Raw genomic sequence first — 229,206 nt, forward strand, 5'->3', positions numbered from 1 at the left:
TTTGTCGCCCAGTCCCCCAGTTTGGAGAGATCTTTTTGGAGTTCCTCACAATCCGTTGTGGATTTCACTAAATAGTTTAGTGTCATATGCAATTTTGGCCACTTTGCTGGTCACCCCAACTTCTATATCGTTTATTATCAAAAATGTTAAAGAGCACTGTTTTTGTTATTCCCCTTGATACTTCTAGTTATATGTTCCTCAAACTCACTCTTTGCATCCCTTATTGTCTCCTTGCTTTTCTTTTGTCAGAGTTTATTTTCCTTCCTGTTATCTTCATTTGGGCAGGGCTTCCATTTTCTGAAGGCAGTCTTCTTCCCTTTTATAGCTTCCCTGACTACTTGTTAGCCACACTGGCGTCCTCCTGGATTTGGTGGTACCTTTTCCTCCTTCTTCGTATACATTCCAACTGTGCTTCCAGTACTGTGGTTTTAAATAAATTCCGTGCTTTCTGGAGTGATTTGACCCTCTTGACTTTCCTTTTCAACTTCCTTCGTACCAGTCCCCTCATTTTTGAGAGGTTTCCTCTTCTGAAGTCCAACGCATCTCTGTTGGACTTCCTTGACAATTCTCCACTCGCATATAAGCTGAATTGGATCACACTATGGTCACTGCTACCCAATGGTTCTACAACTCTGACATCTCGCACCAGGTCCTGGGCACCACACAAGATTAAATCCAAAGTCACCATCTCTCTTATTGGTTCTGTGGCTAACTGTTCTTAGTCACAGTCATTTAGCACATCTAGAAATTTGGACTCTCTGTTATTACTTGAATTTACCCAGTCTATGTGTGGGTAGTTGAAATCACCCATTATTACTGCCCTGTCTCTCTTTGACGCCTCTCTTATTTGTTTCTCCAACTCCAGGTGCTTTGATCTGGAGGGCAATAGCACGTCCCTAGTAACACATTTCCTTTCAGTCCTCATAATGATTCTATGGTGGACTCTGGACCACCTAGGTTTTCTAGCTTATTGGAATCTATCCCTTCTTTGATATATCGTGCCACTCCTCCCCCTCCCCTCCCTGTCCCTTCTATAGAGTTTATATCCAGGAATAATAGTGTCCCACTGGTTCTCACCATTCTACCAGGTTTCTGTTACACCCACTATATCTATGTTTTCATTAGTAACCAAGTATTCCAGCTTACCCATCTTGGCTCAGAGGTTTCTGTCATTGTTATACAGATACCTATACAATGGGTCCTTCACCTGGTGTTGGCGTGTGCAATCCCCCTTACCATCATTTGACCTATTTGGGAAGCTGCCCTGTGTTTCCTTCTGCTCAACTCCTGGCTCTACTCTGTCCCCTTCTGGTTTATCCGAAACGTGTTTACCGTCATACCTTAGGGGATTTTGACGGCCGAAGCAGATACCACCTTGTTCCCACTGGCAATCCCCCAGGCGTCATTTTAAAAGCTGTTCTGAGACCTTCTTGATTTTTAGCACCAGCAGTTTGGTTTCATTTTGGTTCAAGTGGAGCCCATCCCTTTTGTACAGGCTTCGCTTCTCCCAAAATGTATCCCAGTGCATAACAAATCTAAACCCCTCCTCCCAGCACCACCGTCTCATCCATGTATTGAGACCCTTCAGCTCCTCCTGTCTCGCTGTTCTTGTGCATGGATCAGGTAGCACTTCAGAGAACACTACCCTGGGGGTCCTGGACTTTGGTATGCTACCTAGCCGCCTAAATTTGGCTTCCAGGACCTCCCGACTGCATTTCCCAACATTGTTAGTGCCAACATGCAACACGACAGCTGACTCCTCCCCAGCACTGCCCAACAGCCTACCTAGACGCAGCGTGACGTCTGCAACCATCACACCAGGCAGGCAAGTAACCGTTAGGTCTACATGTGGGTCACAGACCCATCTCTGAATCACCCACTACTAAGAAGCCCCCACCTCTTAGACTCATGCTAAGGGGTCATACTTTGAGGGAACGATAGATCTTCCTGTTATGGATGAGGTTGCACTCCCCGCAAAGCAACAGGTATGTAGCTTGGGAATGCTTCTGGACCCAGACCTCACTCTGGTTTCTCAGGTGGAGGCTATGGCTAGGAGCACTATCAGCTTCAGTTGATATGACAATTGTGTCCGTTCCTTAAAGAAAAATGATCTCAGAACTGTGGTACACTCTCTGGTAACATCTAGGCTTGACTATTGCAATGCGCTCTATGTGGGGCTGGCTTTATATGTAGTTTGGAAACTTCAGTTGGTTCAAAACGCAGTGTCTAGATTGGTCTCTGGGGTGTCTTGGAGATACCATATTATGCCTGTTTTAAAGCAATTGAATTGGCTCCCAATAGGTTTCTGTACAAAATACAAAGCTCTGGTAATTACCTTTAAAGCCCTAAATGGCTTAGGACCAGATTACCTGGGAGAGCACCTCCTTCCACATGATCCCCACTGCACATTAAGGTTATCAAGAGAGAGTTAGGGTCTCTGTATGCTGCCAGGTCCTCTGGCGGTGTCTCGGCCTTCTCCATAGTTGCTCCTGGGCTGTGGAATGCACTCCCTATAGACATTTGTGGTCTAACTTCTTTAGCAGCCTTCAAATCAGCCCTTAAGACACATTTTTTTTTTAAAGACAGGCTTTTAGGAATTTCTGAATGTTTTAATTTTTTATTGCTGTTTGGATTTTTTAATTGCTGTAATTTCTGAATGCACTAAGTTTTTTAATTCCTGTTTTAATAGCTCGTCTTGTTTGTCTTTGTGTGTGTGTGATCTGCCAGTGCCTGGAGCCAGGTGGTATATAAATTTAATTAATTAATTAAAATAAATAACATATCCAGCTATATGCCATTTTAAAATTCCATGGAACCAAAAAAAAGAAGAAGAAAAAGAAAAAAGGATAAGAGCAAACAACATTAAAATAACTTTAGATGTGATGTATCTGCTCTAAGGCCCCTATATAATAGTGGCCCCCTGGCCTCAGAAACCCTACTGCAAATTTCAGATCCTCAAAAGTAAAAGTGCTGTGTCAGGACAAGCAAATGTAAATTAAATTGAAATTCAGACAACAGAACATGTTTACCCCATGCAGGAAATAGTAGGAAGCATGCAGAACATTTCACCACAGTGAATGTTTTAGCAAGGATAAGAATATCAGGATTTGGGCAATCATGGATGCTCACAGGAGGGAGAGGATGTTGTAATTTTTAACAGGCATCCAAAATTTCTGCCTTTCACCACATGTCATCTCAGTTGTTACAACATCTATTTTATGAGCATCAGAGGCATCTGAAATCTGATACCAAAGTGGTAGCGTTTATACACACAGCATTTGGGGTGTCTCCTGTTTAGCTGCTTTTCATTGGCTCTCTTTTCTGTGTCACACATTCAGCCTGTGGTAGGCTAAGGGTTGAGATAAACCTTGCGACTCCTCCTGACCATTGGCCTAGTGACATTAGTTGGTCTCTGAACTGTGCTATTTTGAAAGGACACTGGCAGACTTTTCCTGTTACACTTTAAATTGGTAACTTTATACCCAGTCTCCCTAGGCCTAGAAGATCACATCACAGCAGCTGGTTGTAAAGCCATTTAATCTCTTGGAAATGGCTCTGGTTATAATCCATGACTCACAACCATATAAAATTATGGTCAAGCAAGATGCTTTGAAAACTTTCTGTAAAACATGAAGACCAGTTGACACCTGAGTCAGTGTGCCCTGCAGCCTTCTCCAGATTATGGCACAGGATCCGCTCACCACAAAGACCACTGGAACCAGTAGTATCGGAAAACTGCATCAAAGGTGTTCAGACTTAAATAAATAAATAAATAAATAAAGCATATTTCTACTTTTCAGATGCCAGGAAATGGTTTGATTCTTTCACCAGGACAGAATAAGAATATCTTGACAGCTTCTTTCTTATTCTGCTGGCATTGCTACACCTTACGCAGAGAGTCACAATTCAAGTACACCACCATGATTGCCTGATTGCAGCTCATTCACAAATATTGGTCTGAAAAGTAGTTAGTTTAAAATAAAGGCAAAACGAAGTATCTCTCTTGCAGGTTTCTTGTATTAGTTTGATCATTTTTGCAAGTTACATAAGCACAGAATAGAGCCATAAGAATAACCAAATAGTTTCTGTGGCTTATATAAAAATGAGATGTGGCAAGGAATTAATTAAAAAGGTAGCTGTGCAATTATACATGCACAAACACATACTATTTTCATATCTCATAACTGATGTCTCTGTTCTACTTTCCCTGGCACTGGAAGTTTAAACTGGATACATTCACAGGGGGGAAAAGACCCACATTTCCATAGAAAGAGTGAATAATTATAGGAACAAGCTGATAAAAAGAGAAGAAGAAAATTGATTATCACTTCCATGTTTCAGTGAAAGACGAAGCACCTTCATAATGATGTACCTAGCCAAGCTTGGATAAAACAACATATAGAGCCAAAGGACTGGATCAAGTTAAGGCTGTTTTATATCTCTGTTCAGTTACCTTCATGGTTGTCACCTCACAGGAAACTATGGCAGGCAACAAAATCATGGCATATTGGCATGAGAGACCCAATAGCGGTGAATATGGTGTATGTGTTTAGATCAGGATGGGGTACTACATATGCTTTTTCCTAACCAGAGTCCACAACGAGTCAATGTTGCTATCTGAGTAATCAGTTGAACTGTGTGCGAGTAGAGCTCTACTCACACATTATGTTCAACACTTGTAAAATACTGGCATACTCTAGCGACACACAAAAGTACTCTGTACATGTGTACAGCATCCCAGAACACACCTGGAAGTCCCACCCCTGGCACTGATGCGGCCAAAAACAACACCTTCCCCCACTCTTGTTTGAGGACATGACATTTGTCTGAAGAAGAGGCAAACACTGATCATGATGGTGGGTGTTTCTGGGATCACAAGGCTGGGGCACAGGGTGATACTTTCAGATGTGTCAGCAATGGGGTGGGATTTCTAGGCATGCTCTGGGATACTATACACAAGTAGATCCCCCTCCCCCACCAATGTCTGGACAGGGCGTGCGTACAGTAGGGATGTGCAAACAGGTTCGACGTCGAATGTGTTTGACGTCGTGCCTGTTTAGTTCAACCATTCGGGGTCAAACCGAACCATACCCTGTTTGGTCTGACCCTGGACAGAACACCCCCCAACTGTTGGAGGGGGGGTTTTGTTGATTTTTTTTAAAAAAACGGTTTTTTACTTACACCCTTTGAGGGAGTTGTTGGAGGCGGCAGCGGAGTGTGTGTGTGTCTGCGGAGGTTCCCCCTCCCCCGCGCTGGCCTCCCTTCATGCCACCACCGGACGTTTAGCCAGCTCTTCGGCCCTTTCAGGCCTTCCCCCTCCGGCGTTGTGACCATTTTGGAGGCTGCTGTGCCTGCGCAATTGGCCTCTGCATGGCCTGGGTCATGCAGAGGCCACTTGCGCAGGTGGGGTGGCCTCCAAAATGGCCACCGCATCAGAGGGGGAAGGCCTGAAAGAGCCAAAGAGTTGGCTGAATGGCCGGTGGCGGCATGAAGGGAGGCCGGCGGGGGGAGGGGGAACCTCATGGACCCCACCCCTGCTGCCTCCAACAACTCCACCGAAGGGGATAAGTTAAAAATTTTTAAAAAACAAATTGTTCACACACACACACACACACACACACACACACCTGGACCAGACCAGGGGTGGGTGGGTTCGAGGGGGTGCCGAACTGAACTGGCCTGGTCTGGTTCAGGTCCAGTTCAGACTTGAACCAAACCAGACCAACCGGTTCCATGCACACCCCTAGTATACAGTGTACACAGATCAAGCTATTCACATGTTATGTTGCACCAGGGGTGCATCACTCAAATGTTCACATGAGTAAGAATCAACCTTAATCAGAAATAAATGGGTTGTTAAAAACAAAAACAAAAGTCTAATGGCCATGTAGATAAGCACCATACAACAGCAAACTGAATAAAAGGGATTATTATAAAATTGCTTTTTAAAGTTCAAAAGAGGAGGCTATATCAGAGATTATTATTATTGTTAGCTGACATCCTGACCAAAGCTGTGTGTGTTCAGCAAAAGGATGCAAGTCTGCAGTGATAGCATCCCCACTTCTGAAGCACAAGTGCCTATGCATGCATTGAGGCAGAGTTTTCACTGATCTCACCTTCCTCCAGAAGTGCTATGAGTAATGTGCAATTATCTCCCCTAGGGCTGCCCGAAGGGACATAATTGCATGGGGGAAGGCAAGATCAGTGAAAATCTAAAGTCGAACTGAACCCCCACCCCACCCCCGGCCTCTCCGGGGTTGGTCCAGAGTTGTTTCTTTTTGTGAAAAAAATGGCAGACTTACCACCATTGCAGGGCTTCAGGGGTGGGGTTACTGCAATCTATCAATCAATCAATAAAAAGAGAGATTCTCCTAAATTATTTGTTTTAATAATTGTTTTATGCTACTGTTTTATTATTTTGTGCAAATATTGTTTTAAATTTTGTAAATTTTGTACAAAGTTTTGTAAATTTTGATGACGGACAGGGGAAAGATGGACAGGGCGGGCAGGCAAAAAAGCAGTGGCGGGGTGGGGGTGGGGGGAGAAGGCAGTGGCGGTGAACTAGGGGTGCAGATGCTTTGCGCCGGATCAGCTAGTATACATTAATGCAAAGAATGGATCCCAGATATTTGCTAGCTATATGATCTATGTCTATATAAACCTCTGCTACCTGGGCAAAGAGGCACCTTTTACCATGGTGATTCTCTTTATTTAGCAGGGGGAGAGTAACTGGCCCTATCCACCCCCAGCACAGTACTTCCAGTGACTGTTGCTGGTGTCTATCTTATGTTTCTTTTTAGAATGTGAGCCCTTTGGGGACAGGGTTCCATCTTATTTGATTGATATTTCTCTGTGTAAACCGCCCTGAGCTATTTTTGGAAGGGCGGTATAGAAATATTATTATTATTATTATTATTATTATTATTATTATTATTATTATTATTATTTTACACAGTCAGGCAGGTGTTATTGACTGGTTTGTTTTATCCAGACATCGAGTCCTTCCCAAGGACCTGGGATGCCAGAATTTCATTGTCAATGTTGTTGCTGTTGTTATAGATATCGTCGCATAATATAGGCTGTTCCCAGTAAAGCTGCTTTTTGTAATTGACTGATGGTGATTTCTGTGGCCCCTATGGTGTTGAGGTGCTCTTCAAGGTCTTTTGGAACTGCACCCAGGGCACCAATTACCACTGGGATTATTTTGGTCTTTCTCTGCCATAGCCTTTCAATTTCAATTTGTAGATCTTTGTATTTGGTGATTTTTTCTATTTCTTTTTCTTCTATTCTGCTATCCCCTGGTATTGCTATGTTGATTATTTTGACTTGTTTTTCTTTCTTCTCGACTACAGTTATATCTGGTGTATTGTGTGGCAGATGTTTGTTTGTTGTTGTTGTTGTTGTTGTTATTAATAATAATAATAATAATAATAATAATAATAATCACTTTCAGACCGATCCCTTTAGTTATCATCTCCCTCAGGCTCCATTGAGATTAATGTTAATAGCCCTCCACTTGCTCTCCCATGGGGACCCTGTTTGATGGCTTGTAGAACAAAACTGTGGACGCTATGCAAGTATAATAAATAAGTATCCTGGCACCATGTCTCCTGCATAAAGATGACATCACAGTTTTTCAGATATTGTTCAAAATTATGATCCACAAATTTATTCTGCCAGCAATATTCCAGGAGACTGCTTTTATGCAGCCAGGGTCTTTTGACAGTCAATTAGTAGGGTTTGAAGCTGCTAGAAAGTTGGGGTCTTCCATGCAAGTGCCTATTCCATGCAAGTATCCTGATAATCAGAACACATTGGCAGCCTATCTTCAGCTGTTGGGAGAAGTGGGGTGTTCCATTGTACCAGGTTTTCTAGTTCTTTGGCACTTGCTACGGAGGGTTAATATTCTCTCATTCAGGTAGTTGAACCAAATCCATCTCATGGGCTGAGAAGCTATTAAGTGAGATAAGCGCAAGGTTCTGAGTGGAGAGAGCAGGAGAATCACTTGGTTCTTGTATCGATAGTACACTTTTGACTGTAATTCTCTTTAGAAGAGAAACATTTTGAGAGTGTTTCAGCGAAAGAGTGTAGGGAGGTCTGTGTATTCTTTCGGCCCACAAGCCTGCCTATAATCTCCCCTTCTTCATTTCTTGGCAATATTCCAAAGGAATCATTGCCGAAATATTCGCAATGAAATATTTCGCTGAAATATTCAAGTCCTTTTTTGGGCTGTGGGCCAGAGCTGATTTCTTAGTATGTTGTTCTTCTCTAGCCTCTAACAAGGCTAGGGACCAATTAGAAATGGTCCATGCCAGGCTGCTTATCTATGGTCAGAGGTATTGGATTTCAGTTGGCTTGATGGAAGAGTGGCCTTACGTCACGGAATACTCGGACAGGTGCAATTTGGAATGCATGCAAGAAGGATTTCATTTTTAACAGCATGTGTGGAATAGTGGTTTGATTAAAAGTTAATAAAACTCTCTTACTGCTAGAGGGATAGGTAGCCAACTGGTGGCAATTAGATCAATAAATTGAGGCCCACATCTCAAGAGATGACTCAAGGAACATATTATTTCTCTGTGAGAGTGCCAACCATTTATGTTAATATTATTCAGACAGACATAAAAGATAACCTGATTTAATTGCAATGTCCAGTTTCAGTTTGTAACTGTAGCTTTTCCAGCTCTAGCTACAGGCCGGCCAAAATCCATGGTCACAGCTGGTTGCTTTAATTGCTTATCTGAGCCTACTGCTTCACTGAAAGTAGGCACTGAAGACTTAGTTTCAGATTCTGTCTTTGCTAAGCACTTTTGTGTAAAATTTTCAAAAGATGTATTTAATAGAATTAAATAGATGTATTTAATAAACCTACTCATGGAAGTGATTTCTTCAAAGATTGCTATCACAGTTTTTGCTGTCAATAAATATTGATTTGCTATGAAGTCAGTGGGAAAAGTGGACCGTTGCTCTAATTTCTGAGCCTCTTCCAGTGCTAACAATCTATCCATTAAAGGCTCCTGGTCATCAGGCATTAATGTTATTCCTGGTAAAATCTGGCCATCAGCTGATGAAACTGGCCTCTCTAAGAAGAGGAGGTCATCTATCTCTAGGGCAGCCTATTTATTACATGTGGGAATTGTAATAAACTCTCTTTCATCTTCCTTAAAATCCATCTATTTTAAGCTGTTTGATGGATTTTATCATTTGTGGGGATCCAGAATTGGTCCAGTTGTGTTTTATTTCCCATAATAGGCGATGTAAAGGGATAAAATAGTACTCACTGTCTTGGAAGTGTTGATTGTGCTGTTTTGCCAAGCCCTGAGCTCCTGTTTCTGGAGAATAACAGAATCCAAGGCTCCTGTCTCTGGAAAATAACAGTCTCTTATCCACTTTATGCTTTTCCAAAAGCTGGGTAATCACCACAAAGGGGCTGCCAGGAGTGGCTGCCATAGACAAGTGAAGATTCTTTTTGAAGGCTGAGAGCTTCTCAGGGGAAAATGTTATCTAAGTCTGAGGCTCTAAAACAGGTTGCTGTCACCATCTTGGCTCCTCCCCTTTATGTCAACATAATGTCTGAATGGGGCTTATTTGGAAGAAACAAGCAGGCTGCTTCCTGTAGCCAGAAATAACAGGCAGCTGTATAGCTCTCGGAGAGTCCTGATGGGCTGCACAACATGCCTTGGTGGGCCACATGCAGCTCCCAGGCTGCATGCTGTGCACTCCAGCTTTACATAGTAGTTGTGAGGATTACAAGTGCTATGCTATGTATCACTTAGTGAAAGAAGCTGTGGCTGCCTTGGTTCCTGCAGCATCTGGGAATTTAAATATACTTAAGGGGGCAACTCTGTCAGTAAACACTGGCTTTTCCTTCTATAAAGTACAAGATGTTTCCCACTTATGCTGTCTGTATGAAGTGTGCTGATGGATATGAGCCCCAGAGTCCTATGTGACTATCAGATACCATTTCCATCTTACAACTATTTTGGAAAACAATCTTAGCCTTCCACAGCCAAATAATATTACCACCTTCTTCTTCTTCTTCTTCTTCTTCTTCTTCTTCTTCTTCTTCTTCTTCTTCTTCTTCTTCTTCTTCTTCTTCTTCTTCTTCTTCTTCTTCTTCTTCTTGCCAATGGTTATATTTTCTTCCAGGGTAGCTTGCACATTTTCAGTTCAATGTAAAAATAACAGCAGAGGGAAGCACAATAACTAGGTACGATCCATTGGGAGCATTTTCCTCAGCTTTGTATTTTTTCACTGTGTCTACATGAGACAGGGGTGAACTTTTGCTTTATGAGCTGATGACTGCCCCAGAGCCTTTACTGGCCCACAGAACTAATGGTACTGCTGCTAGTAATGTACATAGCTTTTGAAGGCTTCTTCTTCTTTTACTTTGGGTGGAGGGAGGAAACTGTCAATGTTTTAATTGAAAGGGCTTGTTTTGGCACTCTTTTGCACCCAAGGTAAATGGAGATTAGTCAGTATATGTGCTTATTTTTGTGGCCACAGTCCTACAGAGGTCCACAGTTATGATGACATTAAATACAAGCCAGGACCTTTGTTTCTAGCATTCGGGTAGGGCTTTTTTTCTTCAGTCAGCAGCTGGAAGTACTATCTGAACTGCAATCTATCTGTGAAATAGTTTCCTACTGACATCCAAGGTTTGCAAAGCTTTCTTCTTCTGCATGTAATCAGTGCATGTAAAGTAAAGTTGTGCCATCGAGTTGGTGTTGACTCCTGACAACCACAGAGCCATGTGATTTTCTTTGGATTTCTTTGGGTTTACCAATGGTAAACAGGAGGAGTTTACCATTGCATCTCCTGTGCAGTATGAGATGATGCCTTTCAGCATCTTTCTATATTGCTGCCGCCTGATATAGGTGTTTCCCATAGTCTGGAATTCAAACCAGCAACCTCTTGATCCCTAGGCTAGTTACTTCCCCGCTGCACCATTAGGTGGCCTACTAAAATAGGCCAATAGGCAAAAGTACCACTAATCAGGGTTTCTCAACGTGTGGGTCCCCAGATGTAATTGGACTTCAACTCCCATATTTCCCAACCAAAGGCCACTGGGGCTGGGGATTATGGGAGTTGAAGTCCAATAACATCTGGGGACCCACACGTTGAGAAACCCTGCACTAAGTGAATGCAAAAACTCAGAGTGTGGTCAATTTTGTAATTAATGAACCAGCATTAATTTTGCAAACCAGCCAACTCATATTTGGCATGACTTTTGGACATTAAACTTGGACAATATGCTTGGTGTTGGCCAGGGCTGCAAAATTGGGGGCGTACTAAGCTAAAGGATACCCAATAGTCCATAAACTGGTCCATAAATTGTACAGGCCTAGTGAAATAAACTAAGCACATTGCGTGACCTTAAATTTCTGATTCTTTGGCAAGGGTCAGGGCATCAAACTATGATTCCAAGTCAGTAAATGCCCATTTCTCCAACACTGTTTAAGTGGAAAGTAGTTAAATATATGGTTTCTCTGCAGCTCTGGACACTATTAGATGCCCATATTCCTGACATTCTGGATCTCTGATTGTGGCAGAGAGATTGCTTTTAAGGCCTCAGTCCATGTACCAAAATCTCATGTGTGGAGAATGGAAAAGGAAACCATAATCACTGATGGTACTCTCTGGTTATGTAGGTTTGTTACCTTAGTATGCTGGTTCTATTGCTAGGCCTGGAACTTCAGGTTACAGCTACAAGTAAAAGCACTTTTTACCAGAAACATCTAGGAAGGATTTAATACAAGCTTTTTAAATTCCTAAAGAAGACTGCTGTAATGCACCTACAAGGGTTGCATTCACCAAGTGTTGCAGTAAACCATTTCTGATGAGACGGACCATCAAGAACACATTACCTTAATACTCCCAGAATGATTGTTCTGGGTGACAACATCCATGCTGAGGCTCCCTTGTCTCAGGACTTCATGGCTGCCGTGACAACCATGGGGCTGTCCCAACATGTTGTTGGCCCAATACATGAACTGGAGCACACTCTAGTTCTGGTTTTTTCAACTGGACAGGAGGATGGTGATTTGGAAGTGGGGGAGATGCCATCTATGCTCTTGTCATGGTCAGATCATTTCCTTCTGAGGTTTGCATCTTAGCGGTTACACCTCTCTACAAGGGTGTGGGACTTTAAAAATGGTCTGCCCCCAGAGACTGATGGACTCCGATGGATTCCTGAGGGCTCTGGGAGATTTTACAGCTGGTGTGGCAGGCATTCCTGAAGAAGCTCTAGTTGCTCTCTGGAATGGAGAGCTGGCTTGGGCAGTTGACAAGATCGCTCCCAAGTGCTCTCTCCCAACAAGCAAAGCCTGTGCAGAACTTGGTATACACCTGAGCTGAGGGCGATGAAGCAAGCTGGGAGACAGTTGGAACGTAAATGGAGGGAAATCCAGGGTGAGTCAGAGCTCATTATCAAGCCTACTCTGTGGCAGTGATGGAACAGAAGAAATGATTTTTTCCCCATCCACCATTGCTTCCTCTCAATTCTTGGCTAGGGTTTTTTAATCTAACTAGCTGAACCTGTACAAAGCATCTGTGCGCTAGTACTTGTTTGCTCCTCTTGCCCCCTGCCACAGCCCCCTCCCCCTAGAGACCTCCACACTCATCCCCCTGCTCGCTCAGCCTGCCCCCTCCCCCCACTCACTCACTCTGGGAAAGCAGCAACATGGTGGCCGCCTAGGTCGGCTCAAACCTCAATTCCATCACATTGCCCAGCGAGGGCAGCTGAGCTGGGGCTTCCTTCTAGCTTGCACAAACAGGCCTCGGTGCACTCTCCCACCCCAGATTGGTGGTCCTCCTCACAAGAACTTGATGGGGTGATGGAAGCTGGAGGTTAAAGCTCATTCAGGATGCCGCTGCCGCAATGCCACTGCTCGGAGGCACATTTCTAAATTGGTTGCTGCTGTGGCGGTTTTCATTGGTTGTGGCTGGGTTGCGGCTGCTGCAAGGCAGGGCTTGCCATGTACCATTTGCCACAGACCACCTTAGGCTTTAGGCTTTTTATATTATATATAGATATATAAACAGATAGATAAGACAAAGGAATCAACACAAGGTGGAGATTTATTTAAATGAAAGAAAACTAGGTGCAACCACTAAAGGGTATCCAAGTGGCATTTATAAATTAATATCGGTGATCAGAATTAGGATCTCCAAGATTCAGAAGTATAAAATATTGGGACAATTATGGAAGTGAAGCAAAGCAATTATTTGTTTCAGAAGAGAGGTGGATAAATTTATGAAGGATGATCTGAGGGTTTTAAAATATTTTTTAATTCAAGTCATGAAACAGAAATAGAAAAACCAGAATAAGAACTATAAAAACAGTGGCTGACTAAATTTACTTAAGGAAGTCCCAATGAAATTAAAAGGACATAATAGCTAGACATAGCTAACTTGTCCTTTTAATTTCAATGGTACATCAAGTAAGTTTAGTCAGAATGTCAGCCTGTATCTAAAACAGTTTTTTATGACAATAGTAATGAAATTGAAAAATGTTAGAACACTTTATTATGCTTAAAGAAATATAGTTTAAGAGGAGTGTTATGACACTAAGACTAGAATATTATATAAGTGATTGGGCAAGTATCATCATACCAATCAAATACTCTTAAGATAATTAATAACTTAGAACAAAGGGGAAGGGGAGAAGAAGAGTGGAATCTTGCTTCAGCTGGGCTTGCCCTGAGTGTCTGCTGTACTCTACCCCTCTGTTCAGGTACAAAGCCTTGTGCTGGCCAAGGGGCTGCTGGGAAGGGGAGAAGAGTGGGACCTCACTTCAGCTGGGCTTGCCATGAGTGAATTATACCTAACTTCTATCCTATTATCTTTAGAACAAATCTGTCATAATTTCATATTGACCCAAATAACTCATAAGGTTGTGCTTTGCCCTGTGTTTTCAGATGGCTTGTGGTTTTAATCAGATTCCTCAGCTAGGGCTTACTGAGACAAAGGGGATTCCTCATTTTGCATCCCTGCCCTGAACTTGTTTCTTGCCACCCTTTGCCATGACTGGAGGTGGGATACTGGGCAGGAAGAGGCAATACTTTGGGAGACTTAACGGGGAGGTTTCACTTTACACACCATTGGCCACCATAGGAATTTCCCTTTGGATCAGACTTAATTGCTGGTGTGTGTGTGTGTGTGTGTGTGTGTGTGTGTGTGTGCCTTTCTCTGTGGCAGAGCACACTTGGATTGCTTAAAAACAAACAAAAAACCCAGTTTGGGAATTGTGCAGGTATATCTGGAGTGCAGCAACTTGTGCAATTCTCCTCAGTGCTTATGGTACAGCCACAGCCTGAGTGAATTGGGTTCATGTATAGGCTTCACAATTAAAATCAAGGTGAGTATAACTTAAGACAGAGGACTGGTCTATAAGATCAAGGTCTTTTTCAGATCCAATTGCCATGTTAGGTGAAAATCTTGTAAAACATGGCAGTAGAGAAGACAGGGGAGTAGCTAAGGGAGAGGCAGCCCACAGCCCCTCGGAGTGAGGGAGATAATGGAGAAAACAGGGAGGGGTGGAGCTGGGGGGCCCTCTGGAGTTTTGAACCCATCCACTCAATTATACACCCCTGAGAGAAGATACGGCCATAGTTTTAAAAATGTGTTCTTTGGAAAGTTTAACGAACTGGAGAGATCTCTAGAATAGCAGAGTACAGGGGTGGAGAAGTACAGGATCCTATTGTCACTGGCCTCTGACAAAATAGAATGTTGACTCCCTGCTCACCAAAGAACCCGAGGCACAATGCAAATCGGTACATATCATTTAGCAGCACAATCCTTTTATGCAGATAAGCATCATAGAGGTAGTCTGATGGGCTTGTGAGGGGGATCTAGCTTCAATTGCTCACATGTGCTACTGCTCAGGGCAATTATATATTGACTAATTCAATTATTCAGCTGCCTGCATTGTCAAAGGTTGTTCTTTCAGTCCCAGCATCAATTCTGGCAGAAGAAACTTTTAGTCTATGTGCAATAAAACATGAGAGCACAGCGTGTCTGCAACATGAAAGCATCCCCCTCCCGACAGACAGCAGCAAGCCAGTAAAACAAAGCCCTGGCTAAAAGTGAGGTTTGTCCTTTGCGTTCAAGTTTAGCTCAGCGTGGGTTCTGCTCAGGTGTACCAATAATTCAGCAGCCACTTCTCCTGTGGTTGTCAACATTAGCTAGCTCATAATGAAGCCAGTCTAATGACTAGGTGTCTTTATATGTCAACAAGGAGCAAGCTTTGGGCTTCTGGCTCACAGCCAACACAGCCCAAGGTGTGTAAAATTTGGCCTCTTCAGAATTAAGGCCCAACCCTGTCACCATTTACTGCCCTGTCAGTCATTTACTGCTCTGTACTATGCACAGAGTCTCTGAAGTCAGACACATGTCTTGGAAAATTTTATAGATCAATAGTTAGATGCATGTGTGGTAGCTGGTAGCTAGTGTGAGCAGAGGAGGGATTTTACATTTGCGGGTGGGATGGAGAAGCAAACTATGCCAGAGTTCAAACCTGACAACATGCATTATTGACCAAATGCCATGCATCTTAGCTTCTGCTATCTCCAGCAATGCTAGGGGTACACAGGACAGGAAAAACAAGAAGGGCTGAAACTACACAGCCACACACACAGAAAGGGGTGGAGAGAGAGTCCACAGGCTCAGAAAAGCAAAGGATCTACTGATCTTGATTCTGAACATCCAATATGCAAACATTGCACACTGTACTTAAACCCAAAATAGGTAAAATAAATGGCCAAACTTGGCTTCTCCTGGGAGAATGACTTTAAGCCTCTATACTGAACTTGCTCCTTCATTTGCAAAAGGAGGCAGAATCCTTCCATTGCCTTGTCAAGTGGGCTCACCCAACTTGTTCTGAATTCTCCTTTGTCTCTGCTGGTAACTGTGCAGCAGGAGGTGCATGCTGGATTTAAAACAGAGCATATAATTCAATAATTTATTTGTTTCCTGGCACCAGTGGATTCTTCTCTAGCCTTTTTTTTGTTTAGGGATAAATATGAGCTAACTCTTCAATGCTCTTTCCCTTCTGCTTCTGTTACACCAAAGACATTATGCTGTACGAGTATGCAGATGTCTATACACTCTAACCTGTGTTTGTGTGAATGACTATGCCCCTGTTCATTTTAAAAGTAAACCTGGAGACAGGCCCTTCAAATGCACTTCTGTACGTGTATTCAACGTAGTATGTGAATGATTCTACCTGTGTACAGATCTGTACCTGTTTACACTGTACACTCATTGTATGAGTGGTGTGAATGGGCCTCAACTTGCTTGGTAGTGTGGCCTTAGGAAGAACATAGGAAGCTGCCATATACGGAGTCAGACCATAGATCCATCTAGCTCAATATTGTCTACACAGACTGGCAGCGGCTTCTCCAAGGGTGCAGGCAGGAATCTCTCTCAGCCCTATTTTGGAGATGCTGCCAGGGAGGGAACATGGAACCTTCTGCCCTTCCCAGAGTGACTCCACTCCCTGAGAGGGATATCTTTCAGTGCTCACACATCAAGTCTCCCATTCATATACAACCAGGTCAGACCCTGCTTAGCTAAGGGGACAAGTCATGCTTGCTACCACAAGACCAGCTCTCCTCTCTAAGGCCTTATGGGAAGTATTCATAGAAAGAAGGGGAAGGTAAACCAAAATGGATGGATTGATGCAAGTGTGAGGAAGGTGGTGTGTCACCGAGGGGTGCCTGAGCTGCTGAGGGAATAAGGGGCAGCACTACAATCCTGTTTAAGGTGCTCCAATAGCCAAAGCCAGATCTGACCCCAGACTGTGGGCTGTCTGTGTATATACAGCACTATGAACAATCCAAAGGGCATCACATATCTCAGTAATCCTATATCATCATCCCTATATACCAGTGACTTGCTTAAGAAAATCTATGGGTATGTGCTTGAGGGGCAGGGCTGTCCTTAGAGAGCCCTGGCGGGGTGTGGGGCCCGGGGCAAATCAGCCAGTTCAGGGCCTCTTTCCAGTTAATTCTAATGGGGGCCCGGGGTGGTCACCCTGCTTGCCATGCCCTAAGGACAGCCCTGTTGAGCGGGGTCTAGGAATTGGCAACTTGCCGATTCACAGCACACACTCCCTCCCTCCCTCCCTCCCGGTCAGTTTCTAATACTGCAATCCTACACACACTTACTAGGAAGAAAGCCCCATGGAACAGGACTTACTTTTGAGTAAACATGCACAGCCACTTTCAGGCAGTATGCTGCACTAGCTGTAGGTGTTGAGGGATGAGCTGGCTCCAACTCCAACAAGGGCATCGAAATTGCATGTTTTGCACCTTTCCGGGGAGTGTATTTTGGTTTCTGGCCTGAGGCAGCATGTACTAATGGATTTTTCTTTTTTACTATTGTGTTCCCTTTTCATGTTCTTGTCTAACATATTGATTGAAAGGAGAGAAGAGAGCTGCTGCCCATCTTCCCTACTCAAGGACCACAATGTGTCAGCACAGCAGGCCTTTCAAAGGGAATTACTGGGGGGGGAATGCATTGTACAGAAGTAATGGGAGACTTTGTACAGCCGCATTACCCACAGACCTAGCTCTTCCATTTCTGTGAACAATGTGCACAGCAGGTCTTCCCAACCTTCCATCCCCTGCACAGGGAGAGCTTCTGTTCATGTTGCATAGTGAGCTGGCTAATATCACACTTGATTGCTTTCGACTTACCCAGCACAACAGATGCCAGTTTGTGGCTGGGTGAGCTGGCAAGAGGTGAACCCCCACAAGTAGATTGGCTAGTCGAGCTCCCATATCTCTGCTGCTGTAGGTGGTGATCACTTTCTCGCTTTGAAAGCAGAGCTGGTAAGATGCTGAAAGACTCCAGAAGGTGCAGGATTTTACAGGGGTGTGTGTGATGTTTAGCAGAGCTGCATTGCTTAAGAAAATGTGGCTTCCTAGAAAAGAATGTTGATTGCCAAACCATCAGGAACAGGTTTATACTGGCACGCAAGATGCATTACCTCTGCTCTCTCCTTTTAGCAGCCCGAATTGAATTTTACGAAAAATTCCTTAAGAGGCTGTAGTCTGGAATGCAAAGCGAGAACACCCGGCATGACAGCAAATGTGGTGTAACAGGTCACATGACCAGGGAGACCCAGGATCAGTGTTCCCTGTAAGAGGGATTCCCAGATGTTGTTGACTACAACTCCCATAATCCCAAGCCAAATGCCACTGCAGCTAGGGATGCTGGGAGTTGTAGTCAACAACACCTGGGAATCCCTCTTATAGGGAACACAGCCCAGGATCTCCATTCAGCCATGAAACCTTGGCACAGTTAACACTCTCAGCCTGGCCTACCTCACAGAGTTGTTGTGAGGACTGAATATGCAATTTAGATGCCTTTGCTGGCGTTTCAATCTGGCTGTAGCTAACTAACCCACCACCTTATGCCTACAGTTAGTGAAGCCCAGTGACTGACAGTGTGTAAACCTATGCATCCCTACTCAAGAGTAAGGCCTACTACAGAGCTTACTTCCTAGTAAGTGCGCATGGAACTGAAACCTTAGAGACTGATCTGTGAACGGGAGAAAGGGGAGAGATCAAGAAGCTGCCAGTTCTTAGCTCACTTCAAACATTAACTCAGAGATACACCTAAGCAAGCAAGCTACTGATATATAGATATATATATAGGGATGATATGCGTGCCACCCCGAGCTCTTTGGACAAAGGAGAAGGAAGTATATGTTAATATACATTCTAATACACAAGTCACGACTAGCCTGATGAGAAGGATGTGAAGGAAGGGGGCCGGGGATTTCCTCCCTGAGCTTCTTCCCATTCGCAACGCCTCCTGTGTGCTCAGTAGAGCGGAGGTCGCTGCAAACCCAAAGCAATATAGCAGAGGGGCTTTTCTCCTTTCTGCATGGGCCGACTGTTTCCCCCGCACCCAACTGCTAAGCACGACCCGTTGGCACGCCAGCTCCGGGTCAGAGCGGGTAATTATCGCCAGGCAGCTTGGAACCCCAGCAACTCTCACTTTAGGAGGGCGGAGACGAAAGGCGAATCCCCTGGCCAATGAAGGATCCTGCCTGCCGGCGCAGGGCTCGTCGTCTCGGCTTTTCCTGCCTCCGGGGTGGGGTGTGTGTGTGAATGAACCCTTCTGGCGTGCTCCATTTTCTGCGCGCATCTCCTCGGCTGCCGGCTCCATCCCGCGTTCGGTTCCCTCCGGCCCAATCCCGGGGGCCTCGCGCACGCCTCTCTTTCGCACGGAGGCTCCGGCAGAACGAGCTCGGAGCAGCCCGCGCTCCTTCTCGGCGCCGCCACCGCCACCGCCGCGCCCCTCCTGAAGCCCAACCCAGCCGAGCCTCCCGCCGCCCGGGCTCCGCCTTCCCTGCCGCCCGGGCTCCGCCCCCTCCAACCGGCGGGCTCCAGGCCCCGCCTCGCCGGCTGCCCGGCTCGGCTGCTGACTGCTGCTGTTGCCGCATGCTGTTTCGTGCCGTTGCCGGAGGAGCTGGAAGATGGCGGAGCCGGACTGCAGCGCGCTTCTGGACGAAGAGCTCTCCTCCTTCGTCTTCAACTATCTCACCGACAGCCAGGTACGGCGGCTCCCGGCGCTCGAACCGAGCCTCGAGGCGCACCCAGCACGTCCGGATCTGACAGGCGCTGAGCAGGCGCAGGGACTCCGAGGCGCGGGGGTGGGGGCAGTCTGGGGTGTTGCGTCTTGGTTGGGGTCTCCGAGAGCCCAGTCCCTAACATGCATGCACCGAGGAGTCTCGGCTGCAGGTACCCCAGCTGGGCAGAAAAGACCCCCAAATCCGCGGTTGGGGAATTGGGGCTGTAAGGACCCAGCATAGCTAGCATGCGCCAGGGAATCTGGGGTTCGAGGGATCCGATCCTCCAGGCCCCTCGGACGCAGCAGGGACCTCCAGTTTGACATGCCCAGTTTGGGGCGCACAACAAGGACACCACATCCACTGTGCATAGAATCTGGGCGCGGGGGGGGGGGGTCAGATGCAACTTGCAGCGACAAGTCTGGGGCACCAGATCTTCGCGGCAGCCGTACACAGAAGAAAGTGTTATCGTGCCCACTTAGGACTGGCAGGCGCCGGCGGCCACCTCCTGGCACATCGGAGAGAGCTGGAAGTCTAAGGACTTTGGATTTCTCCATAGCGGAGCCCCGGTTCCCTCTCATGTCCCAGGCCGAGGAACACGGAGAGAAAGAGAGGGATGCATGCTTGTCCTGCCGAATTCCGCGGCATCCGGGACTGGAGAGCTTGGTTGCGTGCCGCCGGTCCAGGACCGGGACGCCTCCAGGCAGACCGAGGGGAGGAACGTGGGGCAGCAGGCTGCATGTGCTTGTGCAGGCAGAGCACACAGTCTGGCTGTGTAGCAGCGAGGGAGGCTGCAGCCGACAGCCCTGGAGGCTTGTGTGTGCTCTCCATGCAGCAGTTGAGAGAGGATCCGGCGGAAAGGAGGAAAACGTAGTGTTCCCACGCCGTGACTTGAGTTGCGGGCGCCTCTCTCCCCACGCCCCCTCGCGCCGCGGTTGCTCGGGGAAAGGAAGAGAAACTCGAGTAGCCCGAACACTTTTCAGCACCACTCGCACGTGGACGATTGGGTCACGCTGCTGCCGCCCCAGATACAAGCAAGTCGTCTGGCTTGCATCTTTTCCCAGGAGGAGCTGCAGAGTCCCTGAGCCCGACGCTGTTCCCTCTGGCAGGGGGATTTGCTCTGGAGGTGCAGTCGATAGGAGAGCAAAAGGGCAGGATTCTTCAAAGAACGCTCATTGTATTCATTGAGAGCGTTTCCTTCTTGCTGCCGCCTCTTCCTCCTTCCTTGGGCTTGCTGCTCTCTGGCAATGTGTCTGTTGCCTTCCTTCCGTTAACAAATGGAGACAGGACTGGCAGCAGCCTGATCGTGGGGCAATAAGAATATGGATACTGGAATCCCCCCCCCCCGCCTCTCCCCGGTGCTTGTAGGGGTTTGCTGGTGGGAGCTCAAATTTCTTGGATTGTGCTTGCGAGTCATACAGGTTGCTGGTTACAGACCTGTAGCGTTAGGCGGGGGGTGGGGGGGAATGTCTCAGTTGCTGCAAATAAGCAACTTCTCAGATCTCGGTCCCTTTTAGGCAGAGCTGCATGTTAAAATCAGATTAAAGGTTTCTTGGCAGCCCTGGCCTGATCACGAGCGGGTGCCTGCTGGAAGGACAGCAGGCTGCAATCTTTTCCATGGGGGAATCAGAGAGGGGCTCTAGAATCAATGCTGCAAGACCATCATGCATCTCTCAAGCCCAGAGCCTGTTGCAAACAATTGCAAAGAATTTTCCATGGTTACGATTCCACTCCCCTCCATTCCCCCCCCCCCTTTTCTCATAAGCAGAGATTTCTAAACAGCTTTGATTTGAGATGTGGCACATTCCACTCTTTCCTCCCTCCCATCCTCCTGGGTTTATTTATTTAACAGCCTGTAAAAGAGCAGAGAAAAGTCTACTATGTTTGGGTCCCAAACAAGTGATAGTGCCCTGCACTCAGTCAGCCTGACTTGCCCCTGGTGAGTGTGTGTGTATACCAGACAGAACCAGGCTGGGCCTGCTCCAAGCTAGATGCATGGAACCTGAGCACCTTTGTGCCAGTGCCACTGCAGGAGCTTTCCAGTTTGACATGGGACACACTGGCTGGAGGGACTTGCAAAGAATTAACCAGGAGATGCTGACAGCTTGATAAAAGAAATGTGCACAGTGTATTTTGTAAGCAGGGTCCGTATCTTTTTTTTTGCTGTGCAAAGGTTTATTTGCATGCTGCCCAATCGATCACTGACTAGGAAGCTCTGGTGGGTCAATAGAAGCACATTTGCTTTTGAAGAATGTTTTCTAGACCGGTTTCTTAAAACAGTTGGTTGTCTTCTTTGGGGGTGAAGAGATCTGGCCCTTTCTAATAAACGACTTGCTTCTGTATGCTTAAAGCAGAACATACATTTAATGTACTGTGTGGTGGCTGGGACAGTAACCCTGCACTGTAAAATGTAATTTTTCAAATATAATTGGGGGAGATAAATCTTGAGTCTTTGCGTGGTAGGCATCAAAGGCCATGGAGTGCAAATGTCCTGAAAATCTAAATTTTGCATAGATAAAAGTATCTTCACTAACTGTTGCACAAGCAGCTATGGGTACATAGGTGGCATCATTGCTAATAGATAACTTAGGAAGTGTATTACATGAATGCTTCTTGTGGGTTGATCTCTGCTTGCTGCTGCAGCTGTCTCTTGTATTGCCTGTAGGTGCTCTTAATCTTTGAATTACCCTTTCTCTTCCTCTGCACTTGTGCAAGGTTTAAAGTCTGGAGTAGAACGGAGTGGCATGTGATTTCTTTGAAAAAATGATTGAAGTTGTAACTGAGCGTGTTGGGCTTGTACCTTAACCTCTGATGCAACTGCAGTGAAGGCTCCAGCCTGGGCCACTGTCACATGCTTTGCTTGTCACTATAAGTGGGAGGTGGTTCCTAGGCTCGCCTCTGACGTCTCTCCCCATTACTACTATGCTGTACTAGCCTCTGCTTACAGCTGGGCTGCTGAGTTCTCAATGAAGTCTGAAAGCTGCTTCTGCAAAGCCCCCAGTGTTCCAGCACAGGATCAGATTATCCTAATAGGCTAAAATGTCAGGAGGCTACAAGATAATTATCCATTATCCATTTCTTGCATGGCGACCATGGAAAGATTCAGCTCTTCCCATCACACCTCATGGATACCCCTCCCCTTTCCTCTCCTTGCAGCAGCATTGCAGAAATTTATCCCACGGTGCTCTGACTCTCCTAGTACAAGTAAAGCAGAGCCCAGTGCAGCTCAGAACAGCTCAAGAAAAGTGCCATGAAATTTTAACCCGATTGGTCTTGCTCTCTTAAGTATGTGGGTTTAGACTCACCTTTTTAGTTGTTATGTATTGAGGGAAAGGATGTTTCACCAAATGACTGCATTGCAACAGACGGATTAAAGGCCTTTTCTTCTGCAGTCTGATTTTTCATCAAAATGGGCTTGTGCAGCAGGGTGAAATGCAAGATTTACGCACAAGCCAGGGTGATGCATTCTGGGCTTCACATTTCAAGTCTGTGACCATCGTTGCTAATTCATCAGGTGTTGGGAAGGTGTTAGGAATTACCAGCATACACTGTTGAGGAGATAAGCATTACTGACTCTTTTCAGTCAACCTAGAAGAGCAAGAATGCCGCTTGACTTTTCCATTTTTTTATTTGTTGAAGGTAAAATTACAATGATCACCTAAGCTGCCATTTGGAGCTTCCCTGGGCAATATTTCCCTCTTATTTTGTCAGCATCTTGTTAACAGCTCAATTAATGAATGGTTGGATCAATAAACTGTTACTGACTATAACAAAATGGTTTGTCTTTTCTCAGACACGTATATACTTCTGTTTCATAGATCTGCATAATATTGCTTTTGGCTGGCATGATTTATGACTGTTTGAATGAATTTTTCACCTGTTTCCACTGGTTAAATTAGGCAAAAGGTGTGAGTATTATTTTTCTTGCCAGAACAGGGACATTATTCCTTGGTTGAACCATAGGCAGGTGTTTTTAGCTATTAGTTCTAAATACCTTGGTCAGCACCACTTCATAGTTTGTGGAAGGGAAAAACATACTGTGTGCTGTTGAACTGACTCTGAATCCATGCTTCCCAGGCTTAATGGAGAGAAGATGAGGGGTATGAGTTCCTCATTTACCTGATTCAGGTTTCCCAGCCCTGAATAGACATTTGGTGAGGCCATTACAAAACCATCTCACCGTGTGCTCAAACTTGTCACAGATATGTCTGCACCCACATGCGACCCCTGAGCATGTGTGGGTGGTGCCCTTTTTTGTTTGCATATTTGTTTCACAGAAGCAAAAATATATTCTTTTTATTTTTCTTCTTAGCACTGCTTATAGAAAAAAGTATCTCTTGTTTTTGGCAAGTGTTGGTAAATAAATGAAACTGAGAGCTGAATTACATGTTCCAAGGAATCTTATTTAGAGTGCTTTCTGGATAGTGCCATTTCAAATTGCAGGCAGTGGATGCTGCATTTGAGTGACACTTATACCCCCAATGCCCTGCCTGCAGAAAGCTTGCAGGCCAAGACTATATAGGTGCATGGGAAGCTGCCTGATACCAAGTCAGCCCATTGGTCCATCTAACTCAATATTGTCTACTCTTGACTGGCAGCAGCTCTCCAAGGTATCAGGCAGGATTCTTGCCTTGGAGATGCCATGGATTGAAGTTGAGACTTTCTGATGCTCTGTCACTGAGATGCTCTTCCACTCTATCACCACCCAGTCCTTGATTCTGCCATAACCTTCTCCCTGACAAGATAATTTTGTACAAGAAGAGGGAACATTCAAATCTGCTATCCCTACCTGCAGTCTGAAATGGTACAGTCTGTCCCATGACTGTATTTTGAATATGTAGATTGTGTATAAGGCAGCAGTTGTTAGCAGATACAGTTGGAAGTAATTTCAAATGAAATCAGTGGAATTTATTTCTGGGTAAATGTGACAGATTGTGGATGTAAAGCAGAAATCGTGTGGTTATTCAGAAGGCATAAAGATGGAGTACACAAACTGTGGAAGTAGCATCTTTGTATGGCATCATATTGTAAGTGAAACTTGATCCAAATTGTCTTTTCAACATGGATTCCCCTCAAGAGGTGTGAATTTAGTGCTAGGACAGCTGAATAGAATGGATCCTTCTGTTTATTCACAGAACATAGAAAGCATGGGTGGCAGCCAGGAGGAGTTTTCCTCTGCAATCACAGGCATGGATTAACTTCCTGAACCAGGCTGTCTAATGGAATAACATGGGAAATTTAGTTTCTGTGGAGTTTTTCCTCCTGGGCCTGTCTGCTTATACAGCTAGCAAATGTGTCAGATATCATATAGACACCAGATTGCAGTTGGCTGATTGCTGACTGACACAGAGAACTTTCTTAGGCTTATGGGCTGAACTAGGCAATTACAGTGACTGCCAGTTCCACCGAATCAGAGATTCAGAAGTGCATCATGCACAACCTCCCCCTGCCAAAATCTGAGCAGCGATGCACATAAACGTACTCAACTGCCTGCATCAGTGTCTGTCAACTGGCAACTATGATCCTGGGAATCTCCGTGGACAGGCATAGAGACTAGTACTCAGATATAGACAGCTGCATGAGAGAAGGCCAGGCATGACATGAATTCATACAGGGCAAACATCAACAGACAGCAGCTCTCTGACAGGGAAAATCTACTGGTTGTTCCTAGTTTAGGTCTATATGGTGACAATTCTAGTTGTAGAGCTTCTATTCCTTACGCTCGTCTGGCATGATCAAGTCGTTTTGCTGGCAGGGAAAGAGAGATTCTCAGCCATACAAAAGGTCAGTCAGCAGGCAGTTCTGGAGTTGGCTTGTGGAACTGCTGTCTGTGGCAGGCATTTGTGGTAGTGAATGGCTTTTTCCTTCTTCCTGACAAGCTGGCTTCTTTGCGAAATATGTGGCACCTGCTCAGAGGGGCCGGATGTGGTGCTGCTAGCAGTGAAGTGAACCCACTTGTTCTGCAGCTTTATAAGCAGCTGATTCTGTGTCCTCTGCACAGTACCTCATGTGGAGGAGGTACTCAAATACAGGAGGGTATTTCCTCTCTCTAGTCTAGGCCAGGTTGCTTCCAACTTCATGGTTTTGCACATACAGTGATTTGAGGCAGTTATCAATTGAGCAAATTCATGTGGAATAGCTATTTAAAAGTGTGATCAGAGATGTAAAGGGACCGTGAATATTTTGGCCCCTGTGGATCAAAGGAGCAATGAATAGAAGGGGGCTTATTCAAAGTCTGATATGTCTTTCAAGAGGTCTTCATATCACCTGGGGAATGTGGCCTAGTGTCTTTTTCCTCACTTTGTACTCATAGCATTGTTCATTCACACTGACTGCTGGCTTAGGTGGCTTTAAAAACGTGGAGATGAATTCATGATCAATTGGGTGGATGTTAGCTGTGATGGCTATATGGAACCTCCATGTTCAGAGGTCTCTGAATACTGAATGCTGGAGCCAGGCAACACGGGAGAGTCATTACCATCATGCTTGTGCACTTCGTGGAGGAATCTGGTGACCCCTATAGACTAGTGGACTAGATGAACATTTGGTCTGATTCACAAAGGCTGTTAGGATAGGAACATAGGAAGCTGCCATATACGGAGTCAGACCATTGGTCTATCTAGCTCAGTATTGTCTTCACAGATTGGCAGCGGCTTCTCCAAGGTTGCAGGCAGGAATATCTCTCAGCCCTAACTTGGAGAAGCCAGGGAGGGAACTTGGAACCTTCTGCTCTTCCCAGAGCGGCTCCATTCCCTGAGGGGAATATCTTACAGTGTTCACACTTCTAGTCTCTCATTCAAATGCAACCAGGGCAGACCCTGCTTAGCTAAGGGGACAAGTCATGCTTGCTACCACAAGACCAGCTCTCCTCTCCGATAGTGATCAGAGGCCCGATGCTGGTTGAAAGAAGTTCCAGTGAGAAGTAATATAAATATATTAAGATATAGATTCTGGTTGAAAAAAGCTCGAGTAACACATAATGCCAATTTATTAAGACACAGGTGATCATTGGTAAAGGTTGTGTATGAATAAACACTGCATCATAAATATCAAACAGGTTTTACTTTTAATAACTAATCTGCAAATGCAGGGGAAGGCTAGATTTCTCTTGAGCCTGTTGTGTTTCTTCACCCTCTCCTCTCTTTCAGCAGTAGTCAGCTGTTTTCCCTGAGCTGGGAAAGGAAGCTGAAGCGACTGATCCACATTTTGTTACTGCTGCTACTAAACCATTGTTATAGATGTGTGAAATAAGAGTGGTGGAGTAGAAGGACTGTTCAGCATGACCTACCATTTTGAAATTGGCGTGGAGGCATGGGAGTACCAAAGTATTGTTTCCTCAGCATTCCTGTTGGGCGGGATAGTACTGTGTTTTGTGTGTGTTTGATGCTTAAGGGAGCAATAAAAGTTGGCTTAGCTTATAATTGGAGCCTCCAGCACTGGCAATAACATGAGTGCAGGGCTAGAATATTTTCGTTAAGAAGCTTCCCGCCCCCCGCCCCATGTCTTTTTCCAGTGTTGCCCCCAGAAGCTATGAACTTGCTGCCTGCAGTGAACAGGCTGGGAAAGAAGACCCTCTGCCAGTTAGCTGTCCTGGGTTAGGCAACTTGGATCTTCTTTCACATTGGGGAGTATCCTGCTGCTGCCCTTACCATTCTTTCCTCTAGACTTATACACCTGAGACTGCTTGCTTACAAGTAAATCCCATTGAAATCAGTAGGACTTACTTCTGGGTAAGCATGGCTAGGATTGGAGTGCAAGAGTGTTTAGCGCTGCAATGATCTTATGCAGGACTAATGAGCAACAGCTGGGCTGCCAAATGAAAGGGTAACGCCTGAAGTGTTACCTGGAAATGCCCCATAGAACAAAATGCTTAGGTTCAATTGTAGACCATTTCTAAAGCCAGCAAAAGTACATGTGCATCTATGATTTTGAACACCCATTGTTAAAATTGGTTTACCGGCAGTTAGTTTGGGGACTCTTTAAAAACAACGGTATTAGTTACCCCTGCTAATTGAGCAAAGAGGCACCTTTTAAAGTGGTCATTCTGTTATATTTAGTAAGGGAGCGCAACTGCCCCTCTCCAGCCCCAGCAGAGCATCCCTCTTGTGGTTGTTGCTGGTGTCAACCTTATGTTTCTTTTTAGATTGTGAGCTCTTTTGGGACAGGGAACCATCTTATTTATTTCTGTAAACTGCTTTGACCACTTTTGTTGAAAGCAGTATATAAATATTCATAGTAGTAGTATGTGAACATGTGTGAGAGGCTGGTAGGGATGTGCAGAACTGGTTCAGTTGTGAACTGGTCTGCCATGAACCGAGCCAGTTCAAGTGGTTCAATTATGAACCACTTCGAGCTGGTTTATTGACCTGACCGGCCCAGCTGGTGGGTTCAGCCGAATCAGTTCAGGAACCCACAGTTGAGCCTGAATTCGGTTCACATTCAGACCGAACCATGGCAAACAGTCTGTACACACCCCTAGAGGCTGGCATTGGGTTCCGTCCTAGGCACACTTGGGAGTAAGCACCACTGAACTCAAGATTTATTGCTGAGTAAACATGCATAGAGAATTGGGATGAAAAGCTGTGAAGGAGGCTTTTGCTGATATGCATTCAGTCGCCCGGAAAAACCTAAGAGTTATTGTTCTGTCTCCTGTGTGATTAAGGCTTGAAGCCCTCTGATTTGGGTCTAACATCTGCCCTTCCATTGCACTGTAGCAATAGTGGTCTGCATGGAAATGTAATATCTGAAGTCTGCTTAGAAGAGGGCTAAGAGTTCAACAGGTTTTACTGCAAGTAGTCTAGAGTAGTATAACATGGTAGACATAATTAGAAATTCTAGATTTGCAACAACTCCCAGTATCAGGCCTAGAATATTATCATAGTAACGGGTGTATAAAATGAGAACTATCACTCTCAACTGTTATTTCACGTGGCTTGAGTTTACTGATGTCTCATTGGCCCTGCTTGCATTATATAAGTGAAAACTCAAAAATATTACTGACATAATCTCAGCAATTGGGTGTCTCAATGTGTATCATATAAGGATTATCTTAACCCTAACTCTAACCCAACCAGCTTGGTGTGAGTGGCACAAACAATGGAGCAATAGAGCATGGAGCAATAGAGCAATGGAGCATGTAGTAACACAGCAGGATATAAGGAGAAGAGCAGCCACAGTTACTACAGATGATAAAACCCATTTCTAAGGAGTAGCCCATCTGTTTGGATCAGAGTAGACAGTACTGGACTAGATGGACCAATAATCTTGCTAAGGCAGATTCAAATGTTCTCAACAATCCTTTCACAAAACAGATGTTTATTTCAGGAGAACATCATTAGTTAATGTTTTCATGTAGAAGGAAGTAGTCTCATGAATTCAGTTGGCTGTCTTTCTGCTAAAGCTTTTGTCTGCGGCTGGGCTGAATTACAGATTTTCAGTGCTACCTTTAGTTGGGTGGGAGCTAGAATCGCAACTGCAGGTCTAACTGAAGTATTTTGCAATGAAAGCAAAAGGAAAAGAAAAGTTTGGGCCACACTGGAAACTTACTAGGTGAATGTCCTGAAGACTTGAGGGCAAATTCCTTTTGGTTAATCATTGTGAACTTCATTAACTGGCTTGCCAAGGGAAAACAGTCCCTTCTCTGGGAATGCTCCTGCCACCTGCCAAAGGCTTGTGCAGGAGAAATCCCTGGTGGATTGTGCCCAAGAAGAACAAATGTGGAGGATCTCTCCTTGGATTGGTTGAAGAGCTTCACTTTTTCTTTCTCATTCTGTGCTTCCAGTCTCGGAGCAAGTAGAGATGTGGTGACAGCCAACAACCTGGATGGCTTTAAGAGAGGTTTGAGTAACTTCATGGAGAAGAGGTTTGTCATCGGCTACTAGTTGGAGGAATAAAGGCCACCTCTAGTCTCAAAGGCAGGATGTTGCTGAGTACCAGTTGCAGGGGAGTAACAGCAGGAGAGAGGGCATGCCCTCAACTCCTGCCTGTGGCTTCCAGCGGCATCTGGTGGGCCACTGTGTGAAACAGGATGCTGGACTAGATGGGCCTTGGGCCTGATCCAGCAGGGCTATTCTTATGTTCTTATGTTCAGTTTTACAGAAGACTCATCAAATGATATCATCTTGTAATAGATAATAAAGTGCTTTACCTGTCCCCTATCAGTTTTGATTGACCATCTCTCTTGAGAGGTGGAGGAGATCTTGAAGTTATGTTGCCTGAGTCATTTGTTGTAAACTGTCCAGAGACTTGCATTTTGAGTGGTTCACAAATATGTTAAATTCAGGGCTTTCTAGTCACACTTGGCACATGGAATTGCTCTGTGTTGAACAACTGGACAGTGTGCTGTGGACAAAATTGTAAGGTACCACCAGCAGAGTTCCCTCTAATTTTTTTCATCTGTGAGTGGAATGAATTTTGTTCTGGGTGGCAGTATTAAGGCAGTCTGTGTGCACGTGCATTCAGAGTGGGGCCTTCCTGATTCAACCTGAGCAGGATCTAAAATTAACTGAGTGGACATTAAAAAACACAAGCACATGCGTACGCCCTAGAGGGAATACTGATCACCAGTAACACACACACACAGAGCAGAGGATGGTACACCACAGCCTGAGTCTATTATAACTTTGCAGTCACTCGGTCTAACTCCCAAAGAATGGCTGCAGGCTTTCCATCAAATAGAATGGTTGAAAAACTGCTTTTAGCATTTCATTTCAAATAGTCTTGCAGGCACAGTAAAAATCCCTGAAGCATCTCAGGTCTGTAAGTATGTGTAACCAGTGCAGGTGAAATGAAGTAAAACTTTCATCCCATCCCTTTTAGACATAATAGATATTATAAGATACATGGAGCATTATAAGAAACATGGAGCAGTCTGATGGATACCTCTCTAACTTGCTGAAAATCTCCAGGGATGGATTTTCCATGTCTTCCTGAGCAAAACTTGCTCCAGTATATATTGAGTTGCAGTTATTGTGCAAGGAGGAAAGATGAACAACAAATGGAAGTGCAATGGGAGAGCCCATGTCTTGAAGAAGAACTTTATGAGCCCCTTTTCACGTTCAGAAAGGGCTACCTGTTTCTGTGGGGAGGAAGCCCCAAAGCGCATACCTTCCCACAGATGATCCTTGCACCATCCCTGGGCAGGTGGATCGCCTGCCCAGACAAGCACCGGCTCCTTCTGGCAGCTCTAAGGGTCGTGGTTCTGGGACACAACACCCCTCGGAGCTCCAATAATGCCATGAGCAAGTGCATGGTGCATTATGGGGATTCCCCCACAAGTCTGCAAGCTGCGGCTGCTTGCAGCAGACAGATGATCCGCAAAACAGGGTTAAGGGAGCACTCATTCCCAGGGGGGGTTCGAGGGGGTGCCTGACCATACTGGTCCGGTTCGGGTCTGGTCCGGACTTGAACCGAACTGGAGCAGCTGGTTCCATGCACACCCTAGTCACTACCACCGCTCCAAAAAATGATAAGAGGTGGGAGAAGGAGATGCAAACTGAGGACATCACATGCCACATATGTTGTATTAGACATTGCAAAGAGTGTCAGCTCTGTGTTCATTGTCCTAGAACAAAATACATTGGCTGCCTTTAACAGATGGTTTTTCTGACACAGATATCAATAACACCTGAAGGTTCTTACCTGGGCTAGAAGTACAAAAGGGTCCTATCCAGGCTCAAAGTTAGATTGACGGGTTCTAGAAAGAATAATATGCAGGCGCATCTGGGCCTGCATGGTAGCCACATATTTAGCAACTTTACCACCTCAAAGTAAAGATCAGAGATGGGATGATGGCTAGCTGGAAAATCAACTTCACAAATGGGTTTATTGAATAGAAACTGTAGAAACATGAATTTAATGAGGGTTGACTGGCCAGCTTCCAAGCTGTCTTAGATGGACTTTGTTCCCGTTGCGTGTATCTGAATGAATCAGAAACCACCAGAGGAGACAGTAGACTGTTGACTCTTGGTTGATTGGATTTGTTTTACAGTGGCCATTACTAGGGTACAAATGCCATCCAGTGTCCACACAGATGTAGGTTAGTAATAACATACAGGAGACGTTGGTGTTGACTCCTCCTTGTTTCCCCTCTTCTTATGTAAACCACTATTATGATTTATGGTTTAATTATGAGTTTCATTTATGTTTCATACAGTGTTGGGTCTTAAGTTGCATTGGTGGATGGTTGGGGGTAATATGAGAATGGACAGAAGATAAACTGCATATCTGTTGTGAATGGTTTGGTTGCGGTGGAGCCTTTCCTAGTGAAAGCCAGAGTTTGATTTAAATCAAGAATTTTTGAATGTGGTTCCCCAGATGTTGTTGGACTACAGCTCCCATAATCCACAGCCACAATGTCCAAAAATCATTGTGACTGTGGGTGATGGATATGCTGGTCTACGATCGTAATAAAGATTGATTTGATTTGTGGGTGATGGAAGTTGTAGTCTAGCCACATCTGGGGACCCACATTTGAGAATCCTTCATTTAAATGATCCTCAATCTCTTCCAGCCTTACAGTTTGATTCTGATGGCTAAGAACACCTCTGCTGCCACAACAACACCACTGCACTAAACCTGGTGTGAGTTTTTTATGCATAAGGAGGAAAGCTGTTTCTGCATTTGCAGAAGAAAGGTTTAGAGTCAACCAAATGTCACCCAGAAGAGTCTGAAAGGAAACTGGTTTTCTACCTATCAAATGTTCCAACTGACTCGTTGTGTTTCATTCCTCTTTTGCTTTCTCTCCAGTTCTGCCTTGCTGTCCATTTCTATTAATTATTCACTATTGTTGCTCTTCTCTTCCAATCTGTCCCTAGTTCAGATTAGCTTGGGGACTTAGCTGGCAGCATCTTTATTTGTTTATTGTTCCAGCTTCCAAGACCAAGTCTTAATGATGCTGGCTTCTCAGTAGTTGCTACTGATTCACTTCCTATGCTTTGCCGACATGATGTCATCTTTGAACTTAGTGCAGTCAAAAGGCTCTCCATTGGCATGTATGGCTGAATGTATCTGTTTACTCACATGGTAGGAACAGTACACACTGCATTGGCTGTTCAATAAGCAACTTGCAGCTCCAGGTGTACCTGGAGATTGTTGGCTGCCTGGCTCTGGTCACGAACTCTCTGCCTAGATATGGTACTTTATAGTTTCAATCTGTGTGGCCCTAATTTCCCTTTGACATCCATGTTACATTGCAGTATGTTGGCTAATCTGTTTTATTGATGTGAACAGTGTGTACAGAGACAAAAATAAAACAACCCTCCAAACTAAACATGGATTCTGTAACATGGGTTCTTATATTCAGAAATACGGATGTATTACCAAGAAAACAGTATGCAGAGAGACTTCATTCACATAACAACCCTAGCTACAAATGATAGAATTGTTTGGGTTTGGTTTTTGCTGGGCGGGGGCAGAGATGTACCTAGGTAATTTTGGAGCCTGAACATAAAGGCCTTTGGAGGACCCCCACCCCCACAAATTAAGCATCTTCATGATCCGCCGGGCGACCACGCCATCTAGGACAGACTAAAGAGGATTTGGGGGCCCCCAGGGGCTGTGGAGGCCCTGGACATTGGCCCTGAAGTCCAGGGGTTAGAGCGCCTCAGGGTGGGGGAGGGGTAGAGGCTAAGGTTGTGGGGGCTGAATATGGGGACCGTTGAGCTTGTGGGTGGGCAAATGAAGCAAGGGACACGAACTTAATTGCTAAAGACAGAGATGCTGGGGCTCAAGCCTCCCCCAATTTGTAACCCTCTGCCCTGAAAGCCCTTCTCACTAATTTCAGATGTATGAGGGGTTATTGTGATCTCTCAGGGTGGAACTGAGATGTAGAATATGAGATGTAGAAGGTTATGTAGGATATGAAGTTGCTGCCTCAAGTAGCAGGCCTGTGTCCAATTCTTCCCTTCCTAATGTATAGTACTGCATAACCCATGACACTGTGGGTTTCCCTGCTGTTTCTCAATATCATTGACTGGCGGGGATGGGCAGGCACACAATTTTATGATATCTGGACATGGTGTAAATTTGTACTGCATGTTGTGGAAGGGAAGAGAGGAAATTAACATGGCAGCACTATATTCCTTATAATAGATTCTGTATTCTGCCTTTAGTATTGAGGTACATTCACACTGCATGTCACCAAAGGCACTCTATTTCACGTCCCAAGGGTGAAATAAACTTCTAGGGCTGAGACTTGGCTCTAACTGAGCTCTGAAGAGAAGAATGCGGAGAATGACTAGGCTTTGGAGAAAAAGGGAATCAAGTGATTCACCAACAGTTCCTCGTTCTGTTCTCGGCTGCAAAGGCAGCCTACATGTCCAAACTCTAGAGAGAAGGTTATGAAGTAGCCAGTTATATCTACTAGCTGCTCTGTTGAGCTCTGGTACTTGATTTTCTTCTGCTGGAGTTCTGTAATGGCTGTTAATTTTGCTTATATTTCTGTGAGAGAGACTGCCCACCTGGTTATGAGGAATGGAACCAAAAGCCCTTGGAGGAGATTTGGAATAGATCCCCACCTCCATTATTAATTTAGTGAGGCACCCAAGGGCAGGTTGCTTGCAGAATGATTATCTCTTTATTTTGGTAGCATGCAGTCACCCTGTCTTTGTGCCAAAGCATCAATGGCAGTGAACTTTATGTTCTCCCAGGTGGGGGCCACTACATGGCTCCTGTATCAAGTATACCCAGCCTTCTATCTAAGCATCAGTTCTTCGTAGTCTTCTTTATAGCAGGATGTGTGCCAGTCCCTTCAAACCCATTCCTCCCCACCGGACTATTTTTAGAATGCATCTTTCAGCTTTCAAGGCTTCTGACCAAAAGCAATCCTTCAGTCTCAACTAGTCCGTAAGCCTTTGGGCGGGGGGGCTTTTATATCCTATCTTACCTCTTCTCTTCTGAACAGCAGTGGTCCTGGTTTCTGGCGCCTAAAGGGTCAGCCCACTGAAGCCATTTGAGGGTTCCAATGACTCAGCATTCCTTTAGGCACCTCCGTGGGCAATTTAGTTTTCTGAAGTACTCCAAGATCCACTCTTACAGTGTTTTGAAAAGCCTGCCCTTGATTTACTTAGAATCATTCTTCTTCTTATCAACAATACTAAAACGCATTCAGAGGTAGGTCAGCAATTTGTTCACTGAAGTGAACAGGGTAATAAGAAACTGTTAGCTGATGAACTGTAGTCTCCCCACTACTTCCAGCCTTCCTGAAGATCTCAGTGTATTTGAAACCCTATAAGCAGCAATGTGAGCTTAGTAAAACTGCTTTAAAATAAATTAAACAGTCGCGTTAAAGATTGCATGCTGCATCACTCCGCCATATGATTGAAAATGCCTTGATCTTGTATGGGCAGGTTCTGTATTCAGCCAGAACTGCAGTGGGAAGAATGGCGGCGACACCTCAGAATGATGAATTCCAGGGTACACAGTGCAGCCAGCAGGTGTGACATTTGGGGATAGGAGGAAAACAAGGCAAAGCGACTGCCCTCCACTGCCCTGGTATTTGGGACACAGAGTACATTAAAAATATGTTTAACTCATTTAATTGGGTGGTGGTAGTGGTGGGGAGATCTGCAGTTTGTCCTTTAAAAGCCTGCAATAGAAAGGCAACCAATGGGTGTTATTTCTTTTAGTTAGGGATGGCTTCCCGAGGCCACTTGCTGCCATTGTGTCCTTCAGCTGCTTGGATGAATTGTTTAGTGGTGACAGCAACTGAGGGAGTCCTTACAAACACCAGGAAATGTATCTGTAAGTGAATGCCAAGTCCACCATCACTAAAGATTCACCATTCTTCTTTCCTCCTAGTGCAACAGTTGCTGCATTTATGTTGCTCTGGAGAATACAGACTCTCTAACCTATTCAAACATTTTTTTTTGAAAAGGTTGCTGAATATTTATTTGAGCAGTTGCTGAAAGAGGGTTGGAGGTCCCATCCCATTCCCACCCCCCGCCTGCATCAGTCACCTCCTCCAACTTGTCCTTCACAGTTACAGTGATTGGCTGCAGAGGGGAATGTTGTAACTGATGGCAAGCTCTTAGCTTGGATTGTCCCAAGCTGCCAATCACAGAAGTGCCCGCCATCACAGTATTTCCCTCTACAGGTAAAGGTAAAGTGTGCCATCAAGTTGATTTCAACTCCTGGTGTTTCCTTTGGCAGACTACGGGTGGGGGGGGGGTTACCATTGCCGCCTCCCGTGCAGTATGAAATAATGCCTTTCAGCATCTTCCTATATTGCTGCTGCCCAATTTAGTACCAGCGGGGATTCAAACTGGCAACCTTCTGCTTGTTAGTCAAGCATTTCCCTGCTGCACCACAAGTCCCTGCTATAACTGTGAGTGGCAACGAGGAGGGGATAAGTGATGCAGCAGGACAGGACTTCAACAACAGCTGGAGGGATGAAGTTGTGCAGTTTTGCTCTAGAGACCATCCAGGTAACCTCATACAGTAGTCTGAGTGTTTAAGCCCAGCATGCCTATTCCTTGTGGCAAGATGGAGTCTGATTGGTTTCAGGGGTTATGATTTATTTAAAGTTGTGCCGTCGAGTTGATGTTGACTCCTGGTGACCAAAGAGCCCTGTAGTTGTCTTTGGTAGAATACAGGAGGGATTTACCACTGCCATCTCCCGCACAGTATGAGATGATGCCTTTGAGCATCTTCCTATATCGCTGCTGCCTGATATAGGGGATTCGAACCAGCAACCTCTTGCTCCCTAGGCAAGTTACTTCCCTGCTGCGCCATTAGGTGGCTTATGATTTACTGATATTTGTCTTTAATCTTTGTACTGGCTTTGCATGTGGTGATGCCACACTCAGCCATCCTTGGTCTCTGGTGAAACTGACAAACATCTTTGTTAATTTTCCCTGTGTCAATTTCATCAGAAACAAGGAAGGTTGTAGGAAAACCCATCTTCAAAAGTGACAAATTGTTTGGACATATCAAGGTAACATAGTTACCATTTTTAATTATATTGACAGAAGTAGGATAAACTATAAGAGACATGAAAGACTGCAGGCTATTGGTATTTTGTAAAACAGTTTAAAATCTGGGTTTGTCTATGGATCAAATGGGTTCTTGATCTCTATTGGGATAAAGAAAAATTGCATAAAGGCGTATATATCTATGTTGTCTAGAAGTATCTTATTATTTTTGTTGCTTGTGTAAATTTAATAATTTCTGAACTTACAATGGACTTTTTTGTGTTGTTTTAATTATATATCTGTTTCTGAAAAAATATATATATTAAAAGTGATAAAGGATCCAGAAAGCAGAAAGGGGGGAAAGTAGGAAGAAGTAAGCGTTGTGGACATTCACAAAGTTTTCATTTAGCCATATGAGTTTCACTGGTGCTCATACATGGAAGGCTATGAACAAAATGGCAGTAGGGAAGGCAAGAAGGGAGTGCATTTCCTGCCCAACCCTGCAGCTAGCACATTGTGTCTGTGTTTGGTTTGGATTGCTGAGTAGAATAGGATTGCATGAGTGAAACGGGCACTTACTGGCTAGTGCCCATACTGTTACTATTCTGTTCTCTAAGGGAGGGAACTGGGACTTAAGAAAATAAACTGCATCAGTATCCTGTCCTCCTGGCTCCCTTTGTGCCTTGGAGCTGGGGTAACATTTTTTACCCTGGAGTAATACCTGTTACTGAAAGCTGTAATGCCTGTGGCCCTTTGCTTATCTCTCTAATCTGTTCTTTAGCATACAATATGCCTTTCCTTTATTGCTTTTATTGCCTTTAGGAGTGTTCCTATCTCCTCCATTCCCATAGGAGTTGAAGTATGCACCAAATACCCATGGAAGAACAATTATTGCAGCAGGATGACACTGATACTTATTTGACCCATATGCTCTCAGTTTGGACCAGGACCTGTGGTTAGCTCTTTTCTCTGGAGGGAGGCTTCATTTGTTTTGTGAATGTGCCAGTGCAGCAACAGCATTTGGCAAAAGGCACGCTGGGTGCTGCCTGAGGCTCTACAACTATCTATCTACATGTGTGTATATATAGAGATACTCTCCTTTGTGGCGCAGATACTCGGGCTCAGGCTTTCCTGATTTAGACTCTGTTATTCATCCAAGCTGCTTGAAGTGCTAGCTGATCGGTCTTGTGATTTGGTCTCTGACTGACTGGAACGTGCACAGGATAAGGCTTGCTCTATATTTTCCACAGGGATGCAGCGGATCCCTTGGTTACTTGACTGTTTAGCTCTGTGGTTTTCCTGTTGTTGCCTTTTAAAGGCATCACTCTGTTAATACAGGAAAATATGCTTAGAGTTTTGATTCTGCATGGTCTGCAAGCCCCCTGTGGAGCATTCTCATTCATATGCGCGCACACACACACACACACACACACACACACACACACACACACACACACAAACACTCCCCTTTGCCTCCCTTTCACACTCACACCAAATAGAGAATTGTCACATTATATGCTATTCTGCCTTCCTATTGAGGTTCCTCACTTGCTAGTTTTCCAGTTTATTCACACTTGACAGCACCATGTCCCAGTCTTACTGAACTCCATTGCTGTGTTGCAAAGTATGCTGCTGATTTCATGCAAATATATGTACATGCTCAAAACTGATGGCTGTTCAGAACTATCAGGAGCATTAACCTATGGAAAGGCATGTTGTGCTTCTTCTTTTTTGCTGGATCATTGGCTTGTTTTTGTTATTGACATTTTTGTTACCTCTTCCCCAGGCACTCCTCATCCCAGTGGCCCAGCCCTGAGGAACAGGTTGGAGTCAGTTTCCACTGCCTGAAAGTGGGAAGCAACTGGACTTCAACTCTGTCTAGGCATTAATGTTGTTTTATCCTCTTTCCTGATGGACACAAATGAATAACATAAGAGGTTTAACCTAAAAACACATTGTTTAGAGATAATTTTATTTTATTTTATTTATTCTTATCCTGCTTTTCATTAAAATTCAAAGCAGCTTGCAGGTAAAACATAAAACAAGATCACAATAAAACTATGACATAAAATACAAATAAAATTCAACAGGCAATAAAATCAGAAACCAGCAGTTAAAAGCATAAATACATAGCAGCATGATTTAAAGAGAGAAGACCTTGCAAACCAGAAGCGGTTTTAGGTTCTTTTTAAACACAGCAGGCGAAGGAGCCATCCAGATCTTCTAGGAAGGGAGTTCCATAACTCCTCACTTGCTAGTTTTCCAGTTTATTCACACTCGACAGCACCATGTCCCAGTCTTACTGAATTCCATTGCTGTGTTGCAAAGTATGCTGCTGATTTCATGCAAATATATGTACATGCTCAAAAATGATGGCTGTTCAGAACTATCAGGAGCATTAACCTATGGAAAGGCATGTTGTGCTTCTTCTTTTTTGGGGCCACTTCTGAGAAATCCCTGACCCTGGGACTTGCTAGCAACAGATCAGAGAGTAGGTCCTCAGTGGCAGACATTGAAGGCCAGATAGGTTTATATGGGAGTAGGCAGTCTGACAATTTGTATCAAGGCTAAGCTCTGGCATCTGTTTTCAGACCCAAGGCTCAAACTTGAAACATATGAAAAAAGATTAAATTAAAGCATCCCATTCTGAGCTGCAGCAGTATACATTTCCCTCACCACGATGGAGAGTCTGAACCCATCAGGAATTAGAGGGAAGGGCTTCTACTTCAGAGGTGGTACATCCAGGTGGACTTTACCCTAGCATCTGTTTTTAATAAATAAATAAATAAACAGAAGTACTGGTATCCTAGAACCTGCTTTCATGTGCTCTTTTGTTTTTTGGCCCCCAGTGTTGACCTTAGTAGAGAGATGCTGAGAATGTACCGTCTTCCTCCAGCAGCCACTTGGCCTCTCTGGACCTGGAGGCTGAGAAAGTAAGCCTCTGTAGTATTATGCCATGCCATCGGAACCCGTCATGCGTACAATGCAATAAATAGGGCCATAAGCCTTTTATGAAGTCTATTTCCACTCTTGGATCCGGGATTTAATGCATGGCTGCTTAGAGAGGTTGAGGATTTCAGAGGTCAGCAGGGCTAATTGCAAGGCTGAGAGCTGCTCAGGACAAGTGGGACTGCAGGTTTACTATGCATGCTAGGGTGCTCAGCCAGCCAGCAGAGGAACCCAATGGAGCTTGTGCTACAGGCTTCGGTGAACTTTGTGAGCATATAGAAAGCAGGCACAAGTATGTTGTGTCAATTCTTCTTTTCAGAAAGTGATCAAAAGAATAGAGAAGAAATGTTCTTGGAATCTTTGCCTGGCTTGCTTCAGTAGATAATGTGAACTTTTGCAGTGGAAGAGTGCCATTATTTTTTAAAGTCATATCCTAGTTGATAGCAATGTGGCCTTAGGTTAACCTGAGCTGGCCCTTCCCACTGCGCAATTAGGGATGTGTATAAGCACATCCCATTTCCTCCCCCTCCACCCCCACCCCTGGTGTGCTGCTTTCCTTCTAATCACGTGTATGGGGCTGGTTAGTCCGAACCACTCCCTCGCATATGATCTAAACATCGCATTTGGTATTTAGATTGCATGTGAGGGAGTGGTTTGCATGCCCCCCTCCTCCCCCCATGACATGAGCAGGAGAAGGGGAAATGTGTGCCAGGAGTGGGACATGCTCATGCACATCCTCAAACACATGATGAATAGGACCAGTTTAGACAGATCATCCAAACTAACCTCTAAAGTGGTTGAGTAACCTTGATAGTGTGAGTGCTCTTTCAGAACACTTACTTGGGTGGCTGGCAAGAAGCAGGGCCCCTTCAAGGACCTCTTTTCCTGTCACACGGACCTTGCCCTCTATACTTTGTATCTTTTTTTGGAGCTTTGTGTTGGGAATGCTCTTGATTTGGCAGACCACGTTGCTGTGGTTTCCCTCAAAGACAGGCCCTTTGTTGTTTTCATTAGGGCCTGTGCTATTTTTGACTTTCTGTCTTGACTGTCAGTACAAAAACCTAGGTAGGACCAATACTGATGTTAATCTGAATGTTGTGGGGCTCTGTCATCCTGCAGAAGAATCCGGGCAGACGTTGGGAAGACAGGGCAGACAGGCAGAGCTGTCCTATCATTGTTATGATCTGTACGATGCCAAGAACCATCTGGGTGATTTACAGATTTGTAAAATATGTGTGGGCTATCCTGCCCTGAGGTGCTTGTTTGTCTGCCATTCAAAATACAAATGCAAGAAATGTGTAGAAAAGCAAATACAAGGTATCACTCAACTGGCTGGTTCCATGGTTTTCACTGTGAACATAGGAAGCTGCCATATACTGAGTCAGACCATAGGTCCATCTCGCTCAGTATTGTCTTCACAGACTGGCAGCGGCTTCTCCAAGGTTGCAGGCAGGAATATCTCTCAGCCCTATCTTGGAGAAGCCAGGGAGGGAACTTGGAACCTTCTGCTCTTCCCAGATAGTGGCTTCATCCCCTGAGGGGAATATCTTACAGTGCTCACACTTCTAGTCTACCTTTTGTATGCAACCAGGGCGGACCCTGCTTAGCTTAAGGGGACAAGTCATGCTTGCTACCACAAGACCATCTCTCTTCCTGTGGTGGATTAAGGTGCAGCTGTGTCCATTTTTCTGAGGAAACTTGACCTTTTTCTTTTCTTCTCCTTCCCTTTTCTTCTTTTAGTAAATTGTTTAATTTCCCTTGGAAAATGATGTTGACTGTACTGTACTGCAGTAATACCTGTAGGCTCTGAACCCTTAGGGGGGATTTCCCAGAGAGCTTTGCTAGGGGGACAGATGGGCAGTGAAAGACAGCATTCACTGCACCCACCCGCAGGGATTGCTTGCTGTTGAAGCTTCACCCAGCAGCTGCTTTGAATGTTCTGTGTAGTATCCACTGTCCAGAGCATGAGCCGCAAAGGCCAATAGGGGAGCAAAGGGGAGCTCTGTGAAGAGTCCCTGGAGGAAAGGCCTATGTGCAGTTGTTGCCCATGTGCGACATAGCCTAACTGCGTGCTGAGAATAGCATCTCTTATAAGAGAACCACCAAGTGTTGGCCCTCAAAACTAAACTGAGCTGCCAGTTCCTCCTTAGCTGGAATCTTTTAAAAGTCAGAATAGTTCTCAGCAGAGAGGCTGCCATGAGGTAGATTGGTATTCAAGTAGCTTAACATAGACTTAGGTGAATCCTAACTTTTTCCTTTTCTAATTCCTCTTCCTTTTGCCTACTTTTTTTTTTTTTTTGGACAATCCTCTATCTTCTTGAGAAGAAGTGATGATGTTGTCATGGTAACCAGCATGGCTGCAGTCTCAGACTGCATTGTGCAGCTCCCATGCAAGACACACCAGTAAGTCTAAAAAGAATGAGCCCCTGATTATTTCTGATCCAGTAGGATAAACTTATGTTTATAAGTGGAAACTCTGGGCTGCGATTTTGCTTCTAGCCTAGACTGTACTTTGGAATGTCAACTCTACCTCATGACAGAGAGGCCGGAAAAATACATGATATTTCAGTAACTGCTTAGTAGCAGGTTAGATATCCTCTTCAGCTGGTATCACTGAAGACATTTCTACCAATACAAGGGTCTCAAGAAAACATACTATTCCCTTGGGAGAGATTATAAAGTGAATTGGATTGAAAGCTCTGTCTGGTAGAATGAAAGCAAGAAATCCACAGTTCAGTTGTGAACACAATGCTGAAGCTGCCTTATACAGAATCAGGCCACTGTCCCATCTATGTTAAATGGCAGCATCTCTCCAGAGTTTTAGGCAGGAGTCTTTCCTGGTCTTACCTGGAAATGCCAGGGATTGAACCAGGCATGCAAGGCATGTACCTCCCTGCTATATGTGGTGATGTATGAAATCACCTTTAGTGGCCTATGGCAACCTGCATAATATGTTTTTCTTTGTTACAGTGTTTGCTGTTCTTGTAATGGGAATTGTAGTCATGTAGTGAGGTGCTATGGAAACGTAAACTAATATCCCCTATATTTATCTTCGGTAACCTGTTCATGTTCAAATTTGTAAGAGCAGCAGAGTGCCCAAGTTTGCAGTTCTAGTAGTATGTAAATCTGTAGTAAGTCCACCAAAGTCACTGGAGTTTGCAACACTAAAATTTTCTTTGCCTTCCATCCCACTTGCCAGACAGTGTTCACTTCAGTGTCTTGCCAACTTTTTGTTTTTTAAAGCGTGGGAAGAAAATGCATTACAAGTTCGCTTTATCGAAGTGGAAGCAAGACTGTGTTTTCCAAAGTGGGTTTTTCTATAAGTGATTAAGCGTGCAACTTTGTTTTATCCTTCTTTCCCTCCTAGGGATGCCATCTTTACCTTCCCTCAGGCTCAGACTGCACCAAAGACATTTTCCTTTGAACATCTCTGGGGAAAACAGGTTGGCATTTCCCCCCAAAAAAACGCCATGCCAGGAGCAGTGCCTGAACTGGTAGAAAGATGGATCTGCATAGCTGAGCTAGAATATGTTTTTCATCTTGATGCTGCTGTTTTTGTGAGATTTGGGTTTTCCTGGCCCCCCGCCAATTTGGGCCCTGCATGCCTTTAATTTTAGAACAACTTAAAGGGCTCCTTCACTAAAGGGCATCTGTGGGTTCAGTCCATGGAGCAACCCAATTCTTTACCTGGTCTCTGGGATCAAGGTGGAAAATCTCTGTCCCAAAATTATTTGTTAAATTCCACCCCTCCCAAGCAAGTCTTCTAGGCTGGCTTAGCTGTGCTTCCTTAAGTGAAGAAAATCTATGTTCTGGTATTTTCTGCATTTTGTGTGCTATCTTGTTTTTGAATTGTAAAACAGAGTCACATTTGTAAAGCTCTCTTTTCCCCCTTATGCATGCAACACAAACACTTGTCTTTCTTAAGAACCCTTTGGAATTATAGGCATTGCAATAAACTCAGTTAACTTTGCCTGTGTGTCACTGTGTCTTTTTACCTCTGTACAATACAAATGAAGATGGTTCTTACACATTCCATTTTGTGCTTATTTCGAGATTGCTGGTACAGCGATTACATAGATAGAGTCTGTCTATCTATCTATCTATCATATTTATATACCTCCTGATATGTGTATCTCTAGGTGGTGTTCATAATTTAAAACACAACAAATATAAAACAGAGTAAAAATAATTAAAACAATTTCACAGAATAAACAAATTAAAACAATATCATGGGATAAAAACAAACAGTTTAAAAATTAATTTCAGTTATAAGCCTGAGAAAACAGATGTGTCTTAAGAGTCTTTTTAAAAGCAATCAGAGATGGAGGTGCTCTTATTTTGACAGGGAGCATATTCCAAAGCCCTGGGGCAACCAAAGAGAAGGCCCAGTTGTGAGTTGCCCCCAAATGAATCAGTGGCAACCATAACTAGACCTTCCCAGATGCTCTTATTAGGTGGCAAGGTTCGTGACAAAGAAGGCACTCTCGTAAGTGTCCTGGAACCAAGCCATTGAGGGCTTTATAGGTAATAACCAGCACTCTGTATTTCACTCAGAGACATATTGGCAGCTACTGTAGTTCTTTTATAATCTGTGTTATATGGTCCCTTCGGGTTGTCCTAGAGACCAGTCTGGCTGCTGAATTCCGTACCGATTGTAGTTTTCAGACTATCTACAAAGGCAGCCCCACATAGAGTGCATTACAGTACTCCAGCCTGGAGGTTACCAGCAAATGCACCACTGTTCTAAAGTAATTTACTTCCAGCAATGGGCATAGCTGATGAATCAGCCAAAGCTGATAAAAAAGCACTCCTGGCCTCTGTCTCAACCTGAGAAATCAGAGAGAGTTTTGGGTCCAGGTGTACTCCCAAGCAACGTACTTGTTCTTTCAGGGGGAGTGTAACCCCATCCAGAACAGGCAGATCTAAACCATCTGGGTCTTGGGGCCCCCACATCCAGTACTGCAGTCTTATTTGGATTCAACTTAATTTTTTATCTCTTAACTGGCCCATTTCCACCTCCATTTAGCGAAGTTATGCCATTTCCTTGATGTGTGATGAAAAGGCAGGACAATTATATCGACAAACAAGCTGTGGCAGGGTGTGAAAATTCACCCCTAGGATAATTTGATTTGTTTGTATGTGTTTATGGAATAGCACTCTTTCATTTCACATAGAAGAAGGAGCAGATGTTCTCTGTTGCTCCTGAGGGCAGGACTAGAACCATTAAAGGGAAGCAGATTTAGCTTAGCCATTAGGAGGAAAATCTCAATGATGAGAGTTGCTTGACAGTGGAACTCTGCCTCATGCAGGAGTGGGCTCTGTTTCTCTAGAGGTCTTCAAACAGAGGCTGGTTGGCCATCTGTCAGGGATTGCTACAGTATTCCTGCACTGAGCAGAGAGTTGGACTAGAAGATCTCCAAGTTCCCTTCCAGCTCTAAAATTCTACAAGTTTGTGATTTGCACTGTAGTAAGATCATAACGTGTTAGTTGCAATGTCATAACTGGCTGTAGTTCTTCTCTGCTCAGAAATACTAAACTTGAGCTTTTTGGCAGCTTTTTGAGCTTTTTGAGACCAAGCTTTGAGAGAAAAGTGTGGCACACAATCTGCATATTCCTAGCTTCTCAGCTAGTTGTAATTCCATTTACTGTATTTATGGAATATGTGTTCCTGCTCCCTATAAGAAGTGTCAGTCTTTCTGGAATGTTTTAAAATATATATTCTGCAGAGCTCTTGGGCCAAATTAGATGATATACAGTTTGCATAATTGGGGCACTTGTGCTGGGTTTTTCCAATGGTAGTAGCGGCACAGGGTCTCAATCCAGATCAGGACCATGGCCTGGAGGAGGGGGACTTTAATTCTTTGGCCTGCCACGTTCCCAGTCAGAATTGAGTTCCCTGTGCTTGCTATTTTACTTACTTCCCTCCTGAAGTAAATAGCTGTGTAGGACTTTGATCAGGAGCTGGATTAGAACATTGGCTAAGTGTTAAAGCCCCCTGGCCATGGTCCCAATTCAGACCCGGGTCCCACATATCTGCAATTTACATTTTAAAAACAAGAATGCAGTCCCCAATCATCCAAACGGCATATAGTTGACAACTTCTGGCCATCACCTCCCACCCCCCCACCCCTCGGCAAAGAAATAAAGGAACCGGAAAGTAGTATAAATAAGGGAACCGGTTAGACACAAAATACCTCAAGAGAATGAATGAAGAGGGAACTAAAAAACCAGAAATTTATTTGAAACCAGGTATAACTATGTGGATGAAAAACTAAACTATATAATAGACCGGATGAGTAATGAAAATTAATTGGGGAGAACATGAAGTTGTAATTTCAGAATGGAAAAAAGTAATGGTTACGTGCAAGCGGGAATAGATCAGTGGACAAAAAACAAGTTGTTCTAGTAAGAACTAATCAGCCTACTTTCCTTTCACTGTCTCTACATCTGGACTAAATTTGGTGCAGATCGAGATCCACAAATTAGATCTCTTGTGCCTCAAAAGTTTATGCATCTGCCATCTTAGATTGGGATGGGTCGGTGACATCTTCACACACTACAACATTGGGACATCCCTATGTGCCCATTCAGCTGTAGCAAATCTGGTTCAAATCGGTTAGACTGTCCACAAATTAGTGCATTTGCTCCTCAAATGTTTATGTGTCTACCACCTTGAACTGGGGTGGATGCCATCACAATCTTTGCTGTTTAGGTGTCCCTATGTGTCTCTAGAGCTGTAGCAAATTTGGTTCAAATCAGTTAAGCAGTTCATAAGTTAGCTCACTTGCGCCTCAAAAGTTTAGGGTTCTTCCATCTTGAATCAGGGTGGATGACATCATTACAGACTACCCCACTGAGGTGTCCCTGTGTGTCACTCACTACAACTGTTACTTAATTTGGTTCAAATCAGTTAGACAGTCCACAAATTAGCCCACTTGCACCTCAAATGTTCACGTGGCCGCCATCTTGAATTGGAGTGGATGACATCATCACACACCACGCCATTTGGGCGTCATTGTGTGTCACTCACTGTAGCTGTACCCAATTTGGTTCAAATAGGTTAGTCAGTCCACAGATTAGCCCGCTTTTGCCTCAGAAGTTCATGCGGCTACCATCTTGAATTTGAGTGGATGACATCATCCACACCACGCCATTTGGGCGTCCGTGTGTGTCACTCACTGTAGCTGTACCCAATTTGGTTCAAATAGGTTAGTCACTCCACAGATTAGCCCGCTTTTGCCTCAGAAGTTCATGTGGCTACCATCTTGAATTGGAGTGGATGACATCATCCACAACATGCCATTTGGGCATCCTATGTGTCACTCACTGCAACGGTACCTAATTTGGTTTAAAATGGTTAGACAATCCACAGATTAGCTTGCTTGCTCCTCAGATGTTCACGAGGCTGCTGTCTTGAATTGGAGTGGATGACATCATCACATACCACACCATTTGAGCATCCCTATGTGTCCCTACTGCTGTAGCAAATTTGGTTGAAATTGGATAGGTGGTTCACAAGTTAGCCCACTCGTGCCTCAAAACTTTATGCATCCACCATCTTGGAGTGGGGTGAATGACATCATCACAAACTACACCGTTGAGGTGTCCCTACAACTGCACCCAATTTGGTTCATATTGGTCCAGGCGTTGTGAAGTTGACGACGAGGAGTAGGGGACACATGGACACACACACACACACACACACACACACACACACACACACACGCCGGGTGATCTCATAAGCCTACTGGGAAGTAGGCTAAAAATCACCCATTTATTCAACAAAAAGAAGCAAAATGTAGTCAGGAACTAGAAATGCTAAAGATGGATTCTAGGAGGTACAATATAAAACACAAAACACATGATTTGAAATTTAGAGGAATTCCATAAAAACTTGAAAAGAGAGATCATTAGGGTTCTTCTTTCATTTATTAGAAAGATATTTAGGTTTCAATATTCCTGAAGCTGTCAATTTTAAAACAGCATTTTAAGGTGATGCTAATGCTGCCAAAAGGTTAAACAAACCAAAAGACTTGTAACGTTTATTATTTTAAGAGTTTAAAATTCACTTCTGAGTTCAGTTGGGGTGGAAATTGATATTTGAAAGTCAGTAAATAATGGTCCTGAATTATGTGCATGCTAAATTATGTGCATCCTGAAATGTTGGCTAGTGGACAGGAGTTCAGTTTAAGTTTCTTTTAAAGATCTGTAAGTTAGAATATATACATCCATACATATTTACAGTATATGTGTGTGGAGCACATTTCTCTCTAACCATTTTCATAATGTTGAGTTTGCCAGTGTGGTAGCATTCACCCATTAGATAAGAACTGTATCTGAAATTAGTGTGCAGGAAAGTGAATCATTGGTGATAAGAGAAGCCATATTCAAATAAGCTCAAAGTGGCAGATGAATATAATGTCCGGTTACTCTAATCATTTTTATAGGAGTACTACAAATGACATCTTTTATCATTTTCCCATTGTTCCAAGATCCATCTATTCTCCACTTGTCCTGCATTACGCTGGCCATCCTAGCTTGAGGAAAGCAAAATATTCTGTTGAGATTATAGCTTGATATGTAATGTATTATTATCACATTGTTGTAAACCGCCCAGAGACATAAGTTTTGAGCGGTATAAAAATATGTTAATAAATAAATAAATCATGATTAATGTAAATGTGTGTGCACACGCAAACACATACACACACACACACACACACACACACACACGGTTGTGTCCCTACAGATGTGTGTGCATAACCAAAAATATTTTGTGTAGGACAGAAATGATAATTTAGAATGTAGGATTTATTTTGATTTATTCTTCATGGTGCTCAGGGGCCAAACTACATAAAACATGGAAGATTCATTAGCAATATTTTCTGTGTTTCGTAGGGAGGATAGTATCAGCTGATCCTTACCTGGACAGAGATAGCTTGGCCACAGTTACTCATGCTTTGGTAACCTCTTACCTGGATTACTGCAATACATTGTATGTGGGGCTGCCTTTGAAAACTGTCTGGAAACTGCAGCTGGTACAAAATAGGGCTGTAAGATTATTAACTGGGACTGAGTATATTGTGCCATTGCTTCGTAAGCTGAACTGGCTCCCAGTCCGTTTCCAGACCCAACTCAAAGTGCTAGTGTTAACTTTTAAAGCCTTAAATGGCTTGGGACCAGGTTACTTGAGAGAGCACCTTGCCCAAATGTCCCAATCTGGACCTTAAGATAATCTTTGGAGGCCCTTCTCCAAGTGCCCTTGCCAAATGAGGTGAGGTGGGCGGCTACTACAGAGACAGCCTTTTTGGTGTTTGCACCCCATTTATGGAATAGCCTCCCCAGTGAGGTTCACTTGGCTTTATCACGTTGTTCTTTTAGATGCCAGGTGAAGAACTTTTTGTTCCCTCAGGTCTTTTAAATTTTAAATTTTGATCTGATTTTAACTGATTTATTTTAAAATGTTTTTTACATTGTTTTGTATTGTATCCCCCCCCCCCTTTGATCTGTTATGATTTAATCTCTCTCTCACTCTCTCTTCATGTGCCTTCTGATTGGGAGGTTGGTGGGCAGCAAAAGCCATAGATCACTGTCCCTAGAATCGTGGATGATATCTTCTGTGTCCATTTCTAGTCATTCTTTCAGGTCGTCCATCCATCTCTTCCTTCTCCTGCCACTTGATGTTTTTCCTGCTAGCTTTCCTGTTTTTATCTTATGTTTTAAAGTTGTGTTGTAAGCTGCCCAGAGAACAATTTGTTATGGTGCGGCTAACAAATAAAGTTTCATTCACTCATTCATTCATTCATAGCTCCACATATTTACTTTGAAGATCATGGAAGCTACACTTTGGGAGAGAATATTTAATCCTTCCCTATCCTCCCTTACCCTTTCCTCAATCAAACACCACCACCCCCCAGCTTCATGGGAGGAGAAATAGGTATTGCACAGATTTCCCATGAAACCTGTAGTTGGCTCTCAGTAGGCACAAAGTGATCTGAATACTCCAAATCAGTCCTTACACATTCATGTACCAAAGGATAGTACCACCATGTTACTTCGATGTGGATAACCATTGGGTCGCTCTTTAAGATGTGGATTAAAAACTAGTTTAGAGCCAACTGGCTAGGCACATGGCATTCTTCTTGTTGTTCTGCATTATTTGATGCAATTTTCATTGTGTTGTTTTTACTTTTTCTGTAAGCCACTTTGGGTCACATAGAGTTGCTGACATCCTCACTAACAGTGCAGAGGTGCTGCATGCAAAGTGCCTGAGCAGTGTTTGGTAATCCATAGTCTCACTCATGGCTGAGGCTGGTGGTGTGTTTGTGTGTGTATGTGTGTGTGTATTTTTGCTGATCTTTTCTTCATCCAGAAGAGCTCTTTAACGACCATAATTACATCCCTAAGGAGTGCAAAACGTGCAGAGATATATTTATGGGTGTTCAGATGCATTTCTGGGGGAAGGCGAGATCAGTGAAATTGCATTTGGCCGCACAGCTGTACTCTGGATTACTAAATGCTGCAGAGGTGTTTTGCTTGCAGCGTTAGTGAGGATGCCAGCCTTTGAAAAAAGGGAGGTAAAAATGTTGGAAAAGATTTCTTTTTTAAAAATTATTATTACCATCATACTCCCACTCTTCAAATTTTCAGTCAGAGCTAATTTCATAGTAAGTGTACATAAGATATTAAAAGTACAGGTGCCCTATACTTCTTCGGATCTGGTCACGGAACTAATTAGATGCCCCAAGGGAAGGCTTTTCTTCTTATGAAACATGCAGATGTCCGTGCTACAGTGAGATTGGAAAAGCCACTCCATTTTATAAAAAGAGTAGGTATTGCAAGGAATTTCCTTGGTAAAGAAATTGTATGTGTGGATCTGCAATATGGAAGCATGGTGTTATAGTATTTACAACCTGAAAGAGAATGTAAACATGCCACTTTTACTCTGTTAAACATCAGCTTTGTGATTCCTTACTTAAGTAGGGCTGTCTTTGTTTTTATGCAAAGAAAGGTGTATAGATTTGACTTTAAGGTATATGAACATTTTTGCCTGTGGAAGGCCATGTGGCATGGATATGCATGTGAAAGCATGTGCATCTGTCTGCATCTGTGTTTCTCTGTGTGTAGCAGTGTTCCTACTATTGCCATTAATAATCGAAAATGATCTCATGGTTAGTTGTTGGAATCCATTCTTAGTGCCATCTTCAATCTGATGCTGCTGTTAGTGCCACATGCTTTCTTTCTCTTTCTTTTTCTGTTATTCAATATTGCAAGGAGGAGGGCGGGGCAGGAGGTTCTTCTGGTAGATGTTTCAAGCTGAGTTTGCATTTTCTGAGAGTCCCACAGGTTCAAGGAAGGAAATGTGATTGCAAATGCAAGCAAGGACCACAGCTCTGGCATGAGGGTTTGATGGTGAAATGAACACATTCTCTGTGGGAAGAGCTAATGATCTGAAGATGATTTGATTCTTCTTAGATACCCCCTACTGTTCCTTTTTGATGGGCATGGTTGAATGTGTCATGTTTGAATAAAAATGCTTTCCTTGCATTGGAGATGGAATTCCAATGACATACTTGACCTCAGAAGTTAATGGCACTCCTTGAAATTTGCTAACAGGGGCCGAGAGTACCATTTTGCCATGTTGAAGTTATTGTTAATGCCAAACTGGCCTCTAACGAGGAAAGCACAGACTGAATTGAGGTGTTGTTAGGAAGAGATGGAAAGAATAAAAGTGCTTTAATCCTTTGGCAGCTACAGAAATGGTCTGAGTGTGCTAAATGTTTGGGGACATTTTCAGATTAACATGGCAGAGGGCCGCTCTGCTGTTGCTGAGGGAGTTGTATCAAGCTTTATGAAAAATGGTGCCAAGGACTTCCTCATCCATTTCCCCCAAGAGAAAGGTTGCCACCTTTCCAAAGGCCTTGCTCCTGTGTCTTTAAAAGCAGCATGATGTGCAGAAATTAAGGAAGTGAAACTCTGCTTTTGATGTCAGGAAAAGTGTTGCCTGCTGAATTTCTATGTTAGGCTGATGGTAAAAGGCAGAAGAGCACACTCCAAAAAACCCCAAAGAAAGCTGTCAACCCTATCCAGGGATTTGATCTTTGCCTTGCTTGGTGCCATGTAATCATCTTGTCATGTATGGTAAAAATGAAAGATATCTTTTGTTGAAATCGTTGGATATGCTCATGTTAAAGTGGGCATCAGCTTATCAATTCTACAATCTATTAAAATATCTAGAAATCCTACTGTTGATACCAGTGGGTAAGAAAGACTGTGATGCAAGTCTGCAGTCCTGTGCATTCTTAGAAGTCTCATTGAATCCATTTGGGCTTACTTCTGAATAAACATAGATGTAGTGAAGCCACATGTTTCAAACACTGCACTGTGATAGTACCTGCTGGGTCGCAGAATTCACCCAGTCTTCCTCCATACACCCTTTGCCTTGAGATCCAACATTTTCTCTGGCAACCTGTTCCACCACTTACATTGAGAATATTTCCCCATTTTCCAGCCAGATGTGTAGTGTGGTATTTTAAACTCATTGCCTCATGTCCTCTTGTCAGCTGTGGAGGAAAATTATTTTATAGCCTTCTTTATGGACATTTGTTGAGTTGGTGATTATGTTACATTCTTATGCCCCATTTTTCTAGACAAAGTAATAAGATCCTTTAATCTCATGTTTCACATTAATGTCAGGTGGGGATATATCTAGTAGTGCATGTGTGTTGCTTCTTGTGCTACTGGATGTGACAACAAGTTTAGAATCCTTGTTACCTCTGGTGTAGTCTTGATTGACCATTGGCATCCTGCAGCATGGTGGAAGACAGGATATTAGATTGAGATGGAGATTATGGGCTCGATGTTGAGTGGGTCATGACTGTACCTCATTATATGTTGGATGGAATGCTATTCTGCTGTGGTAGAACAAAAGTGGAACTATGAGACTGCAATGAGTTGTATGGTTGTTCTGGCTTGACACCACTTGCATAACATAGGGTTGCTTTTTTCCCTGGCAGGGCTTGTGTTCTCTTAGCAGCTGCATGCCATTCAGAAATGTAAGAGGTACAGCTTTTCACAGCACGGAGGCACAGCTATGAGAAAAACTTCACGTGTATAACTGTTGCCAGTCAGGCAGTTGCTGAAAGACCCAGGAATGCTTACGGGGAGGGGAGGCAATTCTGTTACTCCCATGCCATGTGAATTGTGAAGCGTTTTAAAATATAGGGAGTTGGTGCTTGATAGTAAGAGATTGTTGTGGTTTTCTTTTTGGTCTGTGAATATTGCTTCGCTTACACAACTCACTCATTTGGTGTATTCCAGAAGGTGCATCATCCCAGCGTATTGACAGGCAGAGATCTTCTGCTTGATTGTGGTGAAGCAGGCTGATGGAGCAAGCGTCTCTGGGTTTGCATGGAATGAGACCTCTTTGAGCAGAAAGTCGTTCCACAAGTGTACTCCCCAGGGGCGTAGCAAGGTTGGAGTGGGCCCAGAGACAAGATTTTAAAATGGGCCCCCCCTCACTGAAGCTCAGCTCATGAAGTAAAGAAATCGTAAATGAGGCTGAATAGTGGTAACAAAAAGCACAGTAAAATTTATATAAATTTTTATATATAAACCTATGTGCCACAATAGATCATCATCCTAAATTATTTTTTAAAAGGTTTTGTAAATTGTGGATGATGCAAATCATTTAATGGTACTAGAGAAAGACATGCTGTTCTGGTCGCTCCAAGACTTAACACATCAATTTCGAAGGATAACTACAACTGAAGGAAGCTCGAGCGGGTGCGTGGCAGGGAGAGTCAGTCATGTGACTTGCCTCTGGTGGGCCCCTCAAGGCAGTGGGCCCCCAGACAATTGTCTCCCCTTGCCCTATTATAGTTACGCCCTTGGTACTCCCTTTTCTATTTCCTTTTGAGTGGGAAGGTTGGAGGTTTGGGTGTGTGTGTGTGTGTGTGTGTGTGTGTGTGTGTGTGTGTGAATGAGGGCGGGTAGGGACAAGGTCAGACAGGCACTGAACGGCTAGTCATGTGAGGCCAGTGGCAGGCTTGTTACAACCTAGTAAAATATTAGCACTGTGCATAACAATGTGGAACGCATGAACTTTCACCCAGAACAAGCTGCTCTTAACTCTGCAGGAGCAGGCAGAAGCGTGCCACAGAGCTATAGCAGAGTTTGAAAGTCAAGTGAAAGCAGGCAGAAGGCAACGAGTTTACATATGGAGGGGAGACCATCTTCCTTGTAATGCTTTCTGTTCCTCCCCTGATTGACATCAGGACATTATGGGAATCATTGTGAAATCTCCTTTAGAACTCTGGCTGTTTGGAGAAAACGAGAGTTTGCAAACCGTGACTAAGAAAGTGGACAGGCTTATACTTTTGCTTGTACTGTGTTCTTCTGAAGTTAACTTGGAGCTGAGCTGCATAAATGCCCTGATAGGGCAAAATAAGTTGGCTTCTGCTTTCCTTCACTCAGCAATGTCAGTGCACTCTCCTTGGAGTTTGGAGCTTCCTGCTGAGAATCAAGGTTCCTTAATTCCACCTCATTTGCATGTACATCCTATGATGAAAATGTCAGGTGTTCTGTTGGCCCTGCTCCCAGCTGAAATGGCTTGCCCAATGCTGAGATTTTTTAATGTTGTCTGGGATTGTTGCTTGAGTCATCCTTGAGTTGTAGGTGAATTAGAATTGTCATCCCATCCCCACCCATCCCCAGGAGTGGTTGTGGTGCAACAAGCTGTTCAATTCCTGCAGATGGCCTCTTTGGATGCCAGAGGAACTGTCCATAAGGGTTAATTTAACTTTGCCTTTTCTCTCTCCCACTCTGCTTGCAAATTCACAGCCACTTTAACACAGCCAGAGCTGAGCTGCTCAATCTTGTTCCCTCTCCTTTTACAGTATGGGCTGCTTGCTTAAGGAAGCCCAATAATTTCCTCTGTCCTGCTCCTTTCCTTCTTTGGTTGTCCTGACTGCTCTGTGCCCTGGCATCCATTCTCGCTTTCCAGAGCCTGAATCTATGGCTGTCCTTTCCAGTTGAAACAGAAATTAAAGCAATCAGAGAGGAAATGGTCCCTGATAAGTGTTTATCAACAACAGTGCAGTTCTGCAGATCTCCTGGGAAATGGATAGAGACCAGCAGGAAAGATAGAAAATTTAACTTTTTATTGATATTGGCTGGTCTTCACCATCACTTAAGATGGATGCCAACTGGCTGCATAGCTGGCTTCTCTGCTTCAGAAAACGGAAGTGTTTAATAGCAGCAACCACCCCTTCCCCCACCCCACTAGTCATTAACTAATCTCTCCTGGGAAAGCAAGACCTGGCTGGCAGAGAGTCAGTGTGGGATATCACGTTGGGGCAGTGTCAGAGCTTTTATTTGACATCAACATAGGACTGCAATATGTGCTGAATTCTTCTTTTGACAAATCTACACCCAGAATTTCATGTGAAATCTGGCAGCTAATGAAGAATTGGGTACCTAGCTGAGAATCCAGAGAAAGAATGAAAGAAAGAAAGGTCATGTTTCTAGTCTTGTGGTTGAAGATGCTGTGCCTACACTGGCACAAAAGTGCAGGTCTGTTTCATGTCAGTTGGATACTGATCCATGTTGTACCACCACTTAGATTCACGTCTGCTGTATAACTAAGCTGCAAGATCTGGAGTATTATAACTTTTTAGATGGCACCCTAGAATCTGCACAGCTTCAGCAGTAGCATCAGTGCTGGGTTTTCCATGCCACACCAGCTCTGAATGGTAAAGTATCACCAGACTCTTCCTTTCCTCTTTTTACTTTAACTAATCTCTCCTGGGAAAGCAAGACCTGGCCAGCAGAGAGTCACTGTGGGATATCACACGGTTATGTTCTTACTTATATATTCTTACTTATATAAGAACATAACAGCCCTCCTGGATCAGGCCGAAAGCCAGTGTTCCCTCTAAGGTGTGCTCGCGTACACATGCTCATGCGTGTGCTCTCACGTTTTTTGATGTCCACTCAGTCAACATTCGTTCCCGCTTAGGTTGAACCAGGAAGGCCCCATTCTGAATGCAGGTGCACACACACTGCCTTGATACTGCTGCCCAGAACAAAACTCATTCCACGCACAGATGAAAAAAATTAGAACACTGCCCAAGACCTATCTAGTCCAGCATCCTTTTTCACACAGTGGCCCACCAGATGCCTCTGGGAATCCCACAGGCAAGAGGTGAGGGCATGCCTTCTCTCTTGCTGTTGCTCTCTTGCAGCTGGTGTCTAGAGGTATCTTGCTTTTGAGGCGGGAGGTGGCCTATAGCCACCAGACTAGTAGCCATTGATAGACCTATCCTCCTTGTATTTGTCTAAGCCCTTCTTAAAGCCATCCAGGCTGGTGGCTGTCACCACATCTTGTGGCAGTGAATTTCATAGGTTAATCATGTGTTGTGTGAAAAAATCGTTCCTTTTGTCAGTCCTAAATTTCTTGACAATCAGTGACATGGGATGACTCCTGATTCTAGTGTTTGCATATTTTCATAGACCTCTATCATGTCTCCCCTCAGTCATCTTTTTTCTGAACTAAAAAGCCCCAGGTGTTGTTGCCTTGCCTGTAAGGAAGGTGCTCTAGGCCCCTGATCATCTTGGTTGCTCTCTTCTGCACCTTCTGCAGTTCTGTAATGTCCTTTTTTAAGGTATGGTGACCAGAACTGTACACCATACTCCAAATGTGGTTGCACCATAGTTTTGTGTGAGGGCATTATAATACAGTATTAGCAGTTGTATTTCCAAACCCTTTCCTAACGATTACAAGCATGGAATTTGCCTTTTTCACAGCTGCTGCACAGTGAGATGACACTTTCAATGAGCTGCCCACCATGAACCCAAGATCTCTCTCCTGATCAGTCACAGACAGCTTAGATCCCTTCAGCCTATATGTGAAGTTGGGTTTTTGTGCCCCAATATGCATCTCTTACATTTGCTTACATTGAACCACACCTGCTATTTTCTCGCTCACTCCCCCATTTTGGAGAGATCTTTTGGAGCTCCTCGCAATTTGTTTTGGCTTATTAGGAAAATGGCTGCAGAAGGTGTAGACACAGCCATAGCTTTGTCTACATTCAGGTAGTTTCTGCAGAAGTCTCCATTATTCAGAAAATGGAGCTTCTGTGGCCAGGCCAGCTGTTTTTTGGACTGCAGCCATGTTTCCCTAGCCACAACACCTCCTCGGTCATAGGAAAATAGGAAGCTGCCATATACTGAGTCAGACTATAGGTCCATCTAGCTCAGTATTGTCTACACAGACTGGCAGCGGCTTCTGCAAGGTTGCAGGCAGGAATCTCTCTCAGCCCTATTTTGGAGATGCCAGGGAGGGAACTTTGAAACCTTCTGCTCTTCCCAGAACGGCTCCATCCCCTAAGGATGCTCACAATTCTAGTCTCTCATTCATATGCAACCAGGGTGGACCCTGCTTAGCTTAGGGGACAAGTCATGCTTGTTTACCACAAGACCAACTCTCCTCTGGGACTGGTCCTGGGACTTTTGATCCTAATCTCTGGGTCCAGTATGAAGCCCACAGATAACTTAATGCATGACTTATTGTGTCATTTATAATGTTTAACCTCATAAAACAGATATTTTTCACCATGGTTCTTTTTTACATAGAAAAGCAATCTGGGGCTGTGGCTAGTGGTAGAGCATCTGGTTGCATGCAGAAGGTCCCAGATTCACTCCCTGGCATCTTCAGTAGGGTTGGGAAAGACCCTTGCCTGAAACCTTGGAGAGCCACTGCCACTCAGTGCAGACAATACTGAACTAGATGGACCAATGATCTGACTTGGTATAAGGCGGCTGCCTATGTTTCTAGTCTGTTTGATAGATGGTCCTGATTTAGTGTAAAGGGATGGGCAGTCTTTAACATGTTTGATTGTATTCAATACAAATATTGCTTTAAACCTGGCTATTCTATTTTGAAAGAGAGTCTGCCTTTAGATTCCCCCCCCCTTTAAAATAAAAAATCCTTGATTTTTATCCAGGCTAGACATCAGATTACAAGTGGCATGTAGTTATGCAGCTGCCTAGAAGTGCAGTGTAGTCATTTTAGGAGCTTCAGCCAACTAAGGCTTGTGTTGACCCTCCAAGGGTCTGCACCTCCAGTGAGTACCTTTCTGAAGGCTTCCTCCCCCTGGGTTGACATAAACATGAAACCAATGAGTGGCGTGAAACCAGAATGAACTCCAGAGTGAAAGGCCTGCGTCACTGTGGAGGGGTCAGTTTGAGCTCAGCAGCTTTGTATAACGGGTCTCTGAGGGGGTTTCATTTCAGCTGAGAAGGAGAAAAACTTGTCTTCATGTTTCAGCCTTGAAATGTCACCATCTGAAATAAATGAAGGTCAAGCTCCATTTTGGCTTGAACTGAGACCACTCTTGGTGAAGCCCAAATCTCACTTTACCCCAAATGCAGCCTTGGCATAAACACAGGCACACATTCCTATGTGTGATGGATGTGGATCTGACATGCATATGCTGCATTCCAAAACCTTTCTTTTCAGGACCAGGAATGTTTGTCAAAACTGCAATATCTGTCGGTCCGTCTTAGGGTAATTAGCATTTAGTGCATATGACTTTGCAGAGATCAGCAGTATGGACCAGGCTGCAGAAGGGGTGTAACTGCAGGATCTCTGTGGAACTGAACTCATCCTGCATGTATATTCCTTCCACCTGCTTTCCTTGCTGTCCCCAGACCCACCCACTCCCACCCACTTCCCAGACATCTGGATCCCTGAGTATCCCAGGATGTTTACTTGCAACCGTGGGAGAGTTTTTGGAGCATGCGTGTCTGAGCCTTTGCTGTGAGCAGGGAGTGAAGGTGCCAGACAAGATGCGAAGGATGCGCAGCTGTTCTCCTGATTACAGCCCAGTTTCCACTGTCGCCTGATTTGCCAGCTCTGCAAAGTATTATTTATATTTGGGAGCCTTCTTCGAAGCCAGCCTTCCGAGACAGAGGAATATTGCTGCCGTTTGGAAAGAGAAGAACCTGCAGGGTATTTGCAGCAGGGAGGTCTTATCGGAGTGTAGGCATGATGTGATTCTTCCCTATGGAGATGGGGCAGTGCCATGGAATTCCATAGCTATGCCCAGGAGCTCAAAGGTCATTCCTCTGCCTCACACCTCCTCCCTGCCTCCTCCTTTCAAAACCATCTTGAGTTGCGGAAGATCCAGGGCCTGTTCTTGCCAACTCTTAGTTTAGCTTCTTGTCTCTTTGCCATGTCTGGCATATCTGTTGCTCTCACAGAGCAGTGGTCTGTTACCAGACTATCAGAGGTGACACCGGCAGGATTTTTGAGAGGAAAATTCTCCCTCTGGTGGTCAGGGGTTGTAAGAAATGCTTGGATATGCACCTAGCTACAGTGACCAGCTGACCCCCTTTTTGTTTGCAGTCTTGTGATTCTGATTTCATTTATATAGTTTATTCTGGATTAATGTTTAAAGGAACGAATGACACCTTCCTAGTCTGTTTCCCTTTCTTTAACTTCCTTGATTTAACTTCCTGCAGAGAACCATCTCTGTTTGGTCATATGCATTTGATTCTCAGAGCCTCCAGGACTTTGTTCTCCTGATAACTGAAGGTGATTAAATTCACCCTTCTTCAGCATTTGAAAATGGAAGTGTGGAAGCAATTGCCCCTTTTATTATGCTTCTCTGTTCCATTCATTAAAGTGAAAAGGTTGCTTAAAGCATGTTAAAGGCTTGATCTTTTCCAGATCAATCTTGGTTTTGAAGAAAACACTCATTTTTTCACATGGCAAACAAAGGGCACAAACATTAACCTTGACTCCTGGAAGTTCAAACCTGTGGGAAGTTCAGGGCTGCTTTGCTGTGCAGCCAGGCACACTGTGTAAAGCTCTGCTTTTAGGTGTATGCTATTGCTCTCTGTTTGCAAGGTAGCCTCAGAGTGCACAGGTAGAGTAAAAAAAACAAAATCCTCATGACTGTGTAATGTTTATCGACTAGTATTTATTGAAGGTATGGCCAAGCAGTGTAGTAGTCACGAGTTATATTTCTCATGGCCTGGTTGCAGGCTCAGAATCAGCAATGTATAACCTTGTCTCTGCAAGCAGTTCTCTTAGGGTTCCCAGGCATGTCTCTACTGGTGCCATTGTCTGGGTTTGTATCAAAGCTTCTTAGGACTGCATGGTTAGTAAATGAGGAGTGTGTGTGTGGCACAAGTACAGTCAATAGGGGAAAGTTTCCCCTCTACTGTACCCCCCGTGCAGCTTCCCCTGTTGAATTTGCACTTGCTGTGGGTTTTAAAGGCATGGGAGCTCTTCCAGGGGAAAAAAAAAATGTCATCGCTGGATATCATCAGTGAAGTAGCCAATTATTCTAATTTATGCAGGCCAAGCCCCTTGTTTATTATTACTATAATGGAATAATACGACGAGAAGAGCTAATCTCTTGCAGTTTCTTGATTTAAAAATCAAAACAAATAATTAGAAAGCTCAAGCTCCCCAGGGAACTGTCTTGCCTTGTTGTCTGAAGGGCTGTCACATCGAAGAAGCAGAAGCAGACTTGTTATCTGTTGGGCAGGGCTAGAACCAATGGCTTGCAATGACAAGGAAGCCGATTACAAGGCTAGACATTAGGAAGAATTTCTTAGTGAGAGTAAGAGCTGTTTGGCAGTGGAACAGTCTGCCTCATGGAGCGGTGGGCTCGCCTTCACTAATGGGTTGGTTGAATGGCCATCTGTCCGGGATGCTGTAGCAGTTTCCCTCACTGAGCATGGGGCTGGACTAGATGACCTCCAAGATCCTGTCCAACTCTAAAATTCTGTGATTTTAGTATCACCTCTGCAATCCCCCCCCCCACCCATGGAACCCTTCCACCAGGACAGGCAGGCTTCCTGTTTTCCTGTTATGCACGCTGATCTATTTTTCTTCTTCTTTTTATCAATATTCAATGGTAGGGCACTTTTACCCCTGGCATCTTGTGGCAGAAAAACAGGTACACAAGCACTTTTGCTTTTGCCATATATTTCTTGTCCCAAAAGCGAACTTGTACATCTCTCTTCTGGAGAGCTGTGTGGGCTCCAGAAGTGTGTGGAGCTTGTGCATCTCCCAACTGAAGCTGGGTAGGGCTAGGGAACAGAGGAAGACATGCCTGAGTTCCCTTTTTGTATAAGGCGACATGTGGCAAAAAGCAGAAGCACGAGTCACACATGCATCTGCTTTTCTGACACATGTTGTAATGTGCAAAACCACTGTTACACTCCTTGCCCAATAAAGTGAATTTTGCTCCTGCTTCTTTGCCCTCTGAAGCCCAGGCAGTAACCAGGACAGTTAGGTGATTTCCTGAATTGCTTGTGTTTGAAGCTTGGTGGTTGTTGTTGTTCAGTTTGAGTATATTGTATGCTTATTAGTGCTACCCAGACAAAATTAAGTGGTGTTTAGAGAGAGAATTAAGCACATACTTAATTCTCTCTCATTAAATCAGTGTGGCAGGAATGGCTGGATTGTTTGTATGTGCTTTCAGGTACTTTTGTTGTAGAGCTTATACATAGTTTCTCCTTCCCCTTCCCCACTCTCCTTTTCCCCTTTATCCAGTCTATGTGGCTGTATACAAGATTGCCCTCTATGTGTATCTCTGGCATATCCACTGGGTTGGCTGGTGTCAGAGTCACAAGGCAGCAGTATTCAGACCAAAGATGTCAGCATGGGATAGCAACCCTGCTCACAGTCGGCCAATTAGATCACAGGGTTCCTCTGGCCTCTGGTGTCGTAGGTGTCCTAAACTGAACCAATGTGCTGGAAGTGTTGGCACTATGAGGCAGTATGCCTGGAGTTCCCATCCTCCTTGGCCCTGCCTCAATGGGACTCCAGGCCAAGAGCAATGAAGTGTTTGCACTAAACATTCAGCAGAGCTTCTTCCCACCCAGAGTTTTGCAACTGAAAAGCATAGAGGCAGCGGCTGATTCTAAGCAGCATCCCCTGTTTTAGCCTTTTTAAGCCCATTACTCCAGTAGGGGAGGAAGAGGCCAGCCAAGTTGTGAACAGAATTCTGTAGCAGCTTTGGAGGAAGATGTGCACCTTTGTATGTATTGGTTTGGTGCAGAGAGTGTGTTTGCTTGGCGAAGTGGGGTGGAGGGTTGATAAGGGAAACTGTGTGCAGTCACATAGTGAGACCCCTGTGCGCCAAGGGTTGGTCTCTTGCCTGCTATCTAGCTAGTACAAACTCTGACACCGTACTCTGAAGATCACTTTTTCCTTGTTTCCTAGCCGGCAAAGAGTGGATTTGGTTGACAGGAATCAGTGGCTGCGTTCAGTTGCAGGGGCTCAGGGGATGGTTTGCCTTTACAAGAATGTGTTGCATTGAGCCTCAGGCTCTCATGCTTAACCCCCTCCTTAATGCACGAGAGAGGAAAGTTAAAGTTTCTCATCGTTATTTGTAACAAACTGCAGTTTCTGTTTTTGTCCAAATATAGGAAACTGTGGTTTGTGTGAGCCATGGTTTGTTCACAAGCCAGGGTATTGGATCAGAGTGAGATTTTGGTTTGATATCCTGGTTTGTTCATTATGGATGGCACACACTACAGTTTGCTGTATTTGGACGAAATGAGAAACTGCAAGTTTGTTACAAATTATGACCAGAAGCTTCAAATTTCCTCCCTTTGCACATGAAGGGGGGGGGGGAATACAAGTGAACCCAAGATGTGCTATGGTGCATACTCATAACAACAAATTGTGGTTTTTTCTTATATCTGAAATGCAATATCTGTCTTGAGTACATCAGTGAGAAGCCACAATACGGGCCATAGCTTCCGTTAAGATATGGTCATATGTAATAAGGCAAAGGCATCCTCAGAAAGCAATTAGAGTATGCTTTTCCATCCACATTGCAGTGCAGGTGGAAATACACACTTCCGTTTACAGTGTGTTGGGCAAATGAGAGCTGCAATTGATGCCTTGCATCCAAATGAGCGTTGCAATGCAGATGTGGGTCCATTCTGCATTGTAGCTCTTGATTCAACATGGGAACCCATGCACAGAAACTACATGGGTGTAACTCCTTGGTGTAAGTGGGGCACTTCTATAAGAGATGGGCAGTGATCTCCCACCTTTGCTGTACTGGGGCACTTCTATAAGAGATGGGCAGTGATCTCCCACCTTTCCCTTTTGTTTCACTCTCCCTCCCCTTCTGTTTAAATTTACACACCTAGCTTGTGATGTCACCAAGTTTCACTGTCTCAGAGTCTCATGAAGTCTCTTATAGAGGAGGGGATTCAAATACGATTCTTTTGCCTGAATGAACAGTTTTGTCTCTTCTTCTCACTGTTCTGCTTCTCACTGTTCACAGGAGCTTGACAGAAGTGTGTGTGTGTGTGTGTGTTTGTGAAATGACAAGTGGACAGATGAAAAAGATATCAAAGATCAAAGTCCAGAGTTGGGGCGGACTGCTACTCTTTTGAGCAATGCAGCTCTGTATCTTGAATTCCAGTTCTTATTTTTCCAATGCAACATATACAAGTTCACCTTTAATTAATCTAGAATAATCACCCTCCCTCCCTTTGGTTTCTGCTTTCTCAGGGCCACTAATGCAGATTAGAACCTCCAGTTTATCCTTCCGAGCATGCTTTGAAAGGGTGAGAAAGGTGCCACTTTTACCACTCCTCACTCACCATGATTGTGAATGCCCTAGGTTAGACAAAGGGTATTAGACTGTTAATCCACATTAAGTCATCTTGAGTACATGCGCCACGTATAAATGATGCTGTGGAATGTTTTTTTCTGCACTTTGAGTAATTTGGTCTAAAGATACGGACTTATGCACTTGTACATAGGAGTAAGTTGCTTTCAACTCAGTGAGACTTAGGTTGGAATATATGTGCGGTTGGAATATATGTGCATAAAACCAGGCTGCAGATCGCCCTACTGTATCACAGCTGCATTTGCTTTTTCCTCCTGCTGACAGTCACTATCCATCATGACAGATTGCTGTGTTCAGGTAGCTTTGATTCCTCCTGCATTAAAATGGCTGCTGTTTGCCAGACCAGGTATCTCTAGATACAGAGGTCTCAGTCAACTTCTGTCTCTTCAAAGCTTTTGTTGTGCTTTCCTATTAATAGCATTTAGACACAAGGTGGGGGCGGGGGCGCGTTTAGATCATGTCATTTCACAGGGTCTACAGCAGACCCTCATGAAGGCTAATTAATTCAACCTCTCTAATTCTCTGCTTTTAAGGACTCAAGCCCCACTCTTGTTACAGTATGCAATTTGTCTCTGCTAACAGGGCAAAGAGGCACCTTTTACAGTGTTCTTGTTCTAGCCAGCATAGCACCTCTCCAGCGGCTATTGCTGGGGTGTTTCTTTGTAGATTGTGAGCCCCTTTGGTCAGACAGCCATCTTCTCATTTCTTTTCTATGTAAACCAATTTGAGCACTCTATTATGAAAAGTGGCATATAAATAACAACAATGTGCAGCATCCAGACTAGTTTATCATGATTGAGCGCCATTGAAATAAATGAGAAATGTTAGACATGCCTAACTTTTAAGTCCCATTAATTTGAATGGCATTTAGATGGGAGTTAGTCCGGATACTGTCCAGTAATCATAATCATAATATAATAATAAAAATGCCTGTGGGAAACTCCTTCTCTGTCCTTCACCCAGCTGAACTAGGAGTTTAACTGGCCCCTAGTCTCTCTTTTACTGCTATTGTTCCCAAACAGATTAGCCCTGGTATTCCAAGCTATTAGGATTGTTCAGCACTAGTGGTTCATTCTTCTAGCCTTCCTTGATTTATGGACTGGGTGGTTCATGCTGTGCTAAAGGAGACTGCTGAGGAATTGATGGTTGTGAAACTCAAGATAATACTTAATCTGCACCCTCAGGACCTGGAGCCTCATGATCTTGCACAACTTCTTGAGCTATCCGTAGGCATGGCCTGCTTTATGGGAATAGATATAAGAACAATATATTTTATTTGATTCTGTATTCATGTGTTGTCTACATATTAATGCCACATAGCTACATGATTCTTCAGTTGGTGTCCATGCAGTTGGTGTCTATGACGCATACTGTTGTCTCTTGCATTGCTTGATTTTTTTGCTTTGGAGGAGTGGGGTGGAAGGTTGACAAAGGAAATTCAGTCACAGATTTCAGACAGATCTGATCTAAGAACAGATCTAACAGGACAATGGGAACAGATCTAAGAATCCAAGTAACAGTGAAGGGTGGCCTCAGAAGGATGGAATTTGTTCATTGTAGAGCCAGCTAAGGCCTCTACCCATCAGATGTATGCTGCCATCATGCATCAGTTTCAGGGTAACTAGCGAAGCTCTGCTCTGTTTCCAATTTTGCTTTGTCTAGGAATGTTTTTCCCCACACTGACAGTGGATCTACAGAGCGGATAAGAACAATATCATGTTTGACTCCATTACTACATGTCCTATTGGTAGTGCTGTTCAAGGTGTAGAAACATCATCTCACATGGAAAGTGAAATGCTCAGGTTGGTATCTAAGATAGTCTGTAGCTGAAACTCCTGAGGGAGAGCTCAGTAAAAAATAGTGTTATTCTTGTGGTACTTTTGTTTTGAGGACTAACAAATGTTTTGTGACATCAGCTTTTGTGGGCCAGAGCCCATTTTGTCAGATGCATGGCATAGTCACCCTAAGTGGATAGTTCTATTCATTTTCAGTACGGAGAGAAGAAGAAATAGTTTTTCTTCAAGTGGTAATCTGAACAGTCATACAAATGGGATTCGTGCCTTCTACAGAGAGACTAGGACATCCTAGAGTTCTTTGTTCTACTATCTGTTTGAAAGGACTGAGCAGGAAGACACCTGCCCTGCCCTTTTAGACTGGGCCATCTCTTTGGAGGGAAGGAAGAGCACCAGTTCCCAGTCTAAAGTTCTAGAATGCTATCAATCAATCAATCAATCGATGTATTTATATACCACTCTATATAGAATCTCAGGGCCGTTTACAATTTAACCAAACAGCAACTAAAACCTAATACAAATTAAAATTACTATAAATCGAACTTTAAAACATCATAAACTGAAAGCCCAATAAAACAGGTGTGTTTTCAGGTGTGTAAAAACAACTTTTAAACAACTGGGGAGAGTCTGATTTCATTTGGGAGTGTATTCCAGAGCCCTGGGGCAACCCTAGGGAAGGCTCAGTTTGGGGTCGCCACCAAGCAAGCTGGTGGCAACCGCAACTGGAGCTCCCTTGATGACCTTAATAGGTTCATGAAGAAGAAGGCAAATGCGCTCTGTTCAGATTCCATTGGTGTGACTTCACAGATGACCACTTTAAAAAACAACGTTATAGGTAAGCAACCTGTCTTTATTTTTTGGAGGGGAAAATCAAGCAATGTAAGTTACAACCGTATGTGTCATGCCAGAACCTAAGGGGTATACCCGTGGGTCAAATGGGCCGTAACCCAAAATTTGGCTTTTAAAAAGTCAATCTGGCAACATGACAACCCATGAATACAGAATCAAATCAGTTCAAAATCCAATCAGATGGGAGTCTGGACACCTATTCCCATCTAGGGCTTTCTAGCTATAGTATGTGGACTTGGTTAGTAGGTCTTATGCCATTAGCTCTCATAGTTTATAGGATAACCAATCCTGAGGAAACTACAGTCTATTGACAATGTCCCAGAAGGCACCATTTTGGCTGCCAGAGATGCTGACATGCTATAAGCCAGCATCCTATAGAACAGGGGTTCTCAACGTTGGGTCCTCAGATGTTTTTGGACTTCAACTCCCATAGTCCCCAGCCCCAGTGGCCTTTGGTTGGGGATTATGGGAGCTGAAGTTCAATAACATCTGGGGACCCAACATTGAGAATCCCTGCTATAGAAAGATGGACTGCAGGTAATCAGGAATCTTATCCTGATGTCCTCCACAGAATCATTATGGGTGACAATACAAGGAGGACTGAAGGGAAAGTGTTATTAGGGACATGCTGTTGCCATCCAGATTAAAATACTGAGAGTGACCTGGAGTTGGAGAAACAAATCAGAGAGGCATCAGAGAGAGAGAGAGCGAGAGCGAGCTGTAATAATGGGTAACTTCAGTTACTCTCACATAGACTGGGCAAATTCACATGTAGGTATTGACAGAGAGCCAAAATTTCTAGACATGCTGAATTACTGTGCCTTAGAGCAGTTGGTTGCAGCACCAACCAGAAAGCAGGCGACCTTGGACTTAATCCTGAGTAGTGCCCAGAACTTAGTGTGAGATGTCAGAGTTGTAGAACTATTGGGGAACAGTGACCATACAATACAGCTTATATAGGAGTGGGGTACTGCCAAGGAAGTCCAATGCAAATGCATTGGACTTCAGAAGAGGAAATTTCTCAAAACTGAGATGAATGGTAAAAAGGAAGGAACCATTGGGGAACTGTTACCATACCATCAAGTTCAGGAGGATACCAGCATGACTAACAAGCAGTCAGGGAAGCTATGAAAGGGAAGAAAACATCCTTCAGAAAATGTAGTCCTGCCCAAATGAAGAGAACAGAAAGGAACAGAAGTCTGGCAAAAGTAATGGTAGGAGACAATAAGGGATGCAAAAAGAGAGTTTGAGGAGCATATAACTAGAAGTGTCAAGGGGAATAACAAAACCCTAGAGGTGTCAAGAGGAATATATCAGAAGCAGAAAACCTGCCAGGGAGTCAGTTGGACCCTTAGATGATGAGGGTGTGAAAGAGATTATTAAGAAGGATAAGGAATTTGCAGAGATGCTGAATGAGTTACTTGCACCTGTCTTCATGGTAGAGGATGCTGACTATAGCCCACTCTGGAACTGAGCTTCTCAGGTGTGAAGGCTGAAGAACTGGGCCAATTTGAGGTGATGAGGGAGGATGTTCTATAGTGTCTTGAAAAACTAAATATTAACAAATTGCCAGGGTCAGATGGCATGTACCCAAGAGTTCTGAAGGAACTCAAATGTGAAATTGCTGATCTCCTAGCAAAAATATGTAACTTGTCCGTACAATTAGGCTCTGTACCAGAGGACTGGAATGTAACTAATGTAACTCTGATTTTTAAAAAGGGATCCCGGAGGGATCTGGGAAATTACCGGCTGGTTAGCTTAACTTTTGTGCATGGTAAATTGATGGAAGCATACTTGAGGACAAAATTGTTAAACATATATATATAGAAGAACAGACCTTGCTGAAGGAGAGCATGGCTTCTATAAGGGCCTCACTAACCTTTTGGAGTTTTTTGAGAGTGTCAACAGGCATATGGATAACAGTGATCCAGTTGACATAGTATACTTGGACTTCCAAAAAACGTTTGACAATGTTCCCCACTAAAAGCTCTTGAGTAAACCTAGATGTCATGGGATAAGGGGACAGGTTATTTGTGGATTGGTACCTGGTTGAAGGGTGGGAATAAATGGACAGTTTTCACAATGGAAGTAAGAAAGAAGTGGGGTTCCCTAGGGATCTATACTGGGACCAATGCCTTTAGGAAAGGAAAGATTGTGCGCTGAGTCGGTGTTGACTTCTAGTGATCACATTCCATGTGATTTTATTCGTAAAATTCAGGAATCGTTTACCAGTGCCTCCTCTCGCACAGCATGAGATGATGCCTCCAGCACCTTCCTATATCACTGCTGCCCAGTATAGGTGACTACAGATATATTTTCTAGGCACAGTCTGGGAAGCACACCAGCGGGGATTTGCACTAACAGCCTCTTGCGCTCTAGGCAAGCTGCTTCCCCACTGCACCACTGCAGCTGATGCTCTTTCACTTGTTCATAAATGATCTAAAAGTTGGGGCAAGCAGCGAAGTGGCCAAATTTGCAGATGAGACTGAACTATTTAAGGTAGTGAAATCCAAAACAGATTGTGAGGAACTCCAAAAGGTTCTCTCCAAACTGGGGGAGTGGGCAACAAAATGGCAAATGTGGTTCCGTGTGAGCAAGTGTAAAGTGATGTATACTGAGGCAACCCCCCCCCCCAGCTTCACATATGCACTGATAGTGTCTGAGCTGTCAGTGACTGACCAGGAGAGAGATCTTGGGGTCATGGTGGATAGTCCATTTAAAGTGTTGACTCAGTGCATCACAGTGTGAAAAAGGCAAATTCTATGCTAGGGATCATTAGGAAGGGGATTGAAAATAAAAATGCTAATATTATAATGCCTTTATACAAAACTATGGTGCTGCCACACCTGGAGTACTGCATACAGTCCTGGTTACCATATCTTAAGAAGGATGTTGTAGAACTGGAAAAGGTGCAGAAGAGGGCAACCAAGATGATCAGGGACCTGGAGCGACTTCCTTATGAGGCAAGGCTACAGCATCTGGGGCTTTTTACCTTGGAAAAGAGGCAACTAAGAGGAGGCACGACAAGAGGTGTATAAAATTATGCATGGAGTAGAGAGAGTGAACAGAGAGAAAATTTTCTCCCTCTCTCACAACTCTAGAACTAGGCGGTCATCCCATGAAACTGAAGGCCAGGAAATTTAGGACCAACAAAAGGAAGTACTTTTTCGCACAGCACATAATTAATGTATGGAATTCTCTGTCATGAGATGTGGTGATGGCCAGTAGCTTGGATGGCTTTAAAAAGAGCTTAGACAAATTCATGGAGGACAGGTCCAGCAGTGGCTACTAGTCTGGAGGCTATAGGCTATCTCCAGCCTCAGAGGCAAGATGCCTCAAAATACCAGTTGCAGGGGAGCAGCAGCAAGTGGGCATGCCCTCAGCAGTTGCCTGTGGGCATCTGGTGGGCCACTGAGTGAAACAGGATGCTGGACTAGATAGGCCTAGGGCCTGAACCAGCAGGACTGTTCTTATGTTCTTATCCCTGATGATATCACAACATACCTAGTTGTTGAGATTTACCATGCTGTCCTTACCCACAGCTGCTTCAGTTATTGGAGCAGCTTGTTTCTTCAAGTCAATGGCACTGCTATAGGTACTCAAAGGCCTCCATAATATGACAACATACTTACAGCTCTTAGAAAAACATTTCCACCATTCTTGTCTCATACAACCTCTCCAGGATTTCTGTTATTCTCCCTCCTCCACCATTAACCCAACCTTGAGCACGTCTCAGAGCAGGTACACTTTTTAGACAAATTTCTACAATTATGTGAGAGATGTATAAACACCACCTTATGCTGGAAACCAACTGACAACTGCACATTCCAGCATTCTTTCAGAGTGTACTGCGTGATCTACGGCCTACAGCTAAGCCCTATAATATATAACCTTGTTTCCTTTAGTCCTTCGGACAAAGACCAACACCTGTAGGATTTACGTTGGCCATTCTTAAAACAATAATACTCACATGGAGAAGTGAAAAAATAGAGTGATAAGGGGCTGATTTGAATATTACTTCCGTTATCGCATGGGGGAGGCATTTGACTGAATGACTTCTCAACATGTGCTGTAATTTACAATGCATTTAGAGGAGTGGTTTGGATGGAACTTGCTCCCCCCCTAAAAAAAAAACCTTACAAGATTTAAATAAAGGAAGGAGCACCGGCTTGTACGGAGAGGGGAAGGGCACTCATGCTCACAGAATACACAGTTGACATCCTCTAGCACATCCTCACGACTCGTGTTGGAGGCCAGTGGACAAAGTATTATGGGAACTGACCCACAGCCAAGTTGGTGCCCAGCAATCCTCTGTTATAGGGCAGGCCACACAAAAAGTAACAGAATGTCACTTATCATCTGTAGCTCTCAGCTGAAACCTTGGCCTCACATCATCAAGTATCTGCAGCTCATCATGAAAGATTATCCTTCCCTTTCACTCCAGTGAAGCTGCGGAGTCAAAATTCATTTGCGGATTTGACACTATCAGACTTCAGTTCAAGTCATTAACCCTATTCAGATGTTACTGAGCCCAGGATGCTCATGGTTACAGGAGGTGAAGCGAGGAGGAAGTCTTGCCCCAGAGATGTCATAGGAACATAGGAAGCTGCCATATACTGAGTCAGAACATTGGTCCATCTAGCTCAGTATTGTCTTCACAGACTAGTGGCGACTTCTCCAAGGTTTCAGGCAGGAATCTCTCTCAGCCCTATCTTGGAGAAGCCAGGGAGGGAATTTGAAACCTAGGTGTTCTTCCCAGAGCGGCTCCATCCCCTGAGGGGAATATCTTGCAGTGCTCACACTTCTAGTCTCCCATTCATATGCAACCAAGGTGGACCTTGTTTAGCTAAGGGGACAAGTCATGCTTGCTACCTCAAGACCAGCTCTCCTTCCACTTGTCACTCACCCCCTCTAGTAACAGGGGGTAACAGCACTCACAGTTACGGTGCTGTTTGTCTGAAGGGGTATACACCCTAACAGTGATGGCTGTTGCAACCGTGAGGAGCAACCTTGGGGCGATCCAGGCTGCTGTTCACGAAAGCTCTGGCTGTCACAGATATGGTGCTTCCCCATTCAGACATGTATGCAGCTCGAGCATACACAGAGATGGGCGCCTAGAATGCCCATCTGACAAGGGAATCCCACAAGGCACTTTGTTTGTCGTGTGGTCCATTGTGGGATATATGAAGGCCAGGACACATTGTTCTGTCCAATGGAGATCCGAGGCATGGATTGTCTGGGAGCGCGGCTTGCCTATCGTCTGGGGGACAGGAGGTATGTTCTGCATAGCCTTCCTCGCCAGCTTGCCCACCCACTGCCTGCCTGGTCATGTGAATAGGCTTTATGTCTTAGATGGTTAGGCTTTCTGGCCTCCCTTTGCAATACCATCCGCCATATCCTTCTGCCTATAACCATATATACATATATCTGCCAACTGTTTGTACATCTAACAAAGTGGACTCTGGCTCGTGAATTCTTATGCCACAAAATATTTGTTAGTCCTCAAAGTGCTATCAGGTTATTTGTTGTCGTCTTCTCACACACACACACCCCACCCCCACCCCCGTTGGCCCGCTTGGCTTTCTGGCCGGCCGGCCAGCTTTTTCTCCCTGTTTCTTTGCTCCCCAGTGCTTTTTGGCTGGTAGGCCAGCCGGAAAGCCGGCCAGTCACCTCCTCCCGCCCTCCCACCAGCTTCCAGTAGTGGCTGCTTCCTCCCACCGGCCGGCTGGCCCTGCCCCCACCACCTCCTGCCACTGCCTTCTGCTCCTGCCGGCCAGGCCAGCCCACCAATGGCTGGCATCCCTATTTTCTCCCTCGTCCCTGTCGCTATCCTATCCGGCAGTTGCTTGCGAACTCTTGCGAGAGCTGCCACACATGGGATTAGCGACGGGTACATTTAAGAGAATTATATATAATGAAGATAGACATTCCTTTGGCTATTGTGGTTGTAGATTATTGGAGTTGTAGCTCAACAGTGCAGAGATACAGGGAACAATGAAGATCAACAACGGGAATCACTGGCAAGATGCTGGGAAGGAGGTTTGGATCAAAGAAGTCATAAAAGAGCTGTGTTATCCTAACTAGTACTAGCAGTTACCAGATTATAAGTATTTGCATAAGGGAAGTTCTAAGAATGCCTCCCTTCACTGTCTTGATATGCAAATCTCCCACACCCTTTTCCCTCCATACTTTAGTTACATGTGAAGGCAGAGCGTAATGAGAACCAGTTTCAGGTTTGGGAAATTCCCCTTCATTGCTTCAGGGAGCCAGTTTCCTAGCAATATTCATTGATGTAATGGAGGTTATTCAACTACAGTGACAGGAACCTCTTCCTTAATTTGGCCTCTCCTAGTATGCAAAAGATACTCTGGTTTCTTCAGGGATTGTCTTGGAATCCGAGCCTTGGCACTGAACAGTATTTGTGATGAAATTCCTAAGTCACAGGACCTTGTTGGTACAAATCTATAATAATGTGTATGTTGTAAATGGTGACCTTCAGAAATATTGAGTGCATATCTCTAGACCAGCTTGAGTGTGGAAACCATCTCCTAGGAGTAGGAAGCTGGGGAAAGTGGTCATTGTTGACCCCTGCTGCTTGCACTGTCCTGTCTGGAAATCTTGCATGTTGTAATTAATATTTGCTCAGGCATTTCCTGTGTTAATTCACAGTGCTGAAGGCGGTTGAGGGGAACCTCTGTAGCTGCAGGCTTCCTACTGGGGTCAGGAAGGATAGATCTGTCTCCCATTGTTCAACTTCCAGACTGGCAGTGGGAGTTGACAGTGACTGAGCTGCTTCATTATCATTTCAAAAGACTCACCTACTAATTTCTCTAGGCATAAGAAGATCTCTGCCAGAGACTGTATCTTCTGTGAGAATGTAACCTGTGTTACTAATGTATTGGTGCTCTAACTGAAAATACCATCTAGTTCTAGCGACATGTCTACCAATGGTGTGTACAAAGTGTTTTGTTTTTATGTTTTCTTTCTTTGCTCTGTGGGCCTCTTTCTCTTAAAATAAAGATTTCTTGGTTTAATCTTAAACATGCCTTATGCTTTATTTAGGATGTGTTATCACAATCACAGTGATTCTGACTAAAGAATTAACCAGGATTGTTGAGATTCCCAGGCAATCTAGGTCAAACTGCAGTGGTTAAAGCACATTTAACCGAGATAAATCAGATCTGGTTGGGCCTGGAAAGAGAAACAAGTTTTGGGTGGTATAGAAATATTTTAAATAAATAAAATAAAATAAAATAAATGGATGGGAATCCAGTGAAGCTGTTGTAATAAGGGAGTAACACCCTCCTGATATCCTCGAGATTCAAGAGACTACTCTCTTTCTTACAATATTGGTTTAATGCTTTGAAAGAGATTTAGTCTCATCTTTGGATATCTAAAGAGCTCTGAGTTAGAAAGAAGATTGGTTTCACCATAGGTTTAGGTACCAGGCACATTTCTGCAGAACTCTTGGGTGGCACTGGCTGTGATACCTACACCCAGATTAACTGATGGAGAGATTATGCTAGTTTGGGTTATTTGCATAACTAATGTGATCACTTTAAAAAAAACAAAAAAAACCCACCCTCCGTTCTGTGGTTGGTACAGCATGTATCATGGAATGTGCCTCCTGCCAAGCTAAACAGGGGAGAGCCCAAAGTATGCTCAGTTGTTGGGTAAGAGTGATTATAGCAGACTCAGGAATGTTTTCATACAACAACTCAAAGAACAATACCAGCTCTTAACCCAGACTGATCACAGGAGATCCTTTGCTAACAGTCTTTCCTCTGGAAAAGTTCTGAAGTACCTCAGGCTCTCGAGAGTAAATCCCTTGTAACCTATTTCTGCATAATCTAATTCAGTCACTAGTGCTTGAGCACCTTGATATAAGTCCATGCATGTGGCTGCTGCTTGATGCAGTGTCCTACTTCTGTGCGCAGTGTTTCTTCCCCTCTCCACCCACTGCAAAAGCATCAGCATTGGGGAATCAGTGGACCAGTGCAGTGAGTGCTACTTCAAGCACAGCACCTCTCTCTCAGCATCTATATAGTATTTGTCAAGATTTCCTTTCTTGAAGGAATGCTGCTTTCCATGTTAATTTATCTGCCCAGGAGTCCTTGTCCTTCGCAGAGGATCCTGGGCTGTGTTCTAGAATGCTAACTCTATTCACGTGGACCTGCTGGGCTTTACCATTGCCCCATATCAAGGGCGAGTATAATGTAGGTCACGCTCAACATTTGCCTACTGTTGCACACTGCAGGGGAAGTTTAGGAGCTGTGGAGAAAATGCCTATCAGGAAAGCTCGTCTGCCAGGATAGAGTTTCTCACTGAGGAACCCCTAATGGGCTTCCAAAGAACCACAGGGTTCCCTGGAACACCATTTGAAAGCCACTTCATCTACTGCTAGTGATTTTTTTGAGCCAACTACCCACTATGGCCTCAGAACTATTATTATTTTTTTAAATTCTATCGTTCATGCCCTAGATTTCTTATTTGCAGAGGAAAATCAGAGCTCCATTCTGCAGGATCTTGTACTTTATGAATAGTGGCGACTGTCATTAGTAGATGAATGCATACCTCCAGCTGCCTCACTGCAGTCCCAAACGCCCACTTAGAGTTTCGACTCTGACCCACAGATCTAATGGAGGAGGAATTTTCAACTCTCTGCTAAATTATGCAAACTCCTTGAAAGAAAAGACACTGTGACAGGGATGCTCAATTCTCAAACACACAGAAACTCTGCAAGGACATCAGGTGTAGTGACATAACATCCACCCAACACCATGAGACATTTCTTTTGTATCTATTCCAAACATCAGAATCAGCTCTGGTGTTAACTGCAGAAAAGGACAGGAATAAAAGAGGACAAGGCCCCAAAGAAGCCTCAGCTCTGGCTCAGGAATGATTTTCAGTATTGTTTTGGCAAGACAAAGTATATAATAAATCAAAAACTACTGAATACAGATAATTGTGCTAATTGCGTGAACAAAGCACTTGGCTTGTTCCTTGCCACCTGCCTGCAGCCAGTGTCACTAAAACCACTTCAGCCAACAATCCCCAAGATGAATGGGAAAGGAATGGAGCATGATTTCATGATCTGGCAAGGGAGTTACTATCGGACTTCTGAAATATATCAAAATAGCTGTGCTCTGAAATAAAGTGGGTAGACAGGGATAAAGCTCTGGAGTTTGTTCAGATTAGGTAGCTGGGGACTGTTCATATGTCATTCTCTCAATTAGAGTGCGGGCAGGGGGGCAGGGAAATACTTGCATACAATGCCCAGTGCCACTTTCATGCTAACTTGACCAAGTTGTTGAGTTCTGCATGCAAAGCAAGAAGGACTTTGTACCATCTTCCAGCAATGGACAATTCAACATGCAAACCCTGTCTTTGCTGTCTTAGAGACAATTCACATGAGTCCCCCGCTCCTCAAGTGACCTTTGCAGGGTGAAATTTATATGGAGGGTGGTCTTGTTACAAAATAATCTGACACACATTGGCCGCATTCGCACATAATGTGAAGCCGGAGGTTGCCAGACCCGTGGTTAATTTTTCAAACCATGAATCTCATCGGAGATGTTCATCCAACATTTGGCAACCTCCAGTAGGGAGCCCCTACCTCTTCCTGGTCCACCAAGGCTGCGTCCCAGCAAGCTCCATAGTGCTTGTGTTGCCAAACTGTGGGCAAGGTGTCAGCATGTCTACAGGGCAGCAGCCATTGGCCACAACCTTGAAGGGGGTGTGTTGAGTGCGATCGTAACTTTTCAGAATGGTCCGTCTGCCCTCAGCAGGGAAAAGGCATTTAAATCCCTTCAAATGCCATGCCATGCCAGCCCATCTTCTGACAGCGATTGCACTGCCGCCCTCCAAAGAGTCCTGAAACAAAACTGTCTTGCACAAGCACGCAATTACTCAGGAGAGGGAAGGGAACATGATGCCTTCCTAGGAGGGTATGTGTATTTGAGGGAGGAGAAAGGATCCTGGGGGCTGGCCTGCTGTCACCAAGGCTGCTCTTGTAAGGGCTTCCCCTGGCAAAGCAGTCCATGCCTACCAAACCACACTCCTGTCCTCACAGTGGCTTGCCGCCAGGGGTCTAGCACTCTCATGAGAGGGCCAGTCTACTGGGGAGGACCTTAGGCTCGTCAGAACCTTTGGTCTTCTATTGGACTGTGTTCTCATGAGTTGAGCTGACCCAACAAAGGGGGCCCCGCTTGCATGGGACCCGCAAATAGAACTTTTTCACAGCTACCCCCTCCTCTCCAGGGAAGCCTTTCACACACCCAAAGGAGAGTTTGACGCTCCATGTGTCCGGGCACAGCAGGCTGTGCAGATTGGGGAAACACTGGGAGCAAGGCTGGGTCTTTATACTCATCCAGTAATTCCCAGGTTTGTACTGGCGTTGCACCACATGCCGATCTGCTGCCATGGGGAATCATGGGAGAGGGGAACCCTGATTTCCAGAGACCCCAGGAGAGTGGGGTCACTGTTCCAGGCAAAAGCAAAGGTAGACATGTTCAAATGGGGAGATGGCATACTTTGACAGCTTCTTGGTGGCAGTTGCTAAGACAGGGATTGCTGTTGCCGGGGTACCCATCCCCGCGGCTTGCTTATATAGAGCAACCTGGCTGGCCGGCATCACCCCATGGCCTGACACTCTAAAGAGAGAGCAATCCATGGGAGAAAAGGGATTATTGTCACACATTATTAAAGATTCTGCCTGAGACCCCTGTCCCCACAGATAGTTCTTCTAATGAGTGGTGAAGGGTTATCCCCTTGGCCTTACACTCTCACGAGTGAGCAGTCTGCTGAGGAATAGCATCCATTCTCATCATATATGAGGAAACGCTCCTTTCACTGGGGGAATGCTGCTCCTGCTGCCTGGCCCCTCTCATGAGTAAGCCTAGGGACCACACACAGTTATCCCCAAGGGGGAGGGGCTGCTCCCCCTTCCCCAACATTACTGTAGAAGAAATAAGCCTTGGCCATTCAAGAATTCCTGGCTGGGGCTGCCTTTTAAACCTGACCCTGGATATCGCTGCCCTGCCATATATTACCTAATTGAGTTGCCCTGCCTGTGTTGCCATCTCAAAGGGGTGTGTTTGTGAGTATATGTCATTTTCTTTTCATTTTCAGAGAGCAAAGCTTTTAGTGCCCATCTTGTCATCCCATCCCCATTCTCTCCTTATTGCTAGGAGCGGGGTGGGCAAGGGACAGACTGGGAAGAAGGAATGCCTCCATGTGATTTTGCTGTTTGACAGATTGACAAGCTTGGGATGGGATGTGGCGGTGTCCCTGTTGCCAGGCAACTGCTTTGTTGGATCGGGGTGGGGTGGGGCACAGTAAGTGCTTAGAGAAGCGGCCAGCAAGAAGCACTGCTGGCATGGGGTGGGTGTGATCCCTGGTGGGTCTGCGCCACCACCTCAGTGATTGTGGCTCCAGAAAGTGAATAAAACTGCAGTTATGGTGGTGTCTGCATTCACCATAATGTAACACTGCTGCCAGAAAACCTCAAATTATGACATTGAAACTCACTACAAACCGAAGGTTCAAATTGGAGTTCGGTGAGGCAAACTGCAGGGCGCTTTTGCCGCAAAACCATGGTTGCACACATTCAGACATAACTGAGTTCCATCCTTTGTCCCGTTTACCTCCGGATTTGCATTGCGTATGAATGCGGCCAGTGGCACCTCTCACCACCATCCAACCTCGAAGCCTTGGGAATGAATTTTAACAGCAGAGGGCAAGAAGTGAATGGGACGGAGCGAGAGACAAGCCTGGAGACTGGGGCCCAGGAGAGCGCTCTGGGTCATTTAGGCAGAAGCCCTGTGTCCATGTATTTGGGAACAATCCCCATTGGACATGGTGGGTCTTACATCTGAGTAAACATGCATAGCTTCAGGTTGTTAGGAAATAATAAATAACAAGCAGACCCGGTGCATAGTATCTGTGCCGCTAGTTTGTCTCTGCCCAGCCGGGCTCCGCCGCTTTCTCTCTCCACTGCTTCCCCAGTCCGTTCCCCACTGCTTCCCCACTCCCTTCCACCCCAGTCCATTCCCCATCGTTCCGGAGGTCCCTGTCCAAGCCCCAAATCCTGGTGCCACCGCAGCGCTCACTCCTCTCCCTCAGTCCTTCAGTCCCGGCACTCGACAGTTACTGTTCTCAACCGCTGAACTGCCAGAGCTCTCTAAGTAGGCCATGCTCATCCCTCCTTTCAGATTACTCTCGTGTGGCTACCTAACCCATCCACGTTACCTGTTGCCGCCAATGTCGCCAATATGCTCGTCCAGTCGGGCCCCAAATTTTCTGTCCGTGCTCTCGGCTTCAATTTTACCGCCCGCTGATGTCGCCAAAATGTCCACCCTTGCCCTCGGGCCCCAATCTCTCTGTGCAGCGCTCACTCCTCTTCCTCAGTCCCAGCAGTCTGCCGCTGGACTGCTGGAGTTCTCCCGCCCAATGCTGGGGACTTCCGCAGCGTGTCGCGAGAGTTCTGCCACAAGAGCCTTGCCATGCATCCCCGGCCAAGTGAATTAATTATATAGATGAGAGAAGACTATGGAGCAGTGGAAGACATTGAAACATGTACATTGATTACTAGAAGTTCTGCTCTGCCCTGTTGTGGTTTCTTAGTCTTCTTCACACATACAATGCCTCTCCACCTACACCATCTTGAAAGCTCGGCACTTGCGTGGGGGGAAAAGGATGTCCATGTTTGATGCCCAGGTTATAGCTGTCATTGTGAGAATGCTCAAAGCAAGTTATATGTAGAAATCCTGTCCTAGATAAGCAGGACTATCCTTAGAGAGATCTGGCAGAGTGCAGAGCCTGAGGCAAATAAGCCAGTATGGTGGCCCCTTCCAGTTAATTTTAATTAAGGTTAAAAGAGCAGGGCCTGGGGCGGTCAGCCTGCCTGCCCTGCCCTAAAGACAGTCCTGCAGAGAGGCCTTTGCTTGGACTCACACACACTGTTGGAACTTTGTTAAGATTTTTTCTTCCTGGCACTACATACCATGTTGCACCTGTAGCCCTTCAATGCATGATATCCCACAGTTGAGGGGAAGACAAGATCCTGTTTGTCTCATGTCTCTTTTACTTGACATTGTTGTTGCAGGCAGAACAATCTGGTGATGTTTTTTTCTTCTGACTTCAGCTGTGACTAATGCTTGGCCTTAAAAAAAAAAAAGTATGTAACTGCGGAATAATGAGGCTTCTATGCTACTGCTACACTTGTTGTTGATTCTTTCCAGTTAGTTTAGATTGGTTAACTATTGTATGAATAACTGATGCCTGGCATACGTACTTGACTCCCCCACAGCCATTGGGGTGTTTGTGTGTGTGCGATTTAAGCAGAAGCACTCCAGTGCAGTTCTATAATTCTGCATTGTCAACGGAAGATGGGGACTAAATTTTGCTCATTATGCTTGAAAGCCTTTTAAAGGATCAGCTAACAAGCTCTTGAAAATGGCCCCTGAGCTGTTGCAAGGTGCTTGTTTTGCTCTGTTGTTTGGCCACTTATCTGCTGCGTAGAAAGCTAGAATCTGCACAGCATACTAACACAATTTTGGAGATGCACAAGTTAGATGCTATAAAGAAGGGACATTTGCTCTGCCTGGAGATCTCCGCATGTGGCTGAAGTTTTGCTTGCTGCTTTTTTTGGTAGTATTTCTGCTTTGTGCTGCGCCTGTACAGAGCCTTGTTTGGAACTTTCAGGAGCTCAGCCTCAAATTATAGCATGGGCCTCACTCTTCCCAAAGGACACATCACACTGGTATTCTTTTCCCTTGCTGTTCTCTGATGGAGAATGTGCTTTCCTGTCACTCAGTATCTGATCAGCCCGTGTCTTATATGTTTACCGAAATGCCTAATTCCAACGAACCTTTCATTTGCTATTGTAGCCTTTGTAAGGGCCTGAAGGTATCTTCTCAATGCCTTTGAGACTAGATTTCCTCATACAAATGACCCTCGTTATCCACAGGATAATGTAACCATGGACTCCGTACCCACAGTTTCGTGTGTCTGTGATTGGGTCTTAGAGGTTCAGTCTCATTATCCACGGGTAGAAAAATAGGCAAAATTTGCCTATCTGCAGTTTTCAGTGGCGGGAAATGACTTCTGATGTCATTTCTGGCCGCCATTTTCCAACAGAGAGCCATTTTGTGGTTCTTAATTTTCTTCTTCAAATATTCAATCATTTTCAGGGTTTGTGGGAACAATGCTAGAGAGCTGGAGACATGGAGAATAAGGTACTCTACTTTCAGTCTCTTATTCCCCCCTCCCTCCGCTTTTGCTTTTGGCCCTTTTCTCCCAGTTAAGGACCTAACCCCACAATTCCCATTGACTCATGGTTTCATTATCCACAGTTTCTGTGTTCACACCTATAGGCAAGAACAGAACCCCCATGAATAATAAGGGCCACCTGTACTGACTGATTTGTTGACCTGTTGCTGAAACGGCCAGGGCTCATTCCATGAGGGCCATAGTTGTGGCTTTTAACTGAGATGTTGAAATTCCTGATCTCTGCTGGGCAGCCACATGGTCTTAACCATCTACTTGCTCTAAATGCCACACTCGGGTTCTCTGCTGATACTGACAATGTAGCACCCTTCTTCCAGGTAAGGTAGCTTGTTAGTTTCGCTAGGTGTGCCTGCACAGAGACCATGAAGAAGAAGAAGAACTGGTTGCTTACCCATAACTGATGTATTTTGAGTGGTTATATGTATAGTCACACAACCTTCCTTCTTCAACATGGTCTCTGTGCTTTACACGAATGGGCTTTGCTCCTGTGCAGAGACCACATTGGGGCTTCCAAGCTGAGAACTGCTTTTTGGCGGTAACCCGCCCCCTCGGTATATAGGTGGCTGCGTGGGCTTCCCTCTCCAGTCTTTCTTTGTCCGCAATTGAAGACACATCGCTGAGCTCTTCCTTGCTAGATGCTTCGCAAGTACTGCATTCTTCTTCCCTGTTCTCCTCAACTTTTAGTTCAGTACTTCCCCTCTTTAGCTTTTTTATTTTACCCCCGGTCCTCCCCTCGGACAACTTTAGTTTTTGATTTCCACCCATCGTGGCCTTCTGGCCCCGGCGTCTTGTGGATTCTTTGCCTCCGCTTCTCTCCATTTACCTTCTTCGGCCTATGGCAAAGACTACAAAATTTAAGCAGTGTGGTCACTGCAAATCCAAGATCCCCTCGACCGACGGCCACAAGCTCTGCCTTTTTTGCCTTGGGGAATCTCATAAGGTTGGTTCTTGCATTCATTGTGCGGCCTTCACCAAGCAGGCGCGTAAAAATTGGGCCTCTCAACTTCGTTCTTGGCTCTGGGAACAATCCTTCCAACCTACGGGCTCGGACAAACTGTCCACTATGCAGGTCTCGTCCAATACCTCCCCTGCAGCCTGGGGCTTACAGCACATTTTATCTCCTCCGGGAGTCTCGGCGACTACCCCTGAGGTGAATCTGCCCGTCGATCCTGCGGCTCGGGCTTGGATGTTGATGCCAAGGAATTCGGTGGCAGTATTGATCTTGACGGCAACGTTGATTGAACCACGTTCTATCCAGCCGTCCAAAAAGAAAAAGAGGAAGAAGGACCGTCGAGCCCCTTCTGAACCTCCAACAAAGAGGCAGAAATCGACGCATGATACCGAACGTCGATCTCAAACTCTACAAACTGAAACCATCCTGGATACAGAGGTCGCCTGTGTCTCCAGCCCTCATGATCCCATGTATGAGTCCGAACACAACTCTCATGAGGAACTCCCTCCAGAACAACCGTGCTGTTGGGCTAACCAGGATCTGGAGGCTGCTCTGGATGAGCGCTATGCAAGACAGGTCGAGAAAGAGGCTGACTACTTCTACGCCCACCAAGAAGTTTGTCAATGTAGTGGGCCTCCACGGCTGCAGAGCCTCCCCTTCAATGTTCCGCCTCCCCTCGCTCTTCTGTACCAGCCTAACTGGCCTCTGCTTCGCTCCCGAGCCCATCTTTGGGGCCGACAACTTTGCCTCCTCCTCCGCCTCCCCGGACCACGTCTCTTCTGCCTCCACGGGTTCCACCTAGATACTCGCCGGTCCAAGCAGCAACGGCTACTATTGCTCCCGATTCCAGGCCAATGCCTCGGCTTCGGATTCGACCCATTCAGCCTCCAGTATCGACCAATTCGTTGGACTCGTCTTCGGACGAAGATTTCCAACCACATATCTCTGGGGTCTTCACCCCCCTCTCTATTACTGGACCCTAGGCCCAGTTCTCCATCGGAAGACTTCCATATTTATACAGACTTTGTCTCACATATGGCAACTTCCCTTGGAGTCCAGCTTACCCAAGGTGACAAATCTGAACCCTATCCTCTCTTTCAATTAATAGAGGAGGATGCCCGCCCACCAATATCGTTACCGTTAAACCCCTTCATTTTTAAAGTAGCCAAGGCCTGTTGGACTAAGCCATCTTCCCTACCACAGACATCTAAAAGGCTTGATTCCTTTTACAAGGTCCACACATCCATGGAACAGGATGATTCCTTCTTAAGGCAACATCCCTCTACGGATTTGATTGTAGTCAAATCGTCCCTTTCTAAATTCAGGGGATATTCAACTTCCACCCCACCAGACAAGGAGGGAAAGAAACTAGAAGGTTTTGGAAGACGTTTATACTCAATCGCTTCTTTATTGACTAGAATCACTAATTACCAGTTGTACTGTGCCAAGTACCAATCCTTTCTCTCGGACCATGTTGCTCCATTCTTGGGCCATCTCCCCGCAGATCAACAGGCGCCGGCCAAGGTCTTCCTCCGGGAGGCCACACAGGTCTCTAAATAGGAACTGCATGCAATTCGCCATTCCACTGAAGGGGCTGCCAAAGTAATGGCAACCTCCGTCGCCCTTCACCTCCACACCTGGCTTAGATCTTCCGGCCTCACTCCAGATGCCCGATCCAGAGTCGAGGATCTGCCCTTTGATGGCTCCTTCCTTTTGGATGGCCAGTTGAGACTGATTGATTGTGCACACTTGTTTGAAAGTATGTCCCATAGAACAAAGTAGTTTTGGCTTCTGAATAATCATGCATAGAAGTGGGCTATAAGTATCCCTAAGCAAGGGCCGGTAGTTACTGGGCAGAAAGGTTTTTCTTAATGAGACTGAAAACAAAACATGCTCTGTGGTTGGAAGAGTCATAAATATCCATGCTTCATTTGAGATCTGAACATATTGCAGAGCTCAAGCAGTTGGTGGACGTAAAGGAGGAGTACAAGATCAGCCATCTGGGCTTCATGGATGATCCTTTTAAGGCATTTGTACAGATCTGTGGTTCGGCCCCATTTGGAATATGGTATGCAGTTCTGGTTGCTCCATCTCAAACGGGTCTTATATTGCTGGAAAAGGTGCAGAAAAGGTCGACCAAAAGGATCAGGGGGCTGGAGCACCTTCTTGACAAAGAAAGGCTAGAACCTTTGGAGCGTTTTAATTTAGAAAAAGGCAGCTACAGAGGGACATGATTCAGGCTTATGAAATTATTCATGGTGTGGAGAAAGTGGATAGAGAAAAGTTTTCTCCCTTTCTCACAACACTAGAACTGTGAGTCATGCCACAAAACTGATTGGTTAGAGAATTAGGATGGACAAAAGGAAGTGCTACTTCGCATAGTGCAAAATTAAATTTTGAACTGCAGTGTAGAATTTGCTGCCAAAAGATGTGGTGATGCCTGTGGGTTTTGGTGGCTTTAAAAGTGGTTTAGACTAATTCTTGGAGGACAGGTCTGTGAATGGCTACTAATCACGATGGCTACATCCTACCTCCAAGTTCAAAGGTAGCATGCATACCAGTGGCAGGGGAGTAAAGGCAGGATTGGCGCATGCCTTCATCTCCTGCTTGTGGGCTTCCCAGAGGCATCCAGTAAACCACTGTGGGAAAAGGGTACTGGACTAGAGAGGCTTTGACCTCATCCAGCAGGGCTTTTCTTATGTTTTGGTGGTATTGAGGATGGTATCTCCTGGATTTTTGCAGCTGGAATGACTTGCTAGTTTCTGGGTCCAGTAAGAAGCCCACAAATAATAAATGCAATACAGGACCTATTTTTTCATTTATAATGCTTAACCACAAAAGCCAGCTTTCAAAATAAAAGAAAAGAAAAGACTTTTTTTTTACATAGAAAAGCAGCTTTTAACTCAGTCTCTTTGTAAGTGGTGATGATTCAGTTTTAAGAGGTCATAAGTGTAGATTTTCAACATATTTGTTTTGAATTCAGTTTGTAAACTAGGAGCCCTTTCTCATGATCAGTGAGCAGAGGCGCTTTTACCCCTGGACTTCCAGGACAAAGTCCAGGACCTCCATAGCCCCGGGGGCCCCCAAATTCTTTTTAGTCTGTTGCTGTGGTCACCCAGCCGAGCATGATGATGGCTAATTTGCAGGGGAGGGGGCCTCCAAAGGCCTCTAGGTCCAGGCTCCAAAATTACCTAGGTGCACCTCTGTCAGTGAGAAGGGCTTGGTGGAGGAAGGCAGGGAAGGCAACTCAAATGTACCTTCCCCACAGAAAACCCCTTGTTCCTCCCTGGGTTGGCAGATCGCCCACCCAGAGGATCGCCAGCAACCCCTGGCAGTGCAGAAGGTTGGGGGATAGGATGCATTTTCCCGGCCCTCGGAACTCCCATAGTGCACTGCTTGAGTGCATGCATTATGCATGTATTATGTGCAGTGCATTATGGGTATCCCAGCAGCCCTGGCTAAAAGCAGCCGGCACTGCACACGAGCAGGGAAATGGGGCTAAGGGAGCAAGCACTCCCTTAACCTCATTTAAGAGCATGGCTGCACAGGCGGGTTTGCCATGGCAACTACCCTAGCCTGCTTGTGAGTATAGCCTTTTAACGTTTTTTGTTTAAAATGCTATTTACATCTCTCTCTTTTTAAAAGAAGTATCCATCTTTATCTACCCTCCAGCTTATTCTCTGCCTGCAGATGGCTATGATGGCACCTACGAGGGGTCCCTTTCAGAATTTTCCTTCTGGCTTGCATACATATAATAGCCCATGGGTATTAAAAGTTGTGATGGAAGAAAGACTTTTTGTGGGTAGCAAACTCTTCTTCCCCCTTTTGTGGCTCCTGTTTTGTCTGAGGTGTCATGGCCAGCCTCTTGCATTTGTCTGTGCATATTCAGTTCTGCATTATTGCTGGGGATGTGGGAAGTCTTATCAGAAGCATCCTGGCTCATCTGGAACCAACTCCAGCAGCAGGCATGGTAATAAATTTGGGTGCTATATTTAGATGCACAGATCGGAGGAGTGTCACAGTACTAGCAGTGGATTTTACTACACAGTACAGACCGTTTTCACTGCTTCCTTTTCTTCTCGTCCTTGGCGCCACTATTGGAGGAAACATTTAGAGAAGATCCAGCACTGGCCACAACAAACACACGGAGAGTTTGGCACTTAGCAAAAGAGGGTCAGAGAAGAGTCAGATCCAGGAAATCGAAGGAGTTTGGCTGTGAGCTCATTTGGTTTGGCAAAGCCTTCATGTAGTTGCATGGAAATTTGTAGTAACGCTTATAATAAAGGCATGTGTTCCTGGGACGTCTGTCTCTGTGTTACTTTTGCCAGGGTTTGGGGGGATCCTGCTTCCTTGCTGGTCCAGGGATACAACATACCCACTAACCCACTCTGACCCCCACAGCCTCATCCTTGAAAGAGAACAGCGTGGAAAGTCTGACTGTTTAGCAAAAGCGTAAGACCAGATCGATCTGTCTCAGCTAGGGAACATTTGCATCACCCTTAAAAAAAACCCCAAACTATTGCTACACATGGATAATCCCTCTCCTTGGATATACTAGAAAAGGAACTTCTAGTTGCTGCTTTCTAGTGCCTTTGTAGCACAACATCACAGCCAACATGGCTCAAAGCCATCTTGAATCCCTGCTGAACTTTGAATGCCAAAACCAGGGGCCCATTAGCATTTGTCCTGATATAGCAAGGAATGGGGAAGGCCAAGTGGAGTCAGGAATAGTGGACTGCCATATTTCTCCTGCAGCAGTAGTTTGGAGCGAGGCTGTCTTTGCAAGAATGCACTGCAATCCCACTACAATCCAAGAAAGAAAGTAGTTCAAGTATGGGAGGATGAAGAGAGGGGAGCTTAGTGACGCATGATTCATGCGTCGGGTGGCAAGTCCCAATGCCTGGCCGTTATAAGCAGCATATATACTGCACAAAGTTCCTGTTGCAGTGCTCATTCCTTGCAAAAGGTCTCTGATGACTTATGATTGAGAACCACAATATAATGTGCTGCAAAGCTCCTCTGATTTTTTTACTGGCTTGTTCGACTGGCTTGTTCCTCATTGTCAGGCCACACCAATCTTGAATTCATGCTAAATGGAGTTTAGGCAGATGCAGGGGCGTAGCTAGGGAAGAGGGGGCCCGTGTTCATCCCTCTCTCTGGCGGCCCCTCAGATTGAGAGAGACAATGGAGAAAATAGGAAGGGATGGAGCTGGAGGGCCCTCAGGAGCTGGGGGCCCGTGTTCTTTGAACCCTTTCGCTCAATTATAGCTACACCCCTGGGCAGATGCTTCTATTTAGAATGTTACATGGTGTGAGAGACAATCAGCAGTGCTGCTGGAGTCCTGTGTTATTTAGAGCAGTCACTGGTTCACATAAGTCAGAAAACATGCACTCCTGTTGGTTGCCTTGGGCTGACCAGAAGGACCCAGGTGTCTCAGCAATATGACGGCTGGTTGCCTCTCAGGGTCTGTCTGTTCTCCATATTACCTCATTGCTGCTGTAAGTGGCTTCTGGTCTTCGGTGTCCTGCATGTTCCTGCAAAGCATGACCTAGCCATGTCTCTTTGGGTGCATTCTCATGAACAACTTTTAGGTTCTCTGTATGTGGAAATGATGGCAGCAGTGCATTTTTAAAATCCTAAAATGTATCTTGAGAGAGGCAGTGGTTTTTAGACAACCACTTCCTGTCCAAAAAGAAACACTGGTGCAGCTACTCTGACTTTCACAGGAAGAGCTGATTCATATTTTATTAAGCGTTTGTGTCTCTTGCAGTAAAGCTGCAGCATGGGAAGGGTGGATAACGTGCAGTGGACATGTGTGATGCCGCATTGGTGGAGTAGGCGTTTGCAGGGTGGCTCTAAATGTGTCCACATACATGTGTTTAGACCTGACTGTACAAAAACGTAACATATACCGGGTGAGAATTGGGCTCCTTGGAGATGGGGGCATTGAGGGCCCAAAGAGAGATGGCATGGGAAGTGTGTGATTGAACCTCCTGGTGTCTTTTTCTTTTCTTCAGAGCAGCTGAGGGAGGGAGCTAATTTGGGCAGGGAAGTGGTGTTGGGGGTGTTTAACTCTTTCCCCTCCCCTCCCCCAGACACATACTATTTACCCAGTCTAAAATGCCCCTTGAAGCTACTATTAGCACAACTGGGTCCAGGCATCATGCAGATATTTCCCCCCCACCAGTAGGTCTAAAAGCAACTTGTGTGAGTTGAGTGGGGAGTGTGCAAAAGGTGCAGGGGGGAAAGGCCTGATCAAGTCAGCAATCCATCCCCCCACAACCCCAGTAACTACTGTGAGGTAAGGAAATTCACATTGTGTGTGCTTTGGCCCCGTTTCCCTGTTCTTTAGTATCCCCTCGCTCCTACCTTCACAGATGTATGTGCCTGAAGCAAGAGATCTGTGAAGGTAGCTGGTTTCATACGGCCAAACAAGCAGTCCTTTCCTTCCTAGTATCAAAGCTCCCCTTACAGGTCTTTCAGTTTCCATTGCACATGACTCTGCTGCTCCCAGCTTGCTAGCAGCGTAAGGCAAGTGAGTCGATATCAGCTGTCTGTGTGTACCAAGCCGAGTTTTCCTCCAACCACCCTTGGCGGCACCTGCCTCGCATCATCAATACGTTCGCTTTTGAGGACACTTCAAGGTCTGAGAAACCTGCTGACGGGGACAGTTACCAGACGCGTCACGATGTGCCTTGTTCTATTCATAATACCAAGGAAAGAAAGTATCAGTGATCCGGCTTCTACCAGCAGAATAATGCTCACAGCAAAAAGGTTCTGCTACATGCCACACAGTTCTATACTGACACAAGGGCAATTGGGGGTGACCATAGGAAGCCTGTGCAGTCAGATTCACAAGGCTCCTCTGTGCAACGGTCCAGTGGCATTGTGCCAGGATTGGGGCCACACAAGGAGGGAGGGGGCAAGTGATTGCCCCTGACTTAGTGGCAGAAGCTAATATGCACAATTACACTTGCCTCTGTTTGCTGTAAGTACTGGTGGGATCGTGAAGCCTGTCCTGAGATCATGCTCTAGGTTGTTTGGAAAAGCAGGATTTCAAAACTTGGGAACTTCTCAGCCTAGGCAGAGCCTAGGGTGTTAAGGATGTGTTTTGCTCTTTGCTGAAATACATGGAGTTCCTGCACATTCTCTGGGCTATTGTGCCTGTGATTGGGCCAGGTGTTTGTACAGAAGGGGGCATCAATCCTTTGATTGGGTATCAGGGAACAAGGGCAACAGGCATCTTCCTGGCTAGGCTCATATGTGGGCTGATGTCATTTTTGTCTTTATACTTATTTGGCAGCCCAGTGGGCACAGCACCTTGTGTAGTGGCAGAACTTGATTTCCATGCTCCGCAGCTCGCTCGCTCCTTTCCCAAGGAGATAAACAATACTACCTTTGTCTTCTTCCTGCTCCCCCGCCACCTCCAAAGTTTGAACTGCAGTATTTCTTGTCAAGGTGACATTGGAGGCAAAGCAGTCTGCCCAAGGGCATTGTGCTGCATTCTGTGTCCGGCAACTCCCTGATACAGAAAGCAGCAGCAGCAGTGGAAAGAGCCCTGAACTCCTCTGAGCTGGGAGACAGAGTGGATAAAGGTAGAGATGTGGTGTGGTTGGTCCTGGGTAACCAGAGCCATCTCTCACAGGCCCTTGCAAACAGCTGGAGCCACTGAGAGTTTATGGCGGTGGCATATTAAGCACATCTTAATATCCAGAAGCACCCCCAAGCTGTGAACTTTGTCTATCAGGAGAGTGTGACCCCATCCAAGACCAACTTTACATCACTACTTCGATAATCAGTTTTATCTGGATTGAATTTCAGCGTTGTTTGCCGCCATCCAACCAAAACCAGTCTCCAAACATCAGTTCAGAACATCTACTGCCTCCCTGCTGTCTGCTGACTTAAATGATAGGTAGAGCTGGGAATCATCAGCATGTTGATGATTGCAGCCCATGGATAACCTCTCCCAGTGGCTTCATTGAGAGTTTATGGAGGTGGCATATTAAGCACATCTTAATATTTTTGGGGTGCTGATGTGTACGGCACACAAGCTCATTCACTCTCCTCTAGAAATGAAATTGCATATAGAATTTTATCCTCTGTTGGGCCCCAGTTCACTTATCTCAGTAGCTACCAAGACATTTGATTCAGATGTCTTCAGGGTACTCAGATGTGGGTGTTATGTGTCTCTCCCTTTATTGATAATGTGTGAAACCCCAATTTGCCCCCAAATGTGGACACTCAGACATGGATGTTCCTCTGGTTTGAACAAATAGCATTTCAAGACACTGGTGCCTGAGAATCTGCAAGTTTGCAGGTGGTGAGTGTGTAGAGCAATCCCAAGTTAATTTTTTTTTCTAGTCAGAAGGTATGATTCTGATGGGGGCGGATCTCACACCTTCATCCATCTATGTATGTATCAGCAGTATTTGTGGATGTTCTGGAGAATAGGTAAGAGAAGCAATATTTTCTGATATACAGTATGTAGAAATGTAGATTCCCATGCAAAAAAAAAAAGTGTGTGTGAGTGTGTGTGTTTTGTTTTGTTTTTATAAACAGGGGTACTGCTTTTTGAAATCTCCAGTTCTACCTCAGCAAACTCAGTAAACAGGTGCTTTCTTATTTATAGCTATATTGTTCCTACTTCAGTATCTGGTGTTTATGAATCTGCACCTCACAGTATCCTGGAGATGAAATCTCACCCATGTCCTCCACATGACTTAGAAAAGTTTCTGTAAATAAAATTTCTCCAGGCATATACCTTGCAAGAAAGCAGTTAGGTGAATACAGTTAGGGCAAGGCAGCTCTAGTAATAGAATAAGCACATGTTAGCTAGAACCAGCTGGTGGAGGGCATGTGATTTAGACATCTCCTGAGTAGATGGCTTTGCTTAGGGGCAACATTGACAGACAGGGTAAGTGGGTATGCATGTTTATATGTACATATTTATACAAGTCAACCTGAATGATATCTAAGATAGTATTATTTAGTGCCAACTTTGGCACCTTGCTACTATTTGCTATCCTCAACCATGCAGTGCACTCAGGAAAAAATATTGTACATTTGATAATGGTGATTCTTCACTGATGAATTTAATAAATCTTTCTTTTAAAGTGATTTTTAAAACTTGAAACTAATACTAGTTTTCCTAGGCCCAGTTCTAAGATGGTTCTGTCCTAATTGAATAGATTAGCTGTGCTCTTTAATCTAGCTCTGAAGAGCCTGAAGTTTGAGGAGCTTGACCAAAGGTTGTTGTTTTTTAACAAAGGAATCTTATGTTTGAGGGATTTTATTTTAATTCAACTTTTAGTTTGCTTGGTTTAATATCCTGGGAGGGTGGGACAAATATACTCTCATCAGGGACTTAATGGAACTTGTGTTGTTTTGAGGAATTATCAGAACACCTTTCCCCAGATTTAATACTGTAAATTTGATAATGGTTATTCTTCACCGGTAAATTTAATAAAACTTTCTTTTAAAGTGATTTTTAAAACTTGAAACTAATACTAGTTTTCCTAGGCCCAGTTCTAAGATGGTTCTGTCCTAATTGAATAGATTAGTTGTGTTCTTTATCCTAACTTTGAAGAGTCATCCTGCAATTTTAAAATCTACTCTTAGTCGATTAGATTACCATATTTGCAGATACTTTGAAAATGAATATATTGCATGGAAACATAATAGTTTGGCCTACATTTGTGCAAGAACTTTGCTCCCATTTCATTCCACCCCCCCCGCCCCAGATTGACTAGAGACTAGTCCAAGAGTTCTTAGGCCAAGTGCTAACTTTATTTCCCCTGGCCTCCCATACATCTGTTTTCTACCTTTGCGGAGGGTAGGTAGCAGCACTTTCTCTTCTCTTCTTGGCCTCTCAGCAAGACAGGCATGAATGAGAGATTGCTCTAAGATTTGCTGTGGAGCTTGAATGGTTTTTTTGTGTAGCCCACAGCAAAATCAGCAGTGAGGTGGTCTCTCCATGGCTAGTTCCTATGCAGTTGCTTAGAACATTTTGATACTTCCTATGAATGCACCTGGGACACTGCAATTAAGGAGAAGGCACTTTGTCTGTGGACTTCCACTTGGAGATAATGGGAGATGCATGGTTGCCAAGTCTGACCCATGCTAAATTCTTATAATCAATCGTTGAAAAGTGACTATAAAAGTGACTCTCTCATGGGAGGAGAGTTGGTCTTGTGGTAGCAAGCATACATTGTCCCCTCTGTTAAGCAGTGTCTATCCTGGTTTGCATTTGAATGGGAGACTACATGTGGACACTGTAAGATATTCCCTTCTGGGGATGGGGTCACTCTAGGAAGGTTATAATCTCCTTGCTTGCATGCAGAAGGTTCCGTGTTCCCTCCCTGGCATCTCCAAGATAGACCTGAGAGACACTCCCACCTGCAACCTTGGAGAAGCCGCTGCCAGTCTGTGTAGAAAATACTGAGCAAAATGGACCAATGGTCTGACTCTGCATAAGGCAGCTTCCTATGTTCCTGTGTTCCTAAAAGTTCAGATTTTGATCTCACCAGTGCCTTACTTGACCTCTTCAGGAATCCTCATTGCCTTAATGATATTTGCTATCCAAACTTTAGCTTCAGCAGCTCCCTACAGGCTTGTGCTCATGGTGAGGGAGGAAAAGGAGAATCTTCAGTTCTTTAATTTGGAGGTTCTTTAATTTAAGTATGCCACCCCCACCCCATTTTTCTAGTTTTTCCCCCTTCAGCAATGCACTTGTATGTAAAGCCTCTTTCTACACCCATAGCTGCTTTGTAGGTGATTTCTGCCTTCAAGAACATGGTACATGGCAGTGTGCTCCTGTCCCTAATTTGCACTCCTCTCATACCTTTTCTGGAATTGTGAATGATTAACCTTCAGCATGAGGTGTCTTGTCATAGAAGCACCGTGAAATAAAGGGCAAATAAAAGGTTTTTCTGCTGAACAGAAACAGGCCAACAGATGAAAAGAGGAGACCATTTTTACAGGGAGAAAAGGCAAATGGATGAATCTGAGGGAAAACACACAGGGCTAATACGTGCTTAAATCCACACAGATCCTGCGCTCCTACTTTGATTCGTCCATCCAATCTGTTCTGGACATGCACTCTTGGAGAAAAGTATATTAGACCAGCCTTCTCTGTACCGTGGGGAGAAGTGGATACAGGGCCATAGCTATAATTGAACAAGGGCAGGGGTGGGGACAAGTATTCCTGGACCTCTGAGGGAGGTGGAGGCACCAGCGTGCTCTTCGCTCCCCACCTCCTGCCTCTCCCAAGAAGAAGCTGAGAGGGCAGGGACCCATCTTCACTTTTTGTCCCAGGGCCCATCCAACCTTGCTCTACCCTTGGGTGGATATTGTCTTACCTGACATGTACTGAGAGGGTTAGGCTTAGGAATGTGTGTGCATTACAGCAGTGAGTACACAGCTTTTTGGATACCTTAAAAAAACCACCAAAAATAGGCATAATGCCAGAGTTTTCTTCCAGCTTTTAAGCTGGGTAGTGCAGAGTGTCTGTATCGTGACGTGGTGAGCCTGCCAGATGCCAGCGTGGCAGATACTTGGATGCCATAATGAGGAAAGAGTATTAGGTGAACCCCAATAGGATAGAATGGATGCTGCAGGCACTGCTTTAAAGCTGCCATCACATATTCTATGCTGACTCCAATACACACTCTCCAGTGGTGCTGGGAGAAAATTGCAAGAATGTTGTCCTTCAGGCAGGAATGACTACTATATACATGCCTCCAGTTATGTTTTCCAAACTTCTTATAATAACAGGGATCATGGTTGAGCAGGAGTAATAATTAGCATGATGATGGGAAATGTGTCTGGTCATGTCAAGGACATCTTCAGAAGTTCTGTCCCACTGGGAGGGGACGGGCACTAAGAAGTTACTATGTTAATAAATACGAATAAAGAAAAAACAAGGGAGGATTCCTTTGATGGCAGTGTTAAAAGTGCATGAGGTGCAAGCAAACTGCAGGCAAGTGAGGGCCAAGAATCATGTTGGTCCCCTCAAGGGGATGAAATATTTATAACTAGGAAGACACATGGAGTGGCTCCTCACTTTTTTTTACCATTACCTTAAGATATTTTCTATTGAATGCCCAAGAGATAATATTTGTTCCCTCACATCATAGTTAAATTATTATAGTTATTTATTATGTGGGTTTAAGACCAGACTTTTCCCACTCGTCCATGAGGTTTCAAAAATGGAATGGAGTTTCCAAAATGCTGTTGTGATTGTGACAACAAACAAATCTATCAACCCCTGTCAAAAGACACAGATAAACCTGGGATGGTAGTAGTGGTGATGGTGAGAACATTTCCCCAAAACACTTAGTAAAAGGGCAGAAAAAAATAATTGTGAACAAAAGAAAATGTATTTAGGATTAACTAAGAGTGATATTGAAAATGTAGGCAAAAATGTGGAGTGGTCATTTAAATCTCTCTAAATGCTAATCTGTTTCAAGTTGTTCTCTTATTCATACTCACTTGTTTAACCCTGGGATGTTGGTAATTCTGAGAATAAAGCCAGGAGATGATTTTTATTCCAAATGAATTTATCTGAGATAAGATCAAGAATGCTTACTGAAAAGCAGGAGGTTGTAGGAGGTTCTGATATGATAGCTGCCTTCACAAGCATTTCTTGCTGGCACAATTTCATGCTGGCACCAGGGGGTGGGGCAGGACCAAGTGTCTCACACAACTGTGTACCAGGCATTTTTTCTTGGTAATGAACATTGTCATTAGAAATATCATCATATGACCGGAGTTCTTCTAAAAGGCATTGGAAGGGACATTTCTCTGTAAAGGCATACATAGCACATTTGGTGGACAGTTTGCCTCACTGAGTAGGCCAGTGTAGAAATCAACTGTAGGATTGCCAAACGAATAAAAAAGGGTGGTGGGGGTGGGATCCAGTGTTTTTCTCTGACAGGACAGTGTCTGGATTATGATTCAACAAGCATATATTCTGAAAATATCTTATGGCTTCATTCCAAAGTATGACCTTTCATTTCAGAAATATGTACATTTCAATAGCTTCCAACTCTTGAACACAGGGAACTTTTTATTATTTAATTGCTGGGAACTCTTTATTACCTTTTTTAATTTGTCTTAAAACAATGTCTGCGTTTGAAAGCTTAAATCTAACACATTATGTTAAATGCACATATAGTGCATACAGTACCCACGTACAGTAATTCACATGTTATGTTCAACACATGACCATATCCTGCATTTGAGGGGGCCAAAACCCAGGTTTAATTATAAGATTGATGCACGTACAGTCATTCACACATAAACTTGTGCAAGTGTACAGTCACCTGCACACACATACAGTGTAATGTCTGAGCAGTGCTTTTGTATCCTGAAGAACTGACTGCTTTTTCCTGACATTTTCTCAGGCTCCATGTCAAAGTCCTGCAAGCTCTATATTGTGGCCTCACTTCATTGTTCATGCTGCTCATTTGAGGAAATGAGCCTCAGGAGCCCCATTCAGACTTTTAAAATTGTGCTGCCGTACAGCTGCATGAAAGGAGAGGAAGTCCCGCCCCTGCTGCATCAATCACCCACATGCCCTGTGGCTCACTCTTACAGAGAGTTTTGTCTGAAGAGGGAAGTGCCCAAAGCATGATGTTAAGCATGAGTCTTGGGGCTCAAGGGTGATTGGCGCAGTGATGACAGGACTTCCTCCCACTTTGTGCTGCTGTAAGCCACCTAATGGTGCAGCGGGGAAATGACTTGCCTAGGGAACAAGAGGTTGCCAGTTTGAATCCCTGCTGGTATGATTCCCAGACTATGGGAAACACCTATATCGGGCAGCACCGACATAGGAAGGTGCTGCAAGGCATCATCTTGCACTACGCAGGAGTTGGCAGTGGTAAACCCCTCCTGTATTCTCCCAAAGAAAAACCACAGGGCTCTGTGGTAGCCAGGAGTTGACACCGACTCGACGGCACAACTTTACCTTTACATGGCTACAATGGTGTGATTTTAAACATCTGAATGGGACTATGGTGTGTTTGGAACTCTGAGAGCTTGCCTTCTGTAGGCTGAGGAGGAAAGCAGCTCAGAAACAGTTTGATCTCTATGTTTCTCTATTAGTGGAGGTATTTCTGTGCTGCCACTTTCCAGATTGCCTGCCATTAATGGATGGTTGTAATCCAGCTCTAAAACCAATGAAGACATTTAGTTGCCAAGGTAATACGCTTCTCCTGTTAAATCACACCACCTTACATGCATGGAATAGCTTGTTTTCAAGTGCTTGATCATAAAAAACATTTCCTGTGTTGATAGGTATCGCATCAGAGAAGTCTGGAAACTAGATGACTTTTCTCTGAAGTGATTATTTATTTATTTATTTATACATGCTTACATACATACATATTTTTATACCGCCTAAAACTTACATCTCTGGACGGTTTACAATAAACCAAAATAAATAACAGAACAAGTTAAAACATTAGTTGAAACAAAATGAATGACAACAGAAAAAGAAAAAAACATTACAACAATTTAAAATTTTAAAACAATGTTAAAACTATTACAGCAGTATTTAATTAAAAGCCTGGGTGAACAAATGCATTTTTAAAGACTTTTTAAAAGTTGTCAGAGATACAGAGGCTCTTATTTCAGCAGGGAGTGCATTCCAAAGCTTTGGGGTGGCAGCAGAGAAGGCCTGTCCCCGAGTAGCCACCATACAAGCCAGTGGCAATTGCAGACAGACCTCTCCTGATTATCTCAATGGGTGGTGGGGTTCATGACAAAGAAGATTTTCTCTTAAATACTCAGGGCCCAAGCTGTTTAGGGCTTTATAGGGTATACCAGAACCTTGTATTTTACCCGGAAACATATTGGCAGCCAGTGTAGGTCTTTCAGCACAGGAGTAATATGATATCTCCAAGCTGACCCAGGGACCAACCTGGCTGCAGCATTCTGGACCAACTGTAGTTTCCGGACTATGTACAAAGGCAGCCCCACAAAGAGCACATTGCAGTAATCCAGTCTGGAGGTTACCAGCATATGTACCACTATTCTGAGGTTGTTTATCTCAAGAAACAGACACAGCTGGTGTATCAACTGAAGCTGATAGAAGGCACTTCTGGCCACTGCCTCAACCTGGGACACCAGAGAGAGGCTTGGCTCCAGAAGCACCCCCAGACTGTGCACCTGTTCCTTTTGGGGAAGTGTGACCCCATCCAGAACAGGCAGATCAAACTCATCTCCCAAGTTTCAACCCTGCACAATAAGTAACTCCATCTTCTCTGGATTCAGTCTCAGTTTGATATCCCTCATCTAGCCCATCACTGCCTCCAGGCAGACATTTAGGGGGGTTATGCCTTCTCCCAATGAGGTTGAAATGGAGAAATAGATTTGGGTGTCATCAGCATACTGATAGTACCCTGCACCAAATCCCCTGATGATCTCTCTCAGTGGTTTCATGTACCCTGTTTCCCCGAAAGTAAGACCTACCCCGAAAGTAAGACCTAGCAGTAATTTCTGATGTACCGCTAATTGCCCTAGTGCATTTTTGGGCGCTAAAATTAATATAAGACACTGTCTTATTTTCAGGGAAACACGGTAGATATTAAAGAGCATAGGAGAGTATGGAGCCTTGAGGGACACCATACTTAAGCTCAGATTTCGAAGAGCAACAGTCTCCAGTTGACACCATCTGGAATCTGTTCGAGAGGTAGGAGTGGAACCATTGTAAAACAGTGCCTCCCACCCCCAGCACTCTCAGATGTTCCAGAAGGATACTATGGTCGATAGTATCAAGAGCCGCCGAGAGGTCCCAAAGGGCCAACTGAGTCACACTTCCTCTGTCTAGTCCCGATTGGAGATCATCCATCAGGCCGACCAAGGCAGTCTCCAGCCCAAAAGCTGGTCTAAAATGGGTCTAGATAAACAGTTTCCTTCAAGACTGTCTGGAGCTGAGAGGCCACCACCCTTTCAGTTACCTTGCCCAGCCATGGGAGGTTGGAGACAGGCCTGTAGTTGCTCAACTCTGAGGGATCCAACATAGGCTTCTTCAGAAGTGGTCTAATAATTGCCTCTTTAAGACCAGGAGGCATCCTTCCCTCCCTCAGAGAAGCAATACCAGGCCTTCTACAACAACTCCCTTGCCAGATAGTATAAGGCATGTTGGACAAGGGTCAAGAGAACTGGTGGTAGGCCACACTATTCCAAAGCAGCTCATTCACATCCTTAGGAGTCACAAACTGGAACTGATCCAACCTAACCACACAAGAGGAGTCGCTGGACACCTCCACATCAGATACTGCAATAATTGTGGAGACTGAGTCTAAGTCGGCCCAAATATGAGAGATTTTCCCCACAAAGAATTCATTAAACACTTCACAGTGGGTAATCAATGGTTTCAAGTTCTGATTCAAGGGAGGAGGGGCACATAATAGCCCTCTCACAACCCTGAACAACTCCGCCGGATGTGAACTTACAGATGCAATACAGGCAGAAAAGAATAGCTTCTTAGCCGCATGTATTGCCTGAGCAAAGATCTTCAAATGACCTCCATGTTGCAATCTGTTGGATTCGAGTTGAATCCTTCTCCACTTGCGCTCCAGTCGTCTACCTTGCCGCTTCATCCCCTATTTTCTTCCATATACCAAGGGGCTAGTTTTGAAGCAGGTCGGAGAGGATGATTAGGAGCGATCATGTCTACTGCCCTGGTGAGTTTGCTGTTCCAGTTCTCCACCAGGACATCAACAAGATCACCGGCCGAGCCAGCACTAAATCCTTCCAAGGCTTCTTGGAATCTGATTGTATCCAATAACCTTCTCGGGTAGACCATCCTAATAGGCCCCTCACTCCTGCAAAGGTGGGAAGTGATTGTGAGTCTAACCTTAACCAGATAGTAGTCCGTCCATGACAATGGGGAAATCACAGGAGTCCCCACCCATGGAACACCACACTGTTCAAAGTGAAATATGAGTCGGTCCTGAGACCCCCTTGGGATAGGCCCATAATTGTCATGGTCGCTATGAACTCCTGAGCTGCCCCAGACAGATTGGTCCCGAAATGAACATTGAAGTCCCGCAGCACCACAAGCCTGGGGGACTCTAACACCAAGCCTGAGACCAAGTCTGTCAGCTCGTCAGCTCAGTTAGGGACTTTGTTGAGCAGTGGGGTGATCGGTACACCAACAGAAGTCCCAATCTATCCCTGGTCCCCAAACTTAGGTACACACATCAGATATGGTCTGACACTTCAACAGAGATCCTGGTAAAGGATATGTTATTCTTATAGACCATAGCCACTCCACCTCCCCGCCCATGTCCCTTCACCCACTCCTCAACAGAGTACCCTGGAGGGAGAAGCTGGGACCTCCCCCAATCAGGTCTCTGTAATACATACCAGGTTGGCTCCTTCATCCAGAATCAAATCATGGATAGTTTCCAATTTGTTCAGGACCGACCTGGCATTACAGAGGAGCAAGGTGAGGTTCCATGGCTGGTTGGCAGTGCTCCTCAAGGTCAAAGAGCTGGCATGATGGCTGGAAGGGGAAACAACTATTAGATTTCCGACTCTTCTTCCGCTGTAATGGCCTGTTGACCTGCCAACTTTATTTCTTCTGTTCACCACCACCACTACCGAAATGGCCACCCCATACTTAGTGGATACGCCCCCTGTATCCCCATCTCCACACAACCCTAGGCACATTAAACTTGTCCTGCCCAAGGGATGCTTAAAACAGAAGCCAAAGTATTATATACCCACCCACTGACCCACCGCTACCACAAACAAGGTTCCTGGGCCAGGAGGCCTGGCCCTCGCCAACCCCAGAAGTGGCTCCCCTAAAGGGGCAATTCCCTTTGGTGTCACCTCTTTGGTGTGACTCCACCAGTGGTGGGCCCACTGCCACAAGCTATTTCCTTTTATAGACTATACCAGTGGGTGTCGCCCAGATGGCCACTCTGGGCAGATGGTATGCAGGGACTACTGAGTCACTCCTGGGCCCCGATCCTGCACAGACTCCCTGCAGAGCAGCCACAGCCAGAGGCCACAGTCCCACAGGTCAAGCAGGGTCTGGCAGGTGGTCTCTCCCTCTTCTGCGGGCTGGCATTCAGTGGCAGCAACAGACAGCCAACACCAGTCTCTCACCCTGGGGGCTGTCCAGGAAGCAGGTGGTCTATCCCTCTGCTGCAGACGTATTCTCATGTGGGAGTGCTTTGAAAGAAATGACTCCCTATGTGGAAATGACTCCTTATGTGGTACATAAAAGTGAGTGGTGACTGAATATTTGAATTAGCCCTGAGGGGGATCGTGGTTCAGGACAGGTTAGGGTGAGTTCAGAGGCTTCATAAAGGAATGTATTTGATTCAATGGAGCAGTGAATTTTGTAGCATGTCGATCTGATAAGAAAATGGTGTTGTCCACTGCTGTAATACTAAAGGTGCCATGACCCATGAAGAGGGGTCAGAGCACATAGAAAATCAATCCTTGCCCTTTCCACCTTTAATTTCCTGCTTTCTTCCATCTGTGTAATGGAATGGGCCCCTTTTTTGTGAAGGGAGGGGTAAGTGGGGTGAAAAAGAAGTCATACTTGTAAGGCAAGCTGGCTGATTTGTTAGGACTCTGAACTTGTTGCCGTTTGTGAGCTGCCCTCAAGCACATTCAAGGCCTCGTTTGACAGGCTGTAGAACACACAGGCCTGATTGCCAGGCCTTCAGGTGCATCTGGATCTTCTGTAAACCTGTCCAGACATTTCTCTACATTCACCGGCCCTCAGTCACAATGGCAGCTTTTCTCTTGTACTGCATCACCTGACACACTGACATACGCTTATGGCACCTGGTGGGATAGGACATTGACTCCTCTCTGAGGTCATGCTTAATGCTGAAGAAGGACAGAGGATACTAATAGCTTACTTCTGCCTTCTTAACCTGAATTTGAACTTCTCTGCCACCTTCTGTGTCTCTGAGTAGCTCTAAGAAGATAGTGAGCTCCTTTTCCTTCCCTCTTAGAGTCGCTTCACACTTCCCTGGCACTGCAGAGGCATCTGTGTTTAACTCACCTTTGGTGTACATGTAGGGGATACTTGTATCCCCAAACATTTGGGAACATGTGGTGGGCACATACTGGGGACCAACAATAGGCTGCAATGGAATGCATGTTTCCTGTCATGCATTCACCACAAATGCTTCTTCCCTTGCAAGTTTATCTCAGCAAACACTGGGCAAGCAGTGGTTCCCAAACACAGCCCTGGAATGGACAGCCGAACTTGGAATGGGAGTGGGAAGCCACTGTGCCCCCTAAATGCAGCTATCAGGAAGGCAGGACACTGAGACTAAGTAAAGTGTCCGAGTAACCAGGTTCTGAGCGTTCTCATGTAATTTGCATGGGCAGGAGGGATGCTCACACTCCTGAATCTTGGAGACATCATGTGCAACAAAGCTTGAACCGTGCCAGCCCATTATGTTCAACACACATACAGTAATACAGTTCCTCTCTGCACCTGAAGGGGCCTGTACTCAGGCTCACTTTTGAAATGGACTCACGTACAGTGACAGTCATTCACACAGACATATGCATGTGTACAGACACCAGTATGATTACAAGGTAATGCCTGAATAGGGTTAGAGTATGGACAAAGTACTGCCAATTCCAGCCCTTTGAGTAGCTTGTTATTTGTGAGCTTTGTCAGTTTGATTGGCAACTCTAGGTTTAACTTTCTTATATAGTTTAAAGCATGGCTCATTTGCTTAAGACACAAGGATTTAATTTGACTACATGTCATCTTTGCTTATCACATTTTTTGGACATCTTGCTTCTGGCTTGGCATTCCCTGGCTGACCATTAGATTATGCTGGTGGCAGTCTGTAATTGAAAATTATGGACTAATAGCTCCAAGATGTACCTGCATTGAACCTCTTCTGCCTCAGAGAAGAGGCTTGGACAAGATGCCTGTGCTGGATGCCAACAACCATTCATCATTCTGTTTTATATATCCTGGTTTCATCAGTTTAAGGGCCACTCTCATAATTTGATCAACTTTCTTGGTAAGTTCAGATGGCTGGAAAGTCCATGCTGATCATGCAATTTGTTACATCATATTTTTACAAATACTATGTGGCTTATGTGGATATTATATAACATGCAGAATGGCTGCAGCCTCCACTTTCTTCAACATTTCTATTATGGCAGGGCTGCACAACTTTGATGTTCCAGATGTTGTTGGACTACAACTCCCATCATTCCTGGCTACTGGCCACTGTGGCTGAGGATGTTGGCAGTTGTAGTCCAACAACAGCTAGAGCGTCAAAGTTGTGCAGCCCTGCCTCATGGTTTCTGGTGCTGACCATGATGCCTCTGATTTAAAAGGACCGGAAAGATCATAGTAGGTTTGTGTATTGAAACTGAAGGTCAGTGTAGGTTTTGTTGTACAGGTGTAGAAATAATGGGTGTCTCTGCTTCAAATACTTTAAGAGCTTTTTCAGATCAGTTTCCTTTGGCTTCCTGTCAAAGGCTTCCTGACTGTGTTTGGACAGCCCCCCTCTACTTCCCATTGACAAGTATGTCAGAGTTGCAGCTGTGTCCAACTACATTGTTTCCAACTTAGCTGTGACCAACCAATGTGTCCAGTGTCTTTTACCTATTCCTTTGTATTAGGTCAGTGAGAACCAGCTATTATGAGTACATGCCCCCTGGCACTTCGGCTAAATAAATCTGACATATATTTCCCAAACCCTTATGGTCTAAAGATGGAAAGCTCAAGGCATCATACATGCTGTTTTTAGAATTGTTTCCCCCTCTCTGGATGAGAAAACTGGACAGGATATGAAACTGTTGCACTTTCAAGCATCATTTTCCCAGCCTTTCTTTGGAATGGGATTCCAAGGGACTGGGAAGAGGTCACATGACAGGATAAAAATAATCCAAACGTGGAGCAAAAGCGCTTGAGCTCAGGGCATGCTTGGGAGCCTGACCCTGTTGCTAGTTTCAGTTCCTGACTTTTTCACCCCTATACATTAGAGACGTTTCTTCAAATCCAAAATACTTGCACAAGCATAGTATTGCTGAGAAGCAGAAATGTCTTTGAAAATTGGCATCTTTAAGAGGTAACACACCTGAGACCACCTCAGAATTGCCATGACAGTAAACCTTGATGCTTCTCCATGTTCACTAGGGATGCAATCCTAAGCATGCTTGGAAGTAAATCCATAGCACAGTGCCGACAGACATTTGCCCTGTCTTATCTCTCTGGATTCTAGTGGCTTTGGGGAGCCACTTTTCTCCAGCACCTTCAGTCCCTGATTTTGATTTCAACTTAGCTGACCTAGTATAGGAACATAGGAAGCTGCCATATACTGAGTCAGACCATTGGTCTATCTAGTTCAGTATTGTCTTCACAGACTGGCTGTGGCTTCTCCAAGGTATAAACAAGAAGAGGACATGTAATGTAGTAGACAAGGCTCTGAGAATATATTTTTTCCTGCATAGTATTCAGTATTGGGGGTTGCATAAAGGTAGCAGAAGTGGATCACTGGTGCATTTTCTCATGCTAACTATGCTTTTCTATGTTCATTTCTTTAGCAGTTTTCTGAGGAATGTTGTCTGCCTTTTTCTAAGCTGCATGTAATTTTTTTTAAAGTTGTATTTTATAAGGAAAAAAACAATAGTAATTGTAAAAATTCCACTTGTGTGTGTGTGTGTGTGTGTCTGTGTATTTTGTAAGGAAATTGTGCATTGTCTGGGCAAGCTTCTAGAAAACAGACCTATACCTCTTCTTGCACAAAGTGTTCTTCCCTGAAGGATCTGTATGGTATCTCTGAATGGTATGGCATCTCTGAATCCAGAGCTGTTGGATTGTTATGCACCCTTAGAAAATCAGACAAAGAATATTTTAAAAAATATTTTCTCCATCAGTTCTATTCGACATAGCAGAGTTACTAGTGCAGGGCATTTTGTATCCAACAGGCAGAGCTAAGAGTTACCTTTAATCAGAAGTGTTTAACTCATTTATTTATGGTCAACGACCAAATAAACACTACAGCAAAGAAGTGGTGTATTTTTGCTCCATTTTCCCCGTTCCGTTCTGAACTTGCTCTATACATTTGAGAGCTGTTTAGGACAGGGTGTGTGTGCGTGCACGTGCATGTGTTTATTTGTATATCTGACTCATAATTTGCCCCCAAACCCCCACCCCCCCAAAAAACCCACCTTTCTGAAAGGTATCTTGTTTGGTTTTATTCTTTTCCAGTCTGCTGCTAGTGCTCCAGTTGGAGCTCTCTCCCTGCAGCTTTCCAGGCGTGTTGGCTAGATCTGTGAATGGGGACAGAGCCATCCATCATTCATGCAGGTGCAGGGAAAAGGAAGGAGTGGCTGGGAAACCAGCAAAGAAATGTCCTTGTGAAATTAGAGAGCTGCTTTCTCTGCAGCTTGCAGCAGCTAAGCCATTCCTAGGTGCTGACTTTATTCCAAAGACTGCAAGGCTTTTGTGGGTGACCAACAGATTGACCTGTTGGCAGGCTTTGACTCTCACAAGCCAGCTGTCAATTTGGCCTGTCCCAATGCTGATTGCTGCTAGTCCAAATGGACTGCGGGATCGGCACTGGGGGAGCAGCAGCCATTATATATAACCAACCTTGTGATGATGAGTTGTTGTTTTAAAACATGCTGTACTTCCAATTTTGCTTCCAGTTTTGTAGCTTCCCGCCGTGGTGGAGCCTATATCTGGAAACACCTTTCACATACAGACACTTTTGAGTGGGTTTCATCACCCGCTTTCCCACAGTGCCTTGTGAGTCCTGACTAAATCTCTTCCTTTGGGACTTACCAGAGAGTTTTTTCCCAACCATAAGATCCCTATGGATGACTTCTACTGTAATGTAAGGGTTGCCTTTAAGATCACAGTATGGTCACCTGCAGGGAACAGTTCCATACTGTGATCAAATTCAGCATATATGCGAGGAGAGAATCACCAGAGAAGTCTAACACAGACTTCAGAACTTCAGAAGAGAAAAGTTCTCTAAAATGAGGAGTTTGGTGAAAAGGAAACTGAAAGGGAAAAGCAGGAGAGTCACTTTACTCCAAAATGCATGGAGTTTATTTAAAACCACAACAATAGAAGCCCAGTTAGAATGTATACCAAAGAGAAGGAAAGGTACTACCATGTCTGGAAGGATAGTAGCATGGCTAACAAGTAAATGCAAGGGAAGCCATAAAAGGGAAGAAGACCTCCTTCAGAAATTGAAAGTCCTGCCCAAATGAAGAGAACAGAAAGGAACACAAACTCTGGCAAAAGAAATGCAAGGAGACAGTAAGCGGGACGAAAAGAGAGTTTGAGGAACATTTAGCTAAAAGCATCAAGGGGGATAACAAACACTTCTTCAAATACGTCAGAAGCCAGAAACCTGCCAGGAAGGCAGTTGGCCCTTTAGATGATGAGGGAGTGAAAGGGATGATTTAAGGAGGATGTGGGTTGCAAAGAAGCTAAACAGGTCCTTTGCATCTGTCTTCACGGCAGAGGATAGGAACGTAGGGAGCTGCTTTTATACTGAGTCATTTTATACCGTAGATGTCCCAGTGCCCTCCCGGCTCACCCCTTTATCTTGTGGGAGGTTCATAAAAACAGCCCCTGTACACTTGCACCAAATACTTCTTTCAACAAGTAGCTAGAAGGACCATTTGGATAAACATTCTCCCACCCACTCGATGGAAGGACATCGAGATATCTTCAGAGACAACGGGCATGCTCTTGGCACTTTGCTTCCCAATCACGTGTGCTGGGGGCTGTATGGTTGGACTGTCTATCATGGCAGGAATGTTCCTTGAGATCTCCACTTACTGGGGCCTGGTCTGATGGGCAGTGTCCTGTGACGGAAGGTACAATAGGAGTGAGATTGCTCTCAGGCTACTTTTGCTATTTCCTTCAGCCTTTCATGGAAATCTCACAGCCAGTTTTTACTTTTAGGTAGCTGGGGTCTCAAAATGCAACCCAGATGGGTTTCATAGTTTCCTAAACCTTCTCCTTGGAACTGTAGGAATATCAACGGGCAAGACAGGATGCTTGAGAGGAAAGTTGATAAGTGTTGACAGGAAAATACCCTTGATTTGTTTTTCATAATCTAGCAAAATAATAATAATAATAATAATAATAATAATAATAATAATAATAATAATAAATAATCCAAAAGACCTTGAAGAGCACCTCAACACCATAGGGGCCACAGAAATCACCATCAGCCAATTACAAAAAGCAGCTTTACTGGGAACAGCCTATATTCTGCGACGATATCTATAACCATTGACAATAAAATTCTGGCATCCCAGCTCCTTGGGAAGGACTCGATGTCTGGATAAAACAAACCAGTCAATAACACCTGTCCGACTGTGTAAACAAGAAATAATCCAAACCAATCCCCCCAAATAACCAAGCCCACCTTAAACTGACCCAGGGATTATGTAAAGGAATACATGAGGCTATTTCCATGTGCGTGCAAAACTAGGCTAAGGGAGCTCAGCCCGCTTTTCCACGTGTGTGTGAACCGCCAGGATTGGGTCCAGTCATGATCAGGCACCGTGGCGGCAAACCTGCCTATGAAGCCTCCCCTCAAAAAGCGCTCTCCGACCCCCGTTTGAGCAATTGTGTGTCAGCAGCTGGTAGGCTTGGGGAGGAGAGGGGGAGCCCCATAATATGCTGCATTCCCGCACGGGGCATTATTTGAGCTGCAGGGGGGGGGCTCATCCCGGCATCCCGACCCTTGGAGCTACCGGCAGGAGCCAATGCTCATCTGGGCAGGCGATCTGCCTGCCCAAGGAAGGCAGCCTGCTTGTGTGCTGGGAGGTAAGTGCTTTTGAGCTTCCTGCCCACAGATCGGGTAGCCCTTTCTCACTGGTCATGAGAAAGAGCTCTATGAGTTGGGGCATTGTTCTGGCTATGAAGGCTGACAATAAATGAAGTTATTCCCTTGAAGTCCCAAAATTTCAGTGAACAGATCTCATCCCTGAAGCTGCTGGACAATGTGTGAAGAGATGGTGGGAAGGACCCCTGTGACAGTGCACAGTGCTACTACAATGTTGCTAACTGAATCATTTGTAACAAGTATACAGAGGTGGTTTGGACGCCCCACCCTACTGCACACTTTGGGAAGGTACTCTAGCGTTCTAGGGCAGGGGAGGATGTGCATGCACATGACACACACACATTGCATGGAGACTGGTGGACAAAGTAATGTCCAAACCAACCCTGTGTCTGAGGGGGCCTGTATCCTTGTCTATTTTTTAAAAATGAGTGCATGTAAAACCATTCACGCCAAAACATGTGTACAGACCCCTGTAGCACATAAAGCTTAATGTCCGAATTGGGTTCACATGTCCTGGAAATCCATGATTGTGGTCAGTGCTCCCATTTGTCCCTTTTTTTATTTAATTAGTGAAAATTAATTGTCCTGAATCATTAAAATGCATTTGACAAGCAGCTAACTAGATGTTTTTGTACCGGATAGAGTGTATATCTTTTGCTGCCCAGGAAGACAGGCTGCAGTTCTAGATGTGTGTCAGAACAATGCTATCATTATTTGGGGCATTTCGTTTTTTTAAAGAGTAATCTAGAATTATGACTGTGGGTCATTTAGAGGTGAGGGGTGTATTTACCGGTCAGATCAGTGATTTCTGCATACTGAAGAATTAAGCATTCTTAAGTGTGGAGCAATTTATACATTTTCTATCTGAGCTCACTGGTGGAGCAACTATGGAACAGTCCATTCCAAATCCCTCCTGTACAAGACCCACTGAAATGCATTAGAACAGTGTGACTTCTGTTTTTCCCCACTGGGACTTTTGAAAGAGGTTTATGAGCCATTGCATTTAGTGTCTCCTGGGGAAGCTGGCTGTGCGTTTTTTCTCAGTTGTTTGCATATTGAAACATGAGAGCTGGGCCTTACAGGGATCTTTTGCATCATATCTGTGAAATCTCAGAAGACAGTCCCGCCCCCCCCCCCGCCGCCGCCAGGATCTTTTTATGTGGAAAAGTGAGCTTTCTCTCAGAAGCAATGTGGGGTAGATAATGGGGCCATTCACACAACCTACTGGGTGGGGGCAGGCTTCCCAAACCTCTCCTCCCCCCCCCACAGTTAGTGTTTACCTGGTGGGAGTGTGAAGCGTGTTCACACACAATCCCCACTGCTTCATGCATTGTGGAGCAGGGCAGGTCACTCTGAGGCCAGGACTCGTCCTGGCCTCCAGCTGTCCCACAGTTCTTCACACAGCATGATGCCCCGGGGGATTCCCCCAGAGATGGATGCTCTAGGTGCCTGTCTCTGTGTCGGCGCGAGTTGCAAGCGGCTCAGGCTGACACACAATTCCGGGAGCTGGGTTAAGGGCTCCTTTGTGCCCTTAACCCTGGCGAGCAGCCAGGCTGCAGCACTGGGTTTAGCACCACTGCACTGGGTCCCAGCACGCAGGTCCCAGCAGTCCTGGCTTGGCTGCTTGTGAGAACAGCCTCAATGTGCTTTTAAAACTGTTCAATAAAACTCGACATTTTAAAGCCCCAACATTTTTCATGCTGAAATTATTTAATCACACTGGGGGTGGGGGGGAGAATTACAAACTGCAAGAAACTTTTGAAAATCAGATATTAGATATTGCTTCCCCATATCCCTGCACAGTGGCAGTCTCCAAAAGCACAACCTTGGAGAGTTTGGTACACCTGGATCCTATTTCCTACTCACATTTTTGTGCCTTACCCAACACATACTTTGCATGATTGCTGCTCATTTCTACTGGTCTTTGTTGCTGTGTGGCAGGAGATAACACCAAGTTTATTAGAAAATATCGCTAGGGCTTAGAGGCGCCTCTGGGATCACAGCTGTGTGATCTTAAACCAGCCCTTTGCTTTGCATTTGATTTTATTTTTCTTCCACATACTACTAGCAATGAAGCTACCATAGTAGGATTTAAAATTTATTCTTGGTTGCTGTTTTCTGCAGGTAAGCCAGCCCAGCTGCAGGTGATATAGGGGGATCAGAGTTCAGAACTGGTCATTGTTGGCTGCTTTGAGCATCCCAAAACTGGGATGGAAAGGCGAGATATACATGTTAAATAATTACACCAAACTGCATAATAATCAAATGTGTGTGTCTGTGCCATCTCCTGCTGAGTGTGAGGTGTGTGATGTGCATTTGTGTAGAAAAGGATTCTATCTGTGCCATTTTTGCACCACTTTTTGCTGGAGAAGCAGATGGTGTATGTGTGCTTGCTCATATGCAGTACTGGTAGAAGAAGTGCTGTGGCAAGTATATTCGCCTTCCACCTTACTTTATTTATATACCACTTTTATTTTATTTTTTATTTATATACCACTTTTTATTATTTATATACCACCTTTGAAAACACACAGCAGAGTGAGGTGTGAATCATAGGAACATAGGAAACTGCCATATAATGAGTCAGACCATTGGTCTATCTAGCTCAGGATTATCTTCACAGACTGGCAGTGGCTTCTCCAAGGTTGCAGGCAGGAATCCCTCTCAGCCCTATCTTGTAGATGCTGCCAGGGAGGGAACTGGGAACCTTCTGCTCTTCCCAGAGCGGCTTCATCCCCTGAAGGGAAAAATATCTTGCAGTGCTCACACATCAAGTCTCCCATTCATATGCATCCAGGGCAGACCCTGCTTAGCTATGGGGACAAGTCATGCTTGCTACCACAAGACCAGCTCTCCTCTCAGGTGGCAGAGTTGTGATGTGGTGGAATGTACTGTTCTATTTCAGACTGTGGTGTGGCGGGGTGTGGGGGGGTCTTGGTTATAGTAGTCTACCCAACATTCCTCCTGTTGCTTGGGGAAGGGTTTCTTAGATCAGTGTGATGTGCGAATTCTGTGATTGGGACTCCTGATGCCTCTCTGTTCTTCAAAAAGCAGCCACCAAATGAAGTAGTCTGGACAGAAGCTACGAGGGGTGCGTGTGTCTCACATTGGGTCCATAGGTTTTTCTGTCTACAATGAATATCAGCTTCAGGTCAGTGATTGAGTTGGGGAATTGACATAGGGACGAAGGATTCAACCGTGTGCAGTGGCTCCTCCCCTCCACAACATCTGTTTGTGTGTGTGGGGGGCATTGGGAGTCCCCACATTGCATCTAGTTTGGCCCTTTATTATTGGATCCAAACAGCAATGTAACGGAGTGTTTCTGTTTGCTGTTAGGGGTGCTTCACCTCAGCCCCGGCTGCATTCCGTTTGAAATTATCTCTGTGGAATGCTTAATCATTTAAGATGAAGGACACTGACTGATTCAGCTGCATCTTTATTCATGCTTCTCTGAATGTACAGAAAAGAAGGAGCTTTGGAATTTCTTGGCAGCAGTTCCCTGCCTCTACTGGCCTGGTGTCAGTAGCTTTGGATTAAAACACAGATACTGGAAAATATGAACAATGCGGCTGTGAAAAATACAAAGAAGCCTCCGAGAAAAAAAACTATAGCTAATTAATCTTTGACAAAATATATTTTCTTCCTAATCCTTCATATGCATGCTTGTCTAAAACACTCTTGCTTGATTTTGTTTACTCTCCACATCACTAGCAGCTGCAACTTATGCCATTCCTTTTGATTTCCAAGTAAGACTTGGGGAGTATAAGGCAGCTTCCTCTGTCTCTGACCAATAGGCCCTTGCAAGTACTTCAGGTGCTGCTCAGTGGGTCCTTTCAGCTCTTCTTGTTTTGTGCATCTTTGCATAGCTTTCCATTCTGTTCTTTAGTAGCAAGGGAAATCGAGACCAGAGTTTGCAAGTGCCAAATGTATTTGCAAGGTTTACACTGGTGGCCTCTGTGTGGGGGGCTGACCTTTCCCAGCAATTCCACTTACACATGGTGGACCCAGACAGATCCTGCTGTGGGACACAGTGTCTCAGTTTCCCATAATTAAGCCAAGGCTAATTCCCACACATTGGCCGTAATTGCCGGCTGGGTTAGTTGAGCCCTTTAGAGAGTGAAATTTCAAGAAGAGCAAAATACTGTTATTAAGATCCATTTTGTGAAAGGCCAAGCATTCTGTTGGTTTACTCCTTGCAAAAATCATGATAAGAAGCAACAACTGTATTGTGTGATAAAATAATTATTCTCAGCACCTCTCCATTGTAATGGCTTTGTGGGGGAAGTAGGGCTAAGCATAGTATTTACCTGGAGCTTTCCCAGACAACAGATTTTACTGTGAGTTTTCTGCGAGGCTTTACTGTGCGTTCGAAGTTGCCCCAAAAAACTGATGCAAAAAGTGGATTTTTAAAATTCTGGATATAAATTGGAGTTTATATCTCTCTAACGTGAGATACAACATTATGAGGTCATTCACACAATCGAAAACTGTGGTCTACCCGGGTTTGGGATCTGTGTGTACTCTCAATTTTTGATTGTGTGGAAGCAAGTTTAGAGAAAAACCTGGGTAGCTTTTCCTCCTACCTTGCTTCCACACAATCACTTCTACCCAGGTTTTCCTCTAACCTTGCTTCCACACAATCAAAAACTCCCAGCTCCCAAACCTGGGTAGAATACAGTTTTTGATTGTGTGAATGACCTCTTAATCTACACTCTTAACGTGCAATGAAAAACCTGAATAGTGTTTGAAGTGCTCCCTGATAGCTCGCAGGGACTTCTGGGTAAATTTAGCCAATATGTGAGAGCGCACACCCTCCATTATGGAGGAGATATGAACTAAAAGCCGGGTGTGAGTTGTTCTCAGCATCAGTTCCATATCAGCGAAATGGGAATAATAGTGATCTACCTACAGGATTATTGTGAGGTCAAATGCATAAAGATTGTAAAGTGCTTTGCATATGGAGCATTCTGCATAAATGATTACTATTAGTAGTGCTGTTTCACACAATGGGCAAGGTGGGGACAGGCCTTGCACTTTTGCGTTTGTCAGAGGAAGAGTGGGAGATAGATGCCGTTGCTTTTGCCACAATTCACAACTTTTGTACTGACTTAATTGTTACTTCATATCTTTGCTGTGGCTAATAGCTCAGTCCAGGCCTTAATGAGAGCTTGCTGCTCACAAACTGCTTGTGTCTAAAATTTAAAACCTCTTTGAGGGCACAGACACTGTATGGGATGTCTGCATTCTGCAGGGATGAACAAACAGTGGGAATCCTGTGCAGGGGGTTCACTTGGCACCCAGGGAGCCCTTCTTGCCTTTCCTTAGCCCAGCGGGAAATCATTTCAGCCGCCCCCCTCTACCACGTCAAATATTTATGTTTGCCAGCAGAAGCTGGGCCACCTCTCCAGTTGTAATTCCCTGGGAGTACCAGTCATCTCTTTTGAGGCCTTGACTATAAATATCACACTGTCAAGAGGAGCAGCCTGACAAAAGACACAAGTCAGCACTATACTTATCCATTCAAAATGACATTTTGTCAAATGCCATTGCTGGGGTTGGCATATCTCCTGGCACGCACTGTGTATTGACCTTCATGCTGACTGCCAGATGCTTTCTTTCTTTCTTTCTTTCTTTCTTTCTTTCTTTCTTTCTTTCTTTCTTTCTTTCTTTCTTTCTTGTGCTTATTTATAACATCTCTTTATGGGCTTGCAACTCATTGCTGATGTGGTTCAGTCACTCTTCCAGTGCCAGAATGAAGCTTCTTCTCTTGTTCTCCTGATTTTGTCATCCCACATAACAATAGTTACTTCAGCAAAGCTGTGAAACAAAAGGGTGTTTATAATGGAATTCCTTGTGGAGGAAGTGCTCACAAAGCAGAAAACTCTTACTTTCCCCTGGAAACTCTTACCTTTCCCAACAGACTTCAGTGGCACTTCAGTATTGGGTCTGAACTTTGAAGGTGTTGAAAATAGTCTTTGGCCTGGAATGAAAGATAATACCAATCCTCAAAGTTGCTGCCTGGACTGTGGGAGACAAAGGGACAATGAAAAATGTTTTGCTGTCCCCAAAACTTCATCCTGGGTTTTCAAAGTGTGATCTTCCTCTCGGGGCCAGCCTCAGAATGAGGTGGACCAAGGCAATTGCATTAGGCAGCAGATTCTCTAGGGCTGGGGAGGGGATTGTGGCAGCACCATTCCCACCACTGCTTCTGCCACTCTCCCTCATATTCTGCTGATGCTCAGCAAAAGGCCACTCAGAGTTCTCCTTCCTCTTAGCATGCAGCAGAATTTGAAAAGGAGGAGGGAGAGGGACAGAACAGAAGAGGAGCAATGGAGGAGAGGAGAAACGTGGGCTAGAGCTGCCTCTCCTCTCTTCTCCTCTCCTATTGTGCTTCAGCCCATCCCATTTGTCCATATCCAGAGGCAAGCCAAGGAGGAGAAAGGAGGACTTGAAGTGGTTCTTTCCTGAATGTGGAGGCACTGGGGTAAGTGAGGCTGCAGAGGTGGAGGGCGGGTGAGGTAGGGGCTGCATTTGGCACTCCTCCTCAGGTGTCCAAAAATCTTGGACATTCCTGGTTTCTCTTGATGATATCTGATTGCTTTCATACATAGCTGTTTGTTCTCAGGGTTGGAAATGCTTATCAGGAAGAAAGGCCAATACCAAGGTTGACAGCACAGTGATGCTAGTATTTTCCAGCAACCAGCTCCTTTCCTCCTTAAAACTCTTATATGACATAGGTGTGTGGAAGTCTATTTGATCCTCAACTTGGAATCCCTTAAAGCACCAAAACTAGAGCAAGCCAGATTGCTTCAGTACTCTTCATTATGTTGTAAGAGAGGACAAGGGATGTTTAAAAGCCTTTTGAACCCTGTGCTACAGCAAGCAGGGTTTAGATCAGGGGAGGAGGATGGATCCATCATGTTAACTGCTCTGAAAGTGTGGAAGGGATGAGTGGTTCATGTGTACTTACTCATCCTGCAGAGGTCTTTCTAGTTAATGAGAGCTGGATATCAGGAGTGGATTTTTAAAACATGTATGACATTTCTGCAGGTATCAGGATCTCAGATCAGCTATAACCATTGTCCATAAAGGTCAATTATCAACTTTGGTTCCAGGAAGTTTAATTTGCCCCAAGACCTGATATGTTGTCTGTGTCTTTTGAATAATAAACAAACAAACAACTAAATAAAGCAAGCAACCCATTTCCAATCACAGTTGCACTCTGTTCTCTAATTCCCTTCTCACCAACTTTGCTCCAATTTTGTAGGACAACAACTCAGATCGCATTTTTATTCCCTGTTGCACTAACATTTAGCTCAAACAAACCATCTTTATTCAGAAGAGCATATTCGGTGACAAGTCAGGGCATCCTATAAGCCCACTGCTTATATCCATTGGATGTAAATCGTGTTCCCTCAGGAGACTGAAATATCCCTAATTGTGCAGAGTAGTCTCTGAGGAGGGACTGTCCCATTGAAGAGGTCAATAGTTCATGATAATAAAAAAAAAACCTCTCCCTCCTCTCAGCTTGTCTATAATCCGCATTGCCTGCAGTATGTAATTATGGATTTCCCTGATAAGTCCAGACGGCTCTCACAAAATCTCCTCGCATAGGGATTTTCTTTCATTTTTAGCAGGGTGGGGTGGGAGGGAGAGAGAGAGTGATCCAAACAATTTCCCCTGTCTTATAAAAGATGTGCACATGCTTTCCCCCACCTGCCCACTTGCCTCCCACCAATCATGTTTGAACACTGGAAATACCAACCTGATCTTCCTTATTGACTCTTGTTTGTAAATTATCTCACCTGGTGCTGCTTTGCGATTCAGTTACCTAAGTGCAATTTGCTAATTTGGAGCTTTCTCTTCAGTGGTGGTGCTGAAGTTATATTTATCACTTAATGCCATGTGTAGGGACTTACTCATGAGTGGGAGGCTCTGAATCAGACTCAGTGAGTCACTGGCAGAAGCCACAGTTTCCTTGGAGGAGTCTAGCTGGTTGATTTGTTCAAGGTGCTTCTCTTGGGGCTGCTGTCTCCTTCAGCCTCTCAAGTGGGACCATCGTGACTCCTTCACAACTGAGAATAGTAAGGTAGTGCTTGAATGACAAGTCCCTTGCAAAGCATTGTGGTGGCATTTATGCAAATGACAACGTAAATCTGGCCTTCAAGGCTTAAACAGGATTAGGTTATTGAGAAGCTGCTGCAGTCTGTCCATCACGGCATTTTTAGCTGCTGCAGCCGTTAGGTAAAAGCTTACTTCCTTGCAGACTGGCATGTGATTTCTCTGCTGTATTTTCTGCTGCACTGCCAAAACAAAACAAAACAAAAACAAGGAAACAAGTTATTCATTTTAAAAAGCTATAACAACAAAGGGCCAGTTTGCACAACTGCTAATTGAGGTTTTTCCGTCTCTACAGACTTCTGTTTCAGTTCCATGCAGTGGTTGTATTCTTACAGGTTGCGCTTGTGGTTAGGGCTGCCCCGTCCAGATGGTGAAAAAAAAGTCAATATCCAGCACCAACAAAGTCGGAATAGAGGACACATTTCACCAAAAATGTCTCCAAAAAGTCTCCACTTTGTGTAAAATTTGTGTATGTTCTTTGGTATTATATATGCATATATATAATAAAATTGTGTGTGTTTGTGTACATTGAAAAACGCTGCTGTGTAGTGACGGAGGCTCTGCCTACCTCCTATCATCACAGGAGATGAGGTTGAGCACTGGAGGATGGTGGCGAAAGAGGTCCACCCTCAAGCCCACTCTCTGTCATTTGTGGGTAAGCTGGGCTTGAAGGAGGACCTCTTTCGCCGCCGTCCTCCAGTGCCCAACCTCACCTGTGATGGTTTAGGAGGCAGGCGGGCAGAGCCTCCGCCGCTACACAGTGGCATTTTTAAAGGTAGGGGGGGAAAGAATTAAGTTTCCCTCCAGATGCCGCTCCCAAAGATTTGCCACTATAGGCGGCTGTGGTAGGATGCCAGCAGGGGAAGGAGACAGAGGAAAAGAATCTGCTTATGAGAGCAAAGTGTTCTGAGCCAACATGTTCCAGCTGCTCTCCAGAACTTCGGACACCACAACATACAGGTGAAACTCGGAAAATTAGAATATCGTGCAAAAGTCCATTAATTTCAGTAATGCAAATTAAAAGGTGAAACTGATATATGAGACAGATGCATTACATGCAAAGTGAGATAAGTCAAGCCTTAATTTGTTATAATTGTGATGATCATGGCGTACAGCTCATGAAAACCCCAAATCCACAATCTCAGAAAATTAGAATATTACATGGAACCAAGAAGACAAGGATTGAAGAATAGAACAATATCAGACCTCTGAAAAGTATACAGTGCACTGTGCTTGATTGGCCAGCAAACTCGCCTGACCTGACACCATAGAGAATCTATGGGGCATTGCCAAGAGAAGGATGAAAGACATGAGAAAAAACAATGCAGAACTGCTGAAGGCCGCTAATGAAGCATCCTGGTCTTCCATAATACCTCATCAGTGCCACAGGCTGATAGCATCCATGCCACGCCGCATTGAGGCAGTAATTGCTGCAAAAGGGGCCCAAACCAAGTACTGAATACATATGCATGCTTATACTTTTCAGAGGTCCGATATTGTTCTATTCTTCAATCCTTGTCTTCTTGGTTCCATGTAATATTCTAATCTTCTGAGATTGTGGATTTGGGGTTTTTATGAGCTGTACGCCATGATCATCACAATTATAACAAATTAAGGCTTGACTTATCTCGCTTTGCATGTAATGCGTCTGTCTCATATATCAGTTTCACCTTTTAATTTGCATTACTGAAATTAATGGACTTTTGCACGATATTCTAATTTTCCGAGTTTCACCTGTATGCACAAAAAGTTGTTTGATCCCCAAAATAGTCTTTGTTCCTCCTAATGGGGGGGGGAGTCATTGGTCCACAAAAGAGTAGCATGTCCTCCGTCCCTAGTCGGCAACCCTACTTGTGGTGGTAATCTAGCAAATATACACACACACTGTCTGTGTCTGTCTCTGTGTGTGTAACTTATACCCGTGCAATTGTATCCAACCCATGCAATTGTATCCAGGACTTTGTGTTCTGTGCTTTAAAAGAAAGCTGCACCAAGACAAGCCAAATTCTGCAGCAAGAAGAGTTACATTCTGCAACCTGTATAAATGATGTAAATTTGAATAGTTTTACCTTCTAATTTTTACTAATCCCCCCCCCCCGCAATTTTAGCTACTTTGCCTGTTTAATTCTGGTTTTCTAGACATCAGGAGGACCAGTCTCCTGTGCAGGACATTGAAATGCCTCCTTCAACCAATTGAGATTTTAGTCGGCTACCCCTCTGCCTTCTGAGATTTCAGCAGATGTTGCTCACATGCTTTTGAGCATATCCCCAATAATAAGGGCTACAAGTGTGCTTTCTTTAAGCTTGTCAGGAAACAGAATTATTTGCCCAATATCACTCTGCATTTTTCTGTGCTCTCACAGAATACATTTAGTCCTGACTATATTATCTGAATACTCAGTCCCTGCTTACCTTGCACAATGTCCTGGTCAGTAATAACCCACCTTACAAATGGGAAGCAAAATGACTTGTCTCAGATTACAGAGGAAGGTTGCAGTGCTGTGGGGAAATGACATTAAGTCTCTTGCACCAGTGGTAAGCAGTCTGACCACTGGCTGGCTGTCCCATCATTGACCATAGTTGTGAAATATACACATAGAACAATGTAAAGAGTTATAGGGTCTTCTATCTTGATAAGCATTACAAAACTCTTGTTTCTGAAAGCTCTGAGAGGAGTCAGTACAGAATCCAACACTGCTTGCCCAGTGGGCTCCCAACCCAAAAGGAGCAGTGTTGGGATGTGCAGCAGAACCTTAGCCACTGCGAACCAGTGTACCATGAACCAGCACGTTTCTAGTGGTTCTGTTGTGAACTGGAACACCCTTCAGGAAAGGGGGCCAGTCCGAGAACCAAAACGATCCGATTTGACAGAGAAGTGCCGGTGCCCAGTGAGGGCAGTGCCGAGGGGAGGGGGTGGTGAGAACATTAAAATTAAATGAGAAGGTTCTTGTCGACAGTCGTGCCGGGGTGGGGGGAGGCAACTTTAAAATTAGATGAGAAGTTCCTTACCGGCAGTAATACTGCTGCACCTGGCCTGGAAGCTGCCTGGAGCAGTGGCACTCCACCCAGCAGCCTACGCAGCCTGCGGCAGCGTGCCTCCAGCACTCCCCTTCGTTTTGAGCAGTCCGTGCACACTCCTAGAGCAGCGGCTCCTGAGCTGTAAACGGTATACGGAGCAGCCATCTATGGAGTCAATCCAGTGGCCCATTTAGTCCAGTATTGTCAACAAACTAGCAGCCCTTCTCCTCCAGAGTCACAGAGTCCCCCCCCCCACTCACAACCTCTGCTGCCCTTTGAGATGCTTTTAACTGAAATGGTTAGTTCATTGCACTTAAGTCTTTATACATACAAAGTATGTGTGCTATCTATGAGTTCCAGTCCCTCTTGGAATGTTCCCCAGCACAATTTTAGCTGCTCCAAAGCAAGCAGACACTATATTTTTGTTTCCAAAGAATATGTAGCAAGTAAGATGTGACTCCTACTCCTACCCCCGCCCCCAATACAAGTCAGAGGAGGAAGCCACATTGCTGGAATCCTTCTGAAGGGAAGCAAGTGAGTACTACAATAGAAAGCAAAACCATCAACCCGTCCGGTTTCAGAAATTTCAGCAAACATTGCTCATAAAGGTTGATACAGTGCCACTTTTGCTTCTAGCTAGAAGAAGCCCCCGCCCAAATAGGTTTCTCAATTCAGGCTGTACCTCTTGCTAAAGTATAAGGATCCTTTCTGGTTTGGGTCTTCTTTTGAGCATGTGGCTCTGGAGTGTTGTTTGGATCAAGCTGGCATGGCGATGATGATTTAGCCTTTCCAGGCAGACACATTCAGCCTCTTCAAGAGCCCCTCTGGACCTTTGCCAGCAAAGCCTGTCTGACATGCCTTAAAGAAGGAGGGAGAGGTCACTGGTCAGCAGCAGAGTCCGTGCTTTGCATGGAGATGGTCTAGGTTTAATCTCTGATATCTTCAGTTAAAAGTAACTCGAGTAACACAGCTGGGACAACCCTTCATATGTTCACATACTGATGCATGATGTTCACATGCATGATGTTCATCAGTATGTTCACCTACTGATGCTCAGTTTAAAAAACAAGAAAATGTGGTATACCTCCTGACTCAGGACTACTTCTCATTTTAATTTTTCCACTAAAAGCACCTTTAAGATGCATATATGAAAATGAGCAGTGGATACATGCACTCTTGCTCTCTCTTTTAATACAGCATGTCAGAGAACAAGATGAATGCAAGGATAAACCCTTCCTTCTTGGCATCTCCATCTTGCTATTTGTGATTTTTAAAAAAAGGGGGGGGATGCCCAAACACTTGAACCCGCACCTACAACCAAAAGTGGTACAGTCCAGATACATCATGTCAAGCTGGTGGTCAGCTCTTAGTCAGACTGGTTGCTACGGAAATCAGTTACTCCTGAGAGTGAGACACATAACTAAAACCAGAGTAGAATTCAAGGAGGCTGTTCTCTTGCTGGTGCCAGGCGACAGTATGTCCTTTAACCATGTGCTTGAGTGTGCACTTAGAATTTGGACTTCTCCCTCAAGCTGATGAGAGAGAAGGACAGACTAACATTCCACTTCTGACATTATCTCACTGTCTGTCTGTCATTGCGAAGGCCTGAATTCTAGTGCGTAAGCACAGCATGTTTCCCTTTGAAGGTAACTCTGGAAGTTGAGTATGACCAATTTAGAGTGAGAATCAGTGCAGCCCTTCGTTTTGCACACGTGAGCTTTCTCATGGCAAGAAAGCTCCATTTTTCAGATTTTATCCCCATGCTCACAATTGCCAGCCTACATCTGTTAATAAGATGTCACCCACTAGTTTATAATTAAGACATCAAACACAAAACGCTCCAAAAAGGAGGTTTCCTTAGAGCCTGCCAACGTGTTTTGTGTTTTCTATTTAGATTACCGATTCCCCACGGCAGGGACCTCTGTCAGTACTTCACAATAATGTAACAGTAATTTCAGTGCTTCATCCAGCAAGTTGTCATTGTGTGTCTACCATGGAAAAGCCTGCACCATGTACAAATCAATTTATTGGCATTTTCTTTTGTTTTATTTTAATAAAAATTGTAATGTCTCTTCACCAAATGCTCAGCTTGTAGGAAATTCACATTTTAAAGAAAAACTTGGGGGCCATGTTGAAATGAGTGTCTTGGAGCTGAATTCTTAGCAACACATTGCCTACCTACTGGTGGCAGCTGCTGGTGGCAGCGGAGGAGGATCAGCTCCGCCACTCCGCTGGCCAACAAATGGCCTCCACACACGTGCGGAGGCCAGCTGAGTAGTGGAGTTGATCCTCTGCTGCAGCGGGTGCTGGGCGGCATGCCACTGCTGGGAAGAGCTTTCTGGTGCAGCAGTACAGGGGGTAAAAAGGGGAAAGTGTGCCGTCGAGTTGTTTTCGACTCCTGGCACCCACAGAGCCCTGTGGTTTTCTTTGGTAGAATACAGGAGGAGTTTACCATTGCCATCTCCCATGCAGTATGAGATGATGCCTTTCAGCATCTTCCTATATCACTGCTGCCCAATATAGTACCAGCAGGGATTCGAACCGGCAACCTTCTGCTTGTTAGTCAAGCATTTCCCCACTGTGCCACTTAAAGTGGTATGGGAGGTAAGCACCTACTAATTTACACTTCCTCCCACTGCCCTTGTGGTGGCACCCGCACCATCCACCACTGCTACCTACAGTGCAATCTGATAAAATCTAGGTGTCTGTGTTGTCCTAATTAACAAATCAGAGTCTGAGGTTCCAAATGCCTGATCATGCATCTGGCAAGGGCAAATCCAGTCTTCTCTCTTTCAAAACAATTTCTTTTGGAAGGAACATGGAATGCAATAATAGTGTGTAATAATACCCAAATCCTCTGTGGTGGCATATATATTGGTGGCTCATCTATATGGCATAGTACTAGGGCAGTCTTGTGTAGTGTCTTCTTCCATTTGCTGAACCTATGAGGGCAAACACGAGAAGCTGCCTTATATCAGGTTAGACCGTTGATTCATCTAGCCCTATATGCTTTACTCTGACTGACATCAGTAGCTTTCTAGGGATTCAGATACAGGTCTCTGACCAGCTACCTGAGATTCTTTCTAAACCTATGGCACAGAGTTGGACTGTATACTTTTTAGGAACAAGGACCTACTGTGCATCACCTCCTAATGGATTAAAAAAGGGGAAATAGACAGATTCCACCAAGTGCCTAGACTAGCTTTTGTGTTTTCCAGCACGAATGAGGTGTCTAGAGTGAAAGATGGTTCAGAATTGCCAACCATTTTGCTGGCTGGCTGTCAAGGCCCAATGGCTGCCTTCCTTACAATATCCTGGGTAAAACTGGAACAAAGTTCACTTCTTTCACAAACAGAAATAGGAAATACAGAAAAGGGGAGCACTAGCCCAGCCAAGATCCACTACCCACTCTGAGCACTGGGCCTGTCAAAGTAGTGTCCTGTACTATCCACCTGCCCACAACTGGGGGTGGAAAATCAAATCGGAAATATCATCAGCTGTTCTGCCTTCTGTTAAGTGCTTCAGCTCTGGTTCTTCCAGGGCATGCAGCCAAAGATGTGTATTTCTTCTTGTTTCTAAAAGCAATAGAGGAAGGAAGCTAGTATTCAGAGATGCTTCCAGAACTTGAAAATACCTCATTGATAGAATTGGCCAAGCAAGGTCAGGTCCAGCTCCTGGCTATGCTGCCTCAACTAAATGGCTCTCAACAACTCTGACTTGGAGAGAATTCATTTATTCAGTTCTGAAGCTCAAGAGTCTCTGACCTTCAGCACATGGGTTATGACCCACAACTGTGTCTTGTTTTTACTTCAGACAAGACATAAGTCACATTAGTGGCATCACCACCACTGCCGCCATTTCATTCTGTTTTATTTTCCCTGTTGTTTAAGACAGGAATGGGCAGACCTAAAGCTTCCAGGAGCTACTTTTAAAATTATTATTATTATTATTCTTGGGAGCTACCAGTGTAAAATGGTGGCTTGGGGGTGCAGAGCCAGTTACCAAAACAGAGACTTGTAAAAATAAAATAAAAAATCACATCTATAGAATACAGGATATTAACAAAGCTGGACATAAACATGATCAGAAGCAACCAATTAACAGTGAGCCTGAGGGATAAGCCCAAGCAAGGCCAGCCATTGAATCCAATGCAAAGAATTTGTATTTTTTTATTTGCAATTTTTAAAGGACAAGCTGTGTCAGCATTCTTAGTCATAGCCCCATTTTAGGAATAGGGAAGGCTGAAGCTCAGAGTAATTCATTCTTCCATGACATAGAAAGAGCCACTTCTTGGATTCTGTCTTCGCATTTTTACCACAGAGTTTGGCATTAAAAAGCAGGAGCTAGCTGTTGGGGAAGTATTGGGGACACATATTTGGGTGAGTGAGAGAGGGAGAGAAGACTAGTGAACTCCAGGAGGGTTTTGCTGGAGGGAAGCAAGGGAGGCCTCCTCTGTGGAGGAAGAAAATGAGAAATGAATGGGAGCCAAAGTAAAATCAATCCTGAGCATCCAGAGAGAAAAAGAGAGATTGAAAATGGTGCATCGATACCCCCTTCTCAGCCAGCCAATCAGAAGAAGCAAAACCCAAAGGCCTGGAAAGCTACTTCAGATAAGCCTGGAAGCTACCAATAGCCCCCAAGCTACCTAATGGCCATGCTTGGTTTAAGAGAACAGAAAGACAAAAAGAGAAGGCAAACAGTGAAGGGGTTGGTAGAGAGAAAGCAAGACAGAAGGGCAGATAGATACAGTAAGCAAATGTTCAAAGTAGAAATAATGGAGCCTGTTCTCTGCTTTTTTCAACGTGATGAATCTTACAGCACTCCACAGAGGTTTGGAATGTATTGCCATCCATAGGCAGCTTGGATCAGATTCAACTGCTTTTAATTTGTTGTGAACTGCTCAGACATGAGTTTGAGGCGATATACAAAGACACCAGATAGATAGATCGATAGATCGATAGGCCTCCATCTTCTTTCAAGATGGTAGATCACAATAAAAGTACCCCTATCCATGTACAGTACTTCTTCCCATGTAAGTTTAGTTTCTTCTTTATTGGACTGTAAACAAATGCATTCTAAAGGGATGGTGGTAATCATATGAGTAGACAATCTTTTTTCAGGATATCAGATTGAAATAAAAAATACCCCCAACAGGATCCCCTAGAATCTTGTATAGAAATACGACTAATCTTTCTCCTGTATACAAATATGACGAATATACAAGTATGCCAAAAGTTCCCAAAGCGGTTTACATAGATATAAATAGATAAATGAATGAAATAGCTGTATATACTGTAAATTTTGTTGTACTGGACTATAAACACAAATGTTAGGGGAGGAGGGTGACAAAGGAACATCCATATGGACATGGTGATCTAATAAGCCTTCTTCTCTTTGGAAAGTATGCTAGAAATGGTAAAGTGGGTTCTGTGCTACAGATTAGGCAAAGAGGCCAGCTGGGTCCCAATCCAAGTTAAAAGGTTGCTTACAATAGCTCTTTCTCATCCAATTTAGACAGCTAATTCTGGTGGTCATTTAGCCACATATGCACTCGTAACCATATTCTTGCTTTTCCATCTAGTGTCAATAAATCATATGATTGTTTCTGAGTATGAATGATTTGGAATAGATTCAGACTTGCAGTGAGGAGTAAAACAGTCCTGTTACTAATTTCCCAAGTGACTCTCGAGTTGGACTTGAATAACATGAGGAGAGGGGAGCTGGTCTTGCGGTAGCAAGCATGTCTTGTCCCCTTAGCAAAGCAGGGTCCACCCTCATTGCATATGAATGGGAGACTTGATGTTTGAGCAGTGCAAGATATTCCCCTTAAGGGATGGACCTGCTCTGGGAAGAGCAGAAGGTTCCACATCCCCGCCCTCCAAGATAGGGCTGAGAGAGATTCCTGCCTGCAGCCTTGGAGAAGCTGCTGCCAGTCTGTGTAGAGACAATGCTGAGCTAGATAGACCAGTGGCCTGACTCAGTATATGGCAGCTTCCTGTGTTCCTAACATGGCATGACCCCTACTATCTGGGCAAAGAGGCACCTTAATAATAATAAAGTGGTGGCTGTCATATATTTATCAGAGGGAAAGCAACTGTCTCTATAATCCAGCATAGTGACTGCTGCCAAAGTGTCTCTTTTCTTTTAAACTTGTGAGCCGCTCTGGACAAGGAACTATCTTCTCATTCCTTTTGCTATGCAAACTGATTTGTATACTTTTTTGTGGTTGAAAAGTGGTATATGAATATTTATGTATTTTAGTAAATTATATATCGGCCTTCCTAAAGTGTGGTATACATCAGGCCGGTTTACATTAAAATAAAAAACACATAATAGAACAGTTTAAAAAAAAATTAAAAACCCCTGTAAACCAGATTAAATTTTAAAATTGAAAGCAGATATTAAAAAGCTAGGCAAAAATAGTATTATTAATTATTATTATTAATACTATTTTTGCCTAGCTTTTTAATATCTGCTTACAATTTTAAAATTTAATCTGGTTTACAGGGGTTTTTATTTTTTTAAAATAATAATAATAATAATAATAATTATTATTATTATTATTATTATTATTATTATTATTATTAAATAATTACCAGGGCATCAGCTGAATCTTAGTTGCTGACCTCAGCATGCCAAGGAGGCAGCCCAAAGAGGCATTGGATTGCAGGAGTTTATTTATACCCATTTCTGTTGGCAGTGGGGAAGTGTCATGTCTGTAGAGATTATCAAAAGACATCCCAAGTGCTAGCGTCAGCTGTGCCTTGTGATTGCCAAACTGGAATCTCTTTCCTTGTGACATATCAGAGGAATCTGTCTGTTTTGCAGAAGTTCATTTTTTAGATGTATATGAAAGAATTGCAAATGCATATTACATGATATTCTAAAAATAAAAATATCTACCTCTGTTCCTAAGAGAAGATTTGGGGCAGAAGAGAGAATTTGATGATTTTTTAAAACAAAACAAAACAAAAACCAAAAGAACACCTTACATTTGATGGAACCTGGCGAAAAAGAAATACTGATGAAAATTAGGATCATACTGTTACAACAGGTGGAGAAGGATTTGGGCGATCTCAAGGGCTAGTTTAACCATTCAGTGAAGCAAACTACAGAGCCACTCTTCCCAGCCAAAATGGGGCACCTGCAGTGGTGTTAGGGTATGCGTTTCCCAGTGAGGGTATAAGAGGTGCCCTCCCTAACCTGCACTCTAGCTCTGAACATGGCTGCTGCTCCCTCAGCCTGCAAGAAGAAGTGCTAGAATTGTTTTCATGAACAAGAACATTGAGAATTCTGGCAGACTTTCTAGCAGGAGGAACAGAATTCCAGCTAAGCTGCCGAAAAATTTTGGTAGGCAAGCCCTTCTCTGTATGTGACTTCTAGCAGACAGGAAATATCTGTTTTATGAGAGACAGACATGTGGGCACCTGGAAGAGCATTCCTTTTTGGATCCCTGTGTCCTTTAATCCAGCTCAATAGGCCCAAGTATCTCTAGAATTAAAGGGTATACAGACTCTAGAAAATATGCTGAAACATTATGGCTGCATCAGTCAGCACAGTTTCTTAGCAGGTTGAGACCAACAGCTGTCTCTATACAGACCCAGCATGGCATCTCTCCAGTAGCTGCTGGTTGTGTGTGTGTGTGTGTGTGTGTGTGTGTGTGTGTGTGTGTGTGTGTGTGTGTTAGGGTTGTGGGGATAGGGGACAGTTGTTTCTATTTCTTTTGCTACGTAAACCACTTTGATAAGTGCGGGTTTTTTTGGTTGAAAAGTGGTATATACTGTAAATATTTTAAACCATCATCATCACCATCATCTGCTTTCTTATATGTGGTTCAAATTACTTACAGCACATTTGCCTTACCTTAGCTGCTACTTGTCTATGCCCACATATATTGGGTTAGACCATGCCTACTGAGAGGATGAGCCTCAGGAAGTATAGATTGAGTTTGCTAATCTTCAACCTTCCTTGATCCACATTGGGAGGAGGGGAAGGTTTCTTGCACAATTCGTCAATATATAAACACACATAATATTGAAATAGCATAATCACACTGCAGATCAGTCAGAAGAAGAAAAAGAAACACAAACCAAGAGGCCAACAGGTCCAGTTTGTATGAGGGTGTAGACAAAGGGAGCAATGTTGTAGCCGAGTGTGGGCACAAGACTACAGGGGGATACAGCATGCATCCCCTGCAAATCCCTTGATGTTTATATGAGATTTTTGTCCACATTTATTGTGTTGTACTGCCAACTGAAACATATAATTTGATTCCTCTTCAGTCCAAGGTGGTTTGAATGGCAATAATTTAGGGGCTGTGCTGATTCTACACTCTGCTTTCTTCAAACAATAGAGGAAAGATGAATGTTGCATACACAGTACACTGAGAGAAGTGTACAGAAAGGCAGCGGAATGGAAAAGGTTTTATTTTCAGCCAGCCTTCCTACACATCCTTACATTTGCCAAGGCTTCACCTGTTCATTGTAGCTGTGCTTTCAACATCCGCTTGATCTGCAGACATTAGCGGGCAGTAAAATTTGACTCCATGCTGTTAGAAGCTTCGTTTGCTGATGTCTGCATGTTGAGAGTCAGTCAGTGTTTTTTGTTCAGTTGACAACCCTTCCCTTTATCTCAAATTATTTGGGAGCTTCTGAAATTACACTTGAACCTCATGCAGGGGCATAGCAAGGTTGGAGTGGGCCCAGAAACAAGATTTTAAAATGGACCCCCACCTCATTGAAGCTCAGCTCATGAAGTAAAGAAATCTTAAATGAGGCTGAATAGTGGTAACAAAAGACACACACACACACAAAAGTGTGTGTGTGTGTGTGTGTATCTATCTATCTATCTGTCTGTCTGTCTATCTGTCTATCTATATATCTCCTACGTGGCACAATAGAACAGCATCCTAAATTATTTTTTAAAAGGTTTTGTAAATTGTGGACAATGCAAGTCATTTAATGGTACTAGAGAAAGACATGCTGTTCTGGTAGCTCCAGGTCTTAACACTCACATCAATTTCGGAGGATGAATACAACTGAAGGAAGCCCAGGCGGGTGTGCGGCTGGGGGAGTCAGTCATGTGACTTGCCTCTGGGGGGGACCCCAAGGCAGTGGGCCCCCAGACAACGGTCTCCCCTTGCCCTATGGTAGTTACGCCCCTCATGAAGAAATGGCAGTCAGGCTCCATGGCTGTTTTAGTCATGATAGTATACTGTTTGGTGGAATCCTGCCTTATACTGGACAGGTTTATTGGAGCAACCTTCTTTTGGTGTTAAACAAGGGCCTTTGCTCTTTTGTTCATCTCCAAGATTCTTCTCTGCCTTAAGACTGGCTCTTCCTTAAGAGCTTCCGCTTTGTAACCTACTGACCGTTTGCTCTTTCCTCCACCCGACGTTCATACAGAAGGAGAGGAGGACTTGCAGTGTACTGTTATGATACACTGTGTCCTATACTAAATTGGAAACAGGAATAGGACATAAAGTCCCATTCCTGAGGGAAACAAGCCCTATAATCTGAGATTATCCCAGTTAATAAAGAAAGAACAGGGAAAAAATTGCTGTCTCTTCCGTTTCTGTAACTTCTAGTGAAAATTGATTGTTGAGTCCTAGAGAGATTATTTGAAAAACTTCAAAGCAGTGCCTAGGATGTTATTCTCTCATTATGGCTTCTCAAATGCTCAGTTGATCTTGTGATCTGAGAGCTAAATGCAAAACAAATAAATTTGCTCTCCCCATTGTTAGGAAGCTCCCACAGATCAGCAGGTCTTAACATAAAAGAGCTTCATGAAGTTTCATTTCTTGGGCACTGTTTTGAATGTTAGTCTTGGTCATTAGGAAGACAAAGGCTTTTATCATCTGTGAGCTCTGTGGTGGCTTGCCTGGAATGGAGTTGTCTCAGAAAGGAAGGCCTGAGTGCTGGATTCATTAAAGGCAGTGATTCTGGTGCCAGTGAAATTGGTATCGTACATTTATAGTTTGGGAACTGAAATTCACCACTGTTCTTTGTTAGCCAGAGGATATTTCACCTTTGTTGAGAACAAGAGAACCTCAGTGTTCAAATGTGCTTCTAGCCAAGGGGTTATAGTAGATGGGCTTGGACTGAGTTGTTCCTGGTCGAAATCCCCACTCAGCTGTGAAGATCACTGGGAGGCCTTGGGTATCACTGTCTTCCAGTTTAAGCTACCTCACAAGATTGCCGTGAGGATAACCCTGTGTATGCTGACCTGAACTTCTCTGAAGAAGAAGAAGAAGAAGTACCATTATAAGAATAAAGACACATACAACCTAAGCAAATAATAGTCTGCAGGTAATAACAAAATAAAAGAACGGGCAAATTCTGCATGACAGATAGGGATTTCTCACTGCGCCATGAAAGGTGAAGATATCGGCAGTGCCAGATGGTACCATTTTGCATAAGCTCTTGTCTGAGAATGCCTTGTCTTACGGTAGTGTTAAACAACTCTCCCCTCCCCACTCTCCTTCTTTCATTCTGGACCTTCGAAAGCAGCATCCCTAGCATGCCCATGACCTTTCGTAGGCTTCGCAGTAATGGTGCAGTGCAGCATTACTGTGTCCTTCTCGGTCACTCGTTGTTGGAGTTTAATGCAATTGCGTATGCCTTGAGAATGTGGTGGAAATGGGGCCGGGTCTCAGCTGCTGTGTGTGATTGACTGGATATTTTTAGCTCAGTTCTTAGAGCTTAGATTGCCTTACATGTGCCAGCCATTGATTCTGCTCTATTATACTCGCATTTTGGCTGGGCTGGAGGAGCAAGGGGAGAATACAATGGATTGTTAGTCTTTATTGAATTGGTGTCTGGAGAAACTGTTTCTATAAGGAGAAATTGTCACTGGGTGTGAGGAAATATTGAAGCTTGAAGGTCTGCTTTTTGATGCCATGCGTGTCACAGAGCTAAGTTTAGGTGATGGAGGGAGCTGAAGGTGGAAGGCCTAGGAAGGAAAAGGAAAGTTGAAATAATGGAGCAGTGTAATGGGGCAACAGTGCTGTCTCCCAATGCCCCCAGGTTTTTGTTCCAGCGCCTTGCCTGGTTTGTGACTGTCTGGTGTTTTCTGTAAGCCTCTTCTCTTCCTTCCTAATTGCTGACTATCAGGGCAGTAGGATAAGCTGTGGATGTTCGTATTACGTCACTAAAGGCTGGAGTAGCTTAAACATCCCTTAAGAACCCATGCAGCTGTTCTGCTAGTATACAGGGTGTATGTCTCAGAGTTTACCCTAACCTGGGGTGATGATAAATATTTCTCTCTGAGGCCAAGGAAAGCTTTCCAAGTGATGCTAAGGATGCCCATTTTCTCTTAACTTTGAAGTAATAATAATAATGAAAGCTCCTTGTGATTATGGATAACTATGTGATGCAGGAAATGGCCATTTTTAATTTTCAAGATAGCCCCTAGAAATGTAGTCATTTGTTTTGAGTAATTTGGTCGGTGGGTGTTTTCCTGTTCCTTTGAACCGACACAGACTTACTTTACTTTGCTTATTAGATTTTTATACCGCCTCACCCAGATGGCTCTAGGCAATTCACAAATAGATGAACCTCTATGAATAGTGAACGGAACCCCCGCAGATAACGAGGGCCATCTGTAATTATAATTTGGCCACAGGTAATAATGATGGAAAGAAGAATGAAAATGGAAATCTCCGAAATGTTAGGTTTGGAGGACTGGGAACAGAAAATGGCCACTTCTCATTTCCAAACATTGTTATTCAACATATTTTCAACAAAAATACAAAGCTGATGAATTGGGATTTTCCAAACTTACTTGTAATGGATTTTCTCAAATTTTTGCCTGGGAAGTATTCACAGCGACAAAGTGTTTGTTAGGGTACTGAGGGTACTCCCTCCTCCCAGTTGTATTTCAGCCATTAGTAAAACATGCCCTCCCCTTTTGCCTGTGGGCTTCTTAGAGGCATCTGGTGGGCCTAGATAGGCCTTGGGCTTGATCTAGCAGGACTGTTCTTATCTCTCCTACAGATGACACAAGTTGTTTGCAATGATATATGTAGGCCGTTCACACAGCCCATGAGGCTAGGGCTGGGGAGGATTGCAAGGAAAGGCAGGAGCCTGCCTGCCTTTCTCCACATGATTGAAGCCTGACCATGGCTCTGTTGCTTACGTACCCACATGTGCACCAGGGTGGCAAGCAGCATGGTGAGGGAGAACTGGGGGGAAGGATGCCCAGCCTCCAGGAAGCCCACAATTCAATGCACAAGCAGCACAGTGCATTGGGGGAATGCCTGGAGGCTGGGTCACTCCTCCTCCCCCCCCCACCCCCAGTTCTTTGGCGAGTATGACTTCCAAAAGAAACTTCTGGCAGCCCGCTCACCCATGGCATGCCCTCCTCTCTCACTTTTAGCCTGGGTTTAGAACCTGGGCTACCCAGCCGAGAGGCACCGGGATTGGGACTGATCCCGGAAGTTCTGACAAGCAGCTCTACCCAGACAGGGCTGTGTTAGCCCAGGTAGAGCTGGTCATGAGAACAACCTCATTGTCTGCCTCTGGCCCAGGGAGTAAATCCGATAGGAGACTTCCCAACAAATTCTTCCTAAAATGTTTAATTGCAGTAATGAGAATCTGTAATGCTTTATTTAGAAGCACATAATGTTTGTTTTGTTAAAGGTACAATTTCCACTGTGGACTGCTGTGGAAACATTGCATTTAGGAATATGAGGGCTCTGCAACTGGGATACTTGCTTAAAATCATTTGTAATCCACTTTGTTTTAAGAAGGTTTGGCCTTTAGGCTCCTGGCTGCATTCTCATGTGGCCTTTTATTGGGTAACCCTCGGACACCCACCAACATCTGTTACATGATCTGTATCTTGTGAAGGCATGTGCATTATTTGGCATTGTTCAACTACTCAAGGATTTGCAGTCAGGCAACAGAAATTGCAAGCTCACCATCCTCTCTTTTCTCTCTCTTCTAGTATGAAGTGTCTGATGAGGGGCACCTTTACTCGGATTTCCCAGAGATCGATTTGTCCCAGTTGGATGCCAATGACTTTGACTCAGCCAGTTGCTTCAACGAGTTGCAGTGGTGTTGTGAGCGCTCCGAAACAGAGTCCAGCCAGTACAGCACGGATGACTCCGAGCTTTTTCAGGTACTCTACACAATGAAGCTCCAGGTCACTGAAGGGAATTTACCCCGGGACACAGCTTTCTTTCACAGGTTTCTAACCCTCAGTTTTATATTGCCAGCAGTCTTTGGCAATACCTTCTGCTTGTTATGTTAATCCATTATAGAGAAGAAACACATTAGGGTGGGAGGTGTTATGGGCCAGTTCTGACATAACTTTATTCCTTCTCAGAAGAATAACGGTGTAGAAATATATGTGGTGAAGTTAATGTTTGCCTTTAAAGTTAAATGGATTGTGCAAGAATGATCCATAAACAGGAGCTGGTCGGGATCAATCTCCTGATTTTAGGTCTTCTGGAGTGACATGTTTAACAACATCTTCTTTCACATTTTTGTGGAGGAAAAACAAAAACACTGGATCTTCCCTGAGTTTGTCCAAGGAAGAGTGGAAGAGTTACTCCCCCCACCCACCCCCACCCCCGTTGTTATCCAAGGTACCAGTATAGCATCCTCTGGTGTCAGTAGCATTTGTTTCAGGCTGTATCTGGGATTTCTGGTTAGGGTGTAAATTGTGGACGAAGCAAGTCATTTGATGGTACTAGAGAAAGGCATGCTGTTCTGGTAGCTCCAGGTCTTAACACTCACATCAGTTTCAGAAGCTGACTACAACTGAAGGAAGCCCAGGCAGGTGCATAGCTGGGGGAGTCAGTCATGTGACTTGCCTCTGGGGGGGGCCCCAAGGCAGTGGGCCCCCAGACAACTGTCTCCCTGTGCCCTATTATAGTTATGCCCCTGCATCTCGATATGAGGACATCCCGCTCAGTATTGTCTGGTCCAACTGGCAGGTCCAAGGTCTCAGGGATGGTCTTTTTCAGTAGTGCTAGCTGTATGCCAGTGATGACACCTGCAAACATCTTCATATTAAGTGCTCTACACTTCATGTCCTTTCCTGGTTGCCTGTGAGACTAAGCCAGGACAGGACAGTCTGCAGGGGAACAATTGATTCAAGAGTGCTCAGAAGCGGCTGAGCCCTTAAGGACTGCAGAGCCCAGACTATGCCTTCTGGGCTCCACCTCCCTGCCTGGATACAGGAAGCCTTAAAGAGGCAGCCTTCAGGACATCCTCTCTGCTTCTTTTGAGCTTGTGGCTGGTGCTGGTGTGCTGACATTGCAGGTTGTGATGGTATATGAGAGACCAGCTCTATGGTGGGCCCTTAATCCAGGGTGTTACCCCAGGGAGCCCAAGCTCCAAATGAGCTTCAAAGGAAGTCCTGGGGCTCTCTCAGGTTCCAGTCTGGTGTCATGATCCAAGGCTAGAGCGAGTGCTTCTCCTGTCTCCTCAGTGACTGTCTCTGAGCAGCAGCTGTGATAGGCTAGACGATGAAAAGATGGTATAAGAGTGTAAAACTCCTGTAAAAGAGCCCAGCTAATTCAGGGATCCTTGCTAACCTTCTCTCCCTTTCACATGTGTGTACACACACACCACCACCTCCTCCACCACCTGTGCTCCTTATTACACATGCACGCACCTGGGGCATTCAGTATAGAAGCAGCACTAGCCTTGCCATTCTTCAGCATGCAGGCAAATTTCTTTTCTCTCTCTGGAACAGCATGGGGAAGCTGAAGAAAGGTGGCTGTGGATGGGGAGGGGGTCCAAGCTATTAATATCTCTTTTGCAGATGATTAGTGCTCCATTAATTTGCGCTTGGTTTCTAAATGGAGCAAGTGTAGTAAAGCTAATGAGGAGGTGGAAGAGTAGGATAGAGCTGCTGAGCCAATCCTCCTGTGATATATTATTAAAAGGAAATTACAGGATAGGGCCTGTGCATCCAGCTTGATTTTTAAACCTGATGGATTGTTCTGCAGTGGGTGGGAGGCAGTAAAGGAGGGCGGGAGGGGGAGAGAAATGGGGGGAACGCTGTGGTTTCTAAAAAGCTCATAGGAAGCAGTACAATGACGTAGCCCAAGAATGTTAATTTCCAGCACACAGAGAGCTTCTCTTTTATCTGACTCTCCAGCTTCGGCGTCACCTCTGCATCTCTGTGCTTGTGGATATTTATAGCCAAGGCTCCCTCTCAGTGCGTTGCTCCTGCTCTCTAAATATACGTGGTCCCATTATACAAATCACTGAGCTGAGATGTGGTGTGGGTGGCTGGGAGAGTGAGCCAGGGGCGGTGGGGAGAGATTAAAGCCATACAGCTTGCTTATGGGTGACAAGAGTCTCTCTACACACCCCACACTTACCCCGCCCCCTGCTTTTCTGTATCATTCTTGACTTTGTGCAAAAAGTGCACCGTCTTCGTTTGGGATGCATTATATTCATGATATGCTCTCATCCCCGGGGTATCTTTCAAACTATTCTTGTCTTTAGTTCTCCTCTTATTTACTGGGTTTGTCTTCTAGTGTGACTCAGCTCATGTACATGTGAAATACCTGTCACCTTCTCAATCCATGTATCTGGTGTAGTTGGCTCTTAATAGCAAAAGCTCATGCAGCAATAAGCAGAGATTTTTGTCACCTTTTCCCGTCCTAGTAAGTACTGTAGAATTAAGATCCTAGCCGGTGTCTTCCTCATCTCTGCCCCTAGTGAGCCTGTCCTTTCCCCCATAGATATCTCCATGGATAGATCCATATCTGTGGGCTATGATGGATAGATATCTATCCATAGATATCTCCATCACTGCACAGCAGCTGTGCAAAAGGCAAATTCCATGCTAGGGATCATTAGGAAGAGGATTGAAAATAATAATGCTAATATTATAATGCCCTTATAAAAAAACTATGGTGCAGCCACATTTAGTATACTGCATGTAGTTCTGGTCATCATATCTTAAGAAGGACATTGCATGACTGGAAATGGTGAAGAAGAGGGCAACCAAGATAATCAGGGGCCTGGAGCACCTTCCTTATGAGGCAAGGCTACAGCATCTGGGGCTTTTTAGTTAGGAAAAGAGGTGACTATGAGGAGACATGATGGACGTGTATAAAATTATGCTTGGAGTAGAGAAAGTGGACAGAGAGAAATTTCTCTCTCTCATAATGCTAGAACCAGCACTCATCCCATGAAACTGAAGGTCAGGAAATTTAGGACTGACAAAAGGAAGTACTTTTTCACATAGCATGTAATTAATCTATGGAATTCTCTGCCATGGGATGTGGTGATGGCCACCAGCTTGGATGGCTTTAAAAGGAGCTTAGACAGATTCATGGAGGACAGGTCTATCAATGTCTACTAGTCTGGTGGCTATGGGTCACCTCCAGCCTCAGAAGCATGATGCTTCTGAATACCAGTTGCAGGGGAGCAACAGCAAGAGAGAGGACATGCTCTTGCCTTTGGGCTTCTCAGAGGCATCTGGTGAGCCACTGTGTGAAACAGTGTGCTGGACTGGATGGGCCTTGGGCCTGATCCAGTAAGGCTTTTCTTATGTTCTTGTGTAAGAGCTTTACTGGACTCCCCCAAAGTCTTCTCAGTTTGGTCTTCTGGTCTACCAGGAGCCATTACTGGATTGTTCCACTGTCTAGCACTAGGTAGTCTTTTTTCCATTCTCTTTCTCAAGAGTGCCTGGGTCACAAGGTATTACAGCAGAGAAGTGTGCTAGTTTAGTTGAAGCCCCTCTAGCTACTTCTGGGTGTAAGTTACCCAGTAGAATCTCTAACTATATTAGCAGGAGGTCCAACCAGCTGCAGTACTGCTTCTAACCGATGAGCATCATGAGATAGAAGCAAGTAAGAGGACAACAGATTTTCTCTTGTGTCACCTGAAAAAGCCAAAAGCTGTGTGAGAAAAAGTGAGCAAGCATCCTCCCCATATCCACCTAGAAGCTGAAGCTTTTTGGGGGTTGCTCTGCATAGATCCTAACAAAGTTGGTGCTGATTGGTGCAGAGCAAGTAGTCTTGTGGTCTTGCTGATTCTGAAAGAGACTAAAGCCCTAGTCACACATTACATTCAACATACATAGAATCTTTTTACAGTGCTCGTACCTACAAACCAGTTCACGTGTACAATTATTCACACAATTTGCATAGAGTTGTATACTGCCTACCTGCCTGCACCCTGCATTTGAGGGGGCCTATACCCAGGTTCACTTTTAAAGTGTAACACTCATTCACACAAAAATATGTAAATGTGTATAAACAAAGGTACACACATACAATGTAGTGTCTGAGTTGTGTGTCTGTGTGTATGTCTGTGCGTGCATGTGCACACATGTGCCTGCCTGCCTGCCTGCCTGCCTACCTGCCTTTCTCAGGCTTGGTGCACACATACATGTAGGCCATAATATCTATCTATCTATCTATCTATCTATCTATCTATCTATCTATCTATCTCTAGGCAGCGTACAGCTTAAAGCAATATAAAACAAAACATTTAAAATTAATAAAAACAGATAAAAATCAGACTAGATAAATTTAATTTTATTTATTTATTTAGCATATTTCTATACTGCCCAAAACACAAGTTCTCTGGGAGGTTTACAGGACAATAAAAACAACCAATAAAAAGATTAACATATTTCAACAGTTAACATTTTAAAAGTTAAAACTATTAAAACACAATTAAAACAATATCTAATTAAAAGCCTGGGTGAACAGATGCATCTTGACTGCCCTTTTAAAAGTTGTCAGAGATGGGGAGGCTCTTATTTCAGCAGGAAGTGTGTTCCAAAGCCTCGGGGCAGCAGTGTGGAAGGCCCGTCCCGGAGTAGCCACCAGACGAGCAGGTGGGAACTGCAGACAGACCTCTCCAGATGATCTCAATGGGAGGTGCGGTTCATAGCAAAACACACATTAAAATTAAAATTTCAGTTAAAAGCCCGGGAAAACAGGTACATCTTCAAGGTCCTCCTAAAAGCAAACGGAGAAGGAGATGCTCTTATTTCATCAGGGAGTGTATTCCAAAGCCCAGGGGCAGCCATATTTACCAAAACCTCTCTAATAATATGATTGCCAAATGAAATAAGCCAAGTTGGGCAAGGGTCAAGAGAGCAGGTGGTGGGGCTTACTGTCCGAAGCAGTTTGTCCACATCCTGCCTCAGAAGTAACAAACTGAAAGTGATCCAATTCAATCCCACAAGAGGGGTTGCTGGGTACCTCTATGATAGACTCTGCAGTAACTGTGGAGTCTAGTTCAACACGAATACAAGATATTTTATCTGCAAAAAAGTTGTTGAATACATCACAGCGAGTAACAGATGGTTCCAAGTTCAAATTCAAGGCAGAGGGGGCATGAACTAGCCCCCTCACAACCCTAGACAACTCAGCTGGATGTGAATGTGCAGAAACAATGCAGGCAGAGAAGAACCGCTTCTTTGCTGTCCGCAGTGCCAGAGCATAGATCCTCAAATGAGCTCTGTGTTACAGTCTGTCAGATTCGTGCTAAGTCTTCCTCCACTTGCGCTCTAGTCATTTACCCCGCTACTTCAACTCCCACAGTTCATCCGAATACCATGGGGGTGACTTTAAAGCAGGTCGGAGAGGACGCTTAGGAGCGATTGTGTCTATCACCCTAGTAAGTTCATTGTTCCATATCTGAATCAGAGCATCGACAGAATCACTAGCAGAGCCAGTTTGAAACCCTTTCAAGGCTTCCTGGAATCCTATTGGATCCAATAACCTTCTCAGGCGAACCAACCTAATGGGTCCTTCACCCCTGCAGAGGTGGTTTGTGGCTGCAAGTTCTACCTTAACCAGATGGTGATCCATCCATGACAGTGAGTCTCCACCCACAGAACACCACCCTGATCAGAGCAGAAGACCAAGTCAAGCATGTGACCTGCATCGTGCATCGGTCCAGAGACCACTTGGGATAGGCCCATAGTCGTCATGGCCGCTATGAACTTCTGAGCTGCTTCTGACAACCCAGTCCCGAAATGGACATTGGTCCCCCACCACCAACAGCCTGGTCCATTCCAATGCCAACTCCGCAACCCATAATAGAGAGATTAAAGCTTCATATCACCTCATATTAGCTTCATATCACCTCATAGCGGGTACAACACAGAGCACATTTGAAGATCTATGCTCTGGCAGTGTGGGCGGCAGAGAATCAGTTCTTTTCTGTCTGCATTGCTTCCGCAAACTCACATCCAGTTGAGTTGCCTAGGGTGGTGAGGGGGCTAGTATGTACCCCCTCCCCCTTGAATTTAAACTTGGAACCATCAGTTACTCACTGTGACATTTTAAAAAACCTTTTTGCAGATAAAATCTCTTGCATTCAGGCTGAGCTGGATTCCAAAGTTACTGCAGAATCTACTGTGGAGGTGTCCAGCAACTACTCTTGTGGGTTAGATTGGATAATTTTCAGTTTGTGACTCCTGAGGAAGTGGAAAAACTGTTTCGGACTGTGTGTTCTCTTGACCCTTGCCCAACGTGGCTTATCTCATCTGAAAATAATATTATCAGAGACGGTCAGGTAAATATTATAAAAGCTTCTCTGAGGGAGGGCAGGGTTCCTCCTTGTCTTAAAGAGCCTATTATTAGACCACTTTTGAAGAAACCTGCATTGGATCCCTCAGAGTTAGCTAATTATAGACCTGTTTCTAACCTTCCATGGTTGGGCAAGGTGATTGAGCGGTTGGTGGCCTCTCAGCTCCAGACAGGTTTTGATGATGCAGATTATCTAGATCCATTTCAGACTGGCTTTTATGTGGGTTGTGGGGTTGAGACTGCCTTAATTGGCCTGATGGATGATCTCCAACTAGCTATCGACAGAGGTAGTATGACTCTGTTGATCCTTTTGGACTCTCTGCATCTTTCAATAACATCGACAGTGGTATCCTGAGGGAGGAGGGATTGGGTGGCACTGTTTTACAGTGGTTCTGCTCCGACTTCTCTGGTAGAACTTGTCCTCTTAAAAACATAGAGTATGGATAACATGTGCTGTTGTCCAGGTATTGAAATTTTGAATAGGACTGTTGCCTCAAATGGTCAAATGATTTATCCATATTTAATTATTGTACACTTGAAGATTGGTAGCTGAATGTATGAAGTGGTGCCATTAAAAAGCATTGTGTTTGAGGCAGTTTGTAATGATATGAAGGCTCTGTAAAGGCCCATTTGCACATGTGAGTCATCCACTTGATGGTGCAGTCAGCAAGTAATTAACATGTATATGTGAATCAATGCTCAGCGTATATGAGAATAGGGTATTTTGAATTCCACACAATGGGTAATATTTGGACTGAGAAAGCCAGTCCTTGTGCTTCTAAGAAACAATTTTAAATACTGATTCAGTCTTTTGTTAGTTCACTAACCTTGGTCATGTGAGTCATGGGAGTCAAACTCTCCATGACTGACTTTTCAAATAAAATAGATTGGAGTGCCTACAATGACCAAAATGGCTTTGGGGGACTATATGAAAACAAGACGTCTGTATTTACACTCCAGGACATTAGATTATCACCAAAAAATAAAATTACAAATTACAAATGGGCTTTTCAGCTTTGTACGACTGATTGGCTTTGGGGGTCGACAAGCCATCTATTGAAAGTCATTGACAGGGTGACTGTGGAGTAAGTCTCTTGTTAATAATTCAGAAGGAAGTTATTGCTGTGAAGGCAAGACCCCCATTCAGACAGGAATTTTATTTGTTCTGGTGTAGTCGAGTGCCTACAAGGTTTTTTGTTTTTTTAATAAAATATATATTTATTTATTTCATTTATAAACCATCCCATCCAAAGGTTGATTGCTGTCCATATGCTGTCCATTTTCAGACCTACACCACAGACAGGGAGTGCTTATGGAGGACTTATCTCAATACAGAGGTCTCCTGCACCATGCCATTCCTGCTTTTGAAAAGACTATTTTGTTTTTGTGGTCTCTGTGCATTCACACATTTGAAACTTGCACTTGTGTAGAGACCACATTTGGAAACTTCTAGATCTTAGCTTCAAAATTTTAGCCCCTCACTAGACAGCTCATGCCCCAATAGGGTGTGGTCCATTCCTCTTTCCTCAGTTCCTTTTTGACCATCACAGCAGCAGAATTGTCAAGAACTTTGGCTTGTGGATCAAACAGCTTAAGAGAGCCTCGCTTCACATCTTTATTTATTTTAATTCCATTTGTTTTATTTGCCAACAGTTACCCTGTTTGATGCTTTTTTACACAACCCAGGATCCTTCAAGTTCATTTTGGCTCCAATGATATCTTTGGTGGTGGGCTCAACCACTCAGCCTTCTAGTTCATCTATACCCAGCTGCAGATATGCAACTTACTAGTATCCCATATGTGTGAATGCACAGTGACTATGAAGAAGAAAAGCAGGCCTGTAATTGATGTTCTTTGAGTAATCGTCTGTGCAGTCACAGAACTCTTCCTCCTTTCCACTGCAGCAACTTTCACTAATTCTCCAATTTTGCTGTGACAGTTTCTGTGAATAGAAAGAGGCAGAGGCCATGCCTGTTTGGGCATATGCTGTTGTAGCTTGGATGGCAGCTTTCACACCTTAAATCTTGAAGCTGAGTTCTAGAAGTTTCTGAACATGGTCTCTGTGCACGAGCAAGTCCCATGTGTGTGACTGCACAGATGACCACGCAAATAACATTGGTTACAGGTAAGAAACCTGCTGTTCTTGTGCTACTCCTGTGATGCTAAGGGCAAGTCTTACATGAAGACGTCCTAACAGAGACAAGAATTATCACAATTTCTGGAGGGAGGGAGGGAGTACACAGGGAGTTTTATAGAACTGTTGACTCTGTGGAAGGAAGCCTAAGGAGTTGGATCCACTGTAGGGCCTGAACCTAACACCTTGAGAATCTCAAGTGGGGGTTCACCGAGCTTTGCATAAGAGAAGAACTGGCAAAGCAACCTGCCAAAAGCCTTCTGAACATCTAATAGGCTAGAACAGGTCATGTGACAGTACCTGACCCAATCCCCCTCCCCCAGCCCCGGCTTGGGCTTCCAGGTAAGCTTTGCTTTTTTGATCTGAGCAACAAAAGTGCTTGGCTTGCTATTCCACTGTGACTGACTAGCCTCACATGGCCATGCTTGCTACCCTGAACAAGCCCCATTGACTCAGCAAGAGCCAGATCTGGGAGGATGCTGGGAAAAGGCTGCATAGTTTGAGAGAAGCTAATATTATTGCTGTTTAGTTCCTGTAATAAAGGAAAGATTCATCACTCACACTCTGATTCCTGTGACTGTTAATCTTTGTGGGGATGTCTGCAGAGGTTCTTTGAAGTGTCTCACAGAACTAACTGAAAAGCGAAACAAGAACGAAGAAAAACAGTGTTGAATAAGAGCTTTACACCAAAGCAACTTGTGACAGGGGCTAATGTGGAATGAAGAAACCGGCAGGAAGAGATATCTTCCTATAAATTGCTGCTACTTCAAGGTGTCCAGTGTACCTCTAACTTCAGATGGATCAGAAAGTGTTTTCAGTTGGGTGTTTGTTGTTTTTTAAGCTTAAGGATGATCTTGGTTTTTAGGTTACTAGTGCTTGCCAGATAATATTTTATAGTGAAATTATCCAGTCATTATGATCTTTTCAAGAATTCCTTCCCCACAGTGATACCTTCACATTCCAGCTTTATGCTATTCTTGTAAAAGGTCCAGAATGAATGACAAGCTGTCATGGCGGGATGCATATTTTCCGCTGAACTTCCTGAGGAAAAGATAAACAGAGCAAAAATGTAAAAGACAGGTCTTTTAGGAATGAGCAGAGCCTGATTAAATGTATCCTGCTGATGTTCTGCGTGCAGAAGTATCTTGCCAATGTTGGAAGAAAAATAAATTTGTTCAGAGAATGTCGCACCCTTGGTGCCTTACTCCTAGTTGCATTTGGGGTTCAATGTGCAATGGCTATAGTCAAATCCAAATAAGCACTCAGTCAGTGGGGACTCGTCATTTGTTTAAAGTTAAGAACATCTCTGACTGTTTGAGAGCAATTCAGATGTCCAGGCAAGCATGTAATACAAACCCTCCATGTGCCTGTACCTCATCAGAATGCACATGGGGGAAATAGCTTGCTTGGAAATAGTTCTATATCAAAATTGCCCTGCACATAAAAATAGAAAGACATCCAGAAAACAAGCATTCCCACACATGCATTCGGAAGTCATTTTAACACCTTCCCTCTATGTGTTGGCTGAGTGCATGGAGAGGAAAGCAAGATCACATCTGCTTGGCCTTGACTTGCCTCCCACCCCCAAACATTCAGTGACAGGTATGAAAGGATCTACATATTTACATACAATACAATGCATAAGTCCCTTTCATACCTTCCTGTGAACATGTGGAAGTTGAAGTAGGGTCACGATGTGTCATTCCACTCTCCCTTCTTATAGTCAGTCAATGCATGGGCAGGGTGGGGGAGCTGCTCTCACCAAATCAGAGTCGAATTCTCAAAAGTTTACTGGACTAAGGCTGCAGTCCTACCTGGGAGTCAATCTCAATGAACACAGTGGGCCTTACTTCTGAGTAAATATGTATGGATTTCACTAACCCTTTCAGACGTATAGGGACAGTGAGGAAAGCAAAACCTCAGAATGTGCTGAGACTGGCAAGGATGCAAAGAACAACAAAAAGAGCTTTCTCGGGTACCTGTCGCCCACCCTTACCATTGGCAGTAGGAAGTTGGATACAATCTTAGGAGTTTTTCTTGGCTTAAGTCCCCAGTCTAAAGTGTTGAGATATTTCCTTTCCCTTTCCACAAACACTGCAGACAATCTATGTAGACAAAGGATGTAGATGTAACATATACACTTTGGATGAATAATTATTGGGGAACATATATATTGTCTATTTAAATTAATAACTACAAATTTTATTTAACTTAGAACAATATCTAGCCCATACAAATACTTCAACAGAACAATAATCAATTGCCAAGCAGGAATATACATAAAGTAGGAATTCCAAGTGGGTGTTTAAATAAAGCTGCTGTTCTCTTCACACCAAGGACTCCTAAGGAGGCCGGGGGGGGGGGACCCCAAGTATTTGTAATTTAGATAATGAGAGAAGAGCCCCAACAGACATCAGCACTGAATTGTTCAGCTCAGCAGGCAAACCCCTTCTGAATCAAAAGTGAAGCTGACTGCTCTTCTGAAAGGACCCCCAAATTTCTGCTTCTCAGAAATTATTTTGTTGCTTCTCTCCCTCTGAAAGGCTTCCTCACATTCACCCTCTTCTCTCTCTCAACTTCTCAACTCAACTTGCCTCAGCATTCAGGCTCCCAGCCCCTTCCCTCTGGTGGAATGCAGACTGCTACACCCTACATGTGTTTGAACTAAGGGGAACATAGGAACATAGGAAGTTGCCATATACTGAGTCAGACCATTGGTCTATCTAGCTCAGTATTGTCTTCACAGACTGGTTCTCCAAGGTTGCAGGCAGGAATTTCTCTCAGCCCTATCTTGGAGATGCCAGGGAGGGAACTTGAAACCTTCTGCTCTTCCCAGAGCGGCTTCATCCCCTGAGGGGAATATCTTACAGTGCTCACACTTCTAGTCTCCCATTCATATGCAGCCAGGGCAGACCCTGGTTAGCTAAGGGGACAAGTCATGTTTGCTACCACAAGACCAACTCTCCTCTCCGATACAAAAGGAAACCATAGACCTGCGGCTCAGTAAGGATGGTGAAATGTTAATTTTTATTTATTTATTTAAGGAATTTGTATGTCACCCCAAACCTGTGTCTCTGGGCAGCTCACAACAACATAAAAACAAACCAAAGCACAAAGTAAAAACCTTACAACAATTTAAAACCACAATTAAATTAAAAAGCTTGGGTGAAAAGGTAAGTCCTTGATAACTTTAAAAAAGTTGTCAGAAATGGAGAGGCTCTTGTCTCAGCACGGAGTGCATTCCAGAGTGTTGGGGCAGCAACAGAGAAGGCCCACCTCTGGGTAGCCCACCTTGTTCCTCATTCCAGCAACGAAAGAGGCAAACTTGTGAGCCGTATACTAAATGAAAAGGGTGCAAGTGCATGCCCTGATGTGTGCCTCTTATTTAGTATCCAGTCTGCAAGGTGCTGGGAAGTGTGCTTGCCTCTCAAACTGAGGAGGGAGACAATGGAATTTTTTAGTGCTACTACGTGTGTTGGAATCTGAATGGCTGGGGGAGTAGCCATGTCTGTGAGATGCTCGCATCAGTGAAAACTATTTGCTCCAGCTTGTGTGTCAGTGGCATAAGCTGACATAAACCCTTTCTGAATAATGCAAAGCCATTCTTCTTTCTCTTATTTATCTATTATATTAATTCTCGTGGACGTGCCTCTGTGGGGATGCGTCCCGACAACCCAGCAGATTGGCTGGGCAGCGGTTGGCCACGTAGGGAAGTGGCCGCTTGGGGAGGGAAGGGAAGGGAAGGAAGGAAAGTAGGCAAGCGGAGAGGAGAACTGAACGGACTGGGGCAGAAGGGAGGGGGAAAGCTGTGGGGAGAGAAAGCGGCGGAGCCTGGCTGGGCAGAGACAAATGGCTGGCCGCTTCGGAAAATGCTCGCTAGAGGGAGGGCCGTGCAGGAAGGAGCCGGCTGAACGCTTGGCCGCCCCATGCACCAGGGACTGGAGGAAGGAGGAGGCAGCAATGGCCAGTGGGGAAAACACAAGCAGGCTAAAAAGTGGCAGTGGGTGGGGGGAAGCACGAATGAGAGAGAGAAAAAGGGGGGGGGGAAATGGAGGAGGGAGCAAGCTGGGGCAGAAGGCTTGCGGGGGAGGGGACTGGGGCAGAAGGTGGGGGGAGTGTACTGCCACACAGATGCTCTCTGCGGGATTAGCTAGTATCTATATATTCTAGAAAAATTTAAGCAAGGAGAGGTTAGCAAAAGTTGTCTTTTGAAAATTGGATTCATCCCTTTCACTGAAGGATCTGAACGCAGTACTGAGGTATATCCCAACTCAATGGGGAGTAAAATCAAGTCCTAAACAATGGCCATGGAGAAGCTTACTGGTAGCCAAGAGATTAATACTGTGTCAGTGGAAATCTCCCATACCCCCTAGGAGTGAGGAATGGGTGCATGATCTGCTCAAGTTAGTGGCACATGGAAAATGGGCCCTCATAAAAGTAAATAAACTGGATAAATGGTCAGAAATCTGGAATAGCTTTCTTGAACTATTCTTAGAATAATAATAACAACAACAACAACTGAGCACATGAAGCAAACAACTACCAGGGTTTGACTTCCAGCTCTAAAAACAGTTGCCAAAAAACAACTTGCTCAGGCATTAAAAGATATAAATGCTGCACTTGCAGAAATAACAACCAAGAATTTGCAAGAAACAAACCAACTAATGTACAGTGCAGCAACAATAACAACACAAGAGCTCGGATATAAGATCAGTGGACCTGTAAAAAAAGAAAGTACATCACCTAAATGGAAGATTAGATTAGAAAATAAAATCTCCAGGCTTAGATCAGATGCTAGCAAATTGAAAGATATGAAAGACAAGAAGCTGAAGAATGAAAACACCAAACAGTATCTGATCCAAAAATACCACCTAGATTCAAGGAGAATTAGAGAAGTCCTGGAAATAATAAAGCAGCAAATAACAGCAGTGTCACTATCTGGTTAAGATGACCACCATCTGGTTAAGGTTGGACTCACAGTCACACCGCACCTTCGCAGGGGCAAGGGACCTCTTAGGATGGTCCGCCCAAGAAGGTTATTGGATCCCATAGGATTTCAAGAAGCCTTGGAGGGATTCAGTGTTGGCTGTGCCGGCAATCCTGTTGATGTCCTGGTGGAGAATTGGAACAGCAAACTCACCGGGGCAGTAGACATGATCGCTCCTAAGCGTCCTCTCCGACTTGCTTCAAAACTGGCCCTTTGGTATACGGAAGAACTACAGGGGCTGTAGCAGCGAGGTAGACAACTGGAGCACAGGTGGAGAAAGACTCGGCTTGAATTCGACAGATTGCAACATAGAGCTCATTTGAAGACCTTTGCTCAAGCGATACATGCGGCAAAGAAGCGATTCTTTTCTGCCTGTATTGCATCTGCAAGTTCATGTCCGGCAGAGTTGTCCAGGGTTGCGAGAGGGCTAGTATGTGCCCCTCCTCCCTTGAATCAGAATTTGGAACCATCTACCACCCACTGTGATGTGTTTAATTAATTCTTTGTGGATAAAATCTCTTGTATTCAGGCCGACTTGGATTTCGTCTCCACACTTACTTCAGTATCTGATGTAAAGGTATCCAGTGACTCCTCTTATGTGGTTAGGTTGGATCGTTTGTGACTCCTGAGGATGTGGACAAGCTGATTGGGATGGTGTGGCCCACCACCTGTCCTCTTGACCCTTGCCCGACATGGCTTGTTCGATCTAGCAGGGAGGTTGTTGTAGAAGGCCTGGTAGAGATCATAAATGCATCTCTGAGGGAAGGTAGGATGCTTCCTAGTCTTAAGGAGGCAATTATTAGACCGCTTCTAAAGAAGCCTACCTTGGATCCCTCAGAGCTGAGTAACTACAGGCCTGTCTCCAACCTTCCGTGGCTGGGCAAGGTAATTGAGAGGGTGGTGGCCTCCCAGCTCCAGACAGTCTTGGAGGAAACTGATTATCTAGACCCATTTCAAACTGGCTTCCAGGCTGGCTATGTGGTGGAGACTGCCTTGGTTGGCCTGATGGATGATCTCCAACTGGGAATTGACCGAGGAAGTGTGACTCTGTTGGTCCTTTTGGACCTCTCGGCGGCTTTCAATATTATCAACCATAGTATCCTTCTGGAGCATCTGAGGGGGTTGGGGGTGGGAGGCACTGCTTTGCAGTGGTTCTGCTCCTACCTCTCGGGCAGGTTCCAGATGGTGTCCCTTGGAGACTGCTGTTCTTCAAAATCTGAACTTTTCTATGGTGTCCCTCAGTATTGTACCCGATGTTGTTTAGCATCTACATGAAACTGCTGGGAGAGATCATCAGGAGATTTGGTGCAGGGTACTATCAGTATGCTGATGTCACCCAAATCTATTTCTCCATGTCAGCATCATCGGGAGAGGGCATAACCTCCCTAAATGCCTGCCTGGAGTCGGTAATGGGCTGGATGAGGGATAACAAACGAAGACTGAATCCAGATAAGACAGAGGTACTCATTGTGCAGGGTCTGAACTGGAGAGACAATTTTGATCTGCCTTTTCTGGATGGGGTCACACTTCCCCAGAAGGAACAGGTATGCAGTCTAGGGGTGCTTCTGGATCCAAGTCTCTCCTTGGTGTCCCAGGTTGAGACAGCGGCCAGAAGTGACTTCTGTCAGCTTCAGCTGATATGCCAACTAGGTCCGTTTCTGGAGTTAGACGACCTCAAAACAGTGGTACATCTGCTGGTAACCTCCAGACTGGATTACTGCAATGCGCTCTATGTGGGGCTGCCCTGTACGTAGTCCAGAAACTACAGTTGGTTCAGAATGCGGCAGCCAGGCTGGTCTCTGGGTCATCCAGGAGAGACCATATTACTCCCGTATTGAAGGAGTTACACTGGCTGCCAATTTGTTTCCGGGCAAAATATAAGGTGTTGGTCAAAACCTATAAATCCCTAACACCTTTGGCCCTGGGTTTTTAAGAGAACGTCTTCTTCGTTATGAACCCCACTGATGTGAATTCGGTTCATCCCTAGGTCCGCCTTTTAGTCAATCAAACAGACTCAGTGGGAATCATTTAGAGGCTTTTATTGCAACTGCAGTTAGCAAGGTATTCAATGGGCTAATCGCTCTACATTGAATACGAATTGGTTAAAGCTGAGGTTCTCTTTTATACAATCAACAAAATGGATGCTGAGGCTCCCAGCCCAATACACATAACAAACTGGTGATCTAACCCTTTCAAATGCACATGCGTAACTTGACTCTATTGTCCATCAGGTGATTCCCCCTTATTTTGTTAGATCCTGTTTTCTTAACTGTCAGCAAAGAACAGTGAGAACCTTGTGAGAACCAAGTTTCTTAGATACAGTTTAGTGGAGAGAGATAATGACGTGGATCATGAGAGGCCGTGATGTCCCTGAGCTGGGCTGGGGTTACTTTAAGTTAGACTGAGGTTTTCTAAGTAAAATGGAGTTGCTTTGGTTTTCTAAACACATCAATTCTGAGATCATCAGGAGAGGTCTGTCTGCATTTGCCACCAGCCCGTCTGGTGGCTACTCAGGGACGGGTAGTAGTGTGCACGGACCGGTCTGGGGCCATAGAAAAGGCCTCCGGACCAGTCCGGAATTCTGGCGGTCTGGCGGTTCGGCAAGGGGGGAGTGTGTCTTTAAGGGGGGGCGGTAGTACTTACCCCCTCCCCACTGCTCTTCTCCTTCCAGTGCTGGACTTTCCAAAAACATTCTTGGGGCAGCATAGTTCCTCCCTGCCGCCCCTGCCCCCATCGTTGTCTGCAAAGGGTTAAAGTAGAAAAAGCTGGCGGCGCGCATGCGCCCTTTGCGGTATGCGCACTCGTCTCCGCCACTAGTGTGTGTGCGCCACATGCATCACAGTCCCTTTGCAGACAACGACGGGGGCAGGGACGGCAGGGAGGAACTCTGCTGCCCCAAGAACGTTTTTGGAAAGTCCAGTACCGGAGGGGGAAGAGCAGTGAGGGGGGTAAGTACTACCACCCCCCCCTTAAAGACACACTCCCCCCAGTGCTGGACCACGCTTCTGTGGTTCCGTGCACATCCCTAGGGATGGGCCTTCTCCGTTGCTGCCCCAAGGCTTTGGAATGCGCTCCCTAGTGAAATAAGAGCCTCCCCATCGTAGAAATTTTTTTTAAAGTCTCTAAAGATGCATTTCTTCACCCTGACTTTTAACTGATATTGTTTTGATTGTTTTAATGTTGTTTTTAGAATATTGTTTTAAGATTTTAAATTGTGTTTTAAATTTCTTGTTTTTTAATTTTTATTTATTTTTTAATTAATGTTTTACTTTTAATCTTGTTGTAAACTGCCCAGAGATGTAAGTTTGAGGCGGTGTAAAAATATGATTGATAGATAGACAGATAGATAGATAGATAAGGTTAGCAGATACGAAGCCAGAATTACACAACACAGGCAGAATCTCCAATTCCAGTCGAATCAGAGATATTTCTACCAAAGCATAGAAGGAGAAACTCTAAAAAGATTGCACAGGCTGACTACAAACAAAGGCATGACAAGGTAGCAGGGATGATACACTGGAACATCTGCAAAAAATACAAGCTACCTGTAGCCAAAGATTGGTGGGACCATAAAATTGAAAAAGTGGTAGAAAATGAAGATGCAAAAAATATTATAGGACTTCTGACTACAAACAGACAAACATCTGCCACACAATACACCAGATATAACTGTAGTCGAGAAGAAAGAAAAACAAGTCAAAATAATCAACATAGCAATACCAAGGGATAGCAGAATAGAAGAAAAAGAAATAGGAAAAATCACCAAATACAAAGATCTACAAATTGAAATTGAAAGGCAGTGGCAGAAAAAGACCAAAGTAATCCCAGTGGTAATTGGCGCCCTGGGTGCAGTTCCAAAAGACCCTGAAGAGCACCTCAACACCATCGGGGCCACAGAAATCACCATCAGCCAATTACAAAAAGCAGCTTTACTGGGAACAGCCTATATTCTGCGACTATATCTATAATAATAACAGCAACAACACTGATAATAAAATTCAGCCATCCTGAGTCCTTGGGAAGGACTCAATGTCTGGATAAAACAAACCAGTCAATAATACTTATCTGACTGTGTAAACAAGAAATAATAATAATAATAAATTTAAAAACTATTTCTGATTTACCCACACCTATTGGTGCAACAGTGTGTATTTCGGGAGGGGCAGTGGGGAAGAGAGGTGTGGAAATGGGAGAATGTGTATGTAATATACAAAATGTCAAAAACATTAATTTTTAAAAAAAATATATTGTGGGGGAAACGGTGTTGTGTTCCTCTTGTTTTGTGACCACTGAGTATCGCAGTTCACTAGGTGGAGGGCTTGCACGGGAGAAAGCAAGCCCTCCATCTAGCGACCCGGCTGCAATACAAGCTGGGAGAGTGCGGCAGGGTGCTGCCTTCTCCCTCAAACCCGCGTTTGCACTGCTTGCCCCAACTGTTGCTCCCTCCTTCCTCTCCAGTTGCCCGGTGCTGCCTTATCTTCTAGGCAGGCTGTGCTGAGAAGTTAAAAGTACTGATCCACACCACAGCTGGCAAGGGAGGGCTTCCTGCTTCTCTCCACTTTAACATCCCGTTGCAGCCTGCCTAGAAGGGAAGGCATAGCTGCGCAATGGGAAAGAGATGGGGAGCAGCAACTGCGGGGAGGGGCCAGGTGCGGGGCTCCAGATAGCACAAAGGCTGGGGGAAGCCACCCCGATTTGCCCTGCTAAAGGGCGGCCCTGATCATGTTGGTATTTCGTTCTTCACTGGACACTACACGGATCTCTTCCTTTCTCTTCATGGAGCCTGAGTCAGGCCAGTTTCTACTAGAACCCTTATAATGGGGTTGCCACTAAAAAAAGGCAAACCATGTGGGAAGTTGCTTGCACTTGTGTGCTTCAGGCTGATTTTAACCCCATCCGCAAAGCCCCATCTTGTAGAAGATCCAGATGTAAAAGGTGGCGGGCACCATTCTGACATAGGTAAGCACTTTTAAATACCATTAAACAGGAGAGATGTATGCATCTTCACAAGTCTCCCATGGCAATCAACAGGATTTAACAGTACTTAAAATTGGCAGGGCTGTTCCCTGTCAGCTTCAGCTGCCTGTAGTTTTTAATGCTAGATAGAAAACCATAGTAATTTTGCCAAGAAATGCAAATTATCTCTTAGGTTTGGATACAAACTTGGAGGAAAGGCCGTCTTTCAGAGGCTGTTCCCACCCCCATCAAATTTAGCACGGAGAAGAGGGAGTTGTCACATTTGTGCAGCTTGCATGGTAAAATGTCTTTCAGTTTCAGACCAATCTCAGACTTGAGAAGCAAATGTTAATCGATCAAAGCTTTAGTTGATTGATCTACCTATTAAATTGATTAAATCTCACAGTGCGTCATTTAGTGTGTCTTTTATGCTAACTGAAACTTATCTAAGACTGCAGTCCTATGCACACTTATCTGGAAGTAAGTCTGATTAAATCCAGAGAGATTTACTTCTAGAGAAATATGCATTGGACTGGGCTGCAAAACAGGCCAAAAACAGGAAAGATGGAAAATGTCTACAAGGAAGTCAGTGAATCCACACTGGCAGCTGCTATTTTAAGATGATGCTTTTGTATTTCTCTCTCTCTCTTTTATAGACAATGACTGAAATTATGTGCAGTGTAACGCAAGTCGTTCTGAAGCGCCCACGCCATTGCAGGCGTCTAAAACAATGCCTGTGGTGTTGCAAAAGAGGGCTGGTGCACTGTTACTTAAAATTGCACAATTCCACTTCCATTGGAAAGAATGGCCGTAGTGCAGCAGAAATGCAGTTGCACAATTAAAGTAGTAGCACTCCAGCCCTGTGCTACAATACTGTGTGTGTTATTTTAGACCAGGGATTCTCAAACTTGGGTCCTCAGGTGTTATTGGACTTCAACTCCCATAATCCCCAGCCTCAGTGGCCTTTGGTTGGGGATTATGGGAGTTGAAGTCCAATAACACCTGAGGACCCAAGTTTGAGAATCCCTGTTTTAGACCCACACACCCACACCCACAGTGTGTTATTTTAGACACCCACAGGTGCTTCGGAACTGCTCGCATTACACTGCGCCTAATGTTGGCCAATACGTATCAAACACAAATCAAACAAAATCCTTCCAATATAAGCCTAGTTCATGAAATAGAAATGCACCTATATAGAGATACAATCTTTAGCTCCTGCAGAAAATTAAGCTCACCGTCAAATAAAATGTATCCATGTGCCCTCAAATTTAGGTGAATGCTGTTAAAAACAAATACGCCTTTATTGGTGGAATTTATATCCATTGATGGGTGAATCTGCTGGAGCCTCAGAACATTTCCTGCATGGCATTCACTCTGTCCCCAACTGAGAACAAGCGTTATAAGGGTCATAGGGACACAATTAGTGTGTATTCACTGGTGAAAACAGAGGAAGTGAGGGAATGTTAGGCAAAAAATATATACATATATATATATCTGTGCTTCCAATTCAGGGTCTGGATTTCCTCAAATGCCCTAGATTTCACTTGGCATGATATCAGCTTCTAGGTACAAGTGATCTATGACATCATCAGTACATATGGGCACCTACAGGCCCCTTCAAAACCTGTGGGTTGTACGGAATGGAACAGACCCTCTTTGCTGCCACTTGTACAGAGTCTTCTACAGAGACTGGGGCAGCAAGGAGGACCTGATTCATAAGACTGCAGCCTTTTATTGGTAACATGGATGTGCAGCACATTCAAAGTTGTGCTAGGCAAGAAAAAAAAGAGATCCCATGTTGCTATAAAACTTGGACTATACCACACATTGTGTCACTGGGGGTGGTGGAAATAAGGTCCTCCCCCACCCTACACACACACACACACACACACACACACACACACACACACACACACACTTCCAGCTAGCACATCTATTGTATTTTTTAGACTGATATATGGTAGTGCAAATGTCACAGGTATGTATCGTGTTGAATGAGCTGGGAATGTCCACTTTTTAATAGCAATGGTGTTTCTAACATCTCTTTTAAAATTATCATTATTATTATTAATAATAATAATAATTAATTAATTAATCCTAATATAATGCTTTGTAATACTTGTATTTTATTTTAAAAATAAATGAAAATACAGATACAAAATTATTCAACACCACAATTGGGAAAGTGAAGAAAGAAAAGCAGAAGAAAGAAAAGCTGTGTGTGTAGGGTGGGGGTGGATTATAGTTCTTCTAATTCCAAATTGAAAATCCACTTCATACTTTAGGATTGGAAGGCTATTTCCTGCACACCACATTTGCTGCTGCTGCTGCTGCTGTTCCGCCAGCCATGGATAGCTGTTTTGCTCCCCCTTGATTGTGATCGTGTTTCTGTTCTTTTTTCTGTAGGAGGCGTGTATACTCTGGCTTGTCTACTCTGCTCACACTCTTTCTCTTTCTCCCACACTCTTCTGACTCCTTCCACCAGATTATCGACAGCGAGAATGAAGCATTGCTGGCGGCGCTCACCGAGACACTGGATGACATCCAGGGAGACGACCTGGGTCTGGCTGCCTTCAGAAATATGGACGAGGGGGACATGCCCAACAGCGGCTGCACGTCACCTACCCCCTCTCCCAAACCTGCCGCCCCTGACACGAGGGGGCCTCCTCTGGCCCCAGAGGTTGATGAGCTGTCTCTAGTAAGAACCCACTTCCTACTGTTTAAGGTGGATTTGGATGCGCCTCTGATAAGCCGGCTGCATGGGTATGATAGGAAGCAAAGGTCTGAATTTTTTCATTATAGGCTTACAATTATAACAGTACAAAAGCATATACCTGTTATTGTATACGTATACATGTGCCGCACCATTGCTCTCACTTAATGTGCTCCATTGCCATCCTCATGGGGACCAGTTTGACTGTCGTCGGGAGGGAAATGAGGCGGGTTAGCATGTGAATGGCTTGAATACATTTCAGATCGGTAATCATTTTAAACAAGCCTCATTACAGTGGAGCCTGTTTTCTGGGTGTCCCCCCCCCCGCTCTCATCTCCAACATTCGTTACGTGCCACAGAGTCTCGAAATGCCACTCACCTGCATGACTAGAGGAATGAGACAGAGAGCCCCCCCACTCCTCACACAGTCCATGAGTCTCCCTTTACACAAGTAATCTCCCCTCTGCCCTGGAGCCCTTATGGACAGTATATTCTGCACTTTTTAATTAGCATTTTGCACCATCTTCATCTGAGTCCCTGTGTGTAGTGCAGGGCAATTTGTTTTCCTGAACAAATAGCTAGACGAAGAAGTTCCATGCCCCAAAAATCTGGGCCATGACCTCTGTATATTCAGTCTAAATCAGTCTACACAGTTTGGCTCCTTCAAACAACTTCTCCATTGGTCATCCTGGGTAAGGACCAGGAGCCACACAGGGCACACAATCTCTGCCCCTTGACTACTAGAAAGAGTAGTAAGTCCCTCCAGCTTCTGAGGTTTCACCACGCACTGCCTTCGCACTCTGTCCTCAAGAAACATGCCTCTTTCCCTGGATTGGAAACTGATTCTCAGGATTCTGAATTCTGCATCCAGAACCACATTCCATGTTTTTGTTTTTGAGCTTCAAAGTCCTGCCTGCGGCTGCTTTGCAGAGTTCACAAAACACAGGCACTTGACTAGGCTGTTGTCCCCATTCCTCATTCTCTGTGCCTTCTGTTGCAGATCCCTTATTAGTCCATCTACAAAGGAGAGCAGTAGCAGAGGAGAGAGTACTGTTGATGGTATCTCTGCTAAAAGAGAAGGCCATCTTTTCTCAGCCTAGTTTTAAGTGGTGCCCAGAGGAGAGTTCACAGAGCCTGCGGTCCTCCATACGGGTGCCTCAGCTTTCTGTTACTTGGATGTCTTTTAAATAACCTTATGAGGTTTGGTGCAATGGAGCAATTTATCTCAACTGTTCAGTAGCTAGAATGCTGGTTTGGGGGGCCTGGTTTATAATTACTGGGCTCTTGCCTATCATTCCCCCAACCTGACCCCCAACTTCTATCATTAACGAATATCATTATTTCTAAAAGTGTATAGTGGCATCTAGTGGTGAAAATGCATTTTCACTTCACACAAAAGTGTGCATGTGTGTGGGTGTATAAATCTATCTATCTATCTATCTATCTATCTATCTATCTATCTATCTATATATCACAAATCCATACGTGTATATATAGGATGTATACGTTGCAGGGGGGGAAGGACATAACCTTGCATTTTCATTATTATGGGGAGATTCTTCCAAATAAGACTAAACTGAAATTTCACTCTGTTGTGAGGGAGAAAGCAGACATTGGACCGTGGGAACCGACTGATTCAGTATCTGTCAGAAGCTTAATTTTTAAAGAGCTTTTCGAGTCTCCAGACTGCCTTTGAAGATTTCTCCCTGTTACATATTGCCACAAGAGTCAAATCTGGTGTTTTGTTACTGATCCCATGTTGCCTTCAGTGTAAGCGTGTGGAATATGAAATGTCTTTTTAAAACAGAAATACTCAAGCCATCTAATCAGAAGCATTTCAGCAGTGATATCAGATACTCAAAGATAATTTCCAATTTGTTTCTTCACCCACAACTTCCTTGATTGGATTAAAGTAGCATCCATTGTAAAGATTATCCCCACAAACATCCCAATAAATACTTGGCATTTGGACAGAAAGTACCATTTTGAAAACACTTCAAAACTCTTGGCAAGCTGACAAATTAATTAATCCCTGCCCTTATTTGAATGTTACATCCAGTCAATTGTTTTTTCAGAAATCACCCTGTTCTTTCCAGTTCAAAAACATGGGGGTACCCATGAAAGAATGTCCTAGCTTAGAGGCAGGGTCTGTGGGGCAAATTGGCCTCAGATGAAGTGTGTTCTCAGAATCCAGTTCAACTGCACCACCTACAATCCTTAAAACTGCAAACCTCCTTACAATTTAAAGGATTCTTGGCTGTGAATTGGGCTTGGAGGTTATGGGTGAAGACAACCAGAAGCAAGAAACATACTAGGGCTGTTCACACAACCCTAAACCAGGTTGGAGGCATGCCCAGCCAGAGCAGAAGAGCCAAGACCACCAACTGGTGGTCATGGTTTGCAAAGATCAAGGGAGAAGGAGGAGAGTGATCATGTGGGAGCTGGGTAGGATAGACTCAGACAAACAACATTCTGTCCCCAGCCTTTTATCAAGGGTGAACAAAAAGCCACCTTGGTAAATGTCCAGTAGTTGTTAAGATGGCAAGCCAGCATGAATTCAGAAAAGAAGCCTTGGAAACTGGCTTTGCCAAGCCTATGTACCAGACCTTGTTTCATGTGACTGCCAAAAATCATGCTTAGGAGTAAAATTGGCCTTGCATCTCTGGTCCGTATAAAATGAGGTAGCTTTCTTGACACTGTGACGTTTAGTCTGGATCTCCAGCCCAACTGCTTATCAAATGAATTGTTGGAGGCAGGGGACATCAGATAATTTAAGCAGAGATTGCTGTTCATTTATGTAGGAATTCCGACTCTTTCTTTCACCGCTTCCCTTTCCAGCTGAAGAAGTTGCTACTTTCTCCACCCAACGTGCCTCCAAACTATGAGGTTCAGAGAGAGGGGAGTGTATGGCGGCAAGGAGCTCCCAAATCCAGAGCCCAGCGACCCTGTACAAAGGTATTATTCATCTTAGCCTTTCCCTAAGATAAAAAAGTGGACTACTGTGTTGCTGACATCCTGGCCAATAAAGAGCTAGTGCAAGAAGATCACACAGCTGCAGTCCAAAATGAGGTTTGCAGAACTGCATTCTTGCACTCTAGCACTCAAGCATGAACGTTTCCTTTAAAACAAATGAGGCATGCCTCCAGTTGCTCAACTGTTGTGCAAGCATGCTTGCAGTTGCACAACCTAGTCTGCACTCCCTAGTCTGTTGTGCTAGCGCAAGTAGCTAGCACAACAGCTTTGTACTAGTGCAGTATCCTCCTGCAAATGCTTCATTAGGCTGTTAAGCCTATATTAACATAAAATCAAATTCAGACTTTTTTTGTTGAAGCTCACTTCCCATTTTAAACATGAATGGTAAGTCAGAACTTCAGAGGAAGCACTGGGCCAGTTCTGTCTGTTATCATTAGAAGCATTTTTTTTAAAGGTTGGGATGCATGGAGGTTGAGATCACTTGAAAATTTATCATAGCAGTATTGAAAGTGATTCACCAGTTATGTGTTTTACAGTAGCTCTAAGCCAAAATATGAGCCAGACTAGAATTGCCTGTCCCTTTCTGATGGGTGGCTCTAATGTAATTTAATTGATTTGCACCAAGAAGGTGATGCTTTGAAAGCCCATTTGTTTGAAAATGTTGGTATATTGTCAAAGATAAAGATGCTTAGTTTCAGACAGGATGTTCACGAAGCTTGGAATTCCCATTCTCACTTAAGCTTCCCAAGCCAAGGCTGGACAGGCCCTGGGCAACATCGGAGTAGTTTGAATGAATGACTGTCAGATGAGCAAAAACATCATAGGACCAGTTGGTGGCTCAATTGCTTGTTGTAGTACCTGAAGCATCTAGAGTTCCATTAGGGGCAGCCCAGCTTAGGGAGCATTGTAATAGGTGCTGGAAGGGACACTTTAAACCAGGGCTGCACAACTCAAATGCCCTGGTAGGCCAGAACCATCTACAGGTGAAACTCAGAAAATTAGAATATTGTGCAAAAGTCCATTAATTTCAGTAATGCAAATTAGAAGGTGAAACTGATATATGAGACAGACTCATTACATGCAAAGCGAGATAAGTCAAGCCTTAATTTGTTATAATTGTGATGAACATGGCGTACAGCTCATGAAAACCCCAAATCCACAATCCCAGAAAATTAGAATATTACATGGAACCAAGAAGACAAGGATTGAAGAATAGAACAATATCGGACCTCTGAAAAGTATAAGCATGCATATGTATTCAGTACTTGGTTTGGGCCCCTTTTGCAGCAATTACTGCCTCAATGCGGCGTGGCATGGATGCTATCAACCTGTGGCACTGATGAGGTGTTATGGAAGACCAGGATGCTTCATTAGCGGCCTTCAGGTCTTCTGCATTGTTTGGTCTCATGTCTCTCATCCTTCTCTTGGCAATGCCCCATAGATTCTCTATGGGGTCAGGTCAGGCGAGTTTGCTGGCCAATCAAGCACAGTACACTGTATACTTTTCAGAGGTCCGATATTGTTCTATTCTTCAATCCTTGTCTTCTTGGTTCCATGTAATATTCTAATTTTCTGAGATTGTGGATTTGGGGTTTTCATGAGCTGTACGCCATGATCATCACAATTATAACAAATTAAGGCTTGACTTATCTCGCTTTGCATGTAATGTGTCTGTCTCATATATCAGTTTCACCTTCTAATTTGCATTACTGAAATTAATGGACTTTTGCACGATATTCTAATTTTCCGAGTTTCACCTGTACAACTCGGAGTGCAGGGGCTGAGATCAGTTCTTCCCACATTATTACATTAAAATTAAAAATATTATGAGTTACTTGTGGATCTAGTCCACCTGTCAATGGACCCATAGTTTTCATCAAGGATAGTGGCCAGAAAATCCCTGCTCAATCAGTGTGGGCCCTGGAGTGCATGCCAGCTGCAAACAAATGGCAAGTCCTCTCCCTAAATTGTCATTGCTTTCAGGCTGCAAACCTAGGCATGCTTACAGAGGAGTAAGCCTTACTGGGTACACCATGGAACATATTTCTGAGGAAACATGCACAGGATGGCACTATAAGGCAGTTTCTAGCTCCTGTGTTGCTGCAGGAGACCTGGGGGCCAGTAAAATAGGTTGGCTTGTAGGCTTCTAGGCCTTGGGTGGCTGTTTGGAGAAGCACGTACCAGGACGACAGAAGCTAATATTCCTGATTGAGGAGAGAGATAGGGAAAAGGCCAGGAGATTAGTAGGTGTATGGGAGATACAGTGGCATTTAGATGGAGTCGGCTTTCTTCTAGGCACACTTTGGAGTAGCTCCCTTGAGCACAGTGCACAAAACTACTCCTGGATGTGCACGGAACCGGTTTGGCCAGTTTGGTTCAAATCCAGACCAGCCCAGTCCAGCTGTGGACTCCGATGAACTGGATACAGTTCAGTTCAGCCATCGAACCAGGCCGAACCAGTTCACAGGCCAGTTCAGGGGTATATTTGTGAAGGGGAATCCAGCAAGGATTCCCCTTTACAAGTAAAGGGGGATTCCCTAACATAAGGTGGGGGAGGGGTGAGTAAAACTTCCTATTATTTTAAGGTAGAGGCAGCAGAAAGCGGTGGAGGTAGTGGCGGCGGCGGGGAGTGGCAGCGGGGGCTCTTCCCCTGCCAGCCTCCCGAATGACAGCCCCGGTTGGCTGCAGTGCAGTCCAGGCCTTTGTGTACACACGGAGGCATTTTCGTGACCTCCAAACATGTGCAGAGGCAATTTGTGTCACCACGTGATTTGCCTCTGTACATGAGTTGAGGTAAAAAAATATTGCCTCCGTGCATGTGCAGAGACCCAAGCTGGGCTGCAGCTGACCCTTGCTGTCATTCGGGAGGATGTCAGGGGGCTTAGAGAAGCCACCGCCTCTGGCGACTTGCCACCACAGGCTTAAAATACTTTTGCTCACCCCTCTCCCGCCTTACATTAGGGAATCCCCCTTTACTTGTAAACGGGAATCCTCTCCGGAATCCCCTTTATAAGTATACCCCCAAACCAGTCCGTGAACCGTTCTTAGAACTGGGGGCTGGTCTGATTTGAACTCAGAGTGCACCCCCGCTTTTGGGTGCCAGTCCGATTGAACTCGGATCATCTGAACTGGTCTGGTTCAATTCAAACCACAGTTCGAAACGAGCCGGTTCACACATCTCTACTATTCCCCTTACTACTTAAACTTTGTCATGATCTTTCCCCTCTTCTTTCTTACTCTCATGCCTGACCCAAATTAGATTGGAACTTATTAATGGCTGATTGAATTGACTTTAGCTGAGCAAATAGCGACATGTAAAGTTGCAGAACCAGTCCAGTCATTTAAACTAATCCCCTGAAATCCACACAAGATGCCATTAAAGATTTTCCACTTCGATAATGGAAATTGTGCAGTGCATTAGGCAAGTGGATTTAGATTGCATGGGAAAGGCCAGGAGGGTAAAAAAGAGGGACATTCACCCTCCCACATTATCTGCACCAACTGGAAGGAAAGGACGGTTTCTGGAGTCGAAATAGTATTATTTGTCACAGACACCAGCTAGAAATTTGGTGCAGGGGGTATGAAGATCAAATGATCAGTCATGGACTGAATAGTTCTTAAAAGGAGCCTTTTAAAATATAAAACACCCCCCCCCAGCTAAGCTCCTATATCTAGCTCCCCAAACCCGTCACAAGCTCTCAGCATCCCCCCAGATCTCTGCTTGATCTCTTACCCAGCGCACTGAGGGAATGAGACCATCAGCTTATCTCTCAAAGACCCTTCTGCTTATTATTCTTTGTATAATAGATAGAGCAAGGACTGAGTTGATTTAAATGTCCACCCAGTTTATATGGTTTCTCTCAGGCTGTGCAAACATGATTCCTTATACTGGAGAACAGGTGCTTTGGTTCTAGGGGGCACAGGAGTCTCCCCTCTGGGTTGTGCCACTATTGCCAGGAAGCCAGCATTTCTCCCTCTAGCCTGTACCTCCATTGCTGTTGAGATTGCTGTGTAGGCGTTATGGAACAGCACCTATTGGATAATGCCTACGGCAGGATGGCCCCTTCCAATCCCTGTTGATTCCTCTGTCCTCCAGAAATGCCCCGCCTGCCATAAAGAACCTTCAAGGACCTTTGGAGGATATGCACTTATGCACATATTTTCCTTTTTGAAAATTTCACAAGGATATGGGCAGGAGCTTTTCCCTTGTGGCAAAACTCTTCCCTTGCTATATCTCCCTCCCATCTACAATTGCTGGGTTGGAGCTTGAGCAACAAAGACAGTGAAGGGAGATACACTGCCACGGCTCTGAATGTTTTATCCTCTGTATTCAGGCCCAGGGGACCAAAGGCAGTAACGGAAGTAATTGAATGCGCAGCACACTTTTGGTTATGCTGTGGAGCTAGATTGTATATCTATCTATCTATAAGGCTAAGGCACATCTCACAAGAGTTCTGACAGCCGAGGTGAAGGGAGGCTTTACTTGAAGGGAAGAGGTGAAAGGAGAGAGAAGGCGCGGAGGAGGACTGAGCCGCGGATGGAGGGGCAACTGCTGCCGAGGAGGAGCAGGAGGGTGGCAGAGGAGGGAGGGCCGAGGTGGAGGTGTGCAGAGACACTGAGCAGTGACATTGCTGCAGCAGCAGCCTAGGTCGGCTCCAACTGCTGGCCTCCATCGTATTGCCCCTCCGAGTCTCCTCACAGGGAGGACAGCTGAGCCAGGGCCGGAGAGCGCACAAAGGGAAGAATATGGCCACGGCAAAAGCCTGTGAGCCTCCTTTACTTTGCAGCACTGGCTCCCGCAGCGGTTGCAGAGAAAGCTCTGCACAGCTCTGCATCCATTTGGCTGTGGTCGCCAGCTTCATGCCTGTCAACAGGAGGAGGAGGAGCTGGAGCTGCTGCTGCTGCGCTTAAATAAATGACTGACACTCGGCAATACAGCAGGGGCATGGCAGTGAAGGGGTGTGTGTGTGTGTGTGTGTGTGTGTGTGTGAGAGAGAGAGAGAGAGAGAGAGAGAGAGAGAGAGAGAGAGAGAGAGAGTGCAGAACTCAGCAGAACTCAGGAGAGCAATAAAGTCCTAGGATGCCGATGCTGTGCATGGGATAAGCTTCTTGTTATTGTTATTATACATTTATATGCTGCTTTTCAACAACAAAAAGTTCTCAAAGGGGTTTAAGAACATAAGAACAGCCTTGCTGCTGGATCAGGCCCAAGGACCCTTCCAGTCCAGCATCCTGTTTCACACAGTGGCCCACCAGATGCCACTGGAAGCCACAGGCAGGAGTTGAGGGCATGCCCCCTCTCCTGCTGTTACTCCCCTGCAACTGGTAGTCAGAGGCATCCTGCCTTTGAGACTGGAGGTGGCCTATAGCACTCCAACTAGTAGCCATTGATAGACCTCTCCTGCTCCTTTATATCGCAAAAGAAATGAGAAGATCATTCCCTGTCTCAAACGAGCTCACACTCCAAATAAATCACAAAGGAGAACACCAGCATTTGCCACGGAAGAGGCACAATGTTGGGCTGCTCTATTGCTCCTAAATACAAGAGAGCTCCCATTTTTAAGAAAGTGGCTCTCTGCCTAGTTAGCAGAGGGTCATGGTGAGAGATCCATGAGGAGGTAGATGATGGCCCCATCTCTTCTCTGAAGCAGGGTAAGGGCTTCCTTGACCATGGAGGTAAGGAGTACATCCCTTATAACCAGTGGGATTACAAGCACAATCCTATAGGTGACAAGGATAGTTGCTGCATGCACAGCAATCACCAGGAGAAATGGAAGTGCAGACTAGAAGGAGGATTACATTTAACCAGCAGCTCCCACTTGCAGTGTGAGTGCTGGGAAAAAGTTGTGGCACTTGGTACTAAGGAACTGGGTGAAATTAATCCCCAAGGGAAATAAAATGGAGGTACAGACCACCTGCAGGCTTGAAATTCAAGGCCTTTCATTTAGTATGTTAGAAATAGAAATTGAGTTCTGTAAGTTCTGTAGAAGAAGTACACAGTCCACTACTTATGCAAATATTTGCTTTTTAATTATAGTAAATCAGTTCCATTTATGTATTTATTTATGTATATTTATTCAACTTTTATACCACCTTTCATAAAGCATCCCAAGGTGGTTTACAAAAGTTAAAATACAATAAAATTCCATAAAAATCATTTCAAACCTTGAAATCAACCACACCAATAAAGAGGACCTGTAAGTACACATTCTTTGGGTGGTTAAGCTGTAAAAACCATAAAACACCAAAAAAACAACCACCATTAAAAAAAAAAAAAAAGACAACAGAAGCAGGGAGAGCTGAGAATCTGTCTTTGAATTAAAGACAGATTCTTTATCCTGCAGACATCAACAAAACTCCACTGATAAGTCACAAATGTAACTGTAAGGAAGACTGTGGTTCCTCCCTTGTTTTGCTATAATGTTTGTATTTTGTCATGGTCGGCATGGATTTCCATAAAATAAAACTATCCACATAAAACATAAAACTATCCACCCAATAAATATCTGAAGTTCAGTTGTGAAACATCTGTTTCTAGGGTAGCATCAAATATGTAAACACCTGCTAGAGAAATCTGTGGTTCTTTATTATGAGATGCTTAACCACCCAAACAAAGAATGTATATTTACAGGTCCTCTTTATTGGTGTGGCTTAAAAAGCTCACACTAGTCTAGTCTGACTCCCTTTCCTCTCTGCTCCTGAAGGTGGATGGTCTCCGAGACAGAAAGTCTAGCTTCCTCCAAGCTCAGAGTCGGAGCTGCACCGAGCTTCATAAGCATCTCACTTCTACCGCCACCATACACTGCCCACACACAAAAACCAGCTGGCCACCAGATGGGTGCCATGGCAGCAGCAGCAATGAGCCCCAGAGACATTGTGCTCACCATGGAGAGGACAGTGACTCCAGCGAAGACCTGCTGAATTACAGCAATGTTGTGGCAACTCCCTCCTCCTCCTCCTCCTCCTCCTCCTCCTCCTCCTCCTCCTCCTCCTCCTCCTCTTCCTCACTGGAAGGCACGGGTGAGAAGGAGCTGCATGCTACAGTGGAGCTTATCCGCTACATGCATACCTACTGCCTTCCCCCTAGAAAACTGCCCCCCACAGATCTTGCAGATGTGAAACACCAGCATTTTCACAGCCCCTCCAAGAGAGCAAAGCCAGATTGCCCCCTGCAAAAGCCTCCCCTCAGTGGCAAGAACAGTTGTCCGTACAGCTCTTGGCATACTTCGGTGGGTTGCAAACAGTCCAGAGCCCCTTCTTCCAGTTTCTCTATCCTGAAGGAGCTGCTAGCCAGAGACCTCCCATGTGATGTGAGCAAGCCATACAGATTGGCCAAGCCTGTGTATGCCTCCTTGGCCAGGTCACACCCTCCCAAACCCCCAAGAGCTCCACCACTCAAGACTGGGGGAGCTGCAGAGATGTGCAAGTCTACTGCCAGAATGCCACCAGAAGTAAAAACTGAGCCCAGGCAGAATCCCAAAAGCGAGCCTGAGGCCAAGAAAGAGACTGGCAGCCCCACAGAAGAAGGGGGCACAAAGGAAGCGACTGTCCCAGCTCAGCTCGCTTCTGGGAAAGTGGGCCGCAAGCAGGAGAGCTCTGTCTATGCCGTGCGGCGCTCAAAAAGACTCAACCCCGAACTCAGTCTCTGGCTCTCATTCCTTGATGAGTCTCCACCGGAAGCTGCTGTGTCACCTGAGGCAGCAGGGAACACATTTGCCTCCACAGAGCCCACCCCATGCCCAGCTTTGCAGAACTTTGATACAGAAGCACCAGCAGCAGAGGTTGAAGTGAGTGGTGTGGATGAAGCAGACAGTGGCTGTCAGAGTCTCCCGATGGAGCTGCAGACCCCCTCACCAGAGAGCTCTGGGGAGAGCGAAGTGTGCGAGATAAACGAGAGCCAGTGCGGCACCCTTTTGCATCGAACAGGTACAAAGCAGAGGAGAGCCAGGATGGCTTTCGGTGTCAGTATTCCCACACTGGGAGACAGAGAGGGGTACAGCCATGTGGCTGGCACAAACAACCCAAACCATCTTCTAGACATGAGCCCCAAATGTCCCAGTTCTAACAAATGGCAGACTGAGTGATAAGGAAGGGATCATCCATGCTTGGTTTTGTATCAGGGGAAAGGAGGCAGTAACAAACTTGTGACCAAAGGAGGACTTCCGTATTAATTAAACTGAGCCAAAATGTGACCAGGGTATAAAAAGGGACTTTGAAAGTGTGACAGACAGTACGGACTGACCCACCTACTGATGGAGGCCACTAACGGCCAGACAAGATGGGTGAGATCCATGATCAGTTCTTCTGACATCTTTTTGAAATGTATTAAAAGACAGTTGGGGAAGTATGAATTGGGCAAACGGAAGGATTAACCTTTGCCCTTGGTGCTCTTCCCCCACCATAAATCCCTCTTTGCCCAAGCTGCTGCTAAGAGAAAACAAAGAGAAAACAAGACAAGTGCAATACAAGTGCTTGTCTTTTCCCTCCCTTTGTAGCTAAGATCAGCTTAGGGGGATGAGTTACATTAGGGAAGCAGCATGGGGGGTGGGCAGGGTCCCATCCCCTCTCCCACACACAGCTGCTTTTTTGCTCGTGGGATCAGGGGACAAGTTCATGTGTGGATTGGTAACTGGTTGAAGGTCAGGAAACAAAGGGCCATTGGGCTCTCATTTGGCAGGCTAGTCTAGTATAAAAGCCTGGTTATGGCTCATTGAGTCATTCTGTTTTTCTCTGTTTGTTTTCTTTCAGAACCGCCCAGGTGTCTGTCGCTGCCCGTGGCACAAATGTAAGTGTAATGCCAAAAATACATCTTACTAAACGACTCTTGATATTTATCCAAATGTACATCTATTTGTAAAGACACTTGAAGATGAGAAGCATCATACTAAACTGTACTCTACAGATCTGGTTGCCTTAGAAGCAAAATATCACAAACACTGTTGGGTGGTATTCTGAACAGAGAAGTGCAAACAAATCAAGACCAAATTTAGAGACCATAGGCCGTTCTTCTCAAACTGTATATGGGTCAGTGCTCAGTGAATTGGTTGTTGTCTGTGTGCCACATGTACATGAACAGCCCCACAGCTCCTGCCTGAAGAATCTCATACCCTGATCGTGTCCAAGAGTTTGGACATCATCAGTGTCAACAAAACTAGTGAAATAGCAGCTTCTTGCATTTACCTCAAGGCTTTTTGAGAACTAAGATGACTGAGAGGTTGTGCTGTGTTTGAATGCCATATATGATGCCTGTGGAAATAGTGCCATCAGTGATGAGATCTGTCTATCCCGTGCAGCAAAGACTATTTGGAAAGATATATGTGATGAATATCTCAAGTCTGATGTGTCTTTTGGCATCAAAATGCACCCCTAGATTTTTACATGATTCCAGTAAGTCAATGAGGCTGTTCACACTGTGGGGCTCCTGGCTTGCGTCGGGGGTGTGTGTGTGTGTGTGGGATCCCCATAATGCACCATATTCTTTTGGGGTGGGGGACACATTCCGACCCCACCCCTCCACTGCTGCTGGGGAGAGCTGGAGTCCGTGTGGGCATGCGATCCACATGCCCAGCATGGACGAGGCAATCATCTGCAGGTGAGGTAAGGTTTTACAGCCTTCCCCCACATGCACCCCAAGCTCTTTCTCATGGATCATAAAAAGGGCTCTTAGTTTCTGCACCTGGGCTGTGTGAGAAAGCATCTCCTGGATGATTGGCAAAAAAAAAAAGTATTGTCAACATGCCATAGGCTTTCAAATGATACCTTGTTGATGCAAATTTGCTGTGTGGTTTTGGAGCCTTTCAGCGGAAAGCCATTAGCCAAGAATAGATCCCTTTTGCTGCTGAGAATATGTGATGTGCTCTCAGTGAGTCTGTATGTATGAAAATACAGCCATGCTGTAAGACTACAAATGGTATTATTCCCAACATTTTTGTTAGCATATATTGGTGATTTGTAGCACATTGGTAGCCTAAAAGGGGTGGGTGGGTTCTCTCTTAGTTTAAAGACCTTTCCTGCACAGTTACCTGGAGAGCATTCTTTTTCAACAAAGGCTTCCAGTACAATAGCTCCAACAACTGGAAAGCCAAGGTTGCCTAACCCTGTACTAGTGTGTAGTAAAGTGTGCCCTCAAGTCAGTGTTGACTCCTGGCAACCACAGAGCCCTGTCTTTGGTAGAATACAGGAGGGGTGTACCATTGCCTCCTCCCACGCAGTACGAGATGATGCCTTTCAGCATCTTCCTATATTGCTGCTGCCTGATATAGGTGTTTCCCATAGTCTGGGAAACATACCAGTGGGGATTCAAACCAGCAACCTCTGGCTTGATCAACAAGCCATTTCCCCGCTGCGCCATTAGTTGGCTACCTATGTAATATGAACATAAGAAAAGCCATGTTGGATCATGCCCAAGGCCTCTCAAGTCCAGCATCCTGTGTCACACAATGGCCCACCAGATGCCTCTGGATGCCTCTCACAGGCAAGAGATGAGGGCATGTCCTCTCTTGCTGTTGCTCCTCTGCAACTGGTATTTAGAGACATCTTGCCTCTGAGGCTGGAGGTGGCCTATAACACTCAGACTAGTAGCCATTAATAGACCGCTCCTCCATGAATAGACCTGTGCTCCATGAGACATTTTAAGACTCCTTTTAAGGGAGTTTTCTCTGGAGCCTATATCCAACATACATTCCCTTGCACCAGTGTCACTTGTTTATGGTCTCCCTGTGAATTCTGTCTCTGGTTCTTCCATCATCTCTGCACCCTATTTTTCTTCCCCTCAGAGAACCTTCATTTGGGAAACGGAATTTTGAGCAGGTGCTGACTGTAGAACTGTGTGGCACTGCAGGTAAGAATGGAGTTCATTTTGCAAGTTCAAAGGGGCTCACTCCACACACAGAGAAAGCATAGGGCAATGCCATACACTTCATGTTAGTAGTAACTTCAGAATGTTAACTCACTCTATAGCCATCGATCTCCATCTAAAGGAAGGAGAATCCAGACATCTCCAAGTAGTCCTCCCCTCATCTGAAAAGGCAGCTTGGTAACAATGCATCTGTCACATTTCAAAGACAGGAACCTTGATATAAATAGCAGAGAATAGTCATCCAAAAGCAATTATGTGAGAGCATTGAAGGGTCAACAAAGGGGTGGGAGAGCCTGATAAATGCACAGGATTGACTCTTTTTGCAGCAAGGGCTTTTTATTTTCATGCTTCTGTACTGAAAGAGGTTTCCCTTTTTGCTTTTTTGGGGGAGATAAGGTCTCACTCCACCAACTACTCCACCATACAAGCCTTCAGAAGAGGACCTGTATAAGCCAGACATTCACCAGAGGCCAGCAAAGGAGACTGCCATTATCACCAGTTCTGAGCCACAGCCAACTACAGGTGATGGTGCAACCCCCAGGAAGCACCAGAAGAAGCACCCAGTGCGGACAGAGCTGTATGCACACCTGAGTCGGGTTGCCAACCACCCTTCTCACCCTGAGCAACAGGGGGTGTTGAAACGCCCCTTCTCACGCTCTTTTGGTGACCATGATTATTGTCAGGTCCTGAAGCCTGAGGCCTCACTCCAGAGGAAGGTGCTGAAATCCTGGGAGCCCCTGAGCCATGTGGAAAGCCAACACAAGCGCAGAGTGCCCGATGTGCACTATCAAGAGACAAGCGAGGAGAGAGTGGATGTAGTAGCTGTGAAGGAGGGTAGCAAGCAGCTGAGAGACCAAGAGATCAGAGCCAGCTTGACAAAACACTTTGGTCTCTTGGACAATGCTCTAGATGATGGGGAGATAGCCTTTTGCAAGACGCCTGAATATGACACCGTCTTTGAAGACAGCTGCAGTGAGATAAGTTCCCCATTGGAAGAGGAGGAGGAGGAGGAAGAAGAAGAAGAGGACTGCTGTACAAGTCCATCAGAATCCAAGATGTGTCCCTACAAAAATCCTCTCCCTAGGGCCAATTGGCACCATTGTTCCCGGAGCAGGTCTGGTTCCGAGTCTTCATGCGGCAGATCCAGGTCTCCAGCAAGCAGATGGGCTTTCAGGTACGGTCATGAGGGTACAGGATCCTTGTGTAAGGGTCACACATAGACCAGTGGTAGAGAATGTATCTGTGGGTTGCAACGGCTAGACTTGCAGATTGCCAGTTCATTCATATTTAACAAAATAATAAAAAGCTATCTTTCTCTACTGGTAGCCTTCTAATACAGTAGAGCAGGTACAGCAAGTGTGAAAGCAAAGATCAAGCCTTGTAAATAATCTCCTTGAGGCAGGGAACCTATCAGTTTACTAATTATACTCGGTTATATCCCATGTACATTTAATGATTCAGTAATAAGAATAATACAAGTAATATTATCATTATTATTCTTTATTCACAAAAACAGATGTTATTGATCGGTTTGTTTTATCCAGACATCGAGTCCTTCCCAAGGATCTGTGATGCCTGCATTTGATTGTCAATTTTGTTGTTGTTGTTGTTGTTGTTATTACGGGAACTGTGCACACTCCCATTTTCTGATTACGTGCTAGTAAAAACAACAAGATAGGTGCAGGCAGTGATCATCAGCTAGCCTCCTGATGGGTAGGAGGGTTCCATTCTACCCAGCAGCTATACCCAGCTGCTGAATGAGGTAGAAAGAAAAGCCCTCCTACCCAGCAGAGTGCTAGCAGACTACCTTTCCTCCCGCCTACTATCTTGCTTTTTTACTAGCACACGGTCAGAAAACGGGAGCACACAGCTCCTGAAATTGGGTAGGATGCTTGTCCTACCCTATTTCTCATGTGAGCAAGCCTAATGTCTCTGAATGTCTACCGACATTGTCCATAGCATTCTTTGTTTATCTTTTAAATGGATGTGCCAAACCTTGCAAGCAAGGCTTCTTTGTGAATTCAATTCAAGTGCCATCTTGTTTGCCAACAGATGTGAGAATGGCAAGCAGTGTCAAGATGGAACTGTGAGCAACCAGGGGCAGATGGAGAAGAGAAGAGAAAAAGCCATTGTGAGTGACCTGTGAGCTCTGTGTGGGTTTTGCAATGAATGAAGTGGAAGTGGTGTGGTTTCCAAACAGAGCAGATGGCTTCCTCTTTCCAAAACTCATTTGAATTTGGGGACAAAGCAGTTTATAGGCCCTTAGTTCAGCTTCCGCTCCAGAAAGGACAGACACAGTGCATTGGCTGGTGTTACAATATCCTTTGGAGCAATGCCGGTTGAAGAAAGAGTATTGGAAAGAAATAAAGTGTAAGCAACTGGCCACACATTGAGTTCTTGGCCTGGGAACAACCCAGGGCCAAATTAATCAAGATGTATTTGCAAATTAGCAGTGAGGAATGGAATCTTGGGGAATTCCTGGAATCACTGAAATCAGGCAAACAAAGGAGAACTGAAATATACATGAGGTTACTCATGCAAAAGAGGAATACATTTAATGCCACTATTTTGCTCTGCTAGAGGACCTCAAACAGATTCATATTTCTCATACTCTTTCCTCACTCTTTCTTCGTACAGTAAAATGTTGGGAATGGAAGTTGGCTTTAAAATTTGTTATGATTTCTTCTGTGAGTTGGCCTTTTAAGTCACACTCATTATTGATGCATGCACCATCTACAGCAGCACAAAACCCTTTCTGTAGCACTGCAAGTGGAGCAGGAGACCACACGTCGAGAGCTCACATGAAGGCAAAGAAGTTTGCAGTGCTGTGATTCCCGTTCATTCACTCAGTTCCTCACAGCTACTGGTCCAAGACTTCCAGTTGCAGATTTTCCTGTTCTGCAGGATCATTAGTAGAATGTGCACAAAATGGATTTTACATTTTGTTTTGAGCTCAAAATAAAATGCAGATGGCCGAAACATTTCATCAAAACAGCAGTCAACCCGGTTGTTTCAACGAAACTAAACTTGAAACATTTTGAGTGATTCGGCCATAGGGAACAATGGGGAAACTCGAAACACCCAGTTGTTCCCCTTGGGTAGCGTTTTGCACATCCCTAGTCATTAGTTTGCTGCTTATGACTACTTCTTGTTCTGCTCTTTGTTTCCTTGACCTTAACAAAGAAAGCAGAAGGCAACAAAGTTTGTCAGATTTAGTTACTTCCTGGATTTTGTTCCACCCCCAGAAAGTTCATGACCTCCAAGAAAATAACAAACATGTGTTTTTTTCTGTCCTGGGACAATAGCATAATCTTGCCACGTCCCTGAAAGCTCTCTTCAGTCACTTGTTAATGTCAATGAACCAAGTAAAAAGCAGGGGGAAAGGAAATTGACTTGGAAGTACAACTGTTCAAAACTGGTCCCATCCAGTCATGCATCTTCACTCTTTCCCTGCATTTAGAATCTCATTTCATTCCCAGAGTATTTATTTATTTAAAATATTTCTATATCCCACCCCTCGAGCACACTGTCGCTCGGGGTAGCTTACAATCAAAGAGTAAAATGAGCAAGGTGAAAATGCTGGGCAGGGCCTCTCATTCCACTGATACAGAACATATTCTGTTGGTGATTCTGTGCACAATGCCAGTTAATGTGGCTAGAAGAAATTAATTTATAGGCATACAATCCCTCAGCATTCCCTTACCCTAGAGAATTCTACTCTTCTGTCCATCCCTTCCATCTCCCGCCTGTCACAGGCCAGGCTCCCAGAAAATTTGGATTAACTAGATGAAAAATACCTTCTCATAATGTCAGTCCCTCAGGGATCCATCTGGCAGTGGCAACACCTTCCTAAACAAAGCTCCAAGGGAGCATTTAGCAAGACTCATTCATATTATTGAGAGAATATGTCTCTGAAGTTCTCCTATAACTTTGCAGAAATGCTTAAAGCGAAAAAAGCTGCTGCCTCTGAAAGAAAGATGTTAAAAAAAAAGATAAATGATGTATAATATGTACACTAGCTGTGGAAAAAGAGCAAACAGTCATTCTTCAAAGAGCTGTTTGCCCAATAGATTGTATGCCTTTGGACCTGTCTTGACATACCAGCCTGCTGCCTAGTTCACTTGTGTTGAGAAGGGGTGGGGAGGGGACTGCAAGAGCAGAATCATACAAGAATTGTATGGAGACAATTATTGTTGTGTCTGAGCAGGGGGAAGGCCGAGTGGTGTACATCAGAAACCTCTCCAGCAGTATGAGCTCCGGTGAACTGAAAAAGCGTTTTGAAGTGTTTGGAGAGATCGTTGAATGCTGCGTTTTGACCAGAAATAAAAGGTGGGTCAAAAATTATTCGTCCCTTCTCTCACTGCCCGGGCTGACAGAACAATGTTTTTAGAAATATGAGTCCTGTGAAGTTTGCTTGTCCTTTCTGCAGTTGAGAGGCATGGATTCCGTCCTGCCTGGAGCTGGAGAGCAGGAGAATGAATGTCCCTTTCATGGGACTCTGGGGATATCTGTTCTCTGGGGAAGCGTCTGCTTTTTTGGTATAATACAAAACTGAAAAGATGCCTCAATGCGGGATTGTAATTTGCCTTGTGTTATTCTGGGGGACTGATTCTTTGAAAGATGCTTCTCACTAGGGTTGCCAAGTCTGACTGAAACTATTCAGGAAGATCTTTTAATCCACTATTTTTTCCATTATTTTTCACAATAGCAAGCCATTAAAATCTCCAGGATTGCTTTCAGTAGTCGCTTAGAAATTGATGTCAATTTCTGGAGACCTCAGACCAGTCCTGGAGAGTTGACAAGCGTACCTCTCATGCTCTGTGAATCCGTTGGGTTGTAAAAGAAGGGTCCTCCTCAACAAAAGAAATGGGGAAGCATCTGTAATAGATAGAGTCTGGCAAGCACAAAGGATAAGCCACTCATCCATCTTAGGTTCTAACAACTTACAGAGCTTGGCATAAAATTGAAACCAAAGTAAGCAGGCACTAAATGGCCCTCTAGTCCAGTTGTCTTCTGCCTAAGGCTCATGCTCTCTGTTACTTCACACATTCTTGGCTAATAAGATAAGTAGAATTGCCCTTAGTTTCCACTGTCACCCAACTGTATAAGGGAAAGTACTATTGTTATGAAATATTAAGTGGTTGCTGGTTCGAATCCCTGCTGGTATGTTTCCCAGACTATGGGAAACACCTATATCGGGCAACAGCTATATAGGAAAATGCTGAAAGGCATCATCTCATACTGATGATGAGATAGCAATGGTAAATCCTTCCTGTATTCGACCAAAGAAAACTACATGACTCTCTGGTCACCAGGAGTTGACACTGATTCGACAGCACAACATCACCTTTACAGACCTCACACAGAGACTTGCTTCCTAGGGATCTGCACGAATCGATTTTTTTTAATTCAATTGGTACCCGAATCAAATCCCCCCTGGTTTGTTTTGTGTCCAAATCTGTCCCCTTTGAATCACCCCAAATTCAATTTGGATTTGATTTGAATTGATTTGGACCACTTATAAAGGTCCTAGGGGCACCGGATTTTGAAGGAGGGTAGGTCCCCATGGGTGCCACCTACCACCCACATTTCAAGACAGTGGGGCACTTGGTTGATTTTTAATGATTTCCCCCCCATTTTTAATGATTTTGTACATTTCCACCATAGGAAAAAATGGGGATTTGAAGTTGCCCTATCCGAACCCTAACATGGATCCCCACTCTTTTTTTTAAGCTAAGCTCTAGCCCTTGTAGAAGTGGAGTTATGGAGAAAAATGTGTGGTCACTATTTTTCAAGTGTTTGGATTCTTTGTTGTATAATAACTTTTCCTCATAATGAATCTCTATGAGGATTCATTACACACCTTCATTTCTTCTGTTCATTTTGACTGTCATTGGACAGTGCCAACTGTCAACTGCCATGTGCCAACTACACCACCACCACCACCCCGGGTTTATTTTTTAGGAATATTTAAGTATTTAGATTCTTTGGTGTCTTCAATACACACCTTCATTTTTTCTGTTCATTTTGACCCCACTACTTTGCACGTGGTGGGAATTAGTGGCATCCCCTATGCCAACTACCGTCCAACCCTCAAGCCATTGTGTACTCAGTTAATATTTTAGGAATTTTTGAGGGGGTTAGATTCTTTGGTGTGTAATGAATCTGCATAGAGACTCATTATGAGGAAAGGTTATTAGACACTAAAGAGTCTAAACACTTGAAAAAAATTCTAGAACATAAACTGAGTAGTATCCCACTGCTTTGCGAGTGGGAGGGCTGTAGCTCAGTGGCAGAACACCCACTTTGCATGCAGTAGGTCCCAAATTCAATCCTTGACATCCCCATGCTAGACTGAGAGACAGCATTGTCCGAAACCCTGGAGAAGCTGTTGGCAATCAACATAGGTAATGCAAGACTGGATGGGCCAATTGTCTGATGTGGTACAAGGCAGCTTCCTATGTTCCTGTGCTCCCTTGGACACAGTGGGATAAAAATAAGGATAAAATATGTATTTAATAATAATAATAATAATAATAATAATAATAATAACTACAAACAAAAGCATGACAAGGTAGCAGGGATCATACACTAGAACATCTGCAAAAAATAAAAGCTACCTGTAGCCAAAAATTGATGGGACCATAAAATTGAAAAAGTTGTCGAAAATGAAGATGCAAAATTATTATGGGACCTGACTACAAACAGACAAATATCTGCCGCACAATACACCAGATATAACTGTAGTCAAGAAGAAAGAAAAACAAATTAAAATAACCAAGTGATAGCAGAACAGAAGTACAAGAAATAGAAAAAAATCACAAAATACAAAGATCTACAAACTGAAATTGAAAGGCTGTGGCAGAAAAAGACCTAAATAATCCCAGTGGTAATTGGCGCCCTGGGTGCAGTTCCAAAAGACCTTGAAGAGCACCTCAACACCATAGGGGCCACAGAAATCACCATCAGCCAATTACAAAAAGCAGCTTTACTGGGAACAGCCTATATTCTGCGACGATATCTATAACAACAGCAACAACATTGACAATAAAATTCAGACATCCCAGGTCCTTGGGAAGGACTCGATGTCTGGATAAAACAAACCAGTCAATAACACCTGTCTGTCGGTGTAAACAAAAATAATAAATGTTCCTAGCTAAGTTTACGTTTCCTTACTGTTGCCATTCATTCTCTTACTACTCAGGGGAGATAAATATGGCTTCATCACATATCGGTGTTCAGAACATGCTGCCTTATCCCTGAAGAAGGGTGCCTCCCTGAGGAAAAGAAATGAGCCCTTGTTCCAGCTGAGCTATGGTGGCTTTGGACACTTCTTCTGGACCAGATACCCTGACTTGGGTAAGCCAGCACTCACCTCAGGCCAAAGCTAGCCTTGTGTTGGGTTTCTGTTAGTGATGGTGTTTATTTCTTCATGCCACTGCCTCCTATTGTAATTGTTATCATTGGTACTTTGTGTACCTTTTCTGTCCAGCAGATTTATGTCTGTGCATTACTATTCATGGCTGTTTACACAACCAGAGGTTCCTGGTGTTGCTTCAGGGTGGTTGGACACAGACAAAGAAATCCAAGAAGCCTCCGCTCTGCCCACTTTCTCAGACCCTTCACTGATCACATGTGTTTGCAAAGAACTCTATTTTCCATCAGTCTCTGCCTCCCAGAAATAGCGTCAGATATGGTTTACATGACCTTGAGAAAATAGAAAGGCAAGCCAAGAGTTCCTAATAATACTCTTTTCACTTTTCTCAACTCACTCCAGCTTTTAAACATACTGTAAAATATATGAGCAAAACACTAGCTGAGATGAGTTCTGGCGTGTTATCTCTGGACAGCTGATTATATAAATAAATAGTCAGTGTTGATAGGTCACTTGTGAACACCTTGTGTTATTCTGCATTAGATAGCACATGAAATCCCATTTTGACATTCAGAATCTATCCATATTTATTTATAGATAAATTTTGTAACCCGCTTTTGAGTAAAGCACCCCCAAAGCAGCATGTAATCAGATTAAAACACAGTAAAACAACATTTTGGGGGGTGCACTTTAAAAGGAGGGAGACAGGTCTCACCTGCCCCTCCCTTGCTCCTCCTCCGCCCCCTAGTGATGCCCTAGAAACTGAATAGTTTCTATTCAGCAGCCAGGCTCCCTCTTTGCCCAGCTGCATCTTGCTGGGATCAGGAAGTTCCCTATTCCCAGCAGCCTTTGAGCAGTGGCTGGACACTCAAGATGGTGTCTGCACATGCTCAGATGCCATTTCCTTCCTGACGCAGCCCAAAGGCTTCTAGGAACCGGGAACTTCCTGTTCTCAACAAGATGCAGCTGGGCAAACAGAATAGATAGCCCGGCTGCTGAATACAAACAGCACCACTGGGGGGGAGGGGGGGCGGAGGAAGAGCAAGGGAAGGGCAGGTAAGACCTGCCTTCCTCCTTTTAAAGAGCTCACCCTGCTGCCCCCTGGATGTGCATGAAACACTTGGTGCACATCCCTAATCTCTTGTCATATATTTCAGCAAACTACATGGATGAGAATTTTACCTCCTGTTATTAGATCTCAAACTATACCTAGCAAAACATTCCATATTACTTATGGTGTGTGATCTGTGGCAACATAATTCTTCAGACAAACCAAAACAGCCTTATATAAAATAACTCTGGGTTTAAAAAAGCCCAAACATTCTATTGTTACTTAATGAAAATAAGAGACACAGGTGCTAGTACTTTCATAATTCAACCATTTAATAAAGCTATAATAACAACTCTTTAATTTTATCAAAAACCTCAAACTCACAAATGTGAAATGTCTGAACAAAAATCTGTTTGTTCAGCCGAATGGTACATAACCCCATAAATGTACTGCAGCTGGGTTTTGGGGGCAGGGGAAAAGCAGAGCAAGCCTAACTCACTTGGCTCTGTGAAATTCTGCTCCTCGTTTGGACTGCAGCTAAGGCTGCTGTGTTATCTGTCTGTTTTTCTCTCCCTAGCTGCTCCCACCATATGCCCCAGGGAACAGGGGCAAACTAAAAGCCTGTTTGTTTTACATTACATGATTACATTAGCTTCTTCTGTGAAGCAAATATGTCTAACATCTGGCCTTACTTGAAGATGCCTCTTCACCAGGATATTAAGAAGATCTTCTGTCTCTGACTGATATTTGCATTTGACAACTGACACAATGAATTAGCAGTTTAGCACCTAATGTGCAAATGGTGAAGTGGAAGGAGCCCAAACTAAAGGCAATTGGCTACTTTGGTAGAGTTTTCAAACATCTGTTCTTAAAGATGCCTTGGGTTCCATGGCAAGGCTCACCCTCAGTGGGCGCGGAACCAGCTGAACGGCAGCCTGGGTCCAGCCCTGCCTGGTGGCCCCTCTAGCAACATCCCGTGCACATGACATCACGTTCACGGGGGTGTGGTTCAGGCTCCGCAGAGCCCAAGCGTGCTCTCCCCCTGTCATTTCAGGCAGCACTTGCTGCCTGAGACAGCATGTATTTCCCCTTTTCTCCCTCCAGCAAGGGAGAGAAAAGGAAATAAAGGCAGTCAGATAGAAAATGCTGCCTGAAAAGGACAGGGGAGAGCTCGCTCGGGCCTCTCTGGAGCCTGGGCATGAGCACGGGGAGTTCACTTGGGGCTCTTCCAGAGACGGAGCCCCCACCCCCTGCGGGCTTCGGCAGCCCCTTTCATTGGCGGCCTGGGTTCTTTGAACTCGTTCACACAATGATGGCTCTGCCCCTGACCCTCACCAATTACAGGGATAGTTCAAGGTAGGCAGGAGGGTCAAATCATTTGTTGCTTTAGGCAAGAGATCAGTTGCCATGGCAGTGTGAAAAGTTGCTAAAAATGCCTGTGATACCAACCAATTGTACCTCAGGTGGAGGTGGCACACAGAGCAGATAATCTCCAATAGTGGGAGTGTGAGCTGGATCATGAGGTAGCAGACCATCCTTCAGATATCCTGGACCCAAATTGTTTGTTTTGTTGTGTCCAAGTTACTGCCAATACCAATATTTTGAAGAAGCCAAACCTTTCCTATCTGTTTTTTCTTTCTTTCTAAGAGACTGTATTTCAGTCCTTCTGTGTCCCTGATGAGGCTCTTCATCTTTCTTTGACAAGTATTTTTCTTTGTGTTTTGTCTCTGCTGGTACCAGATTCCAATACGGAAGAGTCCTCTCTGGCTCCGGTAAAAAGCAAATACGAGACCATGGATTTTGACAGCCTGCTGCAGGAGGCCCAGGAAAGCCTGCATCGGTAACAGCCTTAACCTTTGAGGAATACCTCAATACCTCAGTCAAGGCACTTCCAATATGTTTACGTTTTCAAAGAAATGATTAAGTATACAACAAGAACGAGAGAGAGAGAGAGAGAACGAGAGAGAGAGAGAGACTGCTGTCCCTTTAAATTGATGTTTACATTGAACAAGCTGCTTCTGTCTGTGAGTCCCCATGGTGTTGATGTTCCACTGCCACACCTTAGTATCTTTGCTTCTGACTGGTTGTGTTAGGATGAGCCCGCAAAAGCCTCCTGTTCCTTCCTTGTCCAACCCGTTTCTCTGACTGGCCCCTCGTCCCCACTTCCGCCGAGGAGTCGCAGCTGTGTTCACCATACCTTTTTTTCTTTTTTGTCTGTAGTGTGTGATGATGAAATTGTTAATTGTGAATAGAATCAGGATTGTAAACTAATTTTTAATAGAAGAAAGAAATATATACTTATAATGTATTTATGGCTCAGATGTACTGTAATTCGGATTTATTGTACCGCTTCCTTGATTTTTTAACTATGCACTGTAATGAGGCACTTGACCCTCAGCAGATGTGGCCAGTCCAAAAGGATGCCCCTCAATCTGTGGCTCAGCTGAAATTTGTTTTTCCTCTGGTGGAGAATCCAGTCCTTCCCTTGAAGAAGTAAGGTATTATCTAAGGAGTTGGTGGTACAGCTATAGAAGCCATTTCTTTTCTTTTGTATGGGCTGAATTTTGGGATCGCCACTCTCCAACTGTTGATTCCATGAGACACAACAGCTCACTGTAATTCCTCAGTCCAGAGCTGGCTCTGGGTATAAAGGTATAGAGTTTTTAGATGGCAAATTTCTAAAAATGAAATGGGAGAAGAGCGGAAGATTGTCAGGATGGGGTGGTCATAAGGTACTGAAGCTCCATCTGCTTTCCTGATCAGGGAGACGAGATGAGACTGCAAAGGTCTGAGAGCCACCTCCAGAAGGGTTAAGCCAAAGGTCCCTTCACATGATATACACCATAAAAGCAGCTGTTGTTTCACAAGGTCTCAACAAAACAAAAAATGTGAGAGTTTGAGGTATAGCAAGATGGAGACATTCATTCAAAGCCATACATCACATCACCAGTAGCCTCAGGAATAGATTTGCATCATCTGATCATCTTACCAAAGCAAAATCTGCTGCCAGGTAAACAGTGTGAGGCTCTTTCTATAACACCCAGCAAAAAAGGGGCAAGGGAAATCTTGCACTTGTGCTAGCCATGAATACACAGTGCTCAAAGCTGGCTCATAGCACGTGAGTCATTCTGAGCATCCATGCTGCATTGTGAACAGTACTCTCCCTCTGAGCAGAATTGAGTAAGCCATAAAACGTTCAATAACCACTCCAGTTGTCCCAGGAACTTGTGTGTCTCCATCTATAATTCTGTGAAATTAATTTTCTTCTCCTTGTCCCCCGGAAGAGGCACAGATGCTACTGCCCATTTTGCCTGCAGCTGTTTTCCTTTTTGCTCTAAGCTAAAACTAATAAATACTACTACTACTATTTATATACCACTTTTCAACAAAATTTCCAAAGCAGTTTACATAGAAAAATAAATAATAAGATGGTTCCCTGTCCCCAAAGGGCTCACAATCTTAAAAAAAGAAAGAAAGAAATAGGTAAACACCAACAACAGCCACTGTGGAGAGGGGGATGCAGAGCTGAGGTTGGATAGGGCCAGTTGCTCTCCCCCTGCTATAAGAGAATCGCCACTTTTAGTGCCTGTTTGCTCAGTTAGCAGGGGTCAGCTGGTGCCCTCCTCCCCTCCCTTGACTTCAGGTCTGTAAATCTGTAAGTTCACAGACCTGAGGTGTCCTTGTGCAGGAAGTCAGCATTGTGTAGGGTGGACCAGGCAAATGATTCATGGAGAAGAGGGCTCTTTGATGTTGATCAGGATGCCCAGCCAGAATATGTGTGCCAGTCTCATGCTCAGGACACTGAGTAAGTGCCAGGGGAATGGATCCACTTTGAAATGGTTACAGCTGTCATCTTCTAAAGCAGCTCCTATTCACTGCAGTTGCAGGCAGTCTCCTGTGCTAAATACACAGCTGCTCTTGGGCTTGGTTTAGACTTTGAAGCAATGTCCAGGGACATGATAAGACAACTAAGAGACCAGTAGAAGCATCAAGGCACAGCATTTTTCCAGTGAGGACCAAATCATCACCATCCTAATTCCTCCAATAGTCACCATGTCATTAGCTGTTTTTTACAAAAAGGCAAGACCTCTGGGATTCAGCCATCCCATGTAGGTCAGTTCTCTTCCCTTAAGGTCTCCTTGGCATTTTCATGTATTTAATTTGAATGGCAAGGCATGCGCTGCCCAAGACATTGGCCACAGTCTGGCTTAGGCCTAATTCAGGCCGCCCAAAGGCTTACCTGTGCGTTATCCCACTGGCAGTACAGTGAGGTGAAAGAGTTAGCCCCTATGTTATCCCATACTAATTATTTTTATCTTTTCATGTGGAGGTTTTATAAAAACAATGCTCATTCCATGTGGTAATTACCATCACAATTTCTTGTCTTACTGCAAAAAGTCATTGTTTGTGTATTGGCTGCTAACAAGTTGCTTGTGCCACTTCTGTCCAGGAACTGATGGAGCAATTGCCAGACCATTAGATCCTCCTATAATCAGCCCAGAGCAACTCTGGCCCAGATACGCATCTGCTATTGACAAGTGCCTCATTGTAGCTCTGCCTTTTTCTGTCCTAGTATTTCCTCTCCACAATGATGTTTACATGTGATTGCTATAGAGCTTACTGTAGAATGTACATAGCGACACTTTTAGGGTGGGTAGGACTGTCCTGTCCTGTGCTGTACCGATGTTTTCAGAGAACAATCGAACAGGAAACAAATTTTTAGTAACCACCCCAACAACCAATAAGTGGAATTCTTCCATCTCCTGGCTTGGTTACAAAAGTGGATCAAAGTTCACACCTGGCTTTGGTCAGAGAGATGGAAAATGCATCAAATTTTAAGCTTGTTGAAAGTGTTGAATGCAGCAGCGGAGGAGGAGAAGGAAGAGTCCTTCTGCTATCTAGAAGGAGTTGCCTGCAGTGCGAGTCACCTGCGAACACTGGTTTGTAGTGATCTGATTGTAGATCTCAAGTTACTTTTAAGAGGCTGGAACTTGCCAATGATATTAGCGCATGCAAACACATGCTCTTGGAGGAGGAAGGAAGATCCTGTAACGCACACAGCCTCTCAATCCTAGGCATAGGAAGAGGTGCAATAAGTGGTCTTTGTGTTGCCTGAAGCCTATACAAAAATTTATTTTTATTATTTTGCGAGAAACGTCACTAGGACTTTATGCAATATGCACACGTGCACAAACGCACACACATTTGGGAGAAGGGTAATGGTGGGGTACTGAGCCCCACACACTGCTGCTGGACACAGCAATAGCTGTGAATCCAGTAGCATTGAATGTAGAACCTGAATGGTATGGCTTGAAAAGCACGCACATTTAATGCTGGTTATGGCAAACCAGTACCTGTGGCTTATATTCATGGCTTTTTGGAAGCGCACACCTAAGTTCATGTTAACAGTACAGGGAACAGTGCAAAAAACCCCTTTGCTCTTATTTGCACTCCTGGTAACTTGGGTGGTTGCTGTTCATGATGGGGGCAGTTTTGGGGAGAGATCTATAGCAACGTATTCCAGGAGACCAGAACTCACTGAATATCCTTAGTTTTGAATAGCAGCAAGCTGCAGTGCTCCATATGCACTGCAAGAAGTAGTTCGGGGATGCTGCTGATTACAGTCCCAATTATGTACAGCAGAGGAGGTAGTAGGATCATATTGGTGTAATAGTAGTCCTGCTTTACACCCATAGGTCAGATCAACAGAGTGGGTGGGTCTATAATAGGCCTAGAGAACTTGTGACCCATCAAGCCAAACGTAGACCACCAGCCTGCCAGGGACTCAATACGTCGCCTATTCATGCTCCCTGCCTGGGACTGCAAAATGTGGCCGGGGAGTGGGGAATGATTGGGGGAGGAATATCAAATATCTTGTAGGCATCAGTATGTGGCTAGAGTGATCAGCTTGGTGGGCCGTACAGTCCTGTCCATACCAATGTGAGCATTTTGCTCATACTGCAGGAGCAAATTCTTTTCACTTTGGAAGACCACGGTGCAGTCCCCAGGGCTCACTAACTAAGCCTGGAAGTAACTAGTATATGTAATACAATTTGCTGACTTAATGCTGTGAAGGGGAAAGAAAAGGTTATCCATTCTTTAGGGGAGAAGAACTGAAATGAGCTTTATGTCTCACTATAGCCATCACTGCCAGTAATGTTTGGGCAGATTCATCTTGGAGCAGTTTTCTTCAGCTCACTTTGAGATGACAGGGACAGTATATTTAGGCTCCTGGCTAAGAATGGCAGAGTGCCTATTAGCTAAGGAAGGGAACTGATTACCTTGATGGTCACTTTCCCTGTCCCTTTAAAAGAGTCTGCTCCTTTGTCTCCCCACCCCCCAAATAGTCTTTTGCAGGATCTGCCTATTTCCTCCCCTGTATTTTTCTCTTGATAATATGCATGACGCCAACATCCCCATGTTCAAGGGGTAGGCCTAGCCATAACAACGAGCAGCAGAACAAACCAAGCCCTTGGCAGATCAGATGAGAAACCAAATAAGGAAAGAAAATTCATTTTCTAGGATGTTTCAGGAAAAAAGGGTGTATTAAGAAAGGCAATCATGAGGGAGACATTTATTTTTTTAACTAAAACAATATATATATATGTGGGTGCCTGTATGTGTGTGTTTTGAGAGAGCGAGAGAGAGCCCTTCTAACTTCCTTTTTTTCTTTTAAATCAGGAAAAATACCTTAATGATAGGAATAAGTCATAAGCCATTTTCTTACCTTATCCCTGATCCTTTTAATAACCATTGTTTTATGTGAAACACAAATCAATATTGCTAAATTCAACAAGTGAAACCTTTGGAGGAAGAAAAAAGAAGAAGAAAGTAACAGCAGAAAAAGACTGTGCACAGAAAAGCCGGCTTCCAGAATCACTTGACTGACACATTCATCCCATATTTCTTCTCAGAACAATTTCTCTGAGCGTTGCTACCTCCATGAAACTTTCCTGTTGGCTTTTACGCCTTACCTTTCCATGGTTAGTATCAGATTTTCTCATTAGCCCATGTTGAAAAGCCTTAGAGGAGTTTCTGTGTGTATGACTCTTTTATTTTCATTTTCCAGATGAAAATATGTCTATCATGAGCTGAGCATTTGTTCTTACAACAGGGTAGTCCATCTGTGACGCTCTTTAGCAATATAAGTATGCAAAGCCATTTGCTTTCCATTTGACTTTTTAAATGAAGATTCTACAGACAACTGTATGTCAAGGCCTCATTTAAATGAAATACTTACATTCCCTTGATTTGATGTTAGATTTCCCATGATCCCTTGCACCACTAAGACTAATTCCAATTAATCATTCTAATGTGGTTGTTGGCCTATCCATAACATTTTCATATATGATTACAGGTAGTGTTATTTTGGGGCAGTGTACACACCTGCCCCCAAATAACCTGGGGTTTCTGCATTTTGCATTTACCTTCAGACGACTGCAAGTCTACAATTAGCAGCGACTGGAGGAAATGCTCTAGAGCTAAGTAGCTACCATGGGGTAAAACTAATTTATTCTAGGATAAATGCCACAAAAAAGTCACATTTACATTTATGATGCACCTAATGCAAGAATATCAGAGTACTACCTGTATCTGGATTGTACCACCAAGCTACAGGTGGGGGCTCACATGATGGAATGCTCTTCCATACATTCCCTGCACATAGAAAACTAGCATGTCAGGGATACAATTATGGCTAGAACCTCAGTGAAACTAGGTTTATATGGCCCAGTGTAGGAAGCAGAGTCTCAGACTCTCAATCAATGAGGTAGACCATATAACATGCATCAGCCTTAGGTTCATTTGCCCTTGGGATGCATGGCTTATGTAAACCATGCATAAGCTATGATCCAATGTGCACCTGGAGATCCACAAAATCAGGGGCTGTCCCTTTTCTATTGCTTAAAGCATTTCCCAACTTTGAAGAGAAAGAGCAATCTAGCTTCACAGAGCTCTGTGATGTGTATCAGAACAACCCACTGGACTGAGGTGCTTAATTTTAAAAGGTCACTTTACATTGAAGTTTTTTAAAAATCTGGAAAGCTGTTTTATTTTCTGCGTGGAAGAATCTGTGTATATGATGTGCATAGCAAACAAACACCTGCAGAGTCTGGTTTCAATACAGCCATTGGTGCTTTAGAGGCATTATTTATTAGAAAGCTGAACAAGAATGAATTAATACCACTATTTGCAATGTGTGTTTATGAGTGTATGTGAGCCAGAGAGAGTGCAGAAGACTAAATTGATGCATTTATTGAGAACGGTGTAAGAATTTCACCTAAAAGAGGGGCACATTTGTGATGTTATTTATAATAAAAGTTAGATTATACTTTTTTTGTTTTTGAAAAGAACACTGCTAATAATTAGAAGGGCCCAATTCTGCCTCTCTTTTACATGTATTAACTAAGTGGTAACTTACTCCTGGTAAGTAAAAGCAGCAGGATTGGCCCCTTTTGTAATTTTTTAAAAAATCAAGTTTTTAGTTTGCTGTTTTAAAAAAAGTAATAGAGAATTTTTATATTTCACTTAATTTCTCCCCCAGTTGTGTTCTGTTGTGTCCTTATTTATGTAATATACTTTAACCTTAATTGGCATAGATTCCTATGCCTTTCCTTTGTTATTGTCATTTTTTAAAGAAAGATTTCTTTCTAGTGTGATTTCAACGTCTACCTTCTAAATGAGAGAACGTTTTATTGTATTTTTACATTGTCAGATTCTATAGTTTCGTAGATGATTTAACCAAATTGCTCAATGTATTCTCTATATCTATCTGGTGGGTATATAAAAGTTCTATTTTAAATTGTGTAAATACTTCAGAACTGGCTTCTTTTTGAGACTCCCTCGCTGTGGAGTTACTTGTTTACATCACAAAGACTGTAGAATCTCTACATTCATGTACTGTAAATAGTGAAGTGATCTGCCTATAAATAAACCATAACAAATATACTACTATGAAGTCTGACATTTCCTGCTTGATAATGACTCAGTTTGCTTGGAATTCTGTGTATCTTTTTGGAGGCTTGCTGTTCCAATTATTTGCATTCTTTGAGGTCAAGGTAGACAGCTCAATGAAGGCATGCACCCAATGTGCAGTGGTTGTGAAAAAAACAGCATCCACGTTCAGGATCATTAAGAAAGGAACTGAAAACCAAACTGCCAATATTGTAATGTCTTTATGCAATTTAAGTCATCAGGCCACACTTGGGATTCTTTGTACAGTTCTGGTCATCAAACAAACAAAAAAACACCCACACCTTTATAGAGTTGGGGAAAGTGCCAAAAATGACAACCAAAATGTTCAGGAACCTGGAACATCTTCCAATGAGAAAAGGCGAGCACATTTGGGGCTTTTTATTTTATTTTAAAAGGTTATTAAAGAGGGATGTGACAGAGGTTAATAAAATTATTAATGGTATGGAGAAAAGGGATAGGGAGAAGTTTTTCCCCCTTTCCCATAATATTAGGCTCTACAGTTAGCTGATGAAATAGACTGGCAAGTGATTGAGGACAGGCAAAAGGAAGTATATAGCCCATAATAAAGATGATCACACAACCGCTTTGGGTGGGTCTGGGAAGGGAGAGAGGGAAGGCAGGATCATTTCTACCTTCCCCCACACTAGGGATGTGCACGAGCCAGTTCAGCGCCCTCCTCTGGGAGGAGGGCTGTTGGCAGCCCGTGTACCCACATGAGTGGGTGGTAGAGTTAGGGTGCGCCCTCCTACTTCATGTTTAACCCAGGTAAAAAACCCAGGCTAACTGGCCAGGGTGCACCAGGATCAGTCCCCATCCTGTCGGTTCTCACAACCAGGTCTATCCGAGTAGGGCTGCGCTAGCCCAGGAGGACCTGGTTGTGTGACTGACCTCAATGTATGGAATTCACAAGATGAGGTAATAGTCACTAGCCTAGTGGGGGAAGTCTTTCACGGTTTTCTGGCTTATTGAGAAGAAAAATCTTTCACTGTCTTCTGCAATGTTGCAGGTTTGCATTGGAGCAGGCATCCTTTGCAATTATGTTTTGTAAAGCTGGGGTGGGGCATAATTGAGGGCTGAAGATGACCCTCCAAAACCTGAGTCTTCGGTCGAAAACCTAAGAGCTAGTAACCCTAAGAGCTAGTAAAGGAAAACGTAAGAGCTAGTAAAGGAAGCAGAGGCCTTGTTTCATCCAGCTCCTTCACTTATCTGCCTTCCCTTAAGTTACTGGCACCCTCTCACTCCAATGAAAACCTCTCCTTTTTGGTCATGTGTCAATTAAACATGTGCTCATTGAAATACGATAACCATCATGCTAAGCTTTCAGTTTCTCAGAAGCACATTAGCTACACTTGAACAAGTTCAAAGGAAACAAAGATAGTGAGGGTTTTGAAAACCAAGTCCAAGTAATGGTTTGAAGATCTTGGTGTGTTTAACTTGTGGAAGACTAAGGGGAGATACTATAGCTGTCTTAAAAATATCTGATAGGCTGCCACATAAAAGAAGGAACAGTCTTGTTCTCTCTTCCTGAGGGCAGGATTAGAACCAATGGGATGAAACTATACGAAAGCAGATTCGAGCTAGACATTATGAGGAATTTCTGAACTGCAAGACTTGTTTGATAAGGAGAGAGTCTGCCTTGTGCAGTGGAGGGCTCTTCTTCTCTAGAGATTTTTCCCTCGGATAAGGATGCTGTAGCAGTTCCCTGTGCTGAGCAGGAGGTTGGATTAGAAGACCGCCAAGGTCCATTCCAACTGCAAAATCCCTGGATCCTCTGATTGCAGCTGGGTTAGCCTTACACTACAGTCAACACAAGAAAAAGGGGCGATGAATCCTACATTATCTCAGAACCAAGGCTGACCTTCAGAATTTAAGAAGCATGGGCCAACTATTAAATTGCTTTTCTCAGTCTGAGTGTCTAGAGATGGTTCTTCTCAAAAACCCAACCCGTAACTACCTAAATTTTGACTGTCTTCTTCATCACGTCATTCTCTCAGATCTATCAGTCAGCCATTTCTTGCTGGAGTCCCTGGCTTGCCCCCTGTCACCCACTGAAGCATGAGCTTCAGCTGGATGTTACTGCTTACCTGCCCACGCCTCTCCCCTGTGAATTGATGCGCACTAGAGTTCATGCTGCATCCATTCTGCAGCGCTCTGACTGTTCCCCATTGCACAAACAAGGAGGGGGCCACAACTCTATGACAGAGCACATGCTTTGTATTCAAGATGCCTCAGATAGAGCCAGCAATAGTCTAATTTGGCATAAGCTAGCTGCATATGTACTGTAGTAAATTTGCACTTGAATACAAAACATGCATTGCTTCCTCGATAGCACTGCCAGTATCTGCTTGTACAGATTGTAAATGGTGCTGAATTAATTTGAATTGCTAGAAATACAACCAGATCCTCTGCATTTCAGAAGCCAGTGAGCAGACGATTGCAAAGAGAAGAAATACTACCATATGCAGTACAGGCAAGGAAAAAGTCTTTGGTAACATGTAATGGGGGGCGGAGGAGGGTGTTCATGGGAATAACCCATGCTCAGGTTATTCTTCTGGGTTGAGGGAATAGATTGTACACACTAGTGTTCCTATATTTTCATCTGTGAAATATTGGAGAAGACAGAAAGCAAGTTGCCATACTTCCTTGCGGAGTTTCATTCATATTAAACTTCCAGGAATGTAAAAACAGAGGACAACTATCAGTATTCTTGCTCTACTGCAACTTCTGTAAGGGCCTTGCATGAGGTCACTGTAGGACCTTTGTGATTTAAGACCTGATTATGCAGGCCCCTCAGGGAAAATCTTCAGTTATCAGACAAAGTCTCCTTTAATTAAGGTCCAAACTAGATGTCATGTTTTGTTTTTGTTTGCTTTTTCTTAAACCTAGAGCTGTCGCAATCACATATACAGTGAGGGATGTGCTTTAACATTTACCACCAAAGAGCTGCATGGGTGAGGACGCCAACCCACTCACCGAGTCCTGCTGCCTATGGCTTACCTCTCCACAGTCTGTTCTCCCAGACACTTTTCTCCTCAGCTGAGCTCCAGCGCTGAAAGTGATCTCTGCTGCAGGGGTTCTCAACCTTAGTTAGACACCAGCAGTGTTGGGAACCCATGCTAATACGAGAAAAGGGCTGGTTGGAGGAGTGGCTACTGGAGGTAAGAATAGGTACAGGGAGGGTTTCTAGCTCCTTGGTACACACTTTTTGCTTTTCAAATCAGATCTCCCACCAGCACCCCTGCTATATATGTGATTGTGGTAGGCCTGGGTTTGGGGAACACACACAAATGGGTTGTTCCTTAGATGAGGAGATGGGGTGTTGTTGTTTTTTGCTGTGATTCATATATGGATCATATAACAACAACACACATACATTTTCCCTCAGAATGATTGACTGACATAATGACGAATATTACTCAAAGTAGTCTCATTGAAATGCCCTTTTCATTTCAATGGGACTACTTTGAGCCATTGTTTTTTATTCACATTCAAATGTATGGACTATAATTAATTGGTTAAAATTGATCTGCTTAATTGACTTGAATCAGATTATTATTTTTAGTAAGAAATTTTAATTTATTACTAAATTAATTTATTTAGTAAGGTTGACAGCCCTATTGTTAACTCATATAAATGGAAAAGGTATAAGCATATTCTGAAATGTACTGATGAAATCAGTGGGGTTTTAAAGTGCTCAAGCACTGCCTGAATTGTGCTCACTTTCGTAAACACAAAACTGCTGTGTAATTCGGTTTCTAGCTGTGTGACATATACATTCAAAATGTCTATGAACTTGTATCTAGTAAATGAATCATCAACATTTGTATTTGGGCTCTTGGTAAATGCTATTTCTGAATCACTTAATGGAAGGTGAATAAATTTGAGCCAGAAATACAAATGATGAAGAATGAGGATTGTTGTTCATGAGCATGAGTCATCTAATGAAATAGCAAATGCCCTATTGCTTGTCAAGGTGTCTTTCTGAAAGCTGTACTGCTCCAATGTCATCTTTGAGTGCGTAGGGAAGCCGAAGCTGAGTTGGGAAGCCATACTGAGGCTACTGAAATACGAGGACTTTTCATCCCACACAATGCCCTTTTTTGAAATAATATTTCAGTTGCCAATGATGTTGAACGCTCCTTTCCCCTGTTGATTTAGATGGCTGTTTCCAGAACAATTCAAACAAATATATATGTCATTAATAAACGCACAAAGATTCTTTAATGAGCCATAATGCATTACAGAACAAATCAAAAGTATTGTTGTTCTGAAATGACTTGGCAAGAAGGACTAATTAAGATGGCCTTCTGTGGAAGTGGGAAGAACTCCCTCTGCCTGGCATTTGATTCAGCCAGCAAGCTTTGATGCTGAGAAACAAGTTCTAATGCATCCATAGTTAAAGTCGAAGGGCTATAGTTAAGCCCCTAACAACACACTGGCTGCATTCACACTTAATGTGAAACCGAAGGCCCCTTCACCCCTGATTTCGCTAACCAAACATCCGAATGCAGCGAACTACAGTTAAAGAAAAAAATGGACCAGCAGTTTCCTTCTCAAACTCCATTTTCACCTTCAGTTATCTCTTAGTTTCATTGTCTCAACCTCTGATTTGGTGGTGCCAGAGTTACATCCGAACTCTGGCACTGCTGTTAGCCTTCTCTGCAACTAGAGTTGAGGGAGGAAGCTCCTCCCTCATTCCAGCTGCTATTGCTATTCAGGAAAGAAGGAAGCCCACACAGCCAGCTCCCCCGAAATACGGGAGTGGAATGGTGGGAGTGAGACTAGAGGTGCCAGCTGCAACTGAGTGGATAGGGAAGTGCCAGGCCCAACTGACCAGCTTTGCCTTACATTTCCTTTGGCTCCTGTCTTCACCTTTTCCTTCCATCCCTTGGGACCCTCACCTCCCTCTACTGACTCATCTGAACCCATATCATAGCTCCCCATGTCTGGCCCACCCCTTTGGCCGTCTTAGTGCGATCCTCACCAAATGGTTGCAATATGTATAGAAGTGTGGCATAGAGAAGGGTCAGCTCTCGCATAATGAGCAATGTTATTGTTTGCTTCTCCCAATTTTAAAGAATGTGTCCATTCTCCTTAAGTATTGCCCTGTAAAAGCAGTGACATTGCTCAAAGCATTTCCTGTGGGAAAGGGGGCTTTTCCCCAGATGAAAGGTTGAAGACACCCAAATGCAATAAAATGCTTGTCCCTCCCTCACCTCAGCTTTCAAACGGTATCTCTTTGCACCCGTGTCAACTTAGTGATACAGGAGAAAGGCAGAATGACTCACAGAGATTTGGGATGTTAGATAGGCAACGTGCAGCTCTCCAGAAGTTGCTGACCTGCAACTCCCATCAGCCCCAGCCACACTTTATTACAACTGGGGATGATGGGAGTTGTAGTTAAGCAACATCTGGAGAGCCACACATTGCCTGTCCATGCAGAGGTTAGAGGAATGTCTACCAAATGGTGGGGAAGTGTATTAAGGAATGGCCCTATCTCCTCTCAGCTGTTACAGAGGATGTCTAAACATGGGTAATCTCCTGTGGGTTGAGGGCCAGGACTTCCCCCCACCCACCCCCAAGCTACCCATGGTCCTCAGTCATAAACCACATGAGCTTGCATGGTTAAATACTTTACTAAACATTTAAAGATATTAAGCAGGATCCAAGCTGTTAGTCATGATTAAGCACTGTTGAAATCAATGAGACAAGTAAAGACTCATTAATTTCAGTGAGACTTAGTCATGACCACCTTAGTGTGGAACGTGCCCACTAAATACAAGAAGTTGTTCTAGTGAGAACTAATCAACCTACTTTCCATTCACTGTCTCTACATCTGGATCAAATTTGGTGCAAATTGAGGTCCACAAGTTAGATCTCTTGCACCTCAAATGTTCATGTGTCCGCCATCTTGGATCAGGGTGGATGCCATCATTACGAACTGCACCATTGAGGTGTCCCTGTGTGTCACTCACTACAGCTGTTCCAAAATTGGTTAGACAGTCCTCAAGTTAATGCACTTGTGCCTCAAAGGTTTATACATCCACCACCTTGGATCGGGGTGAGTGACATCATTACAAACTACACCACTGGGGCATCTCTATGTGTCACTCACTACAACTATACCTAATTTGGTTCAAATCAGTTAGACAGTCCACAAATTAGCCCACTTGTACCTCAAACATTCACACATCCGCTGTCTTGGATTGGGGTAGATAAAATCATCACAAACTACACCAGTGAGGTGTCCCTATGTCTCCCTACAGCTGCAGCAAATTTGGTTCAAATTAGTTAAACGGTTCACAAGTTAGCCCACTTGCGCCTCAAAAGTTTACGCGTTCGTCATCTTGAATTGCTGTGGATGACATCATCATGAACTATGCCATTGAGGTGTCCCTGTGTGTCACTGACTGTAACCGTACCTAATTCGGTTCAAATTGATTAGGCAGTCCAGAAATTAGCCCACTTGCACCTCAGATGTTCACATGGCCACCATCGTGAATTTGAGTGGATGACATCATCACACATCACGCCATTTGGGCATCCCTATGTGTCCCTACAGCTGTAGCAAATTTGGTTCAAATCAGTTAGGCAGTTCACAAGTTAGCCCACTTGCGCCTCAGATGTCCATGGGTCCAACATCTTGGATTGGGGTGGATGACACCATCACAAATTACACTATTGTGGTGTCCCTATGTGTCCCTAGAACTGTACCTGATTTGGTTCATATTGGTCTAGGCGTTGCAAAGTTGATGGGGGTGAGGGGGGACGATACACACACACACACAATAATTTTTTTACATGCCGGGTGATTCCAGTAGGCTAAAAATGAAAATGTACTCACAGCGTATGTAGTTCTTATGAGTGAATATGGATCCCATATTCATATCAATTGACTACAGCTCCAGGAATCCCCAACTGCAATGGCTTTTGCTTGTGGATTCTGGGAGTTGTAGTCAACAACATCTGGGAATCCCTCTTAGAGGGAACACTGGTGTACAGCACGGTGAACACAGATGCAGTGATGCTGAAAACAGGTACAGCAGTACACTTCCTATCTGTACTATGTATTTGAGGGGTTCACTTTTAAAGGTTTTGTATGAATCACAGGTGTAGTGATTCATACAAAAACAAACACACTGTACAAGTGTGCAGACATCTATCTATTCATACAAGATAAGCCCTGCCCTATCTGAGGGAAGCCCCAGGCTAGGTGTGTTGCTGCTGTCCACAGCTACACTGGGCCCAGCGGGGCCAGGAATGGCTTCGAGGCACTAGACCACTGAGGAATCCAGATGGAGCTGCTCCTCCAACCCTTCCAGCTGCTGAGGTGAGCAGGGTGGGCGCGATTTCCAAAAGTGCTGAAATTTGTAACTCTTACAGATGAAGAACAAGAGCTCCTGTGGCCAAGTGGGAGGTACCAACAGACTATGAGTGACTGCAGATATGTCAGTGCTCAAAACATCTGAAGAAAAAAACCTAAGGGTTTTTTTAAGCCCCCAAATGCCCCCATGTTAGCCAATGGGAAGAAAGTTTGTGAGCTCAGACAGTTTACAGTTTACAGACAAGGAGGTGGTGTAAATAACGGAACTCTGTGGCAAGGGATGGGGAGGAGAGCATGGACATAAAGTGCAGGAAATTTATCAGGTCAAAGAACATTCTCTCAAGACAGTCACAAGGCGTTCTGCTTCTGAGGCGGCATTGGGCAGACAGGTTCAAAGCACAGGAAAAGGGGTCGCTGGGGCCCCTCACTTGCTGCCCTCCCTACTCACCTGCCTGCCTCCCCCCTCCTGGATTACCAGCTGCTTCTGCAGCTACAACACTAAGTCAACATTGATTCCAAAGAGCCCAGTTTGCTAACCTGTGCTGCTGCTGCATGCTATAATGAATGAGGTCAGGTGCCAGGCCATAATGTCATTATACCACACCACAGTGGCACAAGTTAGCAAACTGGGCCCCATGCAATGAATGTTGAGTTAGTGTTGCAACTCATGGCAGGTAACGGGGGGCGGGGCTGAAGTGGGAGTAGTGGCGGCAGCAGAAGCAGCGACCTGACCAAAACTTTGAACACAGGCCACCACCAATGTCACTGTTGTTTTTCTCACTAGCCATTTCACAGCGTTGTGTTTCTAAGCAGGAAGGACTTTGAAAAGGAGCTGTGACTGATGGGTCCCCATCCCACAAGAACATGCAGAAAACAGCAGAAATAAAAGTTGCATAAGGAGTCATACCCAAGTTAAAGGAGGGACTCTTGCCTTAGCTGCCAAGTTCTGTTTTTCCACCACGCTCCCACACAGGTAACACTGGCACACCAGGGCTACATTTTGTTACAGGTCCATTCTTGTACACAGAAAAACAGACAAACAAATACAGCTGCACTGGGCCCAGATTCAAGACAGACAAATAGATATATAACCATATGGATGCTACAATTCTTGCTCATTGTGCATGTGCATCTCTGCCTGTTGGGAAGCATCTCACAAAGCAAAAACATGAGAAGCTTGTGTGGACGATGCTCCTCTTTGTGCCGAAATGCATCCTACAGCTTTCCGTTCCTTTCCATGTACAGGTGAAAAGTATAAGCATGCATATGCATTCAGTACTTGATTTGGGCCCCTTTTGCAGCAATTACTGCCTCAATGCGGCGTGGCATGGATGCTATCAGCCTGTGGCACTGATGAGGTGTTATGGAAGACCAGGATGCTTCATTAGCGGCCTTCAGCTCTTCTGCATTGTTTGGTCTCATGTCTCTCATCCTTCTCTTGGCAATGCCCCATAGATTCTCTATGGGGTCAGGTCAGGCGAGTTTGCTGGCCAATCAAGCACAGTACACTGTATACTTTTCAGAGGTCCGATATTGTTCTATTCTACAATCCTTGTCTTCTTGGTTCCATGTAATATTCTAATTTTCTGGGATTGTGGATTTGGGGTTTTCATGAGCTGTAGGCCATGATCATCACAATTATAACAAATTAAGGCTTGACTTATCTCGCTTTGCATGTAATGCGTCTGTCTCATATATCAGTTTCACCTTTTAATTTGCATTACTGAAATTAATGGACTTTTGCATGATATTCTAATTTTCCGAGTTTCACCTGTACTAGAACAGAGCTAGTCTATGTAGATTTTGAATGCATGGCAGAGATGGCATTCTGGAGCGGCTTGCTACTGGAAAAACCTGGGACTGGGCATGTGTCCCTGAGCTGCAGCTGCAGCTTCTCTAAGGAGTGTGCCCAGCTCATGCTGAATGCAGAGCAGAAGTCCAAGGCCAGTGCTTCCTGCCCATGTTCAAGGTTCAGCTTGGGTTGCTACCGCAGACTGTTGCCAGTTCTGTGGCACAGTGACGCTTCTCGCTGCCTCCTCAGAAGGAAAAGGCCTTTTCGCGAAAACAAAAGAGAAGGCCTGCCAGAAAGGAGGACATGATTCCCTGCGATTTCTGCTTAGGAAAGCCACAGTCGGCAGAGACAAGATGTCTAACCTGTGAGGCATTCCTGTGCCAGGCTCACCTGAGCAAGCACAATGCTAAGAGCACCCAGAAGAACCATGCTTTGGTGAATCTCAGTGCTGGCAGCTCTAGGGAGGAGAGGAAATGTGTGGAACATGCCAAGCTGCTGGAATGCTTCTGCCAAGACGGCCTGGCGTGCGTTTGCTCCGTGTGCTCCATCACAGACTCCCACAAGGACCACAGCGTTGTTGCCCTGCAGGATGAATATGACAAGCAGATGGTAAGGGGCTTCAGCTGGTCTAGGCATGCACAGCACGTTCCAAACAGGCTCCTCAGTGAAAGTGAAAATTGTATACAGCCATGCTGCTCACAGAAACTGCTATCAGAGTATGAGAACAAGGAAAGAGTTCTCAAAGGCTTTGAAGCAAATAGTATACTGATCAAATTGCCTCAGTATAGAACTGTCAATGAGTCTGATACGTAGAATGTAGGGGAGTGGCGAGTTCTCCTTGCTTTTTCTGATAGTATGTGAGGCTTCATTTATATATGCAAATTACAGTGGCATAACAAGCTCTGAAGGGGCCTGTGTGTAATAATTGAACATGGGCCCTATCATGTAATTTCTACGTAGCGATCACTGGGAAACTCAAAAAGATTAATCTGAACGGCATCTGAATGGCTGATCAGAAAGCTCTGAAATTTCACATGGTGTTAAATGAAATCAAACACTTAATGCTATCACATGTTGATAGAATTAAGTGTGCGGACCTTCAAAGATATTGGTTCACTCATTACTTTTTAATGATTTTTTTAAAAGTTTCTAAAACTGTTTCAAAGTGTCATAACTGCTTTGTTTCATGGCAGAAGGTTACAAGATGTTCGGGGATTTAATCCCCTACTCTGTCCATTATTCAAGCCTCATTTGGAGGAAACTGCCTCTTGCCTTCATAGAAAAGGAGGAGTACTCCCATCGTACCCCCATTTTTTGCATTCCATGTTATAAATCCAGAATGGCTGGAGTAGCACATGATGGTAGCATTAAATGTTGGGATGTTCAAGGAGCTCCATTCACCCATTGTTTTTAATAAATGTTTAATTTTTTAAAACACTTTAAAAAAATTAAAAATCAGTGGGTGGACTGATCTCCTTGAACACCCATACATTTAATGCTTTAATCATGTAGGACACCATGTGAATTTTCAGAGGTTTCTGCCCAGCCATTCAGGACTTAATTATATTTTTTAGTTTCCTATTTATCCCTATGGTGAAATTATGGCTTAAATTGGAAATCAGGTCTGGCTCCCACTCGTGGTGGCCCATGTTCATTGCACACATTTGCTCAGTTGTAGGTCTGCCCCAATGCAAAACCAGGCTTGTATGTTATGCACAGAATTTCAGTTAAGCAGGGATCTTCCTTGAGATTTTTTTCCAGCCTCTTTTGCCACTCATTTTTGCCTCAGGCAGCATCATTTGTGCCTGAATTCAGCTTGCTGAATGCTGAATATATGGCCTGCCTGATTCATGTCGAGGAGAGACTGGCCAGCAAGTGGAGGAAGGGAAAAAACACAGCAGAGGATTTTCCACACACGCCCCTGCCCCCTGCCCAGTGCTTAGTTTTCCTTTCCTTCACAAACACATATCTGGTGGCATTCAGGTCTTTACCCACTAAATCCAATGCACGTTGTCATATTGCCCCACATACTCCTAGATAGCCCCACATAATTCTAGTCATGCACAGTTTTCAGCCTCCCTCCAACGCGACACAACTCCAGTCAGCCCTCAAACACATGCAGATCCAGGCTATACCAATCAGATCTGAGTTAGCTGGGACAGCTTCACCTAGCCTCTGGCTCCCTCCCTCCTCGCCATTGCCATCCAACGACAACTTCCAGGCCTGGACTGCACAAGCCACACCAACACTCTCTTTCAAGTAGGGCTCCTATGCTACTTTAACAGCTGCATGAAAAGGAACATTCTAGCAGGTGGAGCTTTTTCAATTACTGCTGTTGCATGCTGAGAAAAACTTTTCCAGTTTGCCACATTGTGGTTATAAAGGCAGAGGAGTCTGTTGCGGGAAAAGGTTGTCTAGTGTGTATTCCTTGGAGATCTGAAGGGGGGGGGGGGTCTGCTATGAAGTCTCTCTTGGTATTATCTCCCAAACTGGAGAAAACAGAAGAACAGGCTCTCTAGGGAGCCGTTTATGGGCAACATCAGACACGAAGGAAAATTGACATCTTCAAATGCAGGCCACCCTGAACAGCTGGAAAGCAAAGAGGGCACACCCTCAACTCCTGCCTGTAGGCTTCCAGTGGCATCTGGTGGGCCACTATGTGAAACAGGATGCTGGCCTAGATGGGCCTTGGGCCTAATCCAGCAGGGCTGTTCTTATGTTCTTATGATTTTTGTTGTGAACAGTCTGGCTGTCACTAACACAGCTGTAGCCAATCAGGCTACTTCAGATTCATTATCCGTGAGATCACATGCATTCGGGAAAGAGAGAGATAACAAGCATCCCACACAGACTAGAATTTAAAAGGCTTTATTGAAACTATGATTACATTCAGGCAACTAAGCACGCCGGCATGTAAGCAAAATACTTATTCATTGTAATATAGAGTTCTCAACAACATTTAGAATCAGTCATCCTCACTGGAAACAGTTAACAGCTAAAAGGCAGTTTCTGCTTTGAGTACAGTGGAGATACATTCCTGTCTAGTCCGGGCTAGTGGCCAAACTCAGTCTAATCTCTACTGCTGCATAGCAACAACCCAAAACAATTCCCATGGCTCAACTCTAACAGAAAAAGGCATATCTCTTCTACCCTTGCAAGCAGTTTAGCAGTTCTTAAAAATCGCCTTTCCCCCTCTTGTAATGCAGCTAAATGAAGCTTAGCCACGTCAGTTATCTCCAGTTTGTTCCCCAGCACAATGAAAACATTTCATCCACTGGCTTTCTTAGTCAAAGTTCACAGCATGAGCGCAGGAAAGAGAGAGAAAGAGAGCCCCGCTTATCGTCTATAGAGTGTGACAGGAAGAGCTGAGAGCTGAGAGTGGGAGGGGGAGGGAGGCCGATTACGTATTAGATGAGCTGAAGGCAAGGGGATGAGAGGCGGAGAGAATATAAAGGGGAGGGGAAATGGTGATGCGGAGAGCAGACCGAGGCAGAGTGCTGTTAGGCCATCTAACAGGGGCTGAGAGCGGCCCGTCTGGGAAGCAGGGAAGACAGAGATTGAAAGGGGAGGAGACAGGATCAGAAAGGTACATTAGGACTGGAAAAATCTAGACTGAAGGCAATCTCTAGATATAATATTTACTGGTCTAACCCACCTGTATCTTCAGGAGGCCATGGGAGGGGAGGAACGCTGGGAGGCTGAAAGCTGCCCACGCAGCTGTGGTATAGTGTCCAAGAACGGCTATAAGGCACAGGTTGCTTCAACACCCTAAGATCCACATACTAATCCAAAAAGCAGGAGCGGGGGTTTCCCCACCAGCACCCTGATAAGGCAGACAGCCCACTCCCTGCGGTCTGAGTAGGGCTCCTCTCCTAGTGTACTTGCCTCTCTCTTTTTTCAGGAGGGGTATGTATGCCACCTTATATAACCTCTCCTCAAGCCTCCTGTTGTATCTCAAATCAAAAACAGCCAAATCAAATCTACTAAAGTCTCCATCCTAATGTAAACAATCTTGGTCACCCATCATTGGCATAGTGGGGTCCAGGCCTGACTTGTTTACAAGTCCAGATGGCAAAAATTCTGTTTACGCACGGTTTGACCAGTCTGTGGTCAGTTCCCAAAGTTTTGTTGGCACCTTCAATTCCAATAAATATTACTTAGAGATAGCATGCAAAGAATTGTTACTAGAAAATAGCATATAAGAAATGTTATCAGGAAATATCATGTAAAAGCAATTCAGCAGCTACTGTGTAAAAGTATGTCAATTTCACTGATTGATGTCAATTTCACTGATTGTCCTAGTAGGGAGGGATGGGCCCATTTTGCAAGTAATCTTTAAGCTGAACATTTATGCCAATTCAGCAGTGGCTTGGATACTGGCTATTGGGGACCTGACCTTGCTTATCTATCTTCTATGCTTTCTGCAGGTACTTCCCTTCATAATGAAACAAATCCACACTCACCAACCAATGAGGATGGAGTGACAGTAGCCATTTCTCATTGTTCTTCCAACCAACTGCCCATTGTTCCAACACTGCCCATTGTTCCTCCAACCAACCCCTGCCCACCCACCCCCCACCCCAAGTGTGACAGTGAGCCAGGCAAGGTTAATGAACACTCTGCTGCATGTTTCAGCTAACTCCTTATCCAGAGCTCCAAGCTCTTTAAACCCTGAGAGCACAAGTTAGCCAAAGTAATCAAAGACTATTTCCATTGCTTTTCATTCTGCTACTGTCTTCCGTAAACCACCTAATGGCACAGTGTGGAATTAACTTGCCTAGGGAGCAAGAGGTTGCTGGTTCGAATCCCCGCTAGTATGTTTTCCAGATTATAGGAAACACTTCTATCAGGCAGCAGTGATATAGGAAAGATGCTGAAAGGCATCATTTCATACTGTGTGGGAGATGGCAATGGTAAACCTCTCCTGTATTCTACCAAAGAAAAACACAGGGCTCCCCGGGCACCAGGAGTAGACAACACCGACTTGACGGCACAACTTTGCCTTTATTGTCTTCCGTAGGGACTTGCCACCTGTTTCCATGCATGTTTACTCAGGCCAATGGGAATTTGGCCTCTGGAGACTTCCTGTGACACTAGTTTTCTGACATAAAGTTACACCAGTGCTATGGGGTCAGGACAGCTTGGGGACACTTCTTCATACTTGCCTGTGTACCAAGCAATTGTGCTTTGAATAAGGAGAATGTGGGATAGTTGAGAGCAAGTTCAAAAATGCTCAAGCTAAAGAGCACAATTCTTGTGATATAGCCACTACTCATTGCCAGAAGGAAAAGCCATCTTTCATACTTAATTCCTTCTTATAGGAAGACGTCAGATTCCAAAACAGTCTTTTAAAAAAATACATTAACTTTCAGCCACAGCAAATAAAATTGGCTCTGTCTTGTTAAAATTGCCCCTCCAATTAATCAACTACAAATGTGGTTGATTAATCTGCTAATTAAGCTGATTGAAGCTTGCAGCCCTACCAAGTTTTTATTATTCTAACTTGACTGATGTTTCTTTTAAACAGGCACTTCTCTCCCTGATTACAAAATCAATGCAGGAAAACAAAATTGCCATGAACAAGGCTCTCATGCATCTTCAGAAGAGTGAAGATCAGATAAAGGTTTGTGTGCTAAGTTAATGATGCCTAGTGATGAATATATTTCCTTCCAGTACTCCCACCCTTTCTCTTTGATTTGATATCACAGCCATTTCTTACCAATGCTTCCCCAAGAGCAGAGGTTCCCAATGTGGGACCCAAGGATGTGAACCCTTGCTCTAGAATATAGACCTTTGATTACATTTATAGCTATGAAATTATAATTTGACTCCAGGTTCAGTCAAGGACTACTTGATAAGCCCTGAAAAAGAAGGAAAGCTAGTGGGAAAGGTGGCCCTAAAATCTGATATACCAGTGGAACCAGGTGTAGTACACATTCGCCAGCATTTTGCAGATGAAAATAGGAGGAAACTGATTTCACACCAACATATCTCCCTGCCAACACAGCTCACATAGTTACATTTCATTTGACTGGTATGCATTGTTAGTAAATTGACCAAAGCAGTTTTCTCTTCTTAAAAAAACAACACACACACACACACAACTCTAGAAACTTTAATTTCCCAATATATTGGATTATGTTTACTATGAACTAGCTAAAACTCAAACATATTCAGCAACACTTACTATCTGAATAGACATGCACCCCTCCCCATCTCTTCAGCGATTTAACCTCTATAGACTCAGGTGAGAGGGTTAAACCACAAGAATTGCAACTCTAGTTTATAGTTATGCATATTAACAATGTGTTTAAAAGACATCCCCACAATTTCCCCTGAGTCAAAATAGGGGCAGCCACAGAGTTCTCCCAGGAATGAGTGCCAGACAATAGAGGCTGTCTGAAAATTAGAGACAGTTGGAGCATATGTTACCATGCCACAGACTAACACTAGGGCGTTTTCCAGATTACCTGGAGGCTTTACAGATAGGGCTTCTGCCCCGAATCTCCTTTGGGAGAGAGTGTGTGCATTCACACACCAGTCAAACTTACCCCAAAGTCCATTTGAAATCCTTGGACCCACTCCACACAGAGGTTGGGTTTTGTGATGCAAATTCTAGCTTATCTCAAGGTATTTCTGGATTTTTAAAATGCTGGTTTAAAGTTACTTTTTCTGAAAACACTGGAGCAAACGAGAGGCACTGAGGTAGAATCGTTAGCATGATAAGAAGCACGGTCTCTTCAGAAATGCAGATCTATCTCTGCAGGAAACTCTGTCCCCCCACCCACCATTGGCTAGGAAGGAAAACACTGACACCTGGCATGTGTACTTGCAAAAACTAAATCCAGAGGGGAGCAGAGGGGAGGGGCTGCTTACCTCAATGCCAAGAGTGTCATTCGAAGTGGCTTCATTCAACATTTATCCTGAAGCCTGAGGCCAAGTGTGAATAACCTCCTGCTGAACAGCGGTAGTTTACTTCGGCTTGGCAAAATAGTTTTTTAATCGTAAACAGAGGTTGTTGTGCAAAACCAACAGCAGGGGGAGCAGTCTGTTCTAGCTTGCATGAAACTTTTGCACTGGGAAAATACAGCTATCTATTTGTTTACAACATTGTAGTGCTGTATCACAAAGATACAACCCAAAAGAAGGTATTGGAAATGTGAATGCCACCTTGCTGACAGCGTAGGGACTGAAATGTATTAACACAGGCAGTGCGGAAGGACACTTAATGGACACATAGTGACACTGTTGTAGTGTCCAATCTGGACAGCGCCCTAGGTGGCTGCCAAGGCAACCCTTTGCACCAGATTATAGACCATTTTTTGACACTTTTAATGGATAAGACTTGAGCTTCCCTGTGTTGCCTTGGTATGCTTCTGCTGCTCAAGAACAGCAGAGCATGAGGGAAGGAAGAAAGGATAACCCAGTGCTAAGTGAATCAGTCAAGCCAGACAACAGACAACAGATCCCAGCAGTGGTATAAGAGCATGGTAAGAAGTAATTCAATAAGACTCCGAGTGGGAGAAGTTGATGAGTGAACCAATAAGAACCAATTTGTGCTCTTTGAATAGCCCACTGTTTTATAGCTGCTTCTCTCATAGACACAAATAAATCTTATGTAGATTTAATTAAAGTTTTATCCAGAAACAAGTCAATTTTCTCCTTCTTCCCCTCCCTCCTTCTTCCCCTCCCTTTTTTCCTGACTGGACCCCGCCCCCCCCCCCCACACTCTCTCTCTACAGGATTCCCAATGGGACAAACTTCCCAACAACAAAACATAAAGATTACTAGATAGTATACAGCACATATCTCACCTTTATAACAAGAAGAATTGAAGTAATTTAAAATTTGGTGACCAATCTTGGGTCTTTTAGGTGGTCTTCTGTCACACACACTTCTCCTAATTCTTGGGGTCTGTTAGTGATGTTTCTTCTGGTGCAGACAATAGTCCATCACTTTCATCAGCCTCCTCTGTGTGGTCAAAACTGGAGGCAAGATCAAATTCCTCTCCAGTTCCTCTCTTGACTCCCTTCCCTCTTGTCTCATAGTATACATGCTGGGAAATCTCAAACTGTTCCATTTCTTTCCATCATCCACTATGACAGAATCTCCTTGGATATTGATTATTTGTTTGGGTCCAGAATATCAGGAACATCCTTTTCTCACTTTATAAGGCAGCTGTACTCGAACAAGGTCCCCCACCTGAAATGTTTGCTGTTTCACACCCTGTTTCTGATTCACATACAATTTGTATTTTTGTTGCTTCTCCCTTACCCAATCATGAATCTCTGCATTCTCAGAGTGAGATGGCTTGGAAAGCCCTGTCAGTTGTTGCCATTGGGTAGGTTTGGTAGTAAATTTGCATCCTTTCAGCAGTTCAAAAGCTGATTTTCCTGTAGTAGAGTGAGGAGTAGGTTGATAAGCAAATAGAGTTTCAAATATTGCCTTTTTCCAGAGTTGTGTAGCAGCCAGTTTTACACTTTCTTTCACTAATCTGTTCATTCTTTTCACTAAGCCATTCCCCCAAGAATGGTACAAGGAAAGAGTCTTGTGTTTTACCTCATGGTTATGCATGTATTGCTCTATTTCAAATGAAGTAAGCTGTGTCTCATTGTCAGTCACCAGTTCTTTAGGAAGACCTTCTCTTGCAAAAACTGCAGCCATGAACTGGATCACCTTGTTTGTAGTAATGTTGTCAGCAAATGAAACTTCTGACCACCTGGAACAGAAACCCACCATCACTATAACAAATCTTTGTTTTGAGGGTTGATTATCAAAGGCTCCATTATATCCAGAGCACGTTTTTCCCAGGGACCATTGGGATACTCTACTAGAGTCAAAGGATGGAAAAGTCTTCTGTGATTTATCAGATACAACATAAGCCAAACAGTTCCTGATTAAAATTTCAATGTGTTTGTCCATACCCAGCCACCAGAAACTCACTCTGATTTGCCTTTTAGTCCAGGTCATGCCCAGGTGACCTTCATGGGCAATTTTGTTCACTTTTGCTTGTAAGGAGGTTGGCACCACTAAACAACCAGTCCTTAGCACCAGCCAATTGAAAAGAGACAGCTCACTTGCTAAGTGCATGTATGGTTAAAGATGTTCAGGCACCTTGTATTTGCATGGCCATCCATTGGTTATGTAAGGTTTAAATTCAGTAAGCACTTGATCAGGACTGAGGGCTGCTTTACATTCAGAAGACATGATCACTCCATGAGTGGATGAAGCTATTTGTGCAATTATTACTCTTCATCCTCATCTTCTGGGATCTGCTCTTGGCCTGGAAGATGAAGTCAAGATAAACAATCTGCCGTTGTATTCCAAAGACCTGGAAGATATTGCACCTGGAAATCAAAATCCATAAGTCTGGTGATCCATTTGGCTATTCTTGGGGTTGCTCAACTTGATCCCCAAGTAGTAAATAAAACAGATGGGGTTTATAGTCTGACCGTAAAGTGAATTTTTTGCCCCACAAGTAAGTCCTGAAGTGTCTCACTATCCAGAAACATGCTAGCGCTTCTTTTTCAATGACAGAATACATGTTATATGAAGCAGTAAGCACTCTAGAAGCCAAGGCAACAGTAACTGCTAGGTCAAGACAGCACTCAAACCATATTCAGAAGCATCAGTGGTTACAATAGTGTGCTTGCATGTTGGTTTTGTTAGACAAGTGAGAGCAGGGTTTTCAGCAATGGCTTATTTGATAATCTAAAAACTAATCTTGTAGAATTCATTCCAGTTAAACGCTACATTCTTTTTAAAAAGACACAATGGAGCAACCTTTTAGGCAAATTGTCTAACAAATTTAGAGTAATACAGAGTCCTAAAAATGAGCTAAGTGCATCTTTGTTGTGTGGCTTTGGTGCTTCTCAATTAGCTTTCACCAAGTCTGTTTTGGGATGCACAAAACAGAGATATTGTATATCCCAAGTACATCACCGAGTATGTGCAAAACTGACATTCCTCTGCCGAGATAGTAAGTCCGTGTTGTCAGAGTTTCTTAATCTTCTGTCAGTTTAGCATCATTTTCCTCAATGGTTTTGCCATACACTAAAATATCATACTTAAAGTACGTGATGCCACCTGTAGTCCCCAAAACTGCATGCATCATTTATTGTAATACTGAAGCTGCAGAGGATAATCCAAAAGGCAGTCTTTGGTATTGAAAAAGGCCCTCTGGGGTAATGAAGGCTATGTATTTGTGAGAACTTCTGAGCAGAAGAATTTGATGATAGACCTAAGACAAGTACAAAATTGTGCTATTTGGGTCTAACACTATCTGTAGATCATTCTGATGTTTCCAGTCCAATATTGAGCCCTTTTTATGACACACACTTTCCCTTCTGCAGTACATCCTTTGTACATACTTTGACAGCAGTGAAGTATCCATTTATGGCAATAGGGAACCCTCCATATCCCCATGAGTGGATGGCTGAAGGCTGCAAGTGTAGATCTGAAGTAGTAAGGAGTAAAGCATATGGGAAATGATACTGTACGGAGAACCAAAAGAAGTCATCATCTGCACTTCATGGCCATTAAGTTTTACATGACAATGTGGAAAGGCAGGCTCTGTGTCTGTCACACTTAAAATGCTGTCAGGTTCATCTGCCTCATCTTTATCATATAGTGAACTGGGGAGGACAGCAGATTTGCAAACCTTAGCAAAATGTCCTCTTTTCTTGCACCTGTTGCAAGAAACACTTTCCATGAAGGACAGTGAGCAAAATCAACTTTGTGAGCAGAGCCTCCACATCAATAGCATTGGTAGCTCCTCCTTTCTTGTGCTGCCACTTTCTGGGGTTGGGCCATACGATAAGATTGGGTTTGGAAGGATTTAGAATGAACAGCCTAGATTTCAAGAGGATAGTTTTGGAGTACCAGAGAGAGCAATTTGGCACAGTGAAGAGCATTTTCTACCCTCCTAGCCATCTCTATAACTTCAGCTAAGGTAAGTTTCTGCTCCTGGAGCAGCTTTTCACAGTTTGTTTTCATAACAATCTGATCCCTGATAATTTCATCGGTAATTTTGGCAAACTAAGGTTACACTTAAGGCATGCAATGCTGTAATATACTGATCAATAGATTCACCAGGCAGTTGTGATCTAGAATAGAATTTGTAACATTCAGCAATCACATTCAAAGTAGGAGTTGAAATGATCATCTAAGTCTTGAAAAATAGCTTCATAAGAATTGGCATCATCTTCCAAGTCATCAGGAAAGGGCAAATGATTATATATTCTCTGGCCTTCATGGCTTAAGCAGTGAAGCAATATCTCCTTCTGCTTTGCTGCTATAAAATCAGGGGTCTCTATGGTGAGGAGGTAATTGCAGAAATAGGACCTCCATTGTTTCCAGTTCTCCTGGGGGTGGGCAATAAAAATGGAGGTGGTGGGATCTGAACCATGCTGCAGTGGGCATCCAGTGAACAACAGAGTCCAGGAGTGATAAGGAAAAAGTACCTTTAGGGGTTGTGCAGGTCAGGAAGCTAAAGAAATAATCAGCAGCAGCGATAGTAGGAAGAAGTTCAGGAATGTAGGCCAAGTGATGCAATAAAACGAGGTTGCAAGAACATTCACAAGCTTTGCAGGCTCATATGCTTGGGTAATTCAAAATCCCAGCACCAAATGTTTTATAGCTGTTTCCCTCATAAATACAAAGCAATCTTGACTCACTGATTGATTCAGTGCTGTCAAGTCAGTGTCGACTCTTAGCAACCACATAGATAGATTCTCTCCAGGATGATCTATCTTCAACTTGACCTTCAAAGTCTTTCAGTGGTGCATTCATTGTTGTCATAATTGAGTCCATCCACCTTGCTGCTGGTCATCCTCTTCTTCTCTTTCCTTCAACTTTTGCCAGCATGGTGGACTTCTCAAGGGAGATGGGTTTTCGTATAATGTGTCCAAAGTATGATAGTTTGAGCCTGGTCATTTGTGCCCCGAGTGAAAATTCGGGTTTGATTTGTTCTATGATCCAGTTGTTTATTTTCCTGGCTGCCCAAGGTATCCTCAAAAGTCTTCTCCAGTGCCAAAGTTCAAAAGTGTCAATGCTTTTTCTATCTTGCTTCTTCAAAGTCCAGCTTTCGCATCTATAGAGTGTCATGGGAAAAACCATTGTCTGAACGATTCTAATCTTTGTAGGTATAGACATGTCATGGCATCTAAATAAAGCAATCTTATGTTTGTTTAACTAAGACTTTATTCCAGAAACAACTCCATTTTCTTCTCCGCCTTTCCCTCCCTTTCCCCCCGACTCCATCCCCCACACTCTCTACAGGATCTTCACTGGGACAAACTTCTCAATGACAAAACATAAAAGATTACTAGATAGAATACAACACGTGCCCATGCTCTGGAAGTGTTGGTTAGATCAGAAAATCATCTTTGTCCATCAGCCATGTGTTATCAGTCTAGTGCTTCCAGAGTGCAGCTATACATTTGATGGTTTGTTTTAAATTATTGCATTCCATGACTGAAGCTTTAAATGTAATAATTTGTGTGTGTTGAGTCTATAATTGCAGTAACACACATTTTTTAAACAATGTTTGTTTCCTTGTAAGCTTATTCAGATCAAGCCAAGGCTGTGAGCACAGAGCTAGCATTTGTTTTGAGAAGCTGTCTTAAGCTGTCCTAACTTTAGACCTGTAATCCCACAGCTGTGCTGCAAATGCTTGTCCTCTTCCTTTTTTTAGAACAATAAGAAAACTTTGACTGATCAGCTGTCAAAGCTCTTCCAAGAGATAAAATCTCAGGTAGATCAAAAAGAGAAGCAGATCCTAGGTGACATCCAATCCAATGAAAGAAAACAGTTAGCGGACATTATGGCACTGAAAAAGCAAGTAGAAGAGAAGAGGAACACTGCTGTTCAGGGCCTTCAGGAGCTACAGACACTGACAGAGCAAATGGATGCTTGCCTCTTCCTCAAAGTAAGAGGGGTTTTTTTTCAGTTAATAAATTATGACTTACTAGACACCTCCCTTTCTCTGTTTTGCACTCAAAACAACTTCTTTTCCTTCACTTTATAGGATTTTCAACAAGCCCAAGAGAGGTAATGGTCCATATTGCAATTTCCCTTCTGTTGGCATGTAACAAAGATTGCACCTCTCTCTAATCATCGGTGATCTCCTATGGAGGTCCACTAATTTGAATAATTGTGATGCAGTGAGAAACCTGGAACCACGGAGTTTTTGGCTCCTGCTGTAATCAGCATCTGAAAGTATTAGCCTAATTACTATGGCATGATTTATGTATATCACTCACCACTGATGCTTTCTTTAATTTATTTTGATTTATTATGCATTGTTCTAGCTGGTGTGAATGAATTTGTTTGTGCTGACACCTTGTAATTTATTAGTAAAGTTAATTATGTCTTCACAATTGTTTTTAATGTATGACAACCAATTTATTCTATCAGTGGCCTACCTCTGAGGGGAAAGGGATTGCAGTTAGGATTGCCAGGGTGCAACTCAGGGATCAGCACTTTCCTGTTAAATTCCTGGATGCAGGAGGAGACTTGGCAGCCACCATGGTTTCTTCTGCACATTCTTCCTTCATCCAGTCATATCTGCTCTCTCTCCTTCACCTGCCGTGTGGCTGTGTGACTCCTGGAGTCCTGCTCATTAGGCCAGGAGGAACCTGATGGGCAGGAGAAACTGCGGCTGCCCATCATCTCAGCAGGATTTTAAAAATATAGTGAAGATCTTTAGATTGCAACCTGACTGCCCTAACTGCAGCTAGAGGTGTTGATCATGCATGAGCTTAATAGTGGCCAGCTTCACATATAACGCCAAACCGAAGAGCCAGAGGTTCGATTTTGTAGACATTCAAATGCATGAAACCACAGCTTTGTCACAAAAGCAACCCGAGGTTTGCAAGCCCAAACCGTAATATGAACCTTCAGTTTGTAGTGAGTTTCGCTGACTGAACCTCAAGTTTGAAGGCAGCATAGTACTGTCCGAATTCTGTGGCTGCTGTAACCTGGGTTTTATGCTGTGCTCATTCCCAGAACCATAGAGAGGGCAGTTCAGACAAGCCCAGAAACGTGTCAACTCTATGCCTGCTGCACTACTCACTGGCCATCTCTCTGATGAATTGCCCCACCCAATGGAGTCTCAGCACTCCTCCTACTGTTGCCCGGCAATGGAGATGTCACATCACTACATCCAAATCTCCAATTCATGCAAAGGGAGAAAACAACATTGTGGAAACCCCACTTCCCACTGAGTCTTATGTTCCCCCCTTTCCCAATCCACACAAAAAAGGGAGGTAATGACAAGATGAGCACAGCAGGAGAGGTCTCCACAAATTAAAGGCTGCAAACATATTTGCACAAGCACATGGAGTCCTGGTGACACCAGTAACCGGGCAGCTCGGTCGTTCCCCAACAAAGGCATCACATGCCAGGGGAGCGATACCAAAGTTTGTGTGAAAAGATGGCCCCTTGAATTCATGAGTGGTGCCACACTATTTTTTGTACAAGTCTGAAGGGGGACCCAGACCCTTCCCCTTGGGTGCAGGAATGCAGTCTATGGTAGTACTCACGAGAAGAACCATCCATCAGGAGCACTATTCAATCTAATCACATGAGACATTTTTCCTGTGTGATTATGACAGACAGTGTTCCAGAGCAGACCACTGGAGGGCTTTTGCCAACCAGCCTGGCAAGCCCTGGGAGAGGATGCCCCACACCTTTCACAGTCCTGGTGACTGGAGGACAGCAAGAGTCAAAGCACTCCCTCAGGCAGTCTGGTTGCCCCATAGCACATATGCATGTTTTTCTTTGTCCAGCACAGCCACCTGGAAAACAGCATACCCCCTCACCTGGAATTCCCTGTGGCAGCTGATCTACATATGCTGCAACCAGTCCCAGTCTACATATTCCAGCCCAGCCTGGAAATTCTGAACATGTGTTAGGACCCATCCAAAATGTCACCCAACTCTGCCCACCCGGAAGCGCCTGGACACATGGAGTGGCCCAGATTTCTAGAGAGTCTGTAAGGGTGGAGTGGAGAGTGCAAGGCATGGAGTATGGGTTCTATTGGGCCAACATCCGGGGGGCCTCCTATGGTTGCATGGATTATCTCATGACAGCGCAGTCCTATGAAGACCCGAAGCTCATGGAGCCTCTGGTCCTCCCCAGTGGACTGGCCCTCTCATGAGAGGGCTATTCCCTGGCTGGCAAGCCAACATGGGGGCAGGAATATGTTGGGGCTTTCTCAACTACCTAGACCAGAAAGGTCTAGCATCACAAAAGCATCTTTTGTCATGGTGTACCAAACCTTGGGATCCTCTCATATACATATTCCCTCTTAGAGGTCATCATGATCCCTTCCTGGCGTGACCCTCTAATGCCCTTCTGTATCCCTCAGTACCAGTAGTTCTGCTTATGCAAGACTGCATGGCTTTGATGAAGGGGTTTAAATGCCCTTTCTCTCCCAAGGTTGTGCGACCAATGCCTAAAAGGTACAATCATGCTCAGCATGCCTCCTTGAAAATAACAGGCAGTGGTTGAAGCCCTGCTGATGTCCTGATCCCTTGCTCACAGTCTGGTGATGTGAGCACAACAGAGTTTGATTGGATGCAGTTTAGCAGACCAGGGGGAGGGAGGGGCTTCTCTGCCCTGAAACCGGAGGTTCCGCAGCTCAGTGATCATTTGTGGGACGATTCCTGGCTTCTAGATGTAACATCAGGTTTGTCAATTCATGGTTTCACGTTATGTCCGAAAGCAGCCATTGTATACAGCCATTACTACTGGTCTGGCAAATGGTCCATTCTCCTCAAATGAAGAATTTAGAATCCAAGTACCCCCCCCCCCTTTTCTACATTAAGACCTTTCTGCTATCATTCTGAATTATGACATAAGGGTTTCAAGATATTCAAACAGATAGATTATTTATTTACACATTTCCCCTAAGAGGAACCACCACCCTAAAACACTGCATAGATTCAGTTGCTTTATGGCTTGGCCCGCAGGAGTTGACTCTGTGGTTTACTTGTTCAGTTCCTTACTTATCAAGTGAACTGGGAGTCAGTGTTAAGGACTTGCAACTTGAACTTCCTGCCTTCAGGGATATAGTCATGTGCTTTAACCATGCCTCTACAGCAGCAATAAATATAATATGGCATTAATAATGATACCTAACACTTAATAATATGTTCCATTGTCTCTTCAGTACATACCCTATTCTAAACTTAGCAGCTAGCTTTAGGAATGGCAAACTGAAAAATCAATTGTGATGGTGTGATTGAGTGATTAAATTACCTGTTTTGCATGTTAGAATTAAGAAACAGAATTTCAGTAACGACAATGTGGAAGTGTTAAGAGTGGATCTGGACCAGTCAGTCATTCAGGATGTCAGAAGCCACACAGCAGTTTACATCTCCAACCTAGGTACCCTAATGCAAGTAGTACATGGTAAGTGAACTTACCCTATCACACCTACCACAGCAATGGAAAGAATGAGCTGTGCTAATGAAGCAATATATGTTAGGATGACTGTGCAAAGTTCAGAATATGTGAGTGATACCTGGCATTTTTTCTGTGAACTCAGAGATACAGATTGTTTTCTAAGCAAATACAATTAGCAATGAATCTAAAAGCACTGGGGGTGGCTGGTCAGAAGTAGAAATACTAGGGGACTTTTGGGGTAGATTTCTATTCTCCCAATTTGGGGTTTTCCTTTTCTCCTTTGGAACATTTTATTAGGGGTGTGCAAACAGTTTTGAAACTGAACCGGTTTGATGTTGAACCAGTTCGGTTTGAAGGTTCGGGACTGAGCTGAACCCCACCCCGAAGTTCGGCTTGAGCTCGAACTGAAAACACCCACCCCCCTGCCAGGTAGGGGTTCGAAGAGCAATTAAATTTTTTTAACATGTTTTTTATTAAACTTACCCCCTCTGGAGGCTTCTCCAATGTGGTGGTGGTGGTGGGGTTCTATGGAGGTTCCCTTCCACCTGTCGGCCTCCTGGGTAGTTAAAACTTGCCCAGTTCTGGCATCTTCAGCCCTTTCTGGGCCTATCTCCTGGTGCGGCAGCCACGCAGGGTCCCACTGCTCAGGCATGGCAGCCTCCAAAATGGCCACCACACCAGGGAACAGGCCTGAAAAGGGCCGAAGATGCCCAAACCAGGCAGGTTTTGACTACCCAGGAGGCCGGCAAGAGGCCGGGGAACCTCCACGGACCACACCACCACCTTAGAGAAGCCCCCGGACGGGGTAAGTTTAATAAAAATAAAAACAAACATATATTTTTAATTGTTTGTCGAACCCCCCTGGACCAGACCAGGGGAGTGGGTTCGAAGGGGGCCAGAACTGAACTGGCCTGGTTTGGTTCGAGTTCGGTTTGAACCTGAACTGAAGTGGGCCAGCTGGTTTTGTCCACATCCCTACATTTTATATCTGTTTCGCAGAACATTTTATATCTGTTTGACACACCTTTGACTGCTTGTGATGTCTCTCTCTGGTGGTTACTTGTTAGATTGTGGACTAGGGTTGATGTTTTTAGAGAGGATTAGAAGTTTCTACTGCCATCATCTTTATGGGTCCAAGCCTAGCTGTTATTTATCAGACAAACTGAACATTAAGAAGACATAAGCCAACGCTACCGGATCCCCTTTCCAAAACATTCAGAGCACTCTCTTTCTCCAGTACGTTATGGTGCACTCTCTAAAAGCCGGCTCTTTCCTACATATACCAAACATCCAAACATTCATTAGTGTTTACCCGCCCGCACCCAAAAGTCCCCCAAATATATGTGCATATGCAATTGACTTTTCTATGGGAAGAATATTTTTTAAATTCCTCAATTTTTATACCGCCTTTCAGAAAGAATCCCAAGGTGGTTTACAAAAATTAAAATATGAAAACAAATCAGTAGCCAGTGCAGCTCTTTCAAAATAGGTGTAATATGCTCCATGTGGGCAGTTCCAGTAAGAACCCTGGCAGCTGCATTCTGTACCAATTAAAGTTTCCGAATATTCTTCAAGGGCAGACCCATGTAAAATGCATTGCAGTTATCCAGCCACAATGTGATTAGGGCACGGGTAATTATGGCCAGATCTGCCTTCTCCAGAAAGGGACATAACTGGCACACTAGCTGAAGCTGTGCAAAGACACCCCTGGCCACCACCTCTACCTGAGCATCCAAAAACCAAGCCGTGTCCAGAAACACTCCCAAGCTGCACACTTGCTCTTTCAAGGGGAGTACAACCCTATCCAGAGCTAGTTAAATAAATTTATCCTGCTTAGCTTTTCTACTGACCAACAGTACCTCCATCTTGTCTGGATTTAACCTCAATTAAAGAGAGAGAGACTCCTTTCTCCATCTCCCTCTCCCTCTCTTTAATTGAAGTTAAATCCAGACAAGTCAGAGGGTTCTCTCTGGAACTGCTCACTTGGAGCATATTTGAAAGAGCTACACTAGCTGCTAATTTATTTTTTGATCCAATTCAAGGTGCTGGTTATTATCTTTAAAGCCCTTTACGGTTTGGGCCCTGGATACCTGAAGGACCGCCTGCTCCCAAGGGTTTCTGCCCACCCAACAAAGTCATCAGGGGGGCCTTTTTTCCATGTGCCAACATTGAGAGAGGCTAAATTGTTATGCACATGTGACTGGGCCTTCTCTGTTGTTGCCCCCAGGCTCTAGAATGCTCTTCCAGTGAATGTCCTCTCTTTGACATCTGTGGCTGCTTTTAAAAAACAATGAAATACCTTTTTATTTGTTGAGGCTTTTACCTCTTAGGGACTGCCAGGTTTCTCAGCCCTCCTGTTCCTGTTGTCTTTTTATGGTGGCTTTTTTCTGGTGTTGTGTGGTTTTTATTGTTTAACTGATTTTAAGGTATTATATGTGGTTTTTATGGAATTTGTTTGTTTGTGTGTGTATCAGTATATGAGAGGGAAGATGGGTAAAGCATGAAAATAGAGGACGTTGATGTCTTGCCAGCCACATTTCTCTCTCTTGATACTATGGCTCATTTTTCCAATTCTGAGTGTCATTTCACAAATAGCACACTGGGTCATACCTATGGGAGCTCACCAGACTGTTTGCTTAGTGAACCTCATCATGCCATATCTGCTCTGGTAACAGAATTCAGACTTTGTAGCAACATATTCTTTGATGGCAGCTGTTGTTTTGCATGAATCAGCAATCTTATCCAGTTTTCTTGCTCTTGGTAGGTAAAATCATTAACCAAACACAGTGGACCAGGTAAGTGCTTTTCTGTGCCTCACCTATGTGCTACACATCTGGCACAATACTTTTCAATGGTTTATGACTGCATGTCAAGACTTTGCCAATTTGAGAGAGGAGTACTAAAGCAGGGCAGGAATTGTGCAAATGAATGCTATAGCTTCTTTGTATATTATTTTTCCTCACACAGAAAAGATGAAGAAACCTGGTAACAACTATCATTTTCAGTTGAAAGGTGAAAAAACAAAACAAAAACCCTGCAGTGGTCACAGGACAGCTTTTAGATTTCAGTATCTATCGGTATGGATTAGATACTGTAGAATTCTGCCTAGAGTTCTGATTCAAGGAAATCATTTTGGAGCTGAAATCTCTTAGGCCACATTTGCACATCCCACAAAACCAGATGTCCCTTCACTTCCAGTTTCACCAACCATATGTCTGAATGCAGGCAACCAGAGTTACGGCAAAAAAATGGATCCGCAGCTTCCTTCCCAAACTCTATTTGTCACCTTTGGGCATCTCTAAGTTTTATGGCCGCCACCTCCAGTTTGGGATTGCTGGTGTTATGTCTGAACGCTGGCACCACTGTTAGCCTTTTCCCAAGCCGGAGTTGAGGGAGGAAGCTCCTCCTTCACTCTGGCTGCTATTGGCTATGCAGGCTGTCCTTCACAAAAGAAGGAAGCCCACACAGCCAGAAACTCCACCTATCTGCAGTCTCGCTGACTGCAAAGAGGACAGTCTGTCTGAATGCGGTTCCATTGGACCCACAGTTCCGTGTTACGTCTGAAGGCGGCGTCTGTGTTTGGTTATCACTATAAACCAACTACTGGGTAAAAGATGGAAAACAGAATAGGCATGCATTGTACAATTTCAAAATGGAGAAACATTGAACAATATCATAGTAGTGTGCTATGTTACATGCTGTTTAAGTTGTTCTCTGCCGACCCACCAAAAGCGTCAGCAATGGCATGGGGAAAGCAGATGACAGAAAGTTATTGAAATGAGCTAAAGCCTAGTTATTTAACTTAGCTGAAATTTAGGCAGCGAGTTAGAAGGAAAGAGAAACTTTGTAAAACTGGGAGAGCAAAATGGTAGGCATACTTCAAGATGGATAAGGGCAAAGTGGTGCACTTTGGAAAAGAATAATTTGAACCACCCATATGAGGTTCTTTTTTTTTTTACCTTGGCAAAAATACATAGGAAAAAGATCTTGGGCCCATTCGGATGTAGTTCCGAACCCACGGGTTCAGTGAACCTGCGGTTCTTCTCTACATCCCGACACACACCCAGATGAGCCGGAGCTGTGCTAACTGAGCCTGGAAGGGGACGGAAACTGGCTGCACAGGTTTTCTAGGATCTGGGGAGGAAAGCCATGCCAGTCAATGTAATTTAAGCAGCAGGAGGAGCTTCCTCCATTAACTCCAGTTTGGGTGAGTTGCCCAAACCAGATGACACACTCCAGACCTTCAATTTGGTAAGTGAGCCAATCGAGGGTTCATCTGGAGGCTGGGGGTAGGGATTGGAGCTATGGTTGGGTCCCAGAACCACGGCTTCAGACGTAACAAAGGGCCATCCTGAGGTGAGTTGGCCCCCATTTCACATTATGTCTGAAAGCAGCAATTGTCTCAGTAAGTGGTGAAGTCATGTTTCAGACAGAATTTTGGTGGCGGCCCAGCCTTTAAAAAAAAAAGTGTGGGGAAAGTTCAGGACAAAGCAGCTAACTAACCTATGATATGGAGTTTTTTCATATCACCAAAGTCTAAAAGGATTGTTCTGCTTGCGGGGGGGACATTGTTAATTTGAGGTTATTATTATGCTATTTAGATAATGTAGTTCTCATATACCTGACCAAGGTCTAGTCAGTTACCATTTCCCAAGGAACAAGTTAATTCAAATATGAAATGAACCTAAATGAACCACCTCAGTGGATTGCTCATTCGCTGGTTGCTCAATACTGGAGCCTTGTGCAGACATGTCATGTCACAATAAATTGCTTTCATGGCTGCAGGAGCAGAACTGTGTGCCTGGTGTCCATGCATGCAGCAGCATGTTTGCCTAGAGACCTAAATCCATAGGCATGATTTGTACAGTCCATACAGAGTGGCTGATGTCCAGACTGATCTACTCCTGAGTAGTCCTATTGAAATTAAGTAGCCCTTTGGAGTAACCCATGAGCAGTAATATTGAGTAACTGAGTCTGGATGTCAGTCCATGTTTAGATCGTACAAATCATGCCTACATGCATAGGCTCCTCCAAAAGGTTTGGCTGTATGCATGGAATTTGGGTGCCTGCAGAGGGTGAGGCTTCTTTCTGCAATCATGATCCCTCAGAGGGTGTGTGTGTGTGTGTGTGTGTGTGTGTGTGTGTGTGGTTGCGGGGGAGGGGGTGCGGGAGAGAGAGAGTGAGAACACACACGCAAGGTTCAAATGGACCTTGGTACAAAAAATAAATATAGGCCCAGCCTGTGCCCCCCACCTTCTTCTTCAGAGAGGCATGAGAGGGAGAGCAAAGAGAAGCTATCACCCTGCCAGCAGGGGCCCCTCCCTCAGGGGCCCAGGGACATTTGGCTGTGCCCAAAAGAACAGTGCAAAAAAGAACAGAACAGAATGGCTGCACAGGCAGGCTTTTATGATTGGCAACTGATTGTGTGAACCAGTCTCATTGAAAAGCATTGGCTGACATCCTAACTAAATTACTCAGTGGGAATCCTATGGAAATTAAGTAGCCCTGTAGAGTACCTCCTGAGTAGTACTATTGAGTAACTTTGTCTGGATGCCAGGCATTGTGGTTAAGGCAAGATGTTAATCTGAAAAGTCAGTCAGTAGCATTTCATTTGTTAAAGGGGTGTGCGAACCAGCTCGATCTCGAACTGGGCTTGATCTCAAACTGGGCCCAATTCGGCTCAAGGTCAGGCCAAATCTCCTTGGCTGTTTCGGGGCTGTTTCAGGAGTGTCAGTGACATTACATTTTGTTTTTTTTAAAAGGTGGACTTACCGTCATTGAGGGCTTCGGCAGCCTCAGGGGTGCTGCTGTGGCCATGGAGGGGTCTCCAGTGGCTCCCCCTCCCCCTGTCAGCCTCCTTCGGTCTCCCACGGGCCAGTTCAGACCATTTGGGGGGGGGGGTGTTTCAGCCCTCTGTGAGTGTGTGGTGGCCATTTCCAAGGCTTCCACACAAAAGTGGCTTCAAAAATGGCCAACACACATGCACAGATTGCTGAAACAGCCCCCAATTGGGCCAAATTGGTCCGTGGAGGACTGGGGGAGGCTGTCAGGGGGAGGGGGAGCTTCTGGAGATGGCCCCCGTGGCCACAGCAGCACTGCCCGAGGCCACCAAAGCCCTCGGTGGCGGTAAGTCCACCTTAAAAATAATTTATTTCTGGCTCCCCTAAAACAAGCCCAAATTGGCTCAAATTTGAACGGAGCCAGGGCCCTTGTTCAGGGTGCCAAAACCAAATATGCCCGGTCTGGTTTGAGTCCAGTTAGGATTTGAACTGAACCGGGAAAATTGGTTCCATGAACATCCCTAATTTATGATGGCTCATGCATACTTAAGTGTGGTAACTTGATCCTAGAGTCATCAAGTGATGAACAACATGTATGTGTGAACCAGCAAAGAGATGGCCAATTTCTGCTAATTTTTTGAGGTATAAAAGTGGCCAGTTTAGATTAATTTGGCCCTTTATCCCAAATACTGAAGCTCTTTTATTCAGAGTATTCAGACAGACTTCACAAGATATCTGTGCCAAGGTAGTAAAAACCTATGATTTAAGAAATGTAGTGTCATGATTTAAAAAAAAACACCATTCTTGTGATTTCTATGAACCTTCCCTACACTTGTGTGACTGCCTATCTGCTACTCCATTGTGTTTTACAGTGTACTGATACCTATGATCTTCTTCTCATACACAGGGCAATTCCCACTGCTGAGCTCTCTCTGGATGGTAGGTGTTTAAAATGTGTCACTACTAATTTTCAAGACACTAGCCCACATTATCTCTTCAAAAATTGTGATGGCATAAACAAAATGTTGTTTAGACCAAACTTCCCCTATGAGGATGGGACTGGAAGGAAATTCACTTAGTGGAGGAAGAGACTGTTATAAACCTACAGTGAACTGTATCAGCCAAAATATTTGCAAATCAATATTCGTAATCATAGAAATGATGTTCATGCTTTTGTTTCTCCCAAAAATCTCATAACAGCTATATAGAGGCTATTCCCACGGGCATGCAAAACCAGGCCAAGGGAACTCAGCCCGGTTTTGCACACATGTGTGAACTGCCAGGATCAGGCTGATCCCAGCAGCTACATGGTGGCAAACCTGCCTATTCAGCCACCCTTTAAAATGAGGTTAAGGGAACAAGCACTCCCTTAACCTCATTTTTTTTGCCCATGTGTCACACTTGGGGAGGAGGGATTCCCATAATGCACCACGCACTCATGTGGTACATTATCGGAGCTCCAGGTGGCAGGGTGACCCTCGGAGTTGCTGGGAGAGTGGCTGGTCATCTGGGGGCAATCTGCCTGCCCAGGGAGGGGAGGACGAGATCGTCTGCAGGGAAGGCAGGTTTAACCTGCCTTTCCCGCAGCACCCCTGCAAGCCCTTCTCACAGATCGTGAGAAGAGACTCAAAGTGTCCTGCTGAAAGAACTGAGGTATATAAGGAGAGAGCCTTATATTATGCCTTGCTATTTAACGCAGAAAATGCCATTGAATACAGTGGAACGTACTTCTGAGTAAACATGCATATGATCAGGATGCATATGATCAGGCTATAAATAGCTGCACATTGATGGGGTTATATGACCACTCTTCAGAATAAGCATATTCTATTAATTATTCCTTTTCTTTCATTCAGATGTGATTTGTGAAGTCTTCTCTTCATCGTTGTCATCACCAATGACTGGGAAAGTATCTGGAACAAACCCAGGTAAGTAGATCGGAATAAAGATGTGAATTATGAACATCTAAATTGTGTGCTTTCTGTCCCAGGGTTCCAATGATTTCAGTGTCTTGACAAGTTTCTGATGCCAACATCCCAAGGGGTAGCTTTTTTGAAATCAGGTGTTTGCAATTCTAGCTCACTTTCTGGCTCCAGCTCTGTCTGATTCGCAGATGTTCAATGTAGGCATTCACAACCCTATTTCCTTGGTATTTATTTGATTGCTGAAAATTGTATCTTGAGCTTAGGTGGATCTGGTGCACCATTTATCTTCTTGAGCACCACACAGACACCCTTCAACCCTTTTAGGGCTGCAATATTTCTTTCTCTTAGAGCTGTAAAAGTCATACTTGATAACCTCTCTAAAAATTTCTACAAATCTCTTACATTATCTCATATTATTGGAGGCTGGCTGAGAAGTGCACACATTTCCTCAGAAGAAACTTAAGGCAGCATATGATGTGGTCAATCAGCAGGCATTATGTACTCCAGCAGAAATTGGCCAATGGTCCACCAGTAGACCACAATCTACCTCCTGCCACCCCTTAGTAGACTGGTGGTGCCAGTTAACGTGAGCTGAGGATCTGGCTTGCGTAAAATAAACAAAGCATAGAGATTGCAGGGTTTGAGGTGTGGGGGTTTATTTTCAATGTACATATTATTACGTTCTGATAATGAGGAAGTAGAAAATAATTAATGTTGTTTTTAAAATGGTCTTTCTCCCTTTCCTAAAGCTGCTGTTCACCTGATGTTTGGAAACCAGGAATAAGATCCCACTCAGACTCCTTCTCCCCAGAAATCAGAAGATACTGCCCAGGAATGCTTTGGCAGTGCTTGATGGAAATGCCAACCTGCTACCAAGGGCATTCAGTTCAGGGGTTGTCTTCTCTCTCTCTCTTCAGGCTGGCATTTCTGGGCGGTGGGTATTAGCAAGGGCTTTGTTTTAGGGCCACCAATTGCTTTGCTTTGCTTTGTGATTAAAGGGGAAGAGGTATGCAATAGATTCCTACCTGTGGCTAAGCAGCACAGATCTATATGTCTTTTCCAGCACTGACTACCTGTAATAAAGCGTATACTTTTCCAAAAGTGATCAGGAGGAATTGAATTGAGAAAAAGGCCTAGAGGTATTTCATGATGTTTTAGACCAGAAAAAGTCATGCCAAAGATGTCAGCCCTATATGCTGGTTCTCAGGTTCTCTCAGTTTTCTCTATATTTTGTGTGTGATTGATTTGGAAAATGATTGCACTACGTTTGTTTCCTGTTGCCTGTGCTTTGATATATGTAATAATAGTGGGTCTATGAAACATGGAACTATGTACATAAATAGCTAATCATAATCTTTTGTGGCAAGCTGTCAAAACATTTTCTTTGTAGGATTTCAAATTCTGTGATAATGTGCTGTACGACTCCCCTTAAATTTCATTTTGCAGGCCTCTTGGCAAGTAATATCAAATACAGTCATGTTAATTTGTTTGACAGCACGAATGGCAAAAAGTGTTGGATGATTCTTTTTGCTTTTACTGTTCACTTGAAACAAGTTAAATAGAAACCATTGCCTTGCAAACTGAACTCCTACCTAATTAAGCTAATCTCTGGCAAAAGGAATAAAGTTTGGGTGATGATTAGCATAAAATTAAGGCTTTTGGAGGAGAAGCCATTAGTTGCAGAGCTGCTGGGTTTTGCATTTAACTACGTGCAGCTTAAAATAGGGTTTATTGTTCTCATTCAGAGCTCATTATGTGCTCTGCTGCACACATGGAGCTCCTGCATGATCCAGCTCCTCATTCATTTCAACAGAGCCCTTCACATAGTGATGCATGTGCAGAGTTGCGTCTCTCCTCTTTGCTGAAGTGAATGAGTCAGCTATACAAGCAAGGGAAAAAAATCTCTGTACCCACAGCAAATTGCTGGGAAGGGATGCATGAATTTCAGAACCGATTCTTGGCACCAAAACATGGGGATAGATTAGAAGAACCCAAAATAAAGGTATAGTTCTAAAGATCTGTCTGGCGAACAGTGTCTTTTCGATTTTGAAACATGTTCAGTGAACATTTCCTGGTGTGACTAAACACACACGATCCAGTGATGTAGATTCTTGATTTTCCTAGAATTTATTATTGTATACATCTTGGTATTAATGCAAGTTACCTTCCAGTTTGTCATTAGTACTTATGGATTTGGTTTCATTTCCATATCTAGACATTTGAGTTTTGCAAGAACAATTTGGTAAGCTTCAATGTTATCATTGCTTTCAGTTGCATATGTTCTTTGTGGATGTGGATGTAAATGTACATCCTGTTTAAATAAACAAACAAACCCTAAGACTTGAAATCCTAGGCACACCTACTTGGAAGTAAGACTCATTAGGTACAATAGGAATTACTTCTGAGCGAACATGCATAGTATTGGCCTGAAAATCTTTTTGTTCAAATAGAAGAAAGGGAAATACTTTCATCACCTTCATGAATTTTTCAAAATAGTTAAGCCGAGGAGTCAGCCAACAACTGTTTTCTGAGTGGGGATTGATTGATTGATTAAGTGCCGTCAAGTCTGTGTCAACTCTTAGCGACCACATAGATAGATTCTCTCCAGGATGATCTGTCTCCAACTTGGCCTTTAAGGTCTCTCAGTGGTGCATTCATTGCTGTTGTAATTGAGTCCATCCACCTTGCTGCTGGTCGTCCTCTTCTCTTTCCTTCAACTTTTCCCAGCATTATGGACTTCTCAAGGGAGCTGGATACAAGGAAAGTAAAGTGGGGATACCAGGAAAGTAAAATTGCCTTTAGCTTAACAGCATTTTGGGGGTACTGTTGAAGTCTGAAGTTAGCAACAAATATCAAATGTTCCCCCACCCCCAGACAAGTGGAATAATCATTGTCAACAACAGTAAAATATCTATCGTCTTCTGACATATCTGTTCACATTGCAGAAGCCAAATGCAGGGAAGGCGATATTTAGCATACTCCCAATTTAAAAATTCATGTAACCATCGAGTTGGTTGTGTTTTCTCAAGAATCTGCTTTTCTGTCTTATAAATATCTTGTGTCTCTTGAAATAAATGACAGAGGACCGGGTCTTACGATCAGTGAGACCCGGTTCAGCAGGGTGTGCGGGGAGAGCGGGCTAAGCCTGCTCTCCCCACACACGAGCGGGGCGGGAGCCCTGGGCAGCCGGATCGGCCACCCACACGATTGCTGGCTCCGTGATGGAGCCGGCGGGGGCTGGGGGGAGCAGTGGCCAATCAGCCTCCGCAAGCTCCAGCATGCCCTGTGCAAGAGTGCAGAGCATGCTGGCGAGACCCCCGGAACTGGGAGGCGGCTTTTCACCTCCCCTCCTGGGTTCTCCTTGGGAGTAGCTGTGGCGCAGAGCCACGCCACGGCTACTCACGGTCAGAAAGCCCGGGTTTGCGGAGCACTCGCTCCACAAAGCAGGGCTTTAGGGAGGGCTACCAACGCGGGTGACCCGCTTGTAAGCCACCGGGCTCGCCTGCGAGCCCGGTGGTTTACACAATCAACAAAAATCGGGCTCGGCTCTCCTAGCCCGATTTTTGTTGATCATGAGAATAGCCCCTAAGACTGTAGTCCTGCCTATGTACACTTATTTGGGATTGAGCCTGGTGGAATTTAGTACATACAGTATGGATAGGAATGTGCCCTATGGCTGCAACTTTAAGCACACTTACTAACTCAGAGGGACATGCTTCCATGAAAACATGCTTGGGATCATATTATAACCCTGCCAACGATGTTACAGGCATAATGAGAGTGAAATTCAAAATATTTTATGCTTGTCATGATGACATCTACTTTCTAACAGGGTTCCTGAATCTTTTATAGCTACACAGGAAGCAGAAATTCAGCAGATATAGCATGGAGATACCGTGACAAGGAAAGCTACAATTGTTGAAATTCTGCCTGCTGTGTTGAAAGACACAAGGACCTTGTGAAGAAAGGGTGACAACCTGTGCACTGTTTATCAGTTACTGTGACTGAGAAAGGAATGATTTGAATAATTATATGAAGCCATAAGAAAAAAACAAAGAAATCTACAATTCCAAACTCAGTTTTGCATCATTTGCCACAATCATGTATCATTTGAAACTCAAGAGTTGTATTCTCTCTCTCAAAGTTTTTTGCCATAACCATTAGTTATAATATTTCAATAAAAGAGCTTATACAGTCCAAAATTTTGAAAAGGTACATTCCAGAACAAAATCAAATTGATTGTTTACAATATTTCAATAAAAGAGAACTGGCACATTCTAAAATGAGAAACCTGTACATTCCAAGATAAACCTTGATTGTAATCCTGTTAGCAGCTATCTATCACAAACAGTCAGTTGGTAACATAAGAATCTGAACTTTAAAGTAAGCTATTGTTCTGCTGCAGTTGGTCCTGTCACCTTTCCTTTTAAACAAGAGCACTTGAAATCACTCTCTAGGACCTACATACATTGCACAAATCAGAACATAATGTGCACAAGCCTCTAACTGAGGGTCACCACAGATACAGAGATACTGATAAACTGAGAAGAGCTTTATTCAGTACTAGCTGACCTGGCACAGAGCATCTGAGCCCCTAGTTCTCTCTGTCTCTCTCCCCGCTTCAGCCCCATTTCGTTCTCCCCCCTTGCCCCAGTTCACCCCCCCCCCATTCATTCTCCCTTGGCGGCCAGGCTTCACCTCCCTGCCCAGTGGCCAGCCGGCCTGGCCTCTAGTTTGCCACCATCACCATCTTCTTCCCCACCTGCCTCCACTGCCATTTCCCCGCCAGCCCGCCAGCCTCCACCACTGTCCCCCCCCCCCCCCGCTTCACCTGCCTGCCCGCAACCGTTGCTGCCATTTTCTTCCCGGCCAGCCTCCTGCCCTCTTCTCCCCACCCGCCAGTCGGACAGCCCCTTGCTAGTGTTTTGTTTCCCCACTGGCCAACAGGCTGGCTGCCGCCACTGAGACAATTCCCCCCCCTCCCGGCCGTCCCATTGCTATCCCGAACTCTCGCGAGAGCTGCCACACATGGGATTAGTGATGGGTACACTTAGGAGAAATATATATATATATATATAAAGATTTTACAGCTAGACATATACCACTATCTCTACCCAGAAAAACATATTGTTGAACTATAGAAAGCACTTGAGACTTCAAATGAATGAAGTGATATTATTCAGTGGTAGCAAGTGGCAATATGCTTTTAAAGTTTGCTTAGAACAAGGTAGAAAGTAATATAGAGGGTGTATAATTATTTTCCAGCTGCACTAGAAACTCCCATTTTTCCTTTAGTGTGGTTTACTGGCTAATGCTGCATTCAGACGTTGCATGAAACTAGAGTTACAGGTTACTGGCAAACCTGTAACTCCAGTTTTGTGTAATGTCTGAATGCATGCAACCACAGCCTCCCAACCAAACCACAGGGTTCAATTTACTTACCAAACTGGAATTTTTAGTTGAGATTACTCTTAAGTTTCACCACTCTAAATCGCTGTTAGAAGGGGCTGTCATGTTGTCTGCATGCATCCGCCACTATAACTGTGGTTAGAAATTATGCGACCAGTGAGAGGCCAGCTTAGAGCAGCACCAACAATGGTTACTCGATGGTGTATTCCCTGACTGAATGCCACGCCCCTCCCTGCACACTTCCTACTTCCTCTGCCTTCAGGGGTAGGCCAAGAAGAGGTGCTGCTCAAAGTGATTCCCCACCTCGCTAGTCCCGCCCCACCCCTGCATCAGCTGGACCATGGTGCTGCCCCATCTCCATGTCATTGGCCACACCCACACCCATAGATCTGGAAGTCCCATGCTGCTCACTGCTTCTCTTCTTCCCAATGGTGTTTAGTGCAGTTCTCAAGAGCTGAGAACAACACTAAATGATCTCAGAGCCTGGATTAACGGCTCGCTGGCTGTTAACCCATAATGTACTGGCATTGTTAACCCATCTGGTGGGCCACTGTGAGAAACAGGAAACTGGACTAGACAGGCCTTGGGCCTGATGTAGGCCTTGGGCCTGCTTTTCTTATATCCTTAACCAAGGCTAATAGCTGGGCTAAGAAGTCAGGCTAGGCGGCTTCTAATAGCTGGGCTTCTGCCCAGCTGGGACTGGGCAGTTCTCACACAGAGCCCAAGCCAGGCTGGGCTTCCCTAGCCCGGGTTAGGCTGTGCATAAGAACAGCCTCAGGGGCTATTCACAAGATCATGTGGGCGAGTGGTGGGAAGGCAGTCTTCGACCTACCTTCCGCCACATGATTGCTTTTAGAACCTGCTGTGCGCAAGCTGCACAGCGCAGCCACTCACGAAGTGACAGAGTCCAGGATTCATTATCCCGGTGCCGAGTATCCTGCAGTGCACCATGTGCTGAGCATGGTGCATTGGGGGATTCCCCTAGGGGATGAGCACTCTACGCACCTGTCTCTGTGTTAGTGCGAGCTGCAAGGAGGTCCATGATCCCGGCAGCAAGGTTAAGGGTGCATCTACACCCTTAACTTCAGCTAAGAGCCAGGCTTCAGCACTGGGCTTGGCACCATGGGGTCGCTGGGATCCGCGTAGGTCCTGACGGGTGTCACGTGGGTCCCAGCAGTTCTCACAGCCTGGGCTTGGCTGCTTGTGAGTCCAGGCTCATACTGTGCTGCATGCTAATGCCTCAGGGAAGATTATTTTACAATAATAAAGGACTGAAACCTTTACTGAGTAAAATGGAAGAAAACATACGCAAGATGCAGTAAAGCTACAAAATGCTAGGCTGAATAACTACCTAGCAAAACAAAGATCCTATGTGTCTGAAAAATATATTGAACCATCTGGGAATAAAAGCTCCTATGAATAAATCCTAGCAAACATCAATATCCTAAAATGAGAGAAGAGAACAGGAAATACAGGTTTCTTACACCCCCTACAGTATATGGAAGCAGAAGACTTGGTTCAGCGCAGCTCCGTGGCCCATGGATATGCAGTAAGGTGCCTGTTACTCTGGGGTGACTGTATATGCTTCAAGAAAGATTATTTTACTGTTCACTCACTTATGTTATGCAATGATATACCACCCTTCAACATAACACATTTCCAAGATGGCTTACAAAATAATGGCAGTAAAATTAAAAATCAACAATAAAAATCCCAAAGCATGACAAGAAAAATAGCAGGAGGATAAAAAATACAGCAACATCCAAACAATATCATTAACAGTTGAAAAGTGAAACGGACTGGGAGAATAAAAGAATTCTTTGTCGGGCACTGAGAGGACAAAAAGCAGGGCAGGCCCCAAATTTAAAGCATTTGACCTCTCTAGATTGTGCTCTATGCATGTACTTCTTAAGCATGGGATTGTGCATATTTCCCCTTCTCCAAGAATATGTATATGTCCATAGACAGAGCACTGGAGGAGGTTCACAGAATAAGACCAGGGTCCATAGATCTAACTGCACATGTCTAAGCTTTGCTTGTGCTATGAACCAAATGATATCAGTTTCTTGCTTGGCTTGTACATTCTTATCTTGTGCTGAGGACACATATTGGACTCTTGCCTAGAGTTCCTACTGCTACAACTCTAGGTCATTCTGATACTAAACTCTCTGCACACCGTGTTCCTGGCTTAAGATTCATACCAAGTTAAAACAGTTGGGGTGAACAATTCAGTGGAGGGGGAGGGGGAGGGGTGGGTGGGGGGAGGTGAGTCAACATTTCCAAGTATAACTTCTAGCCTCCACACAGCAGAATCACATATTGATTGACAGGATAATTTTTTTTCATCTTTCAAATTATTTTATTAAACATTTATAATTATATCTTGTTACAAAACTAAAATGAACCTATAATCAAGACATAGCATATCTAGCATGCTATAAATGTATATCATTAAATGTGTAAGGTGGCACACCTATGCTAATGCTCAAACAGAAAAAAAATACACTGGCCAACATGGCTCTCAGCATGCCAGTGCCAGAATGCTCCATTCTGGGGCTGCTGCAGACATGCAGGCAGTTCCAAAGCTGTTAGGAATGAGCAGCTGGGCAAACAGTGCTACCGTAGTTATTCCCATTTACCAAGGTAGTGTTGCTTGCACAACTGCTTATTTGTAATACCATTGGGACTGCCCACATGTCTGCAGCAGTCCCAGAATGGAGCATTCTGGCATGGGAATACTGCATGCCATGTTGGCCAATGGACTGGTGAAATTATCAACGGCAGGTAAATACAAAGATGCACCATTTGTAGAACCTAATTAACAACAACAATACCAAGAAAAACAAGAGGGCAATACCAGCACAAACCAATATATACTTAATTTGATTTCTTATTACAGTGATTAGATGGGTACAAGAACAGCAAATTAATGTATATTATCTTGCATTTTATCACAGATAACAGACATAACCAAGGTAAGGTTAAAACAAAACAAAACAAAACAAAAAGAAAACACCAAAAGAACAGAAAAGTCATCAGGTTGTTGCAGAATGCAGTAGGATGTGAATGGATGTGAAGTATTGCTTTCCTACACAGTGCTAGTGTTGTGAGCCTAGCCTGATTTGTATACTAGATATGTTCTGGAGCTAGCACAGGAAATTAGGTTTGTTTCACCAGTGTCACCAAGTGACCTGTTCTTTATACGGTGACCATGTATGATGTGGGCATGAAAGCAGAAAGAAGACCAAAAGACTCTCAAATAATTCAGTGGGCTTTATTGAATATAAAATATTGTCACAGCAACAGCATCAAACTAAATGAGCAGACAAGGGGAAAAAAAATCAATTATACCTACTAGTAATAGCAAGGCAGGGTTCCTAATCATCATCTGTGTGTGGATGCCTGTCATCTCAGTAATTACTTCTAGCTAGCAAGAGATACAGAAACTGGAAAGGAGGAGGGGAGGGAGTTGCTTGGAAGGGGGGGGGGAGTGGCAGGATGCCAGGGTTAGTAAAGGGGATGGAATTTGGAGGCAAAGGCTGGTTCTTGAAAGAGGCATTTTACCAGATCTTGTCGTGGAACAGCAAGTGTGCTCAGCTTGGGTACGATGCTTGGGAGTGAAGTTCAGACAAGGTTTCTGATGAAGAGTTGGTGCTGGGGTTCACAGACAGAGATAGCTGATCCCAAGAAATTTCTTTTCCCAATGAGTTCCAAGTTCCTTGGTTCTGGTCACTATTCTGCCCAGATTTGGTTTTCTTGGAGTTGGGCCCCCGCTATTGTGTCTGCAATATGGGTGGTGGCAGCACAAAGGCAACTGACTTCTGGAGAGGCTGGCCATGGCCCTCACTTGCTACAGGGCTTGGGTATGAGACTGGTACGAGTATTGTTCCTGGCGGAGGTACTGCCTGCATCTCATACTGCACTGTCTGGGTTTGTTGGAACGGTGGTGGGGGCAGGGGAAGCGGATGTGAGGGTACATCTGGCAGAGCAGTGGAAATGGCTGCCACAGGTTGATGAGGCTGCTGGCCTCTGTCCATCCCTTGGCTATTCAGAGCTGCAGCAAGCCCATCTAGCCAGCGATGGATGTCCCTCATGGACTCTTGCAGGTCTTGGTCCTCAGTTCTGGTGGCATCCTTAACTGCCTGCACTGGAGCTGAACTGGGCAGTTAGCCAGTTCCTAAGATTTGCTGTGTCTGCCCCATTCCACCTATCCATGTCCTCCCCATAATCTAGCAGTGAAAACCAAAGCTTGGTCCTTTCAGACACTGGCTTTTGTTGACGCTTCCCCTACTTGAAGCCTTGGCTTTCTTTCTGTGTTGAGGCAATTCCTCCCTTGTTACTGGAACTTACAGTTTCAATGACTGCTGCCACCTTGTGATTGGCAAGCTTTTCTGTTCCCTCTGGATCAAAACCATATTGGGCAATCGCTCGCTGAGCTAGGTCTAGCATGGCTTCAAAAGTCGCCAACTCATTCTCCCTTAGGAGGCCCAGTTTATCCCTATACCAGGGTAGAAGACCCTGTAAAAGAGCCTTTAGTCCCTTACATCCCATTGTGCATCAGTGAGAATAGGGGCTCCATGTGGTACAGTTAGAACTTTTGGAGGAGCCCGGCCTGTAACCCCACAGGAGTAGCTGCACGTATCAAAATTCTCATCTCCTCTATAGTCAGCCTCATGACTGCTTGGAGACCCTCCCCCTACATGTGTGTGCCATGCTGTATGGAGTCTCCCAATAGAGACTGGATTTCATCAGCCTCATGAGTGCAGGGCAGTAGCTTTCATTCAGACAACATGGCAGATGCAACTGGAATCGGTGTACAACAATACAATATATTTTTGTGATTGCGGGTTGTTGGCTTCTGGAATTTATCTTATTATAGTTTTGGGTAGGCTCAGCTTCAAAGCCTCATAGGATGCTTTGCAACTGTTCTCTTTATTACTACTATAATAAATCTACTATTATTTAGGCCTACTATTATTTAGTTAAAGTTGCCAGCTTTCAACACTCTCCATAGTTTTGAAAAGTTTTCGTTTCCTTAGCCTATTAATCTCAAAAACACCTGCACACACAAAAAACCTCTTTTTGCACACACAAAACGTGTGTGGATGGGCCTACATGTGCATTAATTATTTTAGCCATTACAAAACTGGGGGCCCCAAAGTCTCCCAGAGCAGCTGTAACTATCAGATGCATGCTAAACCGGCCCTATCCACCCCCAGCACAGTACCTCCAGTGACTGTTGCTGGTGTCTATCTTATGTTTCTTTTTAGATTGTGAGCCCTTTGGGGACAGAGGTCTATCTTATTTATTTGTTATTTCTCTGTGTAAACCGCCCTGAGCCATTTTTGTAAGGGCGGTATAGAAATTGAATAAAATAAATAAATAAACTCAAGGGATCTCCTGGGAGTCTGGGACATCAGCTAGTGGTGGGTCTCAGGAACCTGGGAATCAGGGCAGCAGAAAGTGACACTCTTCTAAGACTGCTTTGTCCCCAAATCTCCCAGATATAAGCAATTCCACAGCAGGCATGGTAGAAACCATTAATTCATTCTGCCTTCTGTTCTAGGAGCTAACAAGCTCACATCCACTCATGTCTGTCAGAAAATCACTATATTCTCAAATATGAGTACAACTCCTGGATTAATTTTTTAAATTAATTAAAAAATCAATGGATGGTCAGATTTCATTTAAAGTAAATACACAGAGTCCTGTTATCCTCCGCTACGTGTGTGCCAAATTTCAGAGCTCTCTGCCCAGCCATTTGTTTTGATTTTTTAAAAAAAATCCCCATAGACTTCTATGGAGATTTTAACAAATATTTTTATTGGATTTCCACTCAGAAATCCAATAATGATACTGATAATGATATTTTGAAAGGCTCAAAGACCTGATACTTATTGGATGGGATCTGATCCAATACAACATTTTTGATAGTGCATAGGCCTAATACATATGCTATTCCATCCTCCCTTAACCTTTCCCCGAACTTCCTGCAATTCTCACTTTTAGCTTTGAAATAATTAATAAACATCTCGGTACAGCCACATTAGTTGTTGGCCATTCTGCTTCATTCTGTTTGGCCCTGATATTGTTTGTTCTGTTGCTTAGTTTTTGAGGCACAACTAGATATGTGATTAGGATCTCCCTTACTGTAATTTTTTTTAGTAGAAGCACAGGTGCAAATTGGGACCATAGCACTGAGGAATTCATCCTTTCACCCCAAATTTTTCCAGATTAAAATTCCCAGGGGAAATTCTTACAGGGGAAAGTTTGGGTGCTCATATAATGCTCAGATGTCCCTCCCACCCACACACACTATGGATAGCTGCTTTCGGGAGATATTAACTGGAAAAATCGCACGGGGAAAAGAGCTAATTCTCCCTTCCTTAACACTATGGTCCCTATTCAGAGGCATAGAAATCCCTATGCAATTTGAAGTTCCCCATAACAGCTATCATTTAAAAAGGCAGGGGGGGGATCCTTATCATGGTTTTCCTGTGCCACATCTAATTTGGTGTTCCTTGTGGTGGTAAACTTGTATCCCTCAATTCAAAAATAAATTGTTGCACATTGGAAACTGGCATATGGCAATCAAATCTAGATTTGATTCTAGATAAAGCCCTTTCCCTCAGGGTTTTGCTCTCAATTGTTGGCTGTCAAGAGACAAGGGAGTAGCCCAAATGGACAAGGTCAAGGCCAGCATGAGCAGATCAGGATTCAAAAGCAGAAGATGGGTTGGACGAGGCCAATGGTCAATTGCTTTAATTTTTTTTTTAAGGTGAGGCAGAGCTGAGTTGAATCTCTCCCACCATGGAGTTGCTCACATTGAGGAGCAGGGTCAAAATTGAAGGCTTCAAATGGCCCGGTCATTCCAGATTGACCTATAGGGTCACCTGACAATATGCAAGCCGGTCTAGCAGCCTAAAGGACACCTTGACTCGTTTGGCTCATCAATCAGCCTGACTTGTCAAGGAACCAGAGTACTGGTGGAACGGGAGGGAAAGTGATGGAGACAAGCTGAAAGCCCTGGTTTGAGGACTCCCCTCACAATTGCTTCTCCCTGACATCTAGTTTTGTATGTGCAGGACTTTTTATGTGGAGGAACATTCAGTCATGTGAACTCCTTCCTGCTTTCAGAAGTTGTAGAGCCCAGACACAAATTAGCCACTTCAGTCTGCATGCATAGCTGCATAACTACAAAATACTGCTATGATCCTGGATGGTGAACAAATTCAACAGGCTTATGAATAAAAGCTCCTCTCATTCTGATTAATTCATTTTTGAGGGATAATGTCTGCTGGTTTTAATCCTAGGCTGATTTAATTAAATTTGAATTCAGGGATTAAGTTGGCACACAAAAGGTTCATTAAACAATATTGCCCAGAATGTTCTCTGAAAACATGTTAAGACAACTGTAAAGGGAGAGCTCAGTAACACTGCAGGCACACTTTAGGGAGCCAAACTTGCTTTGCAAATATTCAGTGGCATTATGAATGAAAATATGCTCACTTGTGGCAATGGGAGCTGCTAATTGAGCATCACCAGGATGGCTGAGCTGATGATAAAAGCACCTTGGTTAATGAAACTAAGTTTATGCAGCAAGACCATGAGACTGAGCTTTCTGTCAATGGCCACCTCAATTCTATACCTGCAAGTGTCAAAAGTGATCTTCTGGCCAAACTATTGAAGATTACTTGGTTGTTTTTGTATAACACTTTTTTTAAAAAAAAAAATGCAAGTCTTAATCATAGTTGTGTACGTAGCATTGGCTCTGGTTTCTATTTTATTTTACTAGATGAGTTGCCACACAACAGGTGACATAACTAAAGACTGAAAGCCTCAGCAAAATTAGCTGCTGGCAGAAAGACAGTTTTTGGATGTATTGGGCTGGTTAGTACAACTAGTACAAAATACCATTTGCTGTGTGTATAGAAGGCCTGCTTTGATGAACCATGCTCCCATACATTTAAGGAACAGTGCCCTGGCATGCTGACAGTGGGGTGGGATATGTGTGTACTCATGGTGTGTACACATCCTTATCCAGAGGCATAACTAGGATTGAAC

General features: G+C 44.3%; 2 protein-coding genes and 2 long non-coding RNA genes across 7 annotated transcripts; 2 read left to right on the top strand and 2 right to left on the bottom strand.

Moving 5' to 3' along the window:
- The first annotated feature begins 18,805 nt into the window (after positions 1-18,805).
- Positions 18,806-182,481, top strand: PPARGC1B (PPARG coactivator 1 beta). Of its 2 annotated transcripts, XM_053293881.1 has the most exons (12): positions 18,806-19,567; positions 129,906-130,079; positions 151,045-151,257; positions 154,111-154,227; positions 160,950-162,171; positions 162,994-163,030; positions 165,021-165,085; positions 165,500-166,277; positions 167,156-167,234; positions 169,311-169,432; positions 172,308-172,462; positions 175,270-182,481. In XM_053293881.1, exons 1-12 carry the CDS (start codon positions 19,490-19,492, stop codon positions 175,371-175,373), a joined length of 3,144 nt encoding a protein of 1,047 aa, XP_053149856.1. In that variant the 5' UTR covers positions 18,806-19,489; the 3' UTR covers positions 175,374-182,481. The 2 variants fall into 2 exon arrangements, 1 of the variants encoding a protein (XP_053149856.1); XR_008315721.1 differs by lacking the exons at positions 129,906-130,079; positions 151,045-151,257; positions 154,111-154,227; ... (6 more) ...; positions 172,308-172,462; positions 175,270-182,481 and adding an exon at positions 42,809-43,411 and having other exon boundaries at positions 19,351-19,567.
- LOC128344211 (uncharacterized) lies at positions 110,803-113,700 on the bottom strand. Its single transcript, XR_008315724.1, has 3 exons — positions 113,587-113,700; positions 111,730-111,801; positions 110,803-111,638 (listed from the first exon to the last, which is right to left on the bottom strand). It is a non-coding gene; the product is annotated as an uncharacterized LOC128344211 (long non-coding RNA).
- Positions 134,507-198,618, bottom strand: LOC128344210 (uncharacterized). Of its 2 annotated transcripts, XR_008315723.1 has the most exons (5): positions 198,495-198,618; positions 140,610-140,718; positions 139,565-139,654; positions 139,175-139,247; positions 134,507-134,898 (listed from the first exon to the last, which is right to left on the bottom strand). It is a non-coding gene; the product is annotated as an uncharacterized LOC128344210 (long non-coding RNA). The 2 variants fall into 2 exon arrangements; XR_008315722.1 differs by lacking the exon at positions 140,610-140,718 and having other exon boundaries at positions 198,495-198,596.
- LOC128344208 (tripartite motif-containing protein 29-like) lies at positions 191,839-217,750 on the top strand. 2 transcript variants are annotated; one of them, XM_053293882.1, is made up of 9 exons: positions 191,839-192,227; positions 197,146-197,241; positions 204,313-204,546; positions 204,646-204,668; positions 207,898-208,034; positions 210,793-210,823; positions 214,716-214,747; positions 215,665-215,736; positions 216,483-217,750. In XM_053293882.1, exons 1-9 carry the CDS (start codon positions 191,922-191,924, stop codon positions 216,515-216,517), a joined length of 966 nt encoding a protein of 321 aa, XP_053149857.1. In that variant the 5' UTR covers positions 191,839-191,921; the 3' UTR covers positions 216,518-217,750. The 2 variants fall into 2 exon arrangements, with proteins under 2 accessions (XP_053149857.1, XP_053149858.1); XM_053293883.1 differs by lacking the exon at positions 191,839-192,227 and adding an exon at positions 195,084-195,204.
- The last annotated feature ends 11,456 nt before the right edge of the window (positions 217,751-229,206 follow it).

This window comes from Hemicordylus capensis, chromosome 2, assembly GCF_027244095.1.
Source record: "Hemicordylus capensis ecotype Gifberg chromosome 2, rHemCap1.1.pri, whole genome shotgun sequence".
NCBI classification, from domain to species: domain Eukaryota; kingdom Metazoa; phylum Chordata; class Lepidosauria; order Squamata; family Cordylidae; genus Hemicordylus; species Hemicordylus capensis.

Coding starts and splice junctions, on each gene's coding strand:
- PPARGC1B (XM_053293881.1), top strand. CDS start 19,490: ATGGCGGAGCCGGACTGCAGCGCGCTTCTGGACGAAGAGCTCTCCTCC. Junction 19,568..129,905: donor ACTATCTCACCGACAGCCAG/GTACGGCGGCTC, acceptor TCTCTCTTCTAG/TATGAAGTGTCTGATGAGGG. Junction 166,278..167,155: donor GCAAGCAGATGGGCTTTCAG/GTACGGTCATGA, acceptor GTTTGCCAACAG/ATGTGAGAATGGCAAGCAGT.
- LOC128344208 (XM_053293882.1), top strand. CDS start 191,922: ATGATTCCCTGCGATTTCTGCTTAGGAAAGCCACAGTCGGCAGAGACA. Junction 204,547..204,645: donor ATGCTTGCCTCTTCCTCAAA/GTAAGAGGGGTT, acceptor TTCACTTTATAG/GATTTTCAACAAGCCCAAGA. Junction 204,669..207,897: donor TTTCAACAAGCCCAAGAGAG/GTAATGGTCCAT, acceptor TTTGCATGTTAG/AATTAAGAAACAGAATTTCA.